This window comes from Apteryx mantelli, chromosome 9 (assembly GCF_036417845.1).
Source record: "Apteryx mantelli isolate bAptMan1 chromosome 9, bAptMan1.hap1, whole genome shotgun sequence".
Taxonomy (NCBI): domain Eukaryota; kingdom Metazoa; phylum Chordata; class Aves; order Apterygiformes; family Apterygidae; genus Apteryx; species Apteryx mantelli.
Genome location: NC_089986.1, coordinates 21,109,312 through 21,376,239, shown reverse-complemented (window position 1 = coordinate 21,376,239; position 266,928 = coordinate 21,109,312). Strand labels below are relative to the sequence as shown.

Sequence of the window (266,928 nt, the reverse complement as noted above, 5' to 3'; positions counted from 1 at the left end):
AAATCACAACTATCCTTCAGACTTTTGTTTTAAAAAAGAATCTCATATAAATTTGTTATCATGGTACAAAATCTGTTAAAAGATCACTTTTTGCATTGGACCCAACCTTCTGAGTTGACAGCTGTTTAAAGGCTGAAATTGCTAAAGTTTCTCAAGACATTAAAAGGCAAAGGGCAGGAAAAAAAAAGATCATAAAAGGATGAAGAGTTACATACACTAGAACAAAAATCTGTATCTACACTAGACCATTTTACCATCATGGGAGTATCAGTTGTAGGGCTAAATCTTCCTAATATAGATGCAGTGTATATTAACTAAAGTTCACTGTTTGTAGTATAATTTATACATGCCAGCTGTGCTGATGAAAGAAAGTATTTGAACAAATAACAACAGCTTTTCCAGGTGATACAACCACATTTCTTAGTGTTTCTTTCTGACCCAAATTCTTTCTAGGGATTAAAATCTGTAGTGGCCAGATCTCAAGGCTTATTTGGCTCCAGTTACCTGTCTAGGGGATGTTTTATTCATGTGACTATTAAAATCACTACTTCAATTTGAAATGCTTTTAGAGTCTGCAGATTCTACCTATATAGCATAAGCCAAAAAAACATTCCCAAATGAGTTACATTGCCCTTAGCACTCTCAAAATTTATTTTTATTGTGCGTATCCATGATATTCCTTAATTTGAACAAGCAACATATTTGACATTAGTATAAAGAAAATGTGAATCTGTACTATACTTCTATTTTAGTATGGAGAGAGAATACTACTAGTAATTTAATACAGACAAAAATAATTATTTCTGGAATATGATTTTCTTCTTTTCTGTTCAATACAAACCTGCCATGTCTAGCTGGGAACTGAGGAATACACAGTCCTGCAAATTACTTACTTATACTCTCCTTCTCCTGCTTCTCTGGTTCATCTAATTCAGACGTTACAACAGTTACAGAAACCCTTTTTGACCAACAATGCAGATTCAGTTATACAGACTGCTTCATTGCTTTCTGCTGGTTTCAGGACCTTAGTATAAAAAACAGAGAAGTGGTAAAAAAATTACAAAACAATCATAATATTTTGGCATTTTTAAAATGTTAACAATTTCATTTTTTGCAATTTTTGTTTGCATCCAGGATATCTAAAACCTGGGCAAGACTCCACGCCGCGTGGCGCTTAGCCCGTCGGCAGGAGGGAGCGCGGGAGAGCTGCCCTGGAGCCGCGCATGCCCGCCGGCGAGGGCACCCTGGCACTGAACTCCCGTCGCCCAAGCAGGGTTGCCACTTCCCAGCACGCGGGTTGGTGCACGATGGGCAGGAAGGGCCGCGTGCTCTTCTGCAGAGCCACATTTCCACACAAAACAGCAGCGGCTGCCCCGAGGAGAAGCCGAGTCCTGCCAGAGCGTCTCCGAATTTGCCAGCCCTGTGGCTGGTCTCTAGTCTGCGCTGTCCAGACCGGGCTCACGTACGTGGCTCTTCGCCAGGTCTCCAGCCGATGTATTTCTGAGCATGTCCGGAAGCAGAGCGTGGCGCCCAGCGCCTCCCAGAAGCACACAGCTACAGAGCAGGGCTTCCTTTTTTTCCCCTTTTGTCTTTTAGGACATCACTTTGGGCCGAGATGCCCAGAGTTCCCTGAGAAAAGATCAGCGTCCTTTCGTGAACTTGCCTTCAAGCCAACTGCCATTAAGAAGACTCTTAATTAACTTACCAGAGTTTGAATTCACCTTAGCTAAAGACATTCAAGAAGTCTCCTCCTCAAAATTTCCAATTTTATTTTAAATCAAATGGGCATCTTAGCAGAACAGGAATTTAATAAATTTGCATTAATGAAAAACATGTAGGTTGAATGTTAAGTGGAAACTCTGTCTCTAGTACCAGGCTGCTCAGGAAAATAAAAGCAAATAAGTTCTAAGATGATCCCAAGGTTTTTTTGGAAATAATAGGAGCAATTCTCGCTCTGTTTAATCCATTTTGTTGTTGAAATGCTATCGAAGTTTAGCTACTCCTGGCCATCGGATAATAGCCCAGCAAACCTCGCTTGCTTTGTGAATTTCTTAAAGCCAGGAATGCCAGTGACTTTTTCCTGCCAAATTAGGCCATGTCAGCTGAATGGAAAGGTGTAAATCCTTCCCTCTTGTGTATTCACTGCCTGTAGCGGTTCTCAGGACCTGACAGTTTGAAATTGCCTGCTATTAACAACTAGAAAAGTATGGGGCAGAATGCCAGCTTCTAAATTAAACAAACAAAAATCCTTTTCTAGTTGGCTTTAAAGAGAGATGTATATTTCTTTCACAACTAGTGCTCAATACATAGTCAAGTTTAAGTGAGTGGCTGGAAAGGTACCAAAGATTTATATACACTTACATAACTAAAAGAAAGACTGCATTTCTGAACGCTTCCCAAAGACCTATGAAGACATCCTCTCTCCATCTCTGGGCCAGCTGGAATATTAGGAGTTGGGAAAGTTTTTGATCAGAGTGGAAAGTCCTAAAGATCATTTCACAAGCCCCATCAATCAGGCTAATGCTGGCCTGGTTGCCTTTAGAGAAATATGGCTAAAGAAAGAATTTCACACTCAGTTAAAAGGCTGATTATTTTATTGTAGATTTTCACTCAGGGAGAGTGGCTTGGATTTTTTTCTTTTTTTTAATCTTTGGATTTGTACAGTCTGACTTCAGAAAAAGCCCTTATTCACATATTTTTATTGCCCTTAATAACATATTACAAGCACTGTGGACAAATATATAAACAAAATAAACAAATAAACCAACTCACTTCTGAATGGGAGAGAAATGATTAAAAGTGAGATATTTGTTGAAGTTTTGTGTAACATATAGCTGATACATCATATACAGGAAGCGTGCTGTTACTTAACATGTACACTAGGGCCCCGCTAAAATAAAATACCGGGCTACATGAAGAGTGACGTGTGGTAGCTATACACAAGAAAACACATAGATGCCTATGAGAAGAAATGCTATAATATTTCAAAGTCTCTTTTTAGTATTGGTAGGAAAGCATCCAGAAAGAGAGATGAACATCAACGTCAGGCTCTGCATACCTTCTGCCAAACTCCTAGAAAACTCACTAGGAAGCCAGTATGTTTTGAAGAGGGCTAAATAGCTGAAAATCTGTATAGTGAAATGGATGCTATTCTTTCCAGATGGAAAATGAACCACATTTTATGATTCTATGACTCTCCTATTAAACATTATAGGATGGTTCATAAGCTTATACTAGAAAATGATTTGTTTCCAAATTTGGCAGGAGGACATGCTGATCCACTGGCTCTCTAAATCTTCATACTTGTGCATTTTTATGCTTCAGCATTCAGTCCTGTTACACTGGGCAAAGGAGTGTGCTGTATGCATCTGACATGGTGTTTATGCCCTGTGCCCACTGCCAATGGCGAGCAGATGCTCAGACCTTGCAATCAATTTGCTCTTGTAGTTGCTTGTTTCCTATTACAAAGTCAGTGCAGGGAAGGTGGCGGAGAGGAAGTCTGCCTCCTTTCTTCTGGTACAAGGGCTGTTGTCAATACTGTTATTACTATGGGTCTCTATGTGCAAAATGAGATAGATGTCTTTCATATGTCAACAACAGAACAAGATCTCAACAACAGGGAGAAAAACAAACCATAAACACCATCCTCTGAGCCCTTTCCAGCAGCTTGTTCAGAAAGCACCTCAGACATTCGGAAAACTCTGACCACCGGCAGAATATACCCAACCCATTTTAAGACATATAAATCCAATTTAGTTGGTAAGATTCTCCTCAGACAGAAGTTTCAGCTCCTGTCTTAGAAAAGTTAATGAAGACAATAAAGACATGTTATTTACCATCAAGACATCCAAGATTTTCTAGTCATAACTCACTAGAGCCTGAACCATCAAAACTCTCTCTCTTCGCCTCTCATTCCACTTTTCCTTTTTTTCCTAAATACTCATCACCAAAAAAAAAATCCAAGCCAAACTTCCCTGCATAGAAATCCACACCATACTGATCAGCCCTTTACATAACTACCAAACTCTTTACATGTGTCAGCATTAGCTTACAAAATGATTTTTAGGATGTTCAAAACTCTTCTCACAAACTTCTGTTATTTGCCCCTCCTGCGTGCAGCTGTCCCAAAGATCGAGCTCTCTAGAACTGTCAAAGCGCTAAATATGACCCTAAGCAAGGCAGCATGCTCTCACTGCTGTACGGTCATCATTTGTGCCACGTTTTTCTTAAATATATATGTGTATATGTATATGTAGAGAGTTTCACTTTGTTTAACAGCAACATGCAGCTTAAGTCCTACCTCATCATTCATAATGGCATACATATTACGGACACACATCTTATGGAGGCCTTTTGAACTTGAAACTTAAACCTGCAATTAAAACTTAATATGCCTTTCAGGTCTTAGACACGAAATCCACTGGAGCCCAGGTGCTGCAGGTGGAGAGCCTGTGCTGAGCTGTCAGATGTGCATATTGCTTGATTATAGTCATTGCTCACAGGAGCTTCATCCATGGTCTCGTTCCTGCAGGCAGAAGGGAAAAGGGTGTTTAGTTTAAGTTGATAGGAATTTGACCATTAGGGCAGGATTTTACTCACAGTCATTTCTCCTTGGTATTATGTTATGGGCAAAATGCTCTGCGTTTTAATGAAGACTTGTGGCAAGGGCAGAAATTGTTATTCAAGGATTTCTCAGGCCTACAAGAATGCCTTGGCTTGAGGGATTGTGCATTCACAGACGCAGATTACCCAATAAAATTTATTACTTTTCTGGTGCTCATCAGTACTAGCTCTATGAATCAAGAACTCTGTTGGGTAATCCTGCACCTTAATTATATTTTGGTGACACATACAGATTTGAAAGATTCTTCACTATTACTTTGACAGCAAAGTTTGCTGGTGCTGGATAGCTGCTCAAACAGCTCTACATCATTTTCCCTTTGTTAAAGCATTGTACAAGGAAATATATGCAATGCACAAGAAGATGGAGTGGTCCTTTGAACAACCCTCTGCATGTGGGACAGTTTCTCCAGATAGTTATCTATTAAAAAACGTCCTTGTCAGAACAGCACAACACTAGGGCATCCTGCACAATTCCAGGAGCCATCTTGCTATGCAGGAACAGGAGATGTTTTGGCATCAGAATATTCCATTGCTGTTCCCATCTCTTATCCCCAGAGTGCAGGAACTGAGCTATGGAACTAAGGATATTAGACTATATAAGGCTATATAAAAAAAAAAATGGCCTCAAAAAGTAGCCTAATATTTATTATTTGGTTAACAGTTCTCTCACCTTAAGTTTTGGAAGTGGGCATTGATATCTTTTGTTAAATGAAGAGGCTATACTTAAAGGTGAGGTTAGAGAAGGTGTGAAGCCATTAACCCAGGAGCCCCAGCACGTTCCATGCATGAAACGGCGCTATGATTGCTGGTGACGGCACGCTGCCACACGGCCAAAAGGAGGAAAGGACCTGCTGGCTTGGGAGCAGCAAAAGAAAGTCTGTAACCAATGGAAGCCAATATAACTTAAGAATTTGTCATCCGAAGAGGCAATCCTTTAAAAGAGCAACTTTGAAAGAGCTGTTGCTGTAGATTGGGGTTGGCATTACCTGTGCTACTCCTTACTGCCTTTTTGTTTTCAGCTGTAGTTAAGATTACAATAGCTAGCCTATACATGTTACTGGACAGCAGGATTACTATTGTTTTTAAGGTATTACACCATCAGACAAGCTGTTGGGACAGAACAGCTGCACAAGTCAGAGCTAGCCTCCTTTCAATTAGCTGCTTAATGGCTCTGTTTCTCAGTTATAAACTCGAATCTCTCCGGTTTTAAACCTGTATTTGTTTGTTTCAGCTAAAAAACAAAGTCCAGAATATAGGTCTGATGACTAAGAACTCTGGAGTTATATGCTGGATCATCTTCCCTATATCCCATTGCATTTCCATTTTCCTTTTGGAAAATGTGAATAACGTCGCTCACCTGCATTACAAATATCACTTGTACAATGCTTTGAAGAGGTGGTACTGCAATAACTGATGTTTATACAATGTACAGGACCCATCAGTTAGAAATAAATGAGGACTTTAATGCTAATTAACAAGTTAGTTTTAATGTATTTCTAACAAACGCTGCTACTGGTAAAGCACTGTAAGGATGCCTGGTCCTTCGGTCTCCTTGCCAGGCCCGGCAGTGTTTTCCCGCAGTTTGCACATAACGTGCACTGTGACATGCCAGGCTGTCGCGCAGATTTTCCCACTCAAGGTTCCTTTGGAGCTGGCTTGTTTGCATTGCTGTGCTTCGTAAGTGTTAGGCGTCCCCCCTCCCAGAAGGCTGTTCTCTCAGAGCAGGAAAAAGAAGGGAGAGAAGAAAAGAGGAAGCCAGGCAAACAAGGAACAAGCGAGCGCGCGCAGCCATGGCACTCTCCTTGAGGGGCTACAGGCACTGCTTTGGATGCAGCAAAAGGGACAAATTACTCAAGCAGAAGCAAGAGCCTGCCCGCTCTGAAACAGTTACACGCACACAAACAAACTACAGGGAGTTTGCTGTCTCCATGTTATTCCAAACAGCCAAAGTCAGCATTGTACCTCTGAAATATAATTTGTATTACAGTGTATTTCCTGTTTTACGCATTTGCCTGTCCACCTCATCCCACCTCACTAATTCCATGGCCACGTCTCTCACCCTAGCTCCTTTCCCCTCCCTCCTGAAAAAACGGGACGTAGATTTTCCTCGCTTTCAACATGAAAGGCGCCTGCGCAGTCATGGTCAGGAATGAGAAGCAAAGCTGGCATGCACACAGCACTAAGGGGTTAGCTGTAATTACAAACAATTTTTGTAAAGGCTGATGACCTGTCCAGACTTGGGCAGATTTCTACTACGTCCAACGTTAGGACAATGCCAGTTTCCAAGTGTATGACAAATCTACACCGAAGCATGGGACACACTTAACTGCCCAGTTCTGATCCTACGAGCAGCCTAGAGCTCAGCACAGGACATTTATCCTGCTTCTTGGACAAGTTTTACAGCCTTTGTCAAGTTCGTGGTTGCTACAAGTAAGCTGCTACATACAGCTGGGGTAGAACTAGCTCAGGCATAGTAGAGAGGGGCACATATTTAAGCTCTTATTCCAAACTGGGAGAACTGGAGCCTTTCAATTAAACAAAATAATTCATCTTAAAATAAAAGAAAGTTGTCCATTTCCTAGCTTTGTTCAAAGAGAGACTTTATAGAGCCTTTTTTGCTCACATCAGAATGCCAAATTGTGGATGGAAGACATTGGGTTTGGCAAAACTAATTATCGGAGGAAAAATCAGTCTCAAGGGGAATTGCTGGAAATCTTAAATATATATAGTACTGCTAGTACTACCTTAAATATTAAAACCTCAGTCTCAGTTTTTATAGATTATATCTACCATTCAAATAATGCAAAACCATGCACAAATCCTAAACCAGAACAAAGACTGTTTTGGTTCACTGAATTAACTTGCAAGGGTTATTGGACAGATGCAATACATCCTAAAAGGAACAAAACGCGGCAGAGCATTTTCAGTAGGTAGCCTAGACTACTAACATTTTTTTTCCATATGAAAAAGTGTCTTCTGTTACTGAGGATTACTACAATCAGCAACAGCAGAAGTCAGATCAACATCTGAATTTTTAGGTGAACCTTTTTAAGCATCTAATGATAGCTATTTTGGCCACATTGTTATGATTTGTCAGAGGAAGGACCTTCCTGCATTGCAATACAAGTTCATTGTATAAAGATACACAAGGAAAACAATAAACTTCAGAAGGTGAATCAGAGGAATTATGTTCCCCTTGTTTTCCTGGTAGTGTAGAGTTTAGCTCCTCTTCTCCACGTATCGTCCAGGCTGCACTTTTCATATCTGTTCATCAACTGGATGCAGATCTGTTTTGGGGGTGAAAGGAAAACCACGCAGGTTTTTGGGTTATCCTTTAATAGGACCAACCAATGCGACACCACTCCCATGTCTCCCATGAGAGCTGCCGCCTTCCCTGCCCACCACAGACAAGTGGCTGGCGAGTCAGGTGCTGGTTAGATCATTGCCAACACCTCCCGTTTCAAAAGGGAGAGATCAGAAAGGAGATTACAGTTGCAGGTGGAGACACAGGCAACACGAGGCTAGGTTATAGTGCCTCGTAACCCTTGCTGTCAGGCAGGGCTGTGCCTGAGTTTCTGATCCTGCCACCTCAACCCACCAGAGATAAGCAAGGCACTTTAATTCTCCAGTTAAGCCTCTACCCTTGCACAGCCTAGTACAACAAGCAGACCCGCTCTAACAACGGACCAGCACCCCTTGCCTCCCTCACTCTTGGTCACGGCATTTTTTCCTTTACAGGAGGAATTGGAGTCTCCATCCCGTCATGCTTCTGAAGACCCACTGGCATGCACTGGACAAGGAGGCAAGCACTTCATCTTTTTTCTATATCTTCCTTTTCCCACAGCATTTCTTTTCACTTTACTAGTATCTAATTTTCCTCTCCAGAACCTTCTTCTAACTCTTTAGCCATCCTTGCTTCAACATTTAAAAACTTGATAGCTTTTCTACTTCAAGGCTTTACAAATCTACAGAGTTTCCTTAGAGCTCCTCAGCCTTTACTCTCTGCAACCTCTCTCATATTATCATCACAGATTTCCACCCAGATTTTCCAGGAGAGCTTACCACTCCCTATTTACTTTAAACTCTCCCTTACTTAAGCAATCCAAACCCTTTGTATACCTCCCCTTTCCCAAAGTGCATCACTGCCACAGCTTAGGTCCAATCCTTCTTGGGGTTCATGGGAGCTGTAGTCCTCTGAGGACTGAAACAGTGCTGTGCTTGTGCCCCTCGTAAAGCTGTAAAACAGCTCATTGCTGTCTATAGAAAGGGATGTTCAACTTCACCTTTTCACAGAATGGATCCAAGTATTTTTCAGTCAAATATACTGCACAAGATATAGCTTACAAATTCAATTCAAACAAGGAAAGTCAGAGTAAACATATATTGTTGGTGGTAGTACAAGAAACCTAGGTACATTGTATAATTAATATTACTGCAAAATATTACCGGAGGAGACAAAACAGCAAGGAAGCTGCGTGTTAGGTTGCCAGTGCCCAGGGAGGGTGGTGAAAGCCGGTGCAGAGGGGAACGGCAGCCAAGGCGAGCACTTGCTGGGAGCAGGAGGCATCTGATTTGAAATGTGGCTGGGTGCAACGCAGCACATGGGAGAACTCGGCCGAGAGGAAAGTGAAAACATCAACTTCTTATTATATGAATGTGATTCATTAAAGATTTGCAATTTAGCTGTTACAGGTGTAATTAAGACCCAAGCCAAAAGAAACCTGAGTCCCTCTTGTAAGAACAAAACCCACAGATATTTAATATGCCACAAGGGAGGCTAGCTGGATTATCATTTCCAAAAGTAAAGCAGCAATTTCTAACAATATTAAGGCCAAATAAAGCTAGTGTCAGCATTTACTAGTTATTGTTGATTTAACATTATTGGGGATGTGCTGTAAAATCACTCTGAGTTCTTGAACTATGACCCTGAGATTTCTTGAATTACATACCGGGTTACGGGTGACATCAAGGCCCTCTTTTCAAAGCCCAGGGAAGGTTAGCTAGTGGGATAGAAGAGAAGTATACTGCACGCCCCTCAAATACAAGCTTGTTTATCAGCACAGCCTGTGTGGGCTAGTATTAAATATTCCATCATTTGACACAAGTTCCTTAAATGTTGTAGTTCCTGTTCCGGAAGAACAACTCAGAAAGTAATTAAACATCTTCATATGCTAATATGTTCAAACTACATGGCTTTGAGAACAACACAAATGTAATGCCACAGCACCAAAGGTAGCTTGATGAGGCTTAGGGTTTTTTACACATCTTTTGTGTTATTCTTTACCTCATTCTGCCAGTCTCCCGGATAACTGTGCTGTCTGTGATTACACCAGAAATTAATCTAGCCCAGGCAGTCAAGACAAATGAGTCTTTGTAGCTTGTTGCAGTGATGTTGAAGCTGGAATAAATCTCATTAACCAGCAATCAGAGGCCGAAATACAAGCAATGAGTTATTTTCTATCTAGAAAATACAGATTTTGGATATTACCTGTTTGATTGCAAATAGTGATATGAGAGACAAGCTCCAAAGAAAATCTCCAGAGGAACAAGCATGAGGGCTTCGAATCAGTTGTTTCATGCAGCAAATGTGCACGCAGGGTTTGTGTCTCCTTTGCATTATGCGTATTGTCATTGATGCAGTTCTCATTTCCCCAGCTCGGAAGGGAATAATGCTGAGGAAGGGAAATGCCGAGGGAGCCCAGAGCAATTCATGCACAGGAAGAGATTAGCTACACGGGCAGTGTACATGGAAAGACGAGGGAAAGGGAACGATGCCAAAGGCTATCCGGCTCTGTGAACAAATCATTCATTTCTTAAATTCTCTCCCCTTCAGTGTGGTAAAGGGCACTTGTGAATAGATTTTTGGACCTGAGCTGGTTACTTTGCCTGACAGTTTTGCAAAGCTGATTTAAATGCTATTGATGCAGTCTTCCATTTCCTCCGCAGTTTAACAGTTAACCAGAGGAAGTTCAGTTTTTGAGAGCCTTCTTGAGTATAAAGCCTGAACTAGTACAATTTTGTTGAAGTTGAGTAAGTCTACATTCATGACAGCTAAATTCTGCCCAGGGTCTTTAATAAGAATTCAAATGTAACTGTTGGGGTTTTTAAATATATATTTCAAAAATTGCAGCCATCCACACTATGCAGGGCAGTGCATCTTCTGTGTTTATTTTTATTCATAATCTAGATTCTCCATCAGCTGTCTTCATGGTTTGGTAGCATGAAGGCCTGGAAGCCTACCAATACACATATATAAAACTTCCTTTTCGGTTTCCTTCAGTAAAGGGACAGATTTTCTTTTTCCTCTTCAAGTTTCTAAAAAGGTCACAGTGCATGCTAATTCAAGACAAATGTGAACATATGATATCTGAACATGGGATGTGAGGTTACGTTTAAAGCAAGTGTACTAAAAAGGACTGTGTACTAGGGGTCTTCGGTAGGAGAGGTTGCTGGCAACCACTTGGAGAAAGTATTCTGTTACTGCTACGGTATTTTGGGCTCCAGACTGAAATGTTCAGAATGTGATCTGCTCAGACGGCTAAGTGTTACGGGGAGCAGTCCCTACACCATGGCAACTAACATATGGCTTTTCATTGCTGCTAATAATCCCACAACAGAAGGAAAAAGACGCAAAAAGGAGTATGTCCTTACATGCACAGACTGCAAATCTACAACTGCATTCTCCAAGGCTGTAACCAGAAGTTATGAATTGCTGTATTGCCTATTTTCACTTCTCCTCTATTTGAAAATGTGTGAATAAATTCTTGCAGATAGCCCATCTATTTTGCTGAACCACCTAGAGCTCAAGGATGCTGTTTACTACCAGCAAGGTACAAGTACAACAAAAGGCCAGGAGAAATTGGCTCAATATAATTGTTTTTGATGGGCATGGATGAATATCTTTTTGGCAAGGCCACAACACCCCCTTTCCAAATTTATGGATCCTTCAACATAAAGGCAGAAGAAATATGAGGTAGATAGATAATTTGCTCACAAATTTCTGGGAAGGTTGTAGACTCTTTCAGAATTAGCAGTACAATACTTGGCTGCTATTCTGCTCTCAGGGGCATCACTTTTAGCAATTCCTGAAGGACAGATACACATGATCAGTAGCTGACTCAGTCCTCAGCCCAGCATCAGGCCTGGGCACTGAGCTGGTTTTGGGAAGAAGGAAAAGCTATTCATAGGTGAAGACCACTGAGGACTTTCCAAACATACTTCAGCTGAAGGTATCTTCTGCTTTCACAACAAGGCTCAGTCTCATAGGCTAGAGACCAGGAAAATAGCAGTCCAGTTCTGTCCCAAATTATCTCTCTCCATTCACTCTATCCTTCTGCAATGCAAAAAAACCCTCTGAAACCAAAGAAATCTTGCTCCAACCTCTCCTTCACATACCAAAACTAGACCAGCTCTGCAGCCCCCATGGAAGGTGGCTCTTGCTTGACTCTCAGGCCACTGTGGTGGGCCAGCATGTGCTCAGCACAGACAACTGACTGCACTGTGCCAGGAGAGGCTCTAATCACAGGCACCGAAGCAGGCGGACAGACTGAGAAAGGGAGTAGCATTATCTTCATTTCACACACAGTGCGCTGAGATACAGAAACATGTAGGGTGCTCTGCCTCTTATTAAGGAGTGACAGTTACACATGGAAATAACTGCTGATCGCCAAAATTTTATGAATGGTAGCACTGATTACATTGTGCCAAGGGAAAAAGAAAAAAGAATCACACCGGAAGCGTGATTTAAGCGTATTCTAAATTTTCTGTCTTGCTTTCTGTTCTCTTTCTTAGAAGGCTTCTGTTATCCAGCCAGAGATGACGAAGGGGACCGAGGACACATCGTGGACAATGGATTGCGAAGGGCAAGCAGTCCAATGACCTGCTTGCAAACAATCCTGATTTGAAAATTCTTTATCTAATCTAAACTAATAATGACAAATAGCCCTGAAAAATAGTAGAATCAATTCACTAACCAAGCGAAGGCCTAGACTGATAATGATAAATTCACTCCAGTCTAAATGTCCTTGTGGACCATGGTTTTTAGTCTACAGATATTAATTTGAATTTTGGATAGCTTTTCTAAATTGCATCTCCAAACTTTTTTGACAGTTGCTTATCTTTGCTACTAAAAATCATTAGATTTTTTATTTGTGTCATGCAATCAATAAGAAAAATAAAAGATACTAAAGCACTTTATTTCCAGATCTCTCCAGTAATTCATGACTTCTAAACCTAAAATCAGTATTCTTATATATATATAGTGATAAGCAAAAATATACAGTTCTTAGATGATGTCACATTTATTCATTATTCTATTTTCTTTAATTTTAGCTTCCTAATTCATCATTTCTAATGTCAAATTATTTGCATTCATATCAACAGCAGGCTTACGTGGGTAAAATCTGCACAAAAATCAGAGTGGTAGCGCATAGTAAGTTACATTTGTATTGATGGCAATGACAGCCATGAACTCAAAACCCCATTATTTTTAGTGACTTCGTAGGTGTTGTTGAATAGTCAGTCTGGCTGTGTAATTTATATGCTCATTTTTAAGGTAATGAAAATAGTATCACCGTCACCCTTCTGAGGGGGCTGTGCGCACCTGTGCCAAAAGCAGCTCCTGATCACGAGAGGCAGAAAAGCAGGGCGAACTCGGGCGCTCCGGGCCGCGGGGCTGCGAGCAGCTCCCGCAAGGTGTCCCCGCGTGGGGCGAGCGTGGCGGCTGCGCGGGGCTGCGGAGGGCAGGCTGTACCGTGGCACCTCGGGCCTGTACGTGGCACGAGCTGTGCCGGGGCCCAGCTGCCCGCACGGGGCTGCAGCCCCGCAGACGGCGTTGCGCTGCTCCTGCCTCGGAGCAACCGCCCGGCTGCGTTCGAGCCGCCCGGGCTTCGTCTCGAAACTGAGCTGCTGCACAGAGCAAGCGACGGGAGGACGGGAGAGGGGCTTCACTGTGTTTGCCAGCTCAACGCCCTTGAACGACGGTACTAAAGACTCGGCTGGTCCTTTCCCAGGTTCCCAGCGCCCGTGGGCAAACGGCAGCTGTTTTATACTCCGAGAAGCTGCAAAATGGCTGCACCGCTCTGCTACGGTTGGTGCCGAATTGCCTGGGCACATCCAGGGGGCTGCAGCTGTGCCAAAGCTGCAGACGCGTGTAACGATGGTTGCAGCGATCGCGGTATGGACAGCAAACTAACAGCAGCTTCACCTGCTACGCTGGGTCACGTTAGCCGTTACAGAATTGCATTTAAATAAATATTCAATTTGGTTCAGGAAATACAGAGGATTTTACATGAGTAGTTCCACCAGGTGAATGCTAAACTGGTGTAGCTACAGCGATATGCTCAGTGTACACACTTCAATTATTTCTCCTTTCCTAATCAGACCCCCAACAGTGTTTGACCAAGGAGCCTGCTTTTGAGAAAAGAGCTGGTTAACCCACCAGTGAGGTCACGTGCGAGTCCCTGAGGCACGCAGAGCAGCAAAGGGCTCCGGAGCACCAAGGGGAAGGCAGTGGGACCGTAGGACACCGGCCGCTGCCTCCACAGGGCTGGCAGGAAAGCTGCAACGGGCAAAGCCAGCGCTGCCTCTGCTGGGGCACGACTGCCAGCATCCCCGAACGCTCCCGCACGTGTCTGCAGGCAGCGTGCCGCGCGTGAAGGGGACTGCGCAGTCTCTGGGGCTCCTCGCAGCACGAGCAAAGTCCGCTGAGCTAGAGCCCTCCAAATCACCTGCTCCCCATAACGTACGTCAGCCCACGCGCCAGGGAAGAGGAGTGGCACGGGTGGAGCGGAGCATTCGCCGCCAGCAGGGATGTCTGCACGCGTCTGACTGACAAAGAGCAGAAACTCATCTTCATCAGCGGAGTTCACAAACCAGATTCTCTCTCTCTTAACTTTTCAGGATTCATCCTCAAAAGTGAACTGCAAAACATTCTTTGAAAAATAAACTTAGGAGCTAACGTAACTTAGGAGCTAACGTAATTCTGCTGGGTACTAAAAAACTCATGGATTCATTGCATCTAAACATTGCATCTAATCAATGTTTCAACAACATTGCTGCTAACATGGCCACTGCTGTCCTTTCCTCCTAGATGGGCTAGACGGCTGCAGACACAGACTGACCAGCTGTGTCTGAGCTCCTCGGATCACCTGCTCTCATCAGGCCTAGCGCAGCAAGGTATTTTTCAGCAGTATCAATCAGCCTAACAAAAGATATTACTTCTACCTACAAATCTCACCTCCTTAGGCAATCGCAGTTGTTGATTGCACCGTTACTATTCCTAGTCCACTAAGAGCCATTTTGAGAAAGTCCTGGAAAAAGAGGCCCTCCCCTCTCATTGTTCTCCCAGCTGCTGTCCACAGCCATGTCCCTAGCAAGGCTGGTGGTTGGGATGGGGCAAGTCTGGCCACACCATGTGGTGTCCAGCCCGGATGCACCGTGCAATGTGCAGCCTGGATGCACCGTGTGGCGTCCAGTCCGGATGCACCATGCAATGTGCAGCCTGGGTGCACCGTGTGGCGTCCAGTCCGGATGCACCATGCAATGTGCAGCCAGGATGCACTGTGCAGCCTGGCCGCACCACACAGTGTCCAGTCTGGATGCACTGTGCAGTGTCCAGCATGGACACACTATTAATGTCTGGCCAGGCTGCACCGTGCGGCATCCAGCAGCTGGGAAATGCAATTAGGAAGCTACGCGATCTCCAGATAAGCTTGCTGGCATCGCTTTGAACATCCGCGCTACCATCAATTAAAGAAAAAAAATACATTCTCGCAAGCGATGGGGCAGGGGAAAGGAACTGCTAAAACACACGTTACTGAAATCCGGTCTCCTGTGAAACCCGGCGCTGGGGCTGGGGCGGCGGCGGGGGGGCCGCGCAGCACCGCGGGGAGCGCGGGGAGCGCGGCTCGGCCCCGGCGCGGGCGCAGCGGGGAGCGCGGCGCTGCCGGCGCGGGGCGCTGCGGGGCCGCGGCAGCGCGGAGACGGCGCCGCGCTCCCCGCGGGCGGCGGCGGCTCGGCGGACGGCGGCGGCGGCGGCGGGATGGTGAGTGCCCCGGGCCCCGCGGGGGCCCCGCGGAGGCGCCGCGCGGGCCGGGCCGGGGGAGCCGGCGGCGCCCCGGGCTGCTGGCGCTGCCCCTGCGCTGCTCCCGGCGGCGGCTGCCCGGCACCTGCCCCGCGGCACCTGCCCCCCGGCACCTGGCCCCGCACCTCCAGCGGGCGGTGACCGGCACCGAGAAAACGGGGGCCGCGGGCAAAGCGGCGCCCCCCGCCCGGCCCTGCGCGGGGCCGCGCTGCGCGCCTGGCGCGGCGGGTGCTCGACCTCCCCTTTCCAAGCCTCCGTCTGCAAAACGGGGGGGGGGAAACGTTAGCGCTGTTTTCCTCAACACGTCCAAAATGCTGAGCAAAAGGTTACGCTTTTTACCGAAAGATGTAATGATTGTCAACCACCGGTACTTTCTCTTTTGCAATGTAAAATTAGCAGTGGAATCTTAAGTACAATAAAATGGTATGTTTGGACTGCATTTTAAAAATCAGTACATCCTTTCCATGTTCATATATTTGCTTTTGCAGTATGGATTTATAAATACGTGCCTGAAGTCGTTGGTGGTTGAAAAGTATGGTGAAGAAACATGGGAGAAATTAAGGTAATGTGTTCCCAATGAATGTAGCATATTGAAAGAAAATATGCAGGAATTTAGCAGCAGAGGGTTATAATCTCACTGGTGAATGGCTGCTAATGTATATCTCAAGCGATTACTAAAAGCAGCTAGGGGGGCAAAAGCAAAACTTTTTTACATTTTAACAGTTCATCTTATGATATTAATTTGTCCCGATTGCTTTATTTGTTACACCACATAATTAAGGATGACATTTTGTCTTATGGACAATTGTGCAATAGACTGGCTCACTGGCTCACTGTGACAATATTGGAAAGTAATTACACTGAATAGATGTCACCCTTGATTTGAAGTCAATTCATTCCAGTACCTTCAGAAAAGCAGCTAAATATATCATCTTCTCAGTTTTCACCTTTCCTTTATGAGGTCTGTGGAATTTTCCAGGAGATAGAGATATACAAATGAAGTACACAATGAGACCAAGGTACATAAATATAATAGACATTGAAGCCAGTGTAAAATTTCAGCAAATTTTTGGTCAGGGCTATAGAGACCCAAGAGCCACATTGTACAATAAGCCAGTAGACTAGAATACTGACTAATGCTCTAATTCCTGTAGCACCCCACATTATGATGCCCTAATCCTTGATAAAATTTAGCATAATGCCATAATACATTAAAGTAACACTCTTAAACCATTAGTGAAAGTACTGAGTTCCTATATTATGCTTGAAGAAATTTAAGGAATGGGTTAATAGCAAAAAACACATAATGAATGCCAGTTGGGTCACCCAAGCATGTTGTATTTACAGCATCTCTGAGGCAAGAATACCGTCTTTTCTGTTGCAGACTCCAGGCTGAAGTTCAGGATACTTTTATGACTTTTGAAGTTTACAAAGATGATATTACAGTGCAACTCATTGAGAAAGCCTGCAAAATGCTAGGTACGTGTCCCCGCACCACAAAAAGGAACTATCCTCATTCAAGCCTGAGGCTGCACCCCAGATTTTAGCCTCTTGTGTTCCTTGTAATGTCCTCCCGGTGTTGCAAATTTTCTGCGTTCACTATTAATCCACCTGACAGCATTGCAAGAACTCCCAAGCCTTTCATGTTCATTAAGATATCTTTATTTTGGCAGATGTTCCCGCTGACAAGGTTCTGAGGCAGTTTGGAGAGTATTTCTTTGAATTTTGTAAACGTTCAGGCTATGACCACATGCTGAGAACGCTGGGTGGAAATCTCTGTGAGTTCATAGAGAACCTGGATGCATTGCACAGCTACCTGTCCCTTTCTTACCAGGCAAGTTCAAGTCATAATCACTGAGCAGCTATGAATGGACTCTGCCAGAGTTTGTAACGCAAGGAACAGCCTCTCAGGAGCATGAATAATAATAGAAAAAGAGGCTATAACAAGCTCTCCTGTGTTCTGAAACTAATTACTGCTATATATTAGGACAATTGTTAAAATAGTTTCGCTGAGTAATCCTCAGTACTAGATATTATTCAGTACTTTGGCTCTAATGCCTAGTCGATTTTCCTTCACAGGTGAGCATATTTCATTTCAGCTTACTCATATTACTTATGCTTGTTTATTTTGTTAAGGTACAGGATGCTTTTGTACAAATGGAATTCACCGGTATTCCTTATCAGGAAAAGATATTAAAGTTTTGTTTTTGTTTGTTCTTTCCTCAGGAGATGAATGCACCATCTTTTAGAGTTGAAAAGAATGAAGATGGATCAATGCATTTACATTACTATTCGGATAGAAGAGGTCTGTGCCATATTGTGCCAGGTAATCAGCTGGAATACAGAATACAGATCAGCTGGTAACACAGTATAAATAGACAAACTAATCATATATTTGCAGATATACTTTGTTCAGGTTTCAAAATCTTTTCAAATGAGGATTGACCATGGTAGTGAAGCCTGGCAGAGTTTAGTCATCAATCATCTGACCAACAGAGCTTGATAGTCCTCTGATTGCCCAACCGCTTATAGCTCCCACTGACTTCATTAAGGTTTGCAGTATGACAGCCCAGGCTGTAAGTGTCTGTTCCCGCTGTAGGATTCCTAATACAGACTTTTATAATGGAAGGAAAATTAAAGTTCATGGTGTATATTGTGTCTAACAGTTGATTAGTTCTCAGGAACTCATTCTCCTTAAATTGCAATGAAGTAGAAATTGTGTTTAACTTGAAGACGTACACTACAAATACATTATGGACATTTCCTGTAGTGCATGCAATCTTGCAAAACCACTGCTGGACTCTGCACAACACTGAATTTTACTCTGATATTTGTAGGAGTAAGTGTCTTTATTCTAACTTTGAGAGAAGCTCTACAATTGTACTTGTGCAAGGGTTAAACAGGTGCAAGTCTGTAAGAGATGATTATATGCATTTCTTTCACAGATGCTTCTGATTAAAAGTGTATCAAAGCTTTACCTTCTATCAAAACTCGTTTCATATTCCTATCGAAACACAAAACTACTTGGATTTTCAGACAGAGATTTTCATGTCACTGTCATTGTCCAGTAGTGCGCCCAATAGCTAAGCAGAAATGAAAGAACTGATCATGCATCTTCATGAAATACTTTCTTTCAAGAGAAAATTTTCCACAACTACTTAAATAGAAGATTGTTATAGCGGAACTCTGTAATCTGAAGAAAATATCTCCTTTTAGACCCCCTGCACTTTTTAGATTAATGGAAATTCATATTAGTGTTAGCTATGACTATTAGGGCACATTCTTCAGATATTCTGCTGAGCTTTCCCCAGTGAAAACAAGCATTTGGCATCAGATGAAACAAAAGAAACAGTAACTTTAAAGCTTATCTCCTACACACGTATTCTTTTCATGGCAATGTAGTAGAAACAACATAGGTAGCAGTATGTTGTTTTTTTCTTTCTGAGTCACTTGGAATATTGAGTTCTGAAACAGTGAAATTCCACTGAGGGCTCTCTAGGAATTGTCTGAACTGGTACACGGCATCAGAAAAATATATGAAAAGGGAATGGTTTTGGTTTTGGCAATATTTTGTCTTTTGTTTGTACTTCAGGAATCATTGGTGCAGCAGCCCTGGATTTTTTTAACATTGATATTTCAATGGAAATAGTCAATCAGACAGAAGAAGAAGAAAGAACTGGGAAAAAAGAACATATTGTTTTCCTTGTCACTCAAAAACCTGTATTTTCATACAAAGAAAGAAAGAAACTTTCTTCCTCACCTCATTATCCTGCTGACTCTGAAAAACAAATTGAGAACCAACTGAATAAAGAGGTATTTTAATAGTCATTATCATTATATCATTAAAATATCTCTAAAATAAAATACACTTGAATTTCCCCTTGGATTTATTCCACAGGACCTTGAAAAAGCTGATACAGTTAGAGACAGAGGAAGTCCTGCTTGTCCTGTCAAGAAAAGTCACTGGAAAGCAATCAGAGGAATTGTTGCATTAGGAAAAGGTGAGAGATCGTTCAGAGGGAGCTTGTCATCATTTATGAGTCTCTTCAATAAGGAAGTCAGTAAGCCCTGCTCTCACCCCCCCCATCCATTTTGAAGTCACCATTCATATTTCCTCTGCATCTTTTCAAAATATTTCTGGTTAAGTTACTTTTGGTTAGACATGGTAGTCATAAAACCTGCCGGTAATAGCATGCTTACTAATTACAGATACTTAAATGGAACACGACCTGTCACTTTTGTCTCATAAATAGTGTTTTTTTTTTCTGAAAAGTAGTTTTCCGTAAAAGTTTCCAGTATACAGTACATTTGCTACTTCCATGTCATGTCAGGTGGTCTAAGTTGATGAATTAAGAAAGTGTTTTTTTAACCAAGTAACTGCTAATCTTTTCCAAAGTTGTCAACCGTTGTAAAATTCTGAAAGCCAAATTACACTCTCTGCTACCTAAAAATCTACTGCCAATATAGTAATCTCTGCTTATACCTCCTGGGAACATAGGAAATATGGTTACCAGTGTTTTTCCTCCTGGGATCTTTTGATTGCTCTGGAAGAATCAGAGTCCAGCTCAACATCGCACTGCAGTCTGGATTCTGGAAGGGGTGAAAAACTGAGCCTGATGCCACCCAGTGTAAAGCTGAATGCCTTGTAAGAGCAGATGCACTGAATAAGAAATATACTCTAAAAAATCAATTTCAAATATAATACTGTTATTTTAAAAAAACCAAACTTCTAACTGCACTACAAAGACTAAGAAAACGCTAGGACTTATGAAGAGCCTGAATTTCAAAGATGATAAACCCATGCTGATGTCCATGGAAGCAGTAGGAGCTGGGCTCTAGGAGTTGGGGCCTACATTCTTAATCTTTATCACCATTCTCTTTTCATCCAAGCCTCCTGGGTGACTTGAGCAGCTGTTACCAAACAGCATTTACCCGAGGGACTGTAATAGCCACCTTCTGGTGGTGGATTTGTGGAAAGAGATCCCTTGAAATAATCAGTCACGTGATTGTTGTGGGTTACCAGAGAATGCTAGTTGATGCTGTGAGATCAAAGGATTGAGGTGCCTAGGTCAGATGAGTGCTTTTGACTATTTTACCTGTTTTATTCTAGATATGTATCACAAAAATATATATTCACTAGAAAGCATAAACTTCTCTGTAGACATTGTGACTGCTTTTTAAAAAACTCAGGGTAAGTAAAATAAAAGCAGAATAGTACTTTGATCTTTGTGCTATGGACTGAAATTCTTTGTATAGGAGACTGAAACCCAGAACTTAGAGTGGACGCCTACTTCTGAGGACATTAACCCGTGCTCCTGTGCTTTATCTCCATAAGTGTTCTTAAGTAGCTGGCATATTAAATACCACTTCTGTATACATTTTTATGGGGTATAGCTGTGCTATATTGCTGTGATATCTATAAATTCACAGAACAGCACTATCTGTAGTCACTCATGTATTCTCATTGTTTCCACATAATGTCACACATTCAATGCTCTTTATTTTTTTTGTGGTGAAATTTTAAATTCTCAACCGAATCAAATTGGCTGCATGATCAGCTGTGTATTAAACTCCAGAGCATTTAGCACAGAAGTGTGTGTATCTCTGGATCCCTGCATTACTTACTTTGTCTTCCCTCATTGTAATCTAGAGTCCTGGCAGACTGAGTGCTACAGTGATGCTGATTACTTTTACGAGGTGCAACCTGATTAAAAACTACACATTTTTCTTGCTACAGGTAAACTCCTGAGAAGATTTGATCCTGTTTATCCCAAGAGTCTCTGGATTGACCCAAAAACATTTTGCAATGGACTTCCTTTTCATATGGTTTTTGACAAAGAGGTAGGGAAAGCATGCGGTAAGGGCATTAAATTTGCTTAAACCATGTAATTATTTTCCTCTGTGTTGACTGTTGACACTTCTCTGTTGTGTGCACTACTGTCTCCTTTCTCCACTTTCTTTCCCCTAGATAATCTGCAGTTATAGCATAAATAGTAAACTACCAATTTTTTCATACACAATCCTGCATGATCTGACACTGTTGCCAAACAAGGAAGAGGGGAGATAGTGCAGCAACCCTGAAACGCAATACAAATTCTCTGTACTTTTTTTCTAGAATTGCTGTGACATTGATACTCCATAGGGAGGAGTGAGATGATGGAAAAGAATGAGAGAGCTTGATGAACCTGAACCATTTTTTGCTAGACCAGTAGCAAGCATGCTGAAAATTACCCCCTACATTATCACCCTGCAGCATATTGCCACAAAACAATGTACTTGCATCTTCTTCCTTCGGTACTGTATTTAACTGTGGCAGGATCAGCAGTGTTACATTAGGCCTACACAAACGTAACCAAGAATAAGGAGCAGATTTTTTTTTTTTTTTTTTTAAAGAATTGATAGTGAAGAGCATTTGGATAATAAGATTCCTACCTGCAGGCTGTGTCTTGCTATGAAGGACCCTCATTCAGAGCTTTGAGGTAATATAAGACAGAAACATTGCTCAAAAATAAGCCATGTAGTACAGCAAGGCTGGTGGCTGTTTCAGCCTTTAGTACCTGTATAAACAGTGATCAACTATAACTTGGCCTGAACCCAAACAGGCTATGAATTGTAACACATTGTCCACATTTTCTTTTTAAGCTCAAAGTGAAGCAAGCTGGGGTGAGCATTCAGAAGATTGTTCCTGGCCTTCAGACCATGGGCATCTGCCTGGATCACTATTTCAGTATCATTCACCCAGAAGTACCCTTCACCATCTCTAGCATTCAGAAATTTATCAACAGCCAATTTGTTTTCCAGACTAGAAAGGAGATGATGCCAGAGTCATGGAAACAACGGCCAATGCTAGAGCTGAGAGGTACTTCACTGTTTTCAATAACATAAGTGTTCATATTAAATCAAGAATAATACTGGATTTGAAGTAATGCATTTCTATGGACTTCTAGCTTCATACAAGTCCTGTAAATGGCCTTGTCTTCATGCAGTGAGGAGAAGATTAGATGGTTCTGTTTATAGAAACACTACCTTAAGGTGGTCATAGACAAATTCTGATATTACTCACCAGATACTGAAGGCTTTCAGTCAGAAATAACAACATTCCCATTTGAAAGGCTTGGAAATACAGTGTTTTTCTAATGCTGCAAAACCCACATCTTTGCAGGTTTCCCGAGTAATGGGGGCAAGGCCAAGGGAGGATTAGATTGTTTTCTGAGCCACCTCTAGCCTTGGCTACTCACAGAATAATCAACCAGCTCTCATGGACTCCTCTTCTTTCCAGGACCATATCCCATAGGATTCTTCCAGACAAATCCTCAAACAGGCCAAAGTTTGCTCTCCTGAAGTCCAGGGTTGTGATCCTTTTTAGTTTGTTCCCTTCTCAGGATCCTGAAGTCTACCATCTCATGGTCCCTGCAGCCAAGGCTACCCCCAGCCTTCACAACCCCAGCCAGTTCTTCCTTGTTGGTACGTACCTGGTCCAGCAGAGCACTCCCATGATCGGATCCTTGATCACCTGTATCAGGAAAATCAACTGTATCCATGTGTCAGTGCACTCCAGAAATCTTCTAGCTTGCTTGTGCTGTGTTGTCCTTTCAGCAGATACTGGGCTGGTTCAAGTCCCCCGTGAACGTGAGGCTTTTTCCAGTTTTCTTAAGAAGGCCACATCTACTTTTTCTTCCTGATCAGGTGGTCTGTAGTAGACATCTGCCATAGCATTGCCCACATTGGCCTGTGCTCTAATCCTAACTCATAAACTCTCAACTGCCTCATCGTCTTTCCCTAGGCAGAGCTCCATGCATTCCCGCTGCTGTCTCACACAAAAGACAATTCCATCTCCTCCTTGCCTTTGCAGCCTGTCCTTCCTAAAGAGCTTGTATCCGTCCGTTGTGGTACTCCGGTCACTTGAGTCACCTGCCGCATTTCTCTGATCCAAAAGAGATCATGGTCCTGCAACTGCACACAGACCTCTGCTGCCTCCTGCTCGTTTCCCATGCTGCGTGCACTTGTATGCAGGCACTTCAGAGAGGCACCCTGTCATGCTGATTTCCCAGAAAACCTATGAGAGCGTCCCCCATAATGCTGCCCTGTGTGTTAGTATTTGCAGAGGTTAGAACCAAAGAAATAATTTAAGCCACTAGGCTGGGGCAATCTCTACAGCATGACTGCATTGCCCCTGGTTTTGGGTGGGAATCCCACAGCCAGTTGTCCGATGGATCTCCCCTGTACCCAGCCAAGGCCTTCTGTTTCACTGGGAACCAGTGGAAGGTGAAGGAAGACCAGGTCACCCGCAGAGCTAGCTTTTGCTACTGGAACCACCAGGGTAAGCATGAAGGTGCACTGGGCTGTGTAAAAGTAACTGTCCAGGTCTTACCTCCCCATAACTCGAAATCAGCATATGCACCTGAAATAGAATCACTTCTTTGCATTGCTAAGGGTTATCTTTGATGAAGAAGTCATGTATTTGTGCTTGGAACAACATTTTAAAACCAGCCAGCTAGCACAGGCAACACCATTTCACAGACCTTGGATAACATCTTTGGCACATAAAGAAAAAGCACTGGGTGAGCAATCCAGCAATACACAATAAAATGCATCACTCCTGCCAGCAAGCAGTTCCAGTTCTGCTGGGTGAAGGGGTGGCAAGGGGGAGGGAAGAAGTATTAAACACAAATTTGTGATAAAATTTCTACAGCTGGAGAAAAGCATTGTCTTCCCCTATGAGTCCATGCATTTTGATTTCAAAAATGTGAATACATTATTCAAATCTTAATTTATACCTTTGAGGGGAGTAACTTGCTACTGGCTGGTTTTCAAATGAGGGTAAGAAAATACATTAGTTAACCAGGCTTTTATTTTTTGTAGTCATGTTTTCAGATTCTGACTTCCATCTCCTTTTCCCTCTCTAATGCTACAGAGGAGTTTACCAGTTAAAATTATTGTAGCTATAAAGAGATTTTATTTGCTTTATTTTTATTGAAAGGAATGAGTATGGAATGATTCTCTGCTTCATATAATTAACTGTAATGACATTTGTCTTAAAAGGTTTTTTTTTACTTCAATTTTACTTCTCTGAACTATATAATATGACCTGATTTTCCTCTTCTCTCTTTTACATGATGATTGTCAAATCTGGTATTCCCTAGTTTCAGAAAAAATTAAGAGTTTAGGGGACTTTGAATAAAAGTGATGTTACTAAAACAAGGAACTTCAAACAGTCAGAGGTAAAATTCTACTTCCTCTTCTTCACTCAGGTTTAATTCCCAGGGTGTCTATTATGTCACAAGCCTATTAATTTTCAAGCTATTCATCTAATTTCCCCAGGAGTAGGATAGGAGAGGAAGAAAGAAGTAGGAATTCCTAGACTGCTGTTCAGAAACCAAGGATACTTATGAAGCAAATAAAGAAAAATCAAATCCAAAAAGAACATTCCCCCCCCCAAAAAAAAAAAAAAACCCAAACAAAACACAACCCCATGCCAAAAATTCCCTATGCCTGTCAGGCATTTTTATACCTGCTTATTTGTATGATCATAGTGATTGAAAGCTCAGATTCCACAGAAGGGAAGTTTTGCCATTGGCTTCACTGGGGCCACATTTCACCCACTGTGAAATTTAACTTTAAATGTTTTGCTTTATCATTCTGAAATCTTTTTATTTGCCCAGTACACCTCATCCAGACAAGTCCACCTGTAGTTACAGGAAACAGATTAATTCCTCTGATGACCATGACCGTAGGAAAAGCCACTGTTCTTAGAACTGATCCATTAACATGAACAGCAGCAATACTGAGCGTCATGTGAAAGTCCAGGCTGCTGAATGCGCTCACCAATAACTGTTTTAAACAGGCCAGATGATCTGGATGGAGTCCCTGCAGTGCATGCTCTACCTCTGCTCCCCTTTGCTTCGCTCTTTATATGAGCTGGAAGAGCGACAGATGCATATTGCAGACATTGCCCCCCATGACGTGACCAGGGATTTGATTCTGCTCAATCAGCAGCGACTGGCAGAGATGGAGCTCTCGAACCAGCTGGAGAGGAAGAAGGAAGAGCTGCGGATACTCTCGAAGAACCTGGAAGAAGAAAAGAAAAAGACTGAAACTCTGCTCTACTCCATGCTTCCTCAGCACGTGGCCAACCAGCTAAAGGAGGGGAAGCGAGTTGAAGCAGGTGAATGGACAGGATTCTCTCATGCTGCACGATTCATGCACCAGGTGTGACGGTGTTAAGGAGATGGGGGCAGTGGTACAGCCTGGCCATCGTCACCTGCCCTGGAGTAGAATCGCTACTTGGTGACAGTCACAGGTAGCAGAGAGCAGGACCAGTGTCCCTTAATGTTGCTGATAACAAAACTTAGGCTATTCTGCCAATCAGAGCTTTGGAAGCTGTTTGCCACTATTGATTCCTAGGAGCTTAAAGGTGGTAGCAGCTGCTTATTCAGGGAACAAAACTCAGTGTTTCAGCAGCAAACCGAGCTTTTGTTTTTGACCTGGATATACAGGGAAATGAGGGCTCAAAAATAAAAGAACTAAAGAAATTGGTCTTTCCTAGAAAATTCTTAGTTCTTCTGTGCTATCTATAAACCTAGTGTCATTGTGATTCCAGAAAACATCTACCTTAAGGATAGCATCTAAGAATATGCTTTAGCCCCCCTCAGGAAGTCCCTGTGAAGTTGCGGATAAACAGCTGAGGGTGTCCTGAATGTGGACAGACATATGCATGCATCAGATGTCTTAATTTTTCAAGATGTGCTATGATGCTCATATTTGATACTCTCTTATATCAACATCTCTCCATCCACATCCATGTGCGACTATTACAACTGAATAGTCATGTGTCCTAAAAGAATGACAAGAAAGAAGTCTTCACAAACAAATCTCAAACAGATGTCATGATTGCCCGGCTGTTACAATTACTTACTTCTGGCCTTTCTGCTTACAGGAGAGTTCGAAGAGTGCACCATACTGTTCAGCGATGTTGTGACCTTTACCAACATTTGTGCCGAATGTGAGCCTATTCAGATAGTCTTCATGTTGAATTCGATGTACCTACTATTTGACAGACTGACTACAGTGAATAATGTGTACAAGGTATGTACTGATTGATAAAGGCTGTAGATGCAGTCTGGAAACAGGTTGTTTTGTTTTGCTGCACTTACTCTCCGTCCCACTTCCACAGCTTTTGGAGAAACTGTAAAGTGTTGCCTGTTTGTAGTGGCCGCACAGAGAAACTAAATACTTGCTTTTCTTTTTATTTCGTGTTTAATTAAAGGGATGGCATGTGATTTTGCTATGGAAACTAACAAACATGCAGAGGTGTGATTAAATGTGTTTAAAAGATTGGAAAAGGAACGTGACTTCTAGCATGGGCTAGAGTCTCTTTTCATAACACTAGTATCAGGATGGCAGTTCTTTGCTACATCTCTCTCTCTTTCTTCTCTCAAAGCCCACCCAACACAACAAGATATGCTAGTTTATGAACCAATTTGACTAATTTTCTTTGCTCCTTTAGTCCAACCTGTTGTAAAATAGGTCACTGTACCATTCCTTTGGTGGAAAATAGCCTTATAAACAACACCCAGTTAGCATATAAACTTTGTTTTGATTCATGAAGATTTAGACGATCACATAGATCTGCCTCCTGGACCCAAACAGGATTGATTATATCTACACTGTAATGTGTGATCCTTTGCTAGAAGGATCAGAGCCCCGGCTGACATAAAAAAAAATTAGTGTCATAGCTCCAGAGCTACCCGGATTTGAGCAGCAGAAGAGCAGGTCCTAAATTTGTATATGTGCCCAACATATTAAATATTTAGGTAGGCAGAAATAGTAAAGGGTGAAATCCAGATCTCATTCATTCCTTGCTCGGGCAAGACTTGCAGTTCATGCTGCAACAATTTGTACTGGGAAATTTGTACTGGAAACTGAGGAGAGTTTCTACCTTGGCAAGGAAACTATTCAATAATTGAAGCATCCAGGATTTGGCACAGAGATTTAAGGGTAAATTAGCATCCCGTTCTATCTAAATCATACATCATGAGTAAATTATCTGTCACTACAATAAATCTCCTTTTGACGCCTGTATATAACTCCCATTAATGTGGAAGGAGGTTATTAGGGTACAGAGCGGGAGGACAAGATTACTTTTTCAGGGATTCTGGAAGGAAATGAAATATTGAAATTGATCAAAGAAACTTGGTCCGAGCTTATAAATGTCTGAAGTTATGAATAAATCTCATTAAATTAGATCTCCCACCACAGCCTAAAAATAATCAGAATATCTATTTGCATTAGTAGCTTTTTACAGTTATTTTTAAGTTGTTATAGAAGATTACTGGCATTACTATGCTCTAGGCTATTTTCGATAGATGATGTGTACAGGAACACATTTTGCAAGACTAACGTGCTGAACTGTTTTAAGTCTTTATATTAATGAACAATCCAAAGACTGAATGTTGTTCCCGCTCTCTTACTGGTGTTCATTTTTTTAAGAAATCCAGTAAATCCAATTTAAACTAATCTCTCATTTACTGATGGTGAATGTAACAATGAAGCCTCATAAGAGCAGTTTAGAAAATTTCCGTGCTGTGTAACAGTCTTGTACAGTGAATTTTAAACACTAGAGAATGCCCTGTTTAAAGCAGGCCTATTCTGTTCCCAGTATAACCCCTAGTTATTGGGCCGAATCCCCAAGCATTTCTCAGGTGCCGTGCCATTCATTGCAAGGAGCCTGGCTGCCTGAAGGAGCGCTAACCCTTCAGAATTTGACTCAAACACGCTGCAGCACGTTATGAGAAAACAGCTGATTTTAAGGAAGGATATTCACAAATAGTTTAGTTCACACTTTGCAGTCACTGACATCCTAACCTTAGAGAGTCTTAACTTTTATGTGAACCACTTAATAATAATCACCAGTGAACAGATGCCCTTGATTTATTATGATTTTTTTTTTTTAAGAAATATGCTTTAACACCACCTGTGAATTGGAGAGAACTCATTAATAGCATTGAGCTCTCCGATTACCTCCTGGCTCAGGAGTCTGTGCTTGGGGATGGTCCTTTGCATATAGGTCTGCCCTGGTTAAGTGGCAGGCAAGAAATTTGATGCTTGCACAGCATCCCCAACTCCTTAGGGCCTCTCACACCGATAGCTCAAGTGGGTCAGCTAAGCAGGGACCGAATACATTGACGTTTTTCATGTGGGGTTAAGGATCAGCTCCCCGGCTCAAGGAAAACCACACACACCAGAGCTTCTCGGTGATTATGAACATCTTTTAGAAGGAAGAGGGAGTAGCTACAGGTAAGGAGAGCCACAGGCAGCAAAGCGCTAACCTGAGCAGGATACAGATGGCATACTCATATGTGTTTCCCTCACAATTAAAGGTGGAGACGATTGGAGATGCCTATATGGTAGTCGGTGGGGTCCCTGTACCCGTATCCTCTCATGCAGACCGGGTTGCTAACTTTGCCTTGGGGATGATAATAGCCGCAAAAGAAGTAAAGAACCCCATTTCTGGGAATCCTATCCAAGTAAGTTGTTAACACAAAGATATATGCGGGATTGTTTGCTCTGCGGGTCGGGCTTCTGGTTAACGTATTGCAGTAGGACTTTAAAGAACTCCTTTTGACTCCTCTGTGACCTTGGGCAAGGCCCACACGGGTGCATTTTTCACGAAGAGCCTCTCTCAGGGGATATTTGGTGTTTTAGTGGTGCCCAGTGTTGTGTTAGGATGAACTTTTAGGTGACTGGAGAACATTAAGAATAATGTTAAATAACAAGTCTGATGTTTTGTCTCTGTAAAGATTAGAGTTGGGATCCATTCAGGTCCTGTCCTGGCTGGAGTTGTTGGAGAAAAGATGCCTCGTTATTGCTTATTTGGAGACACAGTGAATACAGCTTCCCGGATGGAGAGTCATGGTGTCCCCAGTAAAATTCATCTAAGCCCCAGTGCCTATCAGTGAGTAGCTGTGATGTAATCTTTTTCTGTTAAAAGCTGTGCTAAAACACACTGCCTTGGACAGCTGCAGTTTTCAGATATAGATGATGCTGTCTTCTGTCACTGATTTGTGCAGCATACTTATAAAGAAAATCAGTGCTGGCAAAGAGTTTTATTTGTTCTGATTATTTCAATATCAGCCTTTTTTGGGCAAATGAAGAAGGCGGCGATGAGCAATAGCCAGCATGGGTTTACCAAGGGTAAATCGTGCTTGACCAACCTGATTGCCTTCTAAGATGAAATGACTAGATGTAATTTTGTCTAACTGATATTGGCTGCCTCAATTGTTAATTTCTATTTACTGGTCGATAAGAAGCTTCTACCATACTGAAGTATTTGACTGTATTTTATCCACTGGTTTTGGATCAGGCTGTATGTGTAAAACTTTATAAAAGCAAAGCAGGTTTGAATAAACAGTTGGAACAAATCCTCTCAGTTTTTCATGGTCAATACTGTTGTTTCTCCCTACCTGTTCTGATTTTATTGCTTAGATTATAATAGCTCTTCTAAAACTCTAGTATAATTTTTGCTTCTGATATTTTAGATGCCTAAAAGACAAGAATTTTGAGATAACTGAAAGAGGAGAAATAGACGTGAAAGGCAAAGGGAGAATGCATACCTATTTCCTGATTAGGAATAAAACTGCGACTGAGGATGAGATTATGGGAAGACCAGTGAAAGAGTCAGATTCTGGTCATGAATCCGTTCAGTCCTTTGAAGAGGGCAGAATTGAAACAATGCCAAGTTCTCATCAGCCAGGTAGAGTCAACCTGACATATCTTTTCCTCCTTGAACAAATAAATGTTAATACAATTCAATTAAATACCTTTTCTGTTGTTCTTTCAGTTATGCAGGCTCAGCCAGAGAAGGACCAGCCACCAGCCATTGCAGTGAAGTATACTGATGGTCCCACAGATGCACAAAACAGCCTCAAAAGAAGACATCAAGCAAAAATTGCAGATTTAACAGGTAGTTACTTAGTTAACACCTAGAAAAGATAACATAACTAGGAAGTAACTGAGGCTTGATCTTGAAGCTTCACTATATTCCTCTTCTGAATAACCATTATTTTACTCAAGCCAGCAATTCACACCAATGTATCCATGTTGGTTAAATTAACCATCCTGTGCATCATTTAGAGCCAAACACATTCACCTTCAGACCAGTCCCTGGTCTTACACTTGCATTAAAAGAAAGAAGCTGACACAGCTGTCGAACCCCAGAGTCCTCCTGGTAATGCAAACAGAACTGATAAACAGGCAGTTCTTCATGTGGGCAGACCCAGTTGTTCATGTTCACATCTTTTCCTAGAAAATCTGCCTTTATTATTTGTAGATATGGGGAAGGCCCTGTAGACTCAAGCCTGAGGGAGAGAGACCTCCTTGGTTATGCAGCCTGTCAGTCCTCACGCCAGTCTCCTGCAGGGTTAGAAAGATTTATTGCCATGCCCATGCTCTACAAAGTTCACTCTCCTTTGAGGTAGCTGATACTGAAAGATAATAGATTTGATGCCATAACAGTCTAATCTATACCAACAGGCCTTACAATGCTATTTACATAAATATTTTAGGATTTTATACAGATTTAAAATGTTCTCACCGATTAAAAGAAAATATTTTACTCCCTTCCTTCCTACCTGCTCAGGTAGTAGTTAACATAGTAGATAATCTGCTATACAGTGTGCTGACAAACAGAAACCTCTATGGTCGTTAAAAACTCATGCTGAAGGAGTGTTTCCTTTCAGGCAAAACTTATGATTCCAAAAGCTATGGGAGTCTCCATGGCAACCAGCACTCAGATGATGATCCTTGTCCTCTAAACCAGGAACGAGTCGATCCAGCTACTGAAGAGCCACAGATTAGAGATGTCCGCTCTAATTTTTGCGGTTTACTCTAAGTTTCTGACTTACATTAAACAGAGCCATTTTATTATGATTTACTACATTTTGCTGTTGTGAGACTGGTTTTGTATATCAAGCAGCACATGCTATTGTTAAAAAAAAAAAAAGGAAAAAAAAAGGAAAAAGCATTTCATCACAGTTTTCAAGAAAAAGAAAACAATGGAGGATAATTCTTTTTTAATCATGCTACATATGCCATATAATGCTCCTACTGGAGAATGAAAACACTACAAGATGGCTGGAGATGTATTTTTCAGCCTCTGCCTTGTCTTTGAAACTCCCTATGTAAAAATCACTTCTTGGTATCTCATGCAGCAATCGAGAAGGAGGTGACTCATACAGCTAGACATATTCCTACTCAAATGAGCATTTGTAATAAAAGAAACATTCCCTGAAGCAACCATCTATCTTGTCTTCAGCACAGCCAACAGCTTCCCTGAGTAAGGTCAGCAGAATTTGCTCTACGTTACAACTATGATGACAGTTGAATCTCTTAACAAGTCTTTTGTTGGGTAAAGGCATTGTGTAGTAGAACTGCAGAATAGATTTAGATCTAACACAACCTGTATTTTCCATCATGAATAGACAACATTGTGTGCTTCATAGCACATAACTGTTAGAAAACAATGTGCACTCTTTGACCCAGCTGTCCATGCTGTACTTGGAAGATACTAGAAGGAAACGCATATACCAAAAGTATTTAGCATCAAATTCATCACAGTACTGAAGGCCAGTTCAAGCAGCCTATGAACTACTTCAGACCTTCAATCTAGGTTTCAGTTTATTTCTCATATTCCTTCCCCAGCTAAACAAAAGAAAGATTTCAGAATTACAGAAGGAGCATGTCAGTGCTGAAACTAATGCTGTTAACGTCATTTAAAATAACACTGTTAAAGATCAACATCACTTACCTGGTATCAGAGGCTCCTTAGATTAAGAATATATCAGAATGGAAGTTATTCATTCATCAGTAGTGGCAGAGCAAAACTGAAGTTCAGCTAGTTCAGATTTAAGATTTAGAAGCAAGAATACAACAGATATGAAGACTGTGGACAATGTGGCACATCATAAATTGTCCTCTCATTCCTATGAATCCAGCTTGGAGTCGATGGATTGTACTGTACATTGGGGGAGTTTGACATTAGGTGCATCCTACACTGATCTATTATCTTTGGGTATGGATTTGTTGTCTAAGGATGTGAACAGGAGACTCAATGAACTTGGAGCAAGAACTCACTGGAGATGATATTGTCACTCCTCTGTTACAGTCTGGAGCATCACATTTCCACCTCAGTATCTGCAGCAAGAGTGAAGCTCTTCTTTAAACACCAGGCAGAGAGGTAAGACTGATGAAAGGAATCTCCTCCTCTCTGTAATAGAACAAGATGAAATTTCACCTGGTTGAAAGTCCCTTTTAAAGCTCTGAGACAGTAGCTCCTTTGTCTGGGTGCTCTGTGGCTCTGTCCACGTCAGCAAGTAGTGCAGACCAAAGGAGAAGGATATGCAGAGCGTTGATTTCCACCCTACAAGTGTTTCAGAGGGTTTGCTAGAGCGGTCCCATACACTGAATATCTGTTAGGTTTTGGAGCACGTTAGGAGTGCATCTTCTGGCTTAGTTTCATCCAGAAGAGATCAGTTCATGTGCTTTGAGATGACTCCACAATGTGAACCAAAGCGCGGTAAGTGGGAATGATCAGAAAATTCACTTCAGAAGTGTACTCCTGATCCTGACTAAAATGCTAATGTAGACACACTGTTTAATGGTTTAATGTTAGCACTTTCCACAATACAACTGAGCAATAACATTCTGGAAGAGTGCAGTTTTATGTCTGTCAGTTGTTTTTTTGGTTTTTTTTTTGTTTTTTAAGTTCAGGAGACACTGCTATCTGGGAAATATTTGTTATTTTGGAGAGGCTGATATCTGCTGTAGGGCAAAGATGCATCTAAGCCTATTTTTAAGCTGGGTGTTAAGGTTTTAAACTTTTGATTGTGTGCCACCCTTAGACACGCATCTAAACTTCACATTTGGCCCTAGTAACTCCTCCCAGAGGAGTCCTCCCTCCTCATATCAGAGCTCACGACGCTGCACTGGCATATTGTGACCACAGCTTTGTAAAGACTTTCCTAAAGAGAGAGATAATGCCCAATTTCTCTCACTCACAGTGGTGTAAATCTAAAGTAGCAGTTAAATCAGTGCTATTCTACTGATTTGAGAATTAACTCCAACAAGACATTTTTGTCTCCAGCCTAGAGACTCATGTCACTACTCTTGACTAGTCGTGCCAGTAGAATGGAGAGCATGTCTTAACCAATGTCACCGATAGACTCGCTCTTTATCGGCACGTGCTGAGGAGCCAGGCCGCCCGCTCTGCCCGAGCGCAGTGAGACACAAGAATGTATCTCCCAGGGGCCAGCGCTAATGCGGGAGGGAACCTCTTGCTGCCTCAACTCCTCTCACAGGCTCTTACCTGCGTGGTTGATTATCACTGACCAGCTCTCCCAAAGAAAGGATTTCCAGTTGGAAACACTGTGCAGCTCCAACAGGTTCCTTGCCTGGCCAGTGTTTAGGATCGAGTATGTACTCCAGTGTGGTTTTAGGTAGAAGCCCAGGGCTCCTCTGTGAGCCTGTGTGGATCTCTTTGGGAGGAAGAAAAAAAAGGACCATGGCTTAATTGCTGCCTGAATCTCTCCTCCCAAACTTTAACACTTGCTTTGCTTATACCTGCCGATTTTGCACTGAACAGTCTATGAATGTTTGGCACTAGAATGTTTTAATTGCCAGTAAATGCTCCATGGTAATCTATTTTATGCTGTACTTTAGTAAAATTGATGTGATCAGTGGTTTCTCTGTCGTCTCTGCTATGTCCCATTTTCCTGCTTCTGTCCTGGAGATGCAGAGCTAGGTCACACCTGCACAACTGTTTTAAAAATAAATATGCCTGAGTATCATCATGTGTTCTTAAAACTAGGCACTGCTAAAGACAGAAATGATGCAAAAATATCATTCAGAAATAAATCCTTCCATTAATATATTGACTCCCATTTTCAATGATGACTTTGATTCTTTTCCCTTCCACATTTTTTGTTCTTTTTCCTTATGAATATTCAGGAATTCCTTAAGAATGTTTTACCTCTAATAAATGTCAAGTGAGTTTAATTTCTTGGCTGTACACAAAGTTGTATGTATTTTTGTGCCATTGGGATCAACAGGCCACTGCACTTAACATTGTCATATGCTTAGTAAGACACAGTCTTTGTCTCAGAGACCGTACTATCTACATTGAATTGACACGGGTGGGAGAACATAATTCTCACTGTCACTCAGTGGAACTGGAGGCTTAGAGAACATAAAAGTTGAGTTTTTTTTCAAAGCTGTCTAGAGCATATAGATACTCTAATCCCATTAAAGCTGGTTTTCAAGTACAACTTTTGAAAAGTGCTTGAGTGCCTTAGAGGTCTAGGAGCCAGATTTTCAAAGGCATTTGGTGTTACTGTGTTAAGGGAAATCAACTGGATTTAGGTAATTAACTGAACATATATGTAGTGTTGAGTTTTTGACAATGAAGCTTTCATTAAAACACTTGAAAAACACGTTCCCTGTAAATGCCTTCTAAAATGAGCTGTTCAGTAAACTTTCCAAGCTGTAACCTCATTTGCTGGAATAGCCATCCACTGCAAACAAATGAAATTCAGTTCTCTCTGCTGGGCAAGTATCTGTAGACTTTTTTGAGTTATTCGTCACCACTACTTCTGACATTACAAAGCAACTCTGTGCAGACCCAAGCTGAAAATGAGATCCACAAATAAATAGTAGTGAAATTGAAATTTCACTTCATTAGTGAGAATATATTAAAAATATACTTAGATGTACAAAACATCTTGAATTTCAAAATCCAAAACAGAGCACGCATTTTTATAAGAGTGCACAAGATCACTGAAAATCAGTAAGGAAGTTTCTTTCCACCAGGTCTCTGTTTTCGCTTTGGAAGGCTCCAGAAAAGTATGTTGTTTAAGAGCAGGCAATGAGATGAAATTCTTCCTGAAAATTATCAGTACAAACATCTACTGTTCATGCATTTGCTGTGCAATATTCACTCATCAATACTGCCTGTATATAAAGAAATAGCGAGGGATGCGCAGTATTTTTTGGTCTGTAAATACTTGTAGTCAAGTTAAATAATATGTGGAACACTGTCTTTCCTCATATTTTACAAGCTGTCTGTAGCTCCTTCTCACATTTATTTTGTACCTGTTGGTTTGCTGAACTTCTGCTAATGATTCTTGGTCTGAGCCTTGCTCCAAAGCCATTCATGAAAAATTCTCATATTCAAAATTTTACCTATTTTGACTTGGTATATGGCCTCTAGTCATGACGATCATACTAAGTCAGAAATAGGTTTGTAGTCCCACCGTCATACCAGTTAGTACTTATTCTCCCCAGCACTCCCTCAGAGATTCACTTTTCTGAGTGAACATGATCATCTTTAAAAGCATTTGCAACAGCATTCACAGACAGTGAATGCAAAATGGACATGAACAGTCACTGTCAACTTTCTAGATATTCAGAGTAATATGAAATGAATCTGTAATGCCCTATGAACTTAACTGTGTTGGTATTGTGAAATTTTAGAGTTTTACATACAGAAAAACCTCACAGGTTCTTTAACAGCTCTTATTTTGTCATTTGCAACAAATGCCTGAGAAGAGGATCAGCAAGTGCAATAGGTGACATGGTTTCCGCTTTTTGTGACATAAACACAGCAGAAACAGCTTTAACATCCTATTTAAAGCACCCTCGAGGTGAGGGATCCTGGAGACGTTGTGCACAGAAGCTGCTCTGTGGCGGTGCCTCTGCTATCGCGTGGTTTCATCGTGGCATACAGGCTCCCAGCAGGTTTTGTCATGGCTTCCATTTCCTTGCTAAACAACAGGCCAGTGACCCGAAACACAGTCTAGGTGACTCTCCGAAGGCATCCTGCCAAAGCGTTTTGCAGAAAAGGAACCTGACACACAGCTATCATTTAAGGCCAATTTATCTTGAGAATCAATGGGCCTTTAAAAATTCACCAGCTCACATATCCTTTTCAGCGATGGTGGTTAACTGTTTTGTGTTTTGATTTTGTGGGCGTTTGAGAGAACCTGGATTTTCAGCGTATGACGACATATCCATTGGTAACAGGAAACTAACAGCCTTCACTTTACCTCTGGAGAAAAATGAGAAAGGATTATGAGGATTACAAATATATAGAATGTGCAAAGAAACTCAGAAAAACCCAGCGAGCAATAGGTAAATGCTTCCAGCGCTCGCACAGGGGCAGAATCTCATGCACCGCCGAGACGGCAGTCACACAGTGCCCTCGGGGCCAAGCCTAGGTGCCGTCTGTCTGCTGGAAGCATCTACCTTTTCCAGTGAGCCTTCTGCTCCTCTGTCAGCACCTAAGTTTTGAATATAAGGTTAAGCACGCTTGTAAGCTTAGGGTCTATGCAGCGGCTAGGTACTCCTAACCTGGGGGGTCTTCCAGTAGGTTCATACTTGCATGTGTAGGTGGCTACTGACATGCGAGTATGAGCAGTTGTTCGAGAAGTGCACGTGGTAAATTCATCCCACTGCAAAAGCAGAGGTAGAAACATGCTCTTTTGTATGTTCTGAAACTGGTTGTTCGGCAAGTAAATGGATCAGGCTTTGCAGGGCTTTTTGTTCATTTGTTTTTGTTCTGATCCTCCTCCGCTGTCACTATGAGCTCGCTGCAGAAGCGCCTCCTCGCAGCTAGCGAGGGGGGGCCCCGCAGCAGGGAGGGCCTCCGCAGTGTCCTCCAACCTTCTCGCCTGCCCATTAGACCTATCCCACTGGAAGATCAAACCATCAAATCTGTGCACCACATCAGTCCTATCTCACTCATTTTAAAATGAGACACAAGTCACGTGTAGGTGCTGTGTGAGCTTGATACAGGTGGCAGAGCATCACCTGCAAGGCTGGAACTGACCTGTGGTCAAGCGGAGGACATCGTGTGGAGCCCTGCACTCGGGTGGTGCTGGAAGAAGTTGACCTCTCAGTCTGTTCTGGGTCATATACACAGTCCTGTCGTGGTATATACAAAACAGTTTCCTTGCAAGCCAGCCTGATTTTCCAGCCTGCCCATTAACGGCTCGCCCTGTGTCTCATCCCCAAAAGGAATGTCCATAATGTGGTCAAGATAAACGCCAGCAGCTCAGTTTTGCTGGGTAGGTGTGCCAGCCGGCTCGGACATGTGCTGCTTGTTTCTTCTGAAGGGATGGCAGTGCTGCCGTCTCCCTCCCGCGCCTCCCCGCGCACCCAGCCTGCCCTGCCTGTCGTGGCGGAGCCACGTGCGGGGAGGATACGCCTCACCCGGAGCAGCGCTACGCGGGGGGAATTTTGTTTCTCCTTCCCGCATCATCCCCTGTCAACCACCAAAAGGCCAGTGCACGTCATGGGCTTAGAGTATGACTTGGTGACAGTTGTACCAAACAGGCTTTGTATACCTTGTAATTTTATGCTAATAGCCCTGAAAACAATATTCAGCCTTTCGTATCCTGCCTAGTATGTTAAAATATTTACCCCTTTTTCATTTTCCCCAAAAGTGGGAATAATGTGCTATAAACAGTGCTTATCATATATCAATGAAAGTGTTGTTGACATACAAATTAGTAATGATCTGGTAGCACTGTTGTTATTTTATTGCTTGGATGCAACTGCACTCTGGATAAATCCGAGATGATACTTCTAAAGAGTCAATTTTTGAAGGTAAAAATATCCAGCACCTCATATATAATGATAGCTTTAAAGCAAACGTGAGAAAACTACAATAAACAAAGGCTAGAATAACCTGTCACAGAATAGCCTGCTGGGAAGCAAAAATGGCATCTTTATAAAAAGTTAAGCTTAATTAGCTCTCTGAACTCTTTGACACAAATTATCCTACTAGTTAAAAGCTTACTAAGATTTCTGTGTTAGATTTTTGTACATATAATGGAAAAGTCCAGCGTTACAATCAGAAAATATATTAAACTTTTTTTTCCAATAAGGGAACACGGCTTCATGCTTCAGGATATAACTCAGTCTATTGATGGGGTTAGGTTAGAAAGCTCTTTCTATAATAATTTCTTGCTTCTCCTAAAGCAGCCAACAATGATTAGACATGAGTCACTGTGCCAAATTCACTGCTGTTCAGAGCTGACAAGGCAGCTCCAAAGATGGTGATAAAATAATCAGTAACGTTCTCCTTTGACTGCTAAGCACTCGGTAGTTTTCCTCTGTAGGTCCCAAAACATCAGTTATAAAAGATCTATGGTGCTATTTCAGCTACTCTGAAGACGCTGTTCCCCGTATGCAAGAGCTGTGTTATTTGCCTTTGCCATCGATCGTCCTGCACGTCGACAGTGCCCTTCCTCCCGCTCCTTCCTTCCCAGGGAGACGGCTCCAGGGCGAAACGCGCGGAGGCCCCGGGGGCACCCGGAGCTGGCCGTCGCCCAGAGCTCGGGGAAGCATATGTTGAAACCCACACAGTCACAGGGTCACAGCGCTGTTGAAAATGATAGTACTTCCCTGCCAGGGACTAAATTTAGGCATTTAAATGCTGTGAAATATCTGACCCTCACATGTCCTCTAAAACTAAACACAGGCACTTCTGAAAACTTGACCTCGTTTTTCCCTCCAGCCTTTCAGCGAGGATCCGGTGCTCCTGAGCATTTTTTGCATGGGGGGTGAAGGACCACGCGCTGGGTCTGCTCTGGAGACCCGCTGCTGTGCGAGGGTGGTACAGGCTGTGCGCCAGCGCGACTTCCCTTGGAGATGGACACCTCGGTGCAGGCAGCACAACCCAGCACCGCCGTGCAGGGTCCAGAGCAGGCGGCTCCAGTCCTGCCCCAGGCTGCAGAGCTGGGCAGGACCCTGCCCTTTTCCCCTCTTTAAATGCACATGCTGCGAGGCCACTTGGATTCTTACTGTTTTGAGCGTGGCATGATCAGCACGAGAAACAGTGACCTAAAGGGATTCAAAGTAGTTTGTGTAACTACACCAGGAGATGACTAGCGCTGCCGTATGTCACAGTCTCCTTATTAGTGCTTCTGCCTTTGATCATTAGCCTGTATTGGAGAGCTTTTCATCAATGAGCAGAGGCACTCAGGACTTGTTCAGGAGCCATTTCACTTAATTCAGAACCCATCCTGAGAATATTTTTCTCAAGGCTGAAAGCATTAACTTGTAATGCTTCAATTACAGGGGAAAAATGATACAGTAAATCTAAATCCATGAATCATATTAATCACACTTTCAAAAGCATAGTTCAGAGTTCCTTAATATTTTCATTCAAACTTTAAAAATCCTTTTCACACTTAGTTTGTTAGTACAACACGTCCATCTGCAAAACTCTACCAGACTTTAATGGGGAGACGATTTCAGCCCTGTTCCCTCATATTGTTCTTAAAGTAAGTTTAGACTACTGATGTTGACGATTCCATACACCTTGCAAGGAGGAGCAGGCCATCCTAACCTGAACAGATCTCCCCTCTGCTTAATGGTACACATGCATTTGAACAACCTAAGACTTTGCTGATAATGAACTAAAATCCAAAAGCATGTCCATATGGTTTTATCGAGCAAAACTAGCATACCAGCCCAGGTAATCTATGCCGTGAAGGTAAACTCAGCCTACCTGCACTTATAAACATGCTCTTGAAACAGCTTCATTTTGCTGGAATTACTCTTGGAGAAACATTTGGCTGGAATTTTTTCAACCCCTTTTTCCTCTTCATTGGTTAGTTGTGTTGTAGCAGGACCAGCCGGTGGCTGAGCACTCCCCTGCGCTTCCAGGAGCCCGTGGCTTGGAGGCCTTTTGTCAGCTCTGTGAGACCTGACGCCAGAAGCATGCTGCGCTGACGAAGCAATGGAGTAGCGCCGTACAGTCATGGCATTATCTGAGTAGAAAAAACAAAAGCAGAGCTGAGAACAAATTCTGTGAATCTATCAGTCACACTGATTTAGGTAGCTGGAAATCTTAAATCCTATGTAAGAAAATGCATATTCAAGGAAAGCTCTGCATGTACAAGCAGTAGGGCACATGGGGCTGTCCAGAGGATTTTAGATGTCATTTATGAAATTTGTTCCCTTTTGTATTTCAAACATGAAGACGATGGGCAGTGAAAGTCCATTCAGTCATGTTTGTGCAGACATAATTATGAAATTCTTGTTCATATTGCTGAGCTGCTCATCACACAGCAGCTCATAGGCCAGGTCTATACTGCTCTGAAGGAGAAGTCTGGGAGTTACCACTGATCCACTCATCTCCTGCATATAGAGGTCTCCAGACAGCCCTGACGTCCTTTCCGGCACCTGGCTGTGCCCACAGGGCTTGGTGTCATTAGGTGGGGGAGCCCCATCGGCCCTCCCCATGCTCTAACGCTTTGGCTACGCCAACGCTATCGCTAAATAAAACAGGGCCAGGGACTGCTCTGACTCACAGGGCGAGTAGGACAAGTTGGTTCTCAGTCTGCTCTGAGCCCTTCTGGCACCTCTACAGCCTTATGGACGTTGAGAGCAGTTTATACTTGGAATTCAGATATTCTTTGGTATGTTTTTAATTATTTTGGTTTTTTTGACTCAAAAATTTTTGAATGTGGGAAGGGTGAAAGGCAGAAGAGGCTAAACATCCGCTTTTAATCCCACCCTTTTTTTCTGTAGAACATAGCTAGAGGGGAAAAGCCACAAAGTTAGAAATCAGTTTGCACATCTGTCACACTCACTGAAAGACTAGTCAGCTTCTTTCAAGATAATAAAGAAGTTTGTGGCCAGTGAAAGCCCCAATTTAAAAGGCACTTAACTTAGTAACAGGGCCACTGAGTTCAGTGGGCTTTATTCAATTCCAGCACTCATTTGGGTTCACTTAAATCCATTAATACTATTCAACTCCTTAACTTGGTCATTTTCATAGACTTATCTAGACTCTTCATAGAGTTTTCTTTAACAAAAATAAACAGAAACTGTACATCTGGTGTGATATATGCAACCTATCACCATTTGTTACTATTTGTAGAGTTTTTTCTCACCTTTTACTAACGTGAGAGAGGTTAGAACATGATTACAACTGCTAGTTCTTTTACATCTGGAAGACTGAGGGGTCAGTCATTGACAAAAACAAAAAAAAAAACAAAAAAAACCCCCAAGATAGTCCATGCCCATGAAAATTCAAAACAGTAAGTCAAATTCTACTTAAAGAAAGGCGAGCTGAACTCGGCTTGAACCCTGGAGCAGCAAAACACTCCAGTAAGCTCAGCTGGGAGTATATGGGTACCCCCCATAGAAGATCTTAGGGTTAAGCACGCAGTTAACATTTTGTTGGATGTGGGCACTGAATGAAGAAAAAGTACTTCAGTCATGTTAACTAGAGACAGTTGTTGGGTCATTTTACATTCCCTGCAATATGTAACATCAGAACCAGGAGGTCCTGAATGGAAAGCAGATGTTATTGTCATTAATAACCCTGGCTTCTCCATACCTTTCTGCTCCTTTGGTGCCAGCGTGGGACCAGCCAAGATGTTTCTGCAGAGGGGCCCTGGCAAACCAATAGACTCTTCCCTGTCATCAGCAAGGCTCCTGGATTCTCCACCTCCACCTTCTCCTCCTGCTTCTTGCTCCTTCTGCAGCGCTCTCTGCCCGCAGAATTGGAGCTTTCCTCTCAGGGCCCTGTTTTCTCTCTCCAGTTTATTGATTTCCAGACGCATCTTGCGGATGACCTGAAGGAGGTGGGTGTTTCCCTCCATCATCCCACTCTGAGCAGTCACCAGGCTCCTGCATCAAATGTACTTGCCCTAAAGAGAAGCTCCTGAACCGATGGTGGGCTGGCCCTGAACTTAAAAGCCTACAGACAATAGGAGTCCCTCCCTGCGCTCAAAGCTAGGCCTTCTTTCACCACCAGCAGAGCTGGATTAAGCTGTCAAGTTATTAAGAGAAGGCCCATGATTTATTCATTCAGAGTTTCATTTTTCAGATCAGAGCTTTTCTTTTACACATTTACACAAATCACTGTCAACTCAATATTGTCATATCATCAAAAAATCCTTCCCTGCCCCTTCACTTACCTCATCAAGGCTTTGGTTTTCTCCAAAAGGATCAAGAAGGAAAAATCCACCTGTAGCCCATTTTCTCTGCATGTCTCAGTGGCACAAAGGGAGGGGACTACCTTTGCTTTGCAACAATTAATCTCTCTGTTACCACTGGATGAATTATTTATTTCTGCTCTTTGCATTTGGAAAAGAATTAGCTATTTCTCAAAGGAAAAATTAAATTTCCAAATTAAAGCTAAAATATTGCCAGATCCCTGCTATTAACTAGATGGGCCAAGAGTTGCGGTGGAACAGCAGGTAACCTCAAGCTCTCCCTGAAAGGACACAGCAGACACCGCTCCCTCGCTCAGGCTGCCCTTTGTTTCGCGCTTTGGGAAATCTGCCTGAATGAAGCTTGTGCAACAATGTCCTGGGATTGTAAGGAAAGACAGATCAGACATGAATCTTGCATTAGAAAGGGAAACACAATCCTTTGCGCTGCTCTCATTACCTAGTGCCTAAAGCTATCTTCCCGCTGGAAATAAAATGCAAAAGCCTCATAAAATATGTTGTAGAACATCCATTTTCCCCCTAATATACTTCAAAATTTAAATCTGAGAATGCCAGAAAGCCAGCATGAAAATAATTTAAAACAACCTTTACTTTGAGAAAATTCAAACCATTTCTACTAGCTTAAAAATGACTCAGGAATATTTGAGAAAATAAAATCGCATAGCTGCTTCTCCCCTTTACTGCCAGAGGCCTGTGAAAGAGAAAGGAAAGTTGGTGAGAGGTGCTGCAGACAAGAGATGACTCATTTTTATTTTTTCCATAAGGTGTCAGAGGAAGATTGGCTCGAGGAAGCGATGGGGTCTGTGGGAAGGCAGAGTTATTCAGCAGCTGTCTGGAGGTTGGGCAGAAACTGCTGGAGTTGAGATGCATCCAGGGAGCTTGGGCCTTGAAGAAGCAGCATATTCCCATGCAGGTTTTGCTGTCTTCTCAGGAACAGTCTCCTCAGAACTCAGAACCCGCTTTGTAAGGAAGGAGCAATTCCAGTATTTTACTCTGCGTTCATTTACCTCTGTGACCAGCAGCAGCACACAATACATAACTAGGGTAGATAGGACTTGTTATAAGACCTGCCTGAATACATAACTATTCTGTTTCTTCTAGCAACACAAACGACGCTGGGAATCAGGAGCCTTGGGAGTAATGCTCAGCCCTGCTACCTGGTGACCCTGAGACCATCACTGCCTAGGGAACCTCTCCAGAGGGCTCCGTGCAATTCGGGCACCTTGGCTGGATACAGCAAGGAGGTTCCCAGCGCTCACCTCACCTTAGTACTGCCTCCTCACCAAAACAACAAAAAAACCCACATCCAAACCCAAACGAATTAGTCAGAGTTTTCGGGTGGCAAACAATGTGTGCAGTGTCCATGACCTTCACAAAATCATGAGCTCTGTATTCACCATAACCTTGATTAAGAAAGTTATTCCTGTCCTGACGACTGAGCCAGTCAGTACAGAATACGATGGTGCATGATCACAGTAGTTTGCTCACACGAATGGAAATGATGGCAACCAGATCTCTGGAGATGAACAAGCAACCACATGGTGTATATCTGTAATGCAAGGGCAGAGCACGGGAAGTCGTGCTGTATTGCTTGTCCTCTCTGGCAGCTGCTGGTCTGGCTACGCTCTGGGTTTGAAGCATCTGCATTAATCTTAGCAAAACCTCCTGGTGGATTACATCTGTCCTCACCCCACTCCATCCAGATTGCATCAACAGGAGCAATGGCTTATGCTACGTTGCTTCCTCCATTCCAGAGAGATCCATGTCACTGAGGGCATGCTAACATACAAATGGGAGGGAGAGGGCAAAGTTGGACTCAGAAACAGTCCTGGGCCAAGCCTAAATAACAGTGCAGCTGTACCCATGCTGGGGACAAAGGGAGATCAGCAAATACTGGAACTGTAATAAAAATCTACCCAGCTTTGGAGTCATCCAAGAACTCAAAACAAGTCTCACAGCAGCAACCTTCCAATGTTAAGTTTCAAATATATGTTTCTATTTTTCCAGCAAGTGGATCAGGTACTGGATAAGTGACAGCACTTGCATGTAATTATAATATCACTGCTGATCTCGCACTTGGCAGGTTCAAATGGGCAGGGGAAGCTTGCCAACTCAGCAATTAGCTTACACCGGCTGCAACTGAAGACATCTGCTCTTTCGATCTCACATTCTCCAGTCCGCTGGAACCAGACCAGAAGCAGGTACAAACCTTTACGCATACCAGAAGACTTCTGAGAAAATGGAGTTTTTCTTAGAATCACGTACCTGATGTTCCTGGTGTGTTTTCCTCCTGGAGATTGAGGGAGGTGAAGGGTAGGAGTCAGGAGTTTTGTACCATGAAAAACTAGCAAGGAGCCATTTGCTGGCTGGCCAGCATCTTCTCCTGTAACTAAACACAACGCCCTGCATGCACACCTCGGTGAGGCCTGGGGCGCACCGCTTTGAGATGTGCTCCTTCCCCCGCAGGATCTGTCAGTCCGCCAGCCTTGGGCAGGGTTACGTCAGTCCTGGGGTATTTGCCGCTGGTCAGCAAAGCTGCCTCGCAGCGGTGAGACGCTCTTAGGCTGCAGATTTCCACTGACTGGATGTTCAATGTATCCCGTGCTCCTACTACAAAAGCTTGTGGTTGTGTGTTTTCCTCCCCCGTAAGACACAAAGTCATTTGATGCAAAGAATACAGCGTTTCACATTTGAGCTACTTTCGCAGGTTATAGTTCATAGGACATTGAATTGGGTAAAGTTTTATTCGCCTTCAGTCATACCCAAACCGCTTCACTAGGAAAAATAATTGAATGCAAATGTGGCATTTTTGGCAGCTGACACCATCGAGCAGTCTCACAACAATACCCCGATTTAACTGCCAGTGTGTTCTCTATGTGCCGGTGGGTTGCATGAATTGCATACCAAGTAGCATTGCAACAGAAAACATGTGAACAAAATGCAAAAGCCTTGCAAAGCAGCTCCGTTAAAAAAAAAAAAAAAAAAAAGCACAGGAGGAGCTTGGACCTTTATTCTGCGCCTACATGAAATTCTAGAGCTTCCTGCGTGTGTGCGGCACAGTGACATAAGATATTTGTGTGCGTACGTAACTGCTGCGTGGGATCGCTGGGGAAGGGGACAAACACACTGTGAGTAAAGAGCATACGTAGTGAAACCTTCCACCAGTGGAAAACGACATCCACGCAGCTCCTGGCGTTGTTAAACTGCTTGCCAAATCCACTCTCTTGCTTTCCTGAAGGTTATAAAGACAAAAAGCAGAGAGGATTCGTTACTACACTGTTAAAATTAAATATTTATGCAAATCTCAACAGCTTGTCCTTGAAATACATTAACAGTAAGTGTTTGCATATTTTCTATGACCAACTGCAGACACACGTTTGCCATGCCTCTCAGTGAAACTCACATTCCTGTACAAAAACACCAAGTCTCCCTCTCTTGAGCTAAATCCTATTGGCAGGAAAGAAATATCAGGCTCCAGCCTTCTGCAAACGTATGCCTAAAAGCAGGACTGTAACATCCACACCCAGCGCGCTGGTGTAGCTGGGATCGCTGCCTCAGGTTGAGGAACCCCCATAGGTTCCCTCCTAAGACAAGGACGCCTTTAGCAGCCACGAATATAGAGAACATAGAAAAGAATGCCACTGTTAGTAGTAGCTCTTTAGATTTATTCATGTTATAAAAAAATGACAAAGCAAAAGCATAACTAAGGTCACTAGTCAGGGTCAGCTCAAATTCTTCCTATTGCTGCTGTCTTTTACCACACAAGAATACTGCCATGTCCTGAGCTCTTGCTTGAGCTCTTCCTTTGACTTATGTTTTATATTTCATTACGGTGTGAAGGAGCCTGATTCTAGTTTGAATATGTCTGCATAACTTAAAGAAGTAGAAAAGAATATTTGATTTGATTTAAAAGCATAAAAAAGGAAATGTTTTCTGGTAAGCTGATGCTTTCTCTTGCTGACATGCACTTTTGATCATCTTGCTCCTGAACATCTGAAGGGATTGAATAGATTTATTGCCAGAATTTGATTCCTTATTGGCCTTCTCCTGATTTAAATCTCTGTGGCCATCCCATTTCAATCAAAAGGTAGATGTATGTTTTCTCATTATGTTCCATTTTAATTTCTCCACTTTCACTCTTCTCAAAGCTCCTGGCCTTTAGACATTTAAAATACCAGTAGTAAAATTGTTATTTATATATGTATACATTTACACACACAAGCATGCACATTTAAGTATATGTATACTCATTACTTGGTGAGTCCTGCTGCCTGTGGCTCAGCAGAAGGTTTGAGATGGCTGCTGTACTCTCATGCATTTGCTTTCAGTCACTTCGTTAGTGACTCAAATGTGGTGGGACGCATCGCGCTGTTTACCGGGTTCCTGCTCACCGAGCCGGTGTGACAGCCGCCGCTGCCCTGGCTGGCATCAGCGTCCTGCAGGTGCTAATCTGCCATTCCAGATTGCACCTGGCTTGGAAGAAATTTCATCTGCAGGTGCCCAGCGATGCAAAGAAACACCTCTTTCCTGTAATGGAAGGATTTGACAGATGAGATTTTACAGCACAAATTGAAAATGTTCTAATAATTGGACAAAACAGCTAGGCCTCTAATATTTGTTTGTCCCACCTGTGCTAGAATACGATTTCCTAACATGCTTTTGCCACGCGCTTGCTGGAGAGCGTGTTGGTGTTGTCCCCACCCTCCTGGGCACGGTGCCCCCATGGGGCAGGTCTCCTCCTGGCATGGGTGGTCAGCCGGGTGCTCCCACGCTCGCTGGGCTCCTCACCCACACCTCCGGTCCCCCTGCAAAGGCAGTGGCAGGATCTAGTACAAGTTTCTAAACAACGCCTCAGGCCCATATCTTGGCATTCAGCACTTTATTCATTGGCTAAAATCATTGAATTGCTGTTTTGTTTAGAAAGGGTTCCCAGTTTTACTCATGGAAATACCTCCCTTTCCTACCCCTGGCATTGCTCTGGAGCACAGCAGAGCAATCCTGAGACTCATTTCAGTAGCTAGCCACAGCTACAAATATTGAAAAGTTTCAGTACGTATCCTGAAAAGTGTGAACGCTGGCTCAAAGCTATTGCACAGTCAAGATCTGCAGGCCCCAAGCTCCTGAAGACCATGGCAAGGCGCTGCGGCACCGGGGCACCTGTGAAAGGGGGGGGGCAGTGTAAGCATTGCTCTCCTTCAGCTCAATCTCATTAGTACCACAGACAATGTTTTCTCTTTCCTGTCATTCCATAAGCAAAATGACTGTCCTCCCTTCTTTGGGATGTCAGTCTGGAAGTCTGAGCTCCTCAGAGTTCACCTGAACTTATGGAGGAAATCCCTTTTTTATTACAGTAAAATTTCTAAGACTGCCTTTGCACACGCTGTTCTACTGGAGCAAAGCATGAGCAATCGTAAAGATAAATAGCACTAGATAAAGGTAAGACAAGATGGTGGCTAAGTTATGTCATCCTTAAATCTTTCTGATAGTGTTTTGGCTCTATACCCATGTGTGATTAGGACACGTGGTCCATCTGCTCAGGGAATCGGATATAGACACGCTTCTCCCATTGATCGCACGCCCCATTCAGAGCTGCTCTCGCTGCCGCCTCCTCCCAGGTAACTCGGATAGGGCTAACAGAAATTTGCCTTGCAGGATGTATCTCGGTGCCAAGAGGAGATGGAGGAAGGGCCCTTTGCCCCTTTCCTTGGCCTTGCACCGGTTCCCAAATCTATGAGGCAAATCTGCCTTTAGTAGTGCCTTGATGAATGAGAGCCTGGTCCAAAGACGAGGGAAACTCTGATTTCAGCGGACGTTGGCACAAGTCCAGCACGAAGAGCTTGTGCGCTTGGCAGTGCCCCAGCGAGTCTAGACAGCTGCCCTAGGTTTATGGCCAGGTCCTTTCTGATTTGCCATCAACTCCTATCACTAGGCACTGGAGCTGCAAGAAAGCCCCTTTCTGCCATCCATCCCCAAGTCGCTCCGCATTTCTCTAGGCCGTTGTGCCAACGGAGCCAGTCTCTGCCGCTCCAGCCAGCTCCCGGAAGAAGTCGGAGAAGACGGTGACTGCAGCAGCCAAAGGGGCTACCGGCTCGCGGGCTGGTGCTGCCGTGTCTTGGTGGGAGAGCAGCCCGCGAGCACGCGTATCCAGACCGCCCTCGAGAAGCGCGATATTCGGTAAAGCTACGTCCGACAAGGCCAGAGCTAGCTCCAGAGGGAGGCAGCCCGAATGAGCTTGCACGCGCAAGGCGACCGAGAAGCACAGCCACGCGCGGCTCGAGGCAGGGGCCGGAGCGGGAACCGAATCCCCACCTCGCATCTGCTACTTTCAGGCTGCAGCTCACTTCCCCCGGCCTGGGCAAGGCACCGCACCGGGGCTGCTCCAGGCAACGCCGTCGCATGTACGAGCTGGTTTCCCTACGCCTGTGTCTCACTAGACCGTGAAAAGAAACCAGAATTTGTCACTTTTGCAGAAAGCTATTTTTCTGAGTGCACTTGGGCAGCGAGTTCCCAGCAGAATGAAAATTACCCAGCGAGCTGGAAAGATCAGCCTGAGAACGTAATTGAAAGTCTGCCCGAGCGCTCGCTCAGCGACATTTGCGCAGGGAGAAGGAGCACGACAGCAGAAGGGACAGGAGAGGGGCCGCCGGCTGCTCGTGCCGCCGGGTGCCAGCAGGGACGGACGCGATGGGCAGCGTCGGGAGGGAACTACAAGGACAGGCCACGGGGAAGAGTTCAACAGCCGCACGTGTAGCCAGGCGTGAGAGAATATGAAACTGGCTGCTTTTCGTGCTTGAATGAAATATTGCATTACACTCATGACTAATTAAAGGCTCCTTTTAACCAGTTCTGAGAAGTGACTTTTGTTCATGCCCGCTGCTCGTTACGGAGCAGCGAGCTGCAGCAAGGCAGATCTGGGGAGTGAACTGCGTGACAGAAATGCAATAAAAACACAACAAAATGGCAAAAATCAATTAACTCTTAAAACATTCTCAGTTCTCATAATCTAGTTAGGTAACTGCAGCACAGAGTTATTTGATTTGTAGGTTTAACAAGGCATTATCTAACCTGTTAATGTCCATTAATATCCTCTTTCTTGTGTGAGGAGCATTGTTGTTTTGCCTGCATGTGTGCCTTAACCTGCGTACACGCGCGCAGAAAATACCACAGAAGCCTTGTTAAAAGAAACCCTCCAGCACCACACCATTCGTTTCAGCAGGGGCAAGGAGCCAAGTACCTGTGCAGCATGCTAGAAGTTTAGCTTGACAGATACATATACACACACACACATATATATATAATCACAATCCATAAGCTTATTATTCTCTATTTTTCTCAAGTTCTGCGGTGCTGATAGACTCTCCTTGCTGGTGTTAGGCTGCCTATATTTACAACCAGCTGATCCCTTTCCACATCCAGTCATTTCTTCCAGATCTGATCAAACTCACACTATTAAAACATGGTGCCTTAAAGCACGGCATGGCCAGCGTCGCCCCTCGCAATGTATTTTGGTCCCTAAAACCGGCTCTCCCTTCACAACTGGGCAGCGTCCAGCCGCAGCACCGAGCCAAGGCGAGCTCAGGCTACGGGATTTGAGAGACGACTCTTCCCTTTGCGCTGAATCCTGCTCTGTCACAGCTCGGGTGGCCCAGGCTCGCTGCGCAGTGCGCAAGGCTGATGAATTCTGAACTGTTTGTACCTGAAATTTCAAGCCTTCGGCCAGATTTGGCCAAGGATCTCAGAGAAAGATTAGTGACATATGTTGCTTCAGTTTCGAACACTGAAGGCTTCTGCAAGGGGCCTGATTTCAACAGGGGATGCTCAATGCCTTCTAAAACCCAGGCTTAACCTGAACACGGGAACTAGAAACACTTGGATGCGTGAGCCACATCTGAAAACCCGGGCTGCAGTTTTGGCCTGGCCTGGCAGCTGAGCAATGCAGAATGATCAGTTCGAGCTTTTTGGAGAGCCCTTCGGTGCCTGCATGCTGTGTTTCCAAGATTTTGGGTCTCTCTCCCTTTAAATGGGTCCTCAAATTGGTCTAGAATAGTCAGAATTAATCTTCTTTTATGCCAGCTCCCCGCAAGCAGAACATATGTTATGGAGTATAAAACTGCATTCCTTATGCAAGAAAATTGATGCACTCAGTAGGAGATTTTCATAAAATAGGAATAGGGAACTGGGCTTCAGTTACCTGCACAGAGTTTTTGATAGCTTTAGAATTAAAACAAGTAATCACTCACAGGAGATAGTCTCACAATTACTGAGCAGCTCAAAGCAGAAAATCCATCCTAAAATTTGGAATAATAATCATTTTAAAATAATTTTTCTCATTTTTTCAAACAAGACATACCATATAAAATGCATGCAAGTATATCTATATCTATCTAGGTATAAAATATCATACCATATACAATCTGCATAAATATATCTAGACCTGTTTATGTGGCTCCAGAGCTTTAGGAAACACCTCGTGACATTTGCAGGTTAAGAACACATATTGATAGACCAAGTAGTACTGTTAATTATCCCATTGGGTTTCAGTAAAGAGGAATAGTTCCTAATAGCACGAGCAGAGTGCGAGGTTATGAACGGAGACCATCGCAAGCCTGTTTACAAAAGAAACCGCCACATCACTGTGGGTCAGGTTACTGCCCCAGGCTTCTCTTTGGTTTGGTAAGTAATATACATTAGTGGGTCCTGCATATTCACAACCGTTCTCCATCTAAAAAGAAGGATTATAGTTAACTAAAACAGTTGGGGAACGTAACTTAAAAAGCAAACAGAAAATGCATCTTCTATAAATCTGATAGGTAGTTCATAGGATGAAAGAGAAGTGTGCATTTCTTTACTACCAGCTCTGTAAAATTCAGGGGAAGATGTTCACGCCAAGAACTTCAGAATAGCAGCTTCTTAGCTAGTATTGCTTCCCATTGTTAAAAACTGCAACAACTCAGAAAGATAGTAGGTAATTCTGATTACAGTTTGCATTGAGAATTTTCAAAATACAGGTACATCAGCTTAAGAAAATGTTACAGGCAACCATATGTCTATCCCAGACTAAGACATACGTCCTGAAAGAAGCTCGTAACTCTCTTCCTTTCGCTGGGTCCAAGGGGCCCCCCCAGGGTCACACAGGACATAGGTGACCAAGCGCGGGGCTGGATCCAAGCCCCTCTGGGCACCACCTTTGGACCTGCTTCCCCACAACGGCAGCAGCCCTGCATGCTGAGTCTGGCCACCGCTCCCCAAACAGAGCTGGAGATCCTGAAAACTGGCTGTGGGTGCTGCATGACTGGCCAGGTCCTCGGCCACATCACAGGGACTGTTTTATTACAGTCAAAATGGATAACCCAGGGGCTACTTTTCTCTTTTAAAGCAGGCACAGCTCATTGCCTTGAACATACATTGCTGTGATGAGCATCTTGTCAATGCATAAAAGAGTAGATTGCATCCATGCGACAGCAGGGCTAATTCCCTGCCAAGCCCAGGGTCTTTCAGCCCGAGATGTGACCGGGATGAGTCGCCTGGATTTGCTCAGCTCGTCATTCTCAGGTAAAGAACAGGGGACCACGACCCATCGGCACACAGGGCTGCACAGCATCCTGCTGCTTGCACGCTTGCTTCCTGCAGTGCCACGGGCAAGGACTGTTAGGGCAACACTATCCCCCATTTTTGAGTCTTCACGCTATGTATGTAGAAGAGACACACGACCTGCTAATAAGGATGCTCCTAAAGAAGCTTTTTACCTTTCTCACTGAAAATCACTAATTTTTTTGGTCTGATAGTCTAGACCATGTGACAACCTTTATCTAACCCTGTTAATTTTGCTTTTTTAAAAAATTTTTCCCATCTCCAAATGTTCCAACATGCATCTGGAAGGTAGGAAAGTTACTTGATATTTTCCATAGCTAATATTCCACCAAGGAACTGTGCTTGGACTTCTCCTGAGAAGAATAATAATGTTCTCATTTCCTCTTCAAGCTTCTCTTCAGACCTGTAGGCTGGCTAGAATTATTGTTTGTGGACCAAAATCTGTTGGGCTAAAAACGTTTGACTGGTTCTCTCAGATGGAGAGCTACGAGTCGCGCAGGTCAGGGGCTGTTTGCTGCGCCAGATCCTGTGCTGGTCAGTGCGAGCTCATGAAGGCCACTGGGGAACGCAGCTCCATCCGCACTGCTGTTTCCTCATCCGCAGCAAGGGGAACAGAAGAGCTCCCATGGGAGGAGGTTGCTCCCTTGACTCCCCTCGCATTTTTGTTCATGTCCTACTCGTATCCCACACTCAGAGCCACTCGCTCCCAACTATCTCCCTCATTCATAAAGCGTTTTCAGACTCTGCAGCTCTAGAAGTCACACTCTCCACAAGTGACAACCAAACCCAATAAATCTTTACTTTCCTGTGATTTGGTACCATCCAAATGGGGCCCTCTAAAACACATTAGAAGCTCTTCCCTTTGACTTCATTAGGAAGCCGGTGAGAAATGAGAGCCTCCAACAGCAGCCAACAGTCCTGGGAGGTGGTAGCTAGCTGTTCAGCACAGAGAAATCTGTCCACCCTTCGGAGCATGTGCCATGAACACCAGCCTCCCTTAACAACGTGATCCAAAGTGCTGTTTGCGCCAGCCATATATTTTCCAGACGAAGCGGACATCTCCAAAATCTCGTTCTGTGTATTCAAGCAGGCTACAGTAGCTTTCAAACTTGTCCTTTCAGACAAACATCAGTGCAGCACCACCTCTGACAGCAAATAATTTGATAACTGCTGGACACTCCACCAGTTGTTACTCCTGAGCTAACGAAGCTACCCATGACTCCTGATCATTATATTCAGGAAGGAAACCTCTTTGTAAACCTGTTCCCTCAAAGACTGGGCAAGCTGCGGACTCTGTAACGCCAATAACAGTTTTGAGTCTGCATTCTGGTACCTACTCCGATCGCACGTGTAACTCAGCACACGCTAGAGAGACGTACATATTTGAAATATCTGAAAGATTTCATGCAGCCCAATGGAGACTGCATGAGTACAACTGTGTTCTAAAACCACATGTGGTTTATAGCAAGGCACAAACTAATGTCCCTTTAATCTTGCGATCTGAATGCTACAACCTCTGCACACACCAAGTTGGGAGTCTGGGCTTTTCAAGCACTTTTGATCTTATGAAGTAGCTAACCAAACAGTCCTTAACTTTGGGCATATTGAAATCTGCATTCAAACTTTGGTTTCTCTCAAGAACTGTTTTGTCTTGTGCATGCACACCTGACTTTCCATTAAATAGCTCACCTGGAAGCAAAAGATTTTATGCGGTTTTATGTAGCAGCGCTGACTCACAGTAATTTGGGAGCATAAAAGACTTACAAGCAGATTTTTGTTCTGTTGTTCTACAGCGCACGCTCACTGGCGCAGGCGTTATGTCATTTCTTGTTGGGATGCACATACTTGGGGCTACCACAAAAGCAAATAACCCAAACAAGATAACGAAAAGAGAGTAATAATTAAAACCATCAGGTTTCTGATTGCACAGTTGTCTCAGTTGGTGTTTAGTTGTCAGCAGGGTATGCTCACTGTTAGTATTCACCTTTCTTTCTATCTCGTAGCTCTGGTGTTTCGTCAAAGCCACGTAATGGTACTGGTGTGTTTACCTGGAAGGGCACATTTCCAGGCTCTTCTTGTTCAGCCCTGCGCCTCCGTTATCGGTCCCAGGAGTCCAGTGTTTCAGTAGCTCTTGATGCTTCTTGCCTTCTCTTTGTACACTAGTTTCTGCTGCAATTAGAAGTGTTTCATTTCGTTGCCAGCATTTCCAGCTTCTGGGTCAAAATAGGTTGGAGGAAATAACGTATAAAAACAGACAACACAAATAAACAGACTGCAAGTTACTACAGCTGTCAGAGTGGTATATGGCCCTGTAGCCCTTCTGTGTTTTCACAGCAATACCCTGAATGCCACCGGGATCTATTAAACAACAGCCCAGTAACTAACTATTGAATATTCCCATATGTGCGAAAGCCACCCGAGGAGCCAGCCGATCTCCCTTCTCTTATGCCCAATGCGCATCTCTGTCAGGTACTTTGGCAACCTTTCACTGCAAAAAGGGGAGTTGGAGAAGCCACCAGAAAGCAAAGGTTAAGACAGGAGGAGCAGGGAAACGTGTATGGGGCCAGGTGTGTCTGCACTGAGCTTTTTCCTGGATGAATAGTTGATGCTGAAACAGAGATGATACAGGGATGGTGAAGCTGAGGGTCCCTCTCGCTGTCAAAATAATAATTATACATGGGCCTGTCTAGTCTTCATCTTTTGGATTCATTTTAGTTACCGTAGTGCGATTCACTTAAATGAGAAACACATTCTAGTTAATTGTTCATTTTGCCTATTGCTTGGATGCTTTTGTCAAAATTGCATGCCTCTGTTCTCATTCAATATTATGCACATTCTTTGCTTTTAACTCCCTTGGTTCAAACTTCACTTTATGGCTTTAATTTGCTTGTTATGAGTGGGAAAAACTGAATATTTATGTGATAAAATAAGTATTACCACAAAAGTCCTTTGCATGCATACTAAACTTGTTAAAAATTGGAAACCAGAGTCAAATCCATGGCAAATACTTTTTAAACATCCTGGATAAGTCATCTGTCTTTAGGATTCATCCTCTCATGTTAGTTATAGCTGAAATATTATTTTGTGTGAGCAGATACCAATTTCAAAAATGCTCAAAACTGAAATAAAATGTATATGAAGCCTGACAGTTTTTAGCACATGTGGGACAACATTTCTCACACTAAGCTCCAAAAATACACCTTCAAAGTTACACATGAATCTAATTTCACTTTTTTCAAACCTGGGCCTGCGCATAGGCAGCATGGAGGGCAACTGCATTTTTGGAATATGCAACCTAGCACAGGGCCTTTCTGCACACAAATTAGGAAAACAGCCACGAACACACCAAAAATCAAATGGAAAACAGAGCTACAAATTGCACGCGTGACAATCACGACTAGTACAGATCATCATCCTGTTTCTCATTTGGATATTATCCAGAAAAAAAAAAACCCTGTTCAGATCAACATTACGTTGCCAAAGTAACATCTCTGTAGTGAATGTTAAGATATAATTACCCTGTAAGGAATGATTCCTATTAAACATTTAATACATCTCCCTCTAATTGAAATTTAAGCTTTCGGTTGTGGTTGGGTGTCACTAAAGATGTGATTAAACATAAAATATGTATAACACTTAACTCCTCTAGGGGTGTGGGGATAGCTTCAACCAAGTAACAAACATAAATAATTTCTTGTGCGCTACAAAGTTTCTTTCAAGTTGCTCGATTTTAGGCTGGTGCAGGAAAATCTCCTTCCTCGGAGGAAAGGACATCTCTCACCAGCTCCCTTGAAGAGCCCTCAAGCCCACCTTCAAATGAAGCGGGGCTGACTTTGCCCTCTGCCTTTCGGTTCTTGCCCCTTTGAAGGACTTTGTGCAGCCCCAAAAGCTCCCACCTGCCTCACCTTCTCCTCAAGTCACGTCTGCCAGTACTTTTGGGGCAGAAGAAGAGTTCCTTTCCTTCACTAGAAACAGAAAGCGGGTGGGTTTTTAAACCTCCTTAGAGCCACTGCCAGTACAGCAGGGGACTCGCTACTGGGGATGTTTGACTGGGTCCAGCATGAAGGTGGGCAGAGAGCGGCTGTGAGCAAGGCTCGGAGGGAAGCAAGTTTCTCCCTCCTTTGGGGAGTCATATAACTCCCTTCGGCGTAAAACATCCACAGGATGAAAGGAAGGGAGCAAAACTGATGAGTTTTGTATGATCATTGATCTGGGGATCAAAACGAATGCGTCTGTCTCTCGCATTGATCAAAGGCATTCTAGGGGAGAGGAACAGCGAGCCCCAATAGAAGCTAAATTAGGTGGCACGCCTGCCTACGCGCTGCTGTGCTTGCTTTCTCCCTGCTATTAAAATCACTACCCACTATAAAGCCGGGTTAGGTGCACAAGGAGAAATTCCAGTTTTCTCACTGGCAATTGATTAAGAGAGACACACAGGTTGCAAAGAAGCAAGTCCCTCCCTGAGCACAGTGGGCAACTCCCACCCAGCTCAGAGGCCACAGCACGAGGGTGAGGTTTTGGGCTAGGAGGGGGCTGCAGGTGCCAGTGGCAGCTCCTGTCCTGTGCTGGCTCCGGGGTGTCATGGCCACATCAGGTCCCACGCAGGGCAGAGCTGCCACCAGCAGCGCTGGGCGCAGGTGGGACCAGTTGGGCTTTTTATCTTCATTTCTCCCAGCTTTTTGGGTAAACTCCCTTCCTTAGCAGCTCCCTCAGATCCACGGACATTCAAGGTGGGAAGCAACTTGTATACGATGGAGGGGGAGAGGCTAAAGGAGCTCCACTGAAGTCCATGGAGTGACATTGCTGTAACGAGAGCGGAGTGATATCTCTGCCATCCTGATTACTGTTTTATCCTGTAGACAACAGCTAAAACCTCCTCTCTCTGTCCGTACGGTTCCTAGATCAATGGCAGGTTAAGAATATCGAAGTGAAACTTTCACTAATTTCAGCAGTGCAGCAACAGTGTTGGCAGAGGTGTCAGCAAGGGGTTAAAACATTTAATCTGCAAAGGTACAATGGCAGCTTCCCCGCAGCACAGCGTGGTGAAAGGCATCTGCTTCCTATGCAGCCCTCTGAGAGGAGCACTTGACGCCAGATCATTAATAACGTTACACTCCTAAAGCCCCATCAGGTCTGGCTCAGAACTCATTAGCAAGATAAAAGAAATAAAATACCCTTATCATGCCATGTCCCTCGTGGTGCTCCAAGGAGATGGAGACCAGCTCACAGAGGATGTGAAAAAAAAAACAAAAAAACCCAGCACGCTGCAGCCCCGGTGTATTTTTGCTGCTGACGGTTGGTGTGGGAAGGATTAGGAGGGTCCTGGTGCCAGTGCTGTCCTGCCAGCTCAGCCATGCCAGGCCTCCATTCGTGCCCCTTGCGTTCCCGCACCAGACCCACCAGTAACGGAACAAATGGGAACTCACCTAGGAAACCAGCCAGACCTTCAGGGGTACATCTACTGCTCGGTGCTTTCCTCAAGGCCAAACCCAGGCTGTGCAGGCAGAGCACCTGCAGCACCAGGCTCTGGAGCAGTCTGAAACACTTCCCAAAGTCTCAAGACCCCGAGCCCAAGCAGGGGACAGTCTGGGTTTCCAGGCAGAGTCTGCAGGCCACCGCCAGGCAGCCTGTGCTGCAGATGGTCAGAAGATGAAGCTTACTGAGGCTGCTGCTGGCCGAGCTCTCATTCTCTCAGAGCAGTTTAGATACTTGGCTTTATGAGATGCTTATTCTAGTGATTTTGCTTCTCAGGCTGAGTTTAGAGCTTCTGGAAGGTGCCATGTCCAATGATCAAAAGCTTCATGTTACCCACATAATAAACTGAAGCAAGGGCAAAAGTCCCTGAGCCCTGGGTGCTCCTTGCACGCCTTATCCACGCCCAGGGGCCTGTGCCTGGTGATGAAAGACTGTGTTTTGTCCTTCTGGCTTCTAATGTGAGATTTTCTATTACAAAACACAACAGAAAAGCAACTGTCAGAGGAACGAGGCACCTCCTCAGGTCAGCGACACTGGCCGGGCAGCACAAGGGATCCCATGGTAAGAGCATGTTAAAAACGTTAAAGGGAAGCTTCACAGCCTTCTCCCACCAGACCCTCCAGGGAAGGTCCTTGGTCTGTCCAGGAATTAAGCTACAGATATTTTCCCTCTAATTACCATACTGTGATATTTATTTGTGACTCAAGCAGCAATTTATGATGCAAAGATATCACAATAGAGGTGGTAAGAAGATTTGTTAGGGAGATGTTCTTTGAAGATGTAAAGAGCACATCTGGCCTGGGAAGGAGGGTGTCTTGAGTGGCAGAGATGAGTCCTACTCAAATGAGTTAAACTGCATGACATAACCAAGTGTTTATTAATTCATCCTAAAAAAGGGACACACAAAACTTCTTATGAACCATGAGAGCTAGATTACTGGCACTGTGGGAAAGAAAGAGCAAGTGATGTACTGCACGGACAAAGCAGAGAGCGAACCCCTGGCCCAAGGACTTCAGCTCTCTCTGCCCTTCTGATGCCTCCACTCTGAGTGATCCCCAGCCTTAGAGATCCTCTCATTTACGTGAAACGTGCTCAACTTCCCCAATTCTTCAGCTAGCTCAGGTAATTCACTGGGTTAGTGGGAACCGTAAAAGGAGAGATGTCTATCACTGAATATTCAGAATTATTGCTGTAAACTTAAAAAAAAAAAAGCTTGGGGACCACAAAGCGTCTCATGTCTCCTGAGGCCGTGGTTTCTTCAGCAACTTGCACATCCCAGTGTCAGACCATCCAGGACTGTGCTCCTGGTCGCTGGTCTGATCCACGGGAGTGCCGGGAAGGGGTTACGTCCCCTGGGGACTGGCCTTTCTGATAAAGGCACCTCTTGCTTTGCCTCACTTCCACTGGCATGGAGTGTCCCTTGCCTTGCCCCTCGGCAGGGCTGCAGAGCTGGCGCAGACTGTGCTGGAAGCACCAGCAGTCTGACACCGGCTGGAGCAGGTCCACAGGAAAAACTTTTCTGTGGTGTCCCCTTGGCCATCGCTAAGTCATTTATTAAAAGTCAGGGCAAAAATAGGAAAGTGCTGCAAACCAAGGCACCTGTCCGACTCAGCTCAGCTGGCCAGCCCCTCCCCAGACCATCACACTTTTTTTTTTTAAAAGCTTTTTTTTTGTTTTGTTTTGTTAAAAATGACTAAATGATCAACAGGTAACAAGTAAACTGCACACATGAGCATTACGCACTGTAAATTACAGGTTTCCAAACCATTTTGATTTGCAGACTCTCCCAGACACATAAAAACTTTGCAGTGTGGATCCTGTAAATTAAACTATTGCCAACAGACCTGTTTTGCTTAGATCTCTTCTGAAGATCACATACAGGGATGGTAGCCCAGGGACACCAGCTAATAACCACTTTTGCAGATAACACCACTCAAAGGAGTTACAGAGCTTTTGACACAGTTAATTACTATTTGCTGTACCCTCTCTCAAGCCTTATCAAAGTATCTGTATTTATTAACTCTTCATGAAATTTATCTGTGAATCAAACCTAACATAAAATGGTATTTTAAAATGGTATCTACAGAAGCACAAATAGACCCCAAATACACTACAAGTGGTTCTTTTTTCTTATATTTAACTGAGATGCCATGAAGGTAGATGTTAGCATTTCCTGAAAATCTTAACAACACCCTGGGAGAAACCACCACCCGTCTACGCTGTCAGACTACTTTTGTACACAGTGTCAAGATAGCACGTTGCCTTAAAAATCCACGTACCTTCTTCAAATCTCAACATGGAAACACAGCAGGACACCAAGAGCATTCTCCTAGTCATAAATGCAAAGAGGGACATAATTTCTTATACAAATAAAATTTGAAAATAAGCTTGTTGCACGTCAAGTAGCAGAATATTTCATCTCTTCAGCAACATCAGAGTCACATCACAGGGCACAAAAGGAATAAGAATGTAGTGAAAAAAATCTAGTCATAGTTAATTTATGGATAATTGGCTCCTGGCTTGATTGCTCATCTTAAGATATCAACCCTTCACAAATCTGTTGCAAACAGGACAATAAACAATAAAAAAATATTTCAGCACACAGTATCGAAATGAAGACATTTATCACTTTCCAGCATGACAGACCCAAAGAGGCCAAGACAACCTGCCTGGCCCCGGCTCTCTTGGAGAGGAGCCCACCACACTCAGCCATCCTGCTCATTCCTAGCCCCTTGTCACAGATGCAAAGGATCAAACTCGGATTCATTCCAGCAGCTACATGAAGATGCAATATTCCTCTCCTGTAACTGTGGCTCTTCTGTTTTGCAGCTTCTCAGCCTGCATTTGAAAGCCATGAAGGTGCAACGGGGAAAAAAGGGGATTTTCACTCTTAGACAAGTAATTTGAACATGAAAGAGATGATATGCCGAGTACCAACAAGGATATCAACAGCTAGTCCTAAATCAACTACTAGCACATAAGCATAATTTTTTGCCTGTTAATAATCTTGCTTGTAGCCTAAAAATCAGTCATTTGTGTAATACATACTTGTGTATGCCGTCTTGCTGTCAAAGTTTCATCTGCGAAGTTAAACGCCTATGCAATTTACACATTATCAAGAACATAGATGAAGACTTGAGGTAGTACAGGCAGCTGTGTTCACTGTCCATCTTTAAGTTATTCCTCTTTTTTTTTTTTTTTTTCCCCAAGCAGCACAATTAACAAAATTTTGACTCCAGCATTTCTCACCACCGCCTTTGTCCGGTCCCCTGTGACGTTAATGCTCCTGCCACTGCGGCACTCTCCATCCTGCAGTGAAAATAAAACCTACAAACTTTAGCGCTTAGAAAACGCATCTTCTGTTGTACACGCTCTCTGCCTTGTCCAGCCTCCTTTCCTAAACTGCTTTCTGTGCATTTTACCTGCCTTCAGCTGATTATTAAAGCATGAAAGAAAATAAATGACAAAAAAGTTGCTCATTTTTTGGAGGAAAATTCCATCCTAATATTGAAAAAAAGATAAGTCCAGACAATCACTTTCAGAAGTGTCTGAAAAATAAACCCAGCTGTAAGAATACACTGTGAAATTGTTTATTACCTTTCACTGGATAAAATCTTCACCCAGAGAATGGCTGAATGTATTCTAGTGGTTGCCTTAAACAAAATGAGTTTCAGAAAGCAAATTTATATACTTTTTTGGCAGAAAAAAAGTGGTGTGGACCTCATGAAATCCTAAAAGCTTGAAAAGCAGTGATTGTATGAAAACAGCCCTTACAGTGTATACTCTGTTGCATGCAATTCACAACAGACATTGATGTATTAAATACCTTTTAGTTGCGTTACATTTTTTATAGCCCACGGGTCAGAGCGGATGCTGGATTCAGCTCTGACACATCTCTTCTCTGCGGTTTTGGTAGTTAAACTTTATGGCAGCAAAGGGCCAAGCCATGTCTTTGAAATAATTTTCCAGCCTCACATCTTTCATTCAAAAGGTAGGAGCTGCCTTACACATTTCTACCGTTCTCCTCAAAGGCTGAGACAAATCACTGTTTAATACTTTGCTTTCTCTCCCTGTTGCCACCCTGGTTCAGAGCTAATGTTTTCTAATTGCTTTCCTGCAACTATTTTGAAAATGCTTGAACACGGCAGGAGAGAAAGAGCCATCTGAAATGACAACCCAGCTAAATTCAAGTCTGAGCATCTTTAATACCAGCAATAAGGTAACTGCGAGAATGCGGGCTGGATTTTCAAATCTGCAGAGGAGGTTTCAAAGCTGGCAGCTTGGGGAAAAAGAAAAGAAAAGAAAAGAAAAGAGAAAAGAAGAACACCCCACAACCCTTAGACTTATAAGTTAAACCCATTTTGCGTGCGAGCTATGGAGCAAACAATCCAGGGATCTCCTTACCTCTCTGCTTTCCAGACCACAGCTTGGCTCAAGATCAGCCTAACGTCAGTTTGCAACATTCCCTCAACACAAAACATGCTTTTGCAAAATAGGTTATTTCCAAAGATGCCCACCAAATTTAGCTGATCAATTTTTGTGAATAGTCATTAGAAACAGTCTGTATCCAAATCACCTGGATGGCTTTTGAAGTACCCATCCATAAACATAAATCACAGTAAATGCAAAATGAATCCTTGGGATGAACCCAGTGAGACCAACTTACCTGAAAAAACGAAGCCACCCCCGTGCACATAAGAGAGACCACGGCCCGATGATTCAGTGGTCGGGGACTTGCCTCCCCTGTCCTGCTGCAGCAGATCGGTGACTGGGCCAGAAGCAAGTCCTTTCAGCACAGCTAGCGATCGCTGTGTGTGGGGGGGAAGGGTGGCCACGAGCTTACGCAGCCATCACACCAAAGGAAGAGAAATCAGGTGCAGGCAGAGCCAGCTGAATGACTGCACGCAAGTCACTCATCTGCATCGCCAAGTTTTATCTAAGCGAAGGCAAGAAAACCCCCATGAACACATATGGAAACGCAGGTGTGATAACGGAGCTGGGAGGGATGGGTTTGGGCTGTCCGCAGGCACATGCCCGCGGCTCCCTCCCACCCCCGAGAAAGGGCACCGTATCCATCTCAGCTCTCGGCAAAGCCTTCTCCGAGGAACCGCAGAGCTGTGGCGCCGCGACAGCACGCGCGTGCAGCAGGCAGCGGCGAGGCGGGAGCGCTAGTCCCGCGCGCACACGTGCGGCGTGAGGTTAAGAGGCCGCCCTGGGCCCTTCCCTGCAGGGCAGGCCACAGCCTTCCTCCAGGCTCCCCAGCCGCGAGCTGCCGGCGACGGGGATCCCGGCATCCGTGTGCAGAGGGCGGAGAGACACCCCTACACCAGGCACCTTCCTCCAAGGGCAGAGGAAGGAGCCCCGGGCACGGGGGCTGAGGGGATTCACGGAGAGCAGGTGGACCAGCTCCACCAGGGCACCGGGACACCCAGCGAGGGGCCCACGGGCTCCCCGCGCACCTGGATCTCCAGCCGCAAGGGAGCCGCGCGCGCCGCTGGGCAGCGGTGCCGAAAGGGGCTCCCGCCTCCCGGCGAGGCCTCGGTTCAGCACCCCGATCGGGCGACGACGATACGCCGCCCCGGTAGCGGCCGCGACGCAGCCGGCTCCCCGGACGCGCCGGGCGTCCCCACGGCCGCCGCTCCGGAAAGTGCCGGCACAGACACGACCCCACACGCAGGTCTCCAAAGAGACAGTTTTGTGGACGTTTTTATACACATACACAAATATTTTAATATAATGGTAACTGAAATGTTATCCATATTCTTAGTACTGTCATAATTAACTAAAAAGATTTTTTTTAATTTTGTAAAAATGACGTATTTTACACATCTTCTATTTACAATTGCAATAGACTTAAATGTTATAAAACAGTCACTCTGACCTTTAAAATATATGTATACTAGGACTTAGTATTAGATATATTATAATTTATAGCAAACTTAGGGTTTGCCGCATAGCTATCTGTTCAATGGAAGTTTCATGATCAGCCTGGCTTAATAAAGATTGCTCAAAAACAAAAATCAACAACCGAAAAAAGATAGGAAATGTGCAAATATTGGGGCAGACAAAAAAAAGCTTGCAGTTTTAAAAAATATCACCATGAAGACTTCCAATAAATTAAAATTATAACCCACAAATCCTTTTCTTGGCATTGTCCATGATCAAATTAATTTTCAGTATTACTAATCTAAAAGGAAAAAAAAAAAAAAGGTCCTCCCGAGGCCCGCGTGTCCTGTGCCTCAGTCAAGCATCCGGGTTTGAGGGGCTTGTTGCTCCCGGCGCTGCCGAGCTGCCTCTATGGATGACTCGCGAGTACGTGCGCTCCATTCCTTGCTGCTTTGCTGAATCCTCCTTGTATGCAATCTTTTCATTAAAAAAAAGATAAAAAAGATGCAACAGTGAGAGCGATCTAAATATCTGGGTTTCTTAAGTGCTTATTCTCTAATCAGTGACTTCTTATATTTGGTTTATTACACGGTGATGCTAACAACCTGACAGAGGAAGACGACCTCTGCTTGGGGACCCCGAGCTGCCCGAAGGCTGCAGCGAGAGGACAAACAGCCCCTGAGCGCGGGGTTCAGAGGGGCCCCGGGGTGGAGTCACCGGCTCCTGCCGAGCAGCGCTTCACGCTGTTGCCTAGACACGTTCCTCTGACAACTCTCATGCAAACGCAACTGAGAAGTCGCCTATGTTTTATAAACTTGGCATCTACTGACTGTGGTACAGGCACATCATCTTCACTAGCGTCTACTGTACAGGCCCAGCTCTGTCCGTACAGTTGTTCTGGGCATGCAGGAATCCTGCTGAGCTTAAAACGTAGGGGAGCTGCAAAAATATGCCTGATAGCTGAATTTGAGCCAATTTATTGGAATGAGAACAGGCAGGCCAAGCTGAGCTGTGGACAGAGCTGCATGCTCATAGAGAAGCAGCAGCAAAACTTGCTTTGCGCTGTCCTATTTGCAGTCTTGCTTGAGGAAGGTTTTACTCTAAATAAGTTCCAATTAGCCGTAGTCATAGCTATTTTTCCTACTTCAATAAAGGCAGATTGACAACCTGCCTTTGTCCCAGAGGCAACACACTGGAGCACTCACAGAAGAAACGTGGCCACCACCACCCTCCCCTCCAGCAACAGGGACACCAGCGGCGTCAGCTCAAGATGACCCCGCGCTGCAGGGAGGACCAGAGCTGAGGTCTTGTGGCAGCGCTGCCCATGTCCAAGCGTGTGACTGCACGTTGGGCTCCCGCTGCCCACGTTGCCCAGGCGTTTGCCGTTATTTGGGATATCCCAGCTCAACACGGTCAGTGCTTTGCAAAGGTAGGCACTAGCAATGCACCATTTCACATGCAGGGGAACTAAAGTAGGGACCTGCTGGGCCAGGGGTGCCTAGGACTCCATCTGCAGGTCTCCGTATCCCCTCCCTTTGCTCATGAGGTTTTGCTGCCTGTCAGTTGTGCCACCACTTGATTTAACGCCTGCGCCTAAAGTGCTAACCACAGAGCTGTTTGTGTGCTAAGCCAGCCAGATCACAGCACGAGCTGGGAGACATTCTGGTTATGATTCATGCATCAGCTGCCACCGCATCCCCCCAAAATGGGGATCTTCTGACAGAGGAATGACTGAAGGAAGCATTTTTCATTTTTCCCAGGACTCATGCAATAAACATTATCTAGTTGGGAGGGTTAGAAACGTTGAGTGATTCTGGGTGCAACATCTCCATTTGCTGAAAACAAAAGTCTCCCCTGCCCTCTAAGAATGAAGATGAGTAAGATGAAAGGTTTTAAAGCACCATCTCCACCGCTTTTCCCCAAATCACACATACAGGCATTAGAGGAGAACACTGCATAAATTGGGCCAGACCCGAAGTTTCACATTGCATTTTTTGCAGGTACTCCCTAATTCTCAGATCTCTTTAAAGCAGAAGAACTTGGCTCTTAATTAGCAACAATTATACAAATGAAATCTTGCATGGAAAAGACTGTTTGAAATGCAGTTAATTTTGCAATCGAGCATGCTTGGGCACACATACAATGCACATACATGAAAGAACAACTTCGTATGCACAGTACAATAGCCTCAAATTTTGCCTATTTCTGTCCCCCCCCCTTTTTCTGAGAAGTTAAAATTTGGCCCTAAAAACCCATTTTGCTTTTGACCATTTATATTTTACTTTCTTCATTCCACTCAGCTTCACAGGCACTCTTAGCTCCTGGTGTCTCAGGCACTAGCACAAAGACTGAGTCTGACTTCATGAAAATGTCAGGAGACTATTTAAACTGATAGGTTCTGTGTACTGTCTCTTCTCCTTTTCACCTTTTCTGAAATCTGATTATATTGTGTTTAAAAACTAGGTGGTAGTATCCATGCAAATCTGGATAAATAGCAGTCATTTGTGCCTCAGATACTCCCTGGCAGCTTCCAGCAAAATCAGCAAAAGCTGCAATGACAGCCAGAGAGCACAGCTGAGCCCAAGGAGACTCTATGGCACGCATGCTTTCTGTTCACACGGCCAACTTAACCCACCTATAATTCAAATCCAAAGCACTTCCCAAGGGCATAAGAAGAATAAAGCTTGGGACAGCTGCTGCTGCGCAGGGCTGTACCCAATCTTTCTGGGCTGCAAAAATCCAGGCTTGCGCAAAGGCACCAAGCCGGCACCCTCCATGGCACCCAGAGCACAGCTAAACCTGAGTTGTAATTACACCTATATGCAGGGTGGTGGGCAGGCTTGGTTTAATCGATCAAACCTCAATCTCCAGGGCACTTTCTGCTGCGTTGGCTCCTGGCCCCCATCCCATCACCTCTGCTGCTGCTGCTGCACCATGTGGCTTCTGGCAGGTGCTTTGGCATTAGGAGGCTGCTGTGGACCTGCCCCACCAACCTCCCCAAGGTCAGGACTAGGATCCTAAGAGTTGAGGGAACATGTCTCAAATGTGTTCATGGAGAGGAGCTCACATACACCCTGGCTTTTTTGTTTGAACTCCCTGACCAAGGGAGTCATTAGACATGGAACTAAATGAACATACCATGTAGGAAAATCAGCAAGTGAGAAAAGTACATGACATTAAATGAAAAAGTAGATGTAAGAAAAATGAACATACCACTTTTGGCTATAGTATTGAGGGAAATGTTAGACAGGGAAGAAGAGAAGCTGTATAAGCAAGGACCATGACAGAGCTGTCAGAAAAGAAAAACACAACAAAACAGAGAAGAGAAAAAACATATGGTGATGAAAGAGTCACTACCGGTGGATGAGCAAACACAACCCTCTTGAATACAACAGTGGGAAAGATGGCAAATCTCACTATCATGGTAAGGAACAGTGCAGCGAGGGCAGAGCTGCAAGCTTTCCAACAGAGAGATAAATATTTCAGCTACAATCTACAGCATGTCATTTGTCTGGGGCCAATGCTCTGCTGAGAAGTAGGGAGGTCATGCATTGCAAGAGGACTAGAGCTGTGCCAAAAAGCCATCCTGCTCGGAAAACTGGGCTTTCATTTAAAAAGTTGCCCCACAGGGAAGGCCAGGGGGAGGCTAGTTTTCAGTAGGGACTTTCAGAGTATGTTGATTTTGATTAAACAGAAGACAGTTTTTTGCTGGATGAACTCTGATGTTATTAAATGTAATGTATTAACATTACATATCAACATATTAATATAGTTATGCACAAGTAATTTTGTAATATTTAGTCTCCAATTACATGAAGAAACCTCAGAGCTCACTGATATGAAAATGAATAAAGGTGCAAGTATTTAATAGCATTTACTGAATATATTTTATGAACACTGAAACTTATGGGCTGTTAGTTATTATCACAACTAATTTAATATTCATTTTTCATTTTTGTGGGGAACAGTAGTTCACATAAGTCATGCGTCTCTGCACATTGACAGGATTGCAAAAATATCTTCCACAGGAGAAGTATGAACAGTGAATAATAAATGATGCTCTTAACACTTACATGTTTAATGTAACAAACAATCTGATAAATATTAATTATAATAACATTAATGGAATGCGTGAGATTCACAAGGCCTTATACTCCTAACCAGGAAAGAAGCACAATTTGCAAAACAGCAACCGCCACCGCTGGGCTGCATTCTTACCTGGCATGCACCAGGCCTTCAACGCAATTACACGTTTACACCCTATGAAAATTTAGCTTGATACCACAGTAATAACAACAATGGAGCAAAAAAATCGAGGGAAATTGTTATTCTCCTCATATGTGAAGATGAATAATATGGTATGGTCCAATGGGACGTGACTTAGACACTCTTCTGTGAGATGCTGTCATGGATACCAATAGTTAAACAAAGTAAGTGTATACAGTGCTTGCGTGTGCTATAGACACCCGGAAGTGCACTGCAATTATTAGAGAATAAATATTTCTCAGGTGCAATCGCAGGTGGTCTACACACAACCATGCAGAGAAAAAATTAAGCAGGCTTTAATTTCCACTTTAGTGGGTAGAATCACTCAATTATTATTTAAATTAAATGAGAAAACGTAAATAAAGTGTCTGCACAGACACAATAATGGAATAGCTGCAAGTGAGAACTGAAGTCCAGTTGAGAATTTTGGGATGCATATTATATAATATAGCCATGCACGCTAATCTTTCTGAAATTGCTAACACTTGAAACAGAGCTTCAACCTGGCATATATTTTGACACAGCATTAAAAAAAACAAACAAAAAAAACCCCAACAACTCCTTCTTGCTCTGAAAGCTGAATACAAATAGAAACTATAAAGATATCTCCTCCAGTTATAAGCTTGGTCCTAAAAGCAATTTTCTATTTTAATTAAATACTTGCATCACAGCTTTAGGATAAAGCAAGCAAATCATAAAATACTAGCTTAATTGATTATCTTCTCATGCCTCTAGACCTCAGTTCTCATTTAGTCTCACACATATTCAACTCTTCAATATGTAGCAAGACAGGCAGAAATGACAGTCTTTGTTCATCAGATTCATTATATATAATACAGGTGGATTAAAAAAAAAAGAGTGGAAGTAAGTTTGCTCAATGACTGTTGCACTGCCAGTTTTTACTGCCAGCATTTTGTTCTACAGATTCATTTGTCAGCAGAAGAAGCAATCAGCCACCCCATTCAACCCCAGCCACCATTAAATAGATGATCTAACCTGTTCATTCATAACTGCAGAGAGCTCACTGAGCATATCCTTATAATGAGACTTCATTTCTCCCTGATATTCAAACTGGTCCTCCTTAATAAGGCGTTCGTTGACATCAAGAGCGTGCCCACATGCTTCTGCAAACTGCCTACAAGCACAAACACACAAAGAACCACCATACAAATATTCTAGTAATGAAAAAGAAATGTATATACAACTACTTCTCTTCCTCCCCTGGCAAATTATACCTTGTTAGAAGTGAATTTCAGAACTCATCCTCAGATCAAGAGGAACATAGGCTAATGTGATAGACCAAAACTTCAGTAAATGCTTTCCTGAGAATGATTTGTAAGATTGGGTAAATGCAGATGTAAATCAGTCTGGTTCAATTCAGTGATTCAGTCTGCTCTAATGTCACTCTACTTGGTCATTTATTCATACTAGGCAGCAGGTGGCAAGTCTAGACTTAACATTTACCTGAAGATTTCCTTCAGAAGCTTAACTTGATTATCCGGATATCTCTTAGCATTTGTTTCTTCAAGAAAAGCTCGAGCATAGGCCATTGGTCCTGCATTGACCTGGGGGAAAGATGCACAGATTAGGGTGCAGAGAACAGCCAAGATTACGGCCTGTAACTGTCTCTCGTATCCTAAGGCCCAGGGGCTGGCCTTAGGCAGTCAAGTGGGTGTGAAAAACATCTGATCAGTCTTGTTGTTGCCTGGATGAAACCCTAAGAGTTTACTAAGAAAAAGGGAGCTTACACAAACCAAAGAACTGTGCTTGCCTTTGAAGGTGCTCAGCCAGCTAACCATCTAGAAAGCTATACATTCGAAGGAAATGACCAAAGTAATCCTAACAAAGCTCCCTTTAATACAGTTGCATGCTTGGCTGTGTGACAGGCAGTATCTTAAAGTGGCACAAGATGGACTTATTAGAAAGGTCTTAACATTTATTTAGAGAAGATCTGACAGAATTACAGTTGCACATAAAATCCAACACACTTCAACACCAATGGAAGTATTTCCATTGTCTTCAGTTTTTAGAGCAGCACCAGAAAACAAAGATATGTCCAGAAGCATAAAATAGACAAAGCATGGCTGGAATGATGGAAATCCCAGAATAAAAATTTAGGCAGATACATAAAAACAAAGGCAAATTGTCATTACCTTGACACTGACGCTCCCTTGGAGTTTGAGCTGCAGCCTGATCATGTCCACCTCCTCCATCATGCAGAGCTGATTGAGTTCTGAGACCTTTTTGGACATCTCATCAATCGCTACTTCAATAGGGTTCAGCTCTGTGCTCGTCTGGCTTATGACTTGAATACGCTTCTTCACATAGGGGAACAAGTGACTGGCTACTCAAAAGCAAGAACTTTATCAGAGAAATTCACCCAAAGCAAGATAGCAATTATGAAAGCAAAACAATTAAATCAAAGGTTTAGGTTGTATTAGCTTATGACTTTGTTGATTTCTATCAATAAAAATTAACAGTTCTAATCACCAAATGTGCAGTAGTGACTCAGCAGGTCCAAAATGAATTTTTGAGGCAATTGTAACTGAGAGAGTACTTCCTTTTGAATTCACCACTGTTTGCTACTGAGCTCTGTCAGATCCACATGGCAGAAAGCTACCACCGCTCAGTTTTTAAAATCTATGAATTTCTTCCTCTGAATTAAAGGAGCAAATCATAAGCCTGTGCTGAACTTCAAACACCTCAAAAGTCCCACCAAATATGTTTCAAGTTAGAGGCAGAAAGTCCAGTGCTTAGCTGAATTAGTGTTATTCACCCCTAAACAAATTATTAAAACATCAGCCTTAAAAAAAGGCAGGCAAATACTTTTATCATTCAACCTAAATACTGTTATATTCTCTAATGGGAGCTGAGAGAGGAGCTATTCATCATCAAAATCATTTCCTTCCAGTAGAGCCATTTTCACTTATCTCAAGGGGTCTGGCAGAGATGCAGTATTGCACATTACATCTGATCTAAGCTGTGCTGTCTAACAATCCCCGATTTCCCTACACACTTTGGAAGGTCTCCCAAACTTTTATGTCTTCCCTCCTCCGGTGACCATATGCTGCAAGCCAGCTCAGACCGAAACGAGTTCAAGCCCACAAGGCGGCTGCTTCCCTGGGCAGCAGGAGACCAAGGACTTCCCGTGCTGGAAGCACGAGCTACAACCAGGCTCAGTGAAGCGCCAGCAACCCACAGACTGCAGCCAGACGGTTTCTCTGCGCAACATGGGCTGCAGGGCGCTGAACAGAGACACACTGAACAGTTACTGCTCCAGCTAACCTGTACCTCTGCTCAAGCACAAGAAACTTCCACTGCTCCTCCAGGCATATTGGCCAACCTCTTTTTCTTCTCAAACTAAGGGCACTCCTTTTTACAAAGGCAACAAATGAATATATTTGATTTTTTCCAAGGGGAAAAAAGAAAGGTGTTTCCTTTACAGAAAAGCACTGAGGTGAAGCAAATGCCAGGGGGAACACAGTGGAGAAGAGAAAGGTCAAATTCCCACGTAATGCTGAAGACGGAGCTTGGCTGAGACCACTGGGAGAAGAAAACAACATGCAACAATCTGGGGAAAATGTTCTGCTGGAGGAACAACCTTCTCCGTTTTGGCCACACTTATCGTAACGGGTGCACTTTCAAGTCCACGAGGCTACCTCCTTCAATACAGATGTCTAAAACCACCTAGCACTGCTCAAGCACTTAAAAAAACAAACCAAAACCAAACCAAAAAAGCCCCAACAGGCGAAACTACACATAAGCTGCTCTTTTTTTTCCTCTTCTCACAAGCAAAGCTGTGTCATGTAACAAGATGTCCCCAGACATGAGTGTGTCATCTCTGACTTGTCAGAACAAAACTTTTAGGTGACTAAGCCTACACTGTAAGCAGCTTTCCTCACTTTACCCTTTGGGGGAAGCATATGAACTGCAGTCAGTAGGAAATGGGATTTTCTGTCATTCGGGAGCCTTTGCTGTGAACATCGGCCTCTCTGTTCACTGCTGCTCACAAGAATGACGCTTGTGTCTCAGATGGTTCTCATGCTCCCAGCCAAAATTCAGGCAGGTCAAGTTCCAGTAGCAGCTTCAAGGATGCCTCTTTAAAAAGAGATTTCAGTCATGATGAGGAACTAACCATTTTCTGTTTAATATGATTCAGTAAGAACAGACATATAGAGTGCTCCATCCATTCCTGTCTTAAAGCACCTACTGAGCTGAAGACTTACCTCTCACTTTTTAAAAGTGTATAATGTATCCTATTCCCATTTTGAACAAATATTCATATCCACTAAGATTTATTCTTCTTAAAAGAATATGCACCCTGCCTTGCTCTTTCTTTGACCTGTTTGTGATGAAAACAGCAAGGGCTCCGAGTGCTAGGCTGCCTCCAGCAGAACCACTCCCAAATTACATCAGCGTAAAAGCAGTAAGATGTCAATAATAAGGAAAAATAAGAGCTGGTTATTCCACAAATGAAAATAACTTTACCTAAGATGGTCAGCAGGATTGTAAGAAAGAGTGTACTTTACAAAAGGACACAGTGAAAAGATTACTTATCATTCTGCATAACATACTCTGCCCGCTGACTGCAGAAAAACTAGCACAAAAACTTGCACTATCCACTGCTGTGGCCGACCGTCAAAGGTGAGCTGGGAGGGGGGAGCAGCAGCAGCAAACGTACTTGTCAGGATCGTGCGTCTCTTGCACTGCTCTTCTACTCCTCCGTGCTTTTTTCCTGAGAGCGTGAAAGGTGTTTCAAACACAAAGCGATTGATGTTGTGATGCATTTCAAAGTCGGTCTTTCGATCTTCAGCTTCTTTCTCTTCAAAGAAAGGTGTGACATACGTGACCTGGATATAGGCATATTTTGGATCCAAGTCTTTGGGGTTGACCTGTTTAACAGAGGCAAACAATGAAACTGTTAAGCATGATATACTGCCAAGGCATCTGTTACCAGTCTGATGCTTTTATCTATTGCGGCATTATAGATAAAGAGCAAGACCTCTAAATGTAATATTCAGACCACAAATTAATACAAAGGTATTTAACTAAGAGGCCCCTAAAAACAGCAGGATTTTTGAATACAGCTAATAGCGAAAGTGGACAAAGGCTAAATGAGAGAGAAGACAACCTGGCTCTGCAGGTTTCTGTTATGATAAACACCTGCATTTGTGGCACTTGCACTCCTCCCACTGACAGGAGACAGCGATGCCCTGCTACAGCACTGTCATTTCCATACAGCACCTGCCAAGCTATAACGTTAGGATCATTTTTTGTTATAAAACTAAGGCCATAGGAGTTCACGTATACACTCAGTTCACATTCATTCAAAAGACAGCCCTGATAACACGTAGATACACTATCATCCTGACGTTAAATGTTTGTCTCAAAGCTGTTTGACAGAAAGAGCGATGCTAAGCTGCATAGTGAAGGACAACGACATGATCCTGTGTTTCAGTGGGTAATCCCACTTCTTATTTCACAGGCACCAATTGTTGACTTAGGGCTAAACCCTGCTCAGTGGCAGAGCGCAAAGGGGTGTGACGTGTTGCAGTACTACCCACATGCATTACCTGCATTATAAGTCACAAATCATGGGACAGAAACAGTCTGTCACAGGGCCTGCATTCTCATTTTCACATATAGGGGCAGGCCAGAGGCGACAGAGGAGGGTGGGAGCCTCGCAGGGCGACCATTACAGCTGAACCAAGGCAGAGGACAGAGAGAGCATGGTGTGCTGGATTAGCTTACAGATCTTTAAGTGTCCCTTGTCTTGCTTCCCTCTTGCTTCAGTTTGTGCTGAAGCTCCTGTCTGATCTCTGCTCCGTTTGCACCTCCCTGCAGTCAGTGTTTCTTTTACTGTGGCCCTCTCATAACACCCACTGCTCCCTCCAGAATAAATGCTACTGACTGACTGTGCTTTCACGTCTCCCCCTTGCACAGGGACAGCCCATCTTTCGTACCTTGTTGGAATCCTGGATTATCTTCACGTTTTCCATTCCAAACTTGTCTGCATAAAGCTTCAGCAGTCTCTGAGAGATCTCAGACAAGCCTGTTAATTTGGGTTCTTTATAGATATACTCTTTACCTTCCTCCTCTTCAAAAAAACCCTGTGTGGAAAGAAATGGAAGGATACAGTGAACACAGCAGGCAGAGAAAGCCTGAATGAAAGCCTTCATTCCTAATGCAAGCACATCTATATATCCGCTGGAGCCTCCAGAATGCCATTTCCGGCACCTAAGTTAAAAGCTTACCTTTCTCCACTCCTAGCATACGCATACCTAGATGTCTACATTTATATTGGTTCAGTATCTCCTAAGCTACCCAGGAAATAACTCATACACATTTATTAATATATCTAGTGCTTTAAACAGTGGCAGTGCTTTCTCTAGAATGCTGCACTATGTGAATGACAAAGAAACCCTAATGAATTCGAAATTGGACATTAAAAATATTTTATCATCTGGTTAAAATCATCTAGTTAATTTAAACTATTTCTGAAACACTCTGCAAACACTTTTGGCTATTAGACATGCGTTTAGCACTTGTTACAGGGGTGCAGAGCTGGGTCTGGGCTGTGTGCAGCACGCCACCTCCTGGCACATCCCACCTATGAGCCATGCACAAGCGGAGCCGCCGCAGTGGCTGCTGCGCCTGGCCCTGGGCTGCCCGGGCCCCGGCAGCCCACTGGCGCTGCAAAACCACGTCCCCAGGATGACGAGCACGGCCGTCGCACGGGAAGCACAAATGAACTGATCTGAGTCTGCTTCGGTGCAGACGAAGAGGAACTCTGATGGCATCTTCAGAGGCAAGAGGGAATTGCAGTGTTTTCACAGACAATTAATAAATTATTTACATAAAAAAAAAAAGAAAAAGAAAAAACCACAGAGACTGTGCTCCTCTGCAAAAAAGCCCAATCTTGTTAAGGTCATTTACTTATTGCACCGGATGCAACTGGCAGAGCTTTAACAAAAAGCTCCATTGAAGAGCTGAGCAGGAACCCGACAGGCTCCAGAAAGAACGCTGACCTCAGAAAAGCAACCTAACGTGGCCTCCCGTGCGGCTGAGACGCACTCGTCTGCTACACGCACGGCGAGCGCCCAGCCGGGCCCCCCGGGCGCAGAGGGCATCGGCCGCTCGAGCAGGGGCTGCCTTCTGCCCTGCCGGGGCCCGCTTCCGCCTGGGATTTCGGCAGGGTTAAACACCGCAGCTGGGCCCAAACGCTCCCTCCTTCACCTGAACGGGAAGCAGCCCAGGGGACCGGCCCCGAAGGGGAAAGGCAGACGGCGTTAGTGATGTTAGACCCAAGGCCCTTTAAACTTAACCGCGAGGCGGCTCGCGCGCCCAGCCCTACTGCGCGCCTTGGCAAACTGAGTTCTGTCGAAAAACAGAGGAGCACCAATGAACAACATGAGCTGTCTCCAAAATCTCCATGGAAGGCACTCACGCAAAAAACAGCCTTTTCGTGTTGAAGTATAATGCAGCTTTGGTCAAAAAAAAAAAAAAAAAAAAAAAAGGCAGAAAAGATTTGTTTACTAAAATTATAGTGTAGGCAAATATTTACAAGAAGTACATAGAAGAATTAAGATAAATTAGCTATAAATTTCCATGTGTGTTTAGGAATAAGGCCCTAAGCTTTATTCCAACAGGGATTAAAATATACCTGCATCTTCCCTTCAGTCAGGGCAAGGAAATTTGTCTTTGCTAATTGGGCGAGTGCAAAGTGCGCTGTGGGCATTACCAGCAGCAAAAGGCCAGCACCAGCACCAGCGGCTTGTCTGACATCATCCTCGCGCAGTTTCACAGTGACCTTCTAGCGCAGCGCCATTTAACAGTATTATCAATTAAACTCCACACACAAGTAAGGAACTTCACAGGTCATTAAAAGACAAATCTAGAGCTCAAAAGCTAACATCCTCCCCATAAACATTTACCAAGCTGGGCAGGCAATCGACTTTCTGTTGATTTCCCAGAGAAAGGATCCGCAGGATTGTAACCTGGTTTCTGATCTTGTTTCCACCGACACAAAACTGCTTTAGGTGAAAACAGCTGAAAACTTCATTCATTGCATGCAATCTTATTCAAACACACTGCTCAGGATCGCTTCTGTCAAAAGCCATCTGACTTTGTTATTATTCAATTAAAAAACAAACAAACAAAAACAAACAAAAAACCCCACACACCCCAAAATGTGTCTTCCAAATTAATCATGCAGCAAGCTAGACTATAGCTTACTCCCTTGGACAGTACTGTGAATGTCACAGTGCTGCATGGCACACTATGATGATATCTGTGTTAACGCTTTTGCTTACTCTTTCCCTCCCCCTCCAAACAACTAACGGATTTCGTCTTGCCTCTAATGCAAGGGATATTATTTAAGTACATACTCTCTAGAGTATTTCAACTGACAAGTGACAAGCATGAGTTAATTGGGAGCTATAAATAATCCTGCCTGCCATATGCTACATGTCTGGCAAAGACTACTGAAAGTGAGATTAAGTGCTTTTTAGGAGCCAAATATCCTCCGGTTTAAGAATTTTAAAACATTAAGCAGCCAAGGTCACGTTGTCAATGCACACCCCTGGATTGCTTTCATACTGATGGTTATTGCCTTGCAAGAACAACACAGCTTCACAGACAAGAACTGTTACATGGGTCAGCCAAACGTAACGGAAGGTAAGCGACCTCCCGGGTAAGAGGTCTTTGGTTTCCGCTGAACTCGGATTTGCCGAGAGTCAAGTTGTGACCCGCGAACGGCAGCCTGGGAGTGCTGCAAGGGCTGGCCTTCCTTGCGCGCCCGCCGCCGCAGCCCACTGGGCTCGCCAGAAATCAAAGACTCTCCTCGGCTCTCTCCTGGAAAAGCCTCCTGGCCCCGCAGCTGGCGCGGGGAGGCAGAGCTGCTGCTTATTTTCAGCTGATCTTACGCAGCCAGGTGCATCCCAGCAGGGAACCGTAGTGCTGACTTGCACAGGCTAAAATGGGCAAACAGGGCCAAACCCCTACTGGAACATATCCCGCTAGGATTGGGGGGGGGGGGGGGGAGCATCTCAACAGCTGATTTCCCTTAGAGCCACAGACAACCTAGCCCACGCTGTTCTTCGAGGGTGCGTAATCCTGTTGCATGGTAAGATCTAGAAGTTGTAGTTTTTCACCATCTTAAAGAAGATCATGAAAGCAACGTAGTTTTAGATGGAGTTACTCAACACATGGTTGCTGTGGGACTAGGGAGGCTGTGTTGAAAGCCTCACTGAAACGTTAAAACTCACCCGCATGAAAGTAGCCATTCAGTGAGCGTTTATGGAAAGGAAAGAGGTGCTTTTTCTGATTTGACAGGAAAAGCAAGAATTACACAAACATCTTTACACTGAACACACATCTACAGCTGATAGGGCCAGGAATTAAAGTTTTTGAAAGGATCTTTCCCCTCTATATCAGTGGGCCAGTGTCCACATCACCTCCTACGGTAAGCGGGCTTGTTGCATTCTCCAGTAAGGAAACTACTGTGGCCATTTTATCATGTAAGAAAGTCTGAATCACATTTGAAAGAGGAGAAACATCCTTTGGTCTTCAAACAGGAGAAACCCTGCTGTCCACTTACCACCGTGAAAACCTGCCATCCAACTTTTACAATTTCTTGCACAGATAGGAGAGAGAACAAAACCTCACCTGTACCCTTACCTAGCACTGCTCTGAAAAGTCTTTAAAAGGAGCAAGACTCCTTAAGTATATCAGCAAAATACAAGTTTTCAGCTCTTCAGCATATTTAAGAGCTGCACTTTTTTTTACAAGAAGGATCCTGACCTCTCAAAACACTCGTCTGTGAATAAAATCATCGGAACAGGCCCATCACTAGTATGGCCACTCGGTGGTGCAATGAGATGCCATCAAAGGCCCTTACCAGAGCTTGCAGTCTGAAGCATCGCAGCAGCCATGATCTCACGCTCTCTGAAATGGCACGTAAAGTGCTCTGGTAAAGAGGACCCACTACATCCTCCCTAAGGACTACAGCATTATTTGTTCAATCCATCCTTCCAGATGGTCCCTGCAGCAGTGCAGTGACCAAATACCGTCTTGGCCTTTGCATGAAGATGAACAGTTTTCACTTGCAGCTGCAGATTTTCTTTTCCTGCCAAGAATCCCTAAAATTCTCCCTGCTGATGCTGCAAAATATATACAGCATTTGTACTATTCTTTTGTCCATTATTTGCTTTCTCGGTATTTTATTTCGGTTAAGAAATACCAGTATGATTTATTATATAATAAAACATTTATTTATTATTTTTATATATGACTAAAATGTTTAATGAATACATATGTGCACTAATGTATTGTTTATATGTGTGTGCTTACATATGTATTTACCCACAGGTATTTTACAGAGTAATGTGTCTGTAAGACTGAAAAGGAGTTCCATACCTACATACTGAGCATCCCATACCTACATACTGAGCATCCCATACCTACATACTGAGCATCCCATACCTACATACTGAGCATCCCATACCTACATACTGAGTTTCCTGCTGCGGAATCCTTTGCAGAGGCCTGAGCAGAGCAGTTCATATTCATTTACACTGGTTTGTTTGTCTAATATGAGTAAAACCTGCAGCTGTTAGCTTTTGGGAAGAAGTGTGCAAAATCTGCCAGAAACACAGAGAAAGGAATTGCTTACAGCATGTTAAATGAATTGGCCACTGAAACCGGCTGGAGGTCTGCAAGGACTCTTGGCAATTAAAGGAACAAAAGGCCACATTCCTTCCACCTATGCAGTGAAAATGGAAGCAAGTGGCACACGGGAAAAGGGACTGACAGAGCTACAGAAAGGTTACCTTCCAGAGGGAAAAGTATGCAGGGACAACCAACATATGGGAACAGACAATTCTCTATCTTTCCTTCCTGGTCAAGTCTTACCTATAATCGTTATACCCGATACGGTGCTTGGTGTATTGGAAAACCTTCTGCATTTGAGGATATTTCTTAATCAGTTCTGTGCATCCAGTCATATTTTCCTTGGTAAGTGAGGCACAAGAAACATTGATGGGAATTATCTGCCTTTAATTATTTGCACTGTGCCATACGCTTTTGTTACTATGCCTCTCCAAGAAGCAAAACAGAGCAGTCCCACTGTCTACCCCATAAAATCTCTTCTGGAAAAGGAAAGAAATAAGCTGTGCTTGTTTGCATTTAGAGCTCAGTATACATGTGCACCAGTGAATAAACCAAGCAATAGGCAGCTGTGAAAATCATAGGCTTTAGAGCACTAAAGCTGTTTAAATGAAGTTGCCTTTATGGCACCGGCAGCTGAAAAGTCCTTGCACTGTAATGGAGATTTTAATACAGTTTGACAGCACTGCTGCAGCTTGACTACCCGCTTACAGGTAGCTTTGAGTCCTGGGCTTGGACTTCTGAGAGGGATGGCACACACCTGCGCTGCCGCTGGGAGGGAGAGCCCTGGCACAAAGCTGTAGGTAGGAGATCCCAGTTCCTCCTCTGCTGCCCCCATTTTGAGGAAGGCTGGGCAGAAGGAAAGCTCTACCCTTCCTCAGATGCCGCTTGCTTTCTCCTCACATTTGGCAAGCTTGGTTTTGGTAGCCTGCGTGAAAAGCCAGGACTTTGTCACTGTCCTCCGACTCCCAATTTGCTCGCTTCCAGGAGGCAGCGTCAGGCACGTGCTTCACTCTGCCCGGAGGGCTCCAAGCACAACGGCAATAGATCTTCGACTGACACACCAGCCTTACTCTTTGGAGCTGCTGCACAGGCCAGGAAAGCAGTCTTGCATTCAAACAGCATTAATGCTACACTGAATTTTTCAACAGAAGAAGAGGTCCAACCCTGCTCCCAGTGAAGCCGAGAGAAAAACTTTCACTGAGGTGAGGTGACACAGCATTGGGCCCCACGGTGCACACGCAACATGGTGACAGACACAGCTTTGTAATTCAGGTAACTGAACAAGCAAAAATTAGTTTTTAAGATGCAACAATGAACGAAACAATGTTATTTCATCTGGCACAAACCGAAGAATCAAGAGCACAGGAACGTTAATGTTAAGTAACAGTACAGGGAAGGATGAAGGATGTGTGAGGAGAATTAAACAAAGCATGCAAAAGAACTAGACTTACCACAGCCTTGAATAAGATCAAAAGGAGAAAAGAGCAAATTTCTGCATTAAAATCTAATTAGCAAACGGAATGATTCTCAATCTATTGTTTACACACCTGATTATTTTAGAGTAAAGGAAATCGTACACTTGCCAAACAGGTCTTAAAAGAACATGCTGGACTCCTACACTAATGGGAGAACGGTTTCTAATGGGAGAAAGCACAAAATAATGCCAAGGGAGTGCTTTGAGGATGCTGAAGCACAGCAGAGGGAATAAAACTACTCTATAGTATATTGCATAGAATCAGAGGGGGCCTGAAAGCAGAAGTCAGAGTCAGCAAGAAACGCAACAAAAGATCTACTGCATACAGCTCTGCTTTAAGGTCTACTAGAAACGAGGATCAGAAAACAAAGACGTTACTCTGGTTTTATTTAAGTTTTACTCTTAAAACTGCCCTGGCCTCAGTCTCAGTTTTGCTTGAGAGAGTCGTGAACTAAAGCTGACATACATGTCTGTTCTCCATTACACCACTGTAAAACCACAGCAGCAGTTTACACGGATACAACCGAATGCTCTTCTGAGTAAAATCCTCCTTAGTTTGACCCACGATGCACTTTTTGCCCAACCATTCATTGCAGTATGTTTCCCTGTTTTAGCTTCCTTGAAATACATTATGATTAGAAGAACACGGCTGAAATCTGAGAATCTGTTGAGACAAAGGAACGTAAGTTGACTTACCTGCCCATAAAACGCAACCCGGTAGTATCGCCCAAACAGACGTTTCTCAGAATTCACTACTTCTGCAACCTTCAGGTATGAGCGGTGGATGTCATAGTACAAATCAGACAATCTCTGGATGAAGAGACAGAGAGAGTGAGAGAGCGTTTATTCCAAAAAACAGCACCAAGGCTCTACACAAGAAGGGCTTGCCTTAACTGGATTCCTAAACATTTGCAAAGATGGCTTTTATGCTAAGGGAATTCTTTAACCTTACCAGCAGTCACTAAAGACTCACTGCAAGGTTTCTTCTGAGCGTACAGTTTTATAGCAGCAGGTACCTTTCCACAGGGGGTCACACAGGCAGCCAAGACAAGCATCAGATATCCATCCCTCTTTGCACCCCCACTAATACAGCAGTGATAGGGATCTATTAAGAGGTCCAAAAATGCAAGTGTCCCACATGCAGCCTAGAACACGGTGCCAACAACTCCAACAGCCTCCAGCCTCAGAGATATGCTATTCACAGCTACCACTGAAAACCACTTTCTTGTGAGAGTGAACTGAAAGTTCACCTAAGGAGCTGCTTCCTCAAGTTATAACTTATAACTTCTCCTTTTGTTTTTTCTTATTTAAAAACAGAAAAATCGAAACTTAAATTATCACCAGGTTATCCTTTACGTACTGAATTTGAAAAGTAAATAAGAAATGAAGAAACCCTGGAATTATTACAAGATAACAATTTATCAGCAGTTTCTAAACTTAAATACAATGCAAGTGTGCTCTTGATCTAAAAAGACATACAAAAATTCACATTCATTGGTCTAACAGAGATTAGCTTTCTCTAACAGGCATGTGATGCAGGACATAACTAAAAGTCCCATATCAAAGCATGGCTAGAACTCTGTTGTTGTGATTTTGATGAACTTTATTGGTCGGTTTGTTTGAAATATTTTTCTATATTTATGGCTGTAATGATGCTGAAAAGAGTAAGGTATGATACCAAAGTTTTTCCATTTACTCACAATGCGAAACATAAAAAAAAAAAAAAAAATACAGAGAGTAAGAAAAAAAAGCATTTCTTTTAAAGGAAGTACTTTTTTTCCCCCCTAAAAAGTAGGATCTTTACTGTTGTCATAAGACAAATTTTAACTTTAAAAAATAAAGCAACTTACTTTAAAGTCCCTCTGCTTCTCAAAAACAGCAATGATAGGCTTGTTAACCTCAGCAATAAGCTCATATCTTTCTGACTTCCACAGGTATTCAACACACAGCTCCAGCTGCTCCACGAGAATATTCTGCAATTCCACAAATATGAATTCCATAGTGACTTGACAGTCAATGGCACTTTATTAATAACAGTACAGCAAAAGTACATAAGTAACTAAACTAACAGTAACAAGAAAATATACTCAACAACCTGTCCAGAAGAACAGGTTTGCTTTGTGCAGTCCACACCCCAAACTTCCAGCTCTGGTACTTAATATTCTGGCTTGCCAAAAATCCTATCCCTACTGTTTGGTAAAAACAGCAATAATATTTCACTCAGTCAAATATCTGTGACTTCTAACGTTGGGTGAAGCACACTTACTATAATTTACTGTAACATCCACTGCAGGCATCCTTTTGAAATAATGCACACTATAAATATAGAACGAGTATGTAAATGTTAATGCTGCTGACCTCATTATAGGGAGTATCTTGCATCCCAGAGTCTTCCTTCATAGCACCTTCTTCTTTAATGTTGGGGGTAATGCTCAGAAAAGCAGGCCATCCCATGGAAAATAAGCCTTGAAGTGCAAGCCATAACAATGTCATTGAATGACCAAATAACCACACACTAAAAAGTTACTGGATACCATTAAAACAAAGCTAATTTTATTTGATTGGGTAACTTATTTTTTTTCACAGCCCAAGTAATGAGAAACACAAATGGAACTGACTGAATTTATGACACTATTATAAGTTTTCTCTATGATATGAATCCACTTGTCTAGGCAAAGGGCAACTATAGCATTTTCCTGCTGCAATCTTATTCTTCCCTGCAGCATTTCAGTTCTTCAGCTGTGCAGCGCTGGCAACCCTTGTGAAACTGCATGAGCAACCCTAGCCTGTAGTATGAGCTACAGTCACAGGCTGAGGTGACACCATTTATCGTCACGAAGTGACCGCCGCGGCTCCGGATGCTGGCCACGGCACGTTGCGCTACGCACTGGGGGTTGCACCCATCCCACCTGCGCGAGGGTCTCGGGCCAGGGCAGAAGGTGTCAGGGGATGCTCACAAGGCACAAACCCAAGTACGCACATAACATTTTCTAAACCGGGGCCTTGCTTTGTATGTAGTGCAAAGACTTCAGAAGAAAATTTACACAGGCACTACACATTATAGGTCAGGTTTGCAGAGTCTGACCCACAGTGATTTTAGCCACTTTTCTGAAACGCTACTGTTGAATAGCAAAGGTAAATCTGCCAGTGAAGGCAATGAACTCCTGACATGGTTCATGTTCAATTTAAAAGTAGGAAAAGATGACTGGCTGAGTGCTATTAAGGCATAATTAAAAAGACAAGCTTTACACATCGAGACAGAGGGGCTCCTCCCCAATCATGAATGAGTTTTGAGCAACTTATCCTTTTACTGACTCTTGTGCTTAAAATGACTCCCAAGTTCTTCATTATACCTACCTAATCTGATATGTTATTTATACAAAGTATTCTACCATTAGTGAAATATCTCAGTAGTTTCACCCTTCAGAGAAAGCCCACTTCTAACAGGGCTTTCCCCCCCTCCCCTATCTCACCCATAGACACTTCTGAGCTATCAGAGAATCCCCGTCTTCCCAAAGCTCGCAGCTTCCTCTTCCCCAGATATTTACCCTCTTTCACAGGGATTGCTCTTCATGAAAACTGCTAAAATATCTCATTACTTTGAAATACATATTTCATAAACTAAATAACCATTGGCATGGAAGCATTTCAAAAATATCAGCCTGCCTTTTATTTCTCTAAAAAGCATCACAAATTAAAACCTCTATCTATTCTAAGTTACATATGAACAACCAGATATTATCCCCTCCTCCCCTCGCTGGCTTTGGATAGTCAAGGGAATCGGACATGGATTTGCGTGCCAAATGCCAATTGACCTGAGAGGAATTTGTATTCACAGTGAAGAGCAGACTGCTCTACTGCTGGAAAAGCCGCCCTCAGCCAGAGACTTTCAATGCAACTCATCGAACCAGCCAAAGAGCATCAGGAAAAGAACATATAACATTTCCGGCATTTCTTGCTATTACAGCCATAAACATGCACTATACATTTTTTCCCTTTGGCAGATATTTTGCTAGATCAGTTGAAGAACAGTAATTGGGTTCCCTAATCATGTTATTTGACCGAGAAACAGGCACAGTTAGAGCACTCACTTCCTCCACTGTGAGTTGTTAGTAACACATTACTATCAGAGACTTGACCATCTTCCAGGAGCATACGTGAGGTACAAATCTTTTCCATTTTCCAGTAACCTATGATAGTGTAAGATGGTATTAGTATACTGCTACTGGTACGTGTTAATACATGCATATTTAATAATGACACACTAACAAGTGAAGCATTCTCTTTTAGCACTAGCTTACTGAACATTTACTTAACCCTGTTTACACAAAGCATACGCTTTTACTGTTCTAGTGCTAAGACTAGTTTATTATGTATTTTAAAAATTAAATATTTGTGAAGAATTCAAGCAGCTTTAAGAATAATTTACATACACGTAAGGAGAGTAGGACAAACAAAAGTTATTTTCAACAATATCATTTATAGGTACATGGTTGGTTTTGAATATGCAAATCTTACCCTTTCTTTTCAGGTACTCTGCAATGAGAGCAGCTATATGAATGTAGCACATAGCAGCCTGTAACGAGAGACCAATATACATGTATGTGTTAAAGTACACTGTATAGCTTATAGCATACATGTGATAAGAATGCATACTTTCGTCATTGTTGAGTCATAGTGCAGAAAAGGGAAGACAAAATACATACAAGAATTTGCAAAAACAATGGATTAAATGGTGTAACTCTTATTCAGTGTTAGTTTCACTGAACATCTTATGTAAGAGCACAGACTAATACCTAAATGAGGAAGTCAAAGACTTGCTCAGGAGAACAGCACAAGATTACTTGGTCAACAAGATATAGCTGGGCCATGCACTGGAGATTCACATCACCCCTCTGATTTTTCACTAAAAGGACAACATGCTACAAACCAAGCTCCTCTCCTATGCCGTACAAGGGAAGAAGACCCCTTATCTAAGTTAAGCGCTGCCCGTAACCTCACCTACACTACAGCTATTATGCCTGTTATGAGCAAGCAGCTGAGATGGCTAAGGTGACTGACGACAGCTTCCCAGTCACACACATCCAAGTCTTGCTCAACCATGTATCAGCCAGCCACAACTAAGCAGACAGGAACAACAAGCACATCGCATCTCCAGGCATTCTTCAGACCTGTCTTTCTCTAGCTTCAGGTATATGAGAGACACTGTACGAGCCTCAAATCATTACTGTTGTCTTCTCTTCTACAGCCCTTTTCATCAGAACGTCTTAGCCTACAGACAAATGGATTTCCTATTCATTTATATAAATTACCTCTGATAAATCTCCATTTCTTGCGTGAATTTTGGCCATGCTTTCAAGCCACGTCCTACGTAATTCCGGTGTGCTGGCATAAGAATTTGCTAGGCTGTACTGCAGGTCCACAAGCATCTCAGGGTCTTTCTCATGCTCCTTCATCTGAGCTGTGGCCATCAAAACCGTCCTGATGCGCTTGGTCAGATCCTTTACCTCTGCTGGGAAATTAACGTTCTTTGGGAAAGATAAGCAATACATCACTAAAAGCATCCAAAGAACCACATGCAGCACCCCTGAATGCGTTCACGTTCTGCTTATGGAAGACCTTCTTCCCCTCCCCTAATTCAGTAGGCTTCGAAGCAGAGTCATAATTCAAAAGTATTTGCATGTTTTACACAGTTCCTTGACATTTGTTTACTGATGCATCAAAGCACCTATTAGAGATTCCAGGCAGTCAGCTATGCCACTGTATGGAGTAGCTCCACTGAAGGCAGCAAACTGAAGCATTTGATCCTTGGTTGCTTAATGGCTCCAGCTGGATTCTCATACACCTACAGAGGATGAATAGCCCTGCGTGCCAGACAGGCCTGCCTAACTGCGCTCAGCACCTCTCCCACAGTGAGTAAGGGTGCCCAAGGCTGGCTCCCGGCCTTTTCACGCTGCACAAGATTAAGACACTGTCCTCGTATTATCCAGATCAGCTTTTCTCAACATACTTAACTCATCTCTGCAGTTTATCTTTTTCACATGGACAATAACATATATTTCTATTTTCAGATTTTTTTCCATTTGTTCCTTTTGATTAAAAGCAAAAATATCCTGAAAAAATAAAATGAAATGAAATGCTTCCTCCTCTGTGTCAGGCAGGGATGAAAAGCAGAGTGACTACAGGGCTGGGAAATCAAAGCTGGACTTCAGAAACAAATACAGTTTTAACTACATTTTATGTAATTATACACCAAATTACTTATGCTAATTATCTATCAATTTACTTACACTAATTTTAGTATTAGCTTCAGTTGAGCTACCCTTGAGTCACCCTCAAAGGGAACTAGCTAGAAAGTATAAAATTCAAAATGCATATTGACAAACATTTGGCCAAGGATTGGAAAAATGAAAAAATTGAGTTCTTTTCTAACACCTTCAGCACAGACAATTAATATAATAGTAATGATAATTAACCTAAAGAGCTAACTGCTTTTTTTTGGCGGGGAGAGCAGGAGGGGAGGCAAGTTAAGAAACCCAACTGTTGTGTATGTTTTTATTACACATTTACTGAACAGATTGAAGGGACAGTTTGTAGACTAAGTGTTGTTTGTCAACTGCAATTGTGCTTCATTAGTCAGAATGCATGGTATCGTCTCTGATCAGGCAAATAAGACACTTTCTGGAGAACAAAATAAGCAGTGAACAACAAATAACACATTTTTCATATAAAAACCTCTCATGCAAAATTATTAAGCTTCTGGGAGTCACGGACACTTTCATGAATTTCTGGTTGCCTGAGAAAGGCACACTATGAATGCGTAAGTCATGGTCTAATAACGTCAGCAATTTTGTTCACAGAAATACTTGCTCCTCTGAAATTGTTGACCTTTTGAAAGCAGTAGCGATTGACAAAAAATATTTCTTACTTTCATCTGCTTGTCTCCATTAGCAAAATTATTTATAATTGCAAGTGAATGTTGAAAGCGGGACCCGCCAATGCCTGCATCTGCTATCAGCTGGCTCACAGCTTTGATGAGCTGTACATGCAGAGGGAAAAAAATAAAAAGCAAGAATGAGGTGCAGTTAAAGAAAAACTAAAGTTTATATACAGTTTTTAATCCATATTTTAGTGTAAGCTGATAACTCCAGCTAGCCAAGCTACACTCTGCACATATCTCAACAAGACAGTATATACAAACGCAAGGATTGTAAATAATCTCTCCAATATTTGTAAATGCAACCACGTTTTGCAATGTAAGGAGGAAGGGCATTAATACTGCATTTTACCTTTCTGTTACTATACTATAAGGTTCTGTTTAACTGCTACTTCAGCTATGTTCTCAATGCTGTGAGCAACGCACATGATTCAAGAATAGGCATATCTCTGATTTATTTGGCTCGGTGGCTAGATTTACAGCTGCTGCGTCTCCCTGGAACACAGCTGAGCAGCCCCAGAACAGTAGAGAATCCAGCCCAATGTCTCCAGACTTGGCAGAAACATTAAACTGCCACAGACAATTGGCTGTCTGAGGAGTTCAAAAGATTTGTTTTGCTGCAATGCATATTACAATAATAATGATAAAAATCAATCCACATCAACTAAATACTGATGATCTTACACTTCACTTACCTGCAGATGGGATCTGACTATTGATTTCTGCTTATTAAATTCAAAGTTCTTTCTCATGAAAAAGTAAAGAAGAGCAGATGCCTCTGTCTGAGTTGAACGTGACCTATGGTTACAACACTTCAGGATTTCATAGCAGAGTGAACCGCATAGATCTGCTTGTCCTTGGAAGAATGCTGATGGGAACTATTGAAAAAAAACCGTGAATATGTTTAACACTACTCTTCGGCCTCATTACATTCATTCTGAGTCAATACTTTTTTTTTGTCCAACTTTCACTAAAAACAAATCTCTGACATACTCTTTCACATCAAGGTTTAGCAAAAACATTACCCACTGGCTAAACATAATCCCATGTGCAAATTAAGATTCAGTAAAAACTGCACACAGGTTTTCATATAAACAGTGTTCAATACATCCACCAAATTGACCTCCGCAATGGCCAGACGGCAGCTGGTACCAGCACACGCAAAAGCAGAGCAGCCCATCTGCAAAGAAAGCAGCACAGCTAAACAGGAAAAGTGTGTGTGTGTGTGGGGGGGGGCGGTTCTGCGCTATCACGAAAGCTGTTCAGGAAGAAGAAAATACTTTGAAGTCAGCAAACTACCAGCGGTCAAGAGTTTGAACAGCAGGAGAGAAGGGGGAGTAAAGGATGGCTCTGCCGACTGCGTGCTCTGTGTATCGACAGGGTGAGCACAACGAAAGGCAGAGAAGGACGAGAGGTGGATGAAGTGTGTATTGGCCACAGATCTCAACTGCTGTATGAGCCACGACTGATCACTGTTCCCACAGAGCTGCGAAGGGAGAATTTAATGGTGAAAGCTACAAGACAAATGAAAAGGGCAGTCCTGGATATTTATGGCCTCCCCCATTGCATGTATGCGTTCCATTCCTGACTGTCTGGTACGTTATTTAAAGCTGTTTGTAGCTGGTTTACTTTGTATTTCCCCTGTGTCCTCAAGCTATGGCACTGGGAGACACACGATTTCCTTCTCTTTCCTCCCGAGATAATAACCATCAGTGAAGGAGGCCATGTGGCTTAAACTTATCTACACGGTTGTGTTACACACAAACTACTGGGAGATCAGACCAACTACGCTTATCCTGACTTCCCGTCAGCAATTGTTAATCTGGATGTAACATTCCAGTTATTTTTAAGAGGATCTCAACTCAGTCTACAACTAGGAAATTGTGCAGCATCTGCAGTTGGCACAAAGTGCCTAAATGCCCATGATCATTTATGTATGGGCAATACAAGAGAGTGAACAAAGCTTGACAGTTACTTTTCCAAATAGGCATGTTTCTGTCCCAACACTCTTGTACAATCAAGAACAAGATATTTGCAAAAATGCTTTCCTTCGGATGACCTTTTGGTGAAATGTACGGAATACTCTCCTGCCACCTCCTCTGGGGACAGCTGCAACCACACGCTGCGGACTCGGCTATCTGCCACGAGGACCGTAGACCTCTAAGGTTTCAGACTTTCTTCCATGGGCAGTAGGAACATGTCAGCCCTGAGAACTGTGACACAGGCAGACACCACAGAGCTGGACTTTTTTTTTTTTAAAACATGTTTTCCTTTCATAGTAAATTTCAGTGTTGTCATTTTCCAAAACAGAAATAATTTTTCAGAAATTCTGAATTTCCCACTTTCAATCAGCAAAAAATCAGAAGATCCTTGTCAGCCATAAGCATTAACACAGTGAAGGGAAAGGCTGAGAACTCTCTGAAAGTACCCGATTACCCTCAGGTTGCATTTGCTTTAACATATTAACAGGTCAGACCAACAGAATAAAACCATAGTCACCTTGCCTACAAAAAGCCGTAGGGCAGCAAAGACATGCTTGAGAGCTGCTGCAGACTGGTTGATTTGCAAAAAGAGCATGTACGTGTCAAAGACCTTTTTCATCAATGCATTCTGGCAATCCGATTGCTGGAGCTGCCTCTGAAAAATTCACAGACAAAACAGGACACTCACGTTATTAAAGTGAATAAACAGAAAAAGGATCTTCTAGATTTTGCCTCTTTTCAGTGTGTTTTTAGGGAGGTTCTTTTTAAAATGTCTTCCCTAAAATCTCAGCAGATGAGGCAGTCCCAGCATGCTGCAGACTCTTTGGACTTGCAGTTTTTCAAGGACAACATTCTTCCATGCCTGTACTCCTATCTGTGGATGGTATTTATTATATCTAACAGCTAGGGAAGCAGAAGGGAGACACTAAATCCAGTTTCTGGTGCTGCCTGCTTATTTGCAACTGTGAGACTTTTAGTAAGTCATCTGGGCCAACACTCATACAGTATTTTTTGAAGATGCAGAAGAACCACCTGCTGACTTGAGGAGGGGCAGATGGGAGGCAATTCTGAAATCTTTTGTCTAAAATCTCTGAAATCCGGTGGGACAAGCATGATTCAGATGAAGTGACATATTAGCATGTGTGACACCCTTCCATGCAGAGCAGGGCTGTATCTAGCCCTAGATATGTAGGATGTTCTTCCAAATACTTCTTTCGCATCCTTCTACTCAGTTTGGGTACTATGAGCCAATTCTTTCACAAAATACCTTCGTAAAGGACTGTCACATCCTATTTCTCTCAGGCATTTTGAATTTTCTGTGCCACGCCCCCCTCTTTTAGCCTTTCCTCCATCACATATCCCACATGGAGCCATTTCAGGCAGAAACTGAAATAACAAAACATACCTGGTGGTTCAGAGTGTAAAGACACAACAGGTCGAGAATTGTGAGGGACACTTCTGTAGCAGTATTAGCCTCTGTGTCTACATACTGCACAATGTCCGTTTCATTGGAGCTGCCTACAACATATGAACCAAGAAAACAAACAATCTTCTAAGTATAGTTAAAGATGATGTAATTACGCAATCCGGTAATCCAGTCTCTGTGTGGTAGAGATAAGGTCCTAACTGCACATTTAACTGAAAGCTCATGAAAAGGAAAGGGGGAGAGTACTTGACTCAGATTCTCTCAGTTGCACCCATGATTTGAGTATATTCTGTCCTTGTTTCTGTTTGTCCTCACTGGAGGAGAGCAGCCTAGCTAGAAAGTGGGGTATATGAGTTTGATCCCATCATTTCAGGCCCTTTTCAAAACTTCCACGTTCAACAGATACTTGTTACATTCTGCCAGCAGAATGCAAGTGCTTGTGTGTCTTATTTAGGATGATTCCTCTAGAAATATAACCAAGCGTGGTCAGGGCCGTACTGTATATGAATTGGGTGGTGTTTGTAGAAGGTGTTCTGGGAACAGTAGCTTTTGGGCGTAATCCTCAGAAAGCAAAGACAAAAGCATGCAGATCACCTCTGGAGAGCATGGGGAACAGACTTTGGGACACCCATTCTTAGATTTATAAAAAGCCTCTATCTTTTAGCAACTTTCAGCTGCTAAGTTTGCAAATTGCTTTTATTATTAGGACTAATTACAACATTTCAGCCAGTTTATATCTGATTGTACAGCAAGGCATGTATCCACAGATGAAAGAGATGCCAGCAGTGAGGGATGGGAGGAAATAACTTGACATTAAGTTAATTTAAATATGTCAGACTTTAAAACTGATTTTGTTTTTAAATGAATTTTTACTAACTTTTAAAGCTCAGTTTTCCTGATCTTCTGAAACAAAAGGACAGTCAGCAGCTCTATCTATGTTTAGGCACTTCTCTTCAGGCTTTCACTAATATTCATGAAAACCCATTTAATTGTACAGAACCTGATCCTAAACCCACAGGTATCTAGAGGGAAGTCAGCACATTTTTTGTACTTACTTGCAGAGCTGCTGTCTATCATCTGCAAGAGTTTGGGGTTAGAAAGTGCATTTTTGCCACGGATTATTGGTAACGTTTGAGATCTGTGATGTTTGTGGCCATCGTGACTAGAAGTAGAATGCATCCTGAAATGGAAAGGTATCGTTAAGGACAGGAAAAAAGAAAAAAAAAAAAAAGCAGCAGCTATCATACCTCTATGGACTTTTTTCTCGTCACTTAGAATTTTCTGCAGTACTTCTCAGAGGCTAAATAAAACAAATTCATGCAAAACTTTTCAGAGCAACAAAGATGAAGAATGAAGTCAGTGAGGTGGACAAAACAAACAGATGTGCTGCAATTTCTTGAGATCGCAGGAGACAAAAGACTCAGCATGGAAAAAAGGCATTAAACAGCTGACTGATGTTTGGACAACAGACCTTGGGGGAAGAGGAAATTGAGATTATTTCTGTTAATTCAGAATGTATGAGAAATTTATCCTGCTCATTAAAGTAATACAGCTACTAGCTGCCATGAAGGGTCTAAAATAATAACAAGACTGACAACGCAAGTAAATATATATGTTTGTGTGCGCGTGCATGTGTTTGTGTGTGCGTAGTGTATGTATTTTAAACTCCTTTGATGCCGACAAACAATATAAAATATTTACCATGAGAAGCTTAGAACTAGAATACCAACGCTTAACCTAATTTTTGAAAGGATTTGGAATCTGTAATCACTATAGCACTACAGAATTCAGCAAGATTTAGTAGCATCTCTCAAAATTCAGATCACTAATTTAAATACACTTGTATTTAAATTTTTGATAAAAGTAGCTCTATAAATTTGAGCAATTTGAAAATGTTCTAGGGACAGAATTGTTTCCTGCCCCTAGCCAAAGACTCTTTTATTTGTTGACTATTTTTACAAAAATAATTTAAAAAATTAACACTTCAGATTAAAAAAAGAAAAAAAAAGTTCCCAACTAGGGTACAAAATTTCTGGCCAGACTTTTGCCAGTCATGCTATAAAAATCCTCCTGTAATGGGTCAAAGTGGAAGGATTTGGGTGGACACCCAGGCAAACTAGCGGATTTGGGACATCTGGAAACTTGATCTTGAGATTTTTTTTTTTTTTGAAAGTCTGGTTCCATATGAACATGACACTGCACTGACATTCAGCAAATTCAAATACATAAGGGCAAGTCAGAGATGATCACAAGCAATATTTCATCCCTCAACTCACTAAAAAATGCTCTGTATTACAACTGGCCAAACAAATGGCTATTTGGACAAGAAATGATGATTTGTGATGATGTAAGGTGCAAAGGCCCTGGAGACAGCTGGAGTGTGATTTTCTTTTCTGGATTGCCACTATGTTGGTTCATTTGCAAACGTGCAGCAAAACGACAGACTCCTGAAAGCTGCTTGCCAGTCCAGCTGCGAAAATGAAATCAGTGCTGCTGCTTGAAGACTGCACAGCAGAGGAAGAAAGAAAGAGGTATGGCAAGGAAAGCATCTTTTTTGCTTTACACATCCCTCTCTGTATTAGTCATTCTGTCCCAAGATCCATGCTTATAATGGTGCATATGCTGCAGCTACACATAAATGAAAAATGTCAAGAATCCAACATATGAGGAATGGGGACCTTTACAGTCTGCTCAGATACAACCACCAACTACACAGTCAAAAGGTCACTTCCTTTCTAGTTTTACATTATCTTACATTGTTTTACATTACTAATCAAGAAAAATTTCACACTTTCTCCTAAAAGGGTCAGAAAGACTATTAAAGACATTTTGTGCCTGCAGTTTATTACTGTGCCATGGGTTAGAATGATTAAATGTTGCAACATCTAGACCAGCAAGAGTGGAGAAGAAAAGACCAGGAAAGAAAGAGACCCTCTAACTGGCAACGTGGACATAACAGTACGGGACGATGCTACTATAGCAGTGAAAAGATGCAGGTCAAGAAGACCTACTCTTAAGTTGGATTTTGGATTTTGTGTTGCTATACACCTACCCTTTCTCAACCCTGGGATATCAGGGATAACTGTAACTGCATCCATACAAATTTACCCCTAAAATAGTAAGATTCCATGAAAGCATAAGGTTGCAGACACAGGAATTCATTCAGGTTGGGAAAAACTGTGGATTATTCTTCAGATAGGGATCTTACCTGAAAACAATAGCTACTATTTCTGCAATATTTAACTTTATTGACAGTGACTAACAATTCTTCTAAAGATGACATTTTAAACAGTAACTTAGATTATAAGTGAAGTTAAAGGGACTCAATTCTTCTATGGTTTATCATTTTGGGGGCTCTGAAACGTGTTACATATTTTGTCAACTCCTTTACAATCAACACTGACGATGAGGGAGAGCTGCAAGATGAATCAAGCCCGTGATTATACCGGCGCTAACAGTGCAACGCGGCATTACCATTGCGAGAGCAGACCTGATGCCTGGCCAGAGGAGTTCGAACCTTTAAGAGTGCCATTATTCTGTGTGGCCTGAACAAATTTAAATGCAGCAGCAATTTTCCTGTTAAGAGAAAATAACTGTTAATCTGTTATGGAATGTGACATTGATTTCACCGTGCCTCTGAAGAATAAATACAGGCCTGACTAAACCTGCCACAGAGTATGAATTGGTTCATGTGTTGACCTTTCATTTTCCTACAATATGACATATAGACAAGTTCACAGTTGTAGCATGAAATTAAAAATGAAATATCATCTGAGAAGCGCGCATTTCACATTACGCAGCTGGAAAATGATCTCATGCTTTTTCAAAGGGTGGGTAGAGACTGTGTATTTTTTGATTGCTGTGGAACACTTATCTATGCGCATTAAAACCATTTTTTCCATTATATAAGTGAAAAATACAGCATTCAAGTTCCTTTATTTGGCATTTGCACAGAAATATGGTTGAGAATGGCCCAGTATAATGGGTTATAAATGCGATAGTGGTTATCATCACAATTTTACACCAGCCATGCACTCAGATGTCCAGAACATTACGATAACATTGTTTGGGTAAAAGAAAATGTCAACTTCAGTATGTCAGACTGATACTTCCAGGAGGAAATTGATACACCTGTAACTTCATTTAAGCCTAATGTCAGGCACTAATATTTAAATACTATAACATGCAGTCTATAATCAAAACAATTACCTTACAATATTGCGTTTTCCTAGATATCTGAAATTTTGCAGACAAACCCTGAAAGATAAAACAGCACATCTTCTGTTTAGCAATGGCTTCCTAATTATGAAAAAATGCTGAATCTTAGTGCTTTTGAGGAGACCTGTGGTAAATGCAAACAGAAAAGGATGCAGCAGTTCCCAGACTAGGGACACACACGGTGCAGCTAGCACTTTCCATACCCTTGTTCTCTTTCTCCATGGTTGAGGATTCCTGCTTGGTGAGGAGGCAAAATTATAGACTTGGCTGCAAGCTTCACCACTGGGAGTTAAATAACCAATCCACATTTCATTTATGAGACAGTGAAGAATTTCAGAAAACAGCTACCTGCATGGGTTCTGCACACATGCATACACTGAAATATGAGCAGACCAGCTTGGAAATAAGAAAAACAGTTAATGCTACATTACGTGGTCTTTTCATAGGGTTTGAAAGTTTTGGAGAGCTAAATTCTTCTCTTTTCTGGAGGGAAGAAGAGAATCTCAACCTCAAATAGAGGAACTAATATGAAAATCTCCTCTGCAAGGAAAACCTAAAGCATTAAGTCCCCTCCTTCATGGAAATGGCCAAAATATTGGAGGACATGGATTTTATCAGTAATATCCCATTAAAACTTGGGAAGATAATGGCAAAATAATATAAAATACAACATCTATCTCAGCCTATACCACTACACTGACAAATGCAAAGAGAAATTATTTGCAGCAGCAACTTTAGATCATCATCACTTAACATAAAGGAAAAAAAAAAAAAATCAACTAACCACAAAATGAACTTACTCTAAAATGCTGAAAAAGTCTGTTATTTCTGAGAATGGAGCTCGCAACCAGTAGGAAATCAGTGCATCTGAAAGGAGATATTAAAATACATTATGTATCTGTTACAGAGAATTAAACTTGGCCCAAAGCCTGCAAAATACACTGATAATTCTATTTTAACAGTCTTCAACAACATTTTACAACAACCCAAATAAAGTAGTGCGCATTTGCTCACCTTCTGAAATGGTTTTCATAATGTGAAGAAAACACATAAGAAGGCTTCTAGTTTCAGCTTGATCCAACTTGTCAAAGCGGAGGGTGGAGCCAATCAAAGATAAAGGTCTCATGATCTGTTGAATTCAAAGGGCCGTGTTGAGAACAGTGACAAGTTTCCAATTCTAGCAATTGCTTTCAACTTTTGCACATGTACCTTTTCACACGTGTCAGTTCTCTCACTGTTTTTTTCATTGGTACTTGGGTTAGAGTCAAGGCTCGCTAAGGAAGCTCTGGAGTCAGCATGGTTTGCTGCAGAGATAGCTATTGATGAAAAGGCTGTAAATGAAAGTCACAGCAAACATGCTAAAACAAAACATTTATGGAGACAAAAACTAATAGGGAAAATGGAAAAATTAAAATGGATCGCATGCTAGATTGACACCAGTGCTTTGAACTTTCAATAGCAAAGCCATTGATGGGTATGTTTGGTAATGAAAACATGCAACAAATTGAAGTAAAATGATCCAGTTTGCCATTATTCATGGCATTAAAATGGTTGTTTGCATTCCGTAAGGCCTGACACCCAAAGCCACCAAAATCAGTGGAAAGATTTCCATAGACTTCCTTGAATTTTGAAACGGGCTTTGGTTGAAGTGAACAAAGTAAGCTGTGTTTCTACCTTTCCATTAAGCCTAGAAAAACTAAGAATACTTGCCTCCAAGAGATTTGAGGAGTTTTCAGGAGAAACCTTGGAACTATTCTTACATCATGCAGAGACTGCAAGAATGGACTCACGCATGGGAATGTGTGAGAGCCTGAATGCTGGCATCACTACAAGGCAGGAGAGCAAGTGAAGCAGTGGAAAAAGAGCCACTTCACAAGAGAAATAAAATCAATCCAAAAAACACCCCAAGGGAAGAGAAACATTGTACGCCATGTTTCCCTGCATATATATAAAATGGGTTAATGATATCCTTCATGAATACTAAGCAGAAAGCACAATGGACTGAGATACACAGAAATCCACCTGTGTGCACCATTAATCTTTCATTTATACCTGCTATAGAGTTCAGAACATCTTTGGAAAAGGAAGTATCCACCGAGTTTGCATGTTTCATCGCTGTCTGGCTCTGAAATCCTCCAGCTGTGCTCAAGTCATCCCTAGATCCCTGTATTTTGAAGCAAACAGAAGAACTAACTCAGCAACATGATATCGCTCCTAAGTTTTATAATTACAGCACACCCGATATGCTTTTTTTAAGACACTGAGCTTGAAAACCCACTTTCAACTGATGGGGCATGACAGTCTTAGAAGATCAAGGCTTACTATAACACACTGAAGAGTTACCTGCAATGTGAAACCATCCCACAAGTGGAGTTCAAAATGACAGATCAAGTCTGTGTTTGCTTCTGAAACATTTGCATAGCTTAGGAAAGGAGCATTAAATGCTGTCAGCAATTATCAGATGAAAGAGGTTGTTTTGCTGGAAGGACTAAAGGACACAGCGCCCCTGCAGAAATCTGTTCCTAGTTTTTAGAGCCAGGCTATGATTACTATACATCTAACTCTTCAAGGAATAAGCCCACACGCTCCTCCAAATGCCCAGTTTATACAGACTTTTTCTATGGTGGAAAAGCTGTTTTAAGATCTTGATGTATCCTTTCCCTCCTTCAGCTCCTCATATATATTCTCTCTACATCCTGCTTCAGTTCACCATCCCTCTGCTGTACCAATAAAACTGTTTGCAGGGCCATGACGCAACCTTGAAAAGAATCCATGAGTGATGGGAATTTTGCTTTCCACTAATGCAGGCCATTTCGGCACTCTGGTTTATAAACACAGCCCCACAAGGTTACCTTGGGTGAGGGGAAAAGGAGGAAAGAAAGGATAGCAAAGGACAGCTGAAAGAAAAGGAACTTCTTAAAAGGACTTTGCTTTTGGAAATCACGTTCACATAGCCACGTGTCCAAAGTTTCTTGTTGACGTAATTCGGGGAGTTTTCTCTCCGTCACCACCATCAGATGAAAAGCCTTAAGTGCCCATGTTTGAGCACAGATAAAGCAGGAGGGCTGACTAAAATGAGTCATTTTACTTGGAATCAAAGAAGAGTGAGAGAAGTTGCACCAGCAATGCAGGACTCTCAGCAGAGGCACCACTAACATCTAAATACAGGCCAGCGACAAACTGGAGCCACCCCAATGCCCCTGAAGTAAGTGCACACCGTTAGCTGTGTCCGTGCCCGTAGCCACGGCTCGGGGCAGCTGCGAGCGAGCGTGCTGCATGGCGCAGGCCAGGCCCGGGCGCAGGGGCTCCCGGCACCCCGTGGGCCCCCCCTCCGGCCACGCGGCGGGGCCAGGCACCCTTCGGGACAGCCGAGGCTCCGAAACGGACACCGTAAACGCCCTCCGTCCTCATGCGCTGGCTTCGCAGGTCGCTAGTTTTCCATGTCATGACAAGGCCATGTAGAAACATCTTTGAACTGAACCTGCTGCGTGTTAACAAATCAGCATTTCCAGAACTGCGTTGTGCTGGCACATTTCTGACCGGCAGGAATTCAGACGTATTCCCACCCGACCGAGTTTTAGACCCCAGCCTGACCCTCGCACTGGTCTGAACAATCACATCAATTACCTGATTGGAAGTATTGATATTGAAAAGGAACATGTCCTTCATGTAAATCCTTGGCATGTTGTCCAAAAGCATACCATAGAGTGGCATGTAGAGGTTTGCTATTTGTGCCTGTTTTGCCTAAAAATAAAAGAAAGAAACAAATCTGAAGAAACTAATTCATGTATACTGATAGCTGAGGAAGTTTCATATTTCTTTAGTACTACATGAAAACAGTGAAGAAAAAAGAATAAAAAGTTTCTTTACCGGCTCTGCATATCGATCATCAAATGAATGTTTTGCCATTAAATTTTTAAGCACAGCCAAAGCTAAGTGCCTAATATCCTGGTCTTCTTGCAAGGCAAAACCAACCTCCCGCAGCAGTACTCCAATTAAGAAATGTTTACGGCAAAATTCATTGGTCAAAGTGTACTCTGGAATATCTTTGAACAGACAGACAAGAATATCTGTATTAATACACAGGTTGCATATAAAGATCCTTGCCCATTTTCCAAATTTTCAGTAATTTCTATTGCTTTAAACCACTGATAAACTCTGATTTCCTGACCTGACTGTCCCATCTGAATCCCTCACGCTTGTGAGAATGAACTGATCTTAGTATTTCCAGAAATCTTGCAGTTTTTAAGATTTAAAAATGAAAGACAATGTGCATGTGCATACACATTACAACACGAGAAATTCAAATGTTTCACACACAATGAATAAGACTCTGTTCACTTCTTTGAGGCACAGAGTCCAAACTGTTATTCCCATATTCTAGCTAGAAGAGTTCTGAAACACAGAGGTCCAGACCAATTCTGCTTTTACAAAAGGTGGATAATTTGTGCCAGAATTTGCCACAATTCAGTGGCAATGGTGGAAGTACATATTTAAGCTCTTGATGCACAATTCTACTTACTCCTTGTGCAGTCATTTTGTTCATACCTGATGTTCGATACTCCTGTCCTGATTCTGAAGGCGTCACGGGGTCTTGATTTGTCATAAATACAAAACAGCAATAGGCAAAAATCATGCATTTTTACTGAAACTTACTTTGATACTTTAGTATAAATATATATATATATATTTATTTATTTTTGGTACTTGACTGAAAACCCAGAAATTTCAGTGAAACAGATTCTACTGCTCTGTGCTTTAAATAAAATGTTGAACAATTGTTTCATATAAAATAGCTGATGAGCAAACAGTTTTAATTCACTATGCACAAGAAATAACTACAATAAGCTTCAAGTTTTTAACTCTGTTGAAACAGCATGAAATGGCCAGATCACTTTCTTCATCAAATACTGCTGGAAACAGATTTCTTCAAAACAAGGGCAAAGAATCTGTGGTGCTCAACAGATGATAGAGGCACAGCTTCTACCTGTGTGGGCTATGCCATGCAAGCACCCCACCTCCCCTACTGTCCCCAGCCAGTGCTGTAAGTGCTACAAAATGAACTGTTAACCAATGCTCTGCACTTCTCCAAAGTCTGCTGCTTGGAGAACATACATTTCCTACAGCTTCATAGCAGGTAGGAACACCAGATCTCATCTGTGTTTAACTTATTCACTGCAAAGGAGTTACCTCCCACCTCCTCACTGGACTAGCAGGGATTGCATATATTTACAGATACACTGAAACCACATTATTTTTGTCACACATTTAAGTATCACACCTGAAAAGCCATTTGGGGCTTTCATACCTAATGTGCAGATGATGTTTCCCCGAGTTAATTGTTCTCTGCTCTTTGATTTGATAATTAATTCTACCCTACAGAAATCATCACGGGGGGGGGGATCGTTACCTGGGATGTTTGCAGACCGTATGGGCAGGCACAGAGGGATAAAGTGCTCATGGTGACAAACTTCTTGGAGAAAGTCAAACTTGAACTGATGTAAAGTCTGAAAAATCACAACAGTCAATGGCTCAGTTCACATTAAAACCAGGAAAATGGTAAGACGGAGTTGTAGGAATGTTCTTCTCTATCTCAAAATCCATACTCACATCCCACAGTGAAACCTTTGAGCTTATTATGCCACACTACAGTTTAGAATAAACATTTGGTTTTCTTCTCTTTTATCAAAGGAACTTGTCACAGTCAGACAAGCTTTATTATGAATTCCTTGAATATGATTTTTTCATTGAAGCTGGATTAATAAATCTAAGTTTGATTTAAGCTACATATTTAAGGCATATTTAAAGTAACACTGACTCTTCCTCATGGTATATACTACAGCACAGTCTTAGGGAAGTATCTTCTCTGGTTCAGACCGTTATCATCATAATGTGCTTTTTCTCTCTCTTTTTTTTTTTCTCTCTCTTTTTTTTTTTGTTTTTTTTTGTCAACCAAATACAAGGTTTCAGCCACACAGGCCTGATTCAAAGCTTATTGAAATTGGTGGAAACTTCCTCTATTGATGTCAGTTAGTTCCAAGCTTCTAGGGATTTGGGTATTATGTATCACCAACTGGAGTCACATTCTTTAAAATCAGTACTGGGATGATATATTCATTAGACTGTACTTATGTTTTAACAAACACTGCAAACACAGAAAAAAGATAATGCCCACACTGTTATGTTTCTTAGCATATTTTAATAAAAATGATTAATCAAATTATTTCATTAATATCACCCTCGCAAGAAATCATCCAAAAATCTTTTGTTGAGCCTAGCAACTCACTTGAGAACTAATCATTCCCACTATATCAATGAGACTCTGAAAAATAAAGATATTAAATGACACCCAGTAATAAGCTTTTACTTCCATCTTCTCATTCCATTCTTCTAACAGCATAAAATAGGCATTCAGGATTACCAACACAACAGCGTATCAGTCCAGGCCAAACATTTGCCCTAGCATTAGAAAGTACTTGCAAAGATCTCAAACCGGCTGTGTTTTTAAATCTTTGTAAATCTTTGCTAACTTGTATCATTCTGCAGCCACAATCAGGCTAGCACACCTGGAACATACACTTTTTTACAATCTGTTGAGTAGAGGATGATGGGAAAATTTTCCCAGAAATTACACCATAGTACCTCATAAAAATACAGTTGGATATGGAATTCAGGATCTGATGACAAGCAAAGAAATGAGGCACCTGGAATATGCTTTCCAAGAGGAACTGTGGCATTTCCAGGGAATATAAACTAACATTGAAATGAACTATAATGAAGTATTTCAACTTTTGGATATTTCTCAAAACTCTGTGCTGATAATTTGACTTTCAGATCGATGTTTAAATGTTGAAATATGGAATGTCATGAATGAAATTTCTGTAGAACAGAAATTACAATGTTTCATTCATAATTAAAATAAATTCAGACTGCAGGATTACACTGATAAACCCACAAACTATTTATTCAAGCAGCAACAAATGCTTTTAAGTTTTATGAAGGTCAGGTTACAGTAAAATCTTTTTGATATGTAAACAACCACTTAAAGAAGCAAAGGACACAAAGAAATGAAGACAACCCTGCAGTAAACTTTAATGACTGACTCTTGTTTACGTATCTGATTGAACATGAAAACAATACAAGATATTGGCCTTTCCTTGAGGTCAGAAATCTCAGATGTGATTTTATGCATGTTGTTTAAATGCTGTAAAGCCCGTTTCACTGGCACATCTGTCTCAAACCCGCAATGATTCTGCTTTAAAACGTCCTGGCAGATTGCTCCGAGATGAAGCCATGTGGGAGGCAACACACAGGCACTTACTGCAAAGCAGGAGCTAAACTCTGCTCTGCACACTGAGTAATCGCAGACTTTTCTACTGGCCATTAATTGACTTACAAAATTAAACATCTGTCTTTGTGGCTAGATGCATTTAGTGAAGTTTGAAAAATGTGGAAACTATTTTCAGATTGCCTAATATTATTTACAGAATTATAGACTTCAGGCTATGACATTAATGCTGAAAGGCTCCATTCTAAATCTGTTCCAGAGAGTATGTGAAAGATCCGAGCAGAGCGTGATGTATGGTTTCAGTAAAAAGTGATAATCTCATTCATTACCTACAAATACCCAGATCAGCACTGAAGAATTATAAAAAAGTTAATGGACAAAAATTTTGTAAGCTTTTTTGGGAAAGATGAGTACCTTGAGTATGTTGTTATCTATTATCTTATATACTCCTGTATAACAGTTAAGAAACTCAGCTACGTAGGAGAAAAAGCCTGTGACTCATCTGATGGACAGAGAGTGAAGGAATCAAGCTGAATAATTTGGGAACCTCCTACAGTTTGAAATTTATTGGCCAAACTGTACCACTATAGAAGAAACTATATTCAGTACAGAAGAAAATCAGCCTGCAGGAAATTTTTCCTTCTGGCAAATACAAGCTAATTTGGAGCAGGTTTGCTCCTTGCATCAATGAGGTAAGAGCATAACATCTCAGTTACTTTGAATTAATGATAAGTTCTCACTTAAGTTTACGCAGCGGTACATGATAAGGCCTCATATGCCCTTATTTTACCCCCCCCCCCCCAAAAAAAAAAAAGATTACCAACTGTTGGTGATCTTTATAGACCAAACCACTAGTGTACTCTCCCCTGCCACTGCTGCCAAAAGAAAAAATATATATCAAAGCTTAAATTCAAAGCACTCCTGACTGGTCAGGCTTTCGCATGCTTTGGGCTGATCTGTCCTTGCAGAGCCTACTCTTGAAGGACTGAGTGAGCAGTAGCTTGGACACAGCTGTTACCTGCCAGAGAGGGGAACAGATACCTTGAAAACAAAAAAACTTTAGAAACGTAATTTTTGTTGATAGTTTAGGCCCAGACTGATAATTACTAACAATATTTACTACCTAGCCAAGGTTTACATGCAGCACTTGTTAATGCTTCATTCATCTGCAAGGGAAAAATGTTCTAATCTCACAGTACTCCCACATAAGTTGATTTTTACACATCTTCTGGAAACAGTCATACCAGTTAGTTTCACATTGGACAAAGAGTCCATCTGCAAGGAATTTTTTACAAAATTAAGGCTTCAACCATAACACACAAATTTTTCTGCCAACTCAAGTTCTGAGCATGGTGAAACCATGGAATAGATCATGAATAGCTTCAACCTTGGGGGGAGGGGGGGAAAAAAGAAAAACAAAACACACCGATACCTTGCTATCTCCTGTTCCAAACATACTTATATAATTGTTGACCATCTTGAATACAAATCCACGATCCATAAAGGTGAAGCAGCGCTAAAGAAAGGAAGGAAGAATTATGATTTTATAGTCCAAAAAAGCAGTACATGGTCTGACTTACCTGGTTGTCTGCCTTGCCTCACCTAAAATTTGCATCACTTGGGCTGGGGAAGCCAGCCTTATAGCAGGGCAAAGAAAATGGGGGAACTGGTGAATCCGCCGCCCCCCCCCTCTTTTTTTTAAAGTAGTAATAAATTGATCAAACTTTTCATTTTCATTCTGTCTACAGCCTAAAATAGCTATCACAATGTACAGTACACTAGGAGAAAGCTTATCTGATGAAACAGTCATTCGTGTACTGTAACACTCAATAACTAGAGGTGGTGTGCGATGGGAGCTGACCTGAATATCTCCTTCAGTGACAGAGCAATGATTCTTGAGAAATCAATCCAGCCAACGTACTCACTGTCTGCAAACTACATTATCGCTCCGGGAGCAAATACTCAAGCTGCTACATTGCATTATGATGAGAACAGTGCTCTTGCTGACTGATGAAGCTAAATAGCTGGAAGGTGTAAAGGTTTTTGACAGCCTTGGTACTACGGTTACTGACATTTTTTCTTTGCAGAGTCAGACGACCAGATAGGGAATGTAATCTTGGATCCCCTGCTTCTTTGGTGCTCTTGAACTCTGCAAGACCAGCAAATCCCCCCCACCATGTTTTGCAACATAGCATACAAATTTGGCTGCTGCAAACTCCAATCTGGAGAAAACCAGATCATCTCTAACCTATGCAATTCTTTCTGGCAGACTAGATTTGAAAAGAAAGCAAAACAGAACCGTCTGCCTTATCATGTAGCAGAGCATTACCAACTCCCCTGCTTACATGAGTAACACAAAAATAACATGCAAAATCGCAACAGCACCACAGCTGCAACACCACACAATTACTAAGCCCCTCCACCTATGCTCCTGCCTCAAATCAACATAATCTTCCAAATGATATAACACTATGGAGAGATACAGTTTAATGCCAATATATTTGCAGCAGCTTCCATATTAAACTGTCACCAGAGGCCAACACAGTGGACAGTAGATCTATCATTTGTTTTACTTATGTATGACAGGAGAAAAAACACACCTTCAGCTTGTGTTTTCCTGATAACCTCATAGGAACATTTTACTGCTGGTATACAGCTCTCCCCTAACACTGTGCTTCAGCCTGTCACAAAAAGCTTTGAGCCTGTGTTTCAGTGTATATGATGTACAGTGTTCTGTACTTCATTGACAGTTCTGTACTTTGTTTCCTCCCTCCAAAAGTTTATTTCTAGTTAAGTGGCTGGCCATCCCACCTATTGAGTGGCATTTTTCCTTCCCATGCCCCACAGCTAATTCAATGTTGGGAAAGTCAACATGACTGAGAAATATTAGGACAAGAAGAAAAAAAAATGCAACTGCTATCAGTGACTTCTCTAAAGCACATATGCGTTTTCTTATATTTGGTAAATGAGAGGGCATTACAGAGTTAAAAAGGTAGATCACAGTATTTCACACAATACTTGCAATTTGCTTATACTGGTATGTAAAAACTTCATACTCCAGTTATTAGGAAATACTAATCCACCCATGAACAGTCAGAGCTACAGTGTTTAAAGAAAACATACTAGCTCAATTGTAACCACAGTTCCATTCCTTCGCAAACTCTTTTTTTTTTTTTTTTTTTTATAATAATTGAATGTAATGTAAGAATTTGTAGAATTTGCAAACTCAGGCTTCTTCAAAAGAAGAGAGATATATAAAGCAGATTTAGATAAAGCTTTTGCATTCTCAAAGACCCAAGGGCATAGAAAAACTGAACTATATGTCAGTAATAAACTTGGAAATTCAGTCATTGTTCATGCAGAATTGTTTTTATTTCCTTCAACTAGAGTGGAATATCCTCAACTTTGCATTAAGTATGGGCAAATAAGTGCATATGCTGTAATGACAGAACATCTCACCTTGAGAAATCTGGCAGTGCTGTGGTTTGCATTTCTGGTTTCTTCAAGAGCATCTTTGTACTTCCAAAGAACATGATCTGCCAAGACCATCACAAGCATATCTAGCTCAGTTTGAAATGATTCTGGAAACCTCTGAGTTCGAGAAACCTAAGCAGGGAACACATCATCACTTGAGAGTGTATGATGTTGCACATTAAACCTGAAAATACATTCAGGCCAAGAGTAAAGGCAACACAACACAGATCATTCAATATAAAAGATAAAAATATGTCTAGATTTCCATGGACACATTCCAAGTATAAAACCCAAATGAAAGTCTTGTACATAGGAAACAGGGAAATGTAATTCTCAGAACATAGCACAAGTACAGGAAGGGCAGCTTTGAAATCCAGGCAAAAGAAAGGCCAAAATAGAAAACAAAAACAAAAATACACCCACAACACTGACCTCCAGCTATGTCAGGTTTGCCCAAAACAGAGTAGACTCTCTAAATCATTCATTTATCATCTGACATACCCATCTACTGGTCACCCAGCTGACATTAGAGACTTCTCATTCCACTCTAATCCATCCATTACAAAGCTGCGGCAAATGAACTTTAGGTCCACCGCTTCTGTTAATTTTTTAATTGAAAGCAACATACACACTTACCTTTGTTTTGTTTGTATCAACCAAGTGCTGTGCCATTGATTTTAAAATAACTGCAAAGAAGAACCAGGAATGCTGTTCAAAAGAAGAAGAAAAAAGATTAGAAAAACAGTTACCTGATAGATATTTACCACCCAAATTCCATTCTGTAGAGATGGTCTGCATTTCTCAACAGTGCACATGGGTAGACTCTCCATGACAAATAAATTAAGAGCCTGAGTTCTGTGTATTTGAGTAACTTTGGATCCTGTCCTTTAGAGAGCTGAAGCCAACTCAAGGGTTACAAGAATCAGAGGCCTTCACTGATCAGGCACTTTGTACTTGTGGCTCTTCGGTTTTCAAGGAATAAGGAGTCCACAAATACTATTCTTATAATCCTTCCATTCCTACTGAGGTCTGTCTTCATTCTGTGTGTGTAGATAACTCTGGCAGAAACGCATGATGCAGAGAAGAGAAGTGGAGAATAAATTGCTCTATTAGTTTCAACAGAGTGATAATTTGGCCCAGAATAAGATGGCACTTCTTCAAATACTATTTGTAATAGTGAATAGGTGGCATACAGATTGATACTTTAGGAGATACGTGATAAAAAATATACTCAAAAAGCTCTCACACTGCACAACAACCACCAGCACTTTCTAATGTTCCAGGTTTCTTACAGACTAGCTTCTCTACCTTCTTTTTTTTTTTTTTTTCTTTTTTTTCTCCTAGCATTTTTGCCACTCTGGTGGCTCAGCACAGAAAACGAGAACTGTTTGGCTCTAAACAGCTGAGTATGTCTTTGCTATTGGGAACTTCTGAGCTGAACTAGCTAGCTCTTAAATCATATGCTGTAGACTCATTGATGGGGATTGCATGTGTATGACTTACAGCTGGTTTGATGTGATGAAATGCATGTTGGTCAACACACTAGAGTGAATCAAAGCCTCATTCTCATTTTTCTCACTGCCAAAGGCAGCAGCTGAAATCAGATATAAATGTCCCCCTTACACATGAATATTTTCCCTACAACTTCTAAAATAAAAATTAAAACAAATTATCCTAAGAGTAATTTCTCGCATCATATTATGTAAGAATTAGGTTTCTCACACTAGCTGAGCACTAACAGAAAGGATGAATGGTATTATGCAAACCAAAGTATTTTGAAAAATGTTATGTTCAGAAGCTGTAGCAAGTCTGACAAAGTTATTGAATTGTCATGGGATTTGATATGTGCAAAGCTCATATGGCAAAGGGGGAGGGGAAAAAGAGATAGGACAAGTGAGGTTCAGGCAGAAACTAGTGTTAATGGCACAAATGTGCTAATTCAAAGTGTCATTTACCTTTAAAACCTGTTTTACTGTTACTTGGTCATTTAACTTCAGAAGACCAGTCATATTCTTGGCCAGCTCTTCATGAACAGTCCTTTCTTCAAATGATTTGGTCCTGAACACGTACTAAAGAAGGGGGGGAGGGGAGGGAAAAATCATTAAAATGTATATAAAAACACATATACAAAGTCTCAGTAGGAGAAGATAAAATTATTTATACATCACTAAAAACAATGAACAACCATTGCTTGCCAAAATAACTTGAATGAAAAATTCACACAAAGTTTAATTCACCTAGCAATAATGGCTACACTACTCCCCTACAAAACCTGAATTTTAAGCAGAACTTCCTACTGATTTCAACCTAATTTGAACCAAGAGGAATTTCTGCTTAAAATCATTGCTATGAAGTATTTTTTCCAATAGGGCATAAGATCCTGGGATTCTTCTAAACTGCCTTTCACCATGGGAAGACAAGAATAATCAAGCAGAGGAAGTAAGGAGGGTTTTTCACCCCCCTAGTCAGGGCCAATTTTTCACTTGCTCCTTTCTTCCAGTGTCAACAGCTAGTCAGAGCTGGTAGCAACTCTTCATCCTGAAAGGTGTAGAGCACCCACTAGAACTGACAGATGGGGAAAACTATATCCTCTTCTAGAAATCAACCCCTGAAGAAAAGAATTCCTCTATCAAATTGCTCAGAAGTCATAGATCTAGTACGAGTTTTATTCAACATTTTATTAAGCTAATAATTTGCTGCTGAAATTCATTATTGCTTCCCTCAAACAAGAGCACTGCCACTGTATCAATTATGAGCAAATACCTTTTCAGTACAAACAGGTAGGCAAAAGAAAGGAATATCACTTCAAAATTCTTATTAATATTCAGCCTCGTTTCCAAAACAGATCTCATAAGCCGTTCCCTACGCAATTTGGCTCTTCTGGGTCCACTTAACTAAGACTAAGCTTTGTATTAATACTGTATCTGAGTGATAATTCTGAATTTACTTGTTCCCAAAACAGCATCTCTAAAGCAGGCATCACTGAATTTGTTTCCTTACAGATGGATAATGGAGACTAACAGTCACTTGCTTTTGGCCACTGCTGGCAATGGAATAACAGGCTAAACAGATTTTTGGTGTGGCCTGATAACGGCCTGTTATTGCAAAGATTTAGCTGCAACAGGCGTCTATTTCCAAAGTTACTGAGTAGAAGAGATACTTAATACTCGTTGAATTAACTACACTTAAATGTTACATAGGATGTTATTTTGCAGCCTGAATTTCTCAGAATTCCTCTGGGTTTAATTCAGGATATTTGAAACTAGAATTTGATTACTACATTGCTGAAATGCGACACCTATAAACATGTACTTTCTGAAAGTATGAAAGTAAATCCATACTGTGGAACTATCAACCAACAGCCATCAACACTGAAATTAAGAGTTTTCCCATCTAGTAACCTAACTCCTACTGCATTTTCGTTATCCTACCCATGAACTTGCTTACATGAAGTTTCAGGGTTCATAAGGAATGTATTTGCTTTCACTTTGTTCTTAAAGTTAACCTAAAAAACTGCTACATCACATGTACTAGTCATAATTCACAAATGAAACGTATGTTATGAAAGCGACTTATTTCACAGTGAATCAGCATATCATTGCAATTAGAAGTCCACACAGACATTTGTCACTCAGAACTTCTTTCCGTGACTACGGGGGAGCTCGCATTTCTGTTGTGACCAACATTAGGGCTGTCACCACCGAACCAGAGCAGACCAAGAGGCAAAGTGACAGCAGCTCTCCCAACAACCTGCAATTCTCCTCTATGCTGCCGTTTGAAATGAACAAATAAGGTAATAAACTACAACACTCAAAGATACAACTTACTCACTGCTGATACATCTAGTAATGTTGGAACCAAATTTTCCAGCCTCGCCTCCTCCTCCCCTCCTTTCCCTCCAAAAAAGCAAGCAAGAAAAAAAATGTAACACCCCTAAATAAGGTTCACTTGCTTAATAATTCTTCTGTCAATACCACATTATCAGTGGTTAAACCATCTTCTGCTTAAAAACATGCTTCTTTATAAAATTCTCAGCTACTAAGACTGTTACCCTAATATACTATGGATTAGGTGCTTGCTGGTCAATAGTAATGGTAAAAAATGGTAAAATCATGCTAATTTAGTGGATATTCAGTTAATGCAGATAACAAGGAGATCATCTTTAGAGAGGTCACTCATTTGGCTTTTTAACACTACAACTTCCCTGGAACCAAACTCCAAACACAGAATACACCCACACGTATTCTACTGAAAAAAACATCCTCTTCAAAAATAAGAACTGGGTGGAAAAAGCTGAGCAAACTGGGCACAGTTACAAAAATTTGGACCCAACAGACGAGAAAGCGATTCTTGTACTATAGCACACAAGCAGATGCAGGAACTTGAAACTAAAATCATGACTTCAGAAAACAGTAGAAAGCTTAGTTGAAAATATAGCTTCCTAAAAAACATGCAGCAATTTTGCAACCCTGAAGAGCACCCAGAAGCACTTCTTTCATAAAAATTACCACTTATGAATCTGTGTTAACTACAAGGGTAACCCTGTACTTATAAAATACAGTTGGCCAGATACTTTAAAGCGATAAATCTCACCACAGCCAAGAGGAATGCTGCAAATTGTCAAACGGCATTAAATTGGTCTCTCACAGGTATCTGTCTAGCTGAAGTTTTGTATTCTTTCACATATTTATCCATCCCCAAAACTCTGCAAGTTGGAAAATTCTCAGTTTCACCCCATTTTGCAGAGTCTGCTGCTAAGCCCACCTTCTGAGCAGCTCCATGCAGTGCATTTGCTCTCGGTCCTGCTTCTAAAAGACAGGCCCTGTTGTCTGCTGACTACGGGGAACGGGCGCCGCACAGTGCCACACTCTGCAGGAGGGCACTGCAGCTTCTTTCTGCGCCTGCACACCTCGATGGTGTTTGGAAAGCAAGCTGTGCCGTGCAGACAGAACATGAGCAGCCCTTTCTCCTCCTACGTGGAGGAAGGATGTGAGCCAGGTGCAGCTGAGACTGGAGGACAAGGGCACACCACAGATGCCCCTGCTGTACGGCATGTGGCTGGAGCCCAAAGAGGCACCCTAACCCACCCGAGGTGGCACAAGAAGCTCGTGGCAGAGTAGGGAAATCCACCCAGCCTCTTGCAGGCCTCCTGTTAGTTTCCTAACCACCAAGTCAGCCAGCCTAAAAGCCACAGGAAGCTACAATGCAAATGTAGAGAAAGCTACAGGCAAATACAACTAAGAAAACAGACAAAACCCACCTAAAACAGTAACAGTATAAAAGCAACTGACTAATCATACCGTCACGTAAGAATTGATGCAGTTGTCTAGTTGTTCTTCATGGCACTTAGCAACAATATTAGTAAGAACCCTGGAAGAGAAAAAAAGAAAAGTTTGAGCTGTTTTGTGTCTAAGACAGAGAAAGTCCATCTGAGGCATCACATCGTTCCACTAGCATAATCTGATTTAAAACAGCTGGTGAGGGATATGATCCAAACGATGAATGCCACATGCAGAAACCAACCCCCCGGACAACACACAGTCACTCATGGGGCACTTCACTTGCATGGGTCATGGTGTTACATATGCCCTCGTCTGTTTTAAAACTGACAAAACACACCAGTTTAATGATTACACCTGTACGGATATTGATGTCACTACAACAGAATATATCTGTCAACTAACCTTATATTAACCCTGAGTGATTAAAAAGAAGGAAAACTAGAGTATGTTAATGAAACAGGGAAGCGAGATCCCTGTTCTCTGAGAATGCTGCTTGCCAGGTTCTCTCAGATCTTGGTAATTCTGTAAAGCTCTGATGTCTACAGCGTTAATCAAACACAAACACACGCCTTGGCTCGATCCCCAGCTCACCTCTCTCCCGCACAGCCTGTTTGCACACAGCCTCAGATTCAGCCACAGCCCAAGCGCCTGAGCACTCAGGAGCACAAGGTGCGCAGGGCACCCGTCTCGGTGCTGCGCAGGGCGGCGAGGGCAGACCCCAGCGGGGCAGGGGCAGTTCAGTGGCTCTTAAATGTCAAAAACTGGTGAGCTAGATCTCAAATTCTAGGGCACTTGTTAATAATAGCGCAGCTAAAATAGATTACTAATATGTAATACACCAATAGAAATACTGCCAGAGTGTGGTCCGCATACAAGTAAGTCATTTCTACTAGCTTGGTGATTTGAGTGCTTTCTGCTAATTCTTATTATTGGATTCAAAAGCCTTGTAATTCTTAAAATCAGTATTTTTCAAATATTGCATTTCTTGTTGTTAAGAGAACTAAGACTTTCAGCAAAACACAAAAGCCTTGACAAAACTGGTTATTTCCATTCTGATTCTTCAGCCTTTGCTCCGATTTGAAATTGATGCAAGTTCTGGCAAAGATAAGAGAAATGATGGCATGACTGGGCACTAAGACAAGTAAATAACCATGAGAGAATAAAAAAAGGATAATGTTTTTTCCCCCAGCATACAAACAATTCTGTGCTCTCATTCTGCTGTTGCTGCTTTTAATACATTCAACACAAGCTGCTTCAAGCTATTCAGAACAAAATACAATGTGTCCATATATAGGACACATCAATGAATGGCACACACAGAAGATGTGCATATTCCTGTTGACGTCAACAAAGCTAGCACAAAAGCTACCACACAGACAAGGAAAGCACTGAGAGTCCATTTTTTGCCAAATGGGTGTATAGTCAAGATTTAGAGTACGAAAGAAATGGCATCCTTTCATTTTTTCAATATAATCTTTAAATTTAATTTTTAAATAGCATTTTTTATAGCATCTGTTCTCCAGTCAGTTAACTGATACTTGAATTCTAGCCTGGGACAGTCCTTCATTCTCTCTGCCTGGCCATAAAGCCATTTAATTTGTTGGGCTTAAACAGGGTCCCGAGCAAAGGTCTGATCGCCTCTGCTCCTTTGAAAACAATATGCAGTTATGAAACACATGGTCACAGGCAAGATGACAGGGCTAAGGTTCTTCTAACCCTAGCGTCTAGGTGTGGTAAAACTGGGCTTTGTCCTGCAAGGTGCCAAGATCCTTCGATGAAGTACTGAAACTCTAGCTTCCCAAGGCTAAGATGAGGAATTCAGCCTCCTTGCTCCTTTAAATTTTCCTAATTAATCCTTTTTCAGGAATTAATTCTGAAGAACAATCTGAGGAAGGAAAGAAACACTGAAAGCAGATGAGTCTAATAGGCTTACTGAGGGCTGAGAGTTGCTATTTTTTCCTTCTAGCTACAGTCCCAATATTCAGCTACTGGCAGATGTACAACCAAAACACCAGTGTGGCCAAGGAAAAATGCAGTGCAACTTTCTGCCCTCCTGTAGAGAATAATAATAATAATAATCTCTCCAGTATTTTTTTCTGCTGCCCTGATTAACAGTATCAATAAAGACAGTCTCATTATGTGAGAGGTGAGACTCAAATCACTCCAGCTCTTTGCTAGCTCACTGGATAATGCTTCCATTGCTTTTCAGTTATTGCTCAAATACTCTAACTAGAAAACGCCCCAGAAGAGTGTGACCTGATTGTTTGACTGCACTGGACCTTGCAAGATGCTGAGCTCTTTTTATGAGGAACTCCACATCTTCAAACCCAAACAAAAACCAGAATTGATATTCAGCTTCATCAGGAACCACTTAGCTCCTGGAGAATGAGTCCTTTTCTTTACTTATGATTACCTCAGATTACAGAGGCATGTCCACCATGGTCAATAGTTTCCTGGTTGATATCAGTCAATCACGTGATATCTCATGCTCTTTTAAGTCATCTGAATTATTTGCAAAGATTTGTGTTAGGCTAGGAGGCAGGCATTCTTAGCAAGCTGAGTTCCTCTTCTGAAACCTAAATGCCATGGTCAGCCTTAATAAAAGCAGCTCTAGGTGGACTAACATCTACATTTGTGCTTCAGATGAATTCTCTTCCCCATATAGAAAATATTCAGATACCTGGTCACAGCTGTTGTAACTTCATCATCACTGTTTTGCACCAAAACCCAGAAGAGTTGATTCAGGACTATGGGAAGAAAATTCATAATTACATGGATCTTCTCGATCCTCAGCAAATTCTGTAATGGACATAAGGAAGAAAAATGAAACATTTCCTACACAAACCACCAAACAATGAAAGCTGATTCGCTGCTTCATCAGCAGGTAAGATGTAGCGTAGTCACTGGAGCTATAGCAGTAAGAAAACAGGGCAACTTGGTGGAGGACCAGTCCCCCATGGAGCTTGTTTTAAACACGACCACCAACACAACTCTATGCATTGTCTAGATTTCAGAATTCCAACATTTTGTCCTACCTGGAATTAAAAAAAGACATTCATTTCTTAACATTCAAAAAAAAAATCCTTCCTTCTATGCTGAGAGCTGATGAACTGAACTTGTTGCAGATAAAATATTTATGTCAAAAGCACACTGATAGAAGGTAGTATTACAGTCTAACCTGACTGAACTGACATTACACCATCTTCTCTGATCAAGGAGAGCATTAAGATCTTAATTAAAAAATAATCTTTTTAATTCCTCCCTCCCTGTTTTATTTTTCAGTCATTTCCAAATCATTCCAGAGTTTTTTCAAAGGTTATTAGTGTTTTATAAATAAAAGTCAAAATACTTCAGCAAAAAATTCTTATTCTTTGGTTATATTGCACAGTTGATCCCTTGTCTCATAAAACATTATCTCTAGCCCTTAATAAAAATACTGAATTTTTAAAAAGGTAAACAAAAATAGCAAGTAAAAAACAGTGAAATTTTAGCAGTTTAGATAACTAGCTTCCTGTCTAGAAAGTTCTGGAGCTTTTATGGATTCTTAAACTTTGTCCCATATGCTCTTTCGCTTTCTGAAAAATCGCAGTTAGTGACTTTATTTGATTGAGGTATAACATCTAAGTATAACCCTGATGCTTTGATTTTTAAAGATATCCATTAATCATTTCTTCAAATCAGCTAGCACTAACTGACAGTATTTAAAAACAAAGCAATCCCTTTGAGGTCTACCTGCATCTATCAATAAAATCAGTCACCACCTTTAGGAAATTGCCCAGAGAATGTAATGATTTATTGAAACGTTAAGGCAAAATTATTTTTTTCAAACAGCTTTATAAGATCTGCTTAAGGTACGCTGAAATAGGAAAATATAACAACAAAGGAAAGGGGCAAAACACCTCATAATGGTAATATCCAGTTATTAGACTTCAAAGAAAAATAATAGAAGTCATGTGTATTATGTGTCAAGGCTACTGATGTGATATAATAAATGTCACAGCTACCCTCCAGTCGTCTCGCTTCTCTTCCTGTTAAAGTTCAGTAAGCAGACTGCAAAGCGCTAACTCTGAATTCAGCCATTCAAGAATAGGTCAAGCATCCTGGCACTAAATTTTCTTGCTGCTCTTCTAATCTGCTTGCTACTGCTATGTACTGCTACGGCTTTTGACCTCTGCTGAATACAGTTGCATTTAACGCAATTCTTGCTCATTTGTTTCATCTCTGCAGAAAGGGTATGTTTCTGATCTCAGAACTTGACAGGCAACCAGGACCTTAGATCCTTGACATGCAGAATAGCCTAAACAGCCCTTTGAGTGACATTCAAGTTTTTAGAGTGAAAATGTGAAGAGACAAGTATGAAGTAAGCTGCAATATATCTGAGGCAAGAGAGAACAGGAATACTGCAGCTCTACAGGCCACAGTTCCTTTTCTGGACATTCCTAGAGCAACATCACATGATCCTTTAATGGGATTTGAGACTTGGCATAGGGTAGATTATCAAAGTTGAGGATGCAGCCATGCTCTAAGTGAGAGAAGGGATGGGAGACAGCTCTGCGACTAATAATACATCCATCACACCAAGCAGGTCTGAAGGGAGTTGTCACAGACCAATTGGTAATCCTGGTAAATCTGTGCCTTGTTTAGAATTGTGCAGAATGGATCACTTGCGAGAAAGCCCTAACTGCAATTTTACAGCACAGTTCTCTACTGCAGGCTACTTTACCTTACAAGAATTGATAAAGGTTGAGGTAGGGGGCTGGGAGAAATCCTTTTCCCTTTCTTGGCACTGATGGAAAAAGTTATTCAGGTATGGATCCTAAAATGATAAACAAATGTTCACATTAATGCATATTATAGAAAGGATTAGAATTCAATAAATTGGTTTCAGCAATTTGTGATACCAAAGTAACTGTGTGATACAGCAACCGTGTGATACCAAAGGGCACGCTCGGTACCTATGGCCTTAGAAATAAGGTGTGGAAAGACAGATTAAATTTTTTAGCCCAACCGATCAGCCAGCACAGCTTGCTTCTTACAACGTATTTCTAGGTGCTTTCTCCAGTCCTTTTTTAGTGTTCTGAGCAATGAGCTTTTTCCTCACAGTCTAGGGGCCTTCAATGCCCAGGCTTTCTTTGTGGCGCTCACTATTTATTTTCGTGCTGTTTAAACTGATATTCTACAAATTTTCTGTTATTATCATCTTTAAAAATTTATCTTTTTCCTTAAAGGGTGTTCTCTATCATTGTCTTCTTGCCCTCCTACATTCAAATAACCTTTAAATGTTAGGCAAATAGATTCATACAAGATTTGACAGAAAGCATTATTTAGCAATTCCTTGACACTTTCGGCTGGTAAGCAGGTAACGGAGCTAAGAGGAAATTCAGCTTACCTGAGTATTTACTGTCGATACAACAAACGTAGACACCTTGAAAAGTGGTTTCCCACTATCTATCCATTTTATATCACTGCCGATCTGCTATTAAAAGACAAAAAAACTCCATTTATTTCTTGCTTATTCAAGTCTGCATCACTTTTTACTGTATAGCTTTGCACACGCGCACGTCTGAACTGGGCTGGCTATTGCACTTTCATAAATACCTAGAGAACTGGTGCAATACAAACCAGCATTTCAGCACAAGCCCATCGACATTACCATGCAAGGGCCCAGATCTATGTCCTTGTGACATAGTAAAACAAACACAAAGAGGCAGAACCCCCCCACAAACTGGACAGTATCAGTGGGAAAATACAATCTCACTCCAGAGCCTGGTGACCATGTCAACCAAGAATGAATGTAATACAGCCTGAACTTGTGAAGAGAGTTCTTTTTGACCACCTCTCCAAGTTTTGGAGAAATTAGGTAATAATATTAAAGAATACACAGTTATAAAATACACTTTTCACACATACACCCCCGAATCAGCAATGTATGGTTCACAGATCATTACATACATTAGGTCAATGATATGCCCATGAACAGTCTAAAACAGATACCCTATTTATCATTTATACTTCCAGATAAGTGAAAACGCAAACCTGATCTCAGGTAAATCATGTGAAAACAAGTGCTCTGTGCCATTTGAATAATGTAGAAGTATGAATTAATACCTTTCCACTGGCAGGCTCTTGCAGGCTTAAGTAACTGGGAGGCAGGCTGCTTGCTACTGGCACACTATGCTCTTGGGAAGCTAACTGGGCATCTTTCAACAAAGGCAGCCACGCGTATCCCACTGCGCACAAGAACAAATCAGTATGACACTCTGAAAAACAGGCTCCTCAAGCTCAAAGGAAGACAATAACATCCAGCCAGAAATTCCGAAATCCTTATTTGAATGCACATCATTTACATTTAGAATTGAAAGTAATTCTACTACAGGTACCTGGTGTTTCCAGAGCCTCTTTCTTTTTGGCATTAGCTTTTGCATTTATGTCACAGGTGACATGATAAAATGAAAACAGAATGTGGTGTTTCTTATGGAGTTGAGTGGGAAGTTCAATTTTCACCTGAAATGTAAAATGTTACACCTCACTTTAGCTTAAAAATCAATTAAACCAGGCATCAGAGATAGTCTAAATGAGTGACATCTCTTTTTACACAGAGATCTAGGTACAGCCTGCCTTTGCTGGCAATTGTTTGTCTGCATGGTGGCTACCTGGGTAACAGATGTTCTCTTAAGGAAATTGTTTAGGATGATCAGCTATTACTTTTACTTAAACAGGTTTTTTCCCCCCTTTCTGTCTTATGGAAGAATATTTGCATTTATGATGGAAAGAGCATAAGATGAAAGAGCACAGAACTAAAGAGTGAAAGACCCTACTCTGAAGTAAGCAGCAGCAGCTGTAACTAGCTGTCACCATTCTCATATTTTCAAGACTTTCAAAATAAAAAACAAATCTCTGCTATTGCTTCATTGTCATTTCATGGCAAAAAAACAAAGCAAAAATTAAGGCTGACATGAAAATCAGCTTTTATTTAAGATTTCAAGTCAGTCTTAAATCCCACAAATCCCATCCAGGAAAACGTGTATCATGTCATCCACTAACCCCTACAGAGTTGAGCTGAGATATTAACAACCTATCGGAATAAAAATACAAAGTAATCAAAACATGTTACCATAAGAACTAATGAAAAAGACCCCTTGGAAGTGTGAATGCTTATTCAAGCTAGTCCTATAATTAAAGTAAGGTTTAGGAACTGTTGGTAAATGCTTCCCATGTTAAATCAGCTTGTGGGTGAAAATTTAGCACTACAAGCACAGATATGAAATGGTCATTCACACATGAAGATCGAGAAAACCTTTTTGATGATGTATTACATTATTTTCAAGACTGCACTTGCTGTTTTTTTTATTAGTACTATGCACATTTAGGACAGGTGCACACCTCTTCCACCCAGATCAGCTGGTGAGACCTGAATTCAGTTCTTCGTTCAAGTTGGAAGTAATCTGCTCAAGCATATTTTCAGACGTGGTAATATCCAAACTACTACTTGAAATGAGCAGGGGGTTCAAGATCTCTGAAAATGTAATGCTTTAAGTTCCACCGCAATTCTTAAACATGAATCTTAAATGGATACTTTGCATGTAGTCATATTTCATCCACTAGTCTTGCTCATGCAACTTTATCAAAGCAAATTTTAAGTGAAAGAGAAAGGTCTTCCAAAATCATGGCAAAAGTTTGGCAAAACAAACACTGGCTAACTACTAGTGTTTGCCAGCATTATCACTACCCATAAAGCAGTGGTGGAAAACCCACAACACAACCAACAGCACATTAACATGCCCCCAAACATGCTAGTCACTGAAAAGTGAAAGTAAGTTCACCTGCAGAAAGACATCATACTTTGTGTCAGCGAAGTGCAAAAATGCCTGGTGAGATGAAGTACGACTAACACTTGGCAAAGACCAACGTATGAACTCTGGTCTAGAGTTGCATCCCCCAAAGCAACAGCTAAACTATGAGCCGCAGCCCCTACCCACCATCGTACGTTCTGTTCAGGCCACCGGACCAACAAAAAATGCCCCAGTGCAGATCTTATATCTCAGAGAGGAACTTGTTCTGACATCTGGCTCCACCCTTCATCATAACTTTTACCGTTTCCCTTAAGTTCAGAGATAGAGCTGGACTCTTGCATTAATCCAGACATGCATTTTAGAGAGCTAGACTGTTCCTAATTAATTCTGCAGCATCTTAACTGTATTTCGAACACTGTATAAAAGGAAAGACTCACTGAGCTGATTAAAAAAAAAAAAAGGTGAGACTATGTAAATCGACATAACATAGTTCCATCCAGATACACAAGCAACTGTAACACAAACTTTCTTTACCTATATTTGTGTGTATTATGGCAAACATGGGAGTAACAGACATTTAATCAGTGAGAAAACAGACTGACCTCATCACAGAAATCAGGATTCTGGGAATGATGTAGCACAGCTGTGTAGGCTGCCGTTGTAAATAATGGTCCACCTGGCTTCCCATAAATACACTGATAAAAGTAACATGCTTTAATTACATTATCAAATTCTGCTGATAACACTAGTTTTGATATATCTACTATGCATGTACACTGAATTCAATATCATGAAAGATTAATAAATACTTCGATCAAATACTAAAAGAAGCATTTTTAAGGGTTCACACCTGAAATTTGTTTTATACACATTTCCAGCAAAGTCTATTGATTCCATGGAATTTATCCTGTATTTTACTAAACAACACAGAGTCCTTAGACTACTTCCTCACTGTTATCAATTTCACACTTCTCTGCAAAAGGCTTTACAAAAGCTCTTTCATTTTTATCCAGTTCAACACAGCACAATACCTTTACTGACCTCTCAATGTTACCAAAGCTACAACAGGTAACAATTCTGCTGTCAGCACAGTCCAGTCCAGGGGTCCTTGATTACTAAGCGACATTAACGTCATTCATTGACGGGGAAACCACAGTACAACAACACTGTGCAATAGCCCTTGGTCAACAGCAAGTTAAGAATTAAGACTAAAGTTCCTCTAATTTTGCGTCCCATACTTTTTAATCAGGTGTTAGGCTTAGAAACCTAACCTCCACAGGAATTTTTGGCGAATGGTGAATTTTAGCTAAAGCAAGTTGCACTGAAAAATCCTATGTTTTCTAACTTTCTCCTTCTTTCCCCTCCAGCAGTTGGAAAGCCAGCGCTGCCCAGCGGCATTCGGGGCTGGAGGGATTCGTGAACAAAAGGCAAACAGAACCATAGCACAAATTCAGGGGAATGCATGACAACATCTACTCTTTAAACATTCCAGGTTAGTATAGTCTCGATTACTGGGTTTTATATGTAATGTCCTTAGAAACACTGCTCTCCAAATAGACTTTTGTCATGGCTCACCTTCAGTGGCTTCGCTCCTTCTTCATCAGAGCTTTTAAATTCAATGCATACTGTTATATTCCGCGCCTGAAAAACAGAAATGTGTTGGAATTTAGATCAGAAATGGAGTACTCATAAAAACACAGGCAAACTATAAGGGGTGAAATAAGTTCTTTTCAAAATCTAGGAGAACATGCAGATGCTGGATCAAAACTTAAAATACCTTCAAGTTGCAATAATTTTATCAGAAATAATGTTTCAAAGATGAACTTGCAAAATGCAAGCTAGGCCTCAAATAAACTGTGTAGAAGCAAATTACAAAGTGACCAGCATTTACTTGTGTCTTGTCCTTAATTCATTTTCAATCAGCACGAAAATGCAAGTAGTATTCAAGTTTCATTTAAGAAATAAAAATATTCTCTAAAATCATTTAATCTGCATACATCACTTCATTAAATATAGCCCTTTTGAAGAGTGCAAAAAAAGCTATTACCATATTACGTCTCATTGAATCACTGATACAACTTAAAGGGTTTCTTAATCCCTAAGTTTATTTCATTACAATTGTACCTAAATTTTATGATCGCAAAAAACTGAAAAAGATCAAAAGCCAGGTCAGTGACTCACATCACCATTTTTCCATCCTTTCTGACAAGTAGTCGTTGATGTCAACGAGTGCTCACAGAATAAACACCTACTCAATGTCAGCCTGAATCGGTCGCATACTGTACCTTATTAAAGTATTTTTGGCTATCATACTTGAGATGTTTTGGATAGATGTATATTTGGTTCTTGTATACTCTGTAAGGTCGAGAGTATTTTGTTGATTCCTGTACAAACTCCTCTACTTCCACTGTAGGTTGATGCTCCTTTATGTCATTAAATGGCTTGATTGGAATAAAAGATGAAGTTACACAGTCTTCAAAAGAACAAAAAAGAAAATCATCATGTTATATTTGTTTTTACAGTCATAGTACTAAGAATAAGTAATATTGACATGCAAAGGGTCAAATCCAGAACTGCAATATGTCATCCTCAAATGGTTTATCTCACTTAAGTTAAACAACACAGTGCTGACAAAATTCCTTTGACACATGTAGTATTTGAGATGTGGTTTAACAGCCCCACTGATACACTGACACTTTCAATACAGCTGAAGTGATACTGTTTCTAATTGAATTTACAGCCTAGCATCTCTTAAGTTTCTCTATTATCTAATAATTAGTAAATGAAATGAAGAAACAAGCGGCTCAGAACTAGATTAAGTATATGATGCAATTGGGATACCTGAAATCAGTTCAAGAAACAAGTGATGAAAACAAGCACTTTGTCTCCCAGACAGCAGGGTCACTGGTATAGATCACAAACCAATACGCTTATCTGTGCCATTAAACCCGTGAGACATTTAATCTCAGCATGGAAGTCTCCAGGACTGGTTGCATGAAAGCAGCTGAGAGGGTTCGGGACACTGACTCGGGGCTGTTCTGAGCCATTTCTAGGAAAAGCAATTTGAACAGCTTGCTCCCAGGCGAGCTGCCACTGACTGCGAGGCCACAAGCTATTCTCCAGGATCTCGCTCCGCATGACTGGAGTCTTGGTTCTGGGTTTTAATATGTATTTTGTTCTGAAGTAGCAGGGAAACATCAGTAATAGTAGCTGCCATCCTCTTCCCTGCCTTTGGGACCGCAACTGCTCAGCGCAAAGGGCAACAGTCAGGGACCTCACAGCACAGGCAGAAGCTTCATAAAGCTGTTTTCTCTTCCTCTATGCTAAAGCTTTTTCCCCTTATGCAGCAGAAAAGGCAGAAGTTTTGTATCATGTTAAACACTCTCAGACAACATCTCCTGATAGATCACTGGCTCCAGCTCTTAGCGTAGTTACAGTAAATAAAGCCTTATTAAAACAAAGACCCACTTCTGTTGTCTAATGCAAATTGATGCTAATGTGGAGTAGTGTCAGTCCCCAGAAGCACAATCGTGCTGGCAACTTCTTGACAAGAGCTACGGCCAACTTCCTTTTCATTGGCTTTTCTTGGCAATAAAGCATTTTAGCACCAGCTAAGCACGATTAACATTTCCAGTGGGAAGGAGGTGTTATAAGAACAATTATTGCTGTTACAAGGGCTTCCCTCGAAGCTGACTGAAGTCACTTTTCACACAGATTTCAATGAATTTTATAGCAAGTAAGTTTTCTGTCACAGTTTTATAATGATTTTACAGCCTTAGAGCAAGACAAATTTTCCTAATACCAAAGGACTGTTTAAGCTGTTACAGTTTAGACTGAACGAACTTTAATTGACTTTCCACAGGAACTGGGCACCTTACTACAATGTATATTTAAAACCAAGCCTTCATACTATCACAGTGCATACTAAGTCAGGTAACAAGATGAGCTCCAATGCTGTTTGGCCCATTTTGCCTATGAGCTACCAGTTTCTTTTAATACTGAAAATACAAATTGCTTTTTAAATGTTAGTGAAACTATTTTTATCTAATACTATGTAAAGATGTCTCAAAACTGATGAGCACTCATTTTAACATATACACGTGACACATTATTTCTACACAGAATACTCTTTAGCTACATCCCAACAGAATCTAACTCCACCTTGACACTGCCCAGCTGCTCTGCTTGAGCAGCTAAATGAGCTAGACAAATGTGCCTATGACTGTACTGACATCAAAATAACAGTGACTGTTAATTTATTTCCTTTTTTTCCTGTGGAAAAGTCCCAAGCACAACAGTTTTTGCCCCCTTACATAACACACAGTCTTAACAAGCAAAGGCCTTGATGGATATCTTTATTTCTCCAGGGATCCCCTACTGTAAATAACCAAGTGCTCTGAATTCTAACAGACAAATTCAAATAGTCCTGAGCTTTTCACAACACTGGGACAGAGAAACGTGGTCCTTGAAATGTGGGGGAGGGATAAAAGGATCCAGTTAGAAGAATCCATATTAGCAGTTGCTGCACTGATGCCAGAGGTACTTTTGAATGAAGTTCTCTGTCTAGTCTGTGATCTTGCAACCTGCTGGTAGTCACGTCCCCTATGTGCTAATTCACAGAGGACATGAACATCACAGCCTTTGCCTACAGAGATGGGCTCTTCACTGCAAGCTACAGAGGCTCAGTCATTTAGCTCTTTGGTCTAATCCCTTGCAGAGCAGAAAGAGGCCCCTGGATTTTCATCTCACATGGAGATGGTACGTGTGGTCTGTATCACTGGTGTATTTGGCCAGGTACACAAAAAAATGTAAACTGGCTTATAAAAATGGTTTAAGAAAAAAAATAAAGACAAACAACTTCCCAAATAACTGCATACAGTTTTTATGCAATGACTCTACTGTCTCAAGGCAACAAATTAAAGCAGAAAAGTCTAAGACAATGTCCTAGACTAGAATCATACTTGGATGTTCCAAAGGGACACAATCAACTGCAATCTCCAGAGAGCCAGGTATGGTCTGTATTTTGCTAATCTTCTCTGCTCTGCAATGACAGAAATGAAAACATTTTAGAAAACTAGAACAAGGGAGATAAGACTCAACACACGAATTCATCTAAAATGAAAAACAGACCCTGACTTCAGAAATAAACATATATTTAACATATTTAATATACACCCATTGGCAGTCAGATTCAAACTATATGCAATGTCAGGAAAGAAATTTTTTTTGGCTGCATTCCTGCAGGAATTGGAAGCAATGTCATAGGGTAATTTTGTAGAAGAGGGAGAAATGGATGAACTAACAATGAACCTTAAGAGAACGGACTTACCTACTTTTCCTTTCTATAGTCTGAAAAAAATGTCCTGTAAAGGGGATTCTGTGAGAGCTTACAGCATCATGGCTTCTGCAAGGGCCATGCTGAAAAGGCACCAAGACATATATTCCTCATGCCCAAGCAACTTGAGAAGTGCCAGCATGGGGATGCTAAACTAGGAGATGCTTCAGACAAGCAAACTCAGCATCGGCAACTCCTCATCCAGCACGGGGAATGTCAGTAAAGTTTAGACTCCCGTAACAGCAAGACAGCACAAGAGATTAAGGGCCTGATCCAATCTCTGTAGTGGACATTCGATCTTTATCATCTGATCTCATACAAATGGAATAGGAAAACCTCATTAGATTAATTCATTATTAGGTACTTTTAGAGCAGACAGAAAGAAATTCTGTGTTTAATTCTCATGTCACTTATGTGGTATAAACAATGTCTCTGCTTTAGAACTAAACCTGATTTACACCTGTGTGAAAGACTATCCAGCCAACTATCTATTCACTAATTTACATACTGTAAAACATTTGGAAAAGTTGTTTTCTTCCAATGTCCACTCTGCAGTTTGTCATGGAAACTCAAACAAACAAGAGCACAGAGGGGTGAAACCATTCAAGAATGTTTTTTCATCCCTCCCTTCCTTTTTTTTCTTTTTTTAAATTATGCTCTCTTTTTGGTTACTTCACCTGCATCTCCCCTGATGGAAGCTAATTTAATACATCATTATCTTCAGGCTATAATAACATTTACTTATGTGCCAAATGACGTTCCAGTTTTCCTGGAAAGCTCAACCTGAAGCAGTCTTTGGCAGATAATAGGCTAATGTGAAAAACACTAATTTAATATGGTTACTTTGTCACACTGCATTAAATAAAGAAAAAAAGAAAAGCTGTGAAAAATATTCTGTACAGTTTTATAATCACAGATCCTTCTCAAACCAAATTCAAAACTGTTTCTTACCTTCTGTATTCTGCTATTAGTTTAATCAAATCTTCCATTGCAATCTTATTACTTTCTTGCCTGAATAAAGGTGAGAATCGCGAGTCCCTGTCAACATTTCCCTGATTATCTTTGAACACTGGTCTATAAAGAAAGAAAAATAACACGATTATAAACACTCACCCATATGTATTTAAACTTTTTAAATTGTCATATGATCTTTTAACAAGAACATGATATGATACAAATTCTTACACAAAAGTCAAGGGCTCCCTGCAGAGCTTTCAAGCAAGAAAGCTCTTCCCAGCTGCACATCCGCAGGAGCACAGACAGCTTCCGTTTACCTGCAGGTGCAGCTGCAGTTGTGCAAAGACACTACACAAACAGTTCCCACTAACTTCGGCCACAGTGGGACCACTGCAGTTTGGAGCTCCTGGCTTTTAATGCTAGGACAGATAGTCAATGGCTAGCTCGGCATTTGCCCATTTTTCCCCCTCTTTTCCGTAGCTAAGCCTCCCTTGGGAGAGCTGGAAGCGCCCAGTGCTGCACGAAGCAGCTCCCCACTCACTCCATTGCCCTGGCTGCTCCCTGCAGGTCCCAGCGGAGCCGGCACGAGCATGCGCCCTGCCCCGCGCGTCTCCTCGCTGCCCCGGCCGGGAACCACCGTTTCGGAGTTGGATCTCCTGCACCACGTGAGATGTCACCACACGCTCATACATCAGACACATGACTTCTCACTTCAAAGACATTGACTCCTTATTTAAAGGAAGCATTTTGAAGAATTTACCACACGAACAGGTAGTTTGGTCCAACAGCTTATTATCCAATGAAAATCATGGTAATTTTAAGTAATTATAGAATTATACAGAAATTATAGCACAATGTCAACTTCTGACCACTAGATCTCATCACGTAAAGATGTGTACGCTTTTGCAGGACCAGGCTAATTGAGATTTTACTGAATTTTCCTATGCGTTAAATCTGTTCTGTGTCCACCAGAAGCATGACACAAATTCACTCAGGCTTAACTTTCCTTCATAAAACACATTTGCAGAGCATCAACTCAATTTTTGGTGAACCAGCTATAAAATACAAAACCAAAGTGTGTGGGGGGGAAGGATATCCACTTGCAACTGGGGACAGTAAATATCAGCTGTTGTGCACCCTGGAAAACATTCTCAGGTATTTGCACTCCTGCTCATTGACACTTGCAGGGTTTAATTCAGACATCCCAGTGCCCTTCGCCTAGCCCCAAGGGTCACGCTCACTGGCTGGACTGGCTAACGTAACAGCTGTCCACATCAACAAACCCTGGATGCAACTGTTGTATGTAAAAACATTGCTTAACAAAAGTAAAATGTTCTTGACACTAAGTACTGTTCTGTGAATCATTTGGCCCATCCTTCTTCCTTAATTTACTTCTCTGTCCCACTGCCAGTGAAAAGAAGAATCAATGCCAGCACAAATCGCTGCCAGATGCAAAATAACAGAGTAAACCTTTGGAAGAGGATCCTAAGGATAAGTATAAATGCACCATGTCTTAACTTAATTAACTGAGAGAATCAGCACTGTCTCATTTCTCTGTAGAAAAGTAACCAACACTCTTCTATTAGATTTTTGCCTCCAGAAGTTACAGGGAATACAGTCTACACCATGGACTAAACATACACAACGCCAAAAATCCTGAGTTATTAGGAAGAAAGACAGACTAATTTCTGGCAGCCACCACTCACTTCCAAATCCTATTAAAGAGCTGTCCAGGAAAGAAAAGAAAGAAAAAAGAAAAGGGACAAGATTTAGTAATTATTTACAGTGCTGGTGATGATACGATTCTTCTCGGGCTCAGCATGGCTTCCATCTTCTCCAGACTAACGGAGAGGACTACAACATTCAGTAAGTGATTTGTTTTGTGCCCCCAGGCTTTTGCAAGGGATTGCCGAGTGCCGCCGGGCTCTGCTGGAGAGTCCCACATGTCCACTAGCCGCCTGCGGTTGGAAGCAGTTTACCCCTGGTGAGTGGTGCCGGCCACCGAACTGAGGCCGGGCACTGCCCTGGGGGCTTTGCTGGCCGCGCTCAGGAACGTGGTTTGGCCGCCACCACCCCTCGGGCCACTCCGGTTTGGGGCGAGCAGGGCTCTATGGTGCCCCCACGCCTACAGCCGCCCTTCCCCAACGTCAGTGCTCCCTGGCCTCTGCACGCCCTTCCCCTAGCGCTGCGGGTTGTCAGCTGAGCAACGCAGCCCAGCCTAACGAGTTAAAATTAAAGGCACGAAATCAGGTATCCTCAATACAAAATATGCAAGTACTTTCATTCCTACAACTTGTACACAATACTCCATTCATGTAAAGCTCTTGCCACTGTGTCAGCAATTTAGATGTCCATTCAATACAACCTTATCCTTCGTAGAAATAGGTATATTTTATGCATTCAGAGAAGAATTAGATGGCTTTCTCCTAGTCAAACCATACTTGTATCTCCATTCTCAGGGCTCATGAAAACTGAAGGACTGCTAGAGGAACAAGTATTCTGTATATGACATCTGTAGTTAAGCAAGTGCACTCCTCAGGTTTGCTCTGCCCTTGCAGGTTGCTGGGCAAAGATCGACTAACAGTGCTTCTTACCACAGAAAATACACTGACGGCATTTTCGAATGATAGCTGCTAGTCAAAGAAAAAGATGATAAAACCCTTCAACAATCCAGATGTCCAGCATTTGTCTAACATATTAATGATTCCTTATTGCCTGCTACCTACATACCAGAGAGATTTTGATGAGAAAAATCTCACAAAACAAAAAATCCTGAAGAGATTCTAAAGAAAAAAAAAATTTTTTTTGGGGGGGGGGGAAGGGACAGATCTCCCTAAAGAAAATGAGATATTTTCTCTATATTTAAAAAAATGTTTCCATGATTCTTTTGGGCTGATATTGTTAGCTGATAAACCACAATTTTCCTAATTCTTTAGGTACAGAAAACCTACGCAGCACTCAAAATTTAACACTGAAACAGATACTTTTGAAAGTACTGGCTAATGATCTGTGGAAAAATTGCTCACCTTCAGGGTGAGATATACAACACGAGATTTGTAGCTACTGAGAATCAGTGCAGCTTCGCTAACCTCAGCGATGTCACCTTGCACCAGCTGAGAATCTAAGCAGCAGCGGCAGAAGCAGTCAACAGATCCAAACCCTAGCCTCTGAAATGTGAGGTCTGAGCAGGCGGAGAAGGTTAGAAGGAAAAGCAGTGTGCAAAAACTCCTCTCCACGAGTGAAGTTTCCCCATGTCTACAATATGTGGATGAGGCACACACATATTTGCAAACCTTGGCAGTTCTGTCAGGAGCACGAGAAAGGAAGATCGATTTGACGCACTGTAGTTCTGCCACAGGCTGCAATTATACCTGTGAGAGCACAGAGCACCAAGCACACTGACTCCAGCAAGAACCGGGGAGGAACCCTGAGCCATCCTTCCGCATGATGCTCACAACTTGGATGCCACGTAAGATAATTAAAGTTTTAATCTCATGCGCAACACATACGACTGTCAGATTTTGGCTCGCTAAATGTATACTAAAAATCACACTCTGTCCATCTGCAACTGCTTTAAGGGGGAAAATTTCCACAGAACAGGAGGAGTGTGGCTATTGCCAGAATTAAATAACTGGAAAACACATTTCCAGTCCCAGGTTTTTACTATTTATCATAGCCAAACCAACTTTTTCCCCTGTATTATGATAGCCTCCTGTGGAAACATCTATTTTCAAGCTGTGAAACCAGAAATAGAATTTATAGGGCCAAAGTATACTTTGCTTATACCAATGAGAGCCCTGCATAACACTAATACTTAAACAGATGTATATGAGCGCAGAATTTGACCTAATGAACTAAACATATCCCTCATGTAACTTCACTGATACCAACAAGTTTATACGTGTGGTGTTTTTGGACAGTTTTTTTTTTTTTAAATGATGTTATCTCATCACCACAATGTGATTAATAACGAAGAAAGTTTAAGATGAGCTGATAAATACATCCAAGCATATTTTCTGTGATTCTACAAATGGAAGGAAAGCTTTTTAATGGTCTGAGTAGTGAAGCACTGCTTTAGGATGCCTAGGGATGCTTACGGATGTTTTTAGGAAGAGGTCAGACTAAAGCTACCAAAAACCCCAGTTTCCCCGGATGGTCTTTTTCCAAGTGGAAACATTGCCTCTGGGAACTGAGGGACATCCACAAATCCCAGCTATGTCCTCTGCCCATGCGTCAGCCACCTGTGTAATGCATGCACAGTAAGTCTGTGAAATGCTGAACTCACTGTGCCTTTGCTAACAGCATAAGCATGGATTCCCATTTATATTGGGAAGAATTACAGCCAGACATATTGTTTAGACAAATATATTTAGAAAGGATTTGATCCTAGGGAAGGCGAAAATATAGTACAATTTGGAGATCTTTTCAATCTTATTTTCTAAGATTGTGGACTGTGTAGCCGAAAAAAGAAGTCTCATTTCAGTGAAAATACCCAGTGAAACAAGTCATTGCCACTTCTGAAAATATGGGACTGGAACCCAGGTTTTTCACTGATAAAAACCTCAAGGAAACAGACTGAGGAAGGCCAAGACTCAGGCACCCCAGGACCTAGCATACTGAATAAGCAACATGCAAATTCCTCTCAAATGAATTTCTACTGCTCTCTTCCTGCCTTATGTTCTTAGCCAGTTTCCAACCTGTTCAAATTAAGCGTTCTGCATGGAATTCCCAAATAAAATGGCTATTCAGTTACCCAGCTAAACCCTGTTGTGTGCAGGAGCAGCAGCAGGAACTGCTGTGTTCCCTGTCAAGGGGCAGCAGTCAGTAGCGCAATCTTTCCATAGACCTTCAGCATACACAAGCTGCTGCCTACATAGCTGCGTATCCCACGGTACGCCAGAGGTCAAAAAACTCACATGCAGGTTGAATTGAGCAGAGCCCTACGTATTAATCAGTCTTAACCGATCAGGATTTCATTCCTTAGCCCACATCTACATGCTCCATTATTAGAAAATAAATTTACGCAGTTGTAATAATTCTTAAATGGCTAGGGTGCTAGGCCTGGGATGACCAAGGAGCTGCCAACATAAAACAGAACTGAAAGGAGGTGAGGAGTCTTCTGAAAAGTGCTATACTTCTAAGTCCAGCACAGCTTGACAGGCTTGTAAGGTGCTAACCACCTTACAGGGATAGAAATAAAACTTAATTCACGTCTGTTAGACTTGACTTCGGCAGAGCAAGGGCAGACCTGCAGCTACAACCCTGGACTGAGGCACAGTGCTACATAACGCCCTCGAGCAGCACAGCTATGGCATGGACACACACATGTGCAGGAGCCCAGGACTGCACACCTTGAACTCTGCTTCTGCCTACTCCCTCCCACTGAGGGGCAACTCAGTGCTGCCATATGGAGAATCCTATGAAAGGGGAAGGCATTTCCTTCAAAGCAAGGATGCTGTCCTGTATTTTTAATGGCAAAAAACACTCTGAGACAGGATTTGCTGAAGATGTGGAAGAACGTTTTAGCCTTCTCCACATGCATGGGTGACTACCTAGAACCTGGCCCTGACCTAGCGGTTAAAATTGCCATGCCACCTGAAGATGGCTGTAACAACAACCAAGTTCCAGCACATACCACTAATGGGATAGTCACAGACGAGTCAGGCAGGAGAGTTCATAAAAAGCCTCAGCTCAGTTTGATGCCCAGCCTGCACATCTATTACCATCATACCTTTCATTATTTATATGCTTAAAGTAGTTCTGTCAAACCAAGAGACACCCGCCAATATCATTTTGATGAATGGTCCGCCAGCTACACAGAACCAATTAATATTAAAGAGCATCCTTGAGCTAGATATGACAAAACAGAACACATTATCCACCTTTCGCTTGAACATGCACATACTTTTCCTGTTCCTATTGGATATTGACAAAAATATATGGCAATAAAAAAATAAATGAACTCTTCAAACGGTGGTACTTTACCATGTGTTTTCTCCCTTACCACTTTGCCATCTAAGCACCCTAGCCATTTAAGAATAAGCTTTCACCTGCACGTGAAGTGGCAGACCAGGCCTGTTTGGTGCTCCGTACCCCCCGAGCAGAGGCAATCAGCCACACAGCTATCCCCCGCGGCCATGGGCAACGCCACAGCATGAGCTTGAATCTAATGCTCTTTCCTCTTTCCCTCCTAGAGCCTCAGTTAGCACGCCGCCAGGCCTGACCCCCTGCCAGAGCAGAGGCCATAGAAGAGGAGCAATGATTTCACCCGGCAACGCACAGCTTTCCTTATCACGGGGAGCTTTTCCCTACCCCACGCATGGGGGAAAAAAGCAGAGAGCTGTCACAGGGGCACGCAGGAGGGTCTCCGTCAGGAGAGGGCTCTCACCACAGGGCAGCAGCAGGCTGAGGAAAGCAAAGAAAACTGAGAAAGAAACACCAGAGAAGAGGACAGAGAAAGGAGTTATATGAAAAACTGAAGGGAAGAAGAAAGCTATATCTGGTTTTGGAAGTGAGGTGATAGTAGGGAATCAAGTGGCACAGGATCAAGTGTGGAGGGAGAGGCCACAGAGCAGCACAGCAGAGAACACAGTGAGCTCTGGGAAAGGAAACACAAAAACTAACAGAGAAGAGATTGAAAGAATAAAATAAATTATTGCTACTAAATTTATCTGCAAGAAAACCCAGCTGACCAAAGATGAAAATAACTGTCTATCACCTAGCAACCACTAAAAGCTCAAGAGGACCTAAAGCACTCCATTCTCCTCAATACCACCGCCAAGGCACTGTTTTTTGGGGCACAACAGTCTCCAGATCCTTCATTTGACTTTCTTAAAATTTGACAGGCATCATTACAAGAACAGAGCTTCAGACTTGTGCACCCATATTTTAGTTGCCCATTACAACTTTGTTTCAGATAACCATCATCCTCACAGGAGATTCTTGTGAGAACTATGACTTTAAAGTCTGTCTGGTAATTTTGAGCACCAAATCACTGGTGGAGCTCATCATAAATTGATACTCTGTCAGTCATCCTTGCTACTCCCTGGCAACTTCACTATATACCTGAATAAAAGATTACACCATACTAATATTTAATAGGAAGGTAACCAACATTCATCCGTGTAAAGAAATAGGGCAGTGAACCTATAAAGCTATAAATATGCCAAGGACCTGGACCACATAGAAAGCTTTGCTTAGCTTCAAGCATAAAAAGTGCGAAAGAGTAAAAGGATACAATTTCATGAGTAGAATAAGCTGTAAGATACAGCTACAAATTACAAAAAGAATACATACCTCACTGACCAAGCAAATGGCATACGGTATTTCCCCAGCTTGCTGCAGAACTGTTTATTGGATTTTAACACTTTCTGTGCACACTACAAGGAGAGAATATGAGTTGTTTCATCAACATCATTAAAATATCTGCAGTGCAGCATGGAATACATCCAAGCACCCCTCTGCTGAGCAGGCTATAATGTCCCTAAAATAATTTAGTCTTGTACTACCCTTGACAGAACAGTTTCTGGGATGAGCAAAGACATCACAGACCTGCTGATGAATGAAACCCCTCCAGCATTCCTCCAGTCAGAACTACATTAGTTACAATTATTATTCCAGCTTGCTGTAACCTATCCAATGTAAATACACTGCCTGCTCTGAGACAGGAACAGGTAGGTGCCTACCCCAGCTTTACTCCTATACAAAGTGCACTAACTCGTAGCTTCTAAAGGATTGCTGAAAGAGAATTTCACTTTGCTAAGGTATAATTAGCATTACAAATGCACCACAAATGGATTCGTACACTGCAATCAAAGCGCTATCACATTCAGTCAAACTGAATGACAACATCTACCATATTGCAGTTGATCACTGCATGTAAGGATTTCATCTTACTGAAGTTAATGGAGTTTGAACATTTGTCGTCTTAGAGGTGGGCCTCATGTGAGCTTGCAGCATTAAGCAACTACAAATTGGTAAGATTTACGAGCACAGTTTGCCATACATTCAACTTCCAACAAGTTGAAAATAACAAAGAAGGAATTGATGTTCCTGCTACTTTACCTTAAAAGAATCAGGATTTTTAATGTAAGGTTCAGCACTGCTGGCAATGTTTCCTGTAAGCACCTTTTCAATTTTTGCCACTAATACAATCTCAGAATGGGGATTACTTATGGAGAAAAGAGCCTGCGAATAAGAGAGAAAGTAAGAGACAGTTAAAAAGCATATAGGAACGCTGGAGAAATGAAATGTTCTTTGTTGATGGAAAAGCCAACAAACCAAATTCAGAAAAGAGCGCTTGGCATATATCTACCTATTCAAGAGACCTAGGGGAAGAGGGAAAACCCCCCCCCCCCCCAATCTTTGCACTAGTGCTGAAGTAAGCTTGTGCATGCACAGCACCTTGCAAAAATATTAGCTCAAGTCAAGAAGCAGTACGACCATGTTAGCAACACCTAAGCTAATACACCTTTTCTCTTGAAGAATCAAATGCTGGACTAAATCAGCTACAACTTGGTGGAATAACATGGAGGAGAAGGTAATGTAAGGGGAACGAAGGGCAAGGGTTACAATAACTGCAAGAATGTGGAGGTACTTTGAGATTAGTGCAGCATCTACATGAGGTTTTAAGTTATGATTTTGTTTGCCTGGTATGGGAGTTGTCAGTGGGTGAACCCAAAGAGCACAAAAAAACCATGAGCGGGTTTCTCTAAATAAGAGACACCAACTTTTTTAAAAGTTGTGACTGAAAATGGTTTAAAAAAAATGCACCCAGGGAACTCAAAATCAAGTACGTGTAAGCAAGTATCACTGATATGTTCAAGAATACTTTTTTTAATGTAAGAACTACTGAACTAAAATAAAAGTCATACAAGTCACATATGGAATACCTGTTTTGGATACTTCAACCATTCTTCTGGGAACCCTTTGACCTGTGGTTCTTCCATTTCATTTGGGTCTATATTTTCAACAGTGCCATTTTCTAATGAAAATGAGGAACCTGAAATCATCTGTCTAACAAGCGTGTGGTTCAAATCCACATGAAAATCAGCAGAGATCTTCCTGCCATCCCTGACATCATACAACGCCACGCTCACAAAGAAAGGCTCTACCTGGAGGAAAACATCAGAAATAAACCATAGCCATAACTGAGAGCAAGAGGTTTAAACCCTAGCTTTTATTACATCTGCGCAGTTAGAAAAAAAAAGAGAGCAAACAAGGATTGTTCACAAATTGTAAGATTCCAAAACCAACCAAACAAAAATCCTCCACCTCCCATCCCCACCCCCTGCAGTAAGTTTTTAACCATGAGATTTTAGGGGCTTTTACAAACAGTTCAACACTGAGCCAGAACAGTAACTGACAGCTAACTCAAAGAAGAAATAGGCAGATATATTTGTCATAGACAAGCATTAGAGTAACTGAATGTAGCCACAGAGAAATATGTTACAGAAAAATTTTTTTAATGTAGCTTCACAGTCACTATAAAATATGGAAAGAACAGTGAAGAAGGGCTTTCCAGGGATCATCAGAAATGTGGCATAAAGATGACAAAGGTAAGGAGGTGAAAAATGCTTACTGGTATGGATGAATATGTGTGGGTATATTATTCTGTGGGAAATGCATGTTCCATTTTCCCAGGAAACCAAGAACATTCAAACAGTTCTGACATTACCCACTTATTCTATTTCATATTATCAGCAAATTAAAGTCCTATGACTGTAAGTAAACTCCAGATGGCCTCCACAGTTCTGATGAAACAAATCAGTCACAAAATAATAACAACCAACTAGTGACAACAAGTTCTGAGCTATCTGGAAATCAGAATCCTAGAATTATGTAGATAAGGAACAATGCAAAAGCAGGTACAGTAGTCTATGCTTTTTCAGCCTCTGTAATGAATTATTGCATGCCCTTGGTAGAGTTATCATGACTTCATTAAAGAGTTATTCCAGTTTGCCAAAAAAGTATTGATCACATCATGCTGAATATGCAGTCACTATAGAGGTCATCTTTAAATGAAGAGGGGAAAAAAAAAAGAAAAAAGATCAATGCCTTACACATAATGCATTAAAGCTGAATTGTCAGGACACTAATTTGGTCAAAATACTCTAAACTCCCCTGCTTCAGAGGGAAACTAAAAGTTGCACGCAGAGGAGAACAATTTGCTTTTCCCTGCTTACCCGCCCCTCCGCCCCCCTGCCCTTTTTAGAAGCAAGAATAAGCAAAACTTTCTGCCTTCTCTTATTTTTATTTGGGTTTTCCTACCAGAGGAAGCAGCCAGTCCTTTCCATTTTGCCTTCTCTTCTAAAATTTAGAGAATTCAGTCTTCCTGATCCTTAGTCTTTCTAGTAACCACCCCCCACACCCCCCACCAAAAAAAATAAAAATAAAAATAAATCCACCAGCGACTGATATTCAGTGGCCTATCTGCATAAATCTTAGCAGTTTAAACTTGTTCTTCTTACAGCAATTATATCCCTCAAGGATCTTAATATCTTTAATTCCTCATTCAACTGTAGCTAAAAGTCTGCAATCTAAATCAGCTTTGAAATGTTTGTTGAAAGGTTCCTCAGTTTCATTATTCATTCCAAGTGGCTGGGCAGAGGACGAGGAGGGAGTGCAGTACGTGTGCATGATGCAGCCTTCATTTTACCTTGTTCTAACCAAACAGAAAGCAGCATGTGCTCAGAAAGTCCTTTCTAGAGGGAAAGGAGGAAAAAAAACACACAGGGAAATGGAAAAGCTTACGTTGGTTGGAGGATCGTTTTCATTTTCAGTAACACAGGCCTGGAGATTCAAACTGAGGGATTTGCAAGTTATCAGGATCCTCTTTGCAGCCTTTTCCTCAAATGGCTTGATCACCAAACACGTCCCTGGAAACTCCTTCTTCGGAGGATTCAAGGACTGAAACAAACAAGTCAGGTGATTAGCTGTGTATGGAAAAAGCAAGGTAATCCAAAGTAAGCTTTTAAGGGCTGTTTACTATCACTGAAGCCCCCCCTGAAAAACCTCATAAAATCACTGATACCTTCATATTACTATAGTAAATGAGTGTTATTCCTAATTTACAGATTAGGAAGTGAAGCAAAAAGCTGCGTTTTTTTTGCTTACTTACTATATTTGAAATTTTAGCTCTAATTTCCTGATCTAGATGCAATAGCCCCACATTTATGGACTATAACACCGCATCTTTGGAATACAATTCATACTTTCACCCTCCTTCCCACATACTTATAGAATATGCCAGTACTTCAGCTTAATTAATGTTTTTCGATAGCACTGCTGCAGCCGATTTGACCACAGGTTCAAGTTTGAATATACTGATCCCAATTTTTCTTGTAGCCTCCTTTTTAAGTAAATAAAGTTTTCTAATTAAATCACTGAAAACCATACATTCAGTACAAGCAATAACAATATTCGACTCCTGAATTCTAATACTACACGATAAGCAAGCTGAAGATAAAGTGAAAAGCGATCTGCAATTCCTAAATTTTCAGCTAAGCTTTTTGACATAGATAGCTTTTTCAAATTATTCCTCTCACTGTTTTTACATCCATTCCCACTTCTGTTCTCAAATCCAATTAAAGCACCATTCTAAAAATGTTTCCAAACCAAGGGGCAGTACTGCTCCTGTGAGATTTTCAGTCTGCTTTAAGGACTCAAAGTTCAACTATAGGTCAAGTCTATACATAAACCTCTACAGATCAGAGACAGAGTTTTGTTTCCCCTTCCAAGCTGAAAGTGTCTAGCTTTCGCTTGACTATTACAGTGCTGTGGGCACAAGCGAAGTCAGCATCGGGTGGAAGTCTCGGGCGTACCCAGTTGCTTGCTGGGCTCCGAACCAAGCTGGGGTCTAGCTAGCCTACTTAGCTTAGGCCACCTGCATTGTTTTAAAACTTCCAAGAAATTGAAAACAGGATTTTCCACTTACAGCTATATCAGGATCCAAGGAGAACAGATTTAGTCGCTCTGCACTTCGAGAGGCTTTCACTGTTTCTTCTGTTTCTGCGATGTACTGTGATGACAGATAACAAATTAGTTTTCTGCATATGGAAAGAAATGCACACCCAGTTGTTAAACCTTTAAATGAATGTTCTATGTTTCATTTATACCAACACTTCTCATTTCTGCAAGTTATCCTATAGTGCCTTCAAGCATTTTTTTGAAGGGCATATGCCTGTGAGCCAGGGATTTTCAACCTGTGGTATACTTCTAAAGAATTAAAAAAAAAAAAAAAGATAATATTTGGGGGATTCACAAGTGGGGACACCCCTCCCTCCCCCCCACAGAAAACCACTTTTGTTGGGGGGAAGGCAAAAATTGACAGGTAGAAACATGTAGCTCAATCTTAGAGATGGGCAGAATTATGCGGGTTACAGAACTGCGCACAAACATAAGGCTGGGAGTCATCTCCTCATTCATCCCTTTGCCACAATGGAGGACCAGCCACAATAATTTTATTTCTGCCAGTCATGTGCCTAAGTTGATAATAAATCCCCTGATAAAACCATCTCACCAACTTTCCCAGGCAATCCAGTGCTTCCCTACCCTGTCATTTAAGGGTTTGTTTTTATGTCTAACTTGAATATTTTCTTTTTCCACATAAAAGTATACCCTACACATTCCTTTCCCTTTACAAACCCCTCATGTTCTCTCTAAAACTTTTCTTCCTAATCTAAGTAGCTTCAAATCCTTTGGGCTTTCTTTGCAGGTCATTTTTCCTAATCTTTCACTATTTTCAATGTTTGAACTATTCAAGGGGGCTGCAACTTCCCTGGATGTCTCAGACTGAGTAGGAACTTCAGCAGAGATGTTCTGGCTCTGCTCTTGCTCATGTGTCACATTCATGCTTTGTGCTTTTCACAGTGGCATGACATTGATGACACACAGTAAGCAATGGGAGAAGCAGCACAGCAAGACCCAGAGCTCTAGATTCATGTCCCAACCACCCCCACCCATGGGCTGGCATGCAGAAGCAGGTCCCAATGTGCCCCTGGCATAGGGTTTAGGAAGGGGTGGGATCAGATGTCACGGGTTAGGGACAGGCCACAGATTCCTACTCCAGCCAAGGTTAAGCAGCAAAGAGGAAGAATAGGAATTAATCATACGAACGGCTGTACAGGCATAGTAAAATTTGTAGAACACCTATTTTAGCCTTTTAGGCCACCAGTAGTCTGATCTACCAGTTACAGTTTTGAGATACCTGCATTAACTAAACCATTTCCAGTAATGACTATCAGCAGATGAGATAATCAGATACTACTGCTGTCCTTAACACATGAACTCAGTTACGTTTTACCTGGCGTGTTGTTTTTTTTGTTGTTGTTGTTTTGTTTTTTGTTTTTTAATTCTGAGTAACTTTCATAAATATGAATACAATCTAGAATAAAATGTAAACCAAGTTCTGTCCTCATTTGCCTGTACAGCTTTCAGCTCAAGTCACTGGGAGTAACATCCTCAGACATCTGGCTGTATATATAGATAGTAGCTCAGTGACAGAGGATCACAAACAGACCATACATTCATTTAAGAACAAGCATTGAAATATTTCCAACCTACCCTTTCATCAAAACAGTTTCTTAACACCTTCTACAATTATCTCATCTACATGAAGAAGTTTATGAGATCCAGAAGACAAAACGCTTCTTCTGATACAATATGCATCTTTCAATGAAATTACAGAGGGTGGTGACCAGTTCACAGCTTGTTTCCTTGAAATACTGCATGCCACACAGGAAGTCTTGGCTTTCTAAGGGCTGAAGTCTGCTAAGTGCAGTTAAAGAGTAAATATTTCACAGAAAACTATGGGGGCCAGACACTTGACTTCACTGGTCTAAATCGAATTACTGTAGGGAGCACCTACTTCCTTTACACCTTAGAGTTACTTCTGGTGAAGCTTTTCTCTCCTTTACGCAAAGTCATCAGCTGTTCAGAAAGAAAATGATTCCCACCATTTGTCATGTTTCTAACATGGGCTGCGCTATATTTTTAAACCATTCACAATATTAATAATAATCCAGTCATAGGCATTTTTGACATAGGTAGCACTTCACACTAAGCTTGTAAAGAAAAACATAGCATCTATTACTTTTGCGAAGTCCGGGTGCAAGGCATTCTCTGAAGAATCAGTCTCTTCTTGAGGGCCATCATAATTCACTGAAACGTCTGCAGGGTCTTGAGAAGAAAACAATTATTCAAATATTTATTATACTTGCTATTACCATAGAGTCTTAAATATCAATCCTCATCTTAATTTTTTTTTTTAATCTCTTATCATCATCAAGCTATAAAATGTAAGAAATACTAATGTAACCTCTGTCGTTCTCAGGCTCATCTCCCACTGGTGTTTACTATAACTGTCTCCATTTAAGCTTTCCCAACAAGGGGCCCATCTCTGTCTATTCAGTGAAACGCCTGGCACATTCATGACAAATATCCATGCCCACAACAAAGACGTCTTTCTTTGCTCTCTCAGTCCCTCCTGAGGCAACACCGAGAATTTATTCCAACCCACAGACTCCAGACTCTCAGCAAAGGGTTCACCCTTCAGTGAAGTCAAGGAGGCCAACGGGGGCTTACCCAGTCTTTGGGAAGGGAAGAGATCTAGCCTTGACTCCGGGGGCTGCAAATCTATGGATCCAGACAACAGAACTATAGAGCAACCCTTTTACTTGGCTCTTACACTCTCTCACTAGGGACCATTCTGCTTCCACGAGGTAGTTCAGCCCAATGGGAAATAAGTAATTACATCCATTTAGGGCTCTTCTGCCAAGAAAGCATCGTGCCTTTTGACAAGTTAACTCCATAGCATATTCCTGTTGCTAGTTATCAGGGTATTCACCAGTAGAGGCTTCTGTTTTCTGTTAGCCTTGTGCCTTTGACCTTTTATGCACATTTTTCTTCCTGCTTCATTAATATCCCTTATGGGTGGGAATTTAAAAAGTACTTCTCTGATTCTGAAGTGCAAGTGTCTTGTGCCTCCAAATCATACAAACATCTTTGGCTATATGAAAGAGCATCCTACCCTTTCAAAATCAGCCTTTATAATAAATACCAGGCTAAAGCCTCCAGTTGCCTCTAAACTTCCCCAAGATTCAGGTGTATGTGGATTCAAAGCTTTGATTCAGTTTAGAGTAGAAGCAGTTCAAATACATATTACAGTTTCAAGTACATTCGGTCCCAGGATTTTAGTTGGGGCTCATCCCAACTGAACACAGATTTATTATGCAAGGGATGATGAGTTACTGCCACATGAAGAATACAGTATAACAGAGCATCCAACCCTTCCTTCCAAAAGGAAAGCACATTAATACACAAACTCACAAAAGCAAGAAATGAAAAGTCAGTAAGCTTCCACTAAAAGAGCAATATGCCACAGCTGCTTTTTTTTTTTTTTTTTTTTTTAAAAAAAGTTTAGCTCCAGATGCTTAAAGAAAACAAAATGCTGGAAAAAGAACTGATCTGACCTCTCCAGGAGAAAACTCTTTAAAGCCTTCAGACTCTCAATACTGTAATACATGAAGTACCAGCAAGATCTCCAACAGAGAGAACTGTATATGAAAAAGAGTTGCACATGCAAAGCACAGCCACATCATTCCCACTAACTTTACTGGGAGCAATTTAACCTCCCCCACAGCCTTTTGAAAATGATCTGTGGGGAGTTAACTGACATTGTGAAGGGATTGCCAAAAGACTGGTGCTGCTTCGTCAGAAATCAATAGATGCAGAATCCATTAGAGACTCAGGCAGTTAAAATGATTCAGTAGTGAAATCTGAAGGTTCAATTTTTTGCATTTGATTTGAAAAGCAATGCAAGGTTATTCACTCTTACCAAGTTTCAGATCGGTGAGATCTGCACTTTTCCTCTCCTGAATGGTCCCCTCTGGATTTATTTGCAGAATTTTGTTGAGTGTGAAAATCCAGTCATCCATATCCTGTTCATTTTCAGCTGCCAGCACAAAGTAGGTGAGGTCATTCATTTTCAGCTCAAAGGCATGTTTCCTAAGCCTGTTATTCTGTTGTAACAAAAGGAAAAGAAAAATAAACACCAGAACTTATTATAAGAAGGTACTGAAAAAGGCATCCATGCGATAGGCTTTAATATGGTCAATCCTTAAAACTAAAATTCAAGCAAAATTCACTGGCTTTAAAGAAAATCCAAACGGTGTGCTATTAATGCAAATTTATGTCAACCTGAGTCTTTGTGCATCTGAAAGCTTCTAACCGTGGAACATCTAAGGCTGTGGACAGTAACACTTGAAACTATGGTAGAGAATACTTCCCAGGTGGAATAATGAAAGACCTCTGAAGGTGAAAGTACAATATATGAAATGAATATTGCTACATGATTTATGGTTGTCTGGAGAGAACACCCTTAAAGCTCAAGTCTGATCAGCGTGCCAGACACAAGAAAAGATACAAGACAGTGTTAAATAATATGAATATTTGCTCAGTAGGAACAGGATAGACTTCACTAGACTCAATCTAGGAGGCAAGCAAACAAGTCAGCATGAGTTTAGAGTGTCCCTCTCCTGACTGCTGAGGTTGGGTGTGAACAGGTCAAAGGAACTAAATATGAACAATTTATACAGTCTATTTCAAGATATTTATAGATGCTACTAACAAGCTACCCAAAGCTAACTTAATTCCAGAGCAGCTAATGAAGTTAGAAATATTGTGGTTAGGATGAGAAAATTTCAACACAATTTTATTCTGGAGGATGGGGGCAGGAAGATGAGAGAGGAACCATACATATACTGTGTGCTTACATTTCTGAAAGAGCTTCTGGATAATGCAAGTCTAAACTTGGAACAGAAATTAACCAGCAAATCTCTCCAGAAGACCGGAAGGGTACAAATTCCTCTGCATGAAAAGATTAGAGTGGACAATTCTGATAGGTATTGTCACCTTGAAGTGTTAGAATGATTTAAAAATGACTACGGCAATTTCAATAATTCTTTACAGTATACAAAAGGTGAGATATACTACTGCTCGGTCATTGCAATTCTATCCTTTTAAAGTACAGAACTAGAATCAATTCCCAGTATACTGACAATAGATTCAGTTCCATTCTATAACACTAGCTTTTACCTGCAGTAGATGGTTAATCTATCAAATTCTGTCATGAAAATCAGCAGGTCCTTAGGGAAAGGGCTCAATAAAATTAAATGAAGTGATGTGATTTTCTAATATCATATGCTTCATTCCTCAAATTTAATCAAAGGTTTTTCTGTGGTAGTCTTATGAAAGCAGTTACATCAATTGTCTGTCCTCCTTGCTTAGATTTCAAAGAACACTCATGCATCTTATCCCCTTTTACTTGATCAAAATTATACAACCATTGACTATGGACATCAGTGCCAGCATTTTATTTTCAATATTCCAAAAAATTGCTATTAACTAAAATTAAGACATTGTTGACACATCTAACCTTGAAGTGAGACTGATGAACCCAAAAGAGTTCACCCCTACTGTAAGTGGCCAATCCACTAGGTTTTTATTTTTCTTAATTAGCAGTCCTAAATAATATGACAACAGTATCCTCTAGTTCTACATACCATAATTGTATCTCAATACAGAGAAATATAGTCCTATACCAATAGTTTACATAGTGAGATCATAGCAATATCTTCTTTTGCGTACAAGAAAGAGGTAAGAATTGAGTTGGATTAGCAGTGAAAGGGACAGAACTCAAGACACTGAGAATAAAGTTCCACGTACATTTTTCCCAACAATAGAGATAACTTAAAAAGATTCCTACCCAAATCTGTTATTAGTTGCTTGCTCCAGTCTTTATATTATGCTTCCATGATCCAGCTTAGGAATCAGTTGTGCTGAGCAAACTGGTCAACTGAATCAGTGAAGTTTCAACTTTCCAAACTGATTTTGGATTGGGGGGAGAAGTAGTTGTGTCTTTTTTTTTTTTCTTCTTTCTTTTAAGTCTGCATTTCCATAAAGTACTTCACTGAAGTGAATATTCTATCACATACCTAAATTTTAGTTCGCCCAAGCTACTAGAAGTTACTAGTGTGAGAATATGGCTGGGGTTTGTAGCAATTCATTCTTGGGTAACTGAAACTATGCTCGATCACAGTGAAATTTATAGATCCTCTAATCATTGTATACATTCAAATTAATGTAAAACAATGACTAAAATTCCAGTGAAATCTGTATTTACTGATGAACCACAATGGCTTGACCAAGGGTTAAATGTTGAAGAGAAATATGTTAAGAAACTTAGGCTACTGCCTGTTCAAAGCTCTTTGTATAAATGGATTACGTATATCAGTTTATGCATAATCTATACAGAAAAATGCTACCTTTCAATTTCTCTTCTGAAAGAGTACAAAGAGCATCAAAATGAATGCATTTCTTGTCTATATTATGTACTTCCATTTACAGACATGGCCAAGATCTTTATATCAGGTAATGTAATGCTATTAGACATTATCTAAAAGAGCAATACATCTCACATGCTGAATCTTAAGAACATTAGGGCAGGAAAACTTCAATATCCACTTTTCCATCTGCACTTCAGACTTCTGGCAAGAAGACGAGATCTACAGCAAAGTCTTTGTTTCAAATCTAAAGCCAACTATTTTCCTCCTGATCAGTTAATAGGAAAAAAATGTGCCCTTTTAGTTTGCTTCTCCATAACCCTTTCCATATGGTAAGCGGACCTGGAGGTTGGCTTGTTGTAATCTTCAACACTTAATTTCAAATTTAAGATTTCTTCCAGAAGGAAATAATACCAGATGCAGAAAAAAAAAAAAGGATGAGCTATAAATGAAACATCAGGCTAAGGCTAATGCCTGCAGGGTCATTCTTTCAAAATAACGGAATTGTTTTGGAGGTATTTATTTCATCTGGAGATGCTTTCTCCAGGACGTTTATAGCAATTTAGACACTCAACCTCTATCAGACAGGAGCTCAGAAGTCATTCATCTACAGTCAAATGTTTTATAGTAGTACAAAACTAGTGAAAGCAGAACATTTCACATTGCAGTCTTCCTTCAAGCCTTCAGTTTTATCAGACTTTCTCCAGATTTTACGGCTCCAGTTCTCCCTATTTATGGCAACTCTAAGCAATGTTTTGTCTTTCAGTCTTATGATTCTAAGTTCATCATGTTTTGTAAGTAATAGAGACTCTGATAGCTGACGATCCTGGGACTATTACCCCTCTAAGACTTTCATTCCTTGCTAGCGAAGTCATTTATATAATACATATAATACATTTATATCCTTTTGAATGCCAATCAAAAGGGCAATCAAGGAAAATAGTATCTGGTGGTAGAGGAGAGGTGAAGTTAAAGTTCCAACAGTTCTGGACTATTTGCAGGGATGCTGGAGCTTTAGAAGGAAGCTGTCAAAGTTCAGGAGGATGATTTCAAAGGTTTCCTGAGCTGTTTCTGTCAGAGGACAGTCAAAAAGCCTAGAAAACTTGAAACCAAGACATTTTTGCTACTGTAGAGTTGCATCAGAAACATCATTGAAGCACAGGCACCTTCTGGGCTACTATTCAATCTGTATCTAAAAAACACACTACAGGGACATTCAGGGCTTAACTGGGGTTTTGGCTAAGGCCTATCTTAAAAGAAAGCACACACTACCAGCAAACAGGAGCAAACAATTTTTCTCCTATTCTTATAAACGCCCAGGCAACATCAATTCACAAGACCTGGTGAAGATCAAGTACAACAGACAGCCTAAAACTGACAATAACCGAGTACGAGTCTCTTAACCATAACTAACTGCACAACAGAGAGTCAGGTAGCAGTAGAAATTCCTTAGCAGGAGGGCCAGGATCTCTCCAACTGCCTGGAGCAGTTTATATTGTCTCCACACTATACTGACAATCATTGCAGATGCACAAAGCCCAATCCTCAGCGCAAGGCTGACTGCAGGCTTCAGACACTCCTAAAGAGGACTTCTGTACCAGAACTTCCTCTGGGGCTTCTGTCACACTCCCAGGCTACCTGTTAGGGACTTTCAAGCCAATGGACTGACACAGACAAACATCACTGTCCTTCCATATATTTGCCTCTATCTTCTCTCACATCTGTTTGAAATGAGAAACATCCTTTAAACTACACAGGGGAAACGGACATCCCCTACAGCTGGGTACTTCCCTGGGTGCAACCATGGGAGTCAGGTTCTGCAGGGGCTTTCAGCAAACATTTGTTCACAGAGTGAATTCCTCTTACTGGTTATTCTTGCTTCAAAGGTCCTGTTTTGGGGGAAAGGGAGACTTTCTGATCAAGAAAGGCTAGTGTTTATCAAGGGTCTTCCCTTGCATTAGCTGAAAAGTTTCTTTCAAAGCAACTTCCAAATCAGTCTGAGCTAGTCTGTGGGATGTTATCAATCTTTACTAGCTGAGAAATAAAGAACAAAGTATAGAGGGGAAGAAAAAAAAAAAAAAAAGGGAATTGAAACATTGTGCTAGATCAGCCAAAGCAATATATTATTTAAAATAACATTGTTAAAAAAAATAGTAAGAATAGAGGAAAAGCAGCAAGAGGGGAGAAAAGTTAAGAATCCAACCTTAGGAAGCAAAGTTGGATTTATCTGGCTATTTATTTTTCTGAGCTGCATAAACAATAAGGCTCTGTCATACCTGCTGCTTTTAAGCCTATCACTTCTGAATGTGAGAGCCTTCTTCAAGGAGTCTATTGAATAATCTAAACAATCTAAACTCAGGACTTAATACTAGATTGACTTACTACTGCTTAATAGCTGATGCTTTGTAACCTGAGTCTCTCTAACCCACAGCAATCACGCTCTTAATTCTTAAGACACACAAGGTAAAACCTAGTAACTAAAAAAAATAATTTCAATGAAAAGAAGCTTTCCATGATATTTTTTCCTCATGTTTGCCATGGGCATAGAGTGCATGCATGATCTGCTATCATAACTCAACTGAGGTATTGTAACCTGCCAGTCTGAGATCTCACTCAAAGTGCAAAAGCAATGGTGTTCTCATCTCAAGCAATGGAGAATAAGACCACTCTCCGATCCATGTACACGTTCTTATATGTGCCTTTAGTAATTCTTATTTAAGTTTATCTGACATCAAAACAACAGAATGAAATAAAATGAAACTTACCTGTACAACTCCTGTACAAGAATCCAAGAAAATACATCCCTTGGGCTCCTTTGATATTTTTTCATCTTTATAAAAATTCATAATGTATGAGTTATCCGACAACTGTGTCAGCTGGAAGTAGCGCTTTTTGAATGACTGAAGTGAGGAAAGAACGAACCAAAAATGTTGTACTGTAAATTTTTTTTCCCCACAGATACTTTATTCACAGACAGGGTTTAAATAATAAGCCACTGCAAACTGAAATGCAATTGCACTATTTTGCAGACAACTGTAACATTATTTTACGATCACTTAAGGTAATATTATCAAACATAATTTGAGATATAAAAAGCTAAATGACAATGGCAAACAAGTATGCCTTGGTGGGGCACAATCTAAATTGAAGAAAGAATAATGCTATCCCCTTACCCGAACAGTAATGCTATTGTTTACAGTGCTGTTAAAATTCCCTTTATAAAGCCAACCAGACTTGAAAACTCCTGCTGCTAATCCTCCTCCACCACCACCGCCACCTTTTGAAGATGAGTGGGATGTTGTATCCTGTATGAAAGACATGATTAATATTGCATTGACTTGTTTTTTGAATTCTAAGGTGAAAGAAAACCAAAACGTGAATATCTGCTTGACAACAAATAATCATCCTTGCATTCCTTTTGAAATAAGACTTTATTAATATTCCTGCTGTGCACATAATGACATAAGAAACAAAGCTGTTCCATTAAATTCAGAGTTATTTAAAATGTGAAATATTTTATAGGAGATAACAAGCTTCCATTATCACTCTTCAATTGATGTAAGAGCCATAAATAACCCTTCTCCAGGGGAACCCCCTGCCCCCGCAGAATACATACCTCATCTTTATCCACATCTTCATGATCAATTTCGAAGGAGTGTGAAGGCAGTTTCTCTGGTCTACATTCATTCCTGCCAGGAGAGGAAAAACATGTTCCAAAAAAAAAAAAAATTTTTTTTTTAATGTATAGTCTGAGATAGACTGTTCATTTAATGTACCTGCTATTTCAGGGATGCAACCATCCTGACTTCCCAAGATATCTTCAATACCCCTATTTTGTGATTCTATTAGGTTCTTTAAAAATCACTACAGCTTCCAAAGACAGCTTTTATCTTAAACCCACATATCTTTTTTTTTTTTTTTTTAAACCAATAATATGAAGCTGTAACAGTCCTAAACCCAAGATAAGATCATTGCTTGTTCTTTTCCCTGCTCTTCCATGACACAGAGAGGCAACAAAACCAAACAGTTTCCCCCAAAATACCTCATTTAAGGCTGTCAAATGAGTGAGGGCAAACTGTAAACTTTTTCTAACCAAGAAAAAAAAAATTAGAACTTTTTGCTAAAAGCTTCTACAGTTCTTCAATATTTCAAGATTTTTTTTATACACAAAAAAAGTCTTAAAGTGAATTATAAAAATAGACACCTTTTTGATGCAGTGCCACATAAGAGCTTCATATTGTAGACTGCTAAACAGCACTGAATATGAAAAAGCAAAGCACTTAAGCACTTGCCTAATATTAAGCACATAAGTAATTGCACTGAGGCCTAAAGTACTAAGTTGCAGAATTAAACCTTAACTAATAGCCAGACAATAAGCCAGACAGCAGAAAATAGAAAGATATTTTTAAATGGACAAATCCCAATTGTTTTCTGTGGCCTGAAAAGCATTAAAATTGTTTTCAGATTCTTGAAGATTATAAATCTCATCTTGAAAACCTTTACTTATCAAGTGAAAGCCTACAAAAGTTGTATTAAACTCCATTATTTATCAGGAAGACCGATTTTGAGAGAATCTAGTTCTCCTTCAGCCAGACTCAGGAAGGAAGGAAAGCAGCAGCACTCTATCCAGTAGAAGGAAGCCGATGCACATGTGAGTTTAGGAAGAATACCCCACAAGCAAGGCTCTTCTCTAAAGTTAGCTGACTTTAGCCCACACTAGTACATGACATTAAATGCCTCCAATTGCTTTTTCCTTTCATCTTCCTAATCTACACCTTATGTATGAATAAACAGAAAATGAAAAAGGGACTCTTTTTTGCAATGCTGATTTCCTCTTTGCTTTCTCTGTTTCAAAATCAGTTTTATCATGTCTCCAATACCCTATTGTAACGGAAGTCAGCATTTCCAAAAAGCCAGGAGAGTGAAATGCGTGCAGTTAAGAGAACACAAGAATTTTTTTAATTCCATTTTAGTTTGTTCTATTTGCAGTTTATTTAACATAATCAACTAGTTAGTTTGGCTAAGAGGAACCTTTGAAATCAATTGACATATATGACATCTATAAAAGAGTTAATTTTTGTCATGGAAATCCATTAGAGGTTTTCCAATATAACCAAGAAAAATTCTTAACCCCTCCCCACCCAAAAGCAGCCAAACTTTTTAGAAAAGCCACCTTTCAAGCTGTCATGTTTTTAGACAGAAACCCAAGGGATTTATTTATTAGTCAGTGCTCAAAATCTCTAATGCTCCCAGGGTAACCTGAGGACAGACTGACTCGAGTCCCCCTCCCCGGCCAAACGCAAGTGGTGACACCACGCGGTGCTTGAGGCTCTGCACTGTTAGGGGACCTGTTACCCCAGAGCTACAGAAAAATGCTTGAGGCAAGCGGGGACAGGAAGAGGGAGCAGGGGAGGGACGGGCTCAGAAATCGGACTGCAACTGCGTTTGGTCCGTCTGCCCACGTAACACGGCAGAGCCTGCCCAGCCTGGCCGTCGGCGCAGCCCGAAACGGAGCCTCTCCACCCAACGCCAGGCTGCCGAGGAGCCGCCTTGCACTACGTTTCCTAGAAAGGAGGAAATCCTTCTGGCCTCTCAGAGCAGCTCTACGAGGCAGCACAGGCTAGGCCACTGATGCTGCAGGTGGCAGAGCAGGAAAGCTGAGAAGGAGACAGTGTTAGGAGCTTGGGACAGGCAGAGCAAAGTCTACGTCATTAGAAACAGGTGGTGTAAAGGAGTTTCTTTAGCATTTTACAGGTATTATGAATTCTCTCTATACAAACCAGTCCCATGAATGAATTCGGGCTGCCTCAAGTTAAAGCTCCAGTAAGTTATCATGTTCTACATCTGCATCCACCAGCAAAATACCACTGTATGCACATTTAAAAAAAAAAAAGCCTGCTGATCCAAGGTGCGAGTCTGCAGCACCACCAGAACTGTTGCTGGGGAGATAGTCGGACACCCTGCAGAAGTGCTCCCTTGCTGACTGCCCGAGAAACACTCATCCACTCAAACCCTCCATGTCATTCTCCTTAGAAGAAGTTTTTCCTTTCCTCCTCTTGGGTATAAGTCCTTTCAGGCAGGCAGATAAAACGCGATAAGCAATTAATCTCATTCATTTAGCATACCCTCTTTTTCTCCGCCTACTGCCTCTGCCGATCCATATAGCAATGAAGAATTCCAAGAGAGCAGTTCTGAAATATTTACCAAATGGTGCAGATTGTCACTTTATAAGTGACAGCAAAAACTTTGCTATTAACTTTGTTCCCACATGCACTGCCACCACAGTGCGCACACTAAGCGAGCACTGTGCTTCCTCCACTCCTCCTCTTGCTCAAAAAGCAAGAACACACCAGAGCAGAGCATGAAAAACTGCATAAAAAGAGGTAGTGAGAGCTCAGAAAGGGGAATTTAAGGGGTAGAAAGATCTGAAGAAAACTTTCTGAGGAGGAATACGCTCAGAAATAAACTAAAGCAATCACTAAACATTCTGGTTGTGCTGTTGCACACTGAGCCCTTCCCTGGTGTTGCAGACCCGAATTCAGTGGGATTACACTGTGGACAGGTTTAGTTCCCAAGGCCTGCTCCATGTGTTTTGTGCCAAATTGCAACTACTTCCCAATCAAAAAGATCAGTATTCAGAAAGCAAATTCAGGCACCTGAATTAATCTTTTTTCTCATTAATTGGCATGGTGTATGACAGCATGAAACACTGCCTGTCCTCACATACAAACAAGGACAAAGTCCTTTCAATGCTGCTGAAGGCTGCTGAGCTCCAGTTCATGTGTTTCTACATGTGAAGCCCTCCCTGAGAAGAGTCAGCACAGCATTAGGCAAGAAGAGTACTTCGGCTGCAGTAAGATGTGGCATTTTAAATGCTGCACCTTTTTCACGATGCAAAACTATATGCTTAACACTCATCCAAAGCCTTTTGAAGTTAGGTGGACTCCAAACCAGCTTTGTTTAAGGCATGTTAAGTGCAAAAGCCATAGCAACCTTCGGCAAACAAAACAGACACTCTTACTTTAAGTTTACTTCTGGAGCAGCAAGTAGTGCTGCATTCAAAACATTCCTGAGTGCTGTGCTCTGATGATATAAATAAGATGTTTAGTTATGATCCCTTACGTGCAGGGCAGGGGAAGGAAGATCCAAGACACCGTAATATCTGTGGAGTGTGAACTCATGAAAGCAAAGTCATCATATTAAAATAACCTTCACAGAAGAGGATGTACATAACTGGCTAAAATGTACTTTTGTGCAGAGTAATGCAACCATGTCTATCAAATGCATATTTCATAAGAGCAAAGATGCTTTAGGTTAAATGGAAAAAATGCTGTGCTGCAAATGTTGTTCTTGAGCACTAATGTATTATTTTCTAAAACAATTAGCAAAACTGCTTTTAATGGCTTTTTGTACTACTATATTCACTGTTTGTGAAAATACTGACAAATGAGAGAGGAGCTGCAGATCTGAGAGAAGGCTTACAGACAAAACCCACTAAACACAGCATCTAAAGGGACCATAAGAATCGGTTTATCGATTCCTGCAACAATGGTTTAGTTAGTACCGGTTTCCATTCTTACTCCAACTTAAGTCAGAGCACTCATTCCTGTAGTTGGTGTATATGCACATAGCAATCTTTTTCATTCAGTATCATGATTTTAATGACTCAAATTCCAAGAAAGGAGGTGGTAACACCGCTCATTTAGGCATCCTGTGATTTCATTAACCGCTCTGCAAAACAGTCCTCAGAGTACACGTTCCCTCCCAGAGAAAGGAGTATGGGTAGAAACCCATGCATGAAAGAAAGAACACCAAAATCCTCATTTCTTTCCGCTCAAGTCTCCTCTCGGCACCTTTACATGGCCTCCAAGTACAGACAAGATGAATGCTTGCATGGGCACCGGCACCTTGCTGCATCCTTGCATCACTAGTGCTGTACCAATGCACGCTGTACACATGGGCCCAGATTCTTCTGTACCATACAGCTAATAAATCCTTCAGTGAAATCTCACTCCTCTGTTATATAAAGCAACTAAAAGGAGAATTAATCTCAGATAAAGGTGAGTGACATTTATGCATTATTAAGGAAAATAGAAAACCAGCTTGCCTGTATCAACTGTGCTTTGAATACGCAAATACACTTTTAAGATTTGAATCAGCACTAAACGAGTTTGTTGATACTAGCGAATTCTGCAGAGTCTTGAACTTTCGCTGAAGGACCTTTTCTTCCCCTTTTTAAAAATGCAAGCCACTATAAATATGGTAAAACAAGCAGAGCATACAAGACACAGGAAAGTGCAAATATGGACACAGCTCAGCAAAATGACACAAACCTAAGAGGAAAAAATAAAAAAAAGAAGAACTTAAGCTAGGTCTTACTGTGGTAAGTGTCGAAAATCTCCTGAATACTGTTCATATTTGTAGTTCACAACATGCCACTGGGAACTGTAATACTTACAAGCCTGAAGAGAAAAGAACAACAACAGAATTACTACCACTGTTTAGACTGCTACAGCGCAGAGAAACATTGGAGGGGCGTTTCGGGTAGATAAGCACAAATTCCTCTCTTTTACAGCTGGGTGCATAGTTCTCAAAGGAAAGGCAATTTCATACTTTCCCACATTTTGAAGCACAATTTCCCCTTTAAATCAAAGGCACTGAATCATATAGGAGAAAAGGGGGTGGTTTGAAAGCAACATAGCATGCTTTACTGATTCTCCGCTCCTGCTCTGTAGAAAGTATTGTTAAATCATGTTGCTAATGCCTCAAAAGGTACTACGTAGTTTAGGCATGACTTTCTCCACGCACATTAATTACAGATTATCTCTTTCCATCCCATTTCATTACCTAAGAGTTGTACTGTAAGTACACTTGCCCTACTCTTTTTATTCCCCCTTGTTGCAGGACGAGCCCTCTACTTCTTGTTCTGCCCTTAAGGACTAACCTTTATTGTCTTAACATTCAGGAGTACATTAACAGGACTATCATTTCTCATCTGAGGCTCATTTTTCCCTCCACACTGAATTTGCTCAGTCCTCTTACCATCTCCTTGTAGTTCTTATTTTACAAGAGCTTTTAGCCCATTTTGTACCTCTCTTCTGAAATTGTTTTTAATACACCCATCTCTCTTAAATAAGGAGCCCAGATCTGAACGAAGACTATACTGAAGGGTATTGCTATGCTGTTGAGTAGATCAGAATAACTGTGATTTATTTTATGCGGACCTTTTATCAGCATAATTACACATGGTACTACACTTTTAGATGCAATAAGATCACATTATTGATTGTAGCTTAATTCATCACTTGTTAAGTTGTTCAGTTTAACAAATATGGCAGACACATAATTGTGAATAAGAGCATGAAACATGCACATTTATTGGTAAGGTAACATTTACAACAAGAGACACAAATATTGTCAGAATTTCCAGTAATTCTAGCTACAGAGTGTAAAATACAAACTAATAATTGTATAGTATGCTGAAGGATTTACCCCAATATTGTATTTTTTTTTCTCCCCACATCCCACTTCAACAGTTGTACCAGCCCATGCAAGAGGCGCAGGAGAAAAGAGGGAAAGACTCTTAAAACCTAAGAGCAAAAGCTGCTTCCCAAGATGATATGGAAAAAGGAGGCATGTCATGAAGGAAAATGGTGGAGAACTACGGCAGAGAAAGCCGCAGCAGCATTAGGGGGAATTCAAAGTGGGAACAGGAAAGACGATCTTGCAGAAAGGCACAGCAAGGATGACAGTCCAGCAGACAAGGAGAACGGAGTGAAGGATAGATCAAAAAGATTAAAATACAAAAAGCTAAGCAGAAAAAGCGGCTGAAAAGGCAACAAAGGGACATAAGTTAGTGGTCCTCCAGCTGGGAGGATTCGTCAGCCTCTTCTCATGTTCCCGGGAGTCACTGCTTGCAGAGCAGGCTTTGCCTCAGAGGGACCCAGAGGGGACTTATCGGGCCAACTGGAGCAAAAACTGAAATGGGCTGAAAACTTGAAGGTAGCATTTTCTTAACCATACAGAACTGGCTTAACAAATCTCCTTTTAAAGTCTTGTGTAAAACATGCAGCATATGTGGCCACAAATTAATTTAGGAAAGTAATATGGGGCGTGATCACGCTCTTTTGAGACAACTTTATTTGCTTTTGCATATGGAAAAAAAAAGCAAGGAAGTAGATGCAGATATATAAGCAGTTCTCACCCATATTAAAACAAACTGAATGGTTCAACACAACCACAGGCATTCTGCAGCAGTTATATTCAGAATGAATCTAGAGTCTACTTTGTGGTCTGATATAAATCCTGATTATCTTTCAGACACAGGATGCAGGAAAAAATGTGACCATTAGACAATACAAAATAATACAATAATTACAGATTATTGAGAATGAACATAATATAACTGACTTCAACTTTGAATAATGCCAGACTGTACCTTGTAGGGTCAGGTGAAAAGCCTACACGTGGCACCCATGTTCCTACACCAGTGCCTTTGGGGAGGGGGGCGCTTTGACTTCAAACAGAGCAAGACTTTGTTTTGTGAATCTTCAGCAAAGGACTCAATCATTCTTGTATTTGTGTGAGATAAGTTTTAGTTAAGTGTTTGATACTCACCTGGATTATAAGCATGTTCCTACAGGAGCACCATATATTCTGTACTGCATGAGCCAATGAAAAAGCTCGTTCTGTATGAGGATGAGCACAGACCCTCTAATTCACACTTCCCTTACTTTCTGCTTGAAAAATGCAGAACAACTGAACCTTTTATAGAGAGGATCAATTTTTCCCTGTGGCACTTTCATTACTATTCTATTTAAAAGATGCAATTAATGCTTGCAGATAATTCTGAACACAGACTTATGCAAACACTATAGGCTTTTTACTGATATGGTCAAGAAATTGTTGTGAACAACATCTAGAACAGGCCTCAGTATTTTAGCTTATAACTATAAAGGTTTGTTGTGCTCCTCCAAGAAAAAGCTAATCAAAATAAAAATCAAAGAGGACAAGCAGCACATTCAAGTATCATTCAGTGAATTCACAAGAGACAAGCCAATTCAGTGCAACAGCTAATGCTGCCCTCTAACTAGCTTGTTGTGGCTGGGAGCTGTGACTATTGTAAACCAGATATTGTTAAAATAATAATAATAAAAAACAGTACAGCATTTTCTCTTCAGAATATCCCAACTAAAAATCTTATACTTCTGCTGATTGTATTGACTCTTAATTTTTTTTTATTGCAAATTACTGAATTTGAATAAAGAGGAAAATGATGAAAGTCTGAGTAATGAAGAAAATACCCGTGAACCTGATTTCAGGAGCAAAGAAAACCTTTCTAGAGGCAGAGATTTCATCAAGAGACCAGAATCAGACCTTACTCTTGGCAAATAAAGAGGCGCCATTCCAGAGGACTGTTTAGCTCGTGTGGAGTGTGGGGGAGGAAAAATATAGATGGAGCAATGGAAGCAATGGGACGTGGGAGGGCTGGCACACATTTGCATGAACTTTCTTATTCCACTGTTGGCCAGGTGGCTGTGCAGCCCATTCCCAATGGGTCTATCAATTTCAATTCATTTCCTTTTCTTTTTTGACTTTTTCCCCCCCCCCTCCTTTTTCCTTGCCCAGCTGGCCTAATTTTTCCTTAGAGACACAGATTACCCTGCAAACATTTTCCACCTGCAAGTTCTTAGCTCTTGTTCTGGCAATGACAGTGCGATGGCCACCTCAGGGAAAGGGACACTTAAAGATCTGCCCTACAATGCAAATCAACCTTTTGGAGAAAAAAATGAAAAAAAATAGGAAGCAAGGGAAACAACTGAAGCAAACGCCTACTCATACTTGAAAGCAAGTATAGTTCCTTTTTTCCTTGCTTGCACTCTCTGACACCACTAGATGGGCAGTCTCAGGGAATACAAGCACACGTATAGAGTCATTCCTGAAAGAGGCAGGCCTCTCGCAGCAAGGCAGTGTGGCACAGAGGAATCCTGCCGCTTCACTGGCCATTTAAATGCAGCTATTGCTGAGGCGGAAAGCAGAAGATGTTAAATAGGTTAGGACGAGGCAACGCAAGAGTTTGGAAAGAGAAAGCAGGACGGTGGCGTGCTGGATGTGGCCACCGCGCCGAAGGGGAAGCTGCACAGAGCACGCTCGGTGCTCGGTCTTGTGACCAGGGACACACATGACACCGGTACAACGGCCTCCCCAAGCGTCCCCCCTCCCTCGAGACAGCGGAAGGACGCTGCGTGGGCACGCGGGAAGGTGGAACACCCTGTAATTACCCAGGTCGAAATTCAGCCACCCACCGCAGGTCAACTCCTGCTCCCGCACGCCTGTGACCAGCACGGCAGCCTTGCTACGGGCTGCGAGCAATCTGCACCTTCAGATTATGGCTCTCAAAAACTACCTCCAAATTAACACAGTTCACATACACAGTAAAGTACAGTGAGACTGAAGTTCAACAAGCCGAAGTATTAAAATATGCTATTTAAAAATATTAGACATTTTAAAAATATTTACCCCTTCAACTATCAAAAAACCCCATGGTCCTTTGATAATATACCTCACTGTCCTGCTACAGCACTTCTTTAAAATACTGAAGACACTTAAATTTTTAAGTTGGGGAAATCTACCCTGTGATGAACAACAGCAAAGCTTTGGTTCTGACACTTGTCAGCTGGAGTTCCCACTTTAATATGGCTTTGAAACATATAAGAACAAGATTAGCCTGTGGACAAGAATGCTTGAGGAATCAACCATATTGGCACAGAACCGCTTACAGTAATGATACAGAAAGTTTAAAGCTGTGACTTTTTTTTTTTTTTTTTTTTTTTAATGTTATGACTAATAAAACTCTTGCTTAATAACTATTTATAGGTCCTGTAATGACAAAGTGCAACACATCAAATGGAGAAATCCTCCAGATGAACGACAAGGGCTCTAAAAATTTATTACGAACAACAGCTACAACTCCTGTATCTGGAAAGTCTGCACAGGACAGTTAAAAGGAATATGTATGAACACTGTGCCTCCAACAGACAGAATGAAATGGACATCATCCATTAAGTGATATTTCAATGCTGTTATACTTTCCATTTTGATGTAGTGCTTTTCAGCCAGCAGGATTGCTACTGCTTTAAAGATGAAGTGTAAGGATTATAATTACACCCTCAGATGCAGAGATGCCAATACTAGGGTGCAGGAAAGCTCTCTGGCGTCTCAACAGCTTTCCCCAGCAAGCTGGTTTTTTCACTGTCATCTCTGAGTCATTTCCATAAGTTAAAACACCACAACATGACATCAAACATTGAGTCATTAGACAGGCATAAGTCACCCTGCAGGCTGTGCAAGGAAGAGGACAGTTTCAGGTGGAGAAGCAGACAGCTATTACTATACTCCGTAACCTTCCTCAAATTCCCTTGCCTTGTTCAATGCATGAACGATTGCCAGATGCCCCATACAAGACATTATCAGACCACACATTCCATAACTAGTTTCTCTTCCTAGGCTTTCCAACAGGTTGCTAAGACGACAACTGCCTAGATGTCCAAGATCTGAAGGAAGTCAGGGGCTCTACAGTAGCTTGTAAAGCTACAAGCATGCTCAAACACAGCTTAAGAGTGCTAGTAGATTTCTGATGGAGACAGGCCTGACTTGAAACCTGCTTTAGTCAGCCGTTTGATGACATTTATGAGCCCCAAATCAATCCCTTTGCATTATAGTAGGTCACACACCTCAATGAACAGTGGAGGAGTGCACACTAGACTCTAGCACTAGGATTTTAAGAATGCAAAGTGAACTCCACCAACTTCACTAAAACATGGATGGGACCACCAGTGATGAGAGCTCTGTATATACAGAGAGCTGATCCAAAGCACATCAAGTCACCAAAAGAGTCCCTTCCCTAAGCAGCCACAGCCACTGGATCTGACTTGTGAAGCAAAGGGATGGGTCAGGAGGTACCCAGGCTGCTCGGGAGGGAGGGAGGAGACAGCTTCTCAAAGCTGTTCACCATTACACTACACAAAGTAAGGAAACTTCTTCAGCAAGCTGCACTGTCTTCCTCCTGCTTTTGCACAACTCCCAGCATACCCCCATCATTCAGGTGTCCAGCCCTTATGCAAATGTTCTTCCTAAAAACATGTCCAGATAGCATCTATCATCTCTGGAGAGAGCATCGAGCTTGAAATAGTTTATGAAAGGATAAGGGACAACTAATATTTATCTTACAGATTTTCTTTCATATATATCTAAAATTTCACATATATACATATATATATTATATATTTCAAAGATATACAAGTTTATATATATATAAATGGTGTGTGCATACGTGTGTATGTATATACAGATACAAATGTACACTGATTTGTTGCAAAACATTATGGGATTAAATATCTTGCAATTAGTAGCTCAAGTCCCTCAAAACAAAGTATAACTCTGAATTGCAAAATACCCTGTCCTCTAACATTTCCAAGTGAAATGTGGAAAAAAAAAAAATTTAGGATTGCCATTTGATCTGCTTATTCAGGAATACAGAGTTGGGAAAGGCCACATTAGCAACGTTTTCATGATCTAACAGGAAGAATCTTATTTTGTTTCTTACGGAGTGAATGTTTCTATTTGCCAAAAAAATGGACCATGAGGACAATGCTGATTGGTATAAATACACGTACCAGACTCTGTAAGGAAGAGAAAACGATTCAGAACTTGAGAGAAAACTGAATGGTACAGTACTGCATTCAAGGCCATTAGGAACGCTCAGGAAAAATAAACTTTGAAAACTTTTTTTCTGGCTTTAAAAGTATCTGGAATCTTCACTATTCTTGGAACCCGATTTAGTTACTCAAACTCCTCCAGCCTAAGAAAAGTAAGGGTGGAAAAATCCAAAGGAAAAATCTCCTAAGAGCATTACAGCTATAGGAATGATACATTCACGAAGTATTATCTTTGGAGTATAACAAATACCAGTTTCAGTAGAAAGGAGAAGATTAGAGATCTTGTTTAAAGTAAATTCTTCTATCACAGTCATTATCATAATATCTGAACACTACCCAACAGAACTTAGACTGATATCTGCTACAAATTTTCTCTCCCTGGTAAGAATTGTGTATAGTACAATATCTTGCTTTGGCAAGGGTTTCCTAGGGCCTTGGTAAAAGGAAGGGAGAGATGAAATTTTTAGTATTTTATGTAAACACCTGCACCCTTAAACATATTGCTATGCACCAATGTTAGCTAATGCAACATCAGCAATACAGCATTTGTATACTGCAGATGGTGTATTATGGTCTGCTAAGTTCCAGGAGGGAAAGGCACAGCCTGGGACCCACTCTCAAGGAAGTTCTCTTCCTGCTGTCACCTGGAATCTGTGGGATTTCCGCAGTGCCAGAGGAAGTCCAGTTATCTACTGCCCTCAACTGAAACCTTAGGAGAGGCTATCTGACAAAGTAAGGAATAGATTCAACATACTCACTGCTGCATCTGATGAGAGGTACCAGTGGTGTTGTGGGCTAACAGGAATTTAAAAAGCACTTAAGGCCCAAGTAAACTGAATTGCTGTAGAGTATCCAAGAGGTAACACAATAGTAAATAACCAAGACCATGCCATTATCACTCAAAAAGGAGCAGAATTACCTCGCTCATAGATGACAGAGATATTATTCATGTGACCTGCTATGTGATAGTTTTTGGTTACTAAGGAATCTAAAAGCAGCATTAGAGTGCTGATTTGGCCAAGTTAAGGCACAAATCCTCAACTACAGATAGACAACATCAAGTACTATCCTATACTTAAACCTTTCTCAGGAACAGCAGCCTCATCTTGCTTGATCTAGCTTGTCACCTGTGAAACCGATATTTCATATGCCATCAAGTCATCCTGGAGTGGCCATAAGTAGCCTTTACAACCACTTGTAAGGGTTTGGTCAGGGAATCTGAGTAAATCCCTGAACAGTCATATACAGAGATGTTAACAAGGACTGGGCGGGGGAACCCTTGAAGGACCCCAGCAGTGAAAGGGCTCGCGGTGGAAACAAAGTCTTTCTACTGTCACCAAAAGGAAGCAAGCCTCCAGGAAGGGACAAACAGGGTTTTAGGGCATTACTGCAGACTTCTGACAAACCTTTTAAATGACCTAAGAGTACTTTATGGATAAGACCACCTGACCGACACCAAATGCCCAGAGGAATGAGATGGAAGGAGATCACTGATCTAGGCTGTTGAAGCAGTTTCAAAACCATATCCTCGCCCTGTCACACCGTGTCACATGAAGAAACTTAGTTTCACCTTCAATAGCAGGCCCTTCACTTGTAGTTAACTGACTCGCTCCCTTTCTTTGTGCGGCAGCTTGCTAAATAGCATCCATTAACAGTCAGAGACAGCTGTTACCACTTACGGGGAACACCAACATGACTTCAGTTAGATGAAGCCATACATTGTCTTTGTATAGCTTCCCTAACAGCCTGATCAGAAATCAGACATTTGGTTCTAGGTTGCAACTGGCTACTGTTAGTTAAATATGTACAAGATGGATGCCCTCACCGATCATGAGACCACTGCATATTCGAAGAACGACATGAACAAGATGTTGGCTTTTTCACAGCTCTAAAAAAGTAGCGAAGGTCACAAACTCAAGTCTTGCACAGCTGTCCAGAACTATTTAACAACTACTGAACACCAGTCTGGAACACAAGCAGACTGTCGATGGGTCAAATCCACACTGACCTAATATAGGTTTGTGCATTTGCTGCAGTGGACTATAATGACAGACCTTCACAGCACCTGGGGCTCAGTTTTGCTTCATTTTGGACTAGAAACCATCTTCTTCCTGGAGCTTAATCTCCTTTATATATAGCTTTTGGCTATGAGGCAAAGTGGAACATATGTATTACTACTTTAAAAGAGGGTCTTATCCTGCCATTATTCTATGTACAGTCCTAGTTCTGTAGCACTGTTTTTTCCATTGCTTTGCTCTTCTGCCCCCCTTCCCTTGGCTCAGTGGTATTGCAGAGAAAGCTAATAGTTCTGTTCAATATGTATTTTACCAGGTTGTCATTAGTATCCCCTTGGAGTATTCAGCTGTAATGGTTCCCAGATACTATGCGCTATGTTCCATTTTTAGATCCACCACCTTCCCCGTAAAGAACTAAGGACAGTGCGGGCCTTGCAACTTGTGGGACCTTAAAATAAAAAGCAGACCCCAAAGGGTTGAAAGGGCAGGGAGACTTCTGGGAAGACAGATAATTCCCCAAGCTTTCTCATCTTTTAACCCCACTGTCAGATTAAGAGAGATGGCAAGATTCAGATAATTTGAGCTGGCAGTAAGATGTTACTGCTCTTTCTAGACTTACTGCTGGAGAGAGAAATAGAGCAAGCCTGTAAAATGTCATGTTGCATTGAATTCAACAGCTACATTTCTGCCTTATCTTGGATTTTATTTTTTCTAACCCCTGGGTTTGTCTGCAACTGAGTTTTCCTCAACAAATTATCTTACAGTTATAGTGCACATGAAATAGGCTATACTCATTCAAACCAGAAAGCCAAGTGTGCAATCTGTGAAAAAAGACAGAACACATGCATTATGGGATAATTAAGTGCATGCAATTAAATCCCTTGTAGAAGCTGGATGAAAATTTGGTTCCATATATCTGTTTTGTTAATGCAAATAACCGGATATATTTTACATCTATAGTAAAAGAGAAGGTTCAGAGAGCTGTCCAAAGTAAATTCCATTGAACAGTGCAGCCAGCATGTCCAATGCAAAGTCCTTCAAAGTGATAAAACCACTGATAATGAGAAGTAGCCCCGAGGTAGCAGGAAGAGCAAAGCAGAATCTTCTCCTGAAGCCCGAGACCAGGCACGGAAGCAGGACAGACTATATTCTTGGTAAAGGTTAATCACTCCTAGTTGGGTTCTAGCTGCCATACAAGAATTTTGCTTGGACTTTCTATTATAATGGTGAATAGCCTTCAGATACTGACAATAGAATATAAACCCCTTCTAATCACTCACATTCCAACTATTCCTCAGATAGTGATAACATACACTTCAGGAGAAGATACACAGGCAAACAACATTACAATAACTCTAACAGTTCCAAAATAGCGTCAAATGGGGGGGGGGGGTTTGGAAAAGTATCAGTATTTTCAAAGTGCGAAGCATTCAGGACACCAGTGATTAGCACTCATGTAAAGTTACCAATTCCTACAGACTAGTAGTGACAGAGAATGCAGTTGGAAGACACTAGCCTGAGAGGCAGATACATTTACAATTTTTTCTAGATACAAATATCTCAGAACAAGCATCTGCAGACAACATGCTGTTAAAAAACACCTGAGCAATATTAAAAGAAAAAGATGTTCATTATTAACATAGTAAGCCTCCCCCAAAACCTCAGTTTTATTTAAAGTTAAAGGATACACACAGTAGGTATTTACCTCTTTAACAAATAAATTTTCTGCTTTTCGTTCTGCATCTTCAGGTACAGAAGGATACAGTGTCCTGATTTCCAATGAAATTGTATCTGTCTGACAACAAATAAAAAAAAACAAGTTAGCCAGAGTGAGAGAACAACGGTTTTGTCTCATGAAGAGGTTAAGAACCAGTATTATTATGGCTTGCATTTTCAGTTTGTCATGCAGCCAATACACATGCACATCAATGACTGCAATCCAACTCCCTCCCACACAGACTTTCCAATACTATCAGCTAAAGCATTAATTACAAGGAAGAGCACTGGTCAAATGGATTTCTGGGAATAAGCTTGTGCCAAGCAAACTTACTTCAATCTCTGATAAAGGGGAAAAAAAAGTCATTAATGGATAACATCCTAATTCTTACCAGTATCCTTTCCCAAAGGATATACTCCAAGTCCCACTGCCTTACATGCTTCCCTTCTGCCCCTCTTCCCTTTTCAGCAAAGGAATGTGGGAACAGAACTAAAAGTTTTGACTTTTTTGGACAGAGAAAAGTGGAGCATAAAGTCAGCCCTGATAAGCTGCAAAACGACTGCCACAGGCCAGCTTGACAGCAAGGGAGTGAGGGGATCAGGGAGCAGCTTCCCAGCCCAGCTTTTCCGGCAGCAGGCCCAGCACACCAGCAGGGGATCTACACAGGACTCATGATGGTCGTATGATCCCCTTTCAGCAACAACGGGCCCTGCACAAGTTAAGGAACTTTTTGAAAAGCAGCTCCCAGCTGAACTGGTTTGTCAGGACCTTGGCAAGAAACCACAGAGCTGGATCTCCAAGAGGTCTCCACAACGGGCCAAACTCCCCTTGGATCCCACCAGGCCACCAGCTGGGCTCCTCTGCGCCGACAGCAGCACAGGCAGCCACTCCACAAAAATCACATGAGGGGAGGCTTTGGGTACTTCAAGTTAATCCAGATACAGCCCACTTGTTTTCTAGGCTGCGAGGGGGGGAAACAAAGACAACCCAGGAGAACAGATTTTGCTCTGGGTTACGATGGAGTGGTGACTCCACTCAAGGTGGAGAAGGAATTAAACCAGAAGGAATCTGCTCTCACAGCTCCTTTTCTACCCAGTTATGGATCAGCGCGTGATTTCTGGGGGAAGGCCTAGGGCGTACAGCTGGTCCGGTATGAAGAGCCACTGCTCAGTAATACCACCAAGCAGCCCGTAGCATCCACTGCTGAAAACCCACAGAGGATCTGCTTCACAACCCAGTCTCCGATAGAAAGTGATTGTTTTTCTGTACATACCACTGCATAAATCCAAGCACCCAGACTCTACATGACAATTACCTGGCTATTAGTCACTCAGTTTTCCTTACAGCTTAAACACAACATGCTGGTTCCCCCCCATCGCTCTCCATATGAGTAATTCTGAAAGAACAGCATGTATCACATAGGCAGATGCAAGCACCATGGGATTCCCCAAACTTTTTCTGTTTCATCTGGATAGCTCAGGATACAGTGTGGTTACAACACTTCTGGTCCCACAAATAATGATGGTGCCTCCCTTTTCTGTAGGTGGTCCTGAAAAGGCTACATCCTGGGACACAGCTGAAATCCCCCAACGTCACGGGGCCGTCAGACACGGCTCTTCGTGGCGCTGGGGCCCAGCTACCAGCAGCCACAAAACACGCACACTGCCATCCCATGATATCACCACTGCTAAAGCTCAGCTGCTATTTCTAGAGCTAACATAGGGCAGGAGGACACATAAGAAGAGATCTGTGATGTGCTCCAGACCTAATGGTGAGCTGCTGGGGTGGTGACTAAGCTGCAGAGACCAACAGCCCCTTCTGCTTGACCACAGCAAAGCACATCTCCCCCACATACTGTGCAAAAGATAGGTAAAAATATGACTTACTATAGATGTTAATGGGAAGAAATACTAAAACCTAACACACTGCTTCTCAGCAACTGATATCAATACACTGACCGAGACAGCTAAGCCGCCTTCTTAACGGTGTCATCCTGCCTCCAGACAAAACTGTGGCTGAAGGAGAAACATAACCTAAGGAGACTGCTTCACATGCAGTCATCTCCCTCGCTTTTCTTAAAAAGATTGTACTTGAACGAATGAAATATAGCCATACAAAACAGAAAAATCGGGTAACAGTGGGCATGTTTCATTTGCAGACTTTGCCAAATACCCTATTAAAAAACTGATCTACTGAAAGAATGGACTTGGGACATGAAAAAATTTGTGTAGTTATATTTAAACTTGTTTTAAAAACTACAAAGTACTTCCCTTCTGAGAATTAGTTATGTTCAGACCACTAGCTGCAAAAGGTCTTGCCACAAAAACACTTCCTGTTCAAAGTTGATTTGCAAAGTTAAATGCTCTTAAAGGCTGATCAGGCATAGCATTTGCTCACCAAAATATTTTTACTTCAGAAAACAACTAAATTTCAGAAATGGACTAAATGCTGAAAAGGTCATAAAAAAATTTATTTACAGAATTCAGCATTTGTTAATGTGTTTTAAATGCAGTCTAATTTTATAACTGTTCAAGCAATCATAGCAATTGTGTCTGAACTGGGCCTTTTTAGCCTAGAGAAGAGAAGGCTGAGAGGAGATCTTATCAACGTGTACAAGTATCTGAAGGGAGGGTGTCGAGAGGATGGAGCCAGACTCTTTTCAGTGGTGCCCAGCGACAGGACGCGAGGCAACGGGCACAAACTGAAACACAGACGCTTCCATCTGAACATGAGGAAAAACTTTTTCACTGTGAGGGTGACAGAGCACCGGAACAGGTTGCCCAGAGAGGTTGTGGAGTCTCCTTCTCTGGAGACATTCAAAACCCGCCTGGATCCAATCCTGTGCAATGTGCTCTAGGTGACCCTGCTTGAGCAGGGGGCTTGGACTAGATGATCTCCAGAGGTCCCTTCCAACCTCAGTGATTCTGTGATTCTGTCAAAATACTATCTTTAGATTGTGCATGCAAAGACTGTGATAAGCCAGTAATGCAATTGTCAACCTAAAACATTAGATTCCATACCGAGTTCTGGAAAAAAAAGATCTATTCTATATAAATCTCCTATATCTAACAACTTCTAGCATTCAGCCAGACTGTTTTATCTGCATAAGCTGCTGGCCCCAGGTGTTTGATTAGTTATAAGGGGCAACTTAATTAAGCACCTCTCTTGCCACATTCACTGAAGAGTATTTCTACAGAGAAAGCCAAATGCTAATTTTGCTCCTTATTAACGATTGATTAGGAATAATGTTTTCAGACAGTGCATGCTTCCCACCAACACAGTGAGTTTAGTATTTGAAAATGGAGTCCAAACTCCATTAGCCAGTTCAAACATTTTCACTCTGAATCTATCCTAACAGCTTTCAGTCTGAAAACATGTTACCAGTGGTTAAATCTTCAGACAGATGCATCAAAAATGATTATATTTACTTCCTGAAAAGGCCGTCCTTCTAAGAGAGCTAACCACACATAGACAAAAATGTTCATACACGTTAATGCTTAGATTCAATCTCTCTTAATGAAAAGCTGCTCAGCCCCACTTTCATCTAAATAAACAGATTTACCTAACATCAGTGAAAACTGTAATGAGTTGGTCCATTAAGTCAAAAAGGAAGGATAAGATGGACCTTTGCTGTATTAACACCACAGCGCAAATGCTGCTGATATATGGGGGTCCCCACCGCCCGTTTCAGCTGTCCCAGTACCGACCTCCCGGGGAGGCAGACGTAGGGTGTCAGGCGATGGGAAAGCAAGCACAGTGCATGTTTAAGTGCAGCTTTAATACATGTCCCATTACTCCCGGGAGCACGGTCAGCGCGAGGCTACACACTGCTCAGGTAGGGCTTGCTTTGCTGGCTGCTACAGCTCTCTATTTTTAGACAGTTGTAGTAGCTTCCTCTACGCCTCCCTGCCTTCCACGCTCCTGCTACAACCTCGCACATGCGGGTTGTCTGTATCACACCGATCGTGAGAGCAACGAGCTAATCTCTGCTCTTCCAGGGTGGGCAGATGCTGCCTGCTGTATGTGGAAGCGGGAGATGAGTAATGTGCTGTTGAATAGCTCATGACCCCACTACTATAACTCTCTCGACATTAGAAACAGTAGTTGGGTTTCAGGGCTAGGCCAAGCAGGCTGCAAGCCCCTTGTTCTGGGCTGTCCCGAGGGCGTGTGTGCCCTTCCACGCAGGGATGTGCCATCCCTGCCCACTCTCGCCTTAAAGATGCATCTGGTTCTGTTGTGAACATCTGCATCCACAGAAACAACTCTTGTCCCTGTACATTTAGATATTAGAGGTTTCACAATGCTAAAAACAGGGAGGTTGCAACTCTTCCCCATTCTGAGCTAAAAAATAAAAGTCTGGAGACGGTCACACCTCCTGTGAAGGAGTGTACTGGCACTGCATGATTCAGCCACTCTAAGGCCTCTCCACCCCACAGGGCACCCACGTGGGCTTTCAAAAGCCCAGAAGAGCCAGAAGGACAAGTCTGACTGAACTCTAATAGGATTTGCACTCCCAGCTTACACAGAGAAGTTTCACCACCTTACACCTGCCCTAAATTTTGGAAATGAATTATTCTTTCTACTGCAGGTTCAAATCAGACAGGCAGTCATATTTACACAATCAGTTTCAGGAGGTCTGATTTACATTTTTAAACAGAGATTTTAAAACGAGAAGGTGGTGGGGGAAGAAAGAGGAACAAATTTTCATGACCCAGAGTTTCACATGCTTTGGCAATATATAAAATTGAAGTACTTATTAAATACTTCTGGCTACCCTTTTATGATACTTAACATATTTATCTAGGATTAAACCTCCATACAAGCAAAAGCATTAGCAGAGGTGTGCTGAGCCTGATGTCACTTTAAGGGAAGGGCCCAAAGAGTCTATGTAAAGCTTGAGAAATGGAGAGGTTTAGAAAGAGATTGCTGGGATTCAGGTGAATTTGTTAAGGACTGCGACATGAAGAAAGGATGAAAAAGTACCTAGGTAAGGATACTGCAAGCATTTTGCTTGAATAAATGAAGGTGCAACTACACATGTATCATAACAAAGCCCTGCAAGACTGAGGTGTGCAAGTGCAAAGGTGAGAGGCAGGCAGATCTGGATGAAACTGTCAGGCTTCTTCCATGGTCTCCTTTCTGATAAACACATGGGAAAGAAATGAGAAATAGGGATGTCAGACAGCAGCAGTTCCAGTTATTGAGGGAGAATGTGGCCAAGTTAGGGGGAAAACAGGAGGTGAATGGAGCACAGTAACCCAGTCGTGAGGCTAAATGCAAGCCTACCAACATCACCACCAAGCACACACTTATATGAGGGCACCAAGAAGGTCCTGACCTCCCACTTCCTACCAAGAAGCACTGTGCAAGTTCATACTCGTGTGACAGGGAGTGGTGCAGAGCCTTCCTCCACATGGCTGCTGCATTGCTGCACGTGTTAAGTTTTTGAAGCAGAAATTTCCACTGGCCATTACTTCACAGAACAGCACTGAAATGGCAATTTGGTCAAGGGATCCAGGAGCAGCTGAGAAGTGAAGCAGATCTGACACATTTTCTTCAAAGGGAAACAGGAGAGTTAGCAGGCAGGAGGAGAGTTAGCAAGCAAGGCATTGCTAGGAAAACTAAAAGCGGGGCTGATGTGACTCAATGATTTTTCTAAGGATTATTAAGCACAGTGGCATAAAAAGTGAAGCATCTTTTTCCCAGCTGGAGTTAAATCAGAGACTGCATCTTAGTAATGCATACATCTTGTGTTCTTCTGTTGAAATGTGGGGAATGGAGGAACAGGGTATCAGATCTGAACCGGATAGACTAAGAATTTCTTGCTGTCCCACAGACTTCTCCTAAGGCACTGGAAATGACCTACAACAGCCTTGTGAGATAATGGTATCCAAAGACAGAGAGCAATTCCGAGATGAAACAAGGGACCAGACAGTATGGCAGCTACGGCAATTAGCCCATAAGTGATGCATGCAGTGAATACTGCAGATCCAGAAATGGCAAGTTATTAAAAGCAGAATTTTCTCTTACATTCACTACCTCAGTTAATTATTTTGGTCAAGTTTCACTCTGAAAATACAGAGGTATTTTCACAGCCCATAGGATGTGCTAACACACAGGCCCAAACCAGGGCTGCATCAACATTAAGCCATGAAGTCTGGAGCAATTCTAATCATCACAGTTAAACAGTAACATCCACCATTTCCTGAGGCATTATCACATTAAATAACACTCAGGCCAGCATGAGCACCTCCTAATTCAGTCAAACCTGGATCTCTTTCTACTCAAATGGCTGACCCAGACTTTTGTGCACAGGTGATATTTGAGCAGGAAGGAGTAGTGCTATAAATAGACACTCTGCAGCTGAGAAACCTGTCTACTATGAAAGCTCTGCAGTCCTGTCTGGTAACATAAGCTCTTGTTACTGCAGCTGATTACAATGGAAGATACCAAAGAAAAAAAGATAGTTTTGTTGCAAGACTATGGCCCCTAACTACCACTGTCTCTGCTCTTCTGCAAGTAAGAGCCACCTCTACAGTCCAAGCATCTCTCTGGTCTTCTGGACTATTTTTTTTTTTTTTTTAATAAATTATGCAAAATAATTGCAAAACATTAACACAGAGAAAAAAAATAGAAGTAGCTCCTAAAAGGCAGGCTGCAACTGCTAAAAAGGAAATTAAAATAAGGATATGAAAATATGATTTGACAAGCAGTCAGAGGCCTTGAACAGTAGGGCATGATTCTTTCTCTGAGAGGGTTTGCTCCACCAGCTTGAGCTCAGTTACTCTAAATCAAGGAGCTCAAGGGCATAGTGACAGCACACAGCAAGTCCGGACAGCTTTGTAATGCTAAATTTCAATTTCATAAACTCACAAACGTGCAAAACGCATAAAGGAATTAACAATGATGGGGAAATGTATTCTGTTCAGTTCTCTCTCAATCCCACGAGCACATTAACTCAGTTAATACCACCAAGGAAACAGAGCCATTTAGTGAAACAAAGCCGTCTATCAGATTAAGCGGGCCCCATGGGACAGCAGCAGTGCCGCGAGCTGATGGGAAGGGCCCTCGCACAGCAGTTACAGCTGGTCACCGACTGCAGTGCATTTCCATTAGAGAATACCTATTCATCAAAATCTAAGTCTTTTAGAGAGACTGGCTGATTTTGAAGAAATTGCTGTAAGATGCAGGCAGGGTTCCAGCAGCAACCTGCTTGGCCACCCACCTCGCAGGGGCCGCTGCCCTCCCGCGCTCGCCGGGCAGCGGCTGCCAAGAGGGCTGCCCTGCACTCCCAGGGGCTCAACCTCGGCAGCTCGCTGGGCCCAGCGGCGGGGAAGGAGGCCACGCAGCCCACCACTGCGGGCTCCTGCCTCTCCGGCAGCACCAGCTGCCCCGTGCTCCCAGTATCCGCAGCACGTCAGCGCTCCCACAGGCACTGCTTGGGCACTGGGGACTCGTGCATCCTGCATCATTCAGGGACAACGTCCTGGATCTCCATCCCCACTGGAGAAGAATTTGAAAAAGTCCCCAAACCAAACAAACCCAAATCCACTCAGATTCATCATTTTTTGTGCAACCTAGCGTCAGGAACAGCACAGCCTGGAAATACGTCACAGCTACTGTTTAAGTCTGACTTGGAGCAGAAGGCCAGTCACCATGGGGGCTGCTAGATTCTAGCCGCCAAATATATTAAACAAAACAGGATCAGAGAGACTGTAAGTAAATTATGGACATGTAATTAAATTAGATTAAATGGCAAGCAGAGATTCCAGCACAGGCTAAACTACTATTGTGCTGAGCAAACAGACAAGTATGTATGATGGAACAACATGTCTTGTGAGTTCCTGAAATACATTTGAAAACAACCAGGGCTTTGCGCTGTATCTAATCCTGAACAGTAAATTCACTCAAAGATGAATGTTGGAGAAAAAGAGAGAACAAATTCGGTAGGAGGGGAGTAACGAGTTTCACATAAATTAAGAAAATCTTAGAGAGTCTCAGGGCAACTTCTGGCTCTTCATTTAACAGTGAAGATAAGCTAAATAAACAAATAGACAAACCTAAGAACAGTACACATTTGCCTTGTACTTACTGAGAAGTCATCGTCGGGGAACAATATCAGATCCTTAAACAGACCATCTCCAATATTTTTTTCAATCTCTGTGATAACAGCTTCATAATCCAAAGGCTCCAAGAGTTTGGGTTTTTCCTGCTATGGAGAAAAATAAAAGATCAGTAATCTCTCTATTCTCAAACTCTCCTTTTATTCATAAACTAAGATCTGCTGCATTTGTCAATTTTTTACATCAAAATATGAAAGGCTTCTTCCTTTGCCTCCACTCTTCCCAGCCTGCTGCAGCTGAGTTGGCTCAGACTGCAACGGTGGCAGCGAGGAAGCGGGGCCCGCCGTAACGGCCAGCTCGACTCCGATAATTCACAGGCAATCTGTCAGCTCACTGCAGATGCCAAAACTACCACATTACCTTATCGGTCATTCTCAGGAACTTGATCTCCCTTTCTTTCTAAATACACATAGACAAATAGACAGACAGATGCAATTTGAACTGAATACAGACGGTATGATTTTCGGCTAATATGTTGTAGAATGAATGACCTACTTTACTACCACTTGTTTCCATTACTGTGAGCTGACTAATTTCTTCACTCTCTTGCACAGTTCCACGTCTTGAACTGCTGGTAGCCTGTGAGTGCCAGTGCATTGTCTTCCTTGGTAATAATCCAGTTCTCCTGGAATAAGCTATTTGGCATTCAGTCCCAAGCATTCTCTTGTCAGGAACTGGACTAGTCCCATCATAACAGTACTATTGCTGCCTGAGATGGTGGTAATACAAGGAGACACTATAAGAACAGCCAAACAAAAGTAAATTCCCAAAATACAACCCCAAAATAGAAAAAGAGGAGTCTACCCCACATGCCAGAACACATTAAACAAATGAAGAGCTCACGTATTAGAGTGACAACATCTGTCTAATTCAAAGACTCAGAAGTATCAGAGAAGCTAAATGAGAAGGGGCAGGACAACTGGCAGAAGGGATCGGAAAGCAGGTAAGGAGAGAGAAAAAGGAGAATCCTAGTGGAAAACAAGTACAGAAATACTTCTTCGGAACACTTTTTTAGTCTGATGCAATGGTAGACATTAAATAGATCATTTTTTACCCACCGTTCTTGCACTGTGCTATCCAGAGTAACAAAGTTTCCTCTCCCTCCCACCTAGACCAGTACAAAACCATGGTGTATCAGAAAAAGAAAGCTTCATATCTCTATAAAACAAATTTCTCCAATGGACCACCAGATGCTCCAAACATGCGTCTCTCCCACTTTGACTGTGTTCTCAAGTTCCTTTTTTTCCCCTCGAGGTTTCTCCCAGCCCTTATCTACAGTCTTTCCCTGCTAGGTTAAGCTGAAGTCTTCCTTTGATATTAAATGCATCCCTGAAAAGTTTAATTAAATATCAGTAACATAGCCACATAAAATAGATTAAACCACAGGGATACACATGTTCTTCGGAAGGTATTCAACTGCTGAACAGCTTAGGATAGAATCATATAATAACTCAAGTTGGAAAGGTCACCCACCCTTGCTCAAAGCAAGCAAAATTAGACCAGGCTGCTCAGGGACTTGTTCAGTCAAGTCTTCAATACCTCCAAGAATGGAGGTCCAATTTAAAAGTTGGAGCTGTTCCTTCAACAGTTTGATCTATTAACTCTCAAGTTATGTTACAACTTGAGAGCTACAGCTCTGTGTAGCTTTCAGAAGGCTTCCCCCTCTACTTCTCCTGGTTTTCATTTTCTTTTCTAGTAATCTTAAATTAGTAATTTTCTAATGTTTCACTTCCTTCCTCTGTAATGGCAAAAACACCTCTTTATGAGGTCAATAGGAAGGTCTCTGATGATACCAGGTAGTGATAAATCTAGCCCCAAATCTTGGCCCTGCTATAGCTTTTGCTCAGTCTATCTACACTTGCAGCTTGTCTGCTATTCACCTACAGTTTTTCCCCCACAGGAAAAACTCATCACAGTAGGCTCATCCTGCCATCTCGCCACCAAGAGCGCTCTCTCACTTCCTTCCAGGTTATGTTGAGTTACTGCAGTACCCTTTAGACACAAGTTTTAGGCTTTCCTTTATTAAATTTAACATTAAATCTATTTATTAAGTATTCCTATATAGGTGCAAGTTTCAGGAAGTTAAGACTTGAAGAGAAAATGCTTGAGTTGCACACTGACCACACCATCTCCACTGTACCATTAATTTAGGGAACAATGACCAGGTCCGAACAGTTGAGCAGGCTTAGGCCAAGTTTAGCACAAAGAAAAATTGTACTAATGTTATCTTCAGTAGGCAACCTTATAGGAACCACTTACAAAAGAACCCAAAGTAAAAGTGAAGAAATGCATGCACTGATAATTATGAGGCCCAAGTGTTTCACACAGGCATTTTTCCTGAGAAGCAGTTTCACTAAAACGCGTTTTCTGCAGACAGTTCATGATACTAACTATATGCAAACCATCCCTTCCCAGAACAGATACTATAGTACTAATAGGTCTGCAACAATGTTCAGTTTTAATAAGTCAGGCATGCTATTGTAACCATAAATGTCCACTCTTCAAACACCGAAATGTGTCACTACAATATTAATCTATGTCACATGCTCCTGGGAAACTACAGAGACATCAGCTTTCAAAAAAATATTACAAAACGTAACCCAAGCAAGCGATGAGTAGTGGCCTGCCTATCAACTTGTAGACTGAAAAAATGAGCTGGGAAATCCCACAAATCTTAGAACTTCTCTTGAAATGTGGAGGATTCCCCCCCAAAACCTCTGGCTTTTGCAGCTTCTCTCTCCAGATGGGCACTACCCGATTTGCTGGGGCTGACAGAACGAAGAGGTTTTTCTGCTTCCCCCTGGAAATCCCTTCACGGATGGAGTGAGCGTAGCTACATCTCCTTCAACAGGAACAACAAGCAGACTCATGCACAGGTGGAGGCAGGAAGAGCTCTGTCATATTATCTTCCCTCTTCTCTTCAGCAAGAGGCAGCACCCCGAGAGCCACTCCTGATACATGCCTGAAACATGGCTGGGCCACACTTCTCCTGGCAGTCGCAAGATCATTTGTGAGACAAAAATGAAACTCAAGAAAACCCTGAAGAAGAGGAACACAGCGAGCGTATGAACATCACTGTTCCCACAACATTGGTTCTCTGGCCCTCCGTGCTGCAAAGCAAAAAGCATGATCCTGTAGAAACATTTTTAACAGAAGTTAACAGAGAAGTCTTCTGAGAAGGTTTTACAAATGCAAAATGTAACCTAATGCAGGTAGATGTGACATTATCAAAATTACCAGAAAACCTTTCAGTGAAGCACTTAGATATCTACATTGATGTCTTTCCACTGATGCAGTGACAAATACCATTCTTTCTTCTATGATATTACAGGAAAAGCCTGCAAACAATGCTGGACTGTATTATGATAAGCCTCATATACCAGAGATTCAAATAATAAGCCATGCTCTTCTATATCCTGACTGCAGAGACAATCAAGTCTATTCACTGCTGACATCAATCACAATATAATAAACAGGAGACCTCTCTCTATCCATTATTGCACCTTAAAACATTAAAAACTCTGCATGTTCTTACAAACCTTAAGACTATGCAATATGGACAGTGACTCTTATCCTTTGTAGACCTGGTACTTTGATTTGGCAAAGCTTAGCACCAACGGATTTTCTATTTGGCAACTGTTTTAGTTAGTAGTTTATCTCCAAAGACAGAGAATGACTGTTCAGTTTTCTTGTCGTGGGCAGGCAGAAGCAGTGATGGTGGGATCAGGATATTTCTCCTTAAGAGCGCTAGCAGAGATTTGTAAATTAGTAGGGCTGATTTAAAGCTTTAATAACCATAGGGCTGCTTCTCCTCAATTTAACTTGTCTGTTCTTTTTGGAAATGGACCAACTGAGCGATCACTGTGCCAAGATCAAATTATGCTGGCTTGGATTTTTATAATGCTTTTTATATTCTCTATCTCAAGTGAGTAGTGAATTACACTTAGTTGTACTGAACGGGTTTGTGAATTCATGTAGTAAAGAGGCCCTCTCCAACTCCTCACCTGTTATAACAATCACAACAGTACCATCTACTTTATAATCCAACAGTGGCATTGAGCATATGGCCAACTTTTCCAAACACTTGGAATAGTCCAGAGACCTAATGAGCACCTAAGCCAATACCACCAAGGGATAATCGCCTCTTTGAATGAGGCCTAAACCATAATCTTCTAGTCCAGATAAAATAAGCATTATTTTCCCAGCAATAATGGCCAAAAATATCCACATAAATGATTTTTCAGAACCAGATATGGTACATGGATTGCCTCCAGCTGCAAAAACATTATAGTTTGATGCTAGTACCCATCTTCTCTTCCTAATTACAGGATAAAGTTACTTGTATATCATCCTCCTGAAGTCCTCTTTCTGTGAACTAAAGAGGCTAAAGAAGGAAATGATGCAACTGAGGCCAATAGTCTCTGGACAGTCATTACAAGCACTTCCCCATTCTAAAAATAAACTAGACCAACTGCTATTATTTTCTAATGCTTTAATAAGAGATCAGTTTTTTTCTAAAGCACCAAATTCTGAGTATGAAGAATTTACTAAATTTATTGAAGATGCTTAAGATACACATCTTCTTTCAAAGCCCTCATGCAAGGAAGAAGAAAATTAAGTGACACACCTGAACAAGAAGTAAAGAATTTAAGCAGCTGGACTCTGGTTACCTGAAGTAAAATCCCTTCAGAACATGAGGATCCACTGCATGATCATGAAAAAGTCAAAAGATTTGTGATGGCCAGATTGGTCAAGATCAGGCAGGACTTTGATTTCATATTTCATCCAAGCTATGGCTTGTCTAAAATCACAGTTCATTCTAATATGCATCTGGAATATTGAACTGGACACTTTTACAAGAGACAGGGCCACTTACTGAATCAACAGCACCACTTTTACAAGTTCTTCATTTTTATGGACCTCCCAATGATACTATTAGCCAAACCCAATCCTGCTAAAACTTGCAAGAGCAAATTAAATTACTTTCTGGGGTGACATCAACGTAAAGTGCTTCTCAGACTTCTTGTTTTTACTTTCCTTGAGCCAGTTAAGTACTGCATCTGGCATAGTACATGATTTTACATTTTTATATTGTTAATATATGTAGTTAATTTTATTCCACCAGGGTGGGCTAGTTTATATTAAGTATTTCTTTGCCAAGCCTGTCAGAGCTGAAGCTAAAAAACAGTCGAGACTCCAGACCTTTTGGAGGAAGTGTAGCACTAGACCAAATTTTGACTGTCTTCATAAGGTTAGAAGACTGTATACTTTTTATGGAGTCACCTGAACTTTTGCATTCTGCAGGGGTAATGATCATATCTAGTTACCATTATATGGTACAGCAGCTCGATCGATGGGGTGATTTCCATGGGAAGGGTGCCTGGAGTGCACATTCATCCTCGTCAGCCAGGTGACTATCAGTGGCACAAGGCAGGACAGCCGAAGGGCTGCTGGCCGTGGGTCCCAGGGCACGACTTGCATGAAAGAGCGGAGACAGCACTGTCCAGCGGGGATTACATTTCCCCAACACGCCCACAAGCAACTGAGTTGGGAATAAAAGGTAAAGTCCCATCCACTCAAAACGCTCCCTCACCCCAAGTTCCCGCCACCCTCTTTCTGCTCCCACCACACCCCACTGCTTGTTGCAGGCTTATCAAGCCTTTAAGAGAAGCACTTTTTGCATTTCAAGCACCAAGGAAGAAATTCAGTGACCACCAAAGCCACTCAGGGAAAGGACAGGGAAGCACAGACAGAAAGCAGTCAGACACCCCCTTCTTTTATTTTAGATCTCATTGTTTTTACGACTGCTTGGCCTGGTATGCAGCTATTTCCAGTTAACAAATGTCTCTGGTCATGTTACAAAAGCTACATTTGGCTCAATATTTGATCCACAGTCAACAGCTTTATTAAAATTAGAGGTACAAAGAAAATAGTGACACCCCCTCTCCCCCCTCCTAGAAACGTTCACTTGTCAGGTCCAAAATGTTTAATTTGTAATGTCTGTCACTAAATCTCAGGGAACTGCACTTGGAGGGAATCCAGTGAGTCTTTCAGAGCTGCACAGCATAACTGATATTCTCTTCAGTGCTAGTGGTGAAGCCAATATGCCAATAAATTTCATTAAGGGAACCGCTGGTTCCCACAAGATTCTGGTGCAGAGAAAATTCCAGAGAATTACAAAGATTCAAACCCCCAAATTCCTCGTGATTCAACCCAAAAATTCCTAGTAATTCAGAAATCAGTTTCCAAGATGCTATAGTAACTATCAGCTTAACTAGCACAAAGCCAGGCAAACCTATGGAAGATTCCGCTGGGACTAAAGCGAGTAGGAAGACATCTCCTTTCATTAGGGCCTCTTTATTCAAAGAAAATTCTGATTGACGCCAATGAGGGATTTGCTTGACTAAATGAGACTTATCCTGTACAAATACAGCTTTGGATGGGATGAATCCTAATTGCTTACATTGGAAATCATCACTGTTCTGTGGATCAAAATTTATACAGGTCTACTGTGCATACTTTCCAGCTTTAAAAGCTACCATAAGAGAACTCAGAGTAATAAGTATTTGGAAAAGGTAAATACCTTTCATCTTCAAGAGCTGAATTCAGGCCATTTTCATTTTAACTTCCACTGTCAGCTGCAGCTTCCCGAGGCTTCAGTGGCACCCAGAGAAGCACTTCAACAAGCCAACCAACAAGCCACCAGGGTTAACACTACTCAAACCAGTGACCGATTCTCAGGTAATTGCGAGCAGCCTACTCTTCGTATTACTTTTTGTTTCTCTATTAATTTCTACAAGTTAAAATTAGTCATTGTTTTAATTATGAATTCTGAAAGCACTTAGTCTACTAAAACTTTCTTATTCATAGTTAAAACATGAAACCCACACAGAAATGTCAGTTCAGCAAAGCATCCATGCTGGGGAGTAAGGGGGGGATGCTTAATGCTACACTTGACTTAAGATAGAGTGTTTCCTGAATTCTCACCCTGAAACACAAATATACACCTGACACTGTGCGCCTGATGCAGCGCTTTCTGAATCCAGGCTGTATATCAGCATGGCCATCTGCCATGACTAGCACTTGACATTTTAGATATTACACAGAACCACCAATGCAGTCTAGTCTGCAGAATATTCAAGGTAACAAGAAAATAAATTACTTGCCCCCCTGTTTATGGATAGCTGGAAATCCTTTTTAGGAAGGAGATTAATAAGTTTCATGTAATCGTAAAGTTACTAGAATTAGCACCATCATGCCATGGACAACATGACCTCTAAAGAAGCTGTAAGATTTTTAAGTTTCACATATTGGCTTTTTAAAATGTCAAAATGACAGTTTCTAAATAACAATTACTTCTGAAGCCTAGACTAAATATTTGCCCATAGGTCAGTTCAGGGGAAAAACAAGAAGTATTTTTAAGACACCTTAAGGGTTTTTTAGCTTAATTTACACAGACCTCGAACCTGGCACCATTCAGCCACTTTACTCCCCTTACCTGACCTTAGCCAGAAAAAGAAGGCAGTTATACCAGCAAAGGGTTTTCTTTATAGCAACTACACTGAACCTATCCCTAAAGAAATGAGCAAAAGCCAAAGGTGCAATTGCTCATCTTCACCCAAGCACCTGAGCCACCGGGTCGCTGCAAGGGGCGCTGGGGAGATGCGAGGGCTGGCGCAAGGCAGAGTGGTGCTGCCATGCCGGCCGCGGTTAGCTCATCCTGCGGAAGGGGAAGGGAACCGTCCTTCCCCACACACCAGGAAGGGAACGCTCGAATTAGTCCCAATAAAACATTACGTAAACACTGCTTGCAAGTCATGTAAGCTTTTCCTAGCAGTCTCAGCTGGGCAGATGCATGGTCTCAAGAGGGAACAAAACCGTCCCATAACCCCCCATACTGGCAGGTAGCCGATTGCACCAACCGCCCAGCCCTGAGCTGATGTAAAGAACGCTTCTGACTGAGTGCAAGTCTACTTCATATTTTTATTATATATAAATTTCACTGCAGTCCATGGAAAATCTGCATCAAGAATCTCAGCAGAAAGCTTATGAAAGAGTGGTTCAAAACAAAGCTTTTGTTGAGTTAACAGTTAACCAAACCAAAACCACTGCAAGTATTTTCAATATGTCTGAAACACATACTCCCATTATTTGCATTTAAGCAGAATACATAAAGAAAATTATGATGTAGACATGTGAATTGACCTAAAGTTTCAGACCCCTACATTAAAAGCTTAAGTTCACAAGCTAATGACAGAGAAGGATACTGACTGGGAGCAATCCGGGTCTGAATAATTTCCTTTTAGCCAGCCAAGGAATAAGGTTCCCTTTTCCTTACCCCAATTTGCAATCCAACCCAATGTTTATTCCCACCAACCTTTTCCTGGCATAACAAATGAATAGATGGGAGGTGGAGGGGCACGGGGGGGAAGTGCTCAGTCTCCCTAGAAATTAAGATTCCCTCAGACTGGGCAACCTACTCCCACCTGAGTCCTTAAGGAAGCCTGACTCCTGAAGCTGGGATCTTCTGAAGCACTGACCCTCCTTGGAGACAGGTCACAAGCTACAACAGCATTTATTCCTCTTTCCAGGAAGCAGCAAGGAAAAGAGAAGATTTTTATCTGGTGAACAAGCCCAGAGGGGAAAAGCCATTCTTGGACCCCCCATTTGGCTAATCCTCACAGCACATGTGGAAAGCTGGCTCTGACACCTATGGCATCTATAAAGCCCTGGCAGACCTGTCCAGAGCAGCAAGACTAGACCCAGCCAGTTTCCTGCTTTTGTCCGAGTGGCAGGATTAAGGGTGACAGAGTGACCCACCCCCAGTACCGGTGGAAGGACAGATGGGAGTAAGTGTGCAGTGATGCTGCAAGGGGATCCCAGTCCACCTGCTCCTCTGCCTGTCTGATCTAGCACAACCCTTTGGCTAAAACAGGAGCGTATGTGACAGAAAACAGGGCAAAGCACAGAACTGTACTAAAAAATATATTATTTGTGATTTGCATTTAAAATAAAGGGCACTTTTTACTTGCCTTTTTGTTTTTGGGGTACCTCAGATGGTGGTTTTTTTTCTTCTTTTTTTTCTTTCTTTTTTTGTGATTCTTGCAGTGAATAGGAGGACTGAAGTGAAAACCGAAGTTTCTGTTCCTCAAAGCCCTTAGTGTCAGGGCACGATCTGATCACTGTCATAAAACTCATGACAAAATTGCAACACAGCACAAGCAGAAAAACTATGTTGCTCATTTTTACTCAAAGGCTAAAGTTTAGGTATTAAGTCCTAGACCTGTAGATTCAGCAAGCAGGTTTTTGAAAGAGGGCTTCACCACTTTGGAAGTCCCTGGAGCAAAAACAACCAACACCTCGTTTGCATTAGCTCTATATAAGCTTTTCACAAATACCACCTGATTTCTAGAGAGCACTTCGTAATAAGTCACTGTCCCACAGGACAGACCTTATATATGCTGTTCTGTTTCATTTTACTCACTGAATACCTCCTTTTTTCTACTTATGCTATGGTTAGTTACCTCTCCATTAGTTACAGATTTTTTCATGATAAATATTAAGTAAATAATTGTGTGTCCAAGTATTTCCACAAAGGTTTCATCCATAAAAAACAAGCATCAGCCATGCAAGCTCAGCACAGCTCTCAAAACAATATGAAATTTGTAATAGTTTCCTCGACACCAACTATGCTCCAACTACGCCCCAATCACCTAGCTAGCAGACATTCACACACACACACACACACACACACACCCTGTAAGCAAGAGCAAAATCTGGCCAACCACACTGAGCTCAATCAACAGTTTATAATCAATTCAAGTTAATCAGATTATAATTAGTTTTATTTAAAAAGTTTCTAGCAAATAAAACAAGTTGCTCTACAGAAAATACAGGCCTAGATGCTGCATACTAAGAAATGCTCTCTTTGAATAAGATCCTCATCTTCAAAGGCCTTTACAGACCATTTCCTTCTGTGGAAGCTAAACCATTTTGAAACCTGAAGGTTCGAAGGTACAGAGGACTGAGACATGAAGGAGATACCCAGCTCCTTACTGATAGCAAAAAGTGCCCTTAGGTCAAAAATTTAACACGCTCCAATTACAAAATACTGGGTAGGAAGACACAGGATGCAAGCCACAAAAGTAAAACCAAGCGTGCCCATGTTTCCTGGGGCTAAACAAACTCTTGAGAAACGCACTCGCAGAATAACACGACACAGCGACCCCATCTTAGCCCGTCCTGCTGCTGAACAGGACAGAAATGGGAAGGGGCAGCTTGCCCCGGACGCCCAGCGCACGCCCCGCGCGCTCCGACAGCCAGGCCCCTCGCAGGGAGCGCACTGGGACCCGCTAGCAGGAGAGCAAAAGGCACGCTACCTATTTCTAAATAAAGACGACAGAGCGCTTACAACTGCATGGCCAAGTTTTAAGTCAGACTATGATGAACTTAAATTGTTGTGATTTCTAAGAGGTATTAAAGCTTCAGATTCTTTGGCACCATTGAATTCAGTAGAACAGTCGGTGTTTTCTGCGGATACAAAGAGGAACACACACATACACTTTTTCCTTACAGGCAGGCTACTCATTTACTGCTATTTCTCAGGCTTTGTTTTATTCCTCATCTACTTCCCTAAAAGGCAAAAATCAGCTCTAATGAGCACTATTCACATATAGTAAGGATTCCTACAATTATGACCAAAACCCCTCCTAGCTAGGACTTGAGAGGGGAAGTCGCATAGTAGTGTCCTCCTCCTAACAGTCTCGTGAGCTGCCAGGGTTAGGTGCTTTCAACAGTGCAAACAGCATTCATTCTTGGGACTCAAAACTCTGAAGCTTAAAACATTAGAAATCCAGTTACACTACAAAAGGCTAAGAAGAGCTCATGACTTACCTCAAGCTGTCAGGATGAAATGAAATAACTACCATTATCAAAGGTTAACTGGTAAACTAGTTTCTTAATTGCTTGGTCATGGAACTTAACTAAAGGTCAGGTTCCTTCAATGTACACAAAGATAGTATTATCTTTTTTTGAAACTCGCACGAATTTGTCATGTTTTTCAGATATGTAACTCTGAGCCTACTGAACTTTGGAAACAGCTGCAATTAAACAAAAGCAGGCCTATATACCTCCAAATTTTAAGGTACCTAACACTACATAAATTCTCAGTGGTACTCACTAGTTGTATATGCAATGCTTTCAGTTCAGCATCCTGAAATGCTGAGCTTTTTGGAAAATTCTGCCAGTTGTTCAGGGACTCACTGAAAGCTAAACTTCTGAAAATCTAGTAATGTCTCCGAGTTAACTTCAAAACTGCTCTAGCCCACAGCATCTTCAGTTGTCTGCCAATTGCTCAGAGCAACAGGAACGACACTGTAAAGTAGCCTTGACAAAAAGATTCATTTCCATGTAAAATATACAACCATAATACTTTCCTAGAGGAACCATGAACCATCTTAATAGATCTGCGACCAAATGTTACAACTGCAAAGATATTCTCCTTCTTATTTAAGAGGACTAATGAGAATAAAGTTATTCACTGTATTACCACAGATTCTTCATTATATTAGCACAGAACAGGAAAAAAAACCCACCCACAAACACAAAATTACAGAAGAAAACTGAACATCTCTTCATGAAGAAAAGGATCCACTGTCTCAAAGTCATTCTCAGAGAAGCCATTAAGTTTTTGATATCCAGAGTAATGTCACTCAAGAGAATATACTGAAAATCGAAAATCAGTACTTGCCTAGGTCTTCTCAACGGAAAGCTCTAAGCGCTTTATTTAAAAATTTTCTACGGTTTCAATTTTAGAGTCAAGAAAGCTTAGGCACAAAGTAGTTACGTGAACTGCTTAGTGTCACACAACCGAGTTTCAAGAGGTGCAATCCTGTCCCACTGCCATCAGTGGTCAAGCTGCCATTTACAGCAATGGAGGAGAATTTCATTCCCAGTTTTCCACCAAAGGCTCTGGGCTTTCTGCATTTGGTTATCACACTGCAGAAGAGTGGTTTTCTCCTCCTTTTGACCTGCATACAGTAAAATGTGAGAGCTGAATTCATCCAGAAAAGCTTTCTACTCCAGAAGCAGCATTACTGACTCCCACGGAGCAGCAAGCCTGTGTTACCGGCACAAGAAGGACCATCGCATAACGCAGCTCTTGGTCCATGTCTGATCTACGGTGTGACACTGTGGAAACAGTTTCCCCAACGCACTAGATTTCTGCTCCTGAATTCTCCATGCTTTAGTCTTAAGTTTGCTTTTAATCATTCCTGATGTGCAATAACTCATCATGCAGCTTGATAACTTCAGTCATTCATACATACACACAGAGAAATAAATCCTGCTCTCCAATACATGTAGCCTGAAGAGTATCTGGCCTGTAATTTCCTAACGATTGTCGGAGGGATGGAAGAAGGGGGGAGCATACTCACACAGCTCAGTCTGTGAATTTCTCCTCGATTCACTCGCCTAATGGTCCTTCTCTTCCTCCACAGCTCACTGGGCTCCCTTTTGAAAACCTTCCCTCGAAAGCTCATCGTATCAGTAGGAATTCAAGCAGCAAACAAATCACTTTAAAAACTCTGCTCCTGTAACTTCTTTGCTTCAGCAGCTTCAAGCAAAACAAATGAAAGCTATGTAAACTCTTCAAGGGGGAAGTAGGGCTAAACCTTACACGCTACAACCACAGTAACTGAACAGAAAGGAAAAGAAAAGTAGCAATAACTCATTTCCGCCTGTGAATAATATTTTGCTATTAAGGAGACAGTGTCTCATTAAGCCACAAACACACCCGTCCCCTTGTCTCTAATGCAAATCAAAATAGGAAGTTGTAGGAAAAAAGCCTACAACTGAACATCCCTCTCTGTCTCAAAACCCATGACATCCTTTCTTCTCAGCACCCTTCTTCATTTGAAAGCCAAAATGGCTGCATCCTCATTTCACGGGCACGCGTGTCTGCAGACACGCCTGTTGCGCACCTGGGCAAGCAGAGTTTAACAGCAGTCGGTGCAACAAGGGCTCCAGGCTGCCGAGGCCCGGAGAGCTCTCTGCTCCGACACCCAGGTGGCAGTTCCCCTTTCGACACGGCAGGGACATCGGCAAGGGGAAGCGTCCTGCAAAGCTCTAAATCTGCAGACAGTCACCAAAAAGGATGCAAAAAAGAAAGAAGTGTATAGGCTGCTGTTCAAAATACAGTTTTGACCTATAAAAACCTACTATTAGAACCATCCTCTGATTTAGTACTTCCTGCTGATATAATGTCTTCTTCCCATAAGACTTTGTATCAAACAACTTTGTCTAAATAAACTGTTAAAAAAAGAGTAATGAATTCTGAAAGTAATTTCATCCCCCCCTCTTCCTCCCTTGTTCGCTACACTTCTCACAGCAATGTCTGAAGCCTCCATTTCAGCTTTGGGACATTCAGATGTTCCCCCCTTTTATAGCAGTGTAATTCCAGAGCAACTTCATTATGTTCAAAAAGGACTGGAAGGACTTTGAATTTCTCCATACTGTCAGAATTGCAACTGAGCAGAATTTGATCTATTTTCTCAGTCTAGCTCAACAGCATCACAAACAAAAAAGCTAAGGGATTATTTTTCTATTGTGCACACTGCTGGCCTCCGTAAAGAACATCAGTCAGAAGGCACCTGTAACCTGCCAACTTAGAAAAATCACATTTTTCAACTCTGCTATCTTCTCAAGTTAGAATAAAGCTCCCAGTCAGTCTGCACAGCAAGTACCCCAAATTTCATCTTAATGCAGGCTGGCAGCCTCCACCATCAGCTCCAAATCACCAGAGCTGCCTAGGGGATCCTTTGGGGGCGCGGGGGCAAGTGCCAGCCCAGGAGCCCCTGCGCTATTGCTATTTCCACGTGACTGTGTTAGAGCCACAACAGCAACAGGACTAGTAAAATGGGAAAACCGTTCTAAATTAAGGTAGGAAACTCCTCCAGTATATAGCTGTCTAAAGACTGACAAAGCACCAAGGTCTTTTAAAGCCGAACAGAACCCCTCAGGGCCCACACGCAGCCCTTTCCATCCGCCTCTGGTACCACGGAGGGTTTGTCTCGCTAGAGCAGCAAAGCTGCATTGCCCTGTGCAGAGTGTCTTTAAGTGGCATGTGTTATTTTTTTATTTTTTTAAATTAGTGTGCATGACTAAGACAATTGATTGTTTTTGTTTTATGATTCTAAATTTTTTGCAAGTTGAAATATAAGCAACTTTTTTCATAACTTGTTCCAGTTAAGTATTCTGTAGGAGATCTGCAACTTTACTCTGAGTGACTTTTTTTTTTTTCTTTCCAGCAAATAATTCTGAATTCCATGCGCTCTTTCAGGCATTTTTCAGTATTACTAACATTTGATCCAAAGTAACAAACCTCTGCAGAATTTCCACGATTGTTCCATATGCAGGATTTCCATGCCAGGAAGCCAGCCACACTGAGCACAGTGTATATGACCTGAGCACTACAAAATAATGTATCAATCTGATTAGCTTGCTTCTGTCTTCCACAGTTAAAATACAATAGAGCAAAACTGAAATGCAAGAAGTATTTAGTTGTCAACTTCATGAATTAGAAAAAACGGCCCATTTATATCTTCATAATTTAGCTTTGTCTTTGAGAAGATCACTCCTGTTAAACTGAATTTTACCAGCCTGAAGTGTGATTGCTTGAGACAGTTTTCACTGTACTCCTACTTAGCAGTGAGAAGGATCTGTGTCTGGCACTAGAAGACAGAAAAGACAACAGAAACCCTTTGCCAAGATATGCAGACATTTCAAGTGGCTACCAATACAGAACCACAACATTAACCAAGTTGGAATCATCCTTGTTTTCTCTCAAGCCACCACACTGTCTTTGCCGAGTCCCAAGCGCCTCTCGCATAACATAGTGAATGCGGCTGCCAAGACAAAAGGTCCTTGCCAGAAGTTAAATTTAATGCTAGATTCATCAGTCCTGCTGACTTAACTTTCAGCAGATATCAATTCCGAGAGGCTCCGTAGAGTATCAACTCCCTTCTGTAACTCTATCAGACAGAGCAATCTTCAGCTTTTCTCATGCAATATTGCCCGAGCACTGGACAACAGGCACCACATTAGCAGGTGAACCTGGAAAAGGCTGTTTCTTAGACCAAAATATGTGGCATAATGCCACACTTCCCCCAAGGGAATATGAACTGCAAGGCATGAGTTTCTTGTACACTCAACTCCTCCAGCCTGCACAGAACCTGCAAAAACTACTCCTCAGTTTGACTTTGGCAACAGTTTAAAAGTCCAAATGCACATTCCAGCTCCAGGAGAAACCTCAGCCACCCCAGCTCTTCCACAGGAAGGCTTTCTCCTACGCTTCCTGCTCCCAGCATTGCTGCGGAGCCCTTCCAGGGCACCCTGGCCATGGAGAGGAGGACCACCACTACTTCCCGAAATGTAGATGAACTTTTGTGAACTTCCAAATAATACAAAAGGTGAACTTAGGTTCAAGTTTCCAGTTGGTCCTTATCCAATTTGTTCCACTGAGATCTTTTTTCCAAAGGATTTTCATTTCTAATATTATTAAACCTCATTTATTCATATCTGACAGCCAGTTTTTCACTGATTCAGTGCTAACAGCGCTGAGCATTGTATTTTTTGAACACCGTGGCATTAAAAGATTGAAGCAACAAAATAACAAATAAGCTATAGCATTAACACAGATGTATAAATAGAACTAATACCAAGCAACTGCAAATAAAGATTCCACTTTCTTCCATCTGTCTTGAATGCACTTCTACACTTGCAATGGGGAAGAGGTGTTCAGCCACAGGAAACCCTCCCCAGCCCTGGCTGATGTTTGAACTGCTGCATCTGGCTCGTACAGCCAAAATAAGGATGTTGAAACAGTTAAACTGATAAAACATGTAAGGTGGTCAATTCAGTGTTTAATTACTCTCTGCTTTGCTGCCTTTAAGAAACATTTTCTTCTTTTCACAGAATTTTGAAGAAATTTATTTATAAACTAGATAGAAGTAGCAATATTTGATATCTCCACTTTTTTCAGAAGTATCTATTTATTCCCTTTGTTTCATAGCCACTAGCACTCACTCTCCTGTACAGGTCATGAATTCTCTAATAATTCTTTTCTTCTTTCCCCCATTTTTTCTAGAGCTTCTGTCCAACTTAATTTGTTTCTGTCTTAAATCTATGCACTGTGACATGTTTCATTGACTTTAGTTTGAATCTATGACATACAGCTACATGTACAAATGTACTGCTGCACAAAACTAGTCCACAGCTACTGTAAGTTTTCAATCAATAGGAAATGAGTTTCACTAGTGTTTTTCTAGCAGCCCTATAAAAACACAAAAAGCATGCATCTTCAGCTAATGTAAAGGACACTTCAAAACAGCCTAAGTACTTGAGCTGCTACATAACAAATACTGAATTAACTATACTGCCCCCTCCTAAAAATCAAACGCTCTACCTCCCCCCACCATGAAGGATCAAAATGAAGCTTCAATTAGCCACACCAGTAATTTTTTCAGGTTTATAGCAGAAAAATCACAGGCAAAGTCAAACTCACAGCAAGTTACAGGAGAATGAACTCTTCTCTTCAGCTTGGTACTTTTGTCCAGGAAGAACAATGACATGTACAAACACGGCACAAGTCAAAATACAGTCTTGGTTTATGCCTGTGCATTATGTAAGTGCACATCCATGGCCATTGCTCACAAATTCCTGGCTCAGAGTTTTGTTAATATTACAATTACACCTCTAAAATAGGTACAGGTGGAAAAATCAAATGAGAGAGGACAACCTAAAAGAAAGAATAGGGGAGCTCTGAATCAGAAAGGAAGAAAGATACTAGAAGAGTAGGTACTAATCAACAAAAAAGTCACACTTGAGCAGGCTCAGGCTCCCGCAAGCATGCATCGAGATTGAGGCTCATCACAGAGGGGAAAAGACTTCACTGCCACCATAGCAGCTATCCATAGCCACTCCACAGCTAAGGACTACAAGCACTTTGGTATCCATTTCAAAATCAAAGAGAAATCTGTGCCAATCTTAACACTGGAATATATATAAAAGTCTATTGAAATGTTAGCAATAATTACTGCAAACAATTAACAACACATCAGCTCTTAAATCTACTACAACAAGCTAAAGGACTGTCTCGCTCATTTTCTATTCTTTTATTCTGTTAAAAACAAGACATCCATCTTCCCAGAATATTATTTTCCCTAAGGCTAACATTTCTAAAGTGGCAGCTCCAAAGGCTTTTTGTTTAACAGATTTGAAAAAGGTAGTTTAATTAACAAATAAGAAAACTCCTTTTGCTGGAACAAGCTGCATTAAAGATTTCAACTGTGCTGTGTATTATGCCTATTCTGCCAAAGTTGGGAGATGCACCTAGGTTTTGGACATGAGACTTTACGATCTTGAAAATAAGAGGAAGGATTTTGTGCATCCAAAAACTTGGCCCCCCCAAATGCAAATCAAATGTTAATTAGCGAAAGATAAACTTCTCATAAGAAAACTTGCCTCATTTACAAGCTTAGACCATTGCAATGACAGCGATGCTATCATGCAAGCGGCCTCTGCAGTATAGACCAGTACCAAGAAGTCTGTCTGACAATTTACTGCTTCATCCTTCAAAGCATGCATGAGATTCCTGCCTACCTCCTCTGCACGGCCTGCAGCATGGCCAGTACGTCAGAGCTGCTGGCAGGAACACAGCAACAAAGTTGTTGAAGAAAAACCAAAGGGTGACAGTCACGCCAAACATCCAACCCCCTGGAGTGGAAACAGCTCTGCACTTACTGACCCTGCTGTTAGCACAGGTCCAGCAGGCAACCGTCAGTTCGGGTATCAGTGAGAAGAAACGAAAAATACGGTACCCTGGAGGGGGTCGCAAAGGGTTCCCTATCCTTATCCTTTCCTACGTGCTCCACATTGCCTTCCAGCTTCTCTATCCCATACGAATATGGGGGGCCAGAGTCACAAAACCTGGAGGCCTGACTGCTGTGCTTCAGCTACAGGGGACAGTAGCAAGCAGATTAATACAGTTACACCCCGCAACACGCGAGCGGTGCCAGGAGGTAAGCTGCATTAATATGCACTGATGCTGCTTTTCATATCCATCACCCAGGCTTCATATTCGATTCCCTCGTAAGCACGCTGTCGCTGTTTATCATGGCCTGCACAGTGCAGCAGGGCAACGCTGCTAGAAGTAGGTTAATGCAGCCGGACAAAGCGAGCCATATCAGATACAATTTGTCATCCCTTCAGCGGCTTCTCAGAGCGCTTGCTAGGAAATTGAGTGTAATCAGTGGAACACACTCCACATATCAGATACAAATCCAAAAATCTACCAACAGGATCGAGAGGCCAAAACTGAGGTGTCAGTGATTGTACACCACATATTGCTCTTACCTGCATCCTCCAGAAATCAAAAATAGTATTTTCTCTTTAGTGGTTTATGAATGCATGTGAAAACTGCACTTGTTAAAAGCTTCATGTTGGACAGGCAAAGCAGATTACAGCAGCCAGGATTTTTGGAACCTACCAGAGAATGCAGAAAGCTCTAGTTATCTCATCCCAATTCCTTCATCATCAGTGATTCAAAAATTCAAAGAGAGATCATCTTTTGGAATGAAATGTTCAATATTGGTCCATGCTTTGAAAGTGTCCCTTTTTAAGGGGAAAATATAAAAACAAAACAATTCAACAAGAGAAGTAAAGCAATTTAGTTAGGAAAAAATACATACAAAGCAGCCTTTTTCAAAGTCAGTCTAGTATTGAATCAGCTGGAAGTGAGTAACATTGTTTTTTTGAGAAATACAACTCCACTTCTGGCCTAATGACTTAAGCTGAAATATCAGCTCCAGTATATAAACAGACTCTGCGAAACCATAGAATAGCTGATACTTGCATTCTGTCTGCAAATCCATAAAACTAGTCCTGACCAGACAAAGGGCCAAGAATTCATCACAGTAACGAACGACTCTGGCACACAAGGCGAGCTCTCCAAGGCAGGGTGGCGATGTCCCTGCATAAATACCCATGAGAAGAAATCTCTTAGATTTGCCGGAGCTCTGCTAACCGACCTTTCCAGACAACAGCCCCTGATGCCCGTGGCTCCAGCTACGTCCATCCATTTCTTTTCTTCTCCGGCTGACAGTGCAGTGATCTCAGCTATTCTCTCCTCCATGCCTTTACCTTCACATTACGGCCCAGATATTAGTGCATCTCATGCAGAACAAATTTGTGAGAGGTTTCTGTTTCTTTGCTGGGTGTGAAAGGGTAAAATACACCCTCTCATTGAACTGGTGGTGTCGCAAGCTTTCAGCAGGTTGCACTTGCCAGGGCCTTTGTGCATTGCCAGTCAATAAGATTCATTTGTGGTTGGAAGTGCCCCCAGAGGGGCTTGCAGGAGAAAGGCCTTGGGGGGGGGGGCATTTTGGCAGTTTGAGTCTGATCTCGCATAGAGTGCTCAAGGGCTCTCGCAGAACATGTATTTCACCACCTCAGAACAGCCTTGTAAGCACTCACAAGAGCTTGCTGATAATGTCTATGCTCCAAAAGCCACCTGCTACCCCTTTGCTGATTTTACTCATGAGAAACGTCTTCTTATTCTCCCATTTGGGAAACAGGCTCAACTGAAAAAGCAGCAGTCCCCACCTCTCCAAAAATCTGGGACCGCTGCTAAACACACACACACACGTTTCCACTTCCTCCTAGCCTTAAGCACATTTGCAGCATCTAACCCCACAAGAAAACACTCTCAACTACTGCAGCATTTCAGCAGCTTTCCCGGTTGGAAATTCACCTGCGCCCAGCAGGAATACCACATGTTTGCTTGCCACCAGTAGGAGAATGGCCTGGGAGAACATGTCAATGCAAACTCCAAAGGCCTCCAGCTGAGTCCGCACAGCATCACCAACACAAAACAAGTGCCGTGGTTCTCGTGTCTTCTGCCACTCCTTGCCCACTTGTTCAGCCCTCTCCAGAGGGCAGCCGTGCAGGGACGCAAGGAGAGAGGAGGGGCTGTGCCACGGCATTGCCAGTTGGTCTCTTCCACAAGCGCGAGAACCCTCCTGTGCTGTGAAGCTGTGGACTCACATACAGCCCAACCGAGCCCAGCAGTCGTGGGCTTTTGTTCCAGGTATCTTTGCACAGGCTGGATGGAAATTGGGCTGCACGTCCTCTCTTCAGCAAACAAAATGCTGCTTCTTACATCAGGAATCAGGTTGGAAGACTAAACTTTCCATTTGCAATGTAGTCCTGCTGATGTGTGCAAAAGCAAAATATGCAATTACTTTTAATTTCTTCTTTCGTTTGATCCATTGGGAAATTTCAAACAAACATTACCCTTTTGTTTTCATCTACTTGGACCAGAGTCAGCTCTTGATAACAAAACATATATAGCGATGAAGGGCCATAAAAGGCCATTAAATAATTTAATCATATAAATTTACTATCTCTAGACATGCCGCTGCTGCTGGGTTTTTTGGCTTCTACTACATGCTTTTGATTGTAATTCTAATATGTGCTATTGATGTCTATGCTAAGTTGCAGAAAGGATTTTTCTTTTTCATTTATTACCAAGAAAAGGTCAGCTTAGACACAACATCTGGTTTACAAAGAGGATCCACATTTTCCTCTAATTTTCCAGCTGGAATGACTAAAGCAAAAGGAGGTCAGGCAACTTAATGCCAAAAAGAGTATCTGCAATGCCACAATATTGATATATATAATATCCCGGGAACCTCTTCATTGCTTTTTTTTAAACTACTAAAATACTCTCCCTCTGTACGTATACAAGCTGATTGTAAGACCATTATTCTGTTACAAGTATGTGATATCAAACACAGATTATCAGAGTTACAAACTGCTTTAAACTCTCTTCTAGTGCCCATGAATATCTTAAGCAATTAAGAAAGTGACTGCATACAGTAATTCATCATTTGGATCCTATAATGGAAAGCTAAGTAATGGGATTCTCGATGACAGAGAAAGCCTAAGAATTTCAAAAACAGATGGGAAAGAATATCTTATTTTATCAAAGAAGGAATGAAATATAAAATCCTGCTAATCAGATTTACATTAATCTAGTTTGGTATGTGGAAAAGAGAAAAAGACAACCTGCATCCTTTTGACCTTCCTTTTCTCTTACCTGATCTCTTGGGATACAGAGAGAAAAACAGAGCAGTCTAATGGAGAGTGCCAAGACCTGATATGGTATTTCTCGCTCTGACATAACTTCCTGTACATCAAAAGAGTTGTTTCATGTTTCCACTCTCCATTTCTAATTTCCCTTTGCTCATAAAATAAGACTAGAAAAGCAAGGACCATCCCATTCTGCTGTTGATTAAAAGCCTAAATACTCAGGGCCTACAGCTCATTACTGCATTATTCTTAATGCATCTGTAATCACCTAGACTAGCAAATGCCTCAAGATTTAGCTAGAGAACTGAAGACTTGTTTGGGGAAAAAAGAATTGATAACTAAAAACTGCTAATCCTAATTGATACTTGTAACAACTGTGCAGTCTTCAGTATTACCAAAATAAGAAGATAAAAGTTTGGGAAAAAACAGAATGGGCAGTGGTTAGGATCCCAGAATGGGTCCAGTGTTTTGTGGGAGCCTGCGTAAAGTAATCAACAAACCTAAATATAGCCCCAATCTTGGCAAAAAGAAATTCAGCATGATATATCAAGTTTTACACTCATTCCCTCAATCATCCCAGCCTCGCAGCAAGCAATATCCAACTGACTGCTGAGGGTCCTCCTACACAAACAAGCTACAATGCATCAGCTGACTCTCAGTATTAAGATCCATGCACATGGGCAGTAAACTGCAACAAATGCAAAATAATTCATGTTAGCAGAGGCAATGAACTTCACATACTTGCATATGTAAGAGGCAAGAGGATACAAAGTACAATACTACTATTTCAGTAGCGAGCAAAGTACTGAACATGCACAAAGATACCACAGGCTAAATTCCAGCTTATACAGGAACAGTCATATTGAGTAAGAGGAAAGTTCATTTAATGCAGACTTCTGCACCTGCAAGAATTTATAGGTGCCTAAAGAAACACAAGCACACAAGACATCAAGCACAGTATTTCTCCTGAATATGCTTCCAAGCACACTTATGGAGGTTCTCAGCTAGAAATGGTATCTTTGTATTTAATAACTCCCAAAGATTTTTCTTTCATGAATTCTCCTAGTCATTCTTCTCCACGGACATTACAGATTTGGGGCGAGGGGAGGGGAGTGGGAAGGAAACCTACAGTTTAATTATTCATTCTGTGAAGTAGAGCTCCTTTTTCAAACCTGCCATCAACTAGTTTCATCTGATGGTCCCTACTTCTCTTGTCAGAAGAGAATGCAAGCAAAGTCGTGTCTCTGACCGCTCTTGATTTTTCTGACTTCCATCATATCCCCCCACAGTAGCTTCTTCAGGCTAAAGGCTCAGTCTTTGTCTACACACTCGCAGAGTAACTCTCCCACTTTGCTGATCCTCCTCACCCCTCTCTGTAATTTTGCCAGTTCCAGTGCGTCTGTTTTGAATTGCGCATGGTATTAAAGCCCCCTCAAGAGGCTGCTATGGAAGTCTGCTACCCAAGGAAAGATCAAAAAGCAAACTTTATTTCCGACTTCTGAATGGGCTAAAAAACAAGAGCAGAACTGTGCCATTCTTAACAGGGTAGAGCTGCCCTGCGCGCCCAGGCCCTGGGAGGCAGAGCACCGAATCAGCAGTTCCTCTTCCTCACTTTCTCAAGCCGATTTTCTCTAATGGGATGAGGGCGAGGCAGTATTTCTTCCTTCTCCCGTGTTTCTCCCCACTCCCACCCCTTGCTCCTTGTATGCAACATGCACAGACAAGCCCTTGGACATTCAGTTACAAGCCTTACTAGCAGGGACCTGAACTGGTCATTGACAACCTAAGCCTGCCCCAAGTTAGCTGGATTTTATTTTGGAAATTTTAGAGAGTCCAATAAATTCACTCTCTCTAACTACAGAAATAGCTGGAACAACATGGTCCTTATTTCTGTCCAGCATCACTTGAGCTAGATACAAAAGAATTGATCAGAAGATCAGAAGCTAAGAGGTTAATTTCTGATTTTCTACAAATACATCCTAGAGCCAAGCATAAACAAGTGCCAGAAAAAGATGTGGATGGGAAGTAAAGCAGAGTTTGCTGCAGTTCTTCCCCACTCAGTTCCTTGTTCTGCTTGAAAGACTGCAGACATGGTCTGACTCTAGGAGCAAATCCTTTGTGAAAATATTTCCAAGAAATCCAGTTGCCTTTTGAATGCACTTTACAAAAAGAAGTGCTCAATCACCAATTTTGGATGCTTTCTGCAGGCTCATGTAACTCAAAATTGCCTTTGATTTTGTTTTAAAAAGGAAAGTTGGCAAGCACTTGGTATGTGCAAAAGCTTTTGGCAGCTTAAAAGTATTGTGTAACGAGAATTCTCTGTGTAAGGTGGTACAAACTTAGGTCAACTCATCTCAAACATTTCATTTGGACAGGTCCTTTTTGGTGCGCTCTTCAAGAACTGTCTTTTTTATATAATGAAAACATTTCAGAATTACATTTTATTAAGCAATATTGAGAGTTTGTCAGATTCAGAAAGGCCAGGCTAAAACACACTGGTACAACACCAAGCTCATTTAAGATCTGCTTCATCTTTTATATAAAAATTTGAATTAAGCACAAGCTATCAAGAGTTTATCATTTCCAAAGAGTTCTTCAGTTCAAACTGTGCTCATGGGTTTTCTTTACACTTCCATACATTCTGGGACACTGTTCTGCGCTTGCGCAGCCATTGGAGGAATGAGCACTCTACCTGTCAAAGCTGCTTTGCTGGGGGTTTCTAAACAAAAGTATTTTAGCCCACTGTTACAGATGCACACGCACTGTGGTCACAACTCCTTCCCTAACCGATGCCTTTGGTACCCAGTCAGCAGAAACAAAATTACATGATAGAAGGGGCTAATTGTGATCAAGAAGAACCAGACGCAGTGTGAACAACAAAATATATCTTCGACCAATATTTGAAAATGTATTCATGAAAAGTCTGCGCACAATTCCTATCAGGAAGTGTTTTCTACTGTATTTACCAGATTCGAGGTACAGATTGTTCTCCCTGTATTTGCCACGTGTCTGCTGCTCACATTCCCTTCAAGGCTGTGTTACAAAGCACATGTCTAACACTCACAAGTAGAGGCACCTAGTGACGGACTTGACTTCTTCTGGTTACAGGTCAGTTAAAAGAAAACCCAGCGGCAAGACTGTAAGGCTAAGAAAATTGGCCATTCCTGACCATACACAATCTTTCACATAACTCCACCTCCTAACGGACTGTGCCTTACCCCCTTGCCAAAACCAAAGGGCTAAGGCTGCTCGAGAGCATGGCAGGAGCCAAACGCAGTAGCCAAGTCGCAGCCCCAAAGTACGAGCCCAGGCTCGAGCGCCCGCCAGCAGGCGGATGGACTGAGCGAGCAGCAGGGCTTGTGGCCGGCTGCTTTTTCTGGGGAGCTCAAGGGAGATGAGAAAAGGCTCCTTAAGCACGTTCAGGACTGAGGTAAAGGCAGGGAAAGAGCTAAGGCACTGAAAGGAAAGAAGTGAAGATGGGATCTGTGAACACCAATCTTATTCTTTACTCTCAAGCCTCAAGTATCCAAGAACGAGAAAAAAAACAGGCCCAGTTCCAGGCTCAGTTTCTCCCAAGAAAGTGTCCTCCCTCTGTACCCCACTAAGATCAGACCTGCTATAGAAAAAGCTGTAATACATGTTTGCACATAATTTACTAATGGAAGAGACATCTCAAAAAGGAGAGTGGAACATCTGGTTCCAGGAATTTACATTTCAGTAATTAATCACTTTACTGTTACATTTATCCTCCAAAAGATCTAATTTTAGACTTAAGTCACAACCTGTTGATAACATCAAGGTAACACCAAACCGTTACTGAAGAGCCAAAGAAAATTATGAGTGATTGATGACATTATGTTCAACTCCCAACATACTAGTTTCATAGCTAACCACTGGCCGATTCAGCAAGGCCACATGTTTTCCACTCTCCCTAACTTTAGGATTTCTCCCTCTCATTTTTTTTTTCTTTTAAGACAGAAACATGCAAGCAGCACAGAATTATATTTCTGAGCTGTTTTACTGCATTAAGTCAAACATTTCTTCTACTGAATTTACACATGTATTAACCAAGAACTGAATCTGGCTGTCTCATCTTCAAGCACGTATCAATATTAATGAAAAGAAAACGAGCACAGCAGTTGACAGATGAGAAATGAGGAAAAGCAAACACTAAAGGCATGAAGCGTTTGGTTCAGCTGGTTCCATAAACGGTATTCAGAGTGATCCCTGAGGCACAAAAAAGCCTGACAAAAACATTACAATAGCTATTTTTCACTGAAAACCATGCACACAGAATCTATTATGTTTTAAGCTAACCACAAATTGGCAATAATTATTAACAGACTGCAATTGTAAGAGTAACATATTGCACACAAATTCTTTCTGTTTAGACAGAAGATCACATTTTGTCCTAAAGAGGCACAAAGTTAAAGAACATTTTTCCACTTTTTTAAAAATAGTTTATTTTTGTACATGTGTACAAGCTGTTCACTTGTTATAATTTATTTATATTTATTTATAACTTATTTATATAGGTCACCAAGTCTAAGCTAAGAGACCCAGGAGAGCTGAAATAAGTGATGCCCCAGGCCAGTGGGGGAATCTGCACATCGAGTTTCTCTCTGCTTGGAGATGTGTGTACATATGCATAACTACTGCATCTCAGTGTAGGAGACTATGGTTCACACTCTAAGCTACCTTAGATAGGCCTGCACTTGGAATAGTGCCCCGAGATGATGGCAGATCCTTGTCACCTCAAATCCCCCGAGGTATTGAACAGCAACGTGCTTTTTGATGCTGAACGATAGTCCTTTCTCCACTGTGGTATTCCTCACTCCAATCGTGAATTAAGGCTGGAAGATTTCACTATTCAAGGAAGTGATCCAAAAGCTAGAACAGCAGGAAGGAGCTCTGGCGTTTCCCAGACACGGCCTTAGTGGCACTTGCTGTGACAACGCTGTGCCTGTTCCCGCACTCCTGGAACAACCGTACAGCAACAACCAGAGTTCGGTTACCTGAGGACTTTGGCAGAGAGTTCATTTCTCAGCTTCTACATTTTGCATAGACACAAAAACAGAGCTGCCAGTTAGCACTAGCTGACAGGCTCAAATAAGCTGCTTAACCTTAGAAATGAAATCCTTGGTTCTGCCTTTACCAACTGTTTTTGCATCAGAACCATTCGCCCGTGCTGGTGCTGTTACTCTGCAGCTACAGGAGGTACCGTGATCTGGAACTAGCCTCGATCAGCCCCGTGCTGACAGCAGTCATCAACAGCCATGAAACGATCATGTCTTTCAGCGTGGGTTTGCGCAATACAGGAAACGCAATCTAGAAGTCAGACTCTCTTGAGAGTTTTTAGAAATCAGGTGGCAGCTCTTCGGGGATCCAAGGCAAAAGATACGGTCACCAATGTTAGCCGCACTGAGTTTTACAGTGCCTACAGCACCTGCGCTTCGTTTTACACCGTGGATGTGCTCACGGCACCTACTCCTCCGTTCCCCTTTCAGCCCCAGCCCCGAGCCTGCTGGCAGCAAGGTGAGCTCCCTGTTTGGGGAAGCGAGGGGGCTCAGGAGCCCTTATCAGGGCAGGGGAGGCAAAACTACTCCCGTGGCACCATGCCACATCACCACCGCGCTGGCCCAAAGCTGCTGGGAAGGCTGTGGAGCAACGACGACTTTCTACACCATTACAATCAAATCACTCTGGAGCAGAGCGGAGTATGAAACGCAGAGGTAAAGGCTGTTTAGATTACGGTTGTAAGCAGAGAAGCTGTACGAAAGCCAGTGTTGTTGTGCTCCATTCAGATTTCCAGTCCATGCCCGAGGGAGAGGGCTGCCGGGCAGCCGGACACCCGAGCATGAGGGTCCCCCCTCGAGAAGGGGTGATGAGGGGGCAGGGGAGGAGGCATTAACATAGGAAGAGAGGACTAATACCCACTGTAAAACAAAAATAAAACTCTTGATAAGAGCAAGGAGGAGGGAAAAAACAGTATCAATGAGAGTATCTTGATGTGCCAACACAGAGCAGCGGTAGCCAGCTTTTAAAAAGCAAATCTTACAAAAGCGCAACAGCAGCGTGCCAATTCCTTTTGAGATGAGAAGAAACAGTATTTTCCACTTGGCTTCTCTCTTTCTCGTCACTGAACTCTTCCTTCCTCACCCACTGTCTTTGCTGCAATGGCTCCCTCTCTCCCCAGCAGCTTTTATTTTGGCAGCACTTCTGGCTGGCTGGGTGGCTCTCTAGGAGGGCCAGTTCCCTTTACAGCTCTCCTTCTCGCCCCGTTACCTCTTATGGGGCATCACCATTTCCAAGCCAAATCAATATCCCCGTGCTCGCAGCCAAAGACCTGGTGATGGGTCCCGAACGCTGCCACTTGCACCAAACCCTGAGCAGCTCTACTCCGTAGTCTGGAGGGACAACGGAGCAAAACCGGCTCCGGAGCTGGCTCAGGATGCCAAAGCCAGCAGAGAGTTAATGCCAGCAGGAGAGAGGGCTCAGGACTGGCATCAAAGCCACTTTCTGAAGCATGGCTTTACTTTACGACTTCTTTGAAAAGGCAGAGCCAAGGAGCCGACCCGCCCAGCCACGTTCCCAAGCGCCTTGGGCACCCCCTCGCCCAGGCATCCCTACAGGGCTCCCCTAACCTGCGGCCAGCGCTGCTGCTAAACCAAGTTGTGCTTCTGCAGCGGAGCCTGGGCAGCGCAGGAGACGCCGCTCCTGCGCCCGGGTCTGGCCACACCAGCGCTCCCAGCCCGTGTCAGCACAGGTTAATGCAGCTGCCCGAGCCCCCGTGCAGCCTGGTCAGTGCAGCGCCAGCAGGCGACACACGCTTGCACGCCAAGACCTCGTCCTGCAGGTGCAGCATCCAGCTATTTACCCCAGTCAGGAGTTTGAAACTACTTGTGCAGCCAAAGATGCACATAAAAGACAGACATAAAAGACAGAGGACTTCTCTGAAAAGTCCTAGGTGGTACCGGTCACAAAATATGAAAAATTGGAATGTGAATCCAGAAGTTAACTCCAGTTTTATTCTATGCATTATTTCAAAACAAAAGAGAATACTTTCTTTCCTGTTTATAAAGCCTGACATCAGTTAAAAAAAAGTTTCTATCTCTGAACTTTTCATTTTTTTATATAATTTAAAAAATACATAAAGAGTCATTCCAAGAAGAAAGTTGAAGTGAAATAATTTAATACATCTTAAAAAAACAAAAGTGAAACATGACAGAAGACTGGAATTTCAGAGAGTTCACTTTTACAGAATCAGAGATATTTCACTAGCAAAGTCTCAGCTAGTTTTGCCTGCTTACAAGGTATATAGACTATGGGCTACTTCATACCACTTTAGAAGTCTCAGGATCAGATAAGTATCTATTTTAGAGTTTTATATTTCTCCCCAACACTACATTGGCTGCTGAAGTATGAAACAAAATACATCCACTGAATTCTCTATTTCTGAGCATGGAATACTTTTCAAAGCATTTCCTGGAGTCTCCAGGATTTAAAGTTATTCTTGTGAATACTTTTGATGGTTCATCCTGTGCTTACCTGCACCATTATATCTATGTCGACCTCTTTACTACTACCACCCACAGTTTATCTTTTCCTTAGCATTCATTCAAGTACTTAAAGTTGTAATGCACAAGAAAGTCGACAAATTTAAGTGCATGATTTGCACTCACAGCTGACTATGTCCAAGGGTACTACATGATGTAAATAGATTAAGGTCCTGCAATCATAGCTTACCCAAGTCCAGAATCCCAGACAAGACATCTTATTGAGTTTTTGTTCTCAAGTCCTCTTCCTTCCCTTGTAAGATGGCAATACTTGGGCGCAAAAAAAAAAAAAAAAAAAAAAAAGCTTGGAGGAAAATGCAAAGAGCAAAACGATCAAGGGCAATGGGGAAAGCCAGCATTTGCTACAGCCCATCAGAACTAGAGCCAGGCAGAAGTGCTGACAGGGCATCGCAGACAATGCTGCGACAGATCAAGCATGTGTGTACATAGATTTGTTTATAAATGAGCTTGTTATGCCAAGATGTGTGGCTGCAGATGGCCAAAGCCTGAAAATCCTGAAGGTTTGCTTGTTTCTCTCCTTTCCCTCTTGGCCTTAATCAAGTTACTTTAGCTTTCTATAGGTCCATTTTCTCCTCTCCCAAGAAGCACTTTGAACACGCATCCTAGGTAGGATCACTGTCAAGTACAGAAAACCACATTAGCCTTCATGAAGTGCTGCCAACGGCTGCTACTCCCAAAGACTTTTCCCCATTCCTTTAATTTATACCCTACTTCTCCAGCTTTGCATTGCTTACAAATAAATAGCTTGCTTCTTTCAAAAAACAATCCTCTTCTGTAGGAGGATGTTTTCATCCCCTTTTACTGTTTTGAGTCTACACCCTTTATAACCTCTCATAAGAATTTGGTTGACACATTCATAATTATTTCATTCCACATTTCACGCATGCTACAAGTGTTGCTGCAATATTAACAAGAGAAGAAAGCAATACAAAACCTTGTTGCTCAGATCAGAGATCTGAGGATTACAAGGGTCACATGGAGAAGATTCACTCAGTGGAAAAAAAGGCTGATTTTATGCCAGGCTGATTTTATGCCATCTCCTTTTGGATCATACTTATACTTTAACACGAGTATGAAAATGGATCCCCATCTTGTGCTCATTTTTCTCTGTGTTTTATCAAACAATAACAAGAGCCATGTCTGCCACCAAAACTGGTAAAAAACAAACCCAAACATCTTTCAGTATAGCAGGACAAACGCTGCTCTGAAGCAGCGAGGCAGACTCTGGCCCTCCTACACCACCGTGCTGATTAAAGCTCTGAGACCCAAAGAACTGCAGTTGAGCACGTCCGCAGAAGGGACGAGGCTGACAAGGATTATGAAGCTATCAGCAGCCCTGCTGAACTTCACGCACAAGAAAAGTCACAAAGACAAGAACCTTGGAGAACCATTGTGAGAATTGATCTCTGAAGTAGAACGGTATTTTGTGCTTTGTTTACTTCTTTTTGTCTCTTCACATTCTAGTGTTATCCATCCATTCAAATCTAGGCCTATTTCTGTTCCTACTGAAGTTAAGAGCTAAAGCAGAAATTAAGGTCCTAAGTGTGAAGCATAAAATCAAACATGTTTATTGTTGTTTTCAAATATACTTGAGACTGAAGCTTATGACTTGAGTGAAGAGAAGACTATTTTGAATACTTCTTTTGATCTTTACAGCCCTTAGTAATTTGGCTTTCCAAAGATGCTCTTCTCCTCCTCCAAGACATCAACGGAAGGCCTTTCTCTTCACAGAGTTAAATCTAATACTAACCTCCAAAAGCCACTGCTAGTCCTCCCTAAAAGGCCGCATATATATATTCTTTTTATCATTAAGTCATGAGTGGGAGATCTTGAAATGATTTTCAGAATTGCTACCTGTTGATGATACTTAGGATGCATACAGTGCAAATTTTAATTAGGTAGATGTATACAGATGAGCAAATGAGTGCACTGAAAATTAAACAAACTAGAAACATAAAACTAGCACACATGGGGCAACAAAACTTAAGGAACACAATTCCAGATGCGAATTTCAGCACTACAGATGAGACGCTTGCCAGGGAAGATTCTCAAGTCACACTTTTATCACTTCTACTGCTTTTATAAAACTAAAATTCTATTTACAGAGTGACACAAGAAGCAACTCTGATCATGTCTCAGCTCTGCCTGTATACCAGAGAATCTGTCCTGTATCCGTGCAGCAGGGGAAGTTATTCCACTCCTCCTTCTGTAATGGAAAGCATAGAGAAAAATCTCTTTGCAAAATGTCTCTTTTCAGAGATGAAAAATGCAACACAGTAGGACCATCACATTGCTGTTGCTGTGTTCAAGTTAGACAGTAACATTTCAGTTCAAGTTATGGCATTTTGTTCAAGATCTAAAATATTTTGCCATGTGTCGCATAGCAGGATATAAAGGAAAAAAGAATCATATCCTCAACAAATATCTTGCCTTGCTCTCATCTTCCACACACATCTCTGCTGCCAAAGGTCATCATTAAATACATGAAGAGACATAGAACAACCTACTAGATACAGCTCAACTTCAAGTCACATGTTCCAAATGCAAAGCGTCATCCTAAATGTTAGCACTCCCACTCCAAACACCAAACTACGTAACCCCAAGTACCAACTTTACTTGCTTTTTTGCGAGAAAAAGATGATGACGATGCCGGAAGAAAGAGTCATTTGCATTCACTCTACATTGGTTTTTAAATCTGACCTCCCTATATCATAAACTTATTTTGAGAACTAGCTCTTAAAAACATACTCTTAAAGGTACAGAAAAGAATAAGATAGTCTAGTAAATGCAGAGCCACTGACTTTGATGACGATTCAACTTGTACACCTGCTTAGTGGCATGAGGATACTCATTTTGCACGTCTCTGGCAACTCCCAGGATTCTGTCCAAGCCTAAAGAAAAGACGATCCACAGTCTTTGACAAATACTTCCCAGTTTTGTCTTTTTTTTTTTTTTTTTTTTTTTTTTTTTTTTTTTACATCTCTTCCCTGCCCTATGGAACCACTCATGACCTAAAAACAATCATCAGTCTGCCTTGTTCAAAGATAAAAAGCAGAATTTTAAGCTTCATGATGGTGATTATTAGGTGGTTGTTAGGCAATAGTTGCAAACTCTGTGCTCGGGGTTTTCTCCCTGCATTTCCCTGGGGTGTTCCTGCACCATCTCTGCCTTGGACTGCCACCACCTGGAGCCAGGACTGTTACCTGTGTGCCCTCTGCAACAAGACACTTACTGCTTCTGCTGTCACCACCAGGCAAAAACAACAGGCAGCTACCAGGATCGAAGATGAGCACATCATGCTCAATAGTGAAAGACAGCCTTGGTTCATGCGGCATGGGATAGGCCACTGAAACTGTACAGAGGGATGTCACTCCTCCCCCCCACCCCTCCAAACCAGATTTGTTCACGTTAAAATAGCAAACTGAATTCCTCTAACACTTTTCTCAATTTTTGATATCGGTGAACATGACTGGCAAATGCACAATTCATGGAAGAACTCCAAGGATGTTCCTCTCCTGGGATTAAGAGAGAAAAGGGGGCAAACATAAGCTAGAATTATAGAACCGCCTATCAATAGTGCTGTATACTTAACTAGAAGTATTTTAGGGCAGGCTGCTCTCCCCTATGGCTAGGATTGCTTTCCATATTAAGGCAACATTGAGATTTTAGTTTTGTGTCATTGGGCAAGCAGACTTGAGACAACACAGCAGCACCTGAGGACTTATAAAAGCCATTTGGAAAGAAGGTATAATTTACTTTCTGTAGTCAATACCAAATACTAACACTCTCACTCAGGAGCACGCACCCTGTGCCCCACGAGCTACAGAGAGATGGACCATCTCACCTGAAAGCGAGAAGAGACAAATGCCAGATCCGACAGCAATCCGCGCGGTAGCACAGCTCCTGGCAACCTGACCCAGGCCTGTCAGGGTATTTCACATATACTGTATTTCAGGACTGTCTCTGCCTTTCTTCTTTGGGCACCCCAGTCACCCACTACTGTCAGGCACAAAAACTTAGTAGTCTAGTTGGGATCAGTTTAACACCTGAAAGCCATGCAGTGTGAATAATGACATTTTGAAATAAATACTCTTTTGCTCAGTCTATGTAACTGTCTCCACTGTATTATCCAGACAAAAACTTGATGGTCTACAACAGACCAAGGAGGAAAAAAATATATATATTTTTAGGACCATAATACATGTTTTATTAAGGTTCAGCAGCCTCCTGTCTTATCATGCTGCTCTTTCAAGTAAAATATGAAAGTCTACTGAAAACAGTACCATCGGTGGCAGAAATAGAAGTGCTCTGAAGCGCTGCTTTCTTTTGAACTTGCCAGTGCTCCACATCATTACTAAGCCTAACTGCAAAGCTTCATAGCAATTTGTTTTAAGTACAGTTATAATTAACTGCTTCTAGCCTGCTTATAAATGAGTCTGCTTATAAATGAAAAAGCACAGTAATGATGCACATCCAGAAGAGCAAAAGAACAAAAATGAGGAAAAAAAATCATTCTTCTGAGTCTTCTATGCACAGCAGCTTGCCTAGCTAATTCCTCTGAAGCAGCCTCATGATGGGGCTGAACTGTTCATCCTCCTCTTCTCCAAGGGAAACAGCAGGGAGAAGATGGTCCCACGGACCTCCTGGAAGAGCATAGCCTTTTGACAGGATAAACACCGTGGCTTTAACTTTTGCCTTAGAGACACACAAAGCCCCTTAGTACCACTACTACAACGGCCAGACTGGTTTGTGGCCGGCAGGAAATCCTCGAGAGCCCAGCCCCAGGAGGAGGTAGCAGACTGCCGTCTCGGGGGTGCTTATCCCCTCAGGCATCCCCAGTTCTCCAGGTCCGTGGGCAGCTCCGCTGGTTCCTCCCAGGGGAGGGGGAGGACACAGGGACCTCAGCTGCGGCTCCGAGACCCCTCGCACAGGTTTTACCGCATAAAGAACCACAGCTCAAGCTGTGGTAACATCTGGGTATGGGGCACTGGTGTGTCATTATAAGGACTCTACTTTTCTTCCAGGGAGCATAGCAAGTTTCATAGGTGATCTATACTCTGACATGTTGCAGTTTCTTCCAGACTCTCCTCACCTCATTATGCTCAAAAGTACCAGCAGCAGGAAGACAATTATTTTTTTAAATGCCTTTGAGGTAGTTTATTTAACCATTAAGCGAGAAAAAAAAAGTTAGTTTTGTGGATACTAGAATTAAAAGCAGAAGAGGTTTAACCACCAGCTTTGCAATGATGAAATCCATCCCTTTTCTCCCTGCAAGCAGTAGCCATGACCCATGCGCTGGGAGACCCTCAGCTGACCACGAAAAGCATGGCTAGGATAGGATCCTAGCTACCACAGTTGCCATGACTGCAACACACACCTCTATGGGCAGTAATGCTCTATTCAAACCACTGCCAGATCTCATGACAGCTACCGAATTGCCTAACGTTACCAACTCCTGCTGATATCTAAGTTGCTGCACTGTGTGACACAGTGAGGTGTCAGGGGTGCACTTAGGACATAATTATAACTGTAATGGAAAAAGCTCTTTCTACCACTGAAATCACATATGTGACTGCTCTGATGTAAACCAGCAGAAATACTGTGTCTTGATAATATTTTATCAAGAGTGACACAGTACCAAATCATTGCCATCTACAAAGTAAAAAGGTTGTTATAATACATCACTCGGACCCAAACTGCTTTAAGATTCTGGAAATGCTAACTATATACATATTCAGCAAGGAAGAGCAGTAACTAAGTGTTAAGCATCTTCTTCATTCTGAAGCAGTGATTTATAATGAGGAACAGCCTTGTCACTCATTCCTAATAAACCTATAGTGCTCATTTTATTTCAACCACAAAATAAAAATAAATCAGTTTAATTCAGAAAGACAAGGACACTCAGAACGAGTCTTCTGAGTCTCCCCTCATTAAAGAGGGAGAGGAAACTCATGAAACTGGAAAGCGGTGACCCAGCAAACATTGTAGTGCTGCAAACAGTTTGTTGCAAAGATACATGGGAAGATTATTTGCATACAACTTGATACAAATTCCAACTGCATCCTGCGTGACACGAGAGGGCTTTGGGTTTTTTTTTTTGTTTGTTTTGGGTTGTTTTTTTTCCTCCACGTTTATGAACAGACCTAGTAAACAATTTCTAAGCTGTCTGCTGTTCTGAATTCCCAGTCTGAAATAAAACATAACTGCATTATGAGTTCTAATGCTTGCCCCACATCTTACAAATAGCAAGAAAACCCACGAGTGAATTAAATAACAGAACATTTACTTTATACAGCCTACATGCAGCTCACAGCTTCAGCTATAGATTAAAGTAATATTTCAGCTCTGTTTGACAACAAAGACAGCAAGTCTACTGGGAGACTAATCTACTGTTGCAAATAGTCTCTCAAACGCTCTTTCTCTCTGACTACATAGCTATAGAAAATAAATCATACAACATCTGTAATAATAATTCTGTCAACTCTCTCTGCTGATTAAAGGATACTGTACCATAATGATGAGAGTTCTGGGTCTGCTCATTTCATCGTCGCTATCCAGTGGCAGAATTTCATGTGACAACTCCTCTCGCCGTCGCCGTCTACAAATATGTGGACAGTTCCTCTGTACCACAGAACGAAAGGCTTGAAGCAGAACAATGCTGGCAGCACAGCCCATATCTGCATCCTGAAGCCTACAAAATAACTTCTATGTTTATGCTATGTTTGAAAAACAGTGGCTCCTTGTCCCTGAAAACAGCCTACAGTGCAGCTGCAGCCAGCTCGCTCTCCAATCGCTTCCTTGAGTCCTGATCATCTGATCACAACCAAATAGCTGGGATGCAGATAGAGGAAAGATTTGATCCACTGAAACTGAAACGCACTCACGCAGCATTAAGATCCATTTTTTTTTTCCCCCCTCTCTCTCTCTGCTTTTGAATTCACATGAGAAAACGTTCTCCCTATCTGGTACAATAAGCCTCCTCCCCTGATCCCGGTTTCATGGAAGCGAAAGCATTAATGTTCCCGGCTCCAGAGAACCAGCTGTTCATTTAACACACACAGGCAGCAACAACTGGCAGGATCAGATTAAATGCCTTTTAAAAAAAGGTCATATGCAGCAAAATAATAGCAAACATCTGGAAAGTTATTAGCTCTCATTGTCAGCATTGCTGTTTTTAAAATACTTTGCTTAGGGTGCTTTGCCACAGAAAAAGATGGTTAAGCTCACTGGGGGATTTGGGCTGCAACATTTTCACTTCTTGCAGTTTTCTGAAACACAGCAATCTCATTTGAGTTGTAAATGTAACAAGATAAAAAAAAAAGAATCTGGACTGCTTCATCCAGCTCATGTTAAAATAGCTGTGGTTCAATGAGAAACAGCAGTGTTCAGTTCTGAAATGCCTTTCAATAGCACAGTTGTTGTGTGTTCCCACACATGCATTGCTTCTGCAGAGTAATACATTTTTACATCTGTATAGGAGGCTTGTGATGAGAAGGGTCTCTGCTAACAGGGTCTCACACTGAAACAAAACATTGATGACCTTCGAAGAACAGTAACAGCAAAGCATTTCAGTGTTTTATCAGCCAGGATCCAGGCAGAGAAAGGAAGCTGCAGGCGGTCGCAGCAACAACTGCCTGCTGGCTCCTGCCCCACCAGTCATTCAAGAAGCAGTCAGAGGTGCTTCGAAATCACATGATTAACCTGGAACCACAGCGAGGGCTAATGCTACACAGCCTTGGATAACAGCACTTGAGAGGAAGTTCACACTAAAAATATCTGCAGAAAATGGATTTCTCTTACACATCAGGAAAACTAAGAATTTCCAATTGGGTTTCCAGAGAAGCTGCTCTTAAACTAATATGTATAACTTTATTATACATATATCCAAAAACGTTTACCTTACATAAAACGCTCTGCTTCCTAATGAAGGCTGTAAGAGTTTGGTCATCCATTCCCATGTGGGCATAAGCAACCCGCTAATGTCCGTTAATGTGGTCTTTGTAAATAATACTCCTTCTTACATTCTGAACCAGGAATCGCACTGAAAATGTGCCATGGAAATATTTTGTTCTGGGTTTGATTAGGGTTTAATTGCCTAGCAATCTGGCAAGAGACAGCATCATTTTAATTAAAGCATTTGCCAAAAAAGCTAAACGTGCCCTTTAAAAGCAATACACTCAGTGCCAGTATTTTCTTGCCTTTGTTTCTTTAGAGTCAACTGCTTTGAGCGCGTAAGGAAACGGGTTCGCGGCACTGGCAGGCACGGCGCGAACTCACCCACAGCTCTGCTAATGCCCGTGCCCAGCTCTCCCCCCTCGGGCTAGCCGGGCGCAGGCTGCGCGCCGACGCGAGGCGTCTGCCTGCGCGCACCCCGCAGAGGGGCCTCACGTCACCCTTATTAGTTTGACTTTTCTAATGCGATTACAAGAGCGCAGCTGTGCAATTTCTGCGGCAAATCGGTACTCCTGCCCGCTGCTGCTGCCCTTGCCGGCAGCCCCCTGCCTCCTCCAGGCCTGCAGCCGGCGCCTCGGCCTCCGCTCCGGAGCCGCTCGGCAGCCGGGAGGCCTCCGCTCCTGCCCTCGCTCCCGCAGCGTCGCGGGGGCCCGGCGGCCGTTACAGCGGCTGCTCTGCCGCCTCGGGGGCCGCTCGCGCGCCTCCTGCGCGCCTGCACGGCCGCCTCTGCTGCTCGCCGCTATCCGCCTGGGAGAACTGGCGGGGACTTGTTACGAAACTTGGTTTCCATAACACAGCCCAGCACTCCGACACACGCACGCACACGTGTGCGCACACACATGGAGCAGCACCCTGGAGCCTGGTCCGACGCTCTGCTCTCAGTAAAGACCCCCATTTATTTCAGTGGTCTCTGGATCAAACTGTTCTCTGCCAGCGGTCCAAGTGACTTCATTACAATTATTTGCAGATTAAGATATTATTAGATGCACATAGGAATGACATAATCTTGGCATTTTACCCTTCGCTCTTCTGAAAGAAGAATGAGACTTAGTTCCAAATCAAGTAACCTAACGAGCCAAATCCAGCTAAAACTAGCCTCCAGGCCATGCTCAAAATTCAAGAAAAACACAAAATTCATGAAAAACAGAGCTAATGCATTGAAAAAAAAAATCTCTCTGAAGAGCTGAAGAACTTTGTTGTAAGTAAATCTCACAGAAGCACAACTTATCTTTGGAAAGAAAGTCTCGCAGCCCATTAAAAATGCCTGGACACACAATATCAAACCAATTTTCTTCTCATCTCAATATCAAAACAATTTTCTTTTTGCAAATGTAGGGGTCTCATGAGCATACATTTTGCTCATGCGTCAGCTGTCAAGAGCGTTAGCTGCTCTCCTGCAGTGAAGCATCAGGCACCGTTTTGTGCACTTCAGTCCAGAAGCCGAATTCAGTGGAAGCCTCTGGGAAGCAAAATTCTCCTTTGTGCAAGCAATGCCTTAATTCCACATTAAGGAGAGCAGTGCTGGGCTGGGAACACCCACACTCATGGCCATTAGCTACTAATTCTCACTCCATCCTTTAACCACCACTCATATTGGCTATGCTAAAGCAGCTGTGTAACACCAGCATGAGTATTTTACAAGAGGCAGCTGTGAACCAGATCACAGAATCAGATCCCAATTAAAAAAAAGGGGGGGGAGGGGGGCAGGAGGCAAGACAGTTGCTTTAACCCAGATTATTTCTGTGACCCTGTCGTCCATGGCACCTCCATGGGCCAGGTCGGTGCAGCAGCAAAGCTATGCAGCACAACAGCAGAAATGGGTCACACTTGCCATGTCTGTGAAGTCTGGGATAAGAAAGCACAGTTGAAAGGCATATGGATTTTTGAGCTAGCAGCTATCCATCATCCTCCATCAGCTTCCACCTGAAAGACTGCAGCTCTGTGAATAGGCAGCCGAGGCCTGAAGAAGTAAACTGCCTTTGCAGCAAAGGGAAAACCCCTCCTCTTCCAAGTACTGACTTATTTCTCTTCTGCAATATCAACACACTTCTGCGGGCCCAAAGATTTCTTAAGATGCTACCAAACACTTTCTAAAATTCATATATCATAGGTCTTTAACACACAACAGTAATAGTTTCATTCCTTCCCACAAGCTTTATTTCATTAATTTTCTTTCTCTCCGTGTCATTTGAATGAACAGGATTCAAACTATCAGTATACCGCTTTACTTATGTTTTGGATAAGCGTTCAGAGTTCATCCTTTTCTATCGCACCAAAATCACGCGGTTCTGCTGAGTCCTCTTTGACACACTTTGATACCTATTTCTTCTCCTTCATTTGTTCTTTGTGCAAATACCACAGTATCATCTAAAGCCAGGGCATCTATGCTGTGGCAACTTGGCAAAATTTACCGGCTTGCTGCTGTAATAACTCCACTCCAGCTATAAATGACTACTGACTTCAGTAGGCGCTTTAGAAGAATAAAAGTTACAGCTTTTGGTTCATCTGTAGTGCCTAAGCCCTACGACTAAATGGGGAGATAATGGAGTACAGTTGAAACACTATGATGGAAATGGCAAAGAGCTGATGTTTACAGCACAGGGAAACGTACAGAGGTAAAGTGAGACTGAAAATGTCTTTGCTTATAAAAGTTTACAACTCAGATGCACAGGATGTGGATTGGTAAATGCAACCTTTGGGGGAGGTAGGGGGGGAAAATGGCATTTGGCACATGCAGGTATTTATGCAGCCTGCAAAACAAGCTCAACCTCCTCTCTGCAGGAGGCAATTACCTGCTGGGACATCTAACTTTACCGAGTAACCTACCTGAGAATTTCAGTGCATATCAACTTCTATAACAGGAAAAAAAAAAAAAAAAAAGGAGAAAAAAAAAAGGAGGTATCATCACACAGGGTACTTCACCATCAAGCACAGTTTATACAGTGTTGTGCCATGAGAATCAGAAGCAAAGTTTTAAATTTCAAAAGGTGCTTATTGCATTCAGGAACTCTCCCACAGACAGAGGAAGTAGAGACTAACAGAAAGCACCCAAGACCAGTACTGCTACGTATAAGCCTAATATTTTTAACTATTCATATTCAAGGAAAACAAAACAACACCTTGATTTCCTTTCTACGATACTCAGTTATTGGCTAAAAATCAATGCATAGTTTTTACATGGAACTTCTCCTAAAGCACCTCACAAACATCACTCATTTAATCACTCTTCCAGGATATAAATGTGATCCCAGTAATTATAACTCATATGAATAGTACTATCAGGTAGAGGCATGACACTATTTGGACCAAGCATTTTATCTAGTTCTACAGTTAGCTGATGGCCCATTCGTCCCGGGCATCTCGTACAGACCCAGAAGCTGCATGTAATCCAGGCTGCAGACCCAGCCACAGATGCTGCCACACCTGAAAACCTCCCTTCCCAATTATCACATTATGGCATAACCTCTTCAGCATTTCTCTCCACAAAATCTCTGCGACATTAGCAGCATTTTTTGTGTTTTGCAAATGAAGAACTTATCCCACAGAAGTCTAAGTGACTTGCCTAGGGTCTGGTCTCCCACAGAGCCTGTGGTGGAAGGACTGCAGTACCTCACTGCCCAGTCCTGAGCCGAGGGCTTTAAGTAAGAAGACATAAAGGTAGCTTTCAGAGGAGATCCACCAACAGGACCTACAGACACCACAATAGCATGAGCAACAGAACAGCAAGCCGCTAATGCTAATGCTCCCGCTGCTGTTTGGATCAGTGTAGGATGGTGCAGTACCCCGCCGAGCAAGGCTGGCACACGCTTGGGGCAAGGGGCTTACACAAACCTCCTGTCACACAGAGCAACTTGTGGGCAGGCCAAAACTGATTCACAGAGATCATTTGCCCAAAATTCAAAGTGATTACATAAATCTGCAAAACAAAGTCCATTCACAGAAATTTCCTCATCAGAGAAAGGGCAGAAATTTGCCAGGTGAGCTGTCTACCCTCAATAGTTCAGCCAACGATATTTTGAGACGGTTCTAGTCAAGGTGATATGTTGGTACAGTTCAGTTCGGAGCAACTCTGAGCACTTCTGGAATCAGCCCTACCATTTCACCTCCTGTGAAGCCCTACCATTTTACAGCACAAATTGTTCTTTTGGAAGAGTAGTGTCAGTCTTGCATTTTTCCATATCTATCTTACACGAGTTACTTACACAAGTAACTATTCCACACACATCACCCTGGTACACATGATGAGCAGCTCCCTTCAACAACAAGCCACATGGCTAGTGGTTATCACCCACAGCTCCATACATAGACCCACAGTTCCAGTAAAACACCTGTAAAGCTCTAATCTATACCGCATAACTGGCAAGCATCTGAAGCAAGTTACAAAAGCAAAATTGCAGTCTCTACCCTGACGCAGAGGAAGGTCACTTAAATTCTGGTGAAGCACTTTATCTTCTCTCAGCACCTTCTAGTTTAGCACCTACATCACCCTTCTAACACAACCAGAGCTGACGTGTTATCTTCTTAGCAAAGGGAACTTCCCTCAGAGACATCACAGGTCCTTGCCTCCAAAGTTTGTTTTCCTAAAAGCTTGGAAGCATTTCCAAGGAAAAACAGAGGGAAAAGTTTATGCAAGTTTGAGAGTCTCTTTGTGCTCAGTGACTTGAAAATAAATAGTAAGCTCCTAACCGACTTCTGAACAATCAGCATCAAGACTGAGGTCAGATAGATGAAATACTCTAAAAGGCAGTCTTTATGGAAGCCTGCTTGACAAAAGATGCTAGTCATTGATGTGCCATTGTATGTTTTATGCCTGAAGAAGGAATGGTATAAACTCAAATCCTTTGGTGAGCTTCTTTTAATGAGTATCTAAAGCAAAGAATCTGGACATGGTAGATACCACATTGTGGTGGAATTTCACACTGCCACAAAGGCAGCGTTTCCAACACCTTCCCCACCCGTCTGGTCACTAGTGGAGGGCAATGTGACTATAAGAGTCTTCAGGAACTGCCCTGTCCTCTTTTCTAACACAATTACGTCCCAAAGCTTTCATATCCAGCCCAGGGACCTACAGGAGACAACACGCTGCTAGGCTGAACCACTGCAATCGCATAATTTGAGAAAAAGCTTTGAAGTGCATAATGCAATCACACACTTATTTCAAAGAAAGCTTACACTCACAGTTGCTGAAAGCCACCAACAGCATCAGTACCTTCCACTTCTAGCACACCTTTTAACTGAGGACTTACAGCCTTTTACAAGCATTCATCCACTGTTTCAAAATGCTGCTTCAAAACAGTTAAACATCAGAAACATTGGAGTCTCAAGCATGGCAGAGCAGGCCCAGGGGACTTGCCAAAGGTGATGCAGAGGTAGAAGTATGCTGGCTTTGCACTTCTCCAGCTTCCATGGGCTATTCCTTGGCAAACTGGAAAAGGAGACATTTACTTCATTAACTGGTCAATACAACTTCTGAATGGCATATAACTTTTTTTTTCTTAAAATTGTGTTTCTTTGTTGCAACTACCCTTGGCTAACACAAACAATTCTTAATCAACTGTACTAAGTTACAGTCAGTGTAAACTCCTCATGTAGTAGAATACAGTTAAAAGTACTGAGAGGCTGAAATCATTCACCCAGCTCATTTCTCATCCTCTTATCATACAGCACTAAGCAATGCTTGTATTATTTGGGAGGGTACCTTCTGAGCGCTGCCATAAAACCACTACGATGTCACCTGGCTGCAGAGCAAACAGGACCGCAGAAAGTGAGTGTCTGGCACCCTCTAGGGAGTAGTACATGCAAGGCAAATTGATCACCACTTTGCTCTCCTGGCTGGAGATCACAAACAACATAGATTAAACAAATGACTGTTTATAAAACTTTCTCTTTACATCCAAAAAACTGTGACTGTACTACTTTTAATAAATAATAAATATTTACCTTTAAGTGGTTTCCAGCAGGCTAATGACAGAGGCTGCGCTAGAACCCAAAGCTCCTGAGCTCCAACCTATAAAGGGGGCTCTTAGACTATATGTGTATTTTATACTTTGTATACAAAGAACAACTTGCATGCAGAATAACTGCTGCATTCTTACTGCTAAGAACGGAGAGGTGACTGCCTGCGGGCTGCCTATGCAGCACACTGCTGTACACGATACAGAAAGCCTCAGCACCTTCCCCAGGAGCACCCGCACCCTGCCCATGGCGCGGCCCATGAGGGCGACGGTGCAGCGGTGCCGACGAGGGTGCCCTGCGGTGCCGACGAGGGTGCCCTGCTGCCACGCACAGGCGCCCGGCTCCATCGCATTTTGGCTTTTCCTGCTGAAACAGAAGCCATCACGTGTGGGTGGCGGGGAAGTCTCATACTGCAGGAACGGGGAACGCATGACTGCAGGTGCTCATGCCACTTCTCAATATTGTTTTCTTACTTTTTTTGTATTGATGCTTGCTGAAAAGGATTTTGTAGAATTATGGGGTACTCTCAATTTCTACCATGCCGTACATTGCCAAAACTAACCACTGATGCAGAGGTTTTCCACTGGCTGATCCCACAGCAGTTTATTAATGAGATCAACACATTGCAACAGCTTGACAGATAAGAAAACAGAGACAACATGATAAAAAAACCCAAACGACTGAAGTAAGTGGTTTCCAGGAGGCTAATGACAGAAACTGGGCAACAACCCAGATCTCTTGAGCTCCAACCTATAAAGGGGGCTCTCAGAATATATGCGCATTTTATGTTTTGTATAAGAATAATAGCTTCTATGCAGAATAATTGTCACATTCTCATTTTCAACTCATTTGACGCATCCTGCTGATTCTCAAGTCATTTCTCGCTTTGAAAGGTAGTTTTCTATAATTACAGTCTCAGTGAGATCAACAGGATTCTTCTCAGGTACCGTTCTTAGATTAAGTAAAATGTACTCCATAGAAAGTGACTAAAACTTCTTTAATTCCATGCACTTTAGTGGCTTCTGAATTTAACAGTAAATATTCAAAAGAGTGGGTAAGAGCATTGTTGTGGTTTCCTTAAGTATATACCAGGAAAAATAAGTATTTAACCTATAATACAACAACAACAAAAATTTAAGAACTTTTATTATCCCGCAAAACTAGATTATTATTTGGAGCTACAAAAATTTATCCTTTCTGGCACAACATTAAGCGAAAACACATATTAAGATAAACTTTGGAAAGAGCATTTACCAGAAGTTACAATTAAGGCCAGGTTTACACTTATGAAGCCAATATTGCTCAAATAAGTCATAGTAGAAAAAACAGACACTACCCTGATGGTCCCCTGAAAAAAAATGGTAGCTCTAAGACTGTACAAGAAATCACTATAGAGAAAAAGTCAGAAAATTTTTACCCCTTTTCAGAAAGGTTCATATTTAACTTAGATGCAACCCCTCAACCAGTATTAACAGCAGCTGGTCCTGCTTCCTAGAAGACTTCCATTTCATTAACCCAACAGAATAGAAGAGCAAAAAAAGAAAAAAGGAAAAAAGCTTAAAAAAGCCAAAAAAAGCAGGGGAGAATTAGGATAGAGAAAAAACAAATATCACAATAGCCTGTTTTCACTCTAATACGTTAATTTTTGTTGCAGATCTTGCAGTCCTAACAGAGCACAACTTGTCTGTTACCCTTGTTATGGTTTGAGATTTCCATGACTACAATACACTTCCAAAGATTTTTGTCTAGGAGATATGTCTCAAATGAATTTCAAAGACTAAAACATACGTAGCTACATTAAGAGCCACTGCTCCCACACAAGAACACACACATCCTCCATTTACTGCCCTGGAACTAAACCTACTGCTTCAGGAGCTACTGGGAAGAAAAATTAGCAACTCTAGACAAGCCACAAATGTGTAGCAGACTATTCTTCTAATGGCATGCTACGTGGCTCTAAAATAGCTCAGCAGTAGCTAATGAAGTTTTAAGTACAGCATATGGGTTTGGACCAGGTGCCATTTGTACAGCAATGTTCTCTGTATTACATGGCCCGGAATATGGGTTGAATAGCACAGTGGTTTAATGAACTACCCTTTCTCCTTTAAAATATGATCAAAAGCCTAACAAAACAGTCTGAAAACTCTCACTGACTTCAACAGGCTTTGAACAAGGCCCATAAAAACAAGTATTCCTGACAACTCCACCGGTTTTCAGGGAGTGCAACCTAATCTCTACTTCTGTATTTCATGTAACAGCCACAGCTCATCTCAATCCAGAGTTAGTATTTCTGTTCAAACATAGGCCAGGAATATAAAGCAAGAACACAGAGAAACTAGAATTAGTTTCAAAAAGAAGCTACCCAAATCTGGAGTAAAGAAGCAGAATTTTAGCACAGTGGTATCTTATCAGAAAAAACATTTCTTATTCCAATTTCAGTCCAAGCCAAAGACATCTTTCCACTCATGACCCCGCTAAGAAAGCATAACAAAAAATAAAGCTGCTACATACTCGAAACACATTCAGTCTCGCATTATTTGAGAATATGATCTCTTTTTTAGCTCATGAGAGAGCTTGCAATGGAAGGCATCCCTTGGCCTGCTCCGATCTACTCATACACTCTTACTTTCCAAACAATTCATTCAAGTAGTAAAAAATGTACGTCTCAAAATTTGGGGTGGAGATTTAAATGAAAGAGAAATTTTCATGTTTTTCATATGATTTAACAAAGAAAAATGTTAACAGTTTAACATCAAAAAAGAGTGGAATCAGATATTAAGTCAACGGGGCAGGCTTTACACACAAATCCAAACTGCTTGCACAAGACCGGGTGCAAACACAAGCCAACTAGATAGACCAGAGAAGCAGGGCTCTATGAAATACTATTGAGCACATGGTAAAAACATTTAGGGAACTGGAGTGTGGCAGTCAATGGCAGCACGGGTGGCATGTGTTGAGGAATGGCCATAAACAAGATGGAGGGGACATGTGACTTTGCTCTACTCTGTCTCCCCCTCATTGGGATGCTGAAGTCCACATACACCAAGTTTCATCAACTCCACTGACCTACAGTCTCATTCTCCAAGAGGGACTGAAATAGCTCTTTTGCTCTAGCACATCACAGGTGGCCCGTGTTGAAACAGTTGACTTTGATGGCATCTCCATCTAGGTCACAGCTTTCCAGCACAGTCTCCCACTCTTTAGTATCTCAATCTTTATTGTATCCACTCAGGAGCAAAGCATATCTTTTATTTGGCTGCATTAAAAAGGCAACGTTTTCTGTGTGTGTTTTCATCATGAAATCAGACCAGAGGGGTTACACTGGTTCATTTGCTGCCTCCCAGTTTTGGTACGCATCCTCCCTCTCTCTTTCTCTCTCTCAGGAGAGAGTAGTAGACAGCACCTTCTACCTCCTCCAAGTCAGACTACACATGTGAAAGAAAGGCAGCAACCAGCACCAATTCCTACTGGCTTCTGCACAGGCCATTCACAGGAAGCTTTTGGATTTTCAAGCCAAGAAACAAACAAAACAACCCCTTTTCGTACTCTCTTGGACTGTCCCAGGGAGCCAGGAGTTAAGCTGCCTAAAGCATTCCAGGTTAAATCAATACATTTTTAATTCAAAACACCAAATGCCTTGGAAATAAGCATTTCTATTGCAAGCTAGAAGTTCATCGGCTGCAAATGACAGGAAAGCGCTGGATGCAGTGGCCAGTGACAGAATTGCAATGAACTATCAGTCTGACAAGCTTGAGCAGAATTCAACAGAGTCCTACATATAATGCAAGGTATTTCTAGCAAAGAAAGTATTAATACCACTACATTTAAAATTAATGACAATACCACCCTTGGTGAGGCATCATCTAGAATACATACACAGTTCTGCTCACCTTGCAATAGGAAACAGTTGCAGAAAACACCAACGTTTCATTCCTTGATCATGTTAGCTGAAGAGTACCTGGTAGTGTCCAACTGTCAGGCATCCCACAAAAAACAGACACTGACATACTGGCTTGAGTCCAGTGGCGTGTCAACAAGATGGACAGGGGCCGGAAGACTTGACATGAGGAAAGGCTGAGAAAAACAATAAGTTTGTCCACCCTTAAGAGAAGGCTGTCAGGAAATCTTACCACTGTCTTCAACTACCTGATGTGAGGGTATAGAGAAGACAGATCTAGACTATTCCTGGGGATGCACAGGGAGGAGATGAGATGCAATGGAAAGAAGTTGCAACAATGGAAATTCCAATTAGATATAATGAACTTTTTTTTTTCCCACTATGAGGGTGAACACTAGAACAGGTCACCACAGACTGTGGGATCTCCATCCCTGGAGATAGTTAAAACTTGACTGGACAAGGCCTGAACAACCCGATTTAGTTGGCCTTGTTTTGAGTGGGGAGCTGGACTGGACAACCTCCAGAGGTTCCTTCCAATCTAAATTATTCTGTGACTCTGTAGTAGCACAGTTTATCCAGCCTAGCAAAACAGACCCTGAGTTTGTGCCCTGTAAGGGAGAGTGGGAAAAACAGCAGAAGAGCTACCTAAGCCAAAGGCTAACAAGAACAAGTGGCCACATGATCTCACTTTGCAGAAGGTCATGTTTCTAACCTAATATTGGGAGCCTCTTCTGTTCCTCCCTGTCAGGCTTCTTTCAACTCCAAAGTCAGCTGTCTAATCCCTGCTTATTATTTCAAGGCAATTTCACTTTGAGGCAGGCTCCATATGCAAAGAGTTCAGCCAGGAGCAAGGAACCAAAAGGCACAGTCTCACCCAAATTCCAAACATAAGCTTCTACAGCTGGAAAATGGAAAATGAGACAAAATGTGGATGAAGGGAGAAGAGAAATTTTACTTTGTATTTCCACATACAGGGGCCAGCAAAACTGTTGTATCAGGTGCTGATGTCCCATCATCCCACTCCCCCCAGCTGAGCAGCTGCAGATGCATCCTTCTATCTGACAGGAAAGATCCCACAAGAAGAATATGGATTACCTCTGCTATCAGTATAATAATGTGTCTTCTGATCCTTTTTTTCTTACCAGTGCCAAGAATCTCATGCTAGTCTTTCCCAAAGTAGAGAGGTTCAGGATCAGGACTTTGGAATTTTGGCAGGCTTTAGCAGAAGGATCTTGAAAAAGAGAGTTTTAAATGCTGCTTAAAAAACCCAAACCTGGTGGGTTAAGCTGCTGTTATCTGGGTCCAGGGGGAGCAGACTAAGCAGCCTTTGCCCTTTTCATGGTGCCATGTACATCCCAGCCACGATACTTCTAAGACTAAAGAGTGTGGAGTAAATCCTGAATTTCTGCACAGAAATCCACATACATAGGATCCTCCTAATGTAAGCATTAGCTTCCACAAGACAATCAACTCTACAGAAACATATATGCTACTATGGCACAACCAAAGTCCTCCTCTCTATTTCAGTGGGGTTTGAGTGGTCCCACAGCCTTGCTCAGCTGCTCTAGAGCCTCGGGGAGGCTCCTGTCCCCACTCCTCTCGCACCAGCCGGAGTCCAAGCTGCACAAGGGAGCAGCCAGACTGCATCTAGTAACAGTGCACACAAACTGCGAGGTGACTCAGGTCACTAGTCCTCAGCAGGATCCTGTGTCCCTCTGCCAGAGGCTGTACCTAGAGCAGCTTCTGCACAGCTTTGCGGCCAAATCTCATGGCCTGCCTAAGCAAGCACCCAAAAGCCACAGTTCTGCCCTTATTGCTATGGAAAGGAAAAACCACCCGAAAATGCAAAACATAACAATGCAAAACTCCATGCTGCCCCATTTAGAAAGTCTTGCTTAGCTTTTTTTTCCCCAGCACAAGAACGTGCTGGAAGAAGGAACTGAGGAACAGCTATCCTGGAATCCAGTGAGCTATACCGTGGCATTCAGCCCTGGGCAGCTTTTGTTTAACATGTGCTTTTAATTTCATGTCTCCTGTTAGGGTTTCACTCTTTTACTTGAACCCCAAAAGAGAATAAAGCTGTATTTAAATCAAAACTAATAAACCTAAGCTGCTGGTATCAATTAACATTTACAGGGCTCTTTACTCAACTAAATAAAAAATTAGCAAAAAAACACCCAACTATAAGTTGTTTGGTCTATATATGTTAAGCTGTAGCACAGTCTCTAAAAACATATGTCTTCTAAAGATTTTTGCCTGAAATACCAACTAGAATAATATTTTGATTAGTAACATGTGTGTTTTGAAAGATTAATACTGAACTCAAAAGGAGATTAAAATATGAGTAGAAACCGTGAGCTAAATACACATATGTGCAAAGAGTTTTCATTTTCACTGAAAGAAATATCTGGTTGCAAGTCATTTGTTTTTATTACTGAAGTCTGAATCATATCTGCTGTTGGTATTTCTTATTAACTGTTATTTACAAAAAGAATCATGTCCTTGTAGAAACCTTTCAGAAAGTTCCTGAAAAGATTTGACCCAGCATGTGACAGAAACGATGTCATTCTCTATTTTATTATGACACATCTCAAATGTACTTCTAAGGGATTCTAATAATTTTAGGCAGTACCCAAACATTGACCCTTTCTCTGTTTAGTTTTCCAGGACTTCTCCGCCCAAGTAGGAAATAAAGAACAAAGCAGCCAGATAGCATTTTTTGAGAAATCTTAATTATCTACGCCTGCAAATGTATTGATGTATTTTAAGGAAGCAATCTGTTCTCTAACTGTGCTGAACATGCAATTGCATTTTTAATGAGATGATTAACTTCCTGGACCACCCCCTTGCTCTTCTACTAACAGCTGGGCATTCGCTGGGCTTCTGTCCCTCAGTAACTCCAGCTCAAATAAGAAAAGTGCAAATGCATGAGTAAATAATTTAAATGTTACAGACTACATGCTGGAACTTCATCCCTAAAGGCCGGTGGGTTTTTTGTTATATACCCTATCAAAAGTCTTCACTACAATGTGTGATATCTAAGTGTATATATGACAATGCCAGATTTCCTTTAAGCATACCCCTTTCCTTCAGGCTAAGGAAAAGATTTTCTCTCTTAAAATTTTGAGAGAAATTAAGATGCACAGATAGCAACTGTTCAGTCCTACAGTTTACTCCAATGTGTAATTAGTGGTCTAAGCAGAAGAGATCCAAGTCAGAAGTTAATGATCATTTATCACTGTACATGTAATCTTACAGCGATTTCATGGCAAAACAGAGTTGCAGCCAACACAAGAGCTCTCACCTTGCTGTCATTTATGTTTTTGTTAAGAAGTTGAGCAAGTTAGGAAGAGTTTAACTTAAAAAAAAAAAAAAAAAAAGGAACATGCACCTAAATAAATACACTCTCTCAGGCTTAAGGTCAGACTCACTTGCAAAGCCCTGCTCTTAATACCAGTGCCTTACTCCTGATGTAGTAATGCTAAATTGAGCAGAGCTGCTCTTCCTCACAGCAGCATGCAGAAGCAAAGGAAAAGGAAGCCACAACACTTCACGTGGGGCACCGAAGCACACCGCAACCCCCACCCAGCACAGCCAATCCCCCGGATCTCGCTGCTTTGTGAAGCGGCACCTTCTAGCACTCCAATCTTGCCCATCAGCAAGTCTGTTATACCCTGACAGAAGGCGCTACCCTAAGTGAAGGCATCCTGTGGAGCCACCAGTCACACAAGCGTGGGCTACTGCAAGCCACCAGGACCAAGTATGGTGAAAGGTAAGGGTTACCCGAAAGCACCTTTTGTAAGTTCAGTTCCATCCTGCTATTGCTTCCACCCTGGCCTGTAGATAGCACTTGCCTGGGCTTTCAAGAGACAAGAGTATAAATCCATCTCGAGAAAGTAATGGAGAAGATGGATCCATCATCCTGCTCCACAGGTAAATTCATCTGGTGAGCTGGGAAGCACATCCTCAAATGGCACTACCATCCCAACTGGACTTACGAGTGCTGAGACACCCAACATCTTCCTGAAACACACAAGTTCTGGAAGGTCTAACCTGATCCAGAAAAGCAAAACACCAGTATGAGCCCATACCTTAGAGCTAAATTTAACCCCAGCTTTCCAACCCAACTATGCAGATATAAATCTGAAGAAGCTTCAGTGCACCCAAAAGAATTAATGGAAAATTCTGTATTTTTAACCAGAATCCACTCAATCTTTCTAAAGCAACAAAAATATTTAAGTTTGGCTATTATTGACACTGTCCATCCCAGTGTAGCTACAAATGTTGATGCCCCAGATGGGTTAAGATTTATGAGAAAGTCAACAACAACAAAAAACACAGAACAGGAAATAGTAAATGTTTCCTGCCAAGCTATCTAAAAGCAGTCATACAGTCAGCACTTACACTTCATTGGTTTTCACTGTTGTTATCTTACAGTTAAGAAGAAAGAAAGAAAAAAAAAAAAACACCACACAAGAAAAAACACACACACCACACACCCGAGAAACCTGCTAAGCTGAGCCCGCGATAGTAACAACAAGAAAGCATTATTCCTTCGCTGTGGTTCATTTCTTATTTATTTTCTGCACCCTTGAGACGAAGGAAAGTATTTCTAAGGGGTGCTTGCTAGTTAACAAGGGCAAACTTGTCTGGCATGCTGGTGACAGGGAAACACCTGGAGCATGCGCACAGCAAAGAGAATCACACCAGCGTCTTTTTGCCTTATCCTTATTGCTGTATACATACTAACAACAATTAAGTGAATTAAGCCATAAGCTTAACATGACTTCCACGTATTTTTCTTCAAAAAAGGAAGAAAATCTTCATAAACAAGATTAGAGGAGAATGGCGTACTAATGTGTTCATCGTTCAGTATTCGAAGCGCTGATCTCAGCATCGTCCCCCATTCGGCACGGTTTGGCCAGTACATTGAAACGTTAACTCAAAGCCTAGCATTTAACAGGACAACACAACACAAAAAAAGGTGTTTTTTTTTTTTTTTTTTTTTTTTTTTTTTTTTAAGTTTTCCTGACAATGTCAAGGATGGTTTCCTCATCTCAGTAAGAGATGCACACTCCAAAACATGACAAACACACCCTCACACACACGTACTCAAACAACAACAAAAACACCACAAAAAAATAGGCAGATTTCCAGGCAGCTCCGGTTATTAGTGATCAGAAGCCTTACCCCCAACAGCCACACTTAAAAGACAAGGAAAAAGATAATCCTCCTGGGCCTAAATACTCCCATTTACTATTATCTATCTAAATACTGTAGCATTACATGAAAGCATATCTAGCTCCTCTGTTGCAGGGCTGCAAGCTAAGAAAGGGCGGGGGGGGGGAGAGAGAGAGAGAGAAAAGGGGAAGGAAGCACGTGCAGAGAGAAGTTTGGATTTCTTTTAGTTTATTCAGTTTTAATTCCTGTAATTCTCATTGACTAATCTATTAATACCGTAAATACAGCCTCTTTTTTTTTTTTTTTTTTTTTTTTTTTAAAGTTTCATCCCTCTAACCATCGAAGTCAGCTGACACGTGGCCTCCCTAATCCTGCAACTGCAGCAGGGCACAGCGGTGGCGAGCCCCCGTCCACGGTCTCTGCCTCACATCCCCTTCGAAGCGTGCCCACCTTCGCCGCTGCGCGGGCGTCACAGGGGTGCTCATCCACAGATGCCGTCCAGGAAGGGACTCCCAGCGCCGAGCACTCACCTTTGCCGCTTACTGTGGCCGCCGGAGCCGGGGGAAGCGGCCACATAAAGAGCAACGCGCCACTGCTGTGGCGGGCAGGCTTTACAGCTCCGCTTTTCAAACCCCAGCCCCTGCTACCTCCTATTCCTCCTTACCTGCAGACTTCCCCAAAATAAAGAAATTCACAGTTTTAAATCTGAACCCTGCCTGATTCTTTAGGATTAGGAATTGGGTTCTTCTGCAAAATGCACAGGGAAATAACGGCAGGAAGGAGAAGCCCAGGTGGGTCAGGACACAGAGGCCCTACAGGAGCTTACTCCAGCAGAGCCACAGGCCAAGGTCCGTCTGTGCAGGCTAAATGCCACGCATCTCCACTTAAAAAACAGAAAACCCATGTATGCTGCATTACTCCAAGGAAACAGATGTTAGTTCTGGCTGCTACATGTTTACTTAAGTCTATTAAAAAAAACCAACACTCAATCTATTGATATATCAATATCAAGACATTCCACCGTAGTTTAATTAACCTGGAGTCACCAGAATAAAAACTCTTTAAGGAAACAAACATAGCAAAGAAGCTCCTCTTTCAAGAAGAGTCACTACCTATTATTTGAATTATACTTTAATTACTATAACCATTGTAATATCTATTACCTTTATTAAACTTTTTTTTAAATGCAAAATTTTATACTAAAGCTGGGAGAGAGACTTATTACCCAACGCAAAGGCTTCACATGGACAATATGGGGCAGGGAGTGGGAAGCATGGCCAGACAGTGTAACACAGCATAGTTGTTCAGTTAAGAGAAGGAGCAGCAAGATTACTAGTTTAAAGAACTGGCAAGAAGAATTCCCAGAAAAAAGTGGGTTTGAAGATGGTGTGGTTGGCAAGCAAAGATCGGGTGCCAGACAGACAAGTGGCGTCTGTTCCCCGCACACAGAGAGGCATTAAGGGAAGCTCAGGGCAGAGTGGGAGACAGACACAGAGAGCAGTCAGGGCTGGGGACCAGACAGGGCGAGGGCAGCCAGCAGCAAGTGGGAAGAGAAGAAAATGAAGAATTGAAAGCAAGATGTAGCTCATGTAGTGCTTGATTAAGCGCAACATATGGAAAAAAAAAAAAAGATAAACTTCATACCATGGAACATTAATTACTGCATCCTGCTACACTACTGCTTATCCTGCATATAGCACTGCAAATAACGTGCAACTTCTATCTGAAAGTGGTCTGCAAACAGTTATCCTTTTTGGCTCATTTGTATAAAAATGAGCCAAAAAGGTTCTTTTTTTTTTTTTTGCCAACATCCACTGAAGGCAGTGTTACTACATAAAAATCATCCCAACTTTTTCCATTTCCAAAACAAGCAGATCTAAAACATTCTGATTTGCTGTGTTTCATGACCTCCAATTCTTTTTCAAAGTCTACAGAAACACCTGAATGCTTGGGTACATACTTGAAGGGAAAACAAACAAAAACAAGTAGCAGGAAGTTTGAGAGAGATGCCTGAAGAAAAGTTATCACCTAACTAGACTGCAACTTTCTGTGTACATTAGAAACTTCCCAATGTTGTTGTTAAACCACAGGTTATTATTTGACTAGAAAAGAGGATAAACTAAGTTTATGCTGAGCTTCAGTTTGGCATGGTCTCCTAAGCTCAGAGACAGCCATAGCTCCCCCAGGTCTAATGAGAACTAAAGCAATGAGATAAGTTCACGCAGCACTGGAGAGACCTGTATTATCCAATCCTGCTTAACGTTCCATGACTTGGTTTCAATCAGGGTTTGCAATTGTAGCTGTTTAATTAAATGGTGTTAGCAGAACAGACACACTCTACAATCACACAGCTTGAAGAGAAAAGACAACCCTTCCACACATAGGACCATTGCTTACAGTGAGCTGCCAGCTTTGTGAAACAGGCACTTTCAAATGAGAACTTTGTATGATATTTTACTTCTGCATTTTTACTGCGGTTGCTGTACATGTGCGGGTGAAAGTCCACCTGCTACAGATGAACAGAAGAAAAAAAGTGTACCGACGTACTCACAACTGGGACATGATAGCTCAGCACATACTTCAGCATGCGCTGCAAGTGTGTGGATACAAAAGATACAGATCACGTGATATTCTGGACTAAGTAGCAGCCTACTCAGTACTGCATTTAGCACTAACTCATCCCTCCCCTGTCCCTGCACACCGAATCAGGAGGTCCAAGGAATGATCCAGAACTTGTTTTCTCAAGTTTTCCCCTTGTCAATGCACACTTCTGTACCATGCAGTTTGTTCAGCCTAGTTTCTAAGTTCAAAGCCACAAAACAGTTCCACTGCAAGGATGGCCAAGCCGTCCCTGAACCCCAGTGGCCCCCGAAACACTTTTGAGACTCTGGACACATAAAAGCAGCTTCAGTGCCAGGACTGTCATGCAGCTGATAGCGATACATGGGCCTGTGCACATACAACCCTCCCAGGACCCTTTGATACATATATGCACACACTGACTGCAGACACACCTGGAAGCCCATGCTGTCACTTCTCCAGTTACTATTACCCATGCCATCTAACCTGCTGGTGCTCATTATTTTCAGCCCTTCATTTTGTGCACTCCCTCCTTCAGCATTCATATCTTTCAGATGAACATACACTGACTGACATTTTGTCATGTCTCCCCACAGGCTCAAACCACCACTTTCACGAACTCCTCACAAGGGGAGGCAACAACAAGGCAACAACAATTTGGCCCACTGTCTCAGCTGCTACATGGATAGTTGCCACCCCAATCTGTATTTCACCTTGTGAATCAAGGTTCTCTAAACCTTAATTTTTTATGCTGCTTTTCTCTAAACACTTTCTCCTAATACAGGCCAAGGACTAAGAATGCCTGGAAGTGAATGCAACACGCCAGGAAAATGTTTTTTGTTAGTAGGCACACTGTATTTCTTCTGAGACTATTAAAATCAGCTGCCTGAAAAGCTTCTGCATCTACAGTCCCTTTGTCTTACAGGTGGCCTGGGCACTTTCACACAAGCCAGGGTACACAAAGGCTCTTCTAGCTTAAAAAAAGAGCCAGGAAAAGAGATGCAAGTTTCAATCTTCAGAAGAGATTGCTATACATGCCACAAGCTAATGTACAGCCCGCGCAAGGCAGCAGAGGCATTCCTAACCAAAGACAGCATGCCTGGCATGTGCCACGGTGCTCACACAGCGATGGAGAAAGCTCCTTCACCGGACAGACTCCAAAGATGATTTATTAGCTAGATCAGCATGGTCCCACCAGTAGCCCCCAGGCTGATTCCAGCCCATCACTTTTACCCTGAAAGACACAACAAGCTCCTGTGCCCGCTCACAGCCCGCCTTAGGTGAACAGGGGTGCTGCACTGGCTCCCAAAGGGGGAGAAGGAGAACATGGAGGGGGAGGACTGTCCACCTTCCCCTCCCACAACCTGCACCCACCCTTTTGCACAGCACCAGGTATAAATATCTTTCCCTTTCTCTGTGGTGTTGGCTTTTGGCTCTCCACTGAGGCCGCCATGGCTGGCGCAGGGCTAAGAGGGCCAGAAGGCAGAAACCACAGTCAGGGCTGGAGAGAAGATGAGGAGGAGGCGGCAGCAGCAGGGATCTCACAAAAGAGAAGGAAGGAAGAAGTAGTTTGGGGGTTAGAAGCCACTGAGGCACCATCACACACCACTGAGGCCAGAGGACATCATGGTGGTTCTCTCCCCACCTCTCCTCAGGCCCCTTCCCCCTGAATATACTTGTGCCATCCTGCACACTGGGGACACATCACCCATGCACTGAGTGCCACCGATGGGCCCGTTCTGCCCAGCTCCCACACGCAGCAGCACTAAGCGCAACGGCAAGGAGTCAGGAGCCTGCGAGGGCTGGAGTGGATGTGCTCAGCGATGCGTCCGCTCAGATCCTCAGCGGGGAGCACGGTGGCCTCGGTTCCTTCTCCACCCTTCTCCAGGCAAGTACAGGCACAAGACAAAAAGCGCTGAAGGGATGGCGGTTGAGAGGGAGAAGGGGCAGGGGAACATCTGAATACCAGGTAAAGCAGGGAAGGCAGGGAAAGTGTCTCCCACCTAAAACCTGAAGGCATTTTGCAAGAAATTTTCCTGGAAAATTTTTCCTGGGCTGGCATCAAAACCAGAAAGTATCATTTCAGAACATACAAGCATGAGAAAATACCCTAAGTCATATCCACTTAACTTACCATAAATATGCAGTAAAACACTGAATGTGCATAGCCAACAAGCCAATAACATACAGGCCTCTTCTGCCGAAATCACTCTCTGCTACCTTTAAAGCAGACGACCTCGCTGCTTATGAGGCGGGCAACTGAACAAAATAGTCTCTCATTAGGCACCAACTGATTCAGGTAGGTGCCCCCCGATACTGTTTGTATCAAAGCAGTGTAAACACTCTACTAACATGTTCAACACCAGACAATGCTGTCAGAGATGCCAATTACGGAAGAAGGCAAGTATTTTCCATGAATGCCAGCTTAACCTCCTCCAAAACAGCTATGCACCATGCCCATAATGAGGCTGAGAGGAAATGGGAGGGTGCATTTAAAATAGAGATATGAAACCTTTTTTTTTTTTTTAAGACAAAAATTTTCATACCATCCACACAGTGGCTCCAACAACAAAATCCAACAGCAGCTAGACACACTCAGCTAGACACCTGATTCTGGGGCAGAGAAAGCCATGGGGCAGAGAGGGAGGGAGCATGCAAACAAATGGAGAGGTGCGAGTATGGCCTGACTTGTACCCAGTATGCACAGGCATATGAGAACAGTGGCCCACTTTAATCCCAGGCAGGCCATACACCCGAGGATTTAAGTGACAGTCTTTGTACTGGCCCTATATTGAATGAATTCTAGTCACAGACTGCATGCAGAAAACACACCAGGAAAGAGAAGGTAAGGGGAATTAATCCTAATATCAAAAGAAATATGAAGAAATCAACACAGGTGTTGCAGAACAACTGCTGGTAACTACCACCTGCTTTTTAAAGGATTCTTCTTAACTAATGCAAAAAAGAAAATCCATGGGTTGGATTTTAATTGAATCATTCTTTGGGAGTCAGAGGAACCCCAGTGGGGAGGGTAGGATTGGAAATCCGGTGATGTTTACAAACCCTCCCAAGTTGTCCTAGAGTCCCCCAAACCTCAAATCAAAGGAGAAGATTCTCTCCACTACAGAAGTGCATTTTCTTCAGTCTCTGCCAACCCCTGCTTCCCCAGCCTGCCAAAATACAAGACCCCCCCCCCCCAAACTAGAACAAAAGGTCACTGGGGAACTTGCATTAAATACAGACACATTTAACCCGTACTTAAAGTGCTCCAGCTAGCTTTTGGAGAATAATTTTTCTTGATCTCATCTCCGCTGAGCCATTGGGCTCACCACATAGCTTCAACTTAGGCTTAGGAAAAGCATAAGCACATATTATGAAACATTCAAGAGCCCTAAATTTCATTCTTTCTTACAAATTTGAAGAATATTCATCAAAATCAGCTGACATGCATGAGTTTATTCACAGAGGCAAAAGCAGGTTCATCAAGCAGAAAATACACGAGCCAACAATGCATCTAAATAATGACAGTTTCAAAAAAAAAAAAAACCCACCCCAACATCTACTATGTTAACCGAAACCAAAGATAATAGACCAAGATTTTTCTTTTTTTGCTGTGCTAAACATATTTAGTCATCCCAGTTTCAGAGAGAGACATTTCTGTACTACTCTTGTCAATAAATAGTAACACTTTGAAAGGAAGCTTTTTTCCTCTATTGTATCTAACTTCATTGCATTCATTAAATTTCATTTCATCTACATCATTTAATTTAGGTCAACATGTCAAAGTAACCTAGAATCATGTTTGCTTTAAGTCAGCCAACACTACTCTCCAAGATGAACAGCAAACAAGCCAATTTCAGACTCAGCAATAGAATCGCCTTGTACTTCATCTACCCAACACAAAGTAAGAAGCAGAGAACTACAGTCACAACTAAGAAAATAACTGTAATGTTGACAGTTGGCTAACTATCTATATAACGTACATATCAACAACACAGCAGCAACAGTGGAAGAAAATCTATTAATTAGCTAAGTGATAATTTAAAATGAACTTGAAAATTGGCATAGCTTTTTCAATTTTTGAGTCCTCTTGTCTCAAGTCTGCAGAAATAAAACACTGTTTGGCAGGGACGGTGGAAGAGAGGTAGCCATCTCCATTTCCCCGTATTTGCCTGGGATCCCCATGATGGTGGCTGCACTGCACATTGCTGTCTGTACAGTAGGAAACTGCACATGTCAAAAACAGCCCAGATTTCCTCACTGGGTGCATCTTTCTACAAGCTTATGGCATATCTACATTGTGGCATCTCAAAGCACTACCCTGTGCTCCAAAACATGTAGTATTGGGGTTCCAAGTAGAAAAAACTTCCTGAGTTTCTCTGGTGAGAGAAAGGCTCTGGAAGGCTTCGCTGATGTGCGTTATCGTGCGTCACTACTGCAGCTCGGCACTGCTGAGCCTGTCGTGTTCTGCACAGAACGGGACAGTTTGGGGAGCACCCACTTACAATATGCAGGCACCCAGGGGATTGGGCAGGCAGGTCTTGTTTTCTTAGATTTTAGAGGAGAAGGAAAAATTGCCCTTAGATTAGTGAGACTGTGGAGCAGTCTCAGCCAGGCAAATTATTTGGCTACATGTGGCAGGATTGCCCATGATAGAAATGAACTCAAAGATAATAGTTCCAAGGCTCTGTTAGAGATTTACTGCATGATCTTGAGCAGTCCCTATTGAAAAAACAGGGATAAAGCTGGCATTTGCCAGTGTAAGAATGCACAGCTGGTATAAGCCAGACAAATGTTCATCTAACTTCAGAAAGTTACTGTCGAGTTCTGTGAAATGCAGTCCTGAACTGGAAAGCACTATGCATACATTAAATAAGCCTGTTATTTGTGTAATAATCACATCTGTATCACTATTTCATAGCCTTTTGACCTTGTACTAGAAATGTTGCAAACATGTTTTGACTTCTAGCAGTGACATACACACTGCAGAACTGCCTGTTAAAAACCACAACAATATCAAGCCTTCTCTCTGCCCAGCCTCCGGCCGCCACAGCTCACGCAGGGCTCAACAGCCCCGATTCTCCTGCTCTTTCCTCCTGCTATTCGTTCGCTCCCTTCCAGACCCCTTATGTAACCTTGGGTTGCAGGCAAGGGAGAAGTTAATGCAGCTTCTATAAACCAAGATCATTTCAAGTTACTCAAGCTGATTCACTTCCCATGAATTTAAAACAAAGTGTTAGTCAAGTGTCAGATTCAAGACATTATTAGAAACTCTACATTTAAATCAGAGTGCATAGGTCTCACAATCTACTAAATGGCTGCCTGGGGATTTCATATTAAGAGCTTATTTGCACAAGTTTCACCAACCTGACCAATCTTTCTTGTAGCTCTCTTCATTTCTTTCCTTCGCTTTGTTGTCTTCTTCAGTTTCTCTTTCCCCACAAAGTCTTTTCTCTTCCCCCCCATTTTCTCAAATGTTTTTAACCTTTCTAGACCATTTTCTTCCTTTCTGTCTGTCTGTCTCCCCCCCCACCCTCTCTGACGCTTTCTTCCCTTATCTCCTTTCCCTCCCTTCTGCATCGGTTTTCCCCGGTGCAAGTCTCAGATGAAGTTCCTAGAACCGCTCAGGAGAAGAATTTGGCCCTTTTGCCCATCTGCAGAGGAGGCAGCCTCGCAGCTGGAGAATTTGCAAGCTGTGCATTCCTGTCCATGCCCTTTGCTTGGGTTTGCTCTTGCATCTGGGCTCCAGCAGCCAGCTGAAAACCATCAGATCCTTGTCAGGTCCACACCGCAGCAATGTCCTTGGGACATAGCTGAAGAACAGCTATGAAATTACTCATCAGACACCTCTGACATTGAGCAAACTGCCGAGAAAAGAAATGGGTTAAGAACAATGTGGGTCTCGCCTTTTCTTTGAGGAAGCAAGTGATGTTACCCAGGTTACTAATGAAAGTTTGGAATACAGGCTCATAAGCAAGGTTCACAGGTAAAATACAAACATGTTTAATGCCACAACATGTTAGGAAACTTCTGTAAATGTTCCTAACATCCTAAATCTACCTGACAAGCTACCTGTCCTGAACAGACCGTAACTGATCTCCAATGCAAAGGCTCAGACAAGCAAATCTTCTCACAGCATCTAGACTGCAGATATTACTCCATCATTCCTGAATACTAAAGAAACTCTCACTGCTCCCCCCAACTGCCAGAACAGGGACAAAGCTTTCACTCTATGCATATGCTTTCATCTTTGCTTGCTTCTAAGATTATTTCACTGGGCTATCACCTCAGCTTCAATCAAAGGAAAAAAAAAAAAAAGAAGATAAGAAAGCGCAAATAGATTAAAAAGTCTACAAAGAAAGAGACAAAAATTTAGTAGATGGCCTGTAAAGACTGTGCATGTACACATATGTACAACCACATATAGTCTATTTTCTATATAACAACACAGTATGTTCACTGTCTGTATAAATGCCTTACTTCACTTCACCCTGGACAAACACTAGAGATCAGAATATCATCAGAAGAAAGGATCCACTCATACTTCAGTTTCAAAAGTACCTCTGTCTATGGAACAGCTCAGTTAACTTTGTTTGGAAGGTACAGTGCTTTCAGGGTAAACTCCATTTCATTCATTGGCCTTATTTTGTACGTGGAAGTCCAATTCAAGCATAGCCATGTGATAAGAAAGGACCACAACATGACCCAGCAGTATAAGCATTGTCAGAGCTCTGTTATCATGATCTGGGATACTAAAGGAATGGGTCTTCTTTTTGATGCCACACTAAATATAGATTATTCATCTTTAGAGACAATGACACAAACAGTTTTGGTTTCACTTTTTAGAAGATGGTGAAAAGAAAGCAGAGGATGTGTCACTGGAGTCATAAAGAAACCACCAACAGTTTGATACCTACCTTCGAAATTAAAAAACAGTTCTAAAACTAGAAATACGCAACTATAACACAAATCAATTTTTTTATTACTTATAAAGAACATGCCACATCAAATACACATTTGAAATGTGTAATCTGCTCTTTCAAGGAAGAATTATGCAGGCCCAAGGTAAAACAACAAAGGAGAGAAAGCCCGTTTTTGCCAAGAGAAGGCCATGCAATCCCACACTCCACCGTGGAAACACAGCCAGGAAGAGGCCACTGGACACCACAGCTTTCTGTGCTCAGCTGTTGCATGATGGAAAGAAACCTCTGCCAAAATAAAAAGACACGTGGAGCAACAGCCCAATTCCAGACTACTATTAACTTGTATAACTATACAAGAGAGAGGAGGAGCAAGACCCTCTCACTAGTCAATTATATATTTTAAAAGAAAAGTGTTACAATACTTCATGTAAAGGACGAGTACCGCAGCCAGCAGCACCTAGACAATTCAGCTGAGGTCTGGAAATCATGGCATGACATAAAGTTAAGTGCTAGCTAAGCAGCCACCAACCTGCTTTCCAGAAGCAATGACCAGCCCCTCCTACTTTAAAAACTCCCAGTAAAATACTAGTGCAGGTGCAGGCAAAACAGACAAATGAATTTGCCATTTGCGAGCACAACTACTCAGCTTGAGTGGGCGGCTGCACTTAGTGTTCACAGAGCAGTTATCAAACAAGCATTTTCTATTAGAAGATACAAACAATTCTGCAACAAAGTTTCAAAATACAATAAACTGTTTACCTCCTGCCAGATGATGTTTAAAGCAAACCTATCCATTTCACTGACCAGTCTTACAGATTGCCTTTGCTAACTAGAAGAGAGGAGGAATTGCTCACAGGAAATAACCAGGCAATCACCAAAACCACCTGAGGTGCTTCTGCCCCCCCACTCCACCTGCTGAAGAGCTGGGTAATTAATGCTGAATATGTTACTTCTGTTAAACACTGCAGCTACTAATCCCTACTAAACAAGACTGACACATATGGGACACCTTCAACCTCTGTTCCCACATTCTCTCTTTCAGAGCACTGAAGAACTTTCTCTCTTAGAGAGTTCAACTCCTAGTGACAAACACATTTCTATTTCTACCATCCCCATTCCCCTGATTACTCTGGCACTTTTTCCTGCCTACAAACAGCATTTTGTGCTGCACACTAGCAGCTGTTTTTTCCACATTAAGTGGATAAGTATTAACAAATGAAAAGAACAGGTAAAGTACACAAAAGAAAAACAACACACTTGAAGACAGTAAAGGACTAAAACATAATTCAATACTCTACTTTTCTGTAATACAGTTAATGTCAAACAGGCATTTGATCCCAAGGCTCTTACCAAATCACTACGATACAAAAGACCCCATTGTAGTTGCTGTTATGCGAACTGCTCACAGAGGCCCAACAGCAAGTTAATACAGGACATATGCAAAAGCAGTACCAGAAAGTTTAATTCACCCACCTTTACACTTTCTCTGCTTGGTAGCAGCCAGATATTTGCCGAGACAGCAGCTGTGAAAACTTGCAGGACACTCTAACACAAGTCAGGTTCAGCATAACTGGAACCCAAGATGCAGGTACATCCTGGACAAGATGCAAGGAGAACCAGTGCATCCCATGATAAGCCCAAAGAATCGATAAGAACTTTGGACAAATATGGACTTTAAAAATTAGCATTAGAGATCAGAAGCTGAGATGAATGTCCATTATTTTATATATATATATATATTCATGTATGCATTTGCATATATATAGTGTAAAAGAATACCTTCTCTCTTCAAAAGAGGTACACCACACCTACCCCAACACACATTTCCCCTACAAACCAGGTAAGACGGGTTAAGAGGAACACAATAGCTCCCAGTATTTCTCACAGATTACACTGTACTTTTCTCTTCTAGGGGAATATTTGTTTCTGGTGCAAAAAAAACCAGTACAAGTTCAGCCAGAACACTGAGGTCCTTCCAGCCCCGGCACCCCGTGCTACCAACACGGAGACGGTGCCTGCCGTCCCAGCGGCACGGCCCCACGCTGCAGCCCTCGGCCCGGCTGTGGACAACCCGCAGTCCCAGCTGCTGCAGCCCAGGGATCTCCTGCCTGTTAGCCAAGAAGCGATAGTTACTTGTGCACCTCCTTAGTCAAATACGCTGCAACTTGCAGGAGGTTTACTTAAACTACCCCACTGTTTCTCCCTATCTTCACGCTAGGGCCCAATTTCTCATAGTTTGTGGAGCTAGAAGAGATTTAATTGTAAAGACAATAGCTTTGTACCCTGGCATGAGGTTCTCAGTATGAGGAATCATTTAAAAATTTGCCTTCCACAAGCAATGTTACTGGCAACCCAAAACAATATCGTGAAAAGATGGTGACTTCATTAAGATTACCTGAGACATACATATTCAACACAGCAAGCAACCAAGACTTCAGAACCATTACACCTGCTGGTGAATAAAATGTAACATCTGGAAGTCCCTAACTGCCCCCACTGAGGAGTATATCTGAAACCAGAATTGGGCCTGGCTTCTTTAAATCTTAACTTTAGTATCTTTAAAAGACCATCTTTGCAGATCTGACAGCATTTGCTTTAGAAACCAAACCAAAGGGCCTGATGAAATCCAGCAACAGCACATTTCATCAGTCAGCAGGAAGTCAGACTCACAGAAATGATATACACTGGGTTTTGCCCCACAACTAAAGTCTTGATGTTTTAAAGAGAGACTGAATAAAACGTAACTCAAATGCATAAGTAGTAATTAACTGTAACATTCTTAAATTAGCAGTGCAAGGTCTGTTAGCAACTTCTTAAAAAACCCACTTTACTCAATGGAACTAGATCATCAAATTCAGATTTGCTTCATCAGTCTCAATCCCTGGTTTTCTTGAATTACTGCAGTTGAGACAGAGCACAGTAAAAAAAAAAAAGTGCTTATAATATCATCTCATTTATAATACTTTAAGATGCAATTAGAAAATGCACTAGTTTAGCCAGTACACTGATTTAAATAGACTCCTTAGTGCAAGACTACTCAGCAAAGTGTTTGAGCAGAGCCCTAACCAAGCTTGATGGCTCCTAGACTGTTTCCACAAAAACTTTATCAAGTTAATGTATCCTATCAGACAACGGCCCAAATTCTCATCTCTACATGCCCAGAGGGCAAGACCGGGCAAATCTGCCAGTCATATAGCTGTGCAGACACTTCAGGATTTTGTCAAGGGCAAAGGGCACGTAGACCTTTTCCAGGAAGACAGGAGAGACAATAAGCTTCTACCAAGCTTTGGCAGGTCGGAAACTTGGAAGTGTTTTATAGAGACTTTTAGAGTTGACTTCAGAAGCCCTGCAAATTTGGTGACATAAAGCAAGCCACCTGTGTTTGGTGCACAGATGGCCAGGAGGCGTGAGCTGGCTGCTGCCGCCTAGCGGAGCAGGCCATTCTAGCGCTGCTCTCCGTTCTCAGCGGACAAGGCCCCTCAGAGGAAGAAAATGCCCACTAAGTTTGTGGGAACATAGTTGCAGAAGTTGTTTCCTGTTTTAAGCGAAAGCCAGTAAGCGTTGCACTTAGTAACTTCCCTGGCATGGAATAAACTTCGATTAGCGATGACATTTCATTGACAACTTACTTTCTTCTTTCAGCTTTTACTCTACTTAATGAACTATCTTGCTTGAAAAACTAGAAAGGAAAATATGTGTTTGAATTACATGAGTCACAGAAATCATGATATACTTATCATCTGAGAAGGAGTCATCTATCCCTCATAACACATGGCTTTAAAAAAGTCCACTGGGGTCTTAATATAAAAATGGCTAATAAATGATTCTCAAAGGTAGATGGACATTTCTTTGTGAACCCCAACAATTTGTTATCCATGCCTAGCAGCTAAGGAAATTCTTTCTTACAATCACGTAAGAGAATAGAAAATTATATTAAAGTAGTATAATAACAGTTTGCATCCCTTTTATGCTATTCTAATGCCTGGGAGAGGTGGACATTCTGGCCTCACGCACTGTGATTTAGAAGAAAAAGCCACCACAGAGACTAGGGGCTCCGGGCAAGACTTCGCCCCCCCCTCCAAGGGATTTCCAGTGGAAATCACCACAAATGTATGCACATTTCAGTAGTTATAATTATATACAAGCACCCGGGCTGTGAAGTACCTAAAAATCACACAACTGACAACTGCTTACTCAAAGTGTTTGGTTCCCCCCCCCCCCCATGCACATTAGGCTTATTTTGGCACTGATATTTGGGTCTTCATATTTCACTTAATCTGCCTGTGCAAAGCTCACTCAGAAAAAAAAATAAATAAATAAATAAAAGACAGAATTCAAGTGAAAGCGATGCACGGCTCGCTCTCGAGCAGCCAGGCGCAGCGCCCCGCCGACCCCGCTCCGCGCCCCCGCTCGGCCCCGCCGCTCACCCGCAGCTGGCCGCGGCCGCTGGCGGCGGTGGCGGCGACGGCCGCGCTGTGCCGCAGCTCCGCCGCCTGCCCCGGCCGCAGCAGGCTCCGCGTGAAGCGCCGCGTCCGCTCGCCGGCCATGGGCGCCGGCCGCCCCTCGCTCCGGCCGCCGCCGCCGCCGCCGCCGCCCGCGCCGCGTCAGGAAGCGGAACTGGGGCTTGCCCCTCTCTCCGCCCCGCAAGCGCCGCGCTGCGCCCCGCCGCGACGCGACGCGACGCGCCGGGGGTGCGGGTGGCTCCGACGAGCCGCCCGCGCCCCCGGCCCGTCCCGTCCCGTCCCGTCGCGGCCCGTCCCGTCGCGGCGGGGGCGCTGAGCTGGCGACAGCGGCCGCGTGGCCGGAGGGCTCGGCGGAGGCTTTCCTGGAAGGCTGCTGGGCGAAGGCGGAGGGGAAGAGCTGCAGCTGGCGGGAGCTGGGGGGCCAAGCGGCAGCCCGGCCCCCCGGCTTCGTCGGAAAGCGGCTCCCCGGTCAGCCGGGCCGCGGGCAGAGCTGATGGGAAGCGTGTGCCGAGCGGCGACGGCCGCGGTGGCCCCCGCGCTGAGCGAGGCTTGACGTGTTCCCCCAATTCGCTTGGCGTCGTCGTGCCTTCGTTCGGGGGAACTGTGCTGACGCACGGCCGGGCCTGGCCGTTGGGCCCACAGAAGTTGCACAACAGTCCCAGCTCTTGCCCCAGCATCGTGACTGTATCCTCCATTATCGGAAACACTGCCTTGTGTCTCAACACGAAGCTGCAACGTGGGGCATTTAGCATTGCTCTGAGAAGCGCGTTTGAATTTCCTCACTCAAGAATACTTAAGTTGCCGTTTATGATGTAGTATGTTTGTAATTTAGTTGCAGTGGTAAGTCTGGAAAAGGAGACAACTGCGAGTGACCACACATTCGAGTAAATAGCAATCAGTGTAAGAAAAAATTGAAATAAAAGCTAAAGAGCTTCATATGCGTATAATCCCTAAAAAGGCAGTGACGCTGCACAAGTGTGCAGGTGGCATCTGAATTTAGGACTAACTAGGCACAAAACCCAACAGTATTAGTTAACATTTAGTTAGACTGCTGTATCGGGTACTAAATGCTGCAAGTACTCCTGGTTTACACATTACCTTCGCCGAAAGGACCCTGTCTGTTTGGAGGTAATTGGCTGTAAGGCACTGGAGGTACCAGGTTTTGCACAAATACGTACTGGGGAATGACCTGGCCCTATGTTTCGGGACTTCAGCTGGTTTTGGCCAATGTAACTTTAGGCTTTCTGACTTAACTTTTTCTTCTTTTCTTGATACAACAATTACTTTTTTAAAAGACTATATCAGGTCATTTACTTATCCCTCCTTAAAAAGTAATGCAAAAAGAAAACAAAAACTGCAGTAACTCTTTCCACTCTCCATACCCCTGACCTAATAACTGAAGCATGACCAACAGAAATATGTCCGTCTGCTACAACTTCATTGCAACCTGTGCAGAGCTCCCAGTTCTCTCCTCCAAACTTACCAAAGATGCCAAGCACAACTTAGCAAGGATACTACTGCATCATAGCCGAGAGTTTAAGTATTTGTCTGCAAGGGAAAAATTTCCCAGCAAGGTGAATTATCTGAATTGTGTTAAATGCCCCCAAATTGGTTCATAACAATTAAAGATATGAGTTGAGATATTTCTACCATTCAACAGGTATTATTATTATATATGAGAATGAGAGAACTATCAAAAGCAATAAACTGACTGACTTCTAAAAAATGTATACATCATACCCTGTTAATACTCCACCCTTAAAAAACTGTTAGCTTGATAAGCATGTAATTAGTGCAAGTAGCAGTAACAACAGAATAGTAGTTTGGGATATTCTGTATGTCTTGGGCTGGAGAACTGGAGTTACAGAAACAAGTCATTCTTAAAATGTGAGTCTGAAGGCTATTCCTACAACTGCTTATGACTGATCATAGAGTTCAATGACTGTAGTAGTGTCATTAATGGAGACCAATTTTAGTCTCACATATAATGGCTGGCAGTGAGTGTCTGGACTGAATTTCCAACTTAAAACCAGCTTTGGATCTTGAACACTTTTCCTCAAAACTCAGGAATTTTTGGAGCAATTTTGTTTCAATATCATTACTAATTGGAAGCAAAATCTTAAATGTGCAGCGGCATTAAGTAGTAAGACTGTGTAAGCTATGTCTCTTTTTAGCAACATCATGAAAACGATTTTCATTCACAACTGTTTGGTAGCTAAAATGGAACAACAGTTCCACTTTCTCACATGCAAAACAAAGAACGCCTCCCCTGGTACTCATTTCCCAAAGGCATATAGCAGGAATAAACAAAACACTCAGCAAAACTCAGTTTAGGTCGGTCTCTTTAACAGATTTGATAATTTAAAATTTCAGATACTGGTTCTTGAAGCAGATTACATGAATTTATCATTTTAAATACCTGTACTTGCAAACTCACCTGGTATATTGTTTTAGTCTTCTAATGTAGAGAGCTAGCCTCAGTATCTGGGGATTTCAGACTATGCCAAAGAGCTACTGAGTTAAAAATCATGTTAAAGAATTAACTTTCCTGTGCTAGCAACCGTAACATCGATTATTAGATTCTGTGTTTTGCAAACAGCTGTGTCGGCAGTTTAGTGACTTCTTAGAATTCTACCAGAAGCGATAGGATGCCACATGGTCAAAAGAATTCATATTCTTACATATATACAGGAAGGGATTCTAAACCCTAAAGAATGTTTAACTTGATTATATAGCACATTTAGTTCTTTGCAGCTCAGATAATAAAAAACCACAGCAGTCTGTTTCTTTTTGCAGTTAGTGTGGGCTGATGTGATACAAAACTAAGGTCGTAAACAGTGACAGAAGCTGGGGGGGGAGGGCAGGTGTTACGTCAATGAAAAAAAATTATTTGTTGAAATTTGCGCATCAGCTTAGAAATATAAGAAAGCTAATGACTTCTGGACTAATGTCATAAATGAAGATTTCAGGGACAAGAAACTTAATTAAAAGTATTTTAGCACTCACATTCCCATTGTGTATTATCTGATTATTACAAATGACAGCATTGCACAACCTGTAATGATTATGTTACCTTCAGAACGTGACATGCAAGCAGCCCATAGGCGCTGTTCCTTTACAGGAAGATTAAGATTGCTGTTGAACACCGTTCAGTCTATCAGGGTGGAATGCATCTTCACAGCAGCGAGGATTGCTTTCTCCCCCTACAGTTGCTAACTGCACTGTGTTCGGGTTACTTTTCAAAAACTTGATTTCCCTTGGCATCTTCATTTGACAGTTGGTGAATCTATCAAATTCAGGGGGATACATCATCTCTTTGAAGTTTTAATGCAGAGCCAATCATGTCAAAATGCAAAAAAATAATAAAAGCAAATGAAAACATGGAAACGGAACAAAATATCCCCTTCCAAACTTGAATTATAAAATTACAGAAGTAATACTCCTGCAAATCCCTTTCATAGCTGCATTTGTAGGCCCATTTTACTGTTAAGATTATGCTCTGTAAAAACAGGTTTTTAGCTTAAAGAATATTAAGAGAAAGAGGGTTCTCAGCTTTCAGCTAACCTTTCTCTAAAGGACCAGGTGGGGTGTAGCTGATGAGCAAGTAGCCTCATTGACATCAGTAGGGTTATTTTAGCAAGTTGGGTAAGGCGGTCACAGCGTGGGTCTAAATATCTAATGATCCCTGCCACAGCCAAGTCTATGTATGGCTTCAATACAAATTTAACTATTTCTGTTAGAATTGTAGGCTGATCACTGAAGAGCTACAATTAACTGCTTTGAGTTGAACTTTTCATATTGAATGAGTAAGACATGTATAGCTTTAAAGAATTATGATCAAATGTGTAATTAGCTGTAAATCTCAAACACCATGCAAACACGTATCCTTTATATAAAGGCTTATTACAGAAATAACATTGCTTGTAGAATACAAGTTGTATACTTGCTTTACAGGCTCCTTGAAGTCAGAATATTTTTTTTTTATTAATTAAGGAATACCAGATTTGATCTCATATTTAATTAAATTCTGTGTCAAAATTCTTGTCCTTTTGGAGTGTTAAATATATGAAATTGAGAAAAAAGAATAGGGTGGTATGTGTTACATTGAAAGGATACAGCGTCTTCAAGCACAGTGTTTCAATGAGAACAAAGCCTGCATATAACTTTAAGGGTACATCTGAACAAAACATACAAGCAGACAAGTGGCCTGAAAAATGAACATGTCTTGAGGATCCCACCTCATCCATACTTCTGAATTCTAGATATACAACCCCCCCCAATTTTATGCTACAAGAAATATTAAGTCATCCAAACCAGTTGCTTTTGGGTAACTTGGCTTGCACTGTGAATGGAATGAGGCATAAATTGTGCACTGAAGTCAGGAAAAATCCTTATTCTTTCTCTGTTGGATTAAGAGAAGACACGCCCCAGGAGAGAAAAGGAATTGTTCTTATTCCAATGAGGTTCATTTATTCTTGCAATAACAAAACAAGTAAAGCTGCCTGCTACAGAAGTGATATGACAACTGACCGGAGTCTAACTGCAAGCGCCCTAGGGACACGCAGAACGGCTACGTGAAAAGGCAGCTTTTTCTCACTGGAAGAGACAAACAAGAAAAGCAAAAAAAATTAAGGGAGAATTAGTTTCATCTGCAATTTCACTTGGCTTAAGAGATCCAAAATGTGAGGCTGCCTGACAATTAATTGACAGTTTTTTCTAATCTACATAACGGAGGCCACATCCAGTGACACGCTCTCCATCTTCCCCTACAGAAGCTGTGCTGTTTGAGCTGCATCTATTGAGAACTGAGTACTGACTGACAGTTTTCATGCAGCAGCATTTGCATGGTCTTAAGTTTGTATAATGTTAAATGTAAAGGAGAGGCTGTCTAGTGGTTAAAGCAATACTATGGACACTTGAGTGGATTCTTATTCTTCTGCAGAAGTTTTTTTACTCTGTTTCACTTTTCTCTATAAGATGGGAATAACAGCACTTTGCTACCTCAGCATGGTTATAGTTCAAAGGTGTTCAAATGCTCAGTTCACAAGGGCCAAGTGAGTAACAAGGCTAGATATGGCTCTAGGTAAATGATTTTAACAACGCAATGAATTACTACTAATTTAATTATTTTTAACCATTTATCAGTCTCATTCAAACCTGGAGTTTCATTAAAAATGTTCACCTAAATACTGTATCCCATTTCCTGGCCAACCGCACAATTCCCATGTAATCACTCTCCCCTGTAAAAAGGGATCAATACTTCCTCACCTCAATATGCTGTTACCAGTGCAAGATCAATATTGTTTATGAGACATTCAGACGTTACAGTGAGGAGAGCCTTATAAATATCTAGTTAGAACACAAAAAAGTGCTTTCCACTTCAGCTGTACAAAACTGTACTCTTGAGTTTGCAACAGTGGCATTACCCACTCAGAGGAAGATTCACACATGTATTAGGCACCTTTATGGAGCAGAAGCATCATTACTCAGTGATTCACAAGACGCTTGCCTTATCCTGTAAACACTTTGGCACCCATAGGAGTGCAGGCTTCTTCAGATACAGAGCGCCTTTCTTGAACATGCACAAAATACAGGTTTGGTGTGTATACATTTCACTCTGCAAAGCTACTGTTAATTCTCAGGCCTGGCAGCACTGAACAACACAGCCCTTCTGAGTCTCATCCTTCACATCCTTTCCCTGCTAAGGTAGCAGGCACATTTTAGAAATTCTCATAAAATTCTAAGATGGGATCTGCAAGGAAAATAATGTGAAATCAAGTTTATCATATTCATTGGATGACTGATGTGTTCTTAATTCTCCATTACCACTTACGTCAAATGTACGCTGCCAAGAGAAAGCAATCAGAATGACTGATGCAATTCTGTTCATGATCTAATTGCATCGCCAAGGCACTTGCAGATAGACTTAGGTCAGTTGTCACATTAAGTGCATGTCCGGGTCACATTTTGCACCACTGAAATTGCATATATTCACCGAAAAGATAAAATCTTAGGTCAAACAGGCTTTACCTTTTAAAGTAGCAATTCTACCTGTTCCACATGGCACTTGACAAGTGCATATCATTATAACTGTCACTGTTGATTGAAAAAACAGAATACAAAATAACAGAAGCTTAAGGTCATTCCATGGAATCACAGTCTCCATTTAGGAATAGTCAGAGCACCTTGAAACTTGTAGTAAAAGCAGGTGCACCTACACATTTGTCACTCTACTTATTACAGATAATAAAAGATCAATTGTCTTCATGCTGTTAACTCTCACCTTCATGTTCCATGCCTCCATGGCATATATTCTTCTTCCACAGTAATCATATTTTACCATTTGTGGAAGCCAACCAGGTCAAGATTCTGACCTTTCCATTTTTAAATACTGTTTTTTCCATGGTACTCTATACAAAATGTACTTGGCATTGAGGACTGCATTCCACGAGACTTCTTCTTTTTCTTTTCTAAACACACAGTCTGCTTGATTTGTGTAATGCTTGAAATCATCAGTAGGATGGGTCTCATGATCCCTAAATTTGATTTTAAAGTGCATGTATTTAGCCTGCTACCTCACAAGTACAAATACTCAAGAATCAGAAGCTACAGTGGAAATGAACCGAGGCCAGGGCTGAATGCAATCATAATCGAACTCTCTCTGGCAAAAGTCAGAGGCTTTGCCACATTTTCCTTTTTACAAGCAGATATTGCACAAATTTCTTTTTCTTTATGAAAATGCAGAGCATGTAAACAATAAGGTTTATTGTGTAAAAGCACATAGAGAAACCAGCCAGCTCCTCTTTCCCTCTCCCCTCAACCTCTTGGTCATTGCATAGACTCAAATGCAGTCAACTCCTTTGAAAAGGGAGAGAATAACCATAATGAAACAAAGAAACGGACAATACGAATGAAGCAGAGAGCTCAGTATATAACACAATCATTTTTAAAAAGCTGGAAGCAGGTTTCAATAGAGAACAAGCAATGTTTACAGCAGTAGGAAGCAAAGCCTGCACCTCCCTTTGACTGCTTCATGTGGTGGTTGAACCGGCCAGCCTGTAGCCCGGAGCATGGAGACTGCAGATTGTGTGACAGAATGTGAGGGAAAAGGACAAATCTATGGGATGTGTTCAGTAGCTTCTTTTGGGGCAGGAGGGAATGTTTTGCTCCTTTTGAGCAAAACATGGACAACCGAACGCAAGTCAGCCTGCTGCAGTTCACAGTCAGAGCTCACCACTTGTGGAGTAGGGTGACCGGGGAACATGTCCCACCAGCTTGCGCTTCCCTAACGGGAGCCAGCAACTGCAGCAGGTAGTCTCTCCCCTTAACTTTGCCTTCCTCCTCCCTCCCCTGTTGGAAATTCTGCGTCCACTGCTGAAGGGAACAACGTCCAAGTCAGCAGGGAAAGCACAGGCCCTTCCTGAGCCTCCCCGGTGGCTACCACCGGAGCCGGTGTGCTAGGGAAGGGGCCAGGAGCCCCGAGTCAGCCCAGCCCTTCCTGCCTGCCTGCCCTGCAGCGGCACAGGGCCACCTCTGCCTCTAACGCACAGTCTAGCTTTACCCCCAGCACAAACACCCTGTTCCTTAAAGTGGGAACATAGGCCGCATCATGTGATCTCGGGGTAAGCTTTGCTCTCCCTTTCTCCTGCTGCCTGGCACATAAAGTGTTCGAAATCACTTTTACTTTCACTATCTGCACAAACACCATCTGTAAGACCAAGCCTTCCCAACCACTTTGCCACCAACATGCAGAAAGATTTAAGTTGCCTCCCACAGCCCCCCTGGAATCTAGTCTGGACACTGCAAAACCACCATTGCCAGAGATGACTTACGCGGGCAAGCACTCAGAATAGTTCTGAAGAACAAACTGATATAATCTGGTACTCTGTAAAACTTCCAGAGACCTGTATTTTCCAGACTAGAAGACTTTGGGGCCCACCCCTACTTCTGAGTCAGACAAATTGAATGTAGTGCTGCAGCATAAACATTTGTCACAAAGAAAATGTAAACAGGCCTCATGAAATGTGCTTAACTGAGGTTTATTTCGCTGAAGCTTGTTGCATTGTTCTTCCCTTCCCGGGGAGCGTTTGGGGGCAGAAAGAGAAACACTCACATTCTCTCCCTGTCTCCCTCACACCCAGTCACAAACAGGCCAACAAGCAAAAAGCTCCCCAGCTCTCGAGGATGCCTTTGCAGGAGGAAGAGGGAAAAAGGTCCTCATGGAAATACTGACATGACACTGCTGCAAGCATGGAGCTCTCTCCTGAAAACCTGATGCATGAGAATAACTGCAGTGAACTCAAATTGCTCACACTGAGCATTCACAAAATAAGTGTAAACTCTTTGCCTAGCATCTGATTACAACTGATTTATGTAAGTGAAAATCTGGATTCTAATCTAATTTCTATGAGTTTAAAATCTGCCTCTGTGTCTGATTTGTTTGCATCATGTAAGTATTTTAAGTTTGTAGGCCTCTGAGCAAGCACTTGTTATTTCCAAACACCGACACTAGACTGGCAATATGTTGATTTTAATTTAAATTTAGACACATAGACAAATCAGAGTGAATGACTGTATTTTTAAACAAAAATCCTTTTTTTACCCATCCAGCAACAGAGTCAATTTGAGGTCAAGCTCAGAATGTTAACTCATATGATGTAAACTAAAGCAGCAGGCAGTGTGAACATATTATACATCGGAGCATCGAACATCTTCTCTTTTGGATGGATTTCTTGAATCTTTGGGGGGGATATGAGAACATCTATAAACAGAAGTACTAATAGAGTAACAGAGCATGAACAATGCTGATCAAGTTAGGAAGTGACCTGTTATAAAATGAAAGCACAGATGGACATGATAGCTGCATAATTTTTTAAAGAGAAAGCTGTCCAAGGACATGGACTGAAAATCTGAAAATGAACTTTTGCTAACATCAGTCAACTTAAAATAGTTTTGTTCTAGTGACTCTGACAGTAGCAGATGCCAACATCTTGTTTGCTGTACTCATAAATAAAAACATCCAACCAGATGGAATAAGAAACACTGCTCAGGGTAACTCTGTATGTCTAACATGAACATGTAACTAGAGAAGAGTCTTAAAAAATTTTCACTTAAAACTGTACTCTGAAGCTGTTGTCAGATACACAAACATTCATCCAGCATAACATATTTCAGTAAACAATTAGGCTCCTGTACAGACAGAATCAGACTCTTGCCCATTAGGGAACTGCTGATTTTAGTTGATACTAATGATACATCACATTATTGAGACTGAGCAGATCTCATTCAAGTTAATGGGACTAAATCCACTAAATTCACTGGGCTTTGGCCTTCTCACCTGCATAAACTAAAAAGATTTCAATTTACTTACTGTTAATGTACATTTTTAATGTGATGGACAAATTCTCCCCTGAGAGGTATATATGTACTTTCCTCCAAACTTTAGAAGTTACATGAACGCGGTTAGGAAAAGATTTGGTCATACCATTTTAGAGAAGAGTTTTACAATAATTACTAACTCCTTTTGCCTATATTTTACTTTTTAATTTATCACCTGTGCAGTGGAAAGTAAAGCCCCTCTCTCCCTTCCCAAGTACAGAAAACAAAATACAGTTTAAAAGACGGCTTTCACTGTTACCTCCTGCAGTCATGCAGAATATACTTGGTCCAGCTTTTGTGCTCAGCACCCAATAAGCCAGAGATTTTCTAGTGATGCAATTCAAGGAGGCTTTCAAATCCCTATAAATTCTTTAATTTGTTCCCTAATCCATAGAGAAATAACCTTTCTCTTCACATACAACTGTTTGTATCAAATCCTCAGCACGTTCCCACTCTGATGACAACACTGGCATTTCCAGTCAAAAGCTTTCCTTTTAAGTTTAAGCCATCTGGTTTGTCATTCTCATGTGGGCATATTGCAGCAGACCCTAGTGTGGGTTGGTAACCAGAGGGCGCAGAGTAAGGAACGCCCTTTGGGAAAGGACATCCTATACAGCTGATACAAGGGTTTTTTTACTCTTATATTCCTCTGGCGGTCTCAGAATTTCCCTGTAGCAGTCAGATGTAAAGAGAGGGCAGCGCTGTCCTAAGGAAATCCTGCAGACTAGGAAGGAAACCCAACCACAAGCTTCTAACCTTGGTTAAGGGTAGGATACATTAAGTGCATGGTACAGAGGTGAAAGGAAAATCAAATGCTTGTACTACATGTGTTTTTGCATCCGGACAGATATGGAAGCCAATTACAAAACACAAGCTGGTTGCAACTGCTACGTGCCTGGCAAGCTGGCCCTTCTTACTAAAACCTGAAGATCTTAAGACCTACTTTAATCCTTCTTTTACCAAATGATCAACCATACCTATAACTTTTCTACAATGGTCATACTTGAGATTGACTCTGATGTGACATAGTTTAAAATACTCTTCTGAAAGATACTACATTGTCTTTCCTTCAGTTCCTTCAAAATGGTAGATGAGAGAAATAAGTGAATATACCATATTGACTTATCTTTTGGCTTCAGTGGACTAAAATGCTGAACAAGTTTGATCTCTCATTCCCAGCTGCCTGAAAATGTAGGTTAATCTGTTCTCCAAGAATAGGCTGCATGTCCAATTTAAGGTTGTTCATATTGAAAAATCATATTGCTATCAGCTTAAGATATTGATTCATGAAACCTTATTACTTCATTAAATGAAAATACTAGGTTTGGGAATGTAGCTCCACTGCTTTGATAAATGTAAGGGCCACTGAGATCTTAGCCATGAGCCTGTAATAGAGAAGGTTCAAAGCATTATTCTTTGCAGGGGTCCAGGGGAAATAAGACACAGGGCTAAAAACTCTATCTAGCATCAGGAGAACAGAAAGATGAAGTAATATTGAAACGGAGTCATTTTACACCACAGGTAGTAGTTGCAATTACCATCTTCCTGTGCCCGAGGAACAGGTACTGACCTATGGAGCCATTCCACTGTTAACAAGAGTCCATTTGTGCTGTGGAGTAAAATATTCTCCTATGTATCTTCTCTCCTTGCAACTGTTGTTTTACATTTACTTACTACAACACTTGTGATCAGCTCTGACAGAAATATTCCAGCAGGTCAAATCATTGTAGCATCCAGGTCCAAATGAGGTCCACAACAGCCCCACTGTCTCCCAGCAGTTTATATGGCAACAGTCAGCTGGGAGTGACTAATGGGTTGTTGGTAGACAAAGAGATGGAAGTCAGATACTGCCCTCTTACCCAGGTCAGGAGAGATAACAGGTGCAGGAAACAGTGAAAATGCCTTGGCACTGCAGTTCAAGCTTTAAATAAGCATAAACAGCAGACCTAGAAGTTGAGAAGGTGCCCTTTTCATAAAGAGTTCTTCTTAAAAGAAGACTGTATTTGGCATGCTGAAAAAAGATGCAACCTTTAATGTGTAACATTAAATGGACACTAAAATTATCAGAAAACACAAACATAAGTATTTTATTAGTGTATTGTTTACAACACACTATATTAGTATATTGTTTAGGATCTGATATTGTGCATACACAGATGCATATATTGTGTATGTATTTCTCCTAGACCAATGGGCTAACTAGCCAAATATCACACTCTAAAAAACGTCTCTAGCATCAGCATCTGTCTGGTTAGTAAATCTCCCCGGTGGCTTTGGCTGTGCTTCTGGGCCTGCCAGGGCTGCTCTGTTTTCTGAGCTGCTCTGTCTTCCTTAAGGCCATTTCTTCAACTTCCTTTGTAATACAAGAGACATATTATTAGTGACATAACAGTAGAACAGAGAGTACATATATAACTTTTGCAGATGACGCCGTGCTGGGAAGGGTTGCAAGTGCTTTGATGTAGAAGATAACAATATTCAGAAATTTCAGAAATGCTCTGAAATCCTCCACTTTAAATTCAATCTCTTTACTCAACCACATGACGTCACAAATCTTCTGTGAGACAAGCTGCTCCTTTGGGGTATGGTAACAAAAGGCATCAGAGGCTAATCTCAAGATGACTCTTATGACTAGAATATAATTAGTTATCATTAATGGCACATTAATAATTACAGTTTTCTGTATCTCCAGTTTAACTTGCAGGGAGTTCCTGACTGTGTCCTTAAACATTGTTTTTATGTGGACTCCAACAGCTTAAAAGTTTCATGCGCAATTTCTCATCATGTTACACTTACACAAAAGTGTAATGATGCATGCAAATCAGGCATAACACATGCCATCAACAAAAACATGGATATTATTGTTGTATACCTTCTCCCTGGGCTCATACTGTAATGTCCCTCTTCAAAGCTTTGTCCCAGCCAGATTTCACTTGGGGTGGTGACACTTGATTCTTACCAGCTGATTAATCACAGGTGGGAGATAATATCTGCTCCCGTAAATGGCCTCCCACCTATAGTGCTAAGTTACAATTAGATGATTAAAACAGAAAGGATGTTAATAATCCATTAATATTGAAAAACCAATTCACATGTCACTATTTATTCCATTTTACACTCTTTCTTTCTCTCTTTTTTCCGCAATCTCTGATGTTAGGCAAGGAAGTCAATGTAGAACAGACTTGTATGGTCAGAGTGGTCTTAAGAGTTCACCTAGTTCATCTCCCTTTTCTGAAACAGGGTCAAGGACATGTATAAGGATATCTATAAGGCTTACTGTGTCTCCCCCCTCTACATACATTCTGCTTTCTTTTCCTCTTGAACCAAACTTTCTAATTCTCACTACTGAGAGATTTGCCTTTCTGGTAACATGACCATCTTGGTGTTCCTCTCTAGCTGCCAGACACTCCTGCGCCCTGCTGCTGCCTGGCTAGTTCCCTTCTCATTCATATTTGTGCATTTGATTTCTCCAAAATCCAATGCTTTGCACCTGGATTGAATTTAAAGTGGAGGATTTCAGAGCATTTCTGAAATTTCTGAATATTGTTATCTTCTACATCAAAGCACTTGCAACCCTTCCCAGCACGGCATCATCTGCAAAAGTTATATATGTACTCTCTGTTCTACTGTTATGTCACTAATAAAAACACTGATTACAGCTAGGCTGAGGACAGATCTCTCTTGAAATTTCCTCCTGGTTTAGCAAACTGATTGATACCTAAACTTTGGACAGTTTTTAACCAGTTGTGTACTCAGCTAATGATGATTTCATCTAGACCATGTTGCCCTAGTTTGCTTATGAGAATGTCATGTGAGAATGTGCTAAGAGTATGACTCATATCCAATATAGCACAACCCTGCTCTGGAAGGCCAGTTAGCCCATCAAAAAAGAAAATTTCATTATCTTCACACAAATATGTTTTGACAAATCTATATTGGCTTAGGCAAACTGGGCTATACTGTACACGCAGAGAAGAAACAAGACACTCAAAAAGGGATTTACATGCCTCTCTCTTCTGAGTCATTACCCATATCTCTGGAGTTTTTCATACCCTCTCTGCTCTGATCCTTGTTTGATTGTTGCACACAACAGAAAGGCAATAATATTCCGGCTTTCTGTTGCAGCAGGGCAATAGAGGGACATGAGGTCCATATGCTCCAGCCTTTGCCATATCCTGTGACCCATCTTACTGCTGATGCCCAAGTACAACCGAGGTGCCTAGAGGTCACAGAGCCCCCTGCGTTAGGTGACAGACACACAGCCACATAACAAGAAGGGACTGAGGACTCCTCAGGAAAGCTGGAAGGGTGCCCCAGACTGGAGGTATTCTCCAGGTGTGCTGCACATGCTCTGGTCTGTAGGCTGGGCACCTCGACCCTATAGCCAGAGATTAAGGGCATCATCCTGGGAGAAAGGGACTCAAATTAGCTCATATAGAACAGTAAATTGATCCCAGATTTCCAACATTTCAGATGAGTGCTCTAACCACTGAGCTACTGGAGAATTTAACACGCACGCCATCTCTTCTCACTCTTGAGGGATACTCTCCACAACAACCCTGCCCCAATCTATCAGGCACACTTGGAAAACATCAGACTAAGCTCTGCAGGTGAAGAAGGATGCAGCCTGTGAATCCTAAGAGGGCTTAAGCATTACTTTTGTGCACTAGTTCTTAATGCTGTCTAGAATGAGATACTCTGGACCATCTCCAGAAGCCAAAATGTGATGACCTAGGGCACTGGTGTAAGTTTAGACAGCAGCAAGAGACAATAGCAGAGTCTTCTGAGTTTTCTGAGCTTTAATTTTGTAGGGAAGTAGCAGCTAGGTACTTCAACTTTATGTGGTGTTAAACCCCACAGTCTGTCAGTAAAATTTTTACTCCCTGCCTTCTTTGCCTCATTTGGTGGGTACACACAGCAGCTTTTGGTAGACCACTTCAAAAAATCAGCATTAGGAAACAGAGTGAGGAATTTCAAGTAACAGTCAAAAACAATCAATTAAAACTATATCCTTCTCAACACAAAGCATGGTAAAAGTTCAGAGTGGAAGCAGAGGCCTGGAGGGGAAAAGTGTAAGGCACAGCTTCAAAGAAGTAAAATGGGCAGAAACATCTAATCAGTGATGTACCTATCCGAAGTAGCTAATGAAGAAGATAAAGCAATAGACAAAACAATTCCTGTAAAACTGTTTTAAGGAATAGCACCAAAGAACAAACAATACAAGTTTATGTTCTTGCTAAGGTCAAAGTCTGTCTATTTGAAATGAAAACTGAGCATGACTCCTGTGGAGACCATTGCACACTCTTTCTTCTAGACAGTTTGTAGCTAGTAATGGATATGCCCAAGACTGGGAATAACACACAAGGGCTCAAAAGAGTCTAGCATAGCCCGGCTACTCAAGAGTCAAAGCACTGATTATTACAACTCTTGAAGTTCACAGAGCTTCAGGTTCACAAAGATACTATATTTCTATGCCTGGAAATCAGTGGAATTCAATACGCTGGTTGAGGACTTCTCTAATAAAAAAATATTTCTATTGAGAGATGAGGGCAAGAGAATAACAAAAGACCTGGAGCGAGACAGCTTCTTTTAAGAGTGGAGAATTCAAATTATGGTGGAAAGATATCAAACACCAAACTCCTGCACGATTAAGTGCAGGGGTGAGATTCTGTGCTGTACCACCAAGAGAATGCAGGCTGGTTCCCAAAGATTTTCCAACATATGAATTATATACCTGCATGATAATTCTACCAGATGAGAACTGCATACAGTTTGCAGAGGCATGGCAGAGATCAGTGCCTATATGTGTGTTACAGTGCTATAATATTCAGCTATTCCAGTACACAAGTTGTGGAAGATCAAGGATTTTACATCAGGGTCTAAAAAATACACCCTTCCCCCCCAACATGTTGTCTTTATATACATGCAGGATGGTAACTTTCAAAAGAGGTGTGCATTTTTTGCCTACAGGCAACACAAATATTGGGGAATAAAGCATCACACAACATGCTAGAGATAAGTAGAATTTTAAGAGCTCTTTCCAGTGATAGCTTTGCAAATAGGAGTATCATACACTTTAAAACTTCACATCACTTTTTTGTTCAACATGACAGGGAAAAATTCAGACAGGTTACAATTTGGAACATTCTGTGATTCTTTATTTCTCATTAAATTTAGCACATCATTGGGTAAATTAGCCCCATTGATAGGAGCTCACTGATGAGAACACGATGTTTCACGTCTGGTTTTATACTAGATACCACACATTAGTCATGGTGTCCCACTTCCTCCCAATTGTTGCTTACTTCCAATTATATTTGACTATTTTTAGACTATATTTAACCCTCTATATTGATTATTATAGTATTTAACCTGGTTGTCCTTTCTACTGATACAATAAAATGTTTTTTCAGCTTTGCATCTGATGAATTGTTTTCAAACTTTAGGGAAAGTTCTGAAGCTACATACGCATTTACACAAATGCCACATACACACACATATAACAGAAACATCAGCTTTTAAGCCAGAAAATAACATTAACAAGGTGAAAAACAAGTGGATCTTGTTCTTCAACAAGGCATCTCCTCATAACACGGAAAAATGAATAGGAAGCTATTTTCCCTACTGGTCAATATCAGAATACAGTACATTCAGATACGAAGGGAAGACCTGAAGGCAGGAAATCTGGTTTTGGGATCCAGCCCTGGCATAGATTTTTATTGTAACTTCTGGTGAATGACTTAGGACCAAATCAAAAATCCACTTAAGACCTGTACTACCTAACACAGAAGACTTCAGCATTCTTGCAGAATGCTGAAACACAAGGATATGTTCACTCTTTTTTTGTGTTCTCTTTCTCCACCTCCACCGAAACCTGCATTATTTTTGTACAGTGGTGTGGCTTCACCCAGACACAGAGGAGTTCCTGCTGCTTACAGTAATTGCCAAAGGAATGGGAAATGTGGGTTCGAAATCTCTTGAGAAGGCAGCAAACTGTTCTGATCTACCATTTTCTCCACAAGTGGCCCAAATTCAAGATACTGAGAGGCAAAGTGGTTTAGGGAGGAGAGTTTAGGACAAGAAGTTCCTCATGAACTGTGTTTTGAAACAAAACTAGGCCACAACTGAGCCTGCTCCTATCAGTACGCATTATGTGGGCCCTGAGAAACACAGTTGTTAGACACATGGGGAGTTATCAAATTAAACTGGGGTGTCTGTGTTGTTTAGATGATCAGGCAGCAGTTTGGCAAGGTTTTCAAGATCACAAATATGCACTTCGTCACCTGAATCCCACCTGCATGCATGCTGGGTAGCTAATCCCTTTTTGGGAACTAACTTTAAATTCCTGCTGTGTTCAAATACAGCTAATGGTTAGTGGCCTCTCTGGGAAAGAGACCACCAGCTTTGACGTTAACAGGCACAGTGATATCATCTACTGTTAACTCTGACTAGCCCCCAAATAGCCAGAGATTTCAAACTAGTTGCACACTTTTCAAGAGAAAAGAGGTGAAGGAAACAATGGTCAGTAGTATCACAACTGCTTTTTCAGAATTGCAAACTCCAGAACATTTATCTAGAGTCACTGGCCTAGAAAAATGCGTACACCTTCTTACCTTCCAGATCTGTCACACATTTTTAAGGATGGTGTAAGCTATTACCAAATAATCTACCTGTAAGCTCTGAATTTATAGGAGACTTTTGCCTCCTATGTACCACTGGCAGGTACTCTTCTCTTTCACAGATTTAATAAGAAAATTCCTATCTCTTTGCAAACTTAAATTCTATCCCTCTCTTAGCTCTGTAGAAGTCAAAAGTATTATTTAATGTTGCCAGCAAAACATGCAGATGACGTTTGCAGGGGAAGCTGTGCTCAAGGCTGCCACAACAGTGGGAAGAGAAATCCTGTTCCCTTCAGCCGTAGGAAGGGTGTGACACCCAGCACCACCGCAACAGCCGGCTCACAGCACTCTGAGCCTGGTTGTGACAGGGGGATTTCCCAGAAGAGTTATTTCATAAAGGAGGTGAAGAAAGGAAAGAATAAACACAGGAATAAAATAAGACTTTTAAGCTCTCTCCTTAGCTTCAGAACTTCCATATTTCACAGAGTACACTTCTTACTTCAGATTCCACAAGTTTGATCCTGTGATTTTCCCCCTTCACAGTCTTAAAAATATCTTCCAGATGTTCTACATTCTTCCACCATATTTTCCATCTACATAATACACTGTCTATCCCATTTCTATACAGCCATTTTGTCTAATCAGCAGGACTTTCTCTTTGATCCAAAAATTATTTTGTTAACATCAAGCTCGAAGAAAGTCCACTGTTATCATCAGAGGAGAAATCTCAGTGTTGACTAATGTGCTGATATACTAAAGGTAGTATTATTTCAGATGCTGGTGTCCATGTTTTTGAGATATTAATTAGCAAGAATCATATTCCAGGATGCTCTAGGTTAGAGCTGCCCCAGAACATATGCTTATAATTTCCTCCTGGGGTGAAACTTCTCCAGGATAAATTATTTTCTTGTGATCCCAGTCTGTGTAAGCATTCTGATGTCCAGGACAGTCTGAAGTATGTTGGACTGCATTTGTTTCAATTTAGCAGTCCTTGCTGATTAATAGCTCTTAACTCATCTCCTCACACAATTTCCTCCAAGTATTCAGATAATGAATCTTCCACTGCCAGTGTTAAATAAAGGCATCATCTTCCCTTTACAGAATATCACGGAGAGGTTCCCACTCCCCAGAAATACTACAGTATTTCATACCTCTGTCTCCTACCTGTCCTTACCCAAGTCATCCATGGCCTAATGAATGTTTGCTCCCAGATCATTGCTCTTAGAAGTTTTTTTTCTCTGTGCGGAGTAGACACTGATAGGTTCTAATAGGGAAATAAACGGCTGACTCTGGTTTGGCTACTGGTACCAAACCTAACAGAGAACATCTCAGGATCAGACCTGGAAGCATGTGGCAGGACATGGAAATGCTGACAGAAGACCAGGACATTTCTGGCATGCCCTGCCCCCAAGTTGCCCTCCTGACCGACAGTGATTCTGCAGCTACAATCACGTGAGGTCTCCCCTCAGAACACATGGTCTACATCCCAATTCCCTGATGTTACTTTCCAAATTACTGCTTTCCATACTTAATACACTGCCAGAACTTCTCAGACAGGTTGTCTCAGCCTGTTCTTTATTAATATTGTAGGCATGGCTGACGGATACTTTTCTTCCTTATTAACACCACTGATCATTCCTTCCCCAGTCTCCAGTCCTCTGATATAGGCTGTTGACTTCAGTTATTGGAAGACAGTCTTCAGAAAAGGAATAATGTTAGCATGTATCTTGAGTGGAGTTAGTGTGTGGGCTAAGCCAAACCCCAATTAATAGTAAACCCATCAACACTGGGCTCTCACTGGGAAGTTACTGCTAGATTGGCATCAAGGTCTTTGGGGCCAGAGACCACTGGTAAGTCACAGGGCATGAGAACTAGATCTTGAGATGGTGAGTTGGGCCTATATTAAAGGTCAAACATCCTCATCTCTGATGGACCCAATGACAATGGAAAACTAGTGCAGGTAAGGAATACCAGAGGGATGTGCCTGCTTCGTCTTCTCCAGCAAGGAGGCAGATTGCTGAATCCTCCTTCCTGGCAGACATCAAAATGCTTCTTCCTATTTCTTTTCTGAGATTTGTTATAAGAAATATAGAAGCATGTTCTCATTCTCTGACTTAGGCTAAGTATGTAGGGACATAAGCCTGCTCCAGAAATGGCTCTGCTGTTCCAAAGGGTCTTCACACAAATTAAAGCAGTGCTCAATAGCACTGTGCTAGATTTAACATGTGAAAATTGCACAAGATTCACAGTTCAGATTAGCAATTTAAATGCCCCTGAAATGAGGGATTTTTAAAGTTCAGAAGTAGAGGACATAATAAATAAACCAGTAGAGTACTTCAGAGCTTCCTCTTGAGATCTGAGCAGTGATTACAGCTGTAGGCTTTATCTTGGAGGTGGCTCAGTAGGCTAGTGAAGTTAGACTGCTGACAGGGGAGCAATGCTTATCTTCTCAGGGTCCTCAGTTCCTGCTCAGGTACACTGAACTGGAAAGCCTGGCATCCTGGAAGTCTGGAATCAATTCCTTGGTCTGTGATCGGGGAACTGAGGCTTCTTCTGTTTATTTGAAATGCTAAAAATCCCAAAGAGTGTACTAGGACAGCTTCTGGGAGGCTCTTGGCCTCCTCAAATCCCTTTGCTAATAATGATCTCATTTTGATCATTAACTGATATTCTAGGCTGATCTTGAGAACACTGGGTTATCCCTAATACCAATGAGGAGGAGAATTGGCTTTGTACCTGTATGTGGACAGGCATCTAATGAGATTTTTGGAAAACCCTGTTGTGAGTTATTGCTTCCTGCCAGGACCTGCCTCTTCCATCAATTAACAACAACCTCTCCAGAGTCTGCCCTCCCACAAACTCACTCTGTCCCCATTAGGAAGAGTCTTGATTCAGGACTCCACCCAGGTGCCATTTGCAGACAACATGTAAGGAAAGATGTACAGGACTGTTGGTGTAGTGACTAGAAAGCACACCACAAAGTACAACTACCTGGGGGCATAAGTCTGAAGACCCAAGTCACAGTTCCTCTTTCTGTGTATTTAATCATCCTTCTGCACATTTTCCTATTGGAAACAACTAATTACCAGTAAGCATACACGCAGAATCACTACCTGGACCTATCAGCACAGATAGTATAATTCAAATGCTGTATTTGGATATTTCCCCATCTGCCTATCCTCTTTGAACAGGTGTGTTGTACAGACCTTTCCTAGCCTCTGCTAGGAACACAGACATTCTGCTGGTTAGTCTCACCCTAACATTTATCAGTCATTCTTAGGCACCCAATATCTGTGTTGCAGAGTACGGCAGTTCTATCTTCCTGTCTCTCAGGTCAGCCCAGCCCAATATTGGGTCTCCAATTTCTACCAGAATTGGTAAGAGTTAGGAGCCTACACACCTTTGAGAATTCCAGTTTTATCTACACACAGCTCTTCTTAGAGAAACTGCTAGCAGGGGCACATACTAATTGCCATGCTAGAAGAAGCAAAATTCCCAGCACCTTGGTATCAAGGCCTCTCATTAGAGAAAAATTCTGTTACCTTCTATACATATTATCTTTCTCAGTAGCCTAATAGATCAAGTTGCGCCTAAACAGTGACTGCTTTTAACTGTTATCAAAGATAATTTTATTAATCATTTTGCAGGAGTCGGATGATTTACTGAAGCTCTGCAAGAATACAACAGTGAAGGAAAATTTCTCATGACTTTACGATCTGTTCATCTTGCTGTGCACATCAAACTTGACAGCCATTTTTAGAACCTGTAACCGATTTGCAAGTTTGCATTATAGGAAACTTTCAAACGTAGAAATGCCAAAACAGAAGAGCAATCCCCACCAAACTATGATTGCATATGTAAAAGGTTGAAAACGAAGTGCTTAAATTCTTTTAATTCTTATGCTTGGGCAGGGATTGGGGTGGGGGAGAAGAAGCTTAGTACGAAGTGATTGCCAAATATGCAGTTCCTCAGTACATCAGTAGGTTGCAGCAGAGTGTTAAATACAACCTGAAATGCGGGTGTTAAAGGACAAGAACAACACAAGACAATGCTGTGACAAAATGTGCATTAAGTCAACATGGCGATGTATAGCTTTCTAAAAGAATTTTGCTGAATAGACTTGAACAATAAGGAAGTGGGGTCAGAATAAACATACACGTAGAGCTTGTTATTTCTCAGTCAGAGATAAAGGATGTCAATGTTAGTCTTCGAACCTCTTCTCAGCCAGCAACATAATGGAACGACAACATCACTGACCCGGGAAAGTGACATTTCCTTTCCCAGCTGTGCTACCAGTTCTGCAGTTTGGTTTCGATTAAGAAAGAGGATGATGTTGGGTTTGGATTCTTTTTCCTTAAGAGTGCCACATCCAGCAACTCATGAGAAAAAGAAAATTAGAAAAATGAAAGCAACAGATTAATCTGAGACAGTAGTTGTAAAAAATGGTGAACAACATAGATAAAAGTAAAATTTGGCAGTGAAAAAAACAGAATCTAGTATGCCAATAATACAGCCACCATATGGAATTGTTTCTGTCTTGATGATACATTTGGATATAAGAAAAAAGAAACAGTATTTCAATCAAAGCTCCCAGCAGTTATTAGTGGGGTCTCAGTTCCCTTCAATTGTTCTTTTTCTCTAATTTGATTGTAAATAATAACTTCACAGCTGTGTCTTCTGTAACCAATTGCATCTCTATAGGTTCCTATATTTAGATGGCATACAAGCACGCGCAAAAAGTAACAAAGACATAAAGAATACTGCTTAGCCTTTAGCAAAATCACACAAAAGAGCTAATGAAGCTCACTCTAATAAGCTTTGCTGAATGACCAGCTGTAAACCTTCATTTATATTCTACAACAGGGATACTCAATGCCCTGGAGAAAGTTACCCTCCTAAAGGTATCAAGTTACTCCTTTTTGAAAGTATCATGCTTCAATGGGCAGCACAGACTTCTTGCAAACTGTAAGCAATGCAATTGCAAGAAATGAGCCTGTGCAACTGGTCAAAAGCAGGTATTTCTCCATACAAAGAAATTTCATGTGATGAAGTGTTACTCATGGTCTTTCTAGTTTATTCCAAGCAGCAGGCTACCTAAACATAAACATAACCATAAACAGGCTGGTGCTGATGATGGCATCTTCCTTTTTCACAAACTGTTCTCTGCCTGCATCATATCCTCCTCTAAAGTCACTGTTTCTGTGCTGCTGTGCTAGTAACAAGCTAAAACCAATGGGCAGAAGAAATTCCAGGTGCCAAAAAAGAGCTAGTGCTTGTGTGCCGTCAAAACACAGAGCCTCTGGCAAACATAGTTTGCCAACTAACATACAAACAAGGCTGTACAACAACCTTGGAACAACAACCCTGTCCCAGTAAATGAATGGCATCTACTGGAGAGCGCTACACTATCAGAGAGTATCTACAGCAGTGTTACAGCCTTGACACCTGTCTGAAAATCAAAGTTAAGATGAACACAGAAAGATACAAACTCCCCTGAGGGACAGGTGAATTATACCTGTCCACTACCAATATTCCTGTTCCAGAAGAGCATGGGACCAGAGCACACTAAGAGAACTGAGGCAGAGCCTGAAGGTTAAAGTCCCTTCTTCCATCAACTGGAGGGAGCAGCTGACTGATTTTGGACATTTGCTAAAAATGACTATATGACAGTATTACTGAATGTTTATATGCAATGTGTACGGTAGACCTTCCACTGTCAGCTAGCCTGGTTATCTGCAGCTAGCTAGTTGTTTAGGGCATCTTCACAGTAGGTGAAAAATACTGATAAAATGGAGTTCCATGGAGGGCCACCATGGTTGGGGGCTGTGACACTCTCTTCATGTACACTGCGAGGCTGAATGTGGCCCTCTTATGGGGCAACTGGTGGGCCATAACAGTGAGATATTTGCACAGGCTAACATAAATTGCTCAGAGGAGGTTAAGAGTCCCAGGTTAATACACTTCTGTTTCCTACGGCTGAAATGCTTCTTGCTGAGGGCCGTTCTGTCCAGGAGCATACCAAGACACCCTGAGCCTAACAAAGCTAAGGGAGCATGAGGAACATGAGGGACAAACCCCTTACAAAAACAGCTGCACTTAGATGGTAGGAGGTGTATTTATTGTCCTCGACTTGGGCTTATTCCAGTTCTGCATAATGAGAGTTGGAAAAGAGCCTGGACAGACAGAGTAGAGAACACAGAATCCAAAAAATAACATACTTCTCTTCTAGGATCATCAACTTCTATAGCAAAAAGGTGAACACTCATTTCCAAAGAGGCTTGCATAAGATGGTGATTTGAAAGTACCAATAAGGAAAAGCTTCCACCCATGTGGGAAGTGACCTATCGAGCAAATACACCTTGAGAGAATTTTCTGACCTCCCTCTCTTAAGCTCCCAAAATATTTTTATTAGGCCTTCTATGCTAACTATTAGGAGAATTAATTTGGAATTTCTGATGGAATTTTTTTCTGCTGGAAAATGCAAACTCTCCAAAACTAGAATTTTCCTCTTAAATAACAGCCTGGTGGTGAGAACATCCACCTGGGAAAGAAAGGTTCAAATCCCTGTCTGTTTGGATCAGTGTCCTGAACATGAATTCACACAATTTCCCTGACTCTGTAGAGGTTCTTACTTGTATCGGTGACATGGCACTGGGCAACATAAGGTGATTAAGTTCAAGAGCAGATTAAATGGTCCATTTCTGTATAGAAACAGGTGTAAAAACTGCTCTCCTCTGCAAAAGGATTTTAGCTGCTGAAAGGGAGAAGGGTACAGAGAATGGATAACATGCATTCTAGAGGGAAATACCAGACCATTCTGAGTCATGGTGAAGCACATTTTGATACCCGAATTATAACTGCAATGTATTATTGTAAAAGGAAGCTATAATATTAACAGTAGACTTTATAGAGTCTGTCTCTCCCACTGGAGCGGTTTCATTTTGAGTAGATAATTAAATATACCCTGAGCCAAAGAGAGCTACAAAGAAAGAATGAATGAAGTAGAGGAAAACTGAGAGACAGAAACTCTTTTTGAACAACATGTTAAAGAGGTCTGTTTTACGCCCATGCAAAATGGTGAAAACATTTTAAAAACTCAGTATTTCTTACTAAAGATAATTTAATTTGCTTATTAGCTTGGCTGTAAGGCTCTCATCTGAAATCTTTAAATTCTTGAAATTCAATAGCCATGAACAAGGTATAGAAAGAAGAGGAACAGTACACTCGACAGAAAGATAAACTTAGTTTTGGTAAGGTTCTCAGTTCTGGGGTTACTGTTGCAGTATGTGAGTTATTTTGCTAGATTTAAAGTAGAAAGGGAAAGATCAGATAGCTTTCTTTTTAGTCTTCATAGATTTTTAATAAAGCAACACTCACTAACATAGTTTCATTTTGAATGTTACACCATATGTTAAACTAAGAATAAAATTATCCCAAATCTACACAGTAAATTTTACATTAAATACAATGTAAATCAAAAAAAGCACTCCCTTTCATTCTGAAGTATAAAAAAACCAATATTAATAAAAAGACTACAAGAGATGAAAGAGAGCTTTATTCAATCTCTTTCAAAAATAAATGATTTATTCAAGATGTGCATATTTTCACGTTCCTTGGTTTCTCTTGATGAATATTCCAGTATGTTTCTCAAAATCCTGGTTTTGTGAGTTTGACAAGATGTTCACACACTTTTTATGGTAAGGAAAAATGCCAAGAATATAGCTAAAGAGGCCAGATTTGTAATATGGTAGGAACAGTCTGGGAATTCCTAATTTCTCTTATTTTTTGGCAGTCAATACTGGATTTCCAGCAGAAAAGACCTTCCGTCCAGAATTAAAACAACTCTCCCATAGCTTCATACTGAGAACATATTTGTGGCCAATAGAGGCCACGGTAATTCCTCAAAATCTCCTCGGTACCTACAAAGATCTTTGAGAAACATGAGTTCATTGATGCTTAATAAATACATTAAAGTAACATTGAAAGCAAGATTGCTACTAAAGTCTGGGGACTCACGCTGGCAGCACACTTCTCAGAGGAGAGATTCGGTTCTAGGGCAGCATGAAACGGGGCGCGCTGGGAGACAGGGAAAGGAAGCAGCAGAGTCGGAAAGAGAACAGCGCAGGACAGAAAGCAGGCTCCAGAAATAAATGGTAATGTAAAACAGACGTTTGACGTTAAAATACCAGATAGGAGAAAAAGAGTGAAAATAGCAGATAAACAGTAAAACCAGTGAACCACATTTTACTCTTAGCTTCAGTAGTATCCTTTTGAGGTGATACTGGTTGACTCCATTTCCCCTGGTAGCTCGCTCCCATGAGTAGCAACACCTAGCTTAGGAGACCTACCGTTGAAAAGCGCCAAGGGATTTACAGTGCACATCAATATCACTGTAGTTAGTTTCAAAACTGGGAAACTAAGGCATAGGACATGGAAATGCTTTGCCTCATAAAGCAGGGTCAGTGACTAAATCAGAAGTCCAAATGTGCCCAGCCTAACTTAGGGTTCTCGTCACTGCGCCTCCAGGCTCTGTGAATGGAATTGCTTTCAAGGTACAGAAGGAAAGGAAATTTTGGCAGGAGTTAAGCTTCATTCCCTGCATCTATATCCACCTTAGTGTGCAATCACAGAAGCCTGAACTAGAAGGCATCTTAAGATGCTATCGCCAGATTCAAAAAGGTAGACAGATGTTCATTTATTTGTCCCCTTCCCGGTCCCACACTTGATCAGTTTGATCTAAACCACTGCGTGCTTAGCTCTGCTAGGGCAAGGCATTCCTCCCCAAGCAGCAATCAGTTCAGAGATACCACAGACCACCCCTTGGGCAGCCAAGGAATAGCTCGAATTCCCTGCTGCTTTTTTCCACTTGTGAGCCCAAGGTTGAAGAGAAGCAGAACATGGATTTAAATATTCCATTACACTCTTTGGACTGGGGAACACTGAAATAAATCATGAATGCCTCTAAGCAAACAAACCCAAAGAAGATGCTAAAGTCTTTCAGCCAGGGATTGCTTTTACCCATGCACTGGTAGAAAGTTTCTTCCAATGGGGTCCTTGCTGCTATGATTACCTTCAGATACATAATAAGCAATAAATAATAATAAACAGGTCAGATGCTGTTCTATAAACAGTAAAAAACTCTTCCCCCCCAAAAAATATATATATGGAGAAATACATAGCAAATAAATACTAAACCTTTCAGTACTTTAACAGAGAAGGTATCATATTTTGTCCTACTCATTCTTGTAGGTCCCAAATATGGCAGTATTTGAAATCCACAGTTATAAAGCTAGAAAATTAGATATACAGGAGCTGAAAACCGTAAGTCAACATGCACATTAGATATATACTAGAACCAGACATACAAATTTGCTCAAAGAATGGTTAAAACACACAGCACACTTCAAACATATTGTGCCAAATTCCCTCCCAGTCTAACTCCATTTAAACACCTTGTTTAAAACCAGTAAGGAGATAACTGTACGCTGTTAGAGAGCTGTTACATTGTGTGCTTCACCGGGAGGTGCAGACAGGCTGATTGATACAGAAAGTGATTTCAAAACAAGGAACTTGGGGGAGTAAAGCAAGGAAGGCAAAATACACTGAAAAATCCAGCAGCAAAATGCATCACATTCATAAGCATTACTTTCTTATTTAGAAAACAGTTTGCAGTGTTCTTACCACAGATGTCCATCCTATTGATAAGAAGGTAAAGCAGAACACAATAAAGAAGAAAGGAGAACCAGCACGGAAATTAAAAAAAAAAAAGCAGAACAGGGTAGGGAAAAAAACAACCAAGTACATCTGTTAGGGTAACACGTTTTCCTTCTTGGGATCATCTTTGTAAGTGCTACTAGGTGAAGGAGAACTTACCTAATTTGGCCCTCAAAAATGAAGTTGTGAGAGGGTAGCAGTGAGATTACCTGCTCCCTCTACACACCGTGGGTTAATTTTAACTTTGCTTTTCCATCCTTGCAATTGTCTGTAATGGGCTGGTGGAACTCCTTTCCACTGAATGCCACCAATGCTCAATACCTGCATGGGCCTAAGGACGGGACGAGTTCACAGAAGGAGAATCCATGGAGGGTCACCGAACACAGAGAGACCACTCCTGCCTCAGGAAGTCCCACACTGCAGTCGGGCCAGGAGGAAGTCCTGTTTGACCCAGTTTATCTGTTCTGGTGCTCATTTTCAATACACACTGGCAAGATCATGCACTTTATTTCAGTCAAGTCTTTTCCTGACTTAATTAAAAGATCTCTCTGCTAGTTTTCCAATTTTTAACTATTTGACATCTTCTTCTTTCTTTTTTTTTCTTTTTCTTCATCTTCTGTCCCTCTCCCATTCTCATAATTTAAAAAAAAAGCAAGTATTTTCTTTGAGAGCAGCACAGCAAGGGACCATGCTGGGTGATTCTCAGAAGGGCAAGCAACAGTGCGAGAAGAGAAAATCATATGGGGAAGGGAGGCAGAAGGAAGAATAGAAGTTAAGTCAGAAGCAGAAGGAATGAAAAGAGGAGAGGGAGATGAGGTGCAAAGCCTGCCCTGAGCTAGACAGTGAAGATTTAAAACAGAAGAGGGAAAGGTATTCAGCTGGAAAATGAAAGACCTGAGCTGGAGCCCCTTGTGCCGGCCAGGTAGCCCGCAGCAGCCTGCCGCTGCCCCAGCACTCCTGTCTGCTCCGGCTTTCCAGCCGCCCCCTGAAACGGAGGGTGGCCGCGCTGTGTGTCCCCGTGCCGCCTCCTCCGGGCTCCGGCTCAGCCCGGGGCGAGTGGCCTGGCACACGCCACCTTCCTGCTTGTCCTCGCCACGTCCCTGCAGCCTAGCTCCCGGGAGCAGGCAGTGCCGTCACAGCCCCCATCCCCACCGAGAGAAGCCGGCAGGGGACCGAAACGCTTTAACCGCTAGCATGTCTCTGTGGAAGTTACCCATCCCTCACCTCTCTGAGGGATGCTGCTCGATTACACCTGTATGACAGCAACAAAACTAGCCCCAGTGGTTCAAAGCAGAAAACAGGGCCAACAGCAGCCAGGGCAGTTTGCTCCGCGCACCCGGCTCCACCTGCACGTGGCCCCACGCGAGTGCCCCGCGCAGCCCCACGGGCCGGGCGGGCAGCCGCCTGCCCGCACCTGCCCCCGGGCATGGCTCCTGCTCCCGCTCTCCCACCCCTTCCCCTCCTGCCCCTCCGGCGCCCGACCAAACGCCAAGGTGTGTATTTTCCAGGAGATGTCCCCCAGTAAAGCAGAGGCCAGCCAGCACCCTGACCCAGGCCTTGCCTTCTGCGTACCCTCTTCGTCTCAAGTCTCATGGTCAACCTCTCGCCCTGTGATAGCTTGCTTCCTTTTCATCATGTATTTTGAATTACGGATGCCTGTCACACCAGGATTCATCAGCAGACAGAGGAAAGCTGACGTCTGGAGGGACCGACAGAAAAGATCTCCCGGTGATGAACATTTGCTCCACAGAAACAGGGCCGCAGAAAGCGCAAAGGTCAAACATAACACGAAAAATGGGGAAGGAGAGTATTTTTCTTTCTTTCTCTTTCTCACTCTACTTTCCCAACAACAAGGAGTGTATGGTTATCACATATACCTGCTCTCAGAAAGAGAATGACTTTTTGGTTTAATAGTTGGAAGAAAAAAAATGAGAAAAAAATTGGTTTAAAATAAAACATTTCTAGATTCTTTAGATAAAAGCAAGAAGGTTAAAACAGTTAATTTGACTTAAAACTAGAGGTTTTCCTCTTAAGTTATTTAGAGCCTCATTAGCCTGCCAATACTACTTAAGTCAACTAAGATTACATTTCCAGATGACATCTCAAATGTTAAAATCAAACGTTTCGTGAGCTCCAGAATGAAACGTCAAGGAAAAGGTGGCTGCCATTTTAGAATTCCCACCTCCTCTCCTTCAAGTAAATATTTGCTTAATTTGACACACACAGCTTCGTTTTTTCAGAAACTTTCCCTCTTTTTTTGTGAATCAGTATTTATTTAAATTACTCACTTCTACACCTTTTACGACAGTACAAACAACTTTTCACCCAGCCACATCACAACACGTGAATGCAAATAAGTGCAAGCAGACACAAACAGAAATAACAGGAGAAAGGTCGCTTCAGACCTACTTGTAGCTCAATCCATGAGCTTTACTGCTGCCTACAGCCCAATAAAACAGCGAAATATCAAGAATGGCTGCACGAGCACCTGAAGGCGGTAAAGCTGGTGTGGAGTCTGCAGACACCATTCTACGTCTGCAAATTTCAGCAACCATTTTACAAAACATGAGCTGAATTTTAAACTGGTAAAAAAACTTATCAGGCTAGATGGTCTCAGAGCAGATGTGGTCTGTAAACCACAGTGAAACTTTTTCTGAATCCGGCCTTGTTTTCAGGATGATAAGAAAATCAGAAACTAAGTAAATTTCAGGCGGATTTTAAGTTTTGACATGAAAGATACACCCAGCTACAGGGGGAAAAACGAAAAACTTGCTTTTTGTTCATGAAAATTCAGATACTTTATCTATAAATTTAAGTCTATTAAATAATTAAAATAACATAATATTGCACAGAACAGAACAAAACCTAACATAAAAATATCCACTGAAGCCCCATCTGTTCAAGAGGAGAATGCTAATGAAGACTGAAAAAGGCAACTGCACTTTTATTTTGTTTTTAGTTGTTCATCTATTCATAAATCGCAAATGAGAGAACTGGAATTAACTGCCAACATATTTTACTCATGCCTAGCTCTCCACAGCCAAGTATCCCACTTCTCCCTGTGGGTCCTTCCAGCTTTTAGGAGAACCCTCTTATTATCATTCCCCCACTAGCACACTAATACTTTGCAATTTGGCTTCTGGCTCCCATCCCTTTCTCTCAAATATCTCTGCCTGCTCTCCCACCTCAAAGAGCACATTTTAACACACTAATTAGGGTTGGACTGTGGCAATACAAAAATTACATCTTCTCTTGGAACTCTTCTATACCCACGTAGCCATTTGTTTGGCTGAGATTTACACGTGCTTTTGACTGCACAGCAAGAGCGCATGGCCTGTCTTGGGGTTGAGGGCTCTGCGCAGAGACTCCGCGATACAACACCCCGGTAAGAAACGGTCCCGGGCAGCTCTGCTGGAGAGACTTTTGTTAAGATGGACCTCTAGAGTGCCTCTAGAAAAGAGTTTTTTCTCTCCTTTTCTCTTTTGCTCATCTAACTGAAATAAGGTTTCTGCTCTTCATTAGAGGTACTGTTTCTGTCCAGTTCACCTCCAGAATTTTATGTCCTATTGCTCCAAAAATAACAAGGGAAATGCCAATAGAATCAGGGAAATCTTTTTACTGGCATAAAGATACAAAATAAAAGGAAGATGACAAAGCAACAAATTTACACTCACAGATGCTCACTCTAGAGCATTTCACATTTATGTAACTCTAAGATTTGTCATTACTACTAAACATAGGCAGAGAAACAATGAATTGCTATAAGGCAGTTAATTTTAAATAGTTAAGAGAGCAGATACTGTTGTGGAGTTGGTGGAGGGTACATTGGCCATTGCATTATACCTGATCATCTGAAGATACACTCTGACTAGTAGCAGGTTTGGGAGCAGAATCTGCCTGTTTTCCTTCATATTCTTTATTTGTGTCATCTACTTAAACTATAAGCTGTGTGTGTCAGGAGCTCTATTTTCTCAGAAACTGTTATACTCAGCACACTGGGTTCCAGTCTTGGGTAAAGCTCTCTAGAGCTTGCTATAATTTAAACTACTATAATAATTCACTGCATTCACAAAATTTTATGTTAATGCAATGGAAAAAAATTTAGGTGCCTGTCTTGAATTTAGCCCATGGCTTTGCCTCAAGCTAAAATACATGCTAAGTGAGCTAGAACTAATAATGTCATCTCTGTGATTGCTAATGATTTAATTAAATGACTATACTTACATTCAAATAAATATCTGAATCTCATTTTATGAAGTACAAAAAATTGTTTTAATTAAACCTGATTACAAAAGTCATACTAAGGAAGCATTCTCTTTAGCACTTCTGCAGTGAAATGGAATCCATTAATCACTCTGATCTTCACATCTGAGATACTACAAAAATGAGTGCCAGTAAAAGGAATTGTTGTCATGTTCCATCGAAATACAGTGGTATAAAACCCTATCTTAATGGGAAGTTATAGATGAGAAATGAAAAACTCTTGAAGCTCAAAATTCAATAATGCTGCTCCTTCAAAAAATATAAAACATTCCCTATACATGTACAGTATCTCAGATTTTTACAGACAATGGTACATTTTCAGCTATAAAAGAAAATAGAGGAATATTGTTGTGTGTTGTATGGTGAAAATACAGTTGCTGTGGGAATCACCACTTTGAATTTCCTCACAGCTGTGTTTATAGCCTCAACCAAATGGTGGAAATAATATAGTTTTCGGCATTCATATTTCTGGGGTTTTTTGTTAATAAACTAAAAAAGTTTATTTCCATGACAGGAGAATCTTAGATTTAAATAAAGACACTACTCAACTCTGACAATTTGAAGTTCTCTCACTGATAACAGG

At 41.9% G+C, this 266,928-nt stretch overlaps 3 protein-coding genes across 7 annotated transcripts; 1 reads left to right on the top strand and 2 right to left on the bottom strand.

Annotated features, from left to right (window-relative positions):
- The first annotated feature begins 16,131 nt into the window (after positions 1-16,131).
- Positions 16,132-31,595, top strand: LOC106485871 (guanylate cyclase soluble subunit beta-2-like). The gene is made up of 15 exons (XM_013944331.2): positions 16,132-16,268; positions 17,091-17,185; positions 17,380-17,540; positions 17,933-18,032; positions 19,299-19,519; positions 19,605-19,707; positions 21,444-21,547; positions 22,349-22,565; positions 25,551-25,871; positions 26,643-26,791; positions 29,086-29,232; positions 29,506-29,660; positions 30,244-30,458; positions 30,546-30,668; positions 31,444-31,595. The coding sequence occupies exons 1-15, from the start codon at positions 16,132-16,134 to the stop codon at positions 31,593-31,595; spliced, it is 2,400 nt and encodes a 799-aa protein (XP_013799785.2).
- An 8,672-nt stretch (positions 31,596-40,267) lies between these two features.
- Positions 40,268-42,336, bottom strand: CCDC195 (coiled-coil domain containing 195). The gene is made up of 2 exons (XM_067302190.1): positions 42,111-42,336; positions 40,268-40,533 (listed from the first exon to the last, which is right to left on the bottom strand). The coding sequence occupies exons 1-2, from the start codon at positions 42,334-42,336 to the stop codon at positions 40,268-40,270; spliced, it is 492 nt and encodes a 163-aa protein (XP_067158291.1).
- Positions 42,337-63,475: 21,139 nt separating this feature from the next.
- Positions 63,476-235,470, bottom strand: DOCK10 (dedicator of cytokinesis 10). 5 transcript variants are annotated; one of them, XM_067301916.1, is made up of 56 exons: positions 235,336-235,470; positions 169,664-169,783; positions 161,560-161,649; positions 151,502-151,584; positions 146,739-146,811; positions 146,296-146,427; positions 145,888-146,022; positions 140,617-140,800; positions 138,874-138,959; positions 136,717-136,800; positions 135,534-135,689; positions 133,673-133,894; positions 132,846-132,968; positions 132,078-132,160; positions 124,776-124,898; positions 123,451-123,530; positions 120,775-120,962; positions 120,065-120,130; positions 119,092-119,184; positions 117,077-117,200; positions 116,805-116,926; positions 116,086-116,172; positions 115,420-115,512; positions 113,377-113,495; positions 110,715-110,784; positions 107,370-107,483; positions 106,051-106,122; positions 105,400-105,546; positions 103,373-103,456; positions 100,063-100,159; positions 99,201-99,245; positions 98,523-98,698; positions 98,280-98,396; positions 96,705-96,816; positions 95,862-95,983; positions 95,667-95,781; positions 95,453-95,519; positions 94,644-94,691; positions 93,909-94,010; positions 91,490-91,614; positions 90,414-90,526; positions 89,526-89,663; positions 87,722-87,904; positions 87,018-87,128; positions 85,402-85,617; positions 84,608-84,665; positions 84,181-84,279; positions 82,448-82,554; positions 81,940-82,062; positions 80,786-80,899; positions 73,911-74,057; positions 72,629-72,839; positions 70,101-70,291; positions 69,412-69,512; positions 68,944-69,082; positions 63,476-64,158 (listed from the first exon to the last, which is right to left on the bottom strand). In XM_067301916.1, exons 1-56 carry the CDS (start codon positions 235,453-235,455, stop codon positions 64,039-64,041), a joined length of 6,570 nt encoding a protein of 2,189 aa, XP_067158017.1. In that variant the 5' UTR covers positions 235,456-235,470; the 3' UTR covers positions 63,476-64,038. The 5 variants fall into 5 exon arrangements, with proteins under 5 accessions (XP_067158017.1, XP_067158014.1, XP_067158016.1 ...); XM_067301913.1 differs by lacking the exon at positions 235,336-235,470 and adding an exon at positions 229,353-229,383; XM_067301915.1 differs by lacking the exon at positions 235,336-235,470 and adding an exon at positions 229,353-229,383 and having other exon boundaries at positions 95,862-95,956.
- Positions 235,471-266,928: the final 31,458 nt, after the last annotated feature.

Excerpts from the sequence above, each read along its gene's own strand:
- DOCK10 (XM_067301916.1), bottom strand. The coding sequence starts at position 235,455 with ATGGCCGGCGAGCGGACGCGGCGCTTCACGCGGAGCCTGCTGCGGCCG. Across the intron at positions 95,782-95,861 it reads GAACTGACACGTGTGAAAAG|ATCATGAGACCTTTATCTTT; the intron begins GTACATGTGCAA and ends TGAATTCAACAG. Across the intron at positions 72,840-73,910 it reads TAATCCAGGATTCCAACAAG|GTCAACCCCAAAGACTTGGA; the intron begins GTACGAAAGATG and ends TCTGTTAAACAG.
- CCDC195 (XM_067302190.1), bottom strand. The coding sequence starts at position 42,336 with ATGCGTCTGGAAATCAATAAACTGGAGAGAGAAAACAGGGCCCTGAGA. Across the intron at positions 40,534-42,110 it reads GGCACCAAAGGAGCAGAAAG|ATAATGCCATGACTGTACGG; the intron begins GTATGGAGAAGC and ends TTTTCTACTCAG.
- LOC106485871 (XM_013944331.2), top strand. The coding sequence starts at position 16,132 with ATGTTTGGACTGCATTTTAAAAATCAGTACATCCTTTCCATGTTCATA. Across the intron at positions 18,033-19,298 it reads TCTGTGCCATATTGTGCCAG|GAATCATTGGTGCAGCAGCC; the intron begins GTAATCAGCTGG and ends TTTGTACTTCAG. Across the intron at positions 22,566-25,550 it reads GCCAATGCTAGAGCTGAGAG|GCCAGATGATCTGGATGGAG; the intron begins GTACTTCACTGT and ends TGTTTTAAACAG.